We start from the raw sequence: 278,003 nt of genomic DNA on the forward strand, positions 1-278,003 counted from the left end.
TTTTGTTCGTGATCTCCAAGTGAGAGGTAGGCGTCCGTATGGCTCCCGAAATTTGTGTTTAAATTTAGTTTAGAACTTTATTTCTTATCCTAGGTGTCATGAGCTATGTGCTGCTTTGCTGCCCTCTGGTGTTCTCTGTTTGCAGCACATCTGTCGACCCAAGGGAGGAGCTCAAGCACACCTGCGGTTAATCAGGCTGGGACTATTTAAGACCTGCTGTGTTGTTTGTACTTTGCCAGTTTGTCTTCTCTTGTCCACCCATGCTACCTTGCCCTTCGCCTAGTTGTAAGTATTGTTCTTGCAGTGTTTTTTTGTTAGTATTTAGTTCTTGCCTACTCGTTCTTGCAGTTGTGATTTTTTGTTAGCACTTTTCTTTTTCCTGTGTGTGCAGCGCTTTCCGTTTTCTAGTTTTTGTGTTGGGTTTTTTCCCGTGGCTAGGCCCGGAGTTTTTGTTGTATTTTTGCCTTGTGGATTTATTGTACCTTTTTGTTATTTACCCTTTTTTGTTAATAAATTTTTGTACACGGACTAATTTGTCTCTCTGCATTCTGGGATCCTGCCACCGGCTACACGCTGCCCGTGACTGTACAAACTGGCCAACATGGATCCTGCAGAGTTAGACCATTTCCGCTCCGAGCTGACACACCAGGGGCAATTAGTGGGAAGCCACGACAAGACTTTGAGAGACATTATGGAGGCTCTTAACAGGCTGTCTACCAACGTAACCACACTAGATCAGCGACTACAGCGAACTTTTTTTCCTAGTCTGCAGGGTCAGACCTTGGCTCCCACTAACCCGGACACCGCCATATTGCCACAGTCGGACTATTACCGAGAACCTAGCATTCCGCATCCCGCTCGTTTTCCTGGGGAGTCTAGTTCAGGTGAGCAATTCATACACCAGTGCTCATTAGTGTTTGACCTGCAGCCTCGCACATATTTCACAGACCAAGCCAAGATAGCCTTCATGATGAGCCTGCTTTCAGGAAGAGCAGCCGCTTGGGCGGTCGCCGTCAGCCGAGCTAAACCCACCATTCGCTCATCCCTTCCGGCATTTTTGTGCGAATTTCGTAAAGTTTTTGACTACCCGTTTCGGGGTAGAGAAGCCGGCGGTAAGCTGCTGGACCTCAGGCAAAGGGGTAATTCGGTGGCCGCGTTCTCTATTGAGTTCCGGGTTTTGGCTGCAGAGAGCGGATACGACGATAAGGCACTTCAGGATATATTTCGTAAGGCTCTTCATCCCCGTCTTAAGGACGAACCAGCAGTTCGGGATGAGACCACCACCCTAGACAACCTTATTGACTTGGCGATACGCCTGGATAATCGGCTGAGGGAACGGGATCGAGAGCACTCGGAAGAGAGACTCAGCAGGAGATTCAGGCAGGTGCCACGACGATCCCCGCCGGTATCGACAGAGGATGGATTCATGGATACCACAACCGTGGAACCTGCCTCACTGTTCACTGAGATACCCATGCAGCTCGGAGGACGTCGACTGACGGCGGACGAGCGCACACGTCGCCGTCGACTACAGCTGTGCTTCTACTGCGGCGCAGCCAATCATCGCCTCGCCCGGTGCCCAGCTAGACCTTCACCGCGTTCACCACAGCTTCCTGACGTCGTGAAGGGAAGCACCCCGGAGTCAAGTGACGTCAAAGCCAGTGATTGACCTACAGTATCAACTTGTGAGTACGACAAGGTGGCTAACAAGGAAGGCGCTGGCTCCACCCAACTGAGACTCCAGGTGCCCGGGATTATCATTTGGGGGGGGGGGGGTAAAAGTATTGTGGTTTCGGCATTTATCGATTTCAGGTGCAGACGATTGCTTTCTGGACTCTGCCTTTGTCGACAATAATCAACTCGCTAAGGTTAGTATAGTAGAACCCAAGGTTGTGCACTTGGGCAATTGTTGGCCGAAGTGTCCTTTCGAACTGAGTCATTGACTCTTCGACTCTTGGGGAATCATGAGTTGATTCAGTTTATTATTCCTTCCCAGTCCGCTCCGGTGGTTCTGGGACTCACTTGGCTTAGGTTACACAATCCATCCATTGATTGGCAGAACATGAACATTAAGAGTTGGAGAAACCATTGCTACGCTAATTGTCTCCGATCCGCTGCACCCGAGAGTCCGATAGTTTGACCTTGCTAAAGTCCCTACTGTATCATGCATCTGTGTTTAGTAAAGACGAGGCTCAGAGCCTACCTCCTCATAGACCTTATGACTGTGCCATCAAGCTCATTTCTGATGCTCCATTACCTAGCGCCCGTTCATACAACGTTTCTGGTGCGGAACAAGCCGCCCTACGGGACTATATCACTACCTCATTAGTGGCAGGTCTCATTTGTCCCTCCTCTTCGCCACTAGGGGCGGGGTTCTTTTTCGTAGAGAAGAAAGATAAGTCTCTCAGACCCTGCATTGATTACCGTCGACTCAATGAGATCACGGTTAAGTACAGTTACTCGTTGCCTCTAATGGATTCTGCTAGGGTGTTTACTAAATTGGATCTACACAATGCATATCATTTTGTTCGGATCGGGGAGGAAGCTGAGTGACCGCATTCAATACCCCCTTAGGGCATTTTGAATATTTAGTTATGCCATTCGGCCTTACCAACGCCCCAGCAGTTTTCCAGAACTTAATGAATGATACTCAGACATGATTGATCAGTCTTGTTGTGTTTATTTAGATGAGTTTTTTCTTTTTTAAAATTAATTTCTGTACATGGACTAATTTTGTCTCCACAGTACGTAATATTTAAACTCCCAGATGTATATTCTAACTTTACAAATCACTTCCTGTTTGCTAGGTAGCTTTTAACCCATTCAAGACTAATCCTCTGATTCCGTACCATTCTAATTTTGTTGTTTAAAATATTGTTATTAATTGTATCAAAGGCTTTTGTCAGGTGTGTGTGTGTGTGTGTGTGTGTGTGTAAAAAATATATATATATATATATATTATTAAAAAAAAAAAATTTTAAACATGTTTTAACATTTTTGGCTTTCTGGAACGGACTACTTGTATTCACATTACTTATGGGAAAATTTGGTTTGAGTCGGACCGTCGAGAACGGATTAATGACACTAACCAAGGTTCTACTGTCGTACTAGTTTCAGTAGTGATTCAGATTTACATCCCATGTGGTCATGTTTACAACAAACTGCATAACCGCAGCTGATGATGATGTAGAAGTCAGTGTTTTTGATCTTGAAATGATACAGAATAAAGATGCTGTATCAAAAGCATTAGCTGTTTTGTTTTTTGTGCTGTAGAAGAGCAAACATTGAGCAGTAAAATTTTCCTCCGGGTGTATGTCTCACTTTATTTAGTCATTTTTTAGGAGAAACACGTGAAATATCAGACAAAATAGAAACTAAAATGAGGCTGAGATGAGATTCTCCAATGTGAGAGAGGGCAAACTTTGAGCAGTAAAATGTACGTCTGGGTCCCTTGTTAAAGAAAAACTGCACTTGTAGGGATAGTTGGGATTTTTTGACATCCCCATCAACAGTGACTTAGCCTCCTCCCCCCACTTAGTTGCTGAGGACAGTAAAGTAATTATTCAAAGAATTGTGTTCAAAAGAGTAATACATTTGCGTCACTTGCCTTCTTGAAAAAATCAGACCTCTCAAAGTCACTCTGGATGTACTATACTGTTGATGGGGAGGTCATAGAACATGTCAAAAAATCCTAACTATCCCTTTAATAAACAGTGTTTTACTTTTAGTTTGAAAGGTGCTTGAGTTTAAGCATACATTTTGAATTAAGTAGATGTAAACAAAATAAGCATTGGAATGTACTACTGTCAATGTTCTAATAAAATGGTTAAACATTCTAGAAATGCTCTGTGAATGTTTTTGCATAACATTAGCAACTAACATTCCGACATTGGTGGTTGAGGCGTTAATGACCTCCATGATGTCCCAGAGGGACTTATCGTGGCTCCCCACTAATTGTCCCTGGTGTGCTAGCGCAGATAAAAGTGATCTAACTCTGTGGGAGCCATCATGGCCAGATTGTACTGTCACAGGCGGCGTGTAGCTGATAATTAGGTTCCCAAGATGCAGAGAGACAAATGTCCATGTAACAAAAAAATGATTCACAAGTCCAAAAAGATAACAAAAATGTCAACGGTGAAAAAGTACAACAAAAACTCCTGGCCTACCCGCGGGAAAAATATAACACAAAGGAATAATTACCGGTGTACCTGCATACACGGGAATAGCAGGAGACAAGACATGGGGTTAACAAAAACACTGCTGAAAAAACTAGCAGGACAAAAATGCCAACAACTGAAATAGCTGCTGAAAACCAAGCAGACTCTAAAAGCTACAACGTGCAAAACAAAAAGCCACTGCTGCAAATCTAGCAAGCAGGGAATACAGGTACTCACAAGGCAAGGAAGGGTAGACCAGAAAGCAAGGGTACAACGAATTACTGAGAAAATGAGAGCAGGAATTAGGTGTGCATGGGAAGACAATCTGGCAATAGGTTGACGACGGAGCAGGGTATAAGTAGTCCCAGAGGTAATTGACTGCAGGTGTGCATGAGCTCCTCCCACGAGTCGACAGGTGTGCTGCAATAACAGACAGAGGGCAGCAGAGCAGCACCACAGCTCATGACACAAAGCTTATTTAATTCTACCCCCCATCAATTGCAATACATTTGGTCACTTCCTGTATTCCAAATGTACTCTTTGCTAGTTTAAAATACATAGGAAAATGATAAGGTAATATAAGGTAACATAATGTGACATGGTGATTAATCATGATTAATTAATTTGAAAACTGAATAATCTGAATCTTTAAAAAAATTCATCATTTGACAGCCCTATTTCTGACACATTTAAATTAAAAAGTTTGTCAAGTCATATTTTTTTTAATTGTACTTTGTTAAAATATTGAAATTTCATCTCGTCTTGTGGACTCAATCTCTTGCATCGTCTCGTCTCGTGAGTTGGGGGTCTCATGGCACCCAACTGTGACGTGCAGTCAGGGGAGGCAGGTGAGGCAGAGCCTCATTTGTCATGATGAAAAACAACATGAATAACGTAAAAATAAAATAATAGTTGTTCATTGAACTGCATTATAAATGCATTATGTGTATGATTCCAATCGTTTTTAACATTTTAATATGTAAAAATCGCTGAGTTTGCTCATTTCCTGATAAAATACAGGGCAGAAACCTAAGATGAGGCCACCGTGAAAAAAAACTTTATTGGAAAACACAAACAGCAGTGCCAGCTAGAGCTAGATTTACAAACAAGTCGAATACAAGATATTTTGATGATCTGCTGAATTTGACTGCCAAAAGGACGGATTGTGTGTGTGTGTGTGTCTACATACTTATACCGCACGTCACTACAGTACAGTACATACGTCTCTGAATATGTTTACCTTCCGAATAATTTGTGTTGTACATTTCACAATTCTCACGTCTGCGTCAGGGACCACAAGCGGGCCAGGCATTCCCAAAAGATAAATCATAATGGAAGCAAACCTTTATTCAACACAATTTACATTTGTTGCTATGACTCCATAGCACAATTGTTTTTCTTGACAAACAATTTGAGTTTGAAGGTGAATTTGTGTCAGTAATATTAGCGGTTTTACACATTTATAATTTCAAGAGGAAAACCCTGTGAGATGATTGCAAACAACACAAAGTGCTCTCAATCTAACCTCGCATGCACGAGACAGCACACAGTTTGTGGGGTGCTGGGCTGAGGGTAGCTCCCACCCGTGGGGTCAGGTCCAGCTGGTCCTCAGAAAACCCCGGGGGAGGGGTGAAGCGGAAGTGCTGTATGAGTGTGGCGAAGAAGATGAAAAGCTCCATTTTGGCCAGACTTTCTCCCAGGCAGATCCTGCGACCTGGAGGAGGTGGAAAGACACTTGACGGGGAGGGGCATGTGAAGGGTGGGTGCCCCCCCCACGGACAAGTCACCCACCTGCAGAGAAAGGCATGAAGGCATCTCGCTTGAAAAAGTTCCCATCTTTGTCCAGGAAGTGGGCGGGATGGAAGGAGTGCGGCTTCTCCCACTCATCCTCGTCATAGAGGACGGACGTGAGGAGAGGATGCACCGTCGTCCCCTGGAGACCAAAACCACTCACATCACATCCATTTGCATCCTTCTAGAATGTCTGATTTCTCCTCGGGCACACCTTCTTGATGAAGTGACCCTGGAAGGTGACATCCCGACTTGTCCTGTGAGGAAGCGCCATGGGGATGATGTTGCCCACCCTCAGGGTTTCGTGGATGACGGCGTCTGTGAAGGGCAGGTTCTTCCTGTTCTCCACCTGGACCTGCCGATCCCCGATCACCCTGTTCAGCTCCTTACGGACCTCTTCTGAAAGTTTACTTGCAGCTTCGTCATACAGTAGCGTTTGTTTCCATGGGACTACAAAAGCTTTCTTAATGATGTGGTTTTTAATAACAGCTCTATCTGCTGGTCCTGCTCCTTGACTAAGCTAACTCAGCAGCGGTTGCCAGACTGCGGAGCTCCTTTCTCAATGAGTAGAACCACTTGCCTAACCACGGGAATATGTTGTACAACTTTGGAAGAACAAGGATTTGTTTGGAGAAGCTTCTCACAGAAGTCATTCTCTGGCTGTCTGTAAGATCAGTGGTGTGCCTCAGGGTTCTGTCTTAGAATCACTCCTATTTATTCTTCAAAGGAGAAATTGAGCAATAACACAAAAAACAAGACTTCTAATCCTGACGTCTCTAAGCACATCTTGTTGGGTTACTAAGACTTGAACTAAAGGTACAGCAGGTGTCCACGTGTCCCTCAAGGTCCAATCTAGGACGAATGATTGGACACCAAGGTAACGCTTCACCTGTACATGCATGTTCTTAAACCATCAAGGATATAAAAGCAGAATCTTTGAGGGTACCACCCAAGAGATTTTGATCTTGTCCTTCTAAGTGTGTTCCAGGTAACCACATGAGACATATTAAACTTTCTTCCCTTATGTTTGCTTCTGGCAGCGCAGTTGTTGTTTAACTGCTTGTTGTCTCCACAGGACATGTTTAACCCCAGTAAGGTTGCATAGAAAGGAGGACCTGCATGGTTGATGTGCCCACTATCTGGACGATTTTGCTGCTGCGCTGCACCATAGCAACAAAGACGGGGTCGTCGTAGCGGAACCTGCTGCCAAACACCAGGGAGCAGATGTTGGACACAGCGTAGTTGATGATCTGGTTGTTGTCGAACGCGTCCCCTGTGACATCCACACCAGAAGACATCAGAAATGGCGGCCAAGCGGAACACAGAGAGGACAAGAAGACGTGTTGTTGTGGTTATGTACCTTTGTAGTTGTTGAAGACCTCCATGAGGTGTTGGCTTTCCTCAATGATCTTGTCCTCACACGCCTTCTTGCCCATTCCAAAGTCTCTCAGGTTGGTCAAAACGAAGCGTCTCAGCTCCTTCCACGAGTCTCCGTTGCTCCATATGACCCCTCAAGAGAACACACACAGTGTTTAGGACCTGACCTGTGTGTGTATATTTGTGTGTGTGTATTTGTGTTCTTACCGTACTCCAGCTTGGACTCCTTGGCGGTGGTCAGAGATTCTCTCTCTCCAAAGTCTTCGCCGTACATGACCAGAGCCTCCTTCACCGTCTTGTAGCCAGCCAGGACCACCACGTTCTGGGGCCCCATGTGGAAGGTGAAGACTGGTCCGTACTTCTTGGACATCTTGGACCAGGTGAGGCAGAGATTTCAAAATAAAAGTTCCAATATAGTGGAATCTCTAAAGTCAAACAATTTGACCAAACTATGAAATTGGATTTGCCCTCTTGTGTGGCATCACATGAGAGTTTTAGACCCATGTATTGTTTTAACACTGCTTCACTTCTTTCTACACTTGGAAAATTGTGACAAAACATTGTGCCTCTAACACCTAATGAAAGGTTTATGATGGCCAGTTTGACCCTGGAACAAATAATTTCTATTTACATGATTTCTTTTGAGGGAAAATTATTTTAAAATTGAAACAAACCAGATCAACCAGAGGAAAGGACTGTTTGACCTCACCATAGAAGCCACACATTCTTAAAGTCTTTCAAATAAAAGTTATGAGCACTCAGCTCAAAGGCGGACTTTGCTCTTTAGAAGCATCTAAAATGTTTGTTTTGTTAAATGTTTTGTATGGACATCATTGGAAAGACAACAAAAGGGCAGAACCAAACCAAGAGTCCAAAAGTGCAGTGGCATTATCATGGTCTACTGGCTTCCAGAGTCCAAAATAAACAAAATAGAGAATGTGTCACAACGTTCAACTTCTGGGTTAGAAAACACACAACAGTCTGCAGTTTGAGTGACAGTTGGGTTTGCGCTCGCTCACCTCCATGAGCCAATGTGGTCTGCGGAGGTCCAGCTGGAGCAGGTTCCCCAGCAAGGGGAGCGATCTGGGCCCCAGAGGCTCCTGGTGGGACTCCTGTGAGCTGAAAGCCGACAAGGAGACGACATAGACCAGCAGCAGCACCAGCAAAGCGCAGAGCACTGAGCTGAGACTCAGCGGGACAAAATCGTCCACGATCTCCACGTCTCCCAACCACAATGTCTTCTTTGTCCTGGCTTGGACCACTGTCTCTGCAGACAACAGGCCCAACCCACAGAGTAGGACTGCCTGTCTGGTATGAGGACACCCACTTGAAACAAAGCAAAACTATGACATCACTTTGACATTAAAATCAGAGTTCACCATTTTTCAATATGAAATGCACAGTCCAATGGTCTGTTGCTACAGGAATACTGCAACTCTATGGGAGCTGCTACAGGAGGCCTGAACGTGGCCACAAATGATGCAAGCAGTTGTCAAATAAAGCTGTGTGATTATTGGACCACTGTGGCATGTGATATTCAGGAGAAGTTTTTTCATTGACCTACAATTCCTGACATTGTGGAATTCGTTGAGAGACCAAAGGCAAGAGACAATAGTTTTGCCACTATTGTTGTGCCTGTTAAATATTTAGAGCCTGGAAACAAAAGGAACTCACCAGTAGAAGTGTGTATGTTATGTGGAGATGGACATTTGGATAATTGCATTCTTTGGAATGAAAGGACACAAGATGTCTTTTTTGAAGGAGAACGTGATGTGCTTTGGATGTGTAGGAAAAAAATATTATAATATATAATTATATAATTGTTATAATTATATCTGTATATAATATATAATTTACTGAGTGGGTAAATAATTATTACAAGTAGATTTTAGAATAACTGTTTGCATTGATGGTTATTGATTGAATTATTGTTGAGTGTCTTAAAATAAGTACAGTATAGATATAACTGTTTAATCAATTAATCTAATAAATTAGTGAATGATTACAAGTGGTTTACAGAAATAATGCTTTTTTAAGTAGTTAACAGAGTAGATGAACATCTGTTTAAGTGGTCAAAGGTTAAACAGAAAGACTGTTGGCCGCAGCTTGTACACACCAGGGTCACCAGCCCGAATGTAGTCAAAACAGAAACATTGGCCGGAGCAAAGAATGTTTTGTTTATGTCAACAACTACATTAAATGTTATAAGGACGGCGAGGGAGCCGGCTATCATCTGCTGGCGTCCAGGAGAAATTTATCTTTGGAGAGACTGACGCCAATGATCTGAGCAAACAAGTATAAAAATGACTATGGGACAATCGGGCGGGAGCCTTCTTTCATTTCAGCCAGGAGATGGGTGCAGGTGGATGAAACGGGGTCCAGGGTCCTGCAAGCTGCGGAGAACGGTCCTGTCTGACTTATTCTTCAATACATTTGGAAAAAATCTAATTTGGTGTGAGAGTCTTTTTTCCTTCTCATAACTGGAGATTAAAGGGCACGCACGTGGGAGATGAAATTGGGCTTAGTAATTAATTTTCCAAAGTGGTCCTTTGACCTTAAGGGGGTTGTGGAGAATTTCATCTCCACAGATGTCAGATTGTGTATTGGGCAGAGAAGGTGAGGTAGTGTCTGTGCAGTCCAGTGGCTTGATTGGAGCTGGTAAGATGGGCAGTACACTAGCCAGAAGGGGACATGAGGTCTTGGTCACTTATGCGTTTTTGGATCCAGAAAGAACTGCTTCATTTTGTACAGAGCGACTGATGAACCAGGTTAACTTTACAGGGAAAAGGCGTGTAATCCTTGGGAGAACTATGGGACATGAGAACGTGGTGGACTTGGAGGTGGCTGGACTGGATTCTAACACCTGTGTTGGATTGCCAGAGGTCCTCACGCAAGGGAGAATGCCTGCACATGAAGGGAACTTACCATTTGAAAAGCCCTCAGAAGACGTCCACACCATCTCATTGGCGCTAATGTGCCACAAGCTCTGGAGCAATGGGAGGTGGTTGGACTGACTGTGTTTTAAAAAGGGGTGTCACAAGACACCCAACGCACAAGACAAGACGATGCACGAGATTGGGTCCACAAGAACGAGACAAGACAAGATTTTAACGTTAATTTGAACAATAGTACAATGAAAAAATATGACTGGACAAACAACCTTTATTGTATGGAGTCACCAAACAATGCAGATGTTTTTTTAAAATGTTTATTGTCCCACAGTTTGACACTAAATGTTCATTATTGTCAGCATTTTTTTAGACCAAATATGATTATAACAATATATAATAATTGTGCTGTCAATCGATTTAAAATTTAAGTTAATCACTCAGTGATCAATCATGATTAATCAAACCTTTACCTTTGGCTTAATCAAGTAGACTTTATCTACTGAAGTAATACAATTGGCTTGAATTTTGCTTTGAGATAAAAGTGGTACCAGTATGGTGTTTCCATCCATCCATTTTCTATACCGCTTCATCCTCATTAGGGTCGTGGGGGCATGCTGGAGCCTATCCGAGCTGACTTCGGGCGACAGGCGGGGTACACCCTGGACTGGTCGCCAGCCAATGGCAGGGCACATATAGACAAACAACCATTCACACTCACATTCATACCTATGAACAATTTAGAGTCGCCAATTAACCTCACCTTTTGGGAGGAAGCCGGAGTACCCGGAGAAAACCCACACGCACACGGGGATAACATGCAAACTCCACACAGAAATGCCCAAGGGAGAATCAAACCCTGGTCTTCCCGATCTCCAGGCTGTTCCTGTGTTAGCCACAGAACACACAACCTCATCAAGGACAGCACACATCCACAACACTCATTATTCACACTCCTACCGTCAGGCAGACGCTACAGGAGTTTGAAGTCCAGGACCACAAGGCTGGCAAACAGCTTTTACCCACAGGCCATCAGGCTTCTCAACGAAGCACTCACACACGCCGCACGCAACACACGCACACACTCATAGCACTTTTATTTATTTACTTACAGTATTTATTTATTCATTTATTTGTATTATTTATCTGTATTAATGTCTCTTCTGTTGTTGTTGTTGCTTAATTTATTGGTATTAATGTTTCTTATGATGGTATTTATGTTTCTTATGTTCTTATTCTTTTTCTTGTGTTTTCTTTCTTTTCTTGGGAGAATGAACAGAATAAGAATTTCATTGCATAGTATAACTGCTGTTTTACTATGCATATGACAATAAAACTCTTGAATCTTGAATCTTGAATCTTGAACATGCTAACCACTAGACCACCGTGCGGCCCCCAGTAAGACACGACAGCAAAAAATTAAAACGGCAGCGTAGGTAAACCAGAAACTGGTAAAAAAAAATACTAAAGCAACTAAGAATGAAAAATAGGAGCCAAAAAGAAATTCCTACATGACCAGGACGGTGTCACGAGGCACTAGGAGAACGGGAGACGGGTATACAAAATACAAAGCTGGAGCAGGAAAACAATCAACTGGATAGGCAAAAATGAAGCCGATGAAACTGCACTGTCTCTGGGAGCATGGAGGCAAAGCGGTACAATCCCACGTCCTTGTGGGGGAATGATCTGGAATACAGGACGGTCATCAGGGACTTTGTCAGCTGGAGTGAGCTTAACCAGCCGCAACTCAACACCAGCAAGACAAAGGAGATGATCATTAACTTCCAGAGGAAAACATCCCACTTCACACCGGTGAACATCCAGGGAGCGGACATAGAGTTGGTAGACAGCTACAAATTCCTGGGTGTTCACCTTACCAAGAAACTGGACTGGTCCGTCAACACCCAAGCCCTCTACAAGAAGGGCCAGAGTCGCCTCCACCTGCTGAGGAGACTGAGGTCCTTTGGTGTGTGCAGGACTCTCTTACGGACCTTCTATGACTCTGTGGTGGCCTCAGCCATCTTCTATGCTGTGGGCTGCTGGAGAGGGGGCAGCATGGACAGGGACAGGAGCAGGATAAATAGACTGATCAGGAGAGCGAGCTCTGTCCTGGACGGTCCTCTGGAGTCCGGGGAGGAAGTGGGGGAGAGAAGGATGTTGGCTAAGCTGACATCCATCATGGACAACACCTCTCACCCGCTACATGACACTGTTGTTTCCCTGGGCAGCTCCTTCAGCAGCAGACTGTTACACCCACGGTGTAAGAAGGAGAGGTTCCGCAGGTCCTTCATACCGACCGCTATCAGGCTCTACAACACCTGAACCATTTTGTATTTACTATGTCCGTATGCATTCTTTACTTGTGTGTCTTGCTTGCTGCTGTAACAGGTGAATTTCCCTGCTGTGGGATTAAAAAGTACTACTACTACTACTCCTCCTGTAGCCAGGTAGCTAAATACCCCTCATGGCAAAGTGGCTACAGGTTGGCACCACCCCCTCAGGAAGTCACAGAATCTAAGGGGAACATAAAGGGAGAAATGGTCACCGAGGTAACACAAACAGACGCAACACAACATAACTTAACAACATTGTTTTTATTTGCTGAGCAATGCATGTGCGCGACACACGGCAAGGGCTCGTATGATAGACCCCTGGCTGCTGTCATCATATTTCCAGCACTATCTGTCCCTATAGTGGTAACCTTGTCTATTACCCCCCACTCCTTAGCAACATCAAGAAAGTGACGAGCACATGCTTCTTGGGAAATGTCTTTCCTCCGATTTCACTGCACCTAGTGCAAATGTGTGCGGCCACCAACTATCATGCATCAGAAGTGCTGTTAGCTCGAGGTAGTTATGGTTGATTACTGCTGTCCAGTGGTCTCCTGTCAGCGCTGCAAACGTAGCTTTAGCCAGCTGGTCCTACTTCGTTGCCTTTTCATTCCCATACAGTTAGTAAATTCTTGTGACGACAGTCCCCCTTGAAGGTGTTCTATATAATGGGCCACCTATGAATATCTGTATGAGGCCGTGAAGCCCCTCGTCTTCAACTATGTTGGTGGGTCTGCAGTTGCATTATTTAACCTAGTTGTTGTCTTTTTGTCAGTGTAGCTTGTACGTTCCAAAAACATGCATTTTAAGTTAATTGGAGACTCTAAATTGCCAATGGGCATGAATGTGTCTGTGACTGGTTGTTTTTCTATATGTGCCCTGCGATTGGCTGGTGACCAGTCCAGGACGTATCCTGGCTCTCGCTCGAAGACAGCTGAGACAGGCTCCAGCGTACTCCTGCGACCCTAATGAGGACAAGCGGCATAGAAAATGGATGGATGTCATCTTTCACTCTGTAAGGTTGTGGAATTGCCGTTTATGACATGTATTCTCTCACAGGCAATTCCTACTGTCTATAAAACATTTGAAGCATTTCTTGATATGCTGGCTTTTCAACTGTATTAATTAATTAATTTAAGCAATTTATTTAATTATTAAAAATTCATATAAAATTCAATAAAAGATAAATTGGAAATGGATTGGAAAAAATGGGCGTGCCAAATACTTTGAGGGTAGGACTATTTGACATTGGCTGGTTGTATATCAGTTAATGGTTTGATTTAGAATATATTCCTCCTTTCAATGCAATAATAATTTCTTGACGATCGCAGGGCGTAACCCAATATATCCATCATTTTCTCTGAATTTTTGTTGCTTTGTTTTCGGCATTTTTTACGCGTATCCCTGCAAATTGGCATGTACATGAATAAAAATGAAAAACAATTAACGCCCAACACTCACTTCCGAGAGCACACTTGAACGCCTCACAGCAGAGTGCACAGTCAGCAGAAAAATGGAAGGAGACACGGCATGAAGTTCTTCATTGCGCAGTGTGAGTTCTATGAATAGGCAAGTTTGACGATTATGTTGTGTATTAAGAGTGTTTAATCTTGAAGGTTTGATGTATATTGGTGTTCCAATCCCCGCACTGTGAAGACCTGTCACTGCATGTGCGTGTCAGGATGAGAGAGAAGGGATTCCCCTTAAAATGAAGCTTTATCGCTGCTTGTATGTAATTTTGCACTTTGGATACTGTTTTATCATGTTTCCCTTTTAATTTGGTATCAAATTAATATACAGACTTAAATCATAGCGATTGCAAGTGGACAAAAGTGAAGCTCAAGTTCAACTCATTTAAACGGAAGGATCCCAACATCCGGCTAAAATAAAACATGTGTAGGACCAATATTTCGATATTTTATTAATCTCCAAAAGAAATTTACAACTTATCTATTTATCAGTGCTCATGTACAACTTTGATCAAAATTAGACAATTTTTTAACCAGAATTACTGACTTACGATAAGATTAATTAACAATGCTTAATATTTCATTCATCTATTTCCTCATTAGGGTTGTGGGGGTATGCTGGAGCCTATCCCAGCTGACTTTGGGTGAGAGGCGGGGTACACCCTGGACTGGTCGCCAGCCAATCACAGGGCACATATTCACACTCACATTCATACCTATGGACAATTTAGAGTCAACAATTAACCTAACATGCATGTTTTTGGAATGTGGGAGGAAACCGGACTACCCGGAGAAAACCCACGCACGCACGGGGAGAACATGCAAACTCCACACAGAAATGCCCAGCGGAGATTCAAACCCAGATCTTCCCGATCTCCTGACTGACTGTGTGGCCAACATGCTAACTACTACTAAGTACATGCTAACCACCGTGCGGCCCGCTTAATATATCAATTTCATAAAGTTCATAAGTTCAAAAGTTTTGTGTATCTTCCAAATAATTTGTGTTGTACATTTCACAAATCTCACGTTTGCGTCCGAGACCACCACCGAGCCATTCTTTCCCAAAAGATAAATCAGAATGCAAGCAAATCTTTATTCAGCACAATTTACATTTGTTGCTATATGACTCCATAGCACAATTATTTGTGTCAGTAATATTAGCGGTCTTACACATTTATACTTTCAAGAGTAAAACCCTGTGAGATGATTGCAAACAACAGAAAGTGCTCGCAATCTAACCTCGCATGCACGAGACAGCACACAGTTTGTGGGGCATGGGGCTGAGGGTGCCGCCCACTCGCGGGGTCAGGTCCAGTTGGTCCTCTGAGACCCCCGGGGGAGGGGTGAAGCGGAAGTGCTGTATGAGTGTGGTGAAGAAGATGAAGAGCTCCATTTTGGCCAGACTTTCTCCCAGACAGACCCTGCGACCTGGAGGAGGTGGAAAAACACTTGAGGGGGAGGGGCACTTGAAGGGTGGGCACCCCCTCCACGAAGAAGTCACCCACCTGCAGAGAAAGGCATGAAGGCATCTCGCTTGAAGAAGTTCCCATCTTTGTCCAGGAAGTGGGCGGGATGGAAGGAGTGCGGCTTCTCCCACTCGTCCTCGTCGTAGAGGACGGACGTGAGGAGAGGATGCACCGTCGTCCCCTGGAGACCAAAACCACTCGCATCACATCCATTTGCATCCAACTAGAATGTCTGATTTCTCCTCGGGCAGACCTTCTTGATGAAGTGACCCTGGAAGGTGACATCCCGACTTGTCCTGTGAGGAAGCGCCATGGGGACGATGTTGCCCACCCTCAGGGTCTCGTGGATGACAGCGTCCGTGAAGGGCAGGTTCTTCCTGTCCTCCACCTGGACCTGTCGATCCCCGATCACGCTGTTCAACTCCTGACGGACCTGTTCTGAAAGTTTACATGCAGCTTTGTTTTCACCTTGCTTTATGATGTCCATCTGCTAGACCTGCTGCACCACTGCTCCTCGACTAAGCTATTTCATGGACAAGTGTCTCGTTACCTTGTATCTTTGGGTACTTGGCCATGAGAAGAAGTCCCCATCTGAGCGTGGTTGAGGTGGTTTCTGTGCCAGCAGCAAACAGGTTGGACACTATCATCATCAGGTTTGAATTGTGGAAGTGACCCAAGTCCCCGGACTCCTGGAAATCAATGCCCATCTGTGTTGGTTTTTGTTTAGTTCTAAAGTACCAGGTAAGATGTCATGTTGTGTTGTGAGACCTCCTGATGCTGCTGGCGAATAAGGAAGGCGTCCACTAGACCTCTGCTGGTGTGTGGGTTGAGCGTCTCCTTCAGGCCCTGGACCAGCTCCATGGCCATCTTGCGGTTGGCGGCTCCCAAACTGCGGAGCTCCTCTCTCACTGAGAAGAACCACTTGCCTAACCACGGGAATATGTTGTACAACTGTGGAAGAACGAGGATTTGTTCGGATAAGCTTCTCACAGAAGTCATTCTCTGGCTGTCTGTGAGGTATGTGGCGTGCCTCAGGGTTCTGTCCGAGAACCACTCCTATTTATTCCCCATATGAGAAATGGAGCAGCCAGACGACCAACAAGACTTATAATCCTGTCATCTTGATGGGTTGCCAAGAATTTAACTAGAAGTACAGCGGGTGTCCACGTGTCCCTTAAGGTTCAATTTACGCATGGTTGGACACCAAGGTAACTCTTGACCTTTACATGCGTGTTCCCAAACGATCAACGGTACAAAAGCAGAACCTTTGAGCGTACCACCCAAGAGGCAAGATGTTGATCCTGTCCTCCTCAAAGCGTGTTCCAGGCAACCACACGAGACAAACTAGACTTTCTTCCCTAATGTTTGTGTTTGCTTGTTGGGTCAGTGTGGTTGTTGTTTAACTGCTTGTTGTCTCACCAGGAGATGTTTAACCTCAAAAGGTTGTGTAAAAAGGAGGACCTGCATGGTTGGAGCTCCCACTAGCTGGAGGCCCTTGCTGGTGCGCTGCACCATGGCAACAAAGACAGGGTCGTCGTAGCGGAACCTGCTGCCAAACACCAGAGAGCAGATGATGTTGGACACAGCGTAGTTGATGATCTGGTTGTTGTCGAACGCTTCCCCTGCAACATCCACACCAGAAAACATCAGGAGTGGTGGCCAGGCGGATCACAGAGAGGATGAAAATTTGCGTACCTTTGTGGTTGGTGAAGACCTCCATGAGGTGTTGGCTTTCCTCAATGATCTTGTCCTCACACGCCTTCTTGCCCATTCCAAAGTCTCTCAGGTTGGTCAAAGCGAAGCGTCTCATCTCCTTCCATGAGTCACCGTTGCTCCATACGACACCTCAAGAGAACACACAGAGTGTTTAGGACCTGTCGTGTGTGTGTGTGTGTGTGTTCTTACCGTACTCCAGCTTGGACTCCTTGGCGGTGGTCAGAGGTTCTCTCTCTCCAAAGTCTTCGGCGTACGTGACCAGTGCCTCCTTCACTGTCTTGTAGCCAGCCAGGACCACCACCTTCTTGGGCCCCATGTGGAAGGTGAAGACTGGTCCGTACTTCTTGGACATCTTGGACCAGGTGAGGCAGGGATTTCAAAAGAAGTTACAATACAAATGAACCTCTAAAGTCAAACAATTTGACCAAACTATGCGTGACATCACATGAGAGCTGAGGCCAGCGAGCCTGTCTGAGATTATTTATTGTTTTAACACGGCTTCACTTCTTTTTACACTTGTAAAAATGTGACAATTTGCATGATTTCTATTGGGGGAAAATGATTTTAAAGTGTGAACAAATAAGAGATTAACCAGAGGAAAGGACTGTTTGACCTCATCAATTCACCGTAGAAGCCACACATTCTAAAGAACGCTCAGAGCAGCCAGGACTTTCCAGGGAGGATCAAAGGTTACTGGAGTTGGTCACAACATCTTCCAAAACATCTGAATGCTTGCTATCAAATACATCTGCCATTGAGAAAGCCTGCTCACATAAAAGGGGAAGAAGAGGATCATAGCACCAGTCAGGAGGGAGTGCATCTTCAAAGACTGGAGGAGGCTGATCGAGGTCCCAGTGATTGGTGTCATTGTGATGAGTGATGGTGAGGAGTACACCTCCTTTTTGTCCCTGCCCAGCCCTGGCTGTTCTCAGCACGCCATTCTGACTGCAGAGTTGCTGAATCATTGCACCCAGGCAGTAGCAGCTGCCTGTCCAGACTCTTCAGGACCAAGTGTGTGAACTTTGGGCTTGCCGGGGCTCTGAAGCACTGCAGCACGCCGTGCTTGGGCAGCCAAGCAGTTTGACGGCGCTGCACGAGGAACGTGCGGTGCTAAGCGGTGGTGTGGACAAGGAGCAGCTGCACTCTCAAGTTGAGGATCTGGAGAAGAAGCTTCTGGCTCAAACACAGAAAGTGGAGAGATCTCGCTCAGAACTAGGGGCGAAGGACCTGGACTAACAGTTGGACCTTCCAGAGGTGGAGAACAGGCGTCTGAAGTGCGAGATGACCTCCTGCTGGAGCAGTGAAGCAGCATGCAGCTACAGCCAGGATATCGGGGCTCTGTGGAGGGAACTGTCTCTCCAGGAGAGCAGGGCCCGGCAGAGAGGACGACACCTTGCTGAGCTGGAGATACAACTGCTTGACAAACTGACAAAGTGGACACGTTGCAGCAGCAACTGGACTGGTCTACAATAGCACAATTGGAGCCATCGGGTCATTGGAAGTCTGACCAAAACGTTGTGGACCAGTTGCAGAATGCAGAGGCCGTGCAAGATGTCGCTCAGGTGGAGGAGGAGCCTGAGTTCATGGCTGCACTGCAGCTGAGCTAGTAATAGTGTAGCTATAGGAGCAGTTGTGTGCGCAGCGCCACCTGCTGCGAGAACGTCAGAACGCGCCCAGAAGAAGCTGGTTGCAAAGCTTGTGCACTTGAAGGAGAAGAACCGTGTGATCGAGGAGGCTTTCGTCAGGGCTGAGAGCAAGATGAAGGCTATGCACGAGAACCTGGCAGGAGTGTGCATCAGCTGGTGGGTCTTCTCATTGAGGCAGCATGAGGATGTTGCTGGCCTCCATATAGACTGCAGATTACTGTGGATTTTTTTTTTCTCCAGGAATTTTTCTTTTAGGTATTGGAACAAACTTTTTTGAATTGATTTATTCAAAATATTTATTCGGTCATTGTGAAGTAAAAGACTTCTAAATTAACTTAAACAGGATTTTTTTGTGTTGAAACATTTGTGTACGTCTCCTACTGTTTATCTTTTTGTAATTATTGTGGGTATGAATAAGTCAGGGCTGGTGTGTAGGATACAGGTTATAAGTTTGTGTGTTTAAGTTGCCTGAGCGCAGAGGGGGGCCGCACGGTGGCCTAGTGGTTAGCATGTTGGCCACACAGTCAGGAGATCGAGAAGATCTGGCTTCAAATCTCTGTCTGAGTGGAGTTTGCATGTTCTCCCCGTGTGTGCGTGAGTTTTTCTCCGGGTAGTCCGATTTCCTCCCACATTCCAAACATATCCATGTTAGGTTAATTGACGACTCTAAAGTGTCCATATGTATGAATGTGAGTGTGAATGGTTGTTTGTCGATATGTGCCCCACGATTGACTGGCGGGGCTGTCTCGCTCGAAGTCAGCTGGGATAGGCTCCGGCATACCCTAGTGAGGATAAGCGGTAGAGAAGACGGATGGATGAGTGGAGAGGGGCGTGGTCGCGTGGGTACAGGTGGGTGTGCGTGCTTACATACACGGAAGCCAGAAATGGCATGCACTTGCTTGTGCCAGGAGGAAGGAGAAGAGAGGAAAGGCTGGGAAGCCGTCATTTTGACTGTTTTGATATACTTTTACATTCGCATTGTCACATTTCCTTACACTGCTGCAGCCATCAATTTCACATGCAAAGTATCTGTTTGCTGTCCTGGTTTGGTCTGATCATTATCCAATATTATTATAATAAACCTGCACCACCTGTTGAGCATCTCTATACAAGACAGAGTACCCATTCCGACCCTTTCATCGGCAAAAGGTAAAAGGCAATCAGGAAAAATTATTTTAAAATGTGAACAAATAGGAGATTAACCAGAAGAAAGGACTGTTTGACCTCAAAGGGTTCAGTTCACCAAAGCCACACATTCTTTAAACCATCATGCAGTAATCCCGCATTTCAAAATAAAAGTTATGACCACTTAGCTCAGAAGTGGACTTTGCTTTTGCATCTCAGATGTTTTATTAGAGGTTGTGTAAGGACACAATTGGAATGACGGCAAAAGGGCGGAACAAAACCAAGAGTCCAAAAGTGCCGAGTGGTATTATCGTGGTCGAATGGCATCTAGAGTCCAAAATAAACAAAACCCAGAATGCGTTAACTGCGTTAATATTATAATATATATATAATATATATATAATATAATATATATAATAATATATATAATAATATATATATATATAATAATGCGTTAATAACTTTCAACTTCTACTTCAAGGTTAGTAAACGCGCGGCAATCATCAGTGTGCGCCGTGTCACAGCCGCGTTCGCACTCGCTCACCTCCGTGAGGGTCCAATGTGGTCTACGGAGGTCCAGCTGGAGCAGATTCCCCAGCAAGGGGAGCGGCCTGGGCCCTGGAGGCTCCCTGCGGGACTCCTGCGAGCTGGAAGCCGAAGAGGAGACGACATAGATCAGCAGCAGCACCAGCAGACCGCCGAGCGCCGAGCTGAAACTCAGCGGGACAAAAACGTCCGCAAGCTCCATGTCTCCCAACCACAATGTCTCTTTCCTCCTACCCCGGAACACTGTCCCTGCAGACAACAACTCCAACCCACAGGGCGGGGCCGCCTGTCTGCTATGAGGACACCCACTTGAAACAGGACCAAAACTATGACGTCACTTTAAACATACATTCAAATTAGAGTTCACGATTTTTAATTATGACATTATAATGGTGACTCTTCTATAACAATCATAATAAATGTCTTTAAATATCCAATAAGAATCATAATAGTAACAAAATATTCCATAACAATAAGGAGAACGTCTCAGCATCCTGTTGGAACATTTTACACACTTCAGGGGGGTCAAAGGTTGATATGAAGGTGATTCATTATCAAACGGTAAAAATGTAAAAATGTAAATATAAAAATGTTTACACGTCAATATTCACTTTGTAGCTCAATTTTCTTCAGAGGTTCAAATGTATTCTAATATACTGACATCTACATGAAAAACTACATAAAACACTACATGAAGAAGTACATGAAGAACTACATGCAAAGAGCTCGCAGCTCGTGGTCAGTCGGGCTGAGTGTGAAGCCCACCCGTGGGGTCAGGTCCAGTTGGTCCTCAGAAACCCCCGGGGGAGGGATGAAACGGAAGTGCTGCAGGAGCGTGACAAAGAAGATGAAGAGCTCCATGCAGGCCAGACTCTCTCCCAGGCAGATCCTTCGACCTGGACCACAGGAGAACCAAGAAGTTGACACTTGCACAGGGAACTTGCTTGTGTTTCTGCCAACTCTCCCTGTCCTTTCTGTGCTATGTGATGACTACTGTGCTATAAATTCTGCCTAGTAACATGTGAGCAGGTAAAACAATCTAAATAAGTGCATTTCGGTCATTAGGCGTTCTGTTATGTCCATAAAAAGTAGATGAGACACTAGCGGACTATTATTTGCCTTTGTTGTCTTCCACGTATAGCACTGTGAAAGAATGTGTTTCTATTGCTGTGAAGGTTTTGTTATGAAAATGTAGTAAACGCTCACACATTTTCACGTGTGAGAATGTGATGTGACCATGAACGAGAGCAGCTGCATTTTGCAGCATCAGGTAATCTATATATGTTATCACCCACTTTATAAATATATTATTGTTGTACTCTTGTGCATAGAAGGGAACAAGCAGGCCCTGTGAGGGGAATCAAAGGGATCAGTCTTGTGTAACTCGGAGATATGGAGGAGGTTGAGGTGCTCAAGGTCTTTTGCTCCTTTTCGCAGGATGTGATGTTAAAAAATTAATTAAACCACACATGTATGATATCACTACACTGACGCACACACTTAGATAGAGACACAGAGTTCAGCTGTAGTAGGCCCCTTCCTTGAGAAGCTGAACTCTCCTGTAACTAGGGAACGCCCAATTGCAAATAAAGAGAGGTTTTTCGGAGGAGCGTAACCAGAGCGGTATGGGATACAACTCTGGTGCGTCCCTCCGTTTCTCCTCGCGAGTAAGACAATCTTGCCGTGGTTGAGTCTGTTTCTTTGAGTAGTTATACAGTCCAGTACTTGTCTTGGTTATCTGCAAGGATTTCCCTGACAAGCACCCACCTGCAGAGAAAGGCATGAAGGCGTCTCGCTTGACAAAGTTCCCGTCCTTGTCCAGGAAGTGGGCAGGATGGAAGGAGTGCGGCTTTTCCCACTCGTCCTCATCGTGCAGGACAGACATGAGGAGGACATAGACGGTGGTCCCCTGTAGACAGACGGTAAGGTGAATGTTTATGTCTTCATCTTGTTTTCACTGTTCTCTATCAAACCTTCTTGATGAAGTGACCCTTGAAGGTGACGTCCTGGCTGGTCCTGTGAGGCAACGCCATGGGGACGATGTTGGCCACTCTCTGGGTCTCATGGATGACAGCGTCCGTGAAGGGCAGGTTCCTCCTGTCTTCCACCTGGACCTGCCGATCCCCAATCACCCTGCTCAGCTCCTCACGGACCTGCTCTGAGGTGGGACACATACCTTCACGAGCTGGTGTGGACACGTGCGAGACGTGAGGGCAGCTTCTTACCTTGGATGTTTGGATACTTTGCCATGAGGAGAAGAGCCCACCTCAGCGTGGTGGCTGTGGTCTCAGTGCCAGCAGCAAAGAGGTTCTGGACTGTCCACATCAAGTTTTCATCATGGAAGTGACTCTTGGTGATGCCAGACTCCTGCAAGACAACCAATCAGCATCCAAAGTTGGACACGTCTTTAAGTGTGGACACACCTCCAGCTGTTGCTTGCGGACAAAGAAAGCGTCCACCAAGCCTCTGCACATCAGTGGGTTGAGGCTTTCTTTCAAACGGCGGAATACTTCCAGATTCTTCCTACTGCAGTTGTCAGTTAGGCGAAAGAATTCCTTGTTCTGTGGCAGCATCTTGCCGAGCCACGGGAACATGTTGAAGACCTGAGGAGGACACTTTGACGGTGAAGACAAGGATGAACACGAGTAGAAGGGGAGGAGCTACCTGAGCTGAGGGCGAACCGGCCAGCTGGATTTTCCGGTTCATTTCGTCCACCATGGCTGTGAACTCTGGATCGTCATACTCAAACCTGCTTCCGTAAACGATGGAGGAGATGATGTTGGAGACGGCGTAGTTGATGGGCTGAGTGGTATCAAAGGATTCTCCTGAAACCATAGATTGTTACAGAAGTGTTCAAATCTCAACTTGTACAGTATTTAAGTTCTACAAGGACGGCCTTACCATTGATCTTCCTGATGACCTCCATGAGGTGTTGGCTTTCCTCAATGATCTTGTCTTCACACGCCTTCTTACCCATTCCAAAGTCTCTCAGGTTGGTGAGGGCGAAGTGTCTCATGTCCTTCCACGAGTCTCCATTGCTCCATAAGACCCCTGAGGAAACCAACGTGCAGAGACAGCTCCATAAAAAGGACCACTTGATGTTTTGTTGTTAAAAAGCGACTCACCGTGGCCTTTGTTATACTCCGTCACGATTCGTAAGGTGTCTCTGTCTCCAAACTCGTTCGCATGGTTGACCAGTGCCTCCTTCACCGTCTGGTAGCCGGCCAGAACCACCACCTTCTTGGACCCCAGGTAGACGGTAAACACCGGGCCATACTTCTTGGAGAGCTACGAGAGAAGATCAATGTGAAGATCATGTATGCATGAGAATATAGTCAGTGCTGTGGTCACCTCCACCAGCGTGTTGTAGGGTCTCTTCAGGTCCAGCTGCAGAAGGTTTCCCAGCAAAGGAAGTGGTCGTGGTCCCGGAGGTTCATAGCCACCCTCACTGGAGTTAAAAGTGGACGAAGCAAAGTAGACCAGGAGCAGGATCACTGCAGCCCCTAGCAGGGGGACACCGGTGTCCGCCTGGAGAAATATTTCCAGCAGTCCCATCTTCTGGTTCGAAGTGTGTTCCTGTGCGTGCTTGTCCTCACAGCAAACACAAAAATGCTCCTATGTGAAACTTGATACAGGCAAGGGGCGGGGACTTTCTTGTCAGTCTCGTTGTCTACCCTTTCTCCAAATTTAGGTTCAAAGTCTCACATTTGTGTTGTATGTTTGACGCTTCTCAGTCGCTTGATGCATTTTTTCGTTTGTTCCAACACACTTTGGCGTGCCAAAGAGACAATGACTTTGGCTGACATCAGATGAACGTCATGAGATTTCTTCTCAGTTGTCATTTTCACTGCCTGCCATTAGAAGTCACCAGTGCCTTCAACAACCTGTTCATGACCTACAACTTTTACCTTTTAATTTAGTTATTAAAAAAAATACAATTCATCTAAAAAAGTAAGTGTGTAAGTTTCCTCTGATAAAAAAACACACATTTCTTTACACTGCACCTCAAAGTTTGTCTGAATGTATCTAAAAAGTCGAGAAATTATGAATTAGAATAATTTAATATAGTAAGATATATTAACACACACATATATACTACATATTATTCTAATGTATATAATAATTTCTATCTGGACACGTGTGAGTAATAATTGACACTAAATCAGACAAATGAGGCATGCAAATGATATGTGATGCATGTTTTTTTTTCTCTGTAGGTATACTTTAGGTCCAGCAGGGGGAGCTGTAATATAACGTCAGTCTTAATTCATTGGTCACATGATTAAAACATATTAGCAATGACATTTAATACAGGAAGCAGCTTTCCTATTGTGTTGAGTCTATCACCACAATAGGTGTATGCAATGTTCTTCTGTTTTTTATTGTTTAAATTATATTTAAATAATAATCATTCCTATAAATGCATGCAACATTAAGTCGTATTCAATAAGTTGAAAATGTGCTAAAATGATTCAGTCAACAGTTGACAACAACCTATTCATTGCAGATGTCACTTGTTAACGCCTGCCACCATGAGAATCAACCAATCGGAGAGGAGCGCTTTGCAGAAAGGCCCCTACGCCACGCCCCACATTGTTGGCTCGACCAATGCAAAGCCGCCGAGAGGCACCTATAGAGCACTGCAACAGTGAGTAGCGAGCCGCATCGTCTCCACCTCGGCGGTTAATCATGGAAGGAGCCGGCGAGGAGGGCAGTTTAATCAACATGAAGTCGGCCTTGCTAACAAGATAGCCGCCGGGAAGGCTGGTGAAGGCGAAGGCACAGAAGAGGTCATATCTCCTGGTTACTGTGAGTGATACTACATCGTAAAGACGAGCTAGCTGTTTAAAGCTATGCAGGACTTCCGGACAGGATTTTCAAAGTTAAACACAACACGAAGGGAGATTTTTTTTCGTGTACTGCAGATGGTGATTGAATGTTCATTCGGATTAAATCATTATCAAGTACTTACAACTTTGGTGTACCGAAACGATTTACCGCATCATATTTTTTTTACATAATTGTGAAACACAATGCGTTTACTTTGAAGCCACCTGTATTTTAATTCCGGCAGTAGCACTGATGTCAACAGCTGCTTTGACAGACTGGAGGTGAAGTTACCACAACAAGAAGACTTAAAAACAGTAGCAGCGAGGACACGCCACATGGATGCAAACTACTTTATAGTCCTCTCTTATTTTGCAAGCGCACGCTTTTATTTGTTTTAACGAGCGCCAACCTCGCTAATGTGTCGTCGGTGGACGATGCAGTAAGTTTGGAAAAAACGTTGCCGGGCTAGGATGTTTCCTCTTGACATAAAGTATATGGAAATGCTGCGAGATTAAAAAAAGAAGGAGAAACGTCGTTAGACTTTGTATCAGAGTGAGTGGACAGACGTCAGTGTGTGATGACTTGACGTCATAGTCATGGTTGTTAGTGAGACAAGATATTAGTGAGCTGGAGTGGATTACACACTTTTTACACAGTTCAACGATTAGCCAGTTTCCTTGTATTTGAAGGTCCTCCACAGGAAGAAGAAGCATGCTGTCATGTAGAAGTGTTGTGTAGTTTGAGAAAACATGCTGTGGTGTTGTTGATCTTTCTCCTTTTGTTCTTGTCAGGTTTCTGCCATGACCTTCACCATGCACCCATCATCACTCAACACCAGGGAGATGCTCTTGTAGTCTTTTAAACCACCCGCCCCCCCCTTCTGGCTCAGTGTCCTCCTCCTCCTGGGACCGATGACTGGACCCAACTCCCCGAACCGGACCGGCACTGCCCCGGCCAAGCTGAGCAGGCAGGGTCGCTCCAAGAGCACCAGCGCTCACTGCCTGCTCCGCGGCAGCGCCCAGGAGGAGTCGAGCACCTCCAGCCCCAACAACGGCTCTCGCTCACCCGCCGAAGAAGAGGAGAAGGACGGAGGGGTCCTCTTCTATGTCAACCGCGGCGGGTTCCCCATTGAGGGCACCACCTGGGAGAGGATGTGGACCCACGTAGCCGGCGTGCACCCGGAGGGTCGCGAGATGGTGGACAGGATACGCAACGCTGCATATCTGCCCAAAGTAAGTACCACATCCAAGAATGTTTGACAAGATGGATGCTGTGTAGTGACAGCTCGGGTTTCTCTGCCCTGGAGTCCGCGGGTATGATATCAAACATCACAGAGCGCTGCCGCTGGGCTCACGTGTGCCACACCAAACTAAATGGTAGACATAAATTGATCTTCATTATTTATGATGGTGCTGGTGAGAAAAGTATGAGGACAAATGCTGGCTGTTGCTGCGGAATGTCTCATTCTGGTCATGTGGCAGCAAAACATCCCTGTTGAGGAACACAAACACGACTAGATTTAGCCCAGACCCACACCAGCGCTCGTGTTTTAAAAAGGCATCTTTTAACGTTCACACATAAATGCTGGTTTTGCAAAACTCTCCAAGGCCAGGGTTATGTCTGTCACAATAATCGATAAATCGATTAATCGAACGATAAAACAAAATGGTCATTTTGCTGACCTCGATAAATCAACATGTGCATGCGTGTTTGTGTTCCTCTCTTTACCGCACAGGCTGGAGACAAGAGGGTTCACTCTGCACATTGGTGAAATTAGTTTCATGTTGGACGTTGGATATTTGTCTCCGTAGCAACAGCAGTAGTTCCCTCTCACCGTGCCTGGACTGTTGTCTCATGGTGCGGGGAGCTTGCACGGGAAGAGTGTGTGGAAATATTTCCCGAACGGACCGCTCATTCACAGCAGCATGTCCTCACAAACATTAATCATCCCTCTCCTGATCTGAACATGTTGAGGGGGCAACCGGAAACATCGGCTAAGTTGCCAAAAAAACATTGATACTCTGACTAGCCACATGCTCACGTACAGCAATAGCCAGTATAAGCTAGCTGTGTGTGTATGTGTGTGTGTGCGCATGTGGTACCACTCAGGCTGTATGAGTTGTGCTTGATAATGTAACCTAGCGTTATAGGTTTTCCGCTGACTTTGTGCTACGTTGTGTGTAAAATAAGGACAACGGCTTCAAGAGCCACTCGATAGCTATCTTATTTAGCCATAGTCAAAAGACATTTTCAACACGCACATCACACTTCCGGCCTTCAAAATAAGAGCGGTGCACATCTGTCTAACATTGGTAATATATTAAAGTGTGTCATAAAAATAGCTTACATTCATAAAGCTATTACAATTGCATCTGCAATTTTATTTAAAAGCTCTTGACATTCTGATTACAATGTTCATGTTAAATGCTCTTGACAAATTCAAGTTTATTGCTTTTGACGTGATGCACTTGCCTTATTATGCCAAATAATTAATGAAAGAATTGTCTCAAAAAGTAAAAAGTAATTATACAAGAATAAAGTCAAAATATTAAGAAGTCTTAACAAGAAATTTTACAAGAAAATAACGTAATACAATGAGGAAAAATCACATCTCATTTTAGTGGCATAAAGATGAAATATTAAAGAAAGAAGTCACACTATGAAAGAAACAAACACAACAACGAATAAAGTTGTAATTTTTGGAAACTGAAGTTGCGGAAAAAGTTATAATGTTACAAAAATAAAGTCACAATATTATGGCCGTGGAAAATACTTTTAGGGTAACTCTCAACGCAATAGTAATTTATTGACAGTCCCTAGTATAAACAACCAGCGGTTACAGCGGCACTTCCCGTGTAAGCTCCCCGCACAATGGCACAGCAGTCCGGGAGCAGTGAGGGGGAACTACCCCTGTAGCTACAGGGGCGGACTATCTAACGGCCAACGTGAAACAAACTTCACCACGGTACACAGCGGACATGTCTTCATGGTGGTGTTGCGTTTTCTTCTTCATGTGGGTGGCAACCAGCATTATCACACTTACAATGTTGGAGTGCAACCGGATTGGCCCGATTTTACCCGATCTTCAAAATGCAGCAGAGCAGCAGGCGACCCCGATCCTGAAGATCGAATCGGGACATCCCTAGACTTAATGTGCTGTCAGTTTGACGCTGGAGAAGAGCCCACAATATAAAGAGAGAGACAGCGTCTCACCACTGCAGCTCATGTTGTGTTACAAACTGTCCCTCTAACTAGAAGACATTTGAGAAATTAGAGTTACAAATTTTCCACAATGTGGGTCACCGCTTGTCATTGAGAGGTGATGGTGGGTCCCGCAGCCAAACCAGTTGAGAACCGCTGCTTAATTGCATCCTTTCATTTTCCACTATGTGGCCCTCGCTGGAAAGTGACGGACCAAATCACTATGAACCAAGCACAAACACTTAGTGGTTTGGTTCGCAGCGTATCGGAAAAGAGGCAAAAATGTTTCCAAAGTCAAAGCTGATGTGTTTGAATATCTTGCTTTGCCTAAATCACAAATATAATAGGTTTGCTTTAATGGATGACGAAGGAAATTTAAAAAATATTCACATTTGAGAGGCTGAAATCAGGATATTTACATTTTTCAATCAAACGATGAATCGAATTCTAAAATAGCTGTTGATGTCGATTAATTGAATAGTTGATCAATCATCGATTAATTGTTGCAGCTCTACCTGTGTCATAAAAAATGTGCGAATTATCTCAATGTATTTAAATGTTATTTAACCTCACGGGCCGCACAGTGGCGTAGTGGGTAGCATGTTGGCCACACAGTCTGGAGATCTGGGTTTGAATCTCTCCGTGTGGCGTTTGCATGTCCTCGCCGTGCCTGCGTGGCTTTTCTCCGGCTACTCTGGCTTCCTCCCACATTCCAAAAACATGCATGTTAGGTTAATTGGCAACTAAAATTGTCTGTAGGTATGAATGTGAGTGTGAATGGGGTTTTTTTTCTATGTGCCCTGCGATTGGTGGGGTGTACCCTACCTCTCGCCCACAGTCAGCTGGGATAGTCTCCAGCATACCCCCCCAGTGAGGACAGGGGGCATAGAAAGTGAACAAATTAATTAACCACACAACACCAGTGCTGAAGTTACTGACTCACTTCGTGCAGCGGTGGAATTATGTCATCTAATGGCATGTCACCTAATTTGCATGATTTGCCATGACACGTGCAAAATAAGGCCCACACAGTGGTCTAGTGGTTAGCATGTGGGCCACACAATCAGGAGATCAGGAAGATCTGGGTTCGAATCTCCATTGGGCATCTTTGTGTGGAGTTTGCATGTTCTCCCCGTGTGCGCGTGGGTTTTCTCCGGGTACTCCTGTTTCCTCCCAAAAACATGCATGTTAGGTTACTTGGCAACTGTAAATTGTCCATAGATATGAATGTGAATGTGAATGGTTGTTTGTCTATGTGTCCTGTAATTGGCTGGCGATCAGTCCAGGGTGTACCCCCGAAGTCAGCTGGGATAGGCTCCAGCATACCCCCGCGGCATAGAAAATGGATGGATGGGTGTGCAAGAGAGAGGAATAACCTTGTGGGAGGCAAAAACTTTCTTCTGTCACTTCTTTTTGTTGTTGTTGTTGTTTTTTTATGTCACAAACAAGATGCTTGTGAGTGCTTTTGGATGGGGGAGGGCCCGACGTGGCAAAAGTGTCCAATAAGACCAGAAAAAGTAGCTCCGGGTCTTCAGGCTGGGTTATATATCAATATTTTAATACCAATATTTCTTTAAAGCATGATATCAAAAACAAGCATATCTTTCACATCGATAAACACTGGATTTGTGCTGTTCTCCTGCTGTGTGTGTCAGCGCTCCTTAGCGAGATCTGGCGCCATGCCAAACCCTCTTGGCGACATATTTACTCAAAAACGACTAGGGACAAATCTAGCTCCTTTTTCTGGCGCCGTTGGAGAGTTTTCTGGTATTTGGCAACATAAAAGTAAAAGTACAGCATAGTGGAGATCCACGCATCATCGAGGTGCGATGGCACCGGGATGGACCTCGCCCGGTTTTACAAAGCCAAATCTCAAACGAAAATGTTTCTTAATCTTCATTAAGTGACTACTCATTACACTCAAGCCTCATTCAGACTCGGTCAGTTACCTGTCTGTGTCAGACCATCTGATGGAAGAACGATGTGTGATAAGTTAAACAAGTAGTCCTTAACTACAGGATAAAAGGTGGAGGCTGGAGGCGCGTGTGGATGTAATTATTATGCTGTCTAGACTTGAGAGGTGCTAGCCAAGGTAAAATAAACATTTTATTTTGATGAAGGGATGGCCAATTTTAAATGAACAATCTAAGAATCGAGTTTATTTGTAGTTCTAAACCTAATTAAGGTGCTTTTACTCACTTTTTGTCTTTCCTATGAGGTTCTGCTTTGTAAAAAAAAACAAAACAAAACAAAACAGTATTTTTCAGTTGCTGCTGACCTTTAAAAATTTCTTCTTTTGGTTTTGGTATTAGCTGAAGATTTGTTATAAAGAAGACTGACTATATTTTAGTTTTTCGATATTTATTTCAAAAAGAGAATGGACCTTTATTTTAGCGGCTATTTTTCAATAAGATATATTTTTTATTTTAATGAAACAACTTCACACGCATATATTTGACTTTCACGTTGTCTCAACTCACTTTGTGGAAAAAATATCGGGATATAAATATATCGGGATATGACTATTGGTCCATATCGCCCGACCCTATCGGGTCTGAATACTCACTAAATATAGCAACAAAGAGGCTATGTTGGCAGCGCTGATCCCTCTTGCTACGTCGTCTTATTCTCTGTCAGACGAGGGTGCATTAAGAAGCAGAGTTAACGATGCCATCTACTGTACGGCGTTGGAACAACAAGCTGCATTAATAGAAAGTCCCATCATAATGTGTTTTTATGAGCGAGGGCCAACAGGCAGCACCCAATCTATTTGTGGCGGTACAAATTTATTTAAAAATGTTGTCCGTGTTAGATGTGGCCTAAGTTGAGTCTTCTCCCTTCTCGTGTTCCAGTCCAGTTGGTGGATTTATTATTGCTCCACTGACCCAAACGCTCCTCTCGAACCCTCCAATGTAGAACAATAGCGTTGGAACCTCACACGGCGGTGTTGTCGTGTCGCCGCCTGCGTGGCCTCAATAGCAGAAAGCGAATAATCCCTCTAGTACAATCTGGGTAATGGATAATCTCTGGATGCCAACTGGACTTAATGGGGAAAGCACACACACGACACACGCCGCTTTATTAGGCACACCATCCCGCGTAATCTCGTCAAAAGGTCATCATTGTCGTCGCTGTTTGAGGGGCAGGAAGATTAAGAGAGGAAGGATGGAAGAGGGTGGAAAACAGGAAGGGAGGCAGTTTAATTGCTGGTTCACTACGGAGGGGCTGGTGCAGCTGGCTCAGAGGAAGTGTTACGCACACTAAACTGTGTGTGTGTGGAAACTGTGTGTGCGCAAGAGACACTTCACATCTAAACATTTTTTGTCTGCTAAAGGAAGGCACAGCTTTGCATTGTGTGTTTGTGGCCTCATTGGAGGTCCAGTGTGACGCGTGTTACACTTTTGTGACTCCTCCCCACCTCCATTGTGATCGTTCAGCCTTCAATTTGAATGCCGAATGCTGGGCGTCGCAGTCGAGAAGACACCGGTGAGGTCCAAGGTCCACTGTGGTGACCCGTAATGGAAGTCCAATATGGTCTATTTTAAAATGGAGCCTTCCTGAATGGAGGTTCTGTTGTGTGATGGGCGCAGTAAAGTGTGGAGGCTCTGAACTGATGCCAGATGATGATCGCCGCTTGTCTCGCTGACTGAGCCAGCAGGAAGCAGCTTTAGCATGTGCATGTGAGCCAGATGATGTGTCCAATAAAAACGATGACTTAGTAGATCTTACTGAACTCCTTTAATTGTCTGATCTTTTCCCAGGTGTTAAAGTGCTGGAAAAGTATGTGTTTATTAGCTGGTTTGTGCAGTTTTCAATGCTGTGTGAAAATATGCCACAGGAAGTGATACATCCATAACTGTGGAGCACACTTCCTGTGCACGCACACACAGACGCATGACTAAGCCACATCCGTGACCTCTGGTTGTGATCTTTAAGGTCGACGTGGCCACACGAACAGCAGCAGGACTCGTCTCAGTGTGGCAAATGTGGAGTGTGTTAGCACACGTTGTCATATTGATGACCAAGTTTCCTTTTGTGCTTTATAAATGTAAGGCAGGGATATCCAAAGTGTGGCCCAAGGCCCATCTGCGGCCCGCAGCTGATTTTTTTGTTTTGTTTGTTTTTTATTGACTCGCGATGCATGATGATGATGATGATGATTTAATCAGAAATATTTTTATTAAATTTTAACAAACTAAGAAAAAACAAATGTACACAATGATTGCTTGAAGTTTGGACAGAGAATAAGAAAAAAAAGCAACACAGCCCAAAGAGACAGAGGTCCAAGTCTGGGAGGATAAGACAATTAAATGTAAAACAACCAAAGCAAATGCATAAATGAATAAAACAATAGGTGACAGTAAATGGGCCAGAGAGGGGAAGTAAAATTAGGGAGCTCAGGTAAATTTAAAGTTATGGAAATACACTAAAAAGGGTCCCCATACATTTTGAAGTTTTATTTGCCGTTACAAATTGAGTAATGAATTTTGTCCAAATTAGAACAAGTCATGACATCTCTCAGCCACTGAGCGTGGGTAGGTGGAGTGGTATCCTTCCACCTTAACAAAATTGCCTGTCTGGCCAAGAGAGAAGCGAAGGACAAACTAAGTTGTGTTGTGGGGGTCAAACGCAAGTCGGGTTCGCCTGTGATGCCCATTAGGAATTTTAAAGATTACTTGTCACACATCAAAGCCGTTTTCAATATCCGTTTTGATATTAGTCTGTCTTATGTCCAACAGTTTGTTTATAAATAGTACATGATGGTTTCAAGTCAAGAAGTGCATCAACAATATTCGTACCAGGAGTCTCAGGGAAATTTTGGAACTGACTATAAACAAAGTGCCTAACCTGGAAGTACCGAAAACGATGGGACTTTGGAAGATTATACTTTTCCATTAGTTGCTGAAACTATATGAACGTATTCAATAAAAAGGTGCCTCCTCTACGCCACTCCCGGAACCCCAGATCCAGCAGGGAGGGTTGGGAAAGATGATTGTCTGTCTGAAATGGGGATAAAAAGGCAGAAACCCATGAAACCAAGATGCCTCCTGAACCGGGCCCACACCCTCAACGTATGCTAGACCGCTGGATCATCAATACGTTTGATTGATGGAAACGTGAGTGCAGATCCAAGTAACGCTGGAATAGAAATGTTTTTAGCCATATCCAACTCCTGTGTCTGTTTGAAAATTGAAAATACAATTTTAACAAGAAAAAAAACGCAGAAATTGAAAAATCAGCACTAATTTTACAAGAATAAAGTCAAAATATTAAGAGAAGAAAGTTGTAATCTAACAAGAAAAAGTTGTAATTTTCCAAGGAAGAGGAAAGATAACATTACTTTGGTAGCATAAAATTGAAATATTAAAGAACAAAGTTTTTTAAAGTCATAATATTGTGGAAAAACAGACAAATGAATAAAGGTATAATTTTTGGAAAAGTAGGCTGCGGACAAACTTATGTTAGGAGAATACCGGCTAGGTCTGTCACGATAACAAATTTTGCTGGACAATAATTGTCTCACAAATTATTGCTGATAAACAATATTATTGTCAACATTATTTCATCTGAGTCTGGGTCGAAATCCAGACTTCTCGGTCCCCGGCCACCTCTTCCAGTTCCACCGGGAGGACCCCAAGGCATTCCCAGGCCAGCTGTGAGACATAATCCCTCCAGCGTGTCCTACTTGTCGGTCTGCCCCGCAGCCTTCTCCCAGCTGGGCATGGCCACAACACCTCACCAGGAAGTCGTCCAGGAGGCATCTGGGCTAGAGGCCCAAGCCACCTCAACTGGCTCCTCTCGATGTGAAAGAGCAGCGGCTCTACTCTGAGCTCCTCCAGGATGACTGAGCTCCTCACCCTATCTCTTAGGGTGACTCCAGCCACCTTATGGAGGAAACTCATTTCAGCCGCTTGTATCCGTGATCTTGTTCTTTCAGTCACAAACCAAATCATGACCATAGATGAGGGTGGGACATAGAGCGACTGGTAAATTGAGAGCTTTGTCTTCCGTCTCTGCTCTCTTCACCACGACGGTCCGATACAGCGACCGCATTACTTCAGACGCTGCACCGATTCACCTGTCGATCTCACGCTCCGACTTTCTCTCACTCATGAACAAGACCCTGAGATACTTGAACTCCTCCACCAGGGGCAGGAGCCCACTCCCAACCTGGAGGGTGCAGTCCACCCTTTTCCGACTGAGAACCATGGCCTCGGATTTGGAGGTGCTGGGTCTCATCCCAGAAGCTTCTCTAACCGCATAATGAATATAAAAGGTTCTCGGGTTCTGATTTTGAATCAGTGTCACTTTCGTTGTTGTCTGGATACTGACAAAAAAAACAAAAAACTGAGAAATAACACAGAAATGCTCTGAAGTTGACATTGCGTGTCAATGCAGAAATCTGCTCATTTGCATATACGCTTCCTTGATTGACTTTTAGCAACGCTGTGTGTGGAATACGCTGTTCACGTTTAATGAGGTGTAACGCTTTGCCGGAGTTTGGTGAAAGTACATGTTTTAGAGGCAGCAAAGTGCATTTGGTGCATAATGAGGCGTTATACTTTGGGAATCAGCTGAAACGTGGATTTATTTAATTGTCTTTGTCACAAACTTTTTCATGTCACCAAATAACGATGCGCAGGGGGGCTGAAATTGACATTAGGTTGTGTCTTATAGACAATGGACACAAAAAGTAACACACAACACACACAACTTGCAAGAAGTGCTGCTGTGTGTGCGCTCCCTTGCAGCCCCGCCTCGCCTCGCTGAGACAAAGAGGCTGAATGACGGACAGGAGGGTTCACTCACTCCATTCATTCCGCCATAGAACCAACGCGCCCAGGTGTTGAGACAGATGTGCAGAGTGAACTCTCTTGTCATCCAGCCTGTTTTGGTAGAGGGAGAGTAGGAAAACAAACGCGCATGCACATGTCAATATATCGAGGCCAGCAAAATGATCAACTTTGTTTTTATTTATCGTGCGATTAAATTGATTTATTGATCATCGTGGCAGGCCTAACAATGGCAAAATCTTATTGGAATAAAGTTATAATCACAAGAAGAAAATTTACAAGAAGTCAAATTATTAAGAGAAAAAATGTCATTTTAGTAGCAGAGTTTAAATATTGAAGATTTTTTTTTTAAGTCATATTATGAGAAATAAACATAACAAAATAAAGTTGTAATTTTTGCAAAGTCAGGGTTCGGGAGAAAGTTACAGGCATTATATTATGAAAATAAAATTCACAAAGATTATTTAAGAAGAAAGCTGAAATATTTGGGAAATTAAAAACAAACAGCGAAGTTCATACTAATAGACTTTTTCACCTACAAGGTATATCCCAAAGCTGAGAATCAGCTTTTTCTTGAAATATACTGTATATAACTTCTTAGCATATCCTGAATCCTTTCATTTTTCACTATGAGGCAGTTTGGACACGCCTGTATATTAGAGACAGTTGTCAGTATGAATGACTCAGCAGTAGACAACAAAGAAACTTGGTGTCCTAGCGTGGCCACTGGAGCAGAAGACCAAATCATCTCGTTGCGGGCTTGTCACTTCCATCAGAAGAAGCCAAGGATGAACGGCGGTCCACAACGTCCACGTTTTCCTCCAGCGGGGCGGGACATTTCATTTTCAAGGCTTTTCCAAACCAAGCGCAACGACATCTAACCCTCGCCTTCTCTTCCTCCCGGCCAGCATCACATCCCCGCACTTCCCACCTTCAAGCCATCCATGTCGGTGCCAGACTGGCTGGTGGTGGTCCAGAACTTCATGAAGGCTCTACAGTATCCTTTTGGCGGCGGGCCGGCCCTGTCAGCGTGGCGACAGATGGTCCAGTCGCTCCCAGTCTTCATGTTTGCACACACAAACAGCACGACCAGTCCTTAACGCCGCCTGCCAGATACAACCACACGGGCACACAGTTCTTTGAGATCAAGAAGAACCGTCCTCTGTGTGGGTCAGTTACCAACACTTAGCATCTTCATGCTGCTTTTTCCATGGAACATCCTGCACTTTAATGACTTCTTGATGTTCTCTTTCTCTGGCAGCTTGATGGAGACTGCACGAGAGATGATCAGGGAGTCTCTGCCAATCAAATGTCTGGAAGCCGTCATTTTGGGAATGTATCCTTTTCCAGCACACTCGTGTGGCCACATGTAGCACCTGCCTCACTTTGACCTCACCCTAACTGTACGCCTTGAAACCCCCGTCCCCCAAATGGGGACACAGCTTTTGTCCCCCAGCTGAACAAACTGTCCCCCAATTAACTGGTCACACATGCATGCATACAGTACATGCACACACACATTCACACACACACACACACACACACACACGCACACACAAATGTGGACCAGAAGGTCACTTTGTCCACATATACACACAAATGTGGACCAGAAGGTCACATGTTTGTGGGTATGTGAAATCTACGAGACAACCCGCTGCACTCAAACACACCACGCCGCCATCCTCTGCAGTTCTTACAACCTTGTTACTAGGCAACAAGAGCTCACATCAGAGTTTACCACTCCCCCTTTACTGTCTCACACACACACACACACACATATACACATGCATTGCTTCATGACAGTGTTTAGAAAAGCTTCGGTTGTAATCAGCCTCAATTAGCAATAAGAGCAACTGTGAACAATGGCCTCGTGGTTTGCCTCCGGAAAGCGTTTTTGGATGTTTGAACGGTTCCAAGTCGCGCGTGAGTCTCAGCATGCAACAGCGACTTTATCCAAGAGTGGATTTGGCCACCAGAAGAAAGGAGAGAGACAAATAGAATTTTAATACCAGAAAGAAGCAAAAGCAGACAAGTATGATAATGAGTTGTATGATAATGAATTGACGAGTTAAAAAACAGATAGCAGAGATAGTTCATTAATGTAAAATTGTTTAGGAAAAAATGTGACAGGCCCCAGCGAGAATTGAACTCGCGACCCCTGGTTTACAAGACCAGTGCTCTAACCACTGAGCTATGAGGCCCGACTCTCCACTGCAGAACAATAATCCTTTTTAAACAGCGTCTCCTGGCGGTTGTCACAGTGGCCATGCTTTGAAAAACTATGAAATACATTAACTACATACCTGTACAACTGTTCAGGGCATGCGAGAACCCACTACAGATAAATGTAGATGTATGCGTGTATAAATAGGCGATTAAGCGAAATAGAAGCTCTTTTTGTTGTCTTGTGTGTGTCATGTGAAAAGAGCGAACTGTTAGCATGCCTCGCAGGAGGTGTTTTTTTTTTAAATAAGCCATTCACTGGCGATGACGGTATCATTATTTTTACATCTGGAAGTTTCCTAGAAAAAGCAGAAGAGCTGCAACACACGCAGTCCTTCCTTTCCGTGAGCCTTTACCGCGTGTTCAAAGATAATACTATTATCTATCATTGCCCCTGCTGGGTGTATTCGAATCCCGCTCGCTGCACGCACAAAAAGAGAACACTTGAAATTCGACCAACGGAATTCCATTGTTTGGTGATCTTGCTGTTCGAAGCAAAATGTACATTTTGGAATCAAATGTCATCCGTGCTGTCTTGCCATGTTGACTTCTTGTTAGACTTGTGATGAACCCTACAGTATGCAGTCGAAAGTGCGAGTCACGAACTTTCCTTCAAAACTCGCATTTTTTTTTTTTTTTTACTTAATCGCATGTGCGAGTCAGTCAAAGGAATCGAGTAATCTCGCATCACTAGTCCAAAGTAGGCTATAACACTTTTATGTACTAACAGTTTATCTGGCCTTGTTTGGTTTCCTTTTTTAGCAGTTTTGTTTTCATTTTGACATAATGGGCCTGACATCACATGAAAAAAATTCATAGAATACAAACACACACACACAAGGCCATCACATTGCTTTTAATTTGTTGTTAGAGCTCCTGGCTAAATCCACGTAGAACAAGAAGTTTCCTCACATGCACCTTGCAGCTACCTGACCAACGGCCTGACATCTCTGGAGAGGTTCCCCATTAGCTTCAAGACTCAGTTCTCGGGCCACTGTTTCCACCACGTGGTGCTCGGTGTCTACTGCAACGGCCGCTACGGATCTCTGGGCATGAGCCGCCGACCAGACCTCATGGACAAGACGCTCAGCCACCGAACACTCGGGGAGCTGGTGGCCGAGTTTGAGAGCTCCTACAAGCGATACCAGCACAGCCTCAAGAAGGTACAGTAGTGCCACGCCACACCGACACCACACTAACACATGACACCTATAAAACATGTATACAACATTTATTATACGTATAGTCTCACATTCACAGTGACAACCGCTGGTACTTGTACTACTGCTACTGATATCACTCCTGGTGGTATTACTGTTAGTGGTATCACTGCTCGTGATGGCAGTTCTAGTGAGGGAGTGCTATCGCTGTTTGTGGTATCACAGCTAGTACTACTACTTCTCGTAAGATAGTCATATCACTGCTAGTGGTACTACTTCTAGTGAGCCAGTTGTATCGCTGTTAGTGGTATCACTGCTCGTGCTATTATTTCTAGTGAGCTAGTGATATTACTCCTAGTGGTATCAGTGCTTCTGGCATTATTGCTAGTGGTACTACAGCCTGTGGAACTACTGCGGCAGTACCATCACTAGAGGTATCATTGCTAGCACTGGTATCGGTGCTAGTGATATCACTGCTTGGGGTACTACTGCAGAGGTACCATTGCTAGTGGTGCTGTTGTGATATCACAACTTGTGGTACTACTGTTAGTGGTATCACTGCTCATGGTACTGTCTTCTAGTGGTATCACTGCTTGGTGTGCTACTGTAGCAGTACCATTGCTAGTGGTATCACTGCTAGTGGTGCTACTTCTAATGATAGCTAGTGATATCACTCCTAGTGGTACTACTGTTAGTGGTATCACTGCCAATCATATCACTGTTAGTGGTACTACTTCTAGTGGTATGACTGTTAGTGGTATCACTGCTAGGCGTACTACTTCTAGTAGTATCGCTGTAGTGGACAAGGGTCATGTGTCCTGATCGCATAATCAAGCAAACCTTATGCATCATTGTTACCTCGTGTTGTCTTTGGACGACGTACGAATAAAGTTGAGCTGCCACACGACCCCCAGGTGAAGATCGGCCTGTACGTGCCTCACGACCCCCACGTGTGCCAGTCCATCGAGTGGAAGTATTTGGTGCTGAACGCAGCCAAGCTGGGCCCTCAGGAGATGAAGAGGGAGCTGGAGAAACATGGCCGCGACATGCGGATGAAGGTACGTGCACGAAACAAGTTCATGGTGCAATAAATAATCGTCATACATTCACATTATATTCATATATATATTCCATAATAAATAGTGTGTTGTCAAGCAAAGTTGGTTACAGAAATAAACACAAGATGAGTAGAAGTGTGCAGTGTCAGGTAGCAGTACTTGAACTAGGCTGCATGCTATGTAGGTCAGTCATTCGTCACAACACACACGCTGTCAGCTGTGCGAAGCTTTGTTGTAATCTCATCTGAATCCCAAAGAATGACTTTTTTTTTATAAATAGACTTTGGTGTTGTGTGTTTGTGTTCTGCAAGGTTTAGCAGCTAATGTATACGACAATACGACACTCGCACTGCATCACATTAGCGCTATGCGAATGGCACTCGCCTTGGGTTAGCATCAGGGATAATAGCATGGCATTATGTGTGTAGATGTAAGTTTGCTGTTTAGTAAAGTTGGATAAAGGGTAGTACAAGACACAGGACACACACACACACACACACACACACACACACACACAGTGACCCACTTATTAGCAATCACATGATGAACAGCTGGGAGCAGCTGTTCAATGTAAGCCAGGAAAAGTCATCACCATGTGTGCTGAGTTGACACTTTTCTTCTCCTACTGACTCCTAAACTCAACACACACACGCACACACACACACACTATTAGTATTACTTGTCTGTGGTTGTAGCCATCATGGCGACAGTGGTTGTTGGCGATGTCAGTGTGTTTACGCGATACCTACTGTACGTCACCTCAATATTACCAATTTAGTCTTGCTCTTCTTTCATCAGATCCTCAAGTCCTCCAGCGCTCAGTCTCCAATCAAGGAGCGGAGCCGCGGGAAGTCTCTGTCGCCACGACGCCGCCAGGGCAGCCCGCAGCACCGCCTGCCGCACCGCAGAGACAAATCGTAAGTGGTCTCGCTGTCACAAGCTGTCTGTCCTCCCTGACACATTGCTTTCACGTGCGCTTTAGCATCCTGAGGACTGCATTGTCCTGGCAGTACGACGACACACACACACACACACACAAGTTAACATTTGTTCATGAGGTGCTGGTGCTCGGCTGACACTTATCATCACATGTGTCAATCTGCGTGTGTGTCTCTGATTCTAGCTGCCACACGTGAACACACAGGCGCACACAAACACACACGGAGCGTGCCTAAGCACTGTCAGCTGTGCGTCGGGATGAAACACGAGCTGACTTGGACGACAGCTGCGAGTCGCCAAGTCGGCACGCAGGAAAATTAATGTCGACGTGGCACCGCCCCGACCTTTGCCACCTCACATCACATCACTTTGTGTGTGTGTGATGGTGCCGGGTCACATGACTCCTGCAGTGTTTCTAGAAGTCAAAGAATACCGTACTACGCTGTAAGGCTGTGTTCACACTGCAGGGTATGATGCCCAGTTCGGATTTTTTGTCTAAAGCCAATTTTTTAATGTTCACATTACCAAAAAAATGCGACGAAAAGCGTCCAGAAAGTGACCTGCATGCGCAAAAGCGCGACCTCACACGCATTTCCGTGTGTTTACACAAGGATTAATGCAGTGTGTGTGCTCTAGTGATGAGCGATACCACTGATTTAATTCCCAATCAGATATTGGGTAAAATTCAGGCTGGTATCGGCCGTACCGATCTGATACTATGTGCAAATACACCTAATGTGTTAAAACGTAACGTTTTAACACATATTTCAAATCAGAACGTAGAGAATCAGGAACTTGATGGTCAGAGTGTGTGATGTGAAGTTCTTGCAGTTGTTGAGGAAAATCCAAAATAACATCTCCGTTGTTCTGTACTCCGTCAGGCCGGCGTCGGTGGAGAAGAAACCTCCGGAACTCAGCACACTCAACGACGGCTACCAGATACGAATTTGACCCCACCCCCCGTCACCTTCCCGGCCAAAGACGAGACGTCCATCAATTTTGTAGCAGATCATCCTGGACTCGTCCTCTAAATGGACCAATCATCTCAACAAGGCTTGAGAGATGCGACGGAGTGTTCCTGTCTTTGGAGATCTCTTCCATCCATTAGTGCTGTCTGTCTTCTTTGCATGACGTTGCTTCAGTCATGTTTACTCCCAGGAGGAGAACTGGAGAAGATTATCAACAACATCAATCAGTGGAGAAGTCTCCTTCCAACATCTGCAAGGTCAGAAATGAAGCCTCGTCTTGATGGATGTCAGAGTTTCTCTCCATGAAGACAGGAAGTGGTGCTGATTTGAGACCAGCCAGTCATGAACTTGCGTTCTTTTAGCACGGCCCATCACACGTGTATACATGTACATGCGCATCCACAGGACTCCAATCTATATGTGGCGGTGACGTAATGACCTTTGCGAAAAGTGAGTAAAAAACACGAAAAGCAAAACTAACTTTCTTCAGTCGCTTCTTGTCGGGGTTTTTTTTTTTTTTTTCAATGTCTCAATGTCGCAACACCCACTGCTCATCAATACGTGCTTTCATGTCAGCAGAAGTCTCCTCACTAGACGCAAAATGCCAGTTACTGTTTTGAAAAAGTACCCAGACGGCTCTGATTACACACTAACTATAGACAGAGTTGTTTAGTTGGCAACATGTATCTCTCTTGCTACATCAGGGGTGTCCACAGTGCGGCCTGGGCGCCATTTGCAGCAGTGGCTATTTTTTTATTGGCCCACGTCACATTCTAAAAAATCAAATTTAACTGGAAAAATCAGCAGTCACAAAAAATAAAGCCAAAATATTAAGAGAAAAAAGGTGTAATCTAACAAGAGGACGTTTTTACAAGAATATCGTCAGTAGGAGAAAGTTGAAACATCAAAGAAAAAAGAGGCTATTATATATATTTAAAAAAGGTTATTATGAGAAACAAACAACAATGAATAAAGTTGAAATTTTTGTAAAATTAGGTTGCGAAAAAAGTTATAATACGACAAGTAAAAAAAAAAGCAAATATTTTGTGAAAGTCAATTACAAGAAGAAAATTTACAAGAAAAACAGCAGAAATGGAAAAAATCAGCTGTGCTTTTACAAGAATGAAGTCAAAATATTAAGAGAAAAGTCATACTCTTAAGAAGAAAAGTCGCAATTTGCTGGAGTCTATCCCAGCTGACTTCGGGCAGGAGGCGGTTGATCCTAATAAAAGGCTTTTCCACCTGTATCACAAAGCCTGGGATGCAGTTTTTTTTTAACTCTTATATTCTCAGCATAAGTGGCAAAAGTTGCATCCTTTGATATTTCACGATGTGGCCCTCGCTGGAAAAAGTTTGGACACCCCTGTGCTACATCTTCTTATTCTTACACAAATATATTTGTAGCAGTCCAAATGTATTTGTGGTGAGCTGCCACAGCACTGGTGTACGTGTACTGTACTGCTGTTGGAGACCCCAGGTGTTGAACTGTTACTCAAGGTGTTGTTTTCATTTTGTTGTCGTCATACTGGACTGAATGTTTGTGACTTTCCACAAGGAGGCGCTATGCACACGTCCAAGTCTTCCAGAACAGAGGAAGCGGAGCCTGAGAACAAACTCGAGGGCGCATTTTCATGAGTTTCTCATGACTGAAGTGGCAGGGAAAGCCGAATGTTGGTGTTTTTGAAGTGTTGAATGTTTTATTTCGAAAAAGACTTGATTGTGTATTCATGTTCTTGTCTTCATTTCACTCTTTATCCAACGAAACAGCAATCCTGCAAATGAACAAGTGGCCTGTTATTGATGTGGAACATTTCAAAAAGGTGTTTTATATATAAATATATATATTAAAAGATATTTTCGTGTTTTCAAATGTAAACCAAAAAGCAACAAGTTTTGGAGTGAAATGTGTGAAGAAGTCGAGCATGTTTACTAATTGTTGGAATTGTTTGAATGTGTTTTTGTATCGCCGTGACGACAACGTGATCACTGCCCCCCCCACCCCCTTTTCAAGTCATTATTGTTACATCAGACTGTTACAGCATGTGTTCTTTTCATTAAATGTGTTTTTAGAAAAAAAAACATGTTCAATGTATCAACATCCATTACAAAAACTGAATGTCCTCAAGGATGCTCTTCACACGTCACACGTGCACAGCTTGACTGCTGACAACGGAATCGGCTTAACTGCAGTTGTGACAGCGTGTGTGTGTGTGTGCGTGTGTGCACGCGCGTGCGCGTGAGGCCACAGGATGTGCAGGCAGCAGCTTTATAGAAATAATCCTTCATATTTCATCCATGCAGCAGCAGCTTAGCGATCAGGAAGCCGCGTGCACAGTTTGTCAGCAGCTTATGATGATCTAAGGCAGAGGTGAGCAAACTACGGACAGGGGGCCACAACCGGCCCGCAAAGCGTTTGAACCCGGCCCGCCAGTTGCTCCGAAAAAAAGGGACACAAGCACACATAACAGAATGCATGACAAATAATTCCAGGTGGACTGTTTTGAACAGTAAGCTTACACGTGTGTGTGTGTGTATCAAATATATAGTCTGGCCCCCGTGTGTGTGTTTGATACTGTAGATCCCCGCTTTTAATGGGTCTTACCTCCAAGACCACCAGCAAATGGCGAACATCTGTGAGTAATAGATATGCCCACAAAAATGTCTTGTTTTGACACACGGTCCTCCAAACCGTCCCAATAGCTCTGACGTTGACGTCCTCCGATTTTTGGATCAACATTTGGAATAAAAGTGACTAAAATGAACACACACCATGAACAGATGGAATAGTCACGGGTCGAAGTTATACAGTCATCCCTCGCCACATCGCACTTCAAATTTCACAGCTTGGGTCGATCACGGTTTCAAACATTCGTAAATCGTGCGGTTGAGTACAGCCTATTAGTAAAAAAAAAAAAAAAAAAAAATGCACATTGAAGCAAATATTCCTGTTTTTGCCTAAATTAAGCATTGTCAAACATAAAAATGGCTAAATGAAGTAAAATACATATTAGGAATTAAGACGCTGCATTAAAATTGTGAATGTAATATTCTACGCTGGCGTCAGTCCAAGCACCAGATTATAACAACAACACAGGCTACTGTTGTGGCCGTAATCCAGCTAAAACTCAACGCTGAACGCCTAACATCACTTCCTGTCCACACTTATTGCAACACACACGAGCACGAGTCTTACTTTCTGTGATTATATATACGATATTGGGTAATAGGAGTGTAAAGGTGACTATATGGTTGTCATTTCATGCCTGGAGGGCTCCAATAATGAAAACATTTCGAAGGTCATAAACAGGCCCTTATGCACTTATCGTGGTCGGGTCTGGAACCAATTAACCGCCACAAACGTCTCACAGCAACTGTGATGCATTCAAGGACCGCCGAACAAAGTGCGAAATCTAAACGCTTTACGAAAAACATTATCAGTGATGCATAAAGCCATAAACATGTCAAAAACAGGCTTTTTTTAAACAGTGGTACAGTAATCCTTCGTTTATGGCAGTTAATTGCTTTCAAACCCACCCCTTATAAGTCAATTATTGCGAAGTAGGATTCCTTCTTTATAAATGGACTATCGCGCCATAGTCCCCCCCCCCATATTGTGAGTCACACCAAAATAATAATCCTACATTTTTTTGGATCAGTCTTTGACATTTTGTAGAACCTGTTGGAAACTTGTCCTCTTGTTTTTTTTTCCAAGTGCATTTTTTGTGGAGTTAAATGTCGCAAAAGAATCCCTCAAAAAACTCCTGGCTCCAGACGCTGATCCGGATCCCCCCCCAAATGTAATCAGTTCTTCCATATCCCTGAAAAAATCATCCAAATCCATTCACAGCGTTTCAAGTCATTTTGAACACAAACCAACAGACCAACAAACAGATGAACGCCCGCAAAAACATAACCTCTGTGCTTTGCGGAGGTGATAGAAGCCTGATGTTCCAGCGGTCAAGTCTGGTGCTTGTCACCAACCAAGTACTGCCACCTAGTGACTAATGTAGAATACTACATTTACCAGTTAAATAGTGATCTTTATGGCTTATATTGTATTTGCATGGTAGTTCATTTATGCTTGAAAATGCTTAATTTGGGTAAAAGTACTTAAAATATGCATGTTTTTGACTGATAATAGGCCACAGTGAACCGCGAAACAGTGATCATTAATTCATCAATTCATTTTTGATAAACCACAATAGAGTGAGGGTGTGCATGCTGTACATTGTTATCTGTATTATCACATACTTATAAATGATTACAGACTTAGGGGGGAATGAGATGTGTTTTCTGTGGATGTTCTGAGATAAAAAAGAATTTTTGGACCAAAACTCTGCAAATTTGGAGGGCTGTGAAGGCTGAATGGGATCCACTGTAATCCTTTCTTCCCGTGATGCATCGCAGCGTCACATGCTGCTTCCTCATGATTGACGTGCACGTGTAAAGCCGCCGGTATGGACGAGCGTGCTTCAAACGTGGACGCCGGCGAGGAAGCGGCATCAGCATGCTGCGACACTGACGAGAGAAGCAAACATCTCCTTGCCTTGTGCATTGCATCCACAATGAGAACATCTTTACGTGCGCGTGAATGCTCAAAGATAAAAAGAGCTTGAACAGAGCACATCAAAATGCTCATCTGCATCCTTCATTTTGTCTCGCTGTGACTTGGGTCATTCAAATCCATTCATTCCTCCCCTTTGCAAGTGAAAAATCATACAAGCAAACCAAATTGAACTTCCTCGGCCACAAAGATTCCTGCTGACGAACAAAACAAACGGTGATCAATAGATGTCTTCCTTGGTGGAGGTATCACATGATGGGGCTGATCAAAAAGGTGTTTTAAAAGCTTCCATTCAGTCCAAACGACACTTCAAGTTTCATCAGCAGCAAAGTTTGTACTTCTATTGAAAAAAGGAAAAAATAAAAACCTTGAGAGGGGTCCTTGTTTTGTTTGACGTCATGATCGGCCGTCTTCTGTCGCCGTGACAACCCAGCGGAAGCGCACCAGCAGAGGAAGGTGGTCCGAGGAGTGCTGCTGATTGGGCAGGCCGCCGACCTCCTGCAGCTCCGGCTGGCCGACCAAAGACAGCCTGCCCAGCAGCTGGAGGCCCCGCCCACCCGGAAGTGAGTCTTTGTAAAAAAGGAGACACCCCCCCCCCGTCAGTTGGTTGATTTCCATCTGTAATGAATAAAGACCTCTAATGTCTGTACCAGGCGTGTACAGGATGTAGTCCACCATCATGGCGGTGCGCGAGTGACAGGTGGTGATGGCGGGTCTCCCGTCAGGCATCAGGCGAGGCGGATAGGACGAGCGAAGGTTCAAGCCGTGCTCGATCCTCCACCTGAACACACACACACACACACACACACACACACAAGCATGAGACATGTGGCAGATGATGTGCTGAAGATGCAAAATGAAAGTTCAAACCTTTTCGAAGCATGAGCGGCAGCTCTGTTGGCCACATCTTCAACAGTCAGATGAGAGATTTGTTGCTCCACTGCACAAATAAAAACATTGGGAGTGTTTTTCCGACCCTCATCGCTCTCAGCGGGCTCTCAAGTCACCTGTGGCGCAGGAGGACAACGACTCTGTGGCGCTCTCGTACTGGCACTGCTGGTTGATTCCTAAACTGGGAGACCAGATGGGGGTCTCCAGCAGACGCTGACCCCTCGAATACTCCTGACCTGACACCTGCGCGCACGCACACACACACACACACACACACACACACACACACACATTGTGTACTTAGTATGTACACAGTTTAGTTCCAAATCCATGCCATTGCACTTATTTACAGTATTTACCATTTTCTTCTTCTCGCTTTTTAATGCATGTAGTGCATGTTGCGGTACTTTCTCCGTGTGAGTGCACTTACGCGCTCAAAAGACTTAAGTGTAAAGACACAAGTGCACGAATTGCGACGACACCCAGCCCAGGATTATTAACTACTACTCTGTCGCCCCCTGCTGGCCGTTTGAATGTACGTAAGAATGGAGGCGAACGTCTTAAAACTTGCCCTTTTCTTAGCCGAGCAGCTACATTTAAATTGTGTTTTCATGAGTAATACAGACATTTTAAGAGGTGTAGAGGTATTTTGAAATGTACCATACTTAGACAAGTGCAGTAATTAGGTGCACTATTATTTAGTACTAACCAATCAGAAGAAGGATGGAGTCAGCTGACTGTTTTTTGAGGCGTGCGTCTCACCGTGCTGATGGGAAGTCCTCGGTACTCCAGGCAGCCGCGGGTCAGGAAGCTGAAAAGCGGACTCCATGGGGTGCAGTTAAAATCCCCACACAGGACCACTGGATGGCTGGAGCCGTCCGGGAGGCGGGACAAGCGGCCGATCTCGGCCAATAGGATGGCCAGCTGGGCCAGCTTGACGTCTCCTCGACGGGGGTTGTACAGGAGGTGCGTGTTGGCCACGCAGAGGACGTTGGACGAGTCAGAGGGTCCCGTGGCGTGGTTGGGCCGCAGCAGGAGCACCAGTCCCACATTGTCGCGGTCCAGGAGGGTGTCGCCAGGCCGGAAGAACTCGACGGGGTTGGAGGAGAGGAGAGACAGGCGCGAGGTTTTGAAGACAATGGCACAACCGTCGGGTTTCTGCCCAGTTCGCTTCTTGTACTCACAATGGTAGCCTGAAATACAAAATAAAGCTCATATTTTCAAAATAAAAGCAAAATGACTATCACAGACAAGCTTCTAGAGCACGTATCATACCTCGAGCTTCTAGAGCAGGTCTGATCTGGTTTTCAAAGTGGTCCTCCTGCACCTCTTGAAGGCACAGCACCTGAGAGAACAAAGACAGGAGGTCCAAGGTCATGTGTGGAAGGTAAACACTGCCTGGCGTGCGATGTCGCTGCCTCACATCAGCGTCGTACTTCTGGATCTCGGCCAGTAGGTTGGGCAGGCGGTGCGTCCAGGCCAGGACCTGAGGGGGACAGTGCTGGTACAGGTAGAGGTTGTCCTGCAGCAGATCTTGGGACAGGATGTTGTAGGACATCACTGAGAAGTCAAGCACTCTGCAGCCTTCTGGTGGTGCCGGCTTGGTACCGCAGGCTGGTGATGGCTCCCATCGTCTGTGGAGGACTGAATGACCACTTTAAAGTCAGTTAATAATAATAATAATAATAATAATAATAATAATAATACTGATGATGATGATGTCTAGTCTCGTCTAGTCATGAATGTATGTGGTAAACATGCAGACCTTCCAGTGGAGCTCGTTTGACAGCGGACTCAGTCCCTGGTGGAGGAGGCTCCTCCTCTGCTTCCTGTAGCTTTGAGGAGGTGCCAAGCTGAGGCCAGGCTCCATCGCCCCTCCAGCCTCTCATAAGCTCCTCTGCCACTCTTCCATTCCAACCATGAGAACGTCGCTCGTCTGCACTCGCCCTGTGTGGTCTCATGTCAGCTTTGGACCATGCGTTTTGAGGCTGTGCACGCCCGCCGCCATCTTTATCTCGACTTTCACTTATAGTCCTCTCCACGTACTTGCTCTTGCTGCCTTCTCCACTCCAACCTTGTCCACGTCCACTTGCATCCCCGAAGCGAGAGTCCAACTGCGGCCATGCATCCATGTGATGATGTTGATGACAGCTCCTGGGTCCTCTATCGTTTGACTTCAGCCCCCCAGGTGGCAGTGGTGCTCCTCTGTTTGTATCCCCATCTTGGACTGTTTCCTCCTCTGAACTCCTCCTCCGTTTGTACGGAGGCTCACGGCCTCCACGGTCCATCAAGAGGACAGCAGAGGTGGAAAACAAGCGCCAACTCGTCCTAATGGAGGTAACGTGACGAGGTGCAGGAGCCAGGAAGGAGGGGAGCAAAGGAGGAGATCCCTGCAACCATGGAGGAAGAGTGCAGGTGAACCAGAGGCGGCGGGATGAGGTGGAGGAGAGGCCGCTCTTCCTCCTGAAGGTGTGCCTGCAGGCAGCACGCTGTTGGAGGAGGACGCAGCTCAACTGGCGGATAAACATGAGGTAGCTGGAAGAAGAACAATAATTTAAATGTCCTGACATGGAAACACGATGTCCACAAATACACACAGTCCTTAGTTGAGACATACAGCTTAACCCGAAAGTACACCTATACAGTATCGGAGTTTTATCGATTCATTTGCAGTCTACACCCAAGGGGTTTCAAGTTCGTAAAATATAAATCAATTAGACAAGAGAGTTAAACATGATAACACAAATATTTCACATGAAGATTCCAAATGAATCCTTGCTGATTTTCTTCTGGTTCGAAATGTAAACACAAGTCGCAGATCGTTTATTTTCGTCTTCACTAACACTCACTTTTTACGGGCACTTCAGCAGTCATTGTCGGTCACAAAAGTGGACCTTAAGCTGTATTATGTGTAGTTATGAGGCGAAAAAAAAGGTTTCATTGACGGCTCCGGTCGTGAAAACAAATACTAGCGACTGACTGTCTTCAACATTAGACGTCATTGGTGACGTAAACAAGAATCGTCGTATCTAATGGCGCATTTAGCAGTAAGGGATATTTGACTGTCACTGCTTCGCGTTAATGTTTGCAAATACAATTATCGATTGTTTTACTAGTTTAATCCTCTACTGGAATCCACATAGTGAGAATTAACTTCAATTTAATATGTACAACCACTTTCTTCTCGGAGTTAAATTAGATTCGCGTTAGTATCAGAAAACACATTTGAACCAAATGTTCCTAAACGCAGCAAATGCAGTCGCAGCCTCCTGCTGCTTGAGTGGGACTTGTAGTTTTGTGTACAGTTGCAGAGCATTGACAACTACGTAAAAGAGCCGTAAATTGACTACAATCATGTCGATATAATAACAAACTGCTTTTTCTTCAATTAGGTATTATGATTTAGGGTACAGTAACAATAAGCTATGCAGGCCCGTAACCAGGGGGGGTTCGGGGGGTTCGAACGAACCCCCCCACCTCCCCGCGGTCCACAAAGGTCCGCTTGGTTTAAAAAAAAATCAAGTCTCAGGCACATTCGCACTCGTTATATTTTCTAATTACAATTAGTAACTATATTTTATCACATCCCGTAAGGCGTAGGGGCTATCTCTAAACGTGTACAGCCTGCGCCTCATCACGGACGTCACGTATTCAGAATACGTTGTGACGTACGGTCTGCCCCGCCCCCGGTTCCGTCCAAAAGGTCCGTTCACTGTGATTTTTGCACCCCCCCCCCCCCCCCCCCCCAAAAAAAAATTCTGGTTACGGGCCTGCTATGCTTTACGTTACACATGTCAGTCGAAGTTAAATGTAGTAAATGCAGTAAAGTAACGAGGTAGATCAGCTCGTTTACAAGGAAAATGCCGTTTGACTTACGTGGAAGAGAGACTTTTGCTAGCAAACAAACGTGGACACAAGAATAAAATGTCAGCTTTCTGGAGCAGCATTTTCTGATTATGCTCGCACAAAGGCCAAAGCATACAAGTTGATAAATATCATCACCCCTTCATCGTAAACCTTGTTGGACTTTGTCCCTCTGGCGACCCCAAAGAACATTCGTGATGACATTCCAGTATGCAATTGTGTTTTCATAAGGGCAGAGAGACTCGCTTTTTATGCAAATTAGACATGATGAATCATAGTGACGTCAAGAGGAAGAACGCTAAATTAATGTCGTTATTGCATACGCTGCATGCCACACAGCGGACACTTCATCAGGTACACCTCCTAACAACAGTTGCAAACACTGCCCTTGAAAAGACATGATGACACTGTCAGAGAAGTAACCAACATTGTATTACTGTCATTACATCATAACGCATACACGTCTAGTTTTAAATGAGAAATGTATTCAGTAGTACTTCTTGCACTATTTTGTATTGCTAAGCGACTGCACCTTAATGACTATTTGTACATGCTGTATGTGCAGAGTATATCCTAAATATACATAAGTAAAGTGTATCCTTATACTCCTTGTGAATTAAGATCATTTTAATTCTGGGATCAAATCCAGGAATGCGTGTGATTTTACGTCACGCAAGAATGACTTGTCAAATAGAAATTGCTTGAAGTAAACACACACACAGCCACACACCTTAGCACCACCCAGTCGGAGGAGTCCGCCATGGACCTCGAGACGCAGGTAGGAAGCATTAACATAATTATTTTCACACATGTACGAACAATATTAGATGTGATAATATGTTGAAAAGAAATTCATGTAACCTGGATCATTTCAAATAGCTTTAGTGATCAATACACGTGTTACAGCAATATAATAAATAACAACAAACATGCAAACAGTACTTACAGTATATGAGGATGATAATAACTTCAATGCAGTGATAAAAATGCAGAATTTATAATGCAAATGCACACATAAATCATGCATATTTGACACATGTAATAATTGTTAATAGCGTACATAAAAATAATGTGCTTATGCAGCTTAATGTGCTCTGATGGACTTATTATGGTATGGCAATGATAAGTAACACATAGGCAACCTAATGTATCATTTATCTCCTACAAGAGACAAAAAGTTAGTTAGTTTATGGTTATAAACAACCTGCCAGGACGTGTGAGCAATGTAGTCCAACCTGCTTGAACACACACTGACTGGGCGTGTCGCCTTCTGAACACGCCTAACACACACCTCACACACATTTTGTTATCCATAAAAATATGTCATAACTTATCTTGCGTTCACGTAGCCAAAAAGCCATACTTGAGTAAAAATAAAGATAGCTTCCAGGAAAATGATGTTTAAATGTCTTAAAGGAGCAACAGATCTGCTCCTTGCCCCCAAACAACTCACCTTTTCCCTTCCCACCCGAGCTGCATCATTGGTTGCTTGAAAAACACCCGAGTTTCACTGACTCACAAGTTATCAACGAGGATATGAGAAGACTCCAGTTTCACTGGCTCACGAGTGCACGACGAAGACTCGTGTTTCACTGACTCACGGATGCTGGACCAAGACTTGAGCTTCACTGCCTCATGAGAGATCGACGAAGACTCGAGTTTCACTGACTCACAGGTGCTCGACGAAGACTGGAGTTTCACTGACTCACAGGTGTTTCATGAGGACTTGAATTTCACTGACTCACGGGTGCTGAACGAAGACTTGAGTTTCACTGACTGACGGGTGCTGGACAAAGGCTTGAGTTTTACTGACTTACGGGTTCTCAACAAAGACTCAAGTTTCACTGACTCGCGGATGCTGGACAAAGACTCGAGTTTCACTAACTCATGGGTGCTTGACAAAGACTCGAATTTCACTGTCTCAGGGATGCTTGACGAACACTCCAGTTTCACTGACTCATGGGTGTTCAATCAAGAATCGACTTCCACTGACTTAAGGGTGGTTCCCTGACTCATGGGTCCTCGACAAAGGCTGACAGGTTCTCGAGTTTGTCTGACTCATGAGTGTTTGACAAAGACTTACGTTTCACTGACTCACGGGTGCTCCATGAAGACTCGAGTTTCACTGGCTTACAGGTGCTCGCCACAGACTCGAGTTTCACTGATTCATGGGTATTTGACCAAGAATCAAGTGTCACTGACTCATGGGTCCTTGATGCAGACTCTGCCTGATGAAAACGCGACTTTCACTGACTCACGGGAGATCTACACAGACTCGGGTTTTACCGAATCACAGGTGCTCGACAAAGACTCGAGTTTCACCCACTCATGGGTACTCAATGAAAACTTGAGTGTCACCGACTCTCGTACTTGACGAAGACTAAAGTTTCACTGACTCACAGGTGCTCGACGAAAGCTCAAGTTACACTGACTCACGAGTCATCAACAGAGAATCGAATTTCACTGACTCATGGGTACTTGACAAAGACTGGAGTTTTACTGACCACGAGTGCTCCATAAAGACTGGAGTTTCCTCTGTTAAACATAACACATCAACAAGGCCACCTAGTGGTCATTGTGAGGAATAGCATATGATAGCACATGCCTAACAGGTGTTAAAAGAACCAGTAAACTACAAAAAAAAAACAGACTCAAGTTCAGTATTGTAACTATTGATGCGGTAAGGAAGTAGAAATACTTTGTTAGCAGACAAGACTGTGATTTTCCACCTTATGTTTGTGTGAAAGAAAGCACAGATCGAGGAGATCGTGTCCACAGCCAAATTAGGAGACCTGATCGAGTTCTCGTACCCCATCGGCTACTCTCACTGGGGCGTGTACCATGAAGACGGCCACGTGGTCCACTTTGCAGTCGCAGGTGAGGCTGCGTCATGTGACCGGTGGCTGTCAATCATTCTTTGACCACCTGCTACTGAAGACGTCCTGTGTGTTCCTGCAGAGGAGAGCACCATCATGTCCAGCATCCGCACCTCCCTGCAAAACCTATTTCCCGTCTGCGGTGACCTCCTGCTGGGAGCCACCAAGATCCGCCGTGTGCCGCTGGGTGAGGTCAACGTCCCCGCCGGCGCTCACATCCTGATCTGCAACAACCGTCACACCTTCACGCCGTCCTCCCCCGAGGACATGAGGCGGCGCTGCGAGGCCCTGGAGGGCGAGGATCTCAACTACGACCTCTTCACACTCAACTGCGAGCACTTTGCCACGTTTGTTCGCTTCGGGAAGTCCGTGTGCAACCAGGTACGTCTTCTTCTTCTTCAACCTTGGAAACATCAGCAACGACCTCTGAACCCAGACGCCCCTCTCTCAGATACCCACCCAGGCCAAAAACGTGGAGAATGAGGCGGCGACCGCCACCTTCCAGAACATTGTGGATGCCAAAGAAAGCAGTGAAGATTGACTTCTAGTCGCACACACACACACTCACTTGTGCACACACACACTTCTCTCAGTGGACCTCATCGTCATCAACTATCAACTATCACTGACTTTTGTGTTGCTCTCAACTCACCGATCCACTTGTTTAGTTTTGAATGAATATAATAATAAAAACATACACAAGACTTTTGTCATAAAACTCAGTGGAACTTCATTAGGTACGCACCCTTACAATGGTGATGTTGACTTTTCATCATCATTTCATTTGAAAAACAAAAATACTTTGAAGCGCCAACATTTGGGTGCAGATCCAGATAGGAACTGATTTGAGGTGTGCATTGGGGGAAAGTGTTGTGGTTACACATCAGATCCTGCAGGTGAAGCTGTGGGGTTAAAGCTTGCTGCATGAGATAAGTTGACACCCACTGTCATGAGCATTACTGCCACCTACAGGACTGGATTGGAACATGTGTGGGTTTTTTTCAACGAGTCAGACAGACATGTATTGGATTGTTGTGCCTTGGCGGAGGTCTTTGTCCTTGTCCTGAAACAGTTGCATGAGCCCCAATGACTTGGTACTCCCCGGGGTCGAGTAAATTAATGCCAACTGGACACGACATGAGTGAGGAGTCCAGAAAACGTTATTATAAAACTTTATTGAGAATAGAAGCAGGTGTTCAAACAAACAACAAGACAACACTTGCGAGTCACTTCCTGTCAACACAATAAAAGCCTGGATGCTACACGTGAAGGACCGTGTGAAGATCATGGAAGTGTTTGGGAAGCCTGGCGTAAAGCATGCACAGTGTCAAGGACGTATGACCTCACCGGCCACACAGGATGTGCTTTATCACCTCACTTCCTGTTTACTGTTGTCTCTCTACAACGTCATGCATGCTGTGCAGCGCCACTGCCGCTAGAGGGAGCTGTCCTGCTGTCACTGTGATGCAAAGGAAGTGATGATGAAGTAGCCCCACTCTTTCCGTAGCTGAAAGACCTTTTCATATGAAAACATCCTCATTGTAAATATGTTGGTGCACTTTTACATCCCTGTGCACGTTAAAAACCACTCCAACATGGCGGCCGGCCTTAAGGTGCACTTTAGGTTCAGGACCCAAGCAGCCCGCTTCCCTCCTAACGAGATGCTCAGCAGCTGGTGTCTCCGAGGTGAGGTGAGAGGTCACGGGGGTGGTCGTGGTGGGGGGGTCAGGAGAAGGGCACGTCCCACCTCTGTGTGGCGGCGCTCAGCTCACACGGGCTGATGACCAGCATGCGGGACGAGTCCAGCCCGTCCAGCGCCATGGCCGAGTCCAGGCAGAAGCGGGACGCCTGGTGCTCCAGATGAGTGCCCGACTTCTGCCAGCGCTGAGGGAACACGGACAATTAGACGCCATGCCACCTAAGCTAAGCCACTTCCTGTGTGGGTGGAGCCACACAGTAAGGGTATAAAACAGGAAGTCAGCTGACATTATTTTAAACTAAGTAATAATAATAATCCTATAAATAAATACAGTGATATAAATAGAATATATGTTCTCAAATATATTTTATTACGTAAGAAAATAAATACAAATTATTACATTATTCAAAACATAGATGACTTTTTATTTGCAGTAGATCTTTATTATTTTTAAAGTGTGATTATACATTTTATTTTTATTTGTTATCTGTTTTAGAGATTTTTTTGCACATATGTTAACATACGCTAATTATTTTAAACAGTACTATGGTTAGTTCATTAAAAAAAACTAAAATGAGATACATTTATGAAAAATTAAGTCAAGTTAATAAAGAATGGGTTAAAAACACACAACCTTTGATTGCCAAATGTGACCACACGATGGCGGCATGCGCACTATGAGTGGAAGTTGGAGGGCCCACGGAGTGTGCGTGTGCGTGTGCGTCTGTGTGTGCATTATTCATAGCTGGAAAACAAAGCATCAGATCAGATCAGACATGAAAAGAGGCTTTTATCCAGCTGTGTGTGTGTGTGTATGTCTGTGTGTGTGTGTGTGTGTATGCGCGCGCGTTGGTCCAGAGAAAACAAAACAAAGCAAACAGAATCAGAGCGTGCAATTTGTGCAGTCATGTGACACAACATCTGCAAGCGTGTATCTCTTCATCAGTACGCACGCAACGGCCAGCGGGCGGCCATGTTTTTTTTTGTTTTTTTTTGCAGAGCCTTTGAAGCGAATCGCTGTCGTGTATCTCGATGTCGACAACGTTGCTCGGGCCTCGTGTTTGTCACGGTGCGCCTCGCCGTGTTTTGATTAAGAACAAGACGGCGAGATAATGAAAAGTAAATCAATTCAGCGTTCGTGGCTGCAACTGGCATCCCAGCATGCACTAAAATATCATCTTCACGTGTTTAAGTCGCCGTATTTGCTGCTCACAATGTGTGGTTGTAAGACAGGGCTCCCTCTAGTGGAGGCATGCAGCATGACTACCTAACATAGAGGACGGGGCTTCGATTGACAAACTTCAGACACATCAATGGTGAAAAGTGTCATTTCTTGTGTTTTCTGACTCCAGTTGGGTCCCTGGTGGAGGGTGAGAGCGCCACCAGGTGCTCAGTGTGTGCATGACTATACATATACCATGCACGTGTGTGTGTGTGTGTGTGTGTGTGTGTGCGGCGAGCACGTTGGCGGCGTCTGCACTTGTTTTTGTTCTTGGCGCTGACATGTTGTCTTCCTCTGTGGACCGCCGTCCTTCTCACACGTCAAAGACTGACTCATGGATCAAATGATGCAGCGCTCTCGCACACTCACTCACACACACCTACATACACGCACACATGCGCACACACACACCCATCTGATCTTTTCAGACACATTTGGAATGAAGAAGTCAGCCAGGATTAGCAGACACGCACACACACACGCACACACACACACACACACACGCACACACACACACACACAGTGAGTGAACAGTTGGTGAGGTGTAATGAGCTCATTTTGAGCTGCCTGCCTCTTGACAGTGACTTGGCTCCGCCCCTTCAACCCCCCCGCCACTCTCCATACTTCATGCAAGTGAGCCCCCCCTCCCCCACTCCTCTCTCAGGTGATTTATGACTTGTCAGATTGGTTTTTGCTGCAGGGGCTTCTGGGACGCCGTCAAGGTGCCCACTGGTCAGGTAATGGCAAGTGTGTGTGCGTGTGTGTGGAGTGGTCTGAGAAAGCGCCAAACACCCGATCAATGTATGTGTGTGTGTGTGTGTGTGTGTGTGTGTGTGGGGGGGGGGGGGGGGGGGGGGGGGGGGGGGGGGCATAACGACCATCTTTGTACAAATTCATTTTCCCATTAATGAACATTGAAATGAATTAATTATAGGTCATGTGACACACAGTATGATGGTGGCTGGCATACAGCCACACAACACCTGTCGTGTATACGCACGTGCGTGTGTGTGCGTGCGTGCACGGACCTGCTTGCCGTCGGCCATGTTGCAGGGCAGCATCAGCAGTTGCGAGGCGGGGAAGGTGGTGGTGACGGACACGCAGTGGTGTTGCTGTCGTATCTGCTGGCCTGGTGTGTAGATCCACTCCTGCAGGAGGAACAAGTTTAGACGCACACGCACGCTAGAGGGTAGACCACCACAATGTAGCCCGCCAGACATTTTGACACACACAATGAATGAATCATTAGCACGTCATCACATCTTCACTTCCTGCACGTCTCCGCGCGGCTAATGAGCACGTTGATTTGTCGACGTGCAGCAAAGGGACGCCTCGTGTTAATTGATGATCTCTGTCGTCATGTGACGAGTGCGTCTTCATCTTCAAGGCGGCTGTTTATGTTTATCTGTGTCGTCATAACACCGTCCATCACACCATGACGTGTTACTGAGTAGTTACTGAGGAACTCATGATAAACTAATGAGTAGAGTAGTTACTGAGGAACTCATGAGAAACTAATGAGTAGAGTAGTTACTGAGGAAATAATGAGAAACTAATGAGTAGACTAGTTAGTGAGGAACTAATGAGAAACTAATGAGTAGAGTAGTTACTGAGGAACTCATGAGAAACTAATGAGTAAAGTAGTTACTGAGGAACTCATGATAAACTAATGAGTAGAGTAGTTACTGAGGAACTAATGAGAAACTAATGAGTAGAGTAGTTACTGAGGAAGTCATGAGAAACTAATGAGTAGAGTAGTTACTGAGGAACTCATGAGAAACTAATGGGTAGACTAGTTAGTGAGGAACTAATGAGAAACTAATGAGTAGAGTAGTTACTGAGGAACTCATGAGAAACTAATGAGTAAAGTAGTTACTGAGGAACTCATGATAAACTAATGAGTAGAGTAGTTACTGAGGAACTAATGAGAAACTAATGAGTAGAGTAGTTACTGAGGAAGTCATGAGAAACTAATGAGTAGAGTAGTTACTGAGGAACTCATGAGAAACTAATGAGTAGACTAGTTAGTGAGGAACTAATGAGAAACTAATGAGTAGACTAGTTACTGAGGAACTCATGAGAAACTAATGAGTAGACTAGTTAGTGAGGAACTAATGAGAAACTAATGAGTAGACTAGTTACTGAGGAACTCATGAGAAACTAATGAGTAGAGTAGTTACTGAGGAACTCATGAGAAACTAATGAGTAGACTAGTTACTGAGGAACTCATGAGAAACTAATGAGTAGACTAGTTAGTGAGGAACTCATGAGAAACTAATGAGTAGACTAGTTACTGAGGAACTCATGAGAAACTAATGAGTAGACTAGTTAGTGAGGAACTAATGAGAAACTAATGAGTAGACTAGTTACTGAGGAACTCATGAGAAACTAATGAGTAGACTAGTTAGTGAGGAACTAATGAGAAACTAATGAGTAGAGTAGTTACTGAGGAACTCATGAGAAACTAATGAGTAAAGTAGTTACTGAGGAACTCATGATAAACTAATGAGTAGAGTAGTTACTGAGGAACTAATGAGAAACTAATGAGTAGAGTAGTTACTGAGGAACTAATGAAAAACTAATGAGTAGACTAGTTAGTGAGGAACTAATGAGAAACTAATGAGTAGACTAGTTACTGAGGAACTCATGAGAAACTAATGAGTAGACTAGTTACTGAGGAACTCATGAGAAACTAATGAGTAGACTAGTTAGTGAGGAACTAATGAGAAACTAATGAGTAGAGTAGTTACTGAGGAACTCATGAGAAACTAATGGGTAGACTAGTTAGTGAGGAACTAATGAGAAACTAATGAGTAGAGTAGTTACTGAGGAACTCATGAGAAACTAATGAGTAAAGTAGTTACTGAGGAACTCATGATAAACTAATGAGTAGAGTAGTTACTGAGGAACTAATGAGAAACTAATGAGTAGAGTAGTTACTGAGGAAGTCATGAGAAACTAATGAGTAGAGTAGTTACTGAGGAACTCATGAGAAACTAATGAGTAGACTAGTTAGTGAGGAACTAATGAGAAACTAATGAGTAGACTAGTTACTGAGGAACTCATGAGAAACTAATGAGTAGACTAGTTAGTGAGGAACTAATGAGAAACTAATGAGTAGACTAGTTACTGAGGAACTCATGAGAAACTAATGAGTAGAGTAGTTACTGAGGAACTCATGAGAAACTAATGAGTAGACTAGTTACTGAGGAACTCATGAGAAACTAATGAGTAGACTAGTTAGTGAGGAACTAATGAGAAACTAATGAGTAGACTAGTTACTGAGGAACTCATGAGAAACTAATGAGTAGACTAGTTACTGAGGAACTCATGAGAAACTAATGAGTAGACTAGTTACTGAGGAACTCATGAGAAACTAATGAGTAGACTAGTTAGTGAGGAACTAATGAGAAACTAATGAGTAGACTAGTTACTGAGGAACTCATGAGAAACTAATGAGTAGACTAGTTAGTGAGGAACTAATGAGAAACTAATGAGTAGAGTAGTTACTGAGGAACTCATGAGAAACTAATGAGTAAAGTAGTTACTGAGGAACTCATGATAAACTAATGAGTAGACTAGTTAGTGAGGAACTAATGAGAAACTAATGAGTAGACTAGTTACTGAGGAACTCATGAGAAACTAATGAGTAGACTAGTTAGTGAGGAACTAATGAGAAACTAATGAGTAGACTAGTTACTGAGGAACTCATGAGAAACTAATGAGTAGACTAGTTACTGAGGAACTCATGAGAAACTAATGAGTAGACTAGTTAGTGAGGAACTAATGAGAAACTAATGAGTAGACTAGTTACTGAGGAACTCATGAGAAACTAATGAGTAGACTAGTTAGTGAGGAACTAATGAGAAACTAATGAGTAGAGTAGTTACTGAGGAACTCATGAGAAACTAATGAGTAAAGTAGTTACTGAGGAACTCATGATAAACTAATGAGTAGAGTAGTTACTGAGGAACTAATGAGAAACTAATGAGTAGAGTAGTTACTGAGGAACTAATGAGAAACTAATGAGTAGAGTAGTTACTGAGGAACTAATGAAAAACTAATGAGTAGAGTAGTTACTGAGGAACTCATGAGAAACTAATGAGTAGAGTAGTTACTGAGGAACTCATGAAAAACTAATGAGTAGAGTAGTTACTGAGGAACTAATGAGAAACTAATGAGTAGACTAGTTAGTGAGGAACTAATGAGAAACTAATGAGTAGAGTAGTTACTGAGGAACTCATGAGAAACTAATGAGTAGAGTAGTTACTGAGGAACTAATGAAAAACTAATGAGTAGAGTAGTTACTGAGGAACTCACGAGAAACTAATGAGTAGACTAGTTAGTGAGGAACTAATGAGAAACTAATGAGTAGTATAGTTACTGAGGAACTCATGAGAAACTAATGATTAGAGTAGTTACTGAGGAACTCATGAGAAACTAATGAGTAAAGTAGTTACTGAGGAACTCATGATAAACTAATGAGTAGAGTAGTTACTGAGGAACTAATGAGAAACTAATGAGTAGAGTAGTTACTGAGGAACTCATGAGAAACTAATGAGTAAAGTAGTTACTGAGGAATTCATGATAAACTAATGAGTAGAGTAGTTACTGAGGAACTAATGAGAAACTAATGAGTAGAGTAGTTACTGAGGAACTCATGAGAAACTAATGAGTAGAGTAGTTACTGAGGAACTAATGAAAAACTAATGAGTAGAGTAGTTACTGAGGAACTCATGAAAAACTAATGAGTAGACTAGTTAGTGAGGAACTAATGAGAAACTAATGAGTAGTATAGTTACTGAGGAACTCATGAGAAACTAATGATTAGAGTAGTTACTGAGGAACTCATGAGAAACTAATGAGTAAAGTAGTTACTGAGGAACTCATGATAAACTAATGAGTAGACTAGTTACTGAGGAACTCATGAGAAACTAATGAGTAGAGTAGTTACTGAGGAACTCATGAAAAACTAATGAGTAGAGTAGTTACTGAGGAACTCATGAGAAACTAATGAGTAGAGTAGTTACTGAGGAACTCATGAGAAACTAATGAGTAGACTAGTTAGTGAGGAACTAATGAGAAACTAATGAGTAGTATAGTTACTGAGGAACTCATGAGAAACTAATGATTAGAGTAGTTACTGAGGAACTCATGAGAAACTAATGAGTAAAGTAGTTACTGAGGAACTCATGATAAACTAATGAGTAGACTAGTTACTGAGGAACTCATGAGAAACTAATGAGTAGAGTAGTTACTGAGGAACTCATGATAAACTAATGAGTAGACTAGTTACTGAGGAACTCATGAGAAACTAATGAGTAGAGTAGTTACTGAGGAACTCATGAGAAACTAATGAGTAGAGTAGTTACTGAGGAACTCATGAGAAACTAATGAGTAAAGTAGTTACTGAGGAACTCATGATAAACTAATGAGTAGAGTAGTTACTGAGGAACTAATGAGAAACTAATGAGTAGAGTAGTTACTGAGGAACTCATGAGAAACTAATGAGTAGAGTAGTTACTGAGGAACTCATGAGAAACTAATGAGTAGAGTAGTTACTGAGGAACTCATGAGAAACTAATGAGTAGAGTAGTTACTGAGGAACTAATGAGAAACTAATGAGTAGTATAGTTACTGAGGAACTCATGAGAAACTAATGAGTAGAGTAGTTACTGAGGAACTAATGAAAAACTAATGAGTAGAGTAGTTACTGAGGAACTCATGAGAAACTAATGAGTAGACTAGTTACTGAGGAACTCATGAGAAACTAATGAGTAGAGTAGTTACTGAGGAACTAATGAGAAACTAATGAGTAAAGTAGTTACTGAGGAACTAATGATAAACTAATGAGTAGAGAAGTTACTGAGGAACTCATGAGAAACTAATGAGTAGAGTAGTTACTGAGGAACTCATGAGAAACTAATGAGTAGAGTAGTTACTGAGGAACTCATGAGAAACTAATGAGTAAAGTAGTTACTGAGGAACTCATGATAAACTAATGAGTAGAGTAGTTACTGAGGAACTAATGAGAAACTAATGAGTAGAGTAGTTACTGAGGAACTCATGAGAAACTAATGAGTAGAGTAGTTACTGAGGAACTCATGAGAAACTAATGAGTAGAGTAGTTACTGAGGAACTAATGAGAAACTAATGAGTAGAGTAGTTACTGAGGAACTAATGAGAAACTAATGAGTAGTATAGTTACTGAGGAACTCATGAGAAACTAATGAGTAGAGTAGTTACTGAGGAACTAATGAAAAACTAATGAGTAGAGTAGTTACTGAGGAACTCATGAGAAACTAATGAGTAGACTAGTTACTGAGGAACTCATGAGAAACTAATGAGTAGAGTAGTTACTGAGGAACTAATGAGAAACTAATGAGTAAAGTAGTTACTGAGGAATTCATGATAAACTAATGAGTAGAGAAGTTACTGAGGAACTCATGAGAAACTAATGAGTAGAGTAGGAGGAACTAATGAGAAACTAATGAGTAAAATAGTGACTGAGGAACTCATGAGAAACTAACGAGTAGAGTAGTTACTGAGGAACTCATGATAAACTAATGAGTAGACTAGTTACTGAGGAACTCATGAGAAACTAACGAGTAGAGTAGTTACTGAGGAACTCATGATAAACTAATGAGTAGAGTAGTTACCGAGGAACTCATGAGAAACTAATGGGTAGACTAGTTACTGAGGAACTCATGAGAAACTAATGAGTAGAGTAGTTACTGAGGAACTCATGAGAAACTAATGAGTAGAGTAGTTACTGAGGAACTCATGAGAAACTAATGAGTAGACTAGTTACTGAGGAACTCATGAGAAACTAATGAGTAGAGTAGTTACTGAGGAACTAATGAGAAACTAATGAGTAAAGTAGTTACTGAGGAATTCATGATAAACTAATGAGTAGAGAAGTTACTGAGGAACTCATGAGAAACTAATGAGTAGAGTAGGAGGAACTAATGAGAAACTAATGAGTAAAATAGTGACTGAGGAACTCATGATAAACTAATGAGTAGACTAGTTACTGAGGAACTCATGATAAACTAATGAGTAGACTAGTTACTGAGGAACTAAGGCACATACATTTAGAGTAGTTACTAAGAACTAATGATGAAATAAAGATATATTAATGAGTAGTGATTTAAAATATGCAATTTTTTCAAAAGTCATCATAATATTACAGATTGTTTAAGAGAAAAATATAAATATTTGGAATTTAAAAAATATATATATAGTAAAAAGGGCAAAAAAGAAGCAAAGACTGAAGTTCGCACTAATGATATACTTTTTCACTTGTATCACAAAAACTGTGACGCATTCTTTTCTTAAAACATATAATATAATATAATATAATATAATATAATATAATATAATATAATATAATATAATATAATATATATAACTTCTTAGCGCATCTACATGTGTTGCTTTACAAAATATCAAGGTGGCCGTCGCGCTCTTTCATTTTTCAGTATGTGGCCTTCTCTGGAAAAAGTTTGGACACCACAGGTTTAGCACGTCTCTAACAACGTAGCTGCAGTTACCCCTTTTCGCCACACGAGGAAGCCTGTTGGTGTCCAGCATACCTGATTGGGGGCGTGGACCCCATCTGGATCCACACATGGTACCAACATGAGCAGCGGAACCTCCTGGCCATCCACCCTGCGAGACTCCAAACAGTTCTGCCTCTGTCGGATCAGCCCGGACTGCGAGTCGGAGTCATCGGGGACTCTGATGGAGAAAGTGGAACCCGGTCTGAATAATTAGCGAGACTTTTTGTCCGCCTGTAAACGAGACGTACACCAGGCGGACGCTTCTGGACCAGGAGTGGAAACTGACCTGTTCTTGTGTGAAAGCACACTTGGCCTTTCTGGACGTTAGCATCTTAATGAGGAGATTAGCAGAGGAAGCTAATTAAGCCCATCAAGATGTGGTCTAAAAAGACGTGCTCGTGGACGCTCATAACTTATTACTGCAAACTTTCTCCTCTGATAAACTTTGCTGTTCAAGTGGAGCTCTCAAGGCCTCGGGCGTTAATTCAATCTGCTATCTCGCCGCCTTTTAATAAGCCGTTAAAGGTTATTCTTCGTTTAGAGGGTCGGCGTCCCCCGAGAGCCTGCCTGTTAATTCCATTGCGGGGATTAATGCTGGCGTGTGTGTGTGAGTGTGTGTGTGTGTGCGTGTGCGTGTGACACATAAATGGATCAATGCATGCTTTGTTGATCCTAACTGAGATCTAGTAGCAAAGACTTGGACTGACTTGAGTTCTGGGTAGACGTGGTCCAGGTACCACTTGAAGGACTTGCACTTGAGCTTGCGTCTCAGCTCCACGCGTCCTCGGATGCTGCTGACAAAAACACTTTGATGAGCGACATCCTGGTCTGTGTGAGAGGCGGCGCACACGACAAGATGCCTTTAAATGTCAGTGTGTCGTCTGCTGCTGCCTGATAAAAACAAATGCTGACATTTAAAGACAGTTGAGGAGGATGTGGGCGGGGCCCGAAACAGCCAAAACTGACAAGGACCAAGTGGACACTTTGGACTCGTAATGGACAGCCAAGACAAAAAGGAGACGGGTGATGCTGATGTCAGCAGTGGGGGGGGCTGTGATGATGCTCAGGAACTTCACTCAGTCTCTAAGGTCCTGGTTCTGAGGATCTGGATTTAAGAATTTTGTTCTAATGATCAGAATTTAAAGACCTCATTCTAAAGATTGTATTAAAGGATTTAGTTCTGCAGACTGGGATTTTAGGATTAGTTGTAGAGTTCTGGATTGAAGGACTTGGTTCTGAAGATACGAAATGGATTACTTATTTTGGAAGATTGGGATATAAGGAATTGTTTCAAAGGCTCTGTATGGATTTGGTTCTCAGGATTTTGGTTTAAGGACTTGGTTCTAAGGATCTAGATTTAAAGACTTAATTCGATGCGTCTGGATTGAAGTACTGAGTTCTTAAGATTGGGATTTAAGAATACAGTTCTAGAAATCTGGATTGAAGGGCTTGTTTCTGAGGATTTGGAATTAAGAACTTTGTTCTGCAGATTTGGATCTAATGAACTATTTCAAAGGATCTGGATGGACATGGTTCTCAGCATCTGAATTGAAGGTTTAGTTTTTAAGATTGGGATCTAAGAATATGGTCCTAGAGAGCTGAATTGAAGGACCTAGTTCTAAGGATTTGGAATTTAATTGGTTGTAAATATTTGGAGTTGAGGAACTATTTCAAAGAATCTGGATGGATTTAGTTCTCAGGATTTTGGATTAATAATTTGGCTCCAAGGATCTGGATTAAATCTGAAGAACTTGGTTCTAAAGATTTGTCTGTCAGGATTTGGTTTTGAGGACTTGGCTTACAGGAATGAAAAAGACTTTATGGTTCTGCTTCTAAGACTACTTTAGATGTGCCTTGTGAAGGCTTGGCCTTAAAGACCTGCTTCCCAGAACTTAGTGTGTGTGTTCTTACTCTCCGTAGGATTTTCCTCGCGCTGCAGGCCGAGCCGAGTAGTAGAAGAGGCGAAAGTCGTCCATCCAAACCTCGGCTGTGCGACGCGTGTTCCTAACACGCACACACACGCACAGCAATAGCAATAACTAACAGTAAGAACATAAATGAAATGTAGCCAACTGCAGTGTGAGCCAAAGTGTGATAGGTCAGAGGTCAGAGGTGAGACAGAGACGTACTTGATGTAAGTGTTGGCGTTTCCTTCTGGGAAAACGTACGGATGTTTTTTCCGGAAGACGTGACCCACTCGACTGCACGGAATGATCTCCAAGCTTCCTCCACACTGCCACACTCGGAAGGAGATCTCTAGATGACATTAGAACATTATTATTACCGATATTCATGACTGGGTGAGTGCTAGCATCTCCCTGCTGGTACTGGCAGTCACATGACTCACCAAAGTTCTCTCCGCCCCAGATGTCCATGGCCGTGTCGTACTTGCCCAGGTGATCGAACCATGAGCTGTCAATCACGAAGAGGCCGCCGGCGATGATGGGCGTCCTGCCAGGCGGGATAAACATCGTCATCATCATCATCGAGTTGGGGACACTTGCAGGACGACATCTTAGTAACACAATGGATGAATGGGTGGAAGTGGTCACATGACAGTAGCGCTCGCTCACAAGTGGGGTGAACGTGCACACGCAAGATGACTCAGCCCCACCCTCGTGGTGACACACTGACTGACACACTGTCAACACAAACAAGCACACACACACACACACACACACACACACCAGCCGTCCATCTGTGAGGTTTCTAAAAACACAACGTGCTACATGAAGTTTTATACCATAAGGGGGCGCTATGGCAGTAATCCCTTCAATATAATGTCAGACTTGTGTGCTAACGGCCCCTTTCACACACATTTTTCCCCAGTTGCTGTTCTGTATAAACAACGTAGGATGGTGGGACAGTATGAATATGAATATCCCGCCTTTAAAGGTAGCATAGAGGACAGCAGAAAGCTGTAACAGAGGCGAGACGGTGTCTTTTTGTTAGGGAAAAGAGTAAAGCTTCACAGAGTTCTGTGTAAAAGGCTAAAAACATGGTAAATCTACGGTTATGGAAATGTGCAGGTTCTTGTCTTACTTGATTGGCTGCGTGGGGTCGGTCCGACGGGCTCGCTCCTCAGGTGAAAGCCCCTCCCACTTAAAATGGAGGCTCCAGTCGAAACCTGAGAGGTAAATAATATGATAAATACGTTGTTTGAATGTGCTCTTCCTCTCGGGCACGCCATCTCTGAGTCGAGGTTGGCAGGTCAGGATGGAACAGGAGCAGCTCCGCGTAGAGTTGGCGTACCTCCTCGCAGGTCGGCGGAGGCGGCCACGTAGGCGAAGGTATCCATGTTGATGATGTCGATGACGGGGCTGACCACTCGTGTCGCGTCCTGAATGAACAGAAAAACACAAAAACACATAAGATGAAGTATCCTACAATGGCGGGACAAGGAACATTTGAAATGTCACACTGTTATGTTCTCTGGTGTTTTTTTAATGGGAAACTATTTACACGGCAGGGCAGCAGAAAAGAAGGGTAAAATACGGGAGTTTCCTGGGGAAAATGGGAGGGTTGACAGGTATGAAAGGCCTGCCGTCATTAGTTTGACTCTGATGTTAAAAATGACCTCCGCATGGAATAAAAAGTGAGTGATAGTTTGTCTTAATCATGTCGCTACGCTCTTGAGTGGAGCGTCTCCGACTTGAGCTCCGCCTTTAACCTTTAAACGGGCTCCAAAGCGGCTGTATAAAGAGGGACTGGCCAGGATCCAAACGTCAACTTGCTGCAGTTTCACGAGGAAAAAAGCAGACCGGAACGAGCGCTTTAATGACAGGGCGCGCCACGATTAGTGTGGTCAAGCAGCAGCCGGGGACGTTAGCCGGCAGGTGGGGTGGTTCCGGGCCATTAGGCGGGGGAGGGTTCAGAGCCAAGCGGACGCGGGCTGTGTAGGTCCACGTTACAGAATGTCTTCTGAAAGACGCTGAGGTTGACATCATTGTGTGCTTTTTAATTGTGACGTAAAGGCACGGGAGCGCTTTGTTTCAACTGTGTTATTACCTGCAAACACTAACGTATTAACCGTGTCTAATATTCTGACCTTTTCATGCATCTCGTATTGTTCAATCCAGTCAACATTATTGGCTTCGTAAAGGCACAACTGGTGGCCCACGGTCAACTCAACAGCTACATAATGTAGTCAGAAATGAAGTCATATTTTATGTCAAAGATCGGGACCCAAAAGTGGGTGGCAGACCCATCCTGGGTAAGTCGTGGACAACAAGTCAAAAATGAAATCAAAATATTTAATATATAATATTTTGAAATGTTTTCATTTTAATTGAAATATAATATAAATAAAATGTGTATAATATAAATAATCCTTTCATATTATTTCGTTTTTGTAGTTTAATAATATAATAATAATAAATATTCTTATTTTATGTATGTAATTATTAAATTTTTAAATAAATACATAAAATATGAATACAAATGAAGAAATTATTTTAATAAATGAAGCAATATAAGCATGTATTTAATATTTTTTTATGTAATTATATTATTGTTATTATAATTATTATTAATAATCCACTCTAAAATACATTTGCACATGTAATTGATTGTAATTGTGTTTAAAAAGACAACATGCAGGTGTTTTGAAGGCTATTTTTAAATTTAAATGACATTTTAAGCTTAATGACCATGGGGAAAATGAGTGTCCCAGGAGGACACCAGTTGAGAACCTCTACAGTTTATGACAGGAGTGTTCTGATGTTTTTAAGGCCCAACTGCAAAAAAACACCAGTCAAAGATTCTCTATTGGGCAAATATGCTCTGCTGTTTTTAGGAATCGGTTGCAAACTTGAACAGCTTTTTGTTTTCGCTTGGCTTTAATTTAGTGTCACGCTAGACTGACGGAGTGCTTTAGTCTGGAACACGTGAGGTCTAACTTACACAACATGGAGAACACTTGGTTCCATAAAACAATCTCTCGTACTTTTGAAGCCAGTAAGATCTCGAAGCTTCTCAGGCACACAGAGGGAATATGACTTACCTGGATCAATAGCACGTACATTTAAATCTCCATTTATACAAGCACAAAGTGCTGGGTAGCGCCGCACCGTGATGGATGACTCTTTTATCACACACGCACACACACACACACAGACTAACAATGAATATGGATGCTGTGCATTCAGATCGATGTCTCAGCGTCTAAAGGTCGTTAATATAAACAAAAAAACGTCTTCTTCTGAGAACCATGAAGGGAAGTGAGAGAAGATGTTTATTTTTCATTTACTAAACACTTTCTGTACTTTGTGCTTTGCGGTGTGAGCATGTTTACATGGACTCTCATCTTCCTGCATGAGCTCCTTCCATGAGCATGGGAAGAGCAAGCAGGAACCTGATGAAAGAAGCCCGATATCACGCATGATGTAGGAAAGCCTAAGGAGATTAAGCACGAGGACAAGAAGGCTCGGGAAGCAAAGTATGAGAAGACGCACGAGAAGAGAATGATGCTGATATAACAAGAGGATGACGGTGATCATTGTGATATGAGAGGAGGATGATGGATGATGCTGACATGAGAAGAGGATCATGGTGATATGAGAAGAGGATGATGCTGATATGAGAGTGGATCATTGTGATATGAGGGGAGGATGGTGGATGATGCTGATATGAGAATAGGAGGATGTTGATATGAGAGTGGATCATTGTGATATGAGAGGAGGATGATGGATGATGCTGATATGAGAAGAGAATGATGCTGATATGAGGAGGGTGACGCTGATATGAGAAGATGATGGTGATATGGAAGGAGGATCATGGTGACATGAGAAGAGGATGATGCTGATATGAGAGTGGATCATTGTGATATGAGAAGAGGTCAGGGGTAGGGACGTTTCCCCCACCACTCAAGGCTAGAAAGGTGCAGTGAAAACAAGATTGAAAAAAAAAAAGTGAAAATTCATCATTGAACCCCACACTCTCCCACCCACACACAAACACACACATCCACCTGTTTGATCCTCTGCAGGAGGGGGGGCAGCCAGTCCTTGTTGACTTCACAGTGACTGTCCAGGAAGGTGAGGACAGCCGCCCCAGCAGCGTCAGCGCCGCGCACCCTGGACCGGATCAGACCTGACGCACACACAACGGAACAGCCCTGGCGTAAACAAAAGGATTGTGGGTAATGTACTTCTTGTCATTGTCGTCATTCTGCACACCGCTATCGAGGAGGAACGTACAGTACGCCTACGAAACCTCCTATGAAACCCTGTGAACGAGCTCAGTGAGTGAGGCGAAATGGATGCAGCGCTGTAGACGGGCATGGAAGCAACCTTTTACCAGACCCATCATGCTGCATGAGACAGGAAGTGACTCAGCACTTCTGTGTGTGTGTGTGTGTGTATGTGTATGTGCTTGTTAGGGAGGCCAGTGTTGTCTTCTGTTTGAACTAAATGCTCTGATCAATACTCACTGACATGCAGCTCTATGTGTGTGTGTGTGTGTGTGTGTGTGTGTGCGTGTCCGACATTGTACTCGCTGCCGTGAAGTTTCATGCTGCGCCGTTGGGCCGAAGCTCAGCCAATTTAAAATCCCATTTCATCCTCAATAAGGCTTTATTTTCTGCATGGGCGGACACACACACACACGCAGGCACACACCTACACACACACACGCACACACAATGAAGAAGAATGGGCAACTTTGTACAGGAAGACATGTTTTACAACGCACACCGCTAATGGTGTGTGTGTGACATACAGTAGCGGCCTAGTGTGTGTTTATGGGCATTAAAAAGACAATCGAGTAAGAAGACGTGACGTTGTAAACTGTTAACGAGCCAAACGGTGTGTGTGCGTGTGTGTGCGCGCGCTGTAATGAAAGCGGGCAGTGACACCGTCTAGGACGTGTTCCTGTCGTCCAACAAGGAGACAGCAAGGTGAGCCAGGAGGAAGGACAAATGCAGCAGACAAGAAAAAGGTCAGAGCTTAAGTAATAAAAAGATAAGAAGAAAGACAACTAAAACACAAATCCAGCAAGGATGAGCTGGAGCCTATCCCAGCTGACTCTCAGGGTGAGAGTGTCGAGGTACACCCTGGACCGGTCACCTGTCAATCACAAGACACGTTTATAAAAAAAAAAAAAAAAAGCATGCGCAACTTGCATAAAACCACACATGCACAAGGAGAACACGCAGACCCACACAGAGACATTCCAACGGAGGTTTCAAACCCTGATCTCCTGACTGCGAGGCAGACGTGCTCACCACGGGTCCCCGTGCAGCCCCTCAAACCATCGTTGGTTATTAATTATCACTAGGCTGACATTTTTAAAGTCTTTTCAGTGCAAAAGGAGGTAAATATTGCAATCCCCATTTCCGCTGAAGGAATATATTAGTCATCATTTGACAGAATACATTTTTACCATATTTCTGCATGTGTACTATTATATAGGTGCCCCATACACACACACACCACCCACACAAAATGCAGTCAACCATAAAACTTGGAGGTTTATTCTAAGATGGTGTTTAAACACCAGCTCCAGTGGTCCAGGAGTCAGGGCAGGATGCGTTGCCGTGGGAACCAAAGCCAAAAGAGAATACCATAGGAAGACACCCCCCAAGCGTGCTCAGGTCTGTATTTTCTGTTTTGGATAAGCAATGAAACATATTTTCGCTCGTCCACAACAGAGAGGTAACACTCGATCACAAAACCTTTCACTTGGAACAAATGAACCCTGTTCTTTTAAATGATCTCACAAACGCACGCACACACGCACACGCACTGGTTGAGGCCAGATCCTGATCATTGGGGCTTGAGAAAGAGGAACTCTGTTTCACTTTAGAGACCGCTTGTACCTCGGCTGGGTGGCCGACCGTCCTGTCCAGCGCTCGCATTGTAATCGCTGGTATTCACTCCAAATAGAAGAAACGGTGAAACTGACTTTTTAACTCAGATAGTTATCTCACAGTTGAAGGAATCACTCCGGAGTCAGCCGGACTGAACAATCGGTTGGTTTGAATGTTAGGAGGTCAGACATTTTTGAGAGAAAAATGTTCTCTTCTCCCCTCTCAAGGAGGCTTCCCGAGATTGTGTATTTTTATACATTTTTTTTCACACACTCAGGAACTAAGTACTCAGTGTACACAGTGTACTTATTGACGTTTACTGATGGAACTATTCCACTGGAGACCCTTCTCCCTCTTCACGTCCTGTCATTGTCAGGCTGTCGTTTCAATTTGTGTATTGCAATCACTCACCTTCTATTTTTACGAGCATGGCGGCAGCCGCGGATTGGATTAGAGAGGAAGACGATGAGCGTGACGCTCGCACGAGGTGCGGTATCCACATTTAGCCCGATTGAGACGCTCAGTGCTTGTTGGTTTGTCACGCTCTCAAAGTGGAGATCGCGTCGGCCACGTCTTCACTTTGTCTCCTTGAAAACGAGCAGCTCTTCTTTTTCTTCTTCACGCGTCCTGCACTCCCTAGTGTGGTGTAAACCCGAATTGTGATAGGGGGCACGTGAATAAAAATAAAAAACAATTACGAGTGTGCCTGAACAAGCAGAAGGGAGCAGAAAGGAGACAGAATATGAAGTTGCTCTGTTTGTGTTATATGAGCAAATAAGTGGGTTTGATTATTATTTTGTGCATTAAGAGTGTTTCATCTTTAAGATTTCATTTACAGTCATGGAACAAATGGTTAGACCACCCTTGTTTCTTCAGTTTATTGGTCCATTGTAATGCCTGGTACAACTAAAAGTACATTTGTTTGGACAAATATAATGATGACAACAAATATAGCTCATAAGGGTTTTATTTAAGAGTGGATATGACAAAAAATGTAACTTTTTTTGTTGTCATTATTATATTTGTCCAAACAAAGATACTTTTTGTTGTATCAGGCATTAAAATGAACAAGAAACCGAAGAAACAAGGGAGGTCTAATCATTTTTTCCATGACTGTATATGGGGTGTTCCAATCCCCGCACGGCGCAGCAGTGAAAACCTGTCACTGTGAGTGGGGATTCCCCCCAATATGAGCCTTTATCATTGATTGTATGTATTTTTGTATTTTGGATACTGCTTTATCATTAGGGCTATGTGATAATATCGGCGCATCCGATATTATCGGCCCGATATTGGCATAAAAATGTAATGTGTTGATATCGGAATCGGGTTTTTCCCTATAATGAAAAACAATAATTTAAAAAAATACTGTTACTAGGACTTTGATCTCCTGTACTTGCCGTCATCGAGGCATCCAATGGCGCCAATATGTGGAAATACGTCCTGTGTTATTCCTCGCAGTCGGAACTGGGTTTCAATGTGTTGAAACCATGGGCGTGCAGAAAGCACCAACGTTAGCTAACTCGCTAGCTTGTAACCGCGACGGCACAGTCTCGTTGTCACTGTTGTCGGTTGACATTTTGACCCACGTCGAGGGTCACCAAATGTGGAGAGTCACAACGAGACAGGAGTCGAGGTAGGTGGCACCAATCAGTTTACTCTCCACTCAGCCCAACAACAAGCAACAATTCTTGTGGCTACGACATCCTCATCACCCGGAAACGGAAATACACCTGGTTGGTGGATTGGCTTGGATGGGCTGAAAATACACATTTTTGACTCGGAATTACTATAAAATTAATTAAACAGTAATTATGTTCAATATTTCAAGTTAATTAAGATAAAAAGGTTTCTGTTTTTCAAGTGTACATGAGTAGGGGGTACATGGCTTCAGGTCAAATGTCTGAAGGGGTACGCCACTGTAAAAGGTTTGGGAACCACTGGCGTAAAGCATCTCAAAGTAAATCAGAAAAATTGACAAAAAGGCAGACCTTCTCTCTTCTTGTTGTGGAGACATTTGACTTTGGGCAGTTTGGTGAGAAGCTGACAGTCGCTTCCTGAAACGACACCAAGACAGCATGAATCGTTAGTATTAGAGCAGGGGTCGGCAACCTTTACCAACAGAAGAGCCACTTTGACGCTTCTTACAGTGAAGAAAAATAATAACATGACACGATATAAGCTTTTAAAAGTTGTAATCTTTTTTTAATTGAATTTATTTATTTTTAATTGTACCTTTTAGAAAACAACAGAATTCAACGAACAGAAGTGTAGGCCTCCTTTGAAATAATTTAAACACTGCCCTATGGAGGCCTTTTTGAGTCGTTCCTGTATTTGTGTAAAATAAAAACAAAACATTGCCAACTTTAACATAAAAAAGCTTCTAAGAGTTTACATATCGATTCAATATGCTTGTGCTGAATTCATGTCAACGCAAACATATTGAATTGCATGTTAGGTTCATTGGAGACTCTAAATTGTCCATAGGTATGAATGTGAGTGTGAATGATTGTTTGTCTATATGTGCCCTGCCATTGGCTGGCGACCAGTCCAGGGTGTACCCCGCCTCTCGCCTGAAGTCAGCTGGGATAGGCTCCAGCATACCCCCGCAACTCTAGTGAGGACAAGCGGCATAGAAGATGGATGGGAAATCACGAAGTCTTTTAAAAAAAATATTTTAACCTCATGCTACTGAAAAGACATTATTTTTTGTCACAATATTTCATTCCTGTGAAATTGACTTTTTCTCGTTAGATTACAACACTTTGTTGTTGTATAATTACTGGTGATTTTTCCATTTTTGCTGTTTTTTTTTTTGTTTTCTTTTTAAAATAGATTTTTTACAATGTGCCGTCGGCCAATAAAAATAATTTGCTCAGCCCACACTTTGGACACCCCTGTATGCAATGCAAGCTACTTCCACTTGTCTCAACTCAGCTCATCGGGGACATGGCATCTTGCGACGTATCGCAAAAAGTCCCACGTTTACATCTCTAATTCCACAGCTCCCATACAGTTTCAGTTCAGCTTCAGCACTCACGCAATTTCTACACAAATTCTTCTCTTGTGCTTTTAGCTATTCTCAAATGGTCTCGTTGTTTGATGGAAATGACGAGGAGCATCCTGAAGAAAATGTCACTCTCCTTCTTCTTCATTCTTCCGTTTGTTGACTTCTTGTCACCTGGAAGGACGAAGCGTCTCTCAGGAGACGAGCGGCCGCAGCTGCGCAGGCAACGCCATTGGTCAGCGCTCTGACCCAAAATGGACGCTTGTTTTCACCTGACTTGTCACCCTGATGCAGTTGTGACATGTGACATGGAAGAGTGTGTGTGTGTGTGTGTGTGTGTGTGTGCTCACCGTCATGGCTGAAGTCGTCCACCAGGATGATCTCATGGATGAGATGAACAGGAGTTCTGTTTAAAACACTGACACAGGGAAACAAACACATCATGTGACAAACAAACAGTGCCAGTGTACCACACACACACACACACACACACACACACACTGATGAGTCCATTATGTACGCACTGCACGCCTTTGGAAACAACATATTGAAAATGTCAGGCTAAATTCCCGCCATGAAAATGTATAACGTGTTGCCAGGAAAAAAAAAAAATCATTAAAGAGGAGAATTGAGACATCAAAAATTCATAAGTTGTACTCCAGCAATGTGAGAAAATGTCTTTTTCTTTTCAATAGTTCCACTCCTCTGATAGCAGCATGAGGGCAGGAAAGAAAGAAGAAAGAGCTTTCTCGTTAAAGGTCAAAGGTTGTCAAAGAGGACAAATGTTATTGTTAGTGTACTTAACAGCAACCTGCCCTCTGAGACTGAAGATGGAAATTAGCCACCGGCTAATCGTTCATATTTAGATGAAAATGTTGATTAAAATGCACTGTCCCTGTCTTTCTTAAATAAATACACCAACAAAAGCTACAGACAAAGATTGGGTCCAATGGAAAGACAATGGAGGCGGGGCAAAGTGGCTTAGAGGCAGGGCAGAGGAGCATGGCGGCGGGAAATATGACAGGGATGCACCTGTCATGACGCAATACGTACAGGAAACACAATCGGTTCTACGCATGTGTAGAACGTGTCTACATCCGTCTATCTGTCTATTTTTCGGCAGTCACATGTGTAATCTACGCCATCCGTCAATCTATTTTACGGCAGCAATATATGTCGCCCCCCTCCAACACACACACACACACACACACACACACACACACACACACACTCCCAAAAACGGTATTACGACTTGAGAAATGACAACATAATCGATTTTTTTCTCTTATATCATATCCAAGTGGATAAATTATAAGCCCTCTTGTCTTGCTTCCATAAATTATTTAACGTTTTTTTCGCCACTGAAAAAATACAGAAATTTGATCGGAAGATATGTTTGGCTGGATGGTATTTCTCTGTTTAGAAAAAGCTTAATCCATCATTGCACTCTGTTTATGGTTGTTTACATTCAAGTGTACCTGCATTTGATGTGTTTCATTCTATTTATTTATGTATTTATATGTAACCGCATATGATGTTTACACCTGCGCTATGTGCGTTGTGTAACTTCTTACGTAGATCAGGCCTGGTGGATGACATAGACGAAACATTCACATGCTAACGAACTCTTTTAATAAGAGTCACTAATTAAACCAACCCCCTCATATAATATAAATATGAAGTATGGTTATTGACCATTTATGCTCATACATTTAAAAAAATAATACCTACCACAGCACGTGATGTTGCAGAAGCGCTGTTGTAGAAATTTGCTAAAGGGGGAAGTGACCTAGGTCTCGTGCATGCGTAGCACCGATTGCATTTCCGGTACGTATTGCGTAATGACAGCACCTGACTGCCATGGAGGCGGGGCAGGGCAAGATGAAGGCGGGATATAGGACAGGGATGCTGCTAATTGGCACGGAGGTGCGGCACATCGGCCGAGAGGTGGGGCGCAGTAGCTTGGAGGTGAGGCAAAGTGTCTTGAAGGACAGGAAAAGTGTCACGGATGTGGGGTCATGAAGGTGGGATAGAGTAGCAGATTGTGGGCATGGCAGGATGTCATGGAGGGGAGGCACAGTAGCATAGACGTGAGGCAAAACAGCCGAGGGGGAGCACAGTGACTTGGAGACACGGCAAAAAGTCATGAAGGCAGTGAAATGTGTCATAGAGTTGAGGTATAGCAGTGTAGAAGCAGGATAGAGCAGATTCTGGGGCGGCCATATGACAGAGATGCTGCTGACTGGCATGGAAGCGGGGCAGAACAGCCTAGCGGAGGGACATACTGGCTTGGAAGCGGGACAAAAAGTTAAAAAGTGTTATGGAGGTGAAACAGAGCAGAATGTGGGTGTGGCAGAGTGGCATGGAGGCAGGGAAGAACAGCTTAGAGGCGGGACATATCGGAGAGATGCTGCTAATTGGCATCGAGGCGGGGCAGAACAGCTTAGAGGTGGAGCACAACGGCTTAGAGGCGGGACAAAATGTCATGAAGGTGGGGAAAAGTGTCATGGAGGTGGGATAGAGCAGATTGTGGGCGTGGCAGAATGGCATGCAGGTGGCATAATGACAGGGACGCTGCTGACTGGCTTGCAGGCGGGGCATCATGGAGGTGCAGGAAGTAAAGTGAAGTAGTTGAGGACAGAAAGAAGAACGGACGGACATCTGAACATGATGACAATCTGCTATATAACAACATACATAATGACCCCAATAAGCGTTCCCGCTCTGACAGGCAGCAGGAATCCTCCTCTAGATCTGCATGCAGGCTTCCTGTCTCATCAGCACTGATCTACGGCGTGCGGTGCTATATATGTCTCCATTCCTCAGGCGCAGTGGAGCACTAAAAGTCCACTTAGTCAACATTAAATAGTCTCGTCAGCGCTTTAAATCCTCGTTTGGCCGCCACGGCCGCTTGCTGCTGACACGGAGTGACGCTGCACTTTGTCTCTGCCGTGGTTACACGCTGTAGACGGTGGCTCCGCCCACCGTGGCCCTCCGTGGCCCTCCGTGGCTAAAGATGCTCAGTGGACATGTTTATTCTATCATTTAGCGAGTGGGAGCAAAGCACACAGTCAATCACAAAGTGCTGAGCTGGTGCTGATCTAGATGCTGCGTTTCTACACTCTGATTGACATTGTGCGTAAAGTCAGCCTGCAAAGAGGAGCTGGTCAAAAGAAATGACATCTTTTTCGGAGTCTGATAATCCCATAATACTCTCATCACAGTCTTACCCCATGATGCCTCCTCTGATGCTCCCACGCCAATAAACTGTCAGATCGCAGCTTGATTAAATATCGACAAGACCCCCTCCCCCTCATTGACAAAACCCACCCCCTCCACCGCCCCCACAGACGGCTTTATTAAAGCGGAATGCACGTCACATCCCCCAGTGGGTGAAGCTTAATCAAATATCATCTTCTTCTTTCATCTCATACAAGAACATTGAAAAATGAGACGCACTAAAACGCATTAAAGCAACATTCAAACATAGCTTGATAGATTTTTTTAATTTTTTTTAACTTTACATATCATTGCTGATTTGGATTTGTCCAGAGACTAAAATAAGTTGACCAGTATATGTTCATGTGCATTACCCCACATTCACTGATGTGCGGTGGCCCGCCACGATTACATTTGGACCACCACAGACAGATTTGGCGCTCCCTTTTTCCCCCGTATTTAAAAAACAAAAAGTTTTGGAGTCATTCACACGGTCTGTATTATGTATGAACGCTTATAATAATTATACCATACATATGATCACATTCCTCACATGGATGGATAAAGTATTTTGTGTATTTGTATTGTGATATCACGTCACCGTACACTATGAAGTATCATATGTTCATTTGCTGCAAGTTTGAGCTGCGAAAATAAGAAACACACAGTACAGTACGAAGATACAATATACATTTTTTTCAAATGATGAGTCTAAGAATAAAGTCTTTAAGGAAGACAGGAAGCTAGCTCATGTTGTGTTTATGTTGGCGCTCCAAACTCCCAAACTAAAAATAAAAGGCGGCAAAGGAGTTTCCAAGTCGACACCAAACAACACACACACACACACACACACACACACACACACACGCACACACACACACACAATGAAGCAGAGCAAAGGGAGCAGCAGGGCCCAGGGAGACAGATTGTCTTTTAATTGGTGGAAAACTGCAGAGCTTTAAGAAGACCTGCAGGGGAGGACGCAACACACACTCACACGCTACACACACACACACACACACACACACACACACACACACACACACACACACACACACTGTCCTCTGTGAAAGTAAGGAGAAGTAGTCAGTCCTTGCACACAGACTGTTATAATGAGCTGAACTCTGGCCAACTCTGTGTGTGTGTGTGTGTGTGTGTGTGTGTGTGTGTGTGTGTGTGTGTGTGTGTGTGTGTGTGTGTGTGCGTGCGTGTGGACCTGCTGATAGCATCACATTGTGAGAAAGAAAGATGGTTCAGAGATTGAGGGTCGTGTGTGTGCGTGCGTGCGTGTGTGTGTGTGAAGGTTTTCGGTGTCCTCTCGCAGAGTCTAATTGGCTGTTCAATGCTATTTTATTTTGCTATTATTACTACAGTATAATAATATTACATCATTCATAGTAGTAATATATGCAGTATATCAGGGATTCTCAAATGGTGGGTCGGGACCCAAAAGTGGGTTATGGATCCATTCTGGGTGAGTCGCAGACTGTGAGTCCAAAAAATACATGCAAATATGTACAAGTAATAATATGTCTGACTTTTTAAAGCAATATTTCAGTCATCTTCTTCTTGAAACATCTGATTTTGAGGTCTTCAGGTCAGGTCACACCCCGAGCATTTCTGCTGTTGGGGCACTGAGACGTCCTTCTCCAGGTTTCCTTATCCTGCGCCATTCTTATGCAGATTTCCAGCGGCTTCGCCACCCGTATCCTCACATCATCCGCCCAATTCCTCCTTGGTCTTCCTTGAGCTCGCCGCCCATCCACCCGGCCATGCATTACCGTGTTCGCTAGTGCGCCTGGCCGTCCAGTGACATGTCCCAACCACTGCGGCTTCCTTCTCTTCATTGTCAAATTGTCAATCCCCGATCTTCCTCCTGATCTCTTCCAGCACCGATGCATTGGTGCGGCGGTCGTGCCAATGAATTCCGAGCAATCGGCGGAAACATCTCATCTCCAAAGTGGCTATTTTCTTCTCCAGATTCGTGCTGAGCGTCCATGATTCACATCGGTGTAGGGCTGTCGAGGTCACCAGTGCCTTCTCACCTCTCTGCTTCTCCAGACGTGGTTCCACTTGGCCAACTGAGCAGTTGCGGCGGCCATTCGAGCTTTTATTTCTGTTGCTGAAGTGGCCTCATCATTCATCAGGTATTTCAACTGGTGGACTTCCTCCAGCGCGTGCCCGTCCACCCGTATCTCCTGTGCTTCGTCATCTTGTTTATTCTGTCTTGAAGTCGTCATTATCTTGCTTTTCTCCCGACTAATTTCCATGCCACGTCGGCGCGCGGCAGTGTCTAGTCAGCTCTGCTAGCTCTTCTCTACTTCCAGCAACGAGGTCTTATTAAGCGCAATTTTGATATTTAATGTTAATTTGTGCATTATTTGTATGCATGCAGCTCCTCGTTTCCTCGATAAAAGCGCTTTGAAAAATGAATAACTAAATTCATGTATTATGTGTATGTTTCAAAAGATGACACAGGTGATTAAAAAAACAAATATGAACAATTACATAATTGGTTTGACTTGACAAAAAATAAAAACTGAACTAAAAATAAAATAAAAATGGGTTGCAAATTAATGACCCTAGAAAAATGTAGGTCCCAGGTCGAGACCATTCGAGAACCCCTTCACTATATAATATATATTAATATACTTAAAAAAAATATTATAAAATATAAATACCTTTACAATATACACTAAAATATCATTTATATAGTTTCATATATAAAATAAATAATAATTAAAAAATATTCTATTATTTGCTATTATTTATCTGCGTCGCTTCTTTTTACACTTTTTTATAGCTACAGTTAAGAATGTTATAATGTGACTTTCATGTTGTCTGCACAGTTAATAAAGCTTTTACTATGGCCACAGTTTGACCCCGGAACAGACTATTTCCATTTAGGTGATTTCCTAAGGGGGAGGGGGGTCAACAGGAGTCGCATGACACCAGCGTGTACACACGTTGTCTACGTTGCAGCGTTACCTCCTGACAGTGCGCAGCAGGGTGGAGCGGGCCTCGTTATGGAAGGTGATGATGATGGAAGTGGGGGGAAGGTCGGCATCGTAGTGGAGGGCGGTGCACCTGCGGACGTCAACGACACCTTCATTTAGTCCAACTGTGAAGTCTCGTATGAAAAACAGTGCATTATTTCATCTTAAACTCCCTTTTACACTTTCTCTCTCTCTCTCGCTCTCTCTCTCTCTCACACACACACACACACACACACACACGCACGCACTCTCTTAAAGTGACGGCGTGTTCACACTGCAGAACATGAATTATAAATGAGCAGCCAGCTCATTAAAATACACTATACAACAATGTGAATGTGGCTCCTTCGCTGGGTCAGCAGACTTTTCTCCTTAAAAAACACACACACACACACACACACGCACGCACGCACGCACGCACACACACACGCACGCACGCACGCACGCACACACACACACACACACAGCACAATGACAAGACTGGCCTTTACATATGCGATTGATGGATTGGTGACATTTTCAAACAGTTTTGGCCTTTCTAGTGTGCGTGTGCATGCTAAGGTGTCCTGCAGCCAAACAGGAAGTGAGAAGCTGGTAAGAAGAACCAGCAGCCTGCAGCATCAGGAGCTGATGAACCAACCATTAGCTCTTGCTTTGAGGGCCTGAAAACCAGAGTAACTCTCAAGGAGATGACATAACACACTCTGAATACATCTAAATCAACATCAAGACAAACTTGAAACGAGCCACGTTGCTATTTTCCGGTCTCGCACCAATAAAATGTCATCCCCGTACGCTCAGCGGATGAGCAACAACACCACTCTTCCTCTCCTGGCTCATCCTCATGGTCTGGCATGAGAAATAAATGTTAGATATTCCTCATATCCTCTCCCATCGTGCACCTCTCCCGATGCTCCGTCCCGCTATCTCGCCGCCGCCATCTCTGCTTCTCCTGCACTTGATTTATTCAGCAGCTCCAGCCGAGAGGAGCGATAAGAAGATAAAGGCGGACCTGCAACACTGTGAGACGTGTGCATGTGTGTGTGGAGAGAGCGTGCACGCACACACACACACACACGCACACACACAATGGCAGGCACAGATGTACAGATAACATTTGTGCTGACAGATGACTGATGTTGACGCTGATACGAACACGCTTCCATACTCCCTCAGTGTACGCGCGTGTGCGTGCACACTGAATGTAGAGACAGGAAATGACTAGTGAGGGGAGGAGAGTCCTTCGGGGGGGGAGGAAGGCAGCGTCTCGTGAAGAAGGAGAAACGAGGACGACAAGGAGGAAGATGAGGAGGAAGAGTGGCTGAACAAAAGGGGGGCTGGGGGTGGGGGAGGAGGAAGAATGAGATGGAAGACAATGGAGAAAAAGAGGATGAAGGGGAAAGGAGGGAGAGGAAGGAGACAGAGAGACTAGTTAGGAGATGAGGAAGAGGACATGAGGGAAAGAGGAGGAAGGCAAAAAAAGGAGGAGTAGCCTTTTCCTGTGTGAGCTTTCTTCGGGCTTCTGATTGGATAAAATGCTCTCATACGAGACGAAAGCAGTGTGCCGCCATTGTTCTGTACAGACGGGCGGGGCTACGACCTGGAACTATTAATACTACACTTCAACCAATAAGAAACTTTGCTTTACTACAAAAAAAATCTCCCTTCACACTCGTCAAACTCTTACTGTCACACTTGCCTGCACCCTTGCGCTTTACTAACAGCGGCTCCCTTCTAAACTATTTTATGTGAGAATTAGGCAAGATTATAGTCGGAGTATATGAAGGAAAAAAAAGCAACTTTACAAGAAAAGGTTGCAATGTTAAAAGAACGGATATGTGGATGACACACGGGACAAAACTAGAAGGCAAGAAGTGCAAGCCTTCACTGAGCACATGACCTCAGTGGACAAAAACATCAAGCTCACTTGTGAGAATCTTTTGGACCGTGACGTCCACGTTGGCGCTACACACTGACCAATACCTACTTTTTCACTCACACCACCCACTGGAACGCAAACTGGGCGTTATCAGAAGCCTACAACACAGAGCTGATAATGTTCCCACCCGCCCACAGGCCAAAGAGAAGGCATCAGCACCTGAGGCTTGCCCTCAAAACCCGTGGTTATCCCAGCTGGCCATTTGTACAAAGTGCATCTCGCTCCAGAAGGAACCAAAGCAAGGCGGACGAGGAAGAAAAGAGCAGCAGTCTCAAGCCTATCTGAGAAACTCAGAAGGATTTTTAACAAACGCAACACACCAGCACACTTCAAACCTTCGAACACTTTGAGACAGCGGTGGGAACGCCCCAAAGATGGTGTATGCTGTCCAGCGCAGTGAGGAATGCACCGATTTCGATATCGGGGAAACCAAGCAGCCACTGAGCAGGCGCATGGCACAACACAGACAGACAAACTCCTCAGATCAAGACTCTGCGGTCTACCTGCACCTCTTTAGAGGACAAAAATGCACCCATTCTGGACAGAGAAGAAAGATAGTGTGAAAGAGGAGAGAGGGAAGCCATCTCTGAACGGTTGGTGAGGGCGGAGGGGTGCTCAAGATGCAACTCGAGAAAACCTTCCATCGCCAATCACATTATTGGTCCCGTGATGGTGGTTATTGACTTACTTTGTCAAGTCCGGTTTTCGGCTTTGTGCTAAGTGCAGGAAAGGGGGCGTTTGACGTCACATTATTCTACTTCCGCCGAAAAGTGAAGCAATCCCAGACGGTGTATTTTACAACAAATGAGTACGTAATTATTATGTAGCGTTATGAGGAGTTCCCAAAAGACTATGGCCCGCTAAAAGGAACACTGTCGCCGCCAATAGAGCGAGGGAGGACCGCTGACAGAATAATAAGAGCATGTAATGGGCAAGTTAACACCGATTTATTACACTAAGTATACCCTACTCCTCTTTTCTTTTATCAATGCTCAACATTGCACACCTTGGACATTTTAACACATAAAAAATCAATTTAAAAAAATTCATAAATTTGAGCAAAAACGTATTGTTGTACCTGATCGTGACCACTAGATGGCAGTGTTGACATGAGTACTCACGCAAGGCGTGCAGGGACGGTTACTAAGTCTGCTAATGTTGGCCAATTTATTAATATTTCATATTAATAATTCCCTCGTCTGAAAATCCATCTCGCTTATATCATCAGGGAACGCTCTTTTTTAATTTTTTGTCCTCCATGTCCCCTCGGGAACCACGTAGGTTCTCAATAAATGTTGACGCCATCTCCGAATTAGTTAACCAGTGAAATAGTTGCACTTTCATAGCTGATTTTAAGCTAAAAGCCTGGACATAACCTGGTCTCGACCAGGTTTTGAGTTTAGACTGTTACCATGGTGATAGAGCTGCTTTAAAAGAGAGCTACCGTCGCTGAACACCCAAGTCCGGCTTTCAACTCAAGACAGCCTGGTAACCGACTAAACTCACTTTGCTGTTTACCCCTCAGTCATTTAGCCTCGGACAAATAAACAAGGCATAGCCGCCTGGTGTCAGATGCGTCCATGACCATCGTTACATCTGAATGCGATGCTAACGAACCTGATACTACCCAAAAGACCGTTGGCCCCACTCCATTGTATCCTAACGATCGTCATTTGACACCAATGAAGATCCTCCTTTAGAGTATAAATAGATTGGCTCTTGCATCAACTTCTTAGTCCACAGCTGTCCTATCTAGTACTTTTATAACAAAAACTAATAATTTTTATGAGAAAATACAGAAATGTTATAAGAAAAAAGTCTGAATATCACCAAGAAATGTGCATAGCTTATGGAGTTTGTGTGTTCTAACTGTGCATGTGTGGGTTTTCTCCAGGTACTCCCGCTTCCTCCCACATCCCACAAATATCCATGCTAGGTTAATTGGAGAATCTATTGTCCATATGTATCAATCTGAGTGAGAATGGTTTCTCTGTATGTGCCCTGTAATTGGCTGGCGACCAGTCCAGCGCTCCAAAAGCCAGCTGGGATAGGCTCCAGCATACCAGCAACCCTCGTGAGGACAAGTGGCATTGAAAATGAATGTGTGAATATTGCAACGTAGAGCAAATTCAGACAATTTCAGAATATAAGAAAAAAGTTTCCAAGATGACAAAAAACAGGAAAAATGAGTCCTAAAAAGCTGTACTTACAAGAAATACTGTAAGTGGCAATTTTAGAAGAGGAAAGAAGCAATTTGATGAGGAAAAAAGTTGTACATTTATGACAAACAGTAATCATTTTTATGAGAAAATACAGAAATGTTACAAAGAAAAAGTTGTACTATGAAAAAAATCTAAATTTTATAATAACTTATTGCACATTTAATAATATAAATTAAAAATAACAAAATTACAAGATGTAAGTCAGAATATGAGAATGAAAAAGCAACAATTTTACAGGAAAATAATACAATGGTACAAGAAGAATAAGTTTCAAAAATAACAAAAATAAGGGAAAAAATATGTAAAAATCCTTAATTTGAAAAATTTACATTTCAGAAATGTCCATTTTACAAGGGGAAAGCGTGTGACAAAAATATTAAGAATATAAAAAAACGTGTTTTAAAATGACAATAATAAGAAAAAAAAGAAAACATGAAAATTTACAAGAAATTAACTGCAATTTGCTAAGAATTTTTTAAATTTATTTTTACAACAAAAAGTAATTCTGAAAAGAAAATACTGCAATGCTACAAGAACAAACTCAGAATATGAGCAAAAAGTAAAACATTTACAAGAAAATGACCTGAAAAAAGACATAATATGAAAGAAGCGGCATATTTACAAGAAATAAATTGTACTTCTTTCACTAAAAGTAATCATTTTTGTGAGAAAATACAGAAATCTTACAAGAAAAAGTGGCAATATTATGAAAAAAAAATCAAAATTTTACAATAAATAATACTAATTTACAAGATTTAAGTTGTCACGTTAAGGTTGTAATTTTACAAAAGAAAAAAGTCACAATTTGACAAGAAAGAAAATACAATTTTAAACGAATAACTCCTAATATAACAAAAATGAAGTGGTGATATTATGAGAAAAGATAACGTCTATTCCATGAGTAGTGAGCCAAAGCAGGGGATGAGGAAGTATTCCATAAATGGTGCAGAATAAAAAAAATGAGGGACATAAATAAGAAATGAAAGATGATTCATTCACACACTGAAAGGAGTGTGAATCATGTGACCACGCCGCTGTCATGAAGGCTCTCGGGGCGGCGTCGTGGCCCTTCAGACGCCAACCAGCTGTCAATCATCCTGCCGCGGGCAGGCGCCATTTTGCATCCGAGTCGCCACAATAACCGCAATGTCACATGCCGCCTCTCAGCTGCTGTTAGCGATCAGACGGCTAAACGGACACAACTGACGTGAAAAGTGGCGTTTAAGTGCCCAGTGTGCAATGGAGACGGAGCAGCCCGCTTAGCATGCACGTGGACTCTCGCGGCGAGCATCGAGCCTGCAGCTAATTTATGTGTTGAACTTCCTGGAGTGGAAGTGCTGCGACTAAAAATAACGATTGCAAAATAAACAAACAACAACTAACACATTCAGGAAAGTTTCCCAATCCAGAAAAAAATGAGACGATCCCTGCGGCGCCTTGTGCTTTTCTTTCTGTTTGAAGAACATGAGGAACACGAGGCTGCAGCTCCCGCCAGGGATGCCTCGCTACGTGCACGTGCGTTTGTTAGTGTGTGTTCCACTCCCACGAAAAGAACTTTGTAAGCGCTGGAGAGGCACTTTATGTTTGCTTGTCAATCTCCACATTGTTTGACACGAGACACGGGAGTGATCATTATCAATACTTCATTTTTCTTCTCCTCTTTCATTGCGTCACGTCAGAGTGAAAGCAATCAAGGAGAATCAACGCCGAACGCTCTCTTTGTTGAAGACGTTTTTAGTTATTAGAAAAATGGTAATTTTGTTCACTGAAGGCTAAATTGTCTTTGACGTTTATATAAAAAACGCAATGTTGGCTTTGGGAAAGACTAAATAGTCGCCATTGTTGTTCGAAGAGAGTTTGTTAGGCTCGTCAAACACTTTATTTTATCAGAAATATTTTCAAAAACATTCATTTTGTTAACTAAAGGACACATTGTCTCAGAAAATGTGTTATGTTTGCTAAAATGATTCCTGCATGCGCTTGATGTGGTCTGTCATGTGATCTCTTTAGTCTCGCTCATGTGCTAACATGTGATGCTCTGTAGCAATTAGGGCTGTCAAAACAGCACGTAGATGACGGTAACTCATTTATTTCATTAATTAGGTGAACATTTTTAGCATAATAAAGCCATGGCTCTCTGTTATGACGACGGAAGGCGGCACGGTGTGGCTCCCCACAGAGACACACAGAGTCTGACGCTCTTTTAGGACTTTATTCTTACCTGAACACATCGACAGCAGTGCAATTCCAACACCATATATGTGTCTCCGAAACCAAACAAACACGTCTCTAGTGGATTGGTCATTGCAGCGACACTTCCTCATTGTCACTAGACGGAACACGAGATGCATTCACAGACACTCCGAACATCACAACAACGTCTTGTGTGTGTGTGTGTGTGTGTGTGTAATATGTGTGGTCCAAATAAACAGAAATGCAAAGAAAAGCAATAAGTGGATATTCTTATCACTCACTTTGCAACTCTTAATGCTGAAGCACACTTTGCTGAATTTAAGTATTCTTATCCCAGAAAATTCACTCAAAACATGTGAATTCGACTTAAATGACGTGGTGTCTTTGAACGCAACCCCTCCTTGCTCATAATAACACAGTTAAAGTCTGTCAAATATTGTACTATTAAAGAAACCAGTGCTAGGTAAGTTGATTTGCAGACATAACTTGATTTGAATTGTCATTTAACTTGGCACTATTAATACATACAAATATATACCATCCTGCCCTGTCATTTATCTTTTCATAAAACACAGCAAAAATGGGCATATTTCAGACATCGTGTGTCATGGTGATTAATCATGCTTGATTAATTTGAAAACTGTGATTAATTTTTAATCATTGGACAGCCTTAATAGCAATATGTTCTAACAGAACCTTTGTATAGAAGTCCTGCACCTGCTTATCACCTAATTCAAATAGCTTTGGGTGTCGAGGCATGTGAGTCTGCCCTTCACCGTCTCTGTCCCTCGCAGGAGGTGGAGTTGACCCCTCCCCTCGCATACGTGGTTTCCCGTGTTAACTGACATTTCAGCCGAGACGAATCAGGTGAAGGAAGTGTGTGTGTGAAGTATGTGGCGTGATGAAGGTGGACTGACAAAAAGGAAAAAAAAACAAGAAGAAAAATACGACTGCGTAGATGAAGAAGAAGGGAAGGAAGACAAAAAGAAGAAGGCGATGAGGAGACAACAAAGAAGGTGAAGAAAAAGGAGGAGACAAAGAAGAGGAAGGAGAACAAGATGGAGAAGGAGAAGATGGAGAGGAAGACACAGACGAAGAGGAAGAGAAAGAGAAAGAGAAAGAGGAGGAAGGAGAAGAAGAACGGGAAAAAGGAGATGGAAACCTAAAAGAAGACAAAGAAGACGAAGGGGAAGAAGACGGAGAAGACGACGGAGAAAAAGGAAGAAGAAGAAGAAAAAAGAAGGTAAAGAAAGGAGAAGAAGAAGAACAAGATGGAGACAAAGAAGAAGATGAAGAAGGAGGAGAAGGAGACGACAAAGAAGATGGAGAAGAAAAAGATGGAGAAAAAGGAGAAAGTCGAAAAAGACACAAGAAAAGAAGACGAGAAAGAGGAAGAAGGAAATTAGCAGATATAAAAGAAGATAAAGAAGAAGGACAAAAAGGAAAGTCGAAGAAAAAGAAGATAAAGAAGAAGAAGAGAAAGGAAGAAGAAGATGGAGATGTACAAGAAGATGAAGAAGGAGGAGAAGAGGAAAGAAAGAAGACTAGAAGAAGAAGAGAAATAGAAGGAGATGAAGAAGACGGAGAAGAACAAGAAGGAAAAAAGAAAGAAAAGAAGAAGAAGAAGGAAGTGAGGCTGTCAGCAGAGCAGGGATGAGAAAATGAAAGAAAATGAGGTTGGCAGTTCTCATTTCTTTGGAGGTGATGGGTGTCAGAAAGACCTCAGATGATGTGAAGAAGAAAAAACAAGTGGTGGACGTGACAGCTGAGGAGTATTATGGGATGTGAAGACACTCATCTCTCATCAGCAGTCAGCCTCATTCCTTCTCATTTCTCATCCTTTCGGCATGACGGTCCAAACCTCATCTTCCTTCTCATATACTCACATTGGTGTGTGTGTGTGTGTGTGTGTGTCCTTCACAAGGAAGAAACATACACACACACACACACACAGTTTGTGTGTGTGGGTGATGAATGAAGCAATATTTCAGTGTGAAGCAGCGTCACAGATGCTGCCATGGAGAATTGCATATACTGTATGCTGTGTTACGCCACACACACACACACACACACACACACACACACACACACACGCACACGCATGCCTACCGACATACACACACGCACGCACACTGCTGTGCAAACATCATTTTTCAGGGAGTGTCATGGTCTGCTGCATCACAACAATCACCTGTCTGATTATACACACTTAGAAATGAACACGCACACACACACAGCGTGCATGTGACAACATGGCCACATGCACGTACACACGCATGCACACACAAAGAGGTTAACACACACACACACACACACACAAAAGCGAGTGTTGTGTTGTCTCATTGTGTTACCCCAAAGCTGCCCGTGGGGCAATAGTCTCAGTGCCAAGCAAGCATTATCAACACCACACACACACACACGCACACACACACACACACACACACACCACATATACTGTATACTGTGTATATAAAAGATGTTGAAGCACATTTGCTCAAAGAAGCACACACATACACTATGACCTTCTGAATGACCTTAAATCTCAATCACATCATGTGTAACATCACCATACATGTTGCACCATCATTTGACATCATCATGTGTTACATCATCAAAAACATCACACATTTCCTCATTGTGTGACATCATCATATAACATCACTTGTGTTACATCATCATATAACATCACACATGTGATATCATCACATAACATCACACATGTGATATCATCACATAACATCACACATGTGATATCATCACATAACATCACACATGTGATATCATCATATAACATCACACACGTGTTACATCGTCATATAACATCACACATGTGATATCATCATATAACATCACACATGTGATATCATCATATAACATCACACGTGTTACATCATCAAAAACATCACACATTTCCTCATTGTGTGACATCATCATATAACATCACTTGTGTTACATCATCATATAACATCACACATGTGATATCATCACATAACATCACACATGTGATATCATCACATAACATCACACATGTGATATCATCACATAACATCACACATGTGATATCATCATATAACATCACACACGTGTTACATCGTCATATAACATCACACATGTGATATCATCATATAACATCACACATGTGATATCATCACATAACATCACACATGTGATATCATCATATAACATCACACACGTGTTACATCGTCATATAACATCACACATGTGATATCATCATATAACATCACACATGTGATATCATCATATAACATCACACGTGTTACATCATCATATAACATCACACATGTGATATCATCATATAACATCACACATGTGATATCATCATATAACATCACACATGTGATATCACCATATAACATCACACATGTGTTACATCATCATATAACATCACACATGTGATATCATCATATAACATCACACATGTGATATCATCATATAAGATCACACATGTGTTACATCATCATATTACATCACACACGTGTTACATCATCATATAACATCACACATGTGATATCATCATATAACATCACACATGTGATATCATCATATAACATCACACGTGTTACATCATCATATAACATCACACATGTGATATCATCATATAACATCACACATGTGATATCATCATATAACATCACACATGTGTTACATCATCATATAACATCACACATGTGATATCATCATATAAAATCACACATGTGATATCATTATATAAGATCACACGTGTTACATCATCATATAACATCACACATGTGATATCATCATATAACATCACACATGTGTTACATCATCATCATAACATCACACATGTGATATCATCATATAACATCACACACGTGTTACATCATCATATAACATCACACATGTGATATCATCATATAACATCACACATGTAATTCATCATATAACATCACACATGTGATATCATCATATAAAATCACACACGTGTTACATCATCATATAACATCACACATGTGTTACATCATCATATAACATCACACATGTGATATCATCATATAAAATCACACACGTGTTACATCATCATATAACGTCACACATGTGTTACATCATCATATAACATCACACATGTGATATCATCATATAACATCACACGTGTTACATCATCATATTACATCACACATGTGATATCATCATGAAACATCATCACGTGTTACATCATCATATAACATCACACATGTGATATCATCATGAAACATCATCACGTGTGTTACATCATCATATAACATCACACATGTGACATCATCATTAAACATCATCACATGTGTTACATCATCATATAACATCACACATCTGACATCATCATGAAACATCATCACATGTGTTACATCATCATATACATCATCATCATATACAATATTACACTACACCAGACGACAGTAGACTACATGACACTACACAACATTATATGACATTACACCACAATATAATAGCAATGTGTGTGTGTTTGTGTTTGGTTGCCATGATTACTTGGTCTAGCTTGGTCCTGCTTGGTTCCGGTTGCTCTCTGAAGCAGTAGAAGGTAGAACGTGAAGCGGCTCAGTAATTAATGAAACATTCTTGCACAACTTTGAAATAAAACCACTTTTTTCTTTCACAGGCAACCTGAATGAAAGCAATTTCCATTTCAAACACGCCAGCGTGGACGCTTTGGAATGAATGGCGAGCTTTAATGAGCTCAGGGAACACTCACTCTTAATCACAACGCCCAATTAAGTGAAATCATCTCTTTTCTCTTCACCACAACACTTTCCATTCCCTTTAAGCACACACTCCTGGAACACAACTTGCCAACACAATACACAACAGCAGTACACAACATGATGCTACTACATGCTACATTACACTACACTACACTACACTACACATTCCACTCCCTTTAACCACACACTGTGGGGCACAAGCAGCCAACACAACAACAAATCCTTACACAAAAAAAACAACACATCTTCAGAGGTGGACCGTAAAAACTAGACCACTTCGGAGAACGCAGACCCCCACCAAAATCATCTACATGGTGGAAATGTACAAGATGACATGTTGATATTACACAGCGTAAAAGTGTCTCAACCAGTTATGTTTTCATTGCTGAAAATCTGGATCAGATCCAGATTCACACTTGTGCATACACACAGCACATTATCAAAAGGGATTTGTAGATATTCATAAAGGGTAGATATTTTTCATAGTGCTGTCAAAAGAATAAATAATTGAGGGTTTAACTATTAACTGTAATTAATTGATCTAATTAATATTTAATCTCACATAAAAATTTGATTAACTTGTTAATAAAAAGTAATGCACTAAATTTGTATAATGTATTTTCGTCCTGGTCGTGGAACTGTGGACCAGCTCTTCACTCTCAGCAGGGTCCTTGAGGATGTATGGGAGTTTGCCCAACCAGTCTACATGTGTTTTGTGGACTTGGAGAAGCCATTCGACTGTGTTCCTCGAGGGATTCTATGGGGAGTACTCTGAGAATAAGGGGTACTGGACCACCTAATTCAAGCGAGTCATTCCCTGTATGACCGATGTCAGAGTTTGGTTTGCATTGCCGGCAATCAGTCGGACCCGTTTCCTCTGAGGGTTGGACTCTGCCAGGGGTGCCCTTTGTCACCGATTCGCTTCATTACTTTGATGGACAGAATTTTTAGGCGCAGCCAGGATGTTGGAGGGCTCCGGTTTGGTGGCTGCAGGATTGCGTCTCTGCTTTTTGCAGATGATGTGGTCCTGCTGCCTTCATGACCTTCAATTCTCACTGGATCGGTTCACAGCCGAGTGTGAAGCGGCTGGGTTAACAATCAGCACCTTCAAGTCCGAGTCCATGGTTCTCACTCGGAAAAGAGTGCCATCTCCGGGTCAGGGATGAGATGCTGCCCCAAGTGGAGTAGGTTAAGTACCTTGGGGTCTTGTTCACAAGTGAGGGAAGGATGCAACGCAAGTTTCGACAGGCGGATTGGTGCAGCGTCTGCAGTGATGCGGACTCTGCATCGGTCCGTTGGGGTGAAGAGGGAGCTGAGCTGAAAGGCAAAGCTCTCAATTTACCAGCCGATCTACTGTAGTTTCCTACCCTCACCGATGGTCATGAGCTTCGGGTAGTGACTGAAAGGACAAGATCGCGGGTACAAGCGGCTGAAATGAGTTTTCTCCATCGGGTGTCTGGGCACATGAGGTGGCTCGGGCGTCTGGTCAGGATCTGGACGCCTCTGGACGATCTGGATGCCTCCCCGGGGAGGTGTCCGGGAGCCCGATAGGAGGCCTCGGGGAAGACCCAGGACACGTTGGAGAAACTATGTCTCTCAACTGGCCTGGGAATGCCTCGGGATCTGGACAAAGTAGCCAGGGAAAGGGAAGTCTGGGTTTCCCTGCTTAGGCTGGTGCCCCCGCGACCCGACCTTGGATAAGTGGATGAAGATGGATGGATGGATGTATTTCTATAATATAAATAAAATGTAAATATGTATATATAATTAATTAACCACAATTAATGCTTTAATTTGACACCCCTAATTTTTGAATGATGTCATTGATATTCTTAAAGAAAACATCCTGCAATGACAAATATCTCAGCATCATTAAAGGAGCACTGTACGTGCAAATAAACGTAATTTACCCCCCCCGCCTTAGTATCAAGCAGTGACATTTCCATGGTAACCACCAAAACACTTGACGAGCAAAGAGTTCACTTTTTGAAGGCTGCCGAACGACAAGGCTCTCAATACACCTTCCTCTTGTACTTCCTCCTTTCCCCCGGTTGCTATGGCGACAGCTACCACATGGAAGTGAGGCATCAATTAAGGTGGTTGTGTGCGTCTACGACCCGTCTGCTCATTCATCATCCTACTGACTCACGCTGGGGAACTTTTACACGAACAATGAACACACACACACACACACGCACACACACACACACACACACACACACACACACACACAAAGGCCTCCTATCTGTGATTCAGCGCTCGTCTAGCGATGCCTTAAAGCTGAATGTTGCAGGAAGCAAGGCTGACAAAGCGTCGTGTTTTCACCCTGCGGTCGCAACCCGTTCTCATCGGTCTCCCGATGCCGGTGCGCATTGGAATAACAACGTCTTATTTCACACACACACTCACGCGCGCACACACGCACTGCTCTGCCAACAGAGCCTCCATGTAAACACCTGCACAGGTCAGTAGTTCCAACTCAGAAGTGGCCAAAGTTTTTCTGAACAACTGAAAGGATGCAACTTTGCCATTTTTGATATTTTATGAAGCAACACATGTAGACATGCTAACAAGTTATACACTTTTGTGTATTTCAGGAAACAAACTGCATCTCAGGTTTGTGATATAGGTGAAAAAGCCTATTATTAGTATCAACTTTGCTTTTTTTTACATATTTGAAGTTTTTTCCCCAAATATTCCAACTTTCTTCTAATATAATATGTATATATTTTCTTTTCATAATATAATGACTTTATTCCCATAATATTTAGACTTTATTCCCATAATATAATTTTCCCAAACTTAATTTTCCAAATATGACAACTTCATTTTGTTTTGTTTGTTTGTCATATTACAATTTCTAAAAAAAACAACAAATTTTCTTTCAATATTTCAACTCTATGCCACCAAAATGACAATATTTTTCCTCATAATATTACAAGTTTATTCTTGTCAAATCGCGACTTTTTGTCGTGGTTACACTATGGCTTAATTCTCATAAAATTAAAGCAGTTTTTCCAATTTTTGCTGTTTTTTATTTCAACTTTCTTCTCGTAATTTTTTTCCCGCTCGTAATTATGACTTTATTCCCATCATGTTTTATTTTATTCTCGTAACATTCTAACTTTTCCCGCAACCTAAGTTTTTAAAATTACAAGTTTGTTTTGTTTGTTTTTCATAATCTTACAACTTTAAATAAAGGATGTCTTTTTTCCTCAATATTTCAACTTTATGCCACTAGAATTACATTATTTTTCCTCATAATATTACAACGTTATTCTCGTAAAGTTACACCTTTTTCTCGTTAGATTACAACTTTTTTCTCTTAATATTTTGACTTTATTCCTTATAAATGGCTGCTGATTTTTCCATTTTTGCTCATGTTGTTTTTTTTTTTTTATTATGATTTTTTTTTTTTATTATGTTATGGGCCTATACCAAAAAAACAGCCGTGGGACCGCAAATTGGACACCCCTGCTCTAACTGAGCAAGTATTCAGGCATTACATAAACCCGTGTTTGGCAGTTCCAATTAAACTGTGCTGCATTGCTGTTGGGTTCTTGTTTTACTACCTCAAATCTGCATTGACTACTACTACTACTACTATTTTGCAGTACTTTCCTGCAGTAGTGAGGGTGTTACCACGTCCTTTTCTCAGCTTTAGCCTCCACATGCTAACAATACTTTGTATGCTATGACAGAACAAACAAGCTTTCAAATCTTCCACTTTCTGAATAATCATCCATCTAACACGCCGCTCCCCACCAAGGTGACCTTCTCTTCGGAAAGTCGGCATTCTGTTCCCACCAAACCTGCCGACACCTGTCAGACCTCGGCAGTGTGTGTGTGTGTGTGTGTGTGATAGGGAGGACGGGCTTGTTGCTATGAGACGAGTAAAAAGTAAAAAGTCTGTCTGAGCTAACTCTCTGCTTAAAAAGTGACAACATGGCGGCGCCGCCTCCTTCACGGCGCCCTGTATCAACACCACGTTGATGCCGACCGCTAACATAGCAAGGTTTAGGAGCATTTTATCAATTCACGCACATACAATACGTACACACACACACTACAATACACACACCTCATTGGCAGCCAAAGACTGTTGACTGTGTGTGTGTGTGTGTGTGTGCACGTGTGCAATGCTAGCTATCTGAGGTAAACAGCTGGTGATTGGACGCTCATTTGGAGAGCTTCCCAGAAACACACACACACACACATATATAAAAACAAGAAGCACAATTAAGGTTCGATAATAAGGTGGAACACACACACACACACACACGCACACACGCACACACACACATTAGTTGTTGTCCCTGGCTGACTTTTGGAATAAAATCTCATCGAAGTTGCATATTAGTGCTAAAGTTTGGAGGCTGATAAATGTTTCATCCGCTACTTGATTGGGGAACGTTCACGTTGGAGATGCAAATGCTGCTGCTTGATGAATGACTTGACTGAGAATCATAAACTTTTATTAGCCACATAACGGCGCGCTTGTCTAACCATTTCTTATTGTTATGCTCGGAAGCCGCACTGAGGCGAGTACAGCGTGGACTCGCGTCAACACGCTTGATTTGTTTACTGGACAGAGGAAGCGCTAAACCCCCCCAAGGTCATGTGATGTGGAGGTTTAGCAGCATTTTGGGGGGAAAGTATGCCTCTAAAGCTCAGCCAGCATCAAAGGATTTTCTGCTTTTTGAAGGATGAGAGTCAACAAAGTCTGTTCAGAGAAGAAGACTATAAACAGCAGTGTTTCCCACAGGACTGCAATATATCTGTGGTGGTGGCTGGGCGACATCACCATCTAATTTGCATCACTGGCCATGACACATGTGCATGTGAGTACAAATAATATGAAAATAACATATACTGTATGCTTAGAAACACAAATTAACTTTTTTTTGCGTACTTTATGTTACAAGCAGTACAGAGCCACAGTGTCCGAAGCAGCACCCGCTGTTTGTCGCTACATTAGTCGCTTAAAAAAAAAAAAAAAAAACAGTCCTGAGGAGTCTGAACAGTCCCGTCATAATGTGTGCAGGCCGCCACAAATAAATGACTTTATAGGAAACACTGACAGGAAGTGACATGAAGTAAGAGGACTCTCACTTTCCAAGCAGCAAGACTCCAGCATCACAACACGCTAACTCACTTGTTAGCGATGTTAACATACACTCCTGATCTAAATTTTAGGACATGTTGAAAAATGGCACGAACTTACATTTTGGACTGTTGGACCTTAAGGAGGTTCGAAATAGAGGTTCACAATGCAAAAAAACCGAAATGTGAGTGAGACAACATTTTTTCGCAGGACGCAATATATTGCAAATAAGCATTAAAGTGAAATCAGCTGATCAAAAGTTTAAGACGATAGCTCAAAAAACCTCATAACCGCCTCAAATTAAAAATAAAATGTTGAAAAAAAGAGTGAGTAATGAGCTGCACCATTCTTGTTGATTGGGTTTGGGCACGCTTGATGCCAGTGTTTCCAGGAGGTGAAGATGGCTTCACGGCGGGCATCCACTGTTTGGAACTGATATTCATTTTTGTAAACTTCCCTTGCCATAAATCCCCAAATGTTCTCCATTGGATTTTGATCAGGGGAACACGCAGGTTGGTCCAAAAGAGTGAGCTTATTCCTCTGGAAGAAGTCTTTTGTGAAGTGCAGCATTGTCCTGTAGAAAAAGCCAGTCATTACCACACAGACGAGGGCCTTCAGTCATGAGGGATGCCACCTGCAACATCTCCACATAGCCAGCTGCCGTTTGACGCCCCTGCACAACCTGAAGCGCCATTGTTCCACTGAAGGATCATGATGCCGTGTGGAAAACATCTCAGGTGGGATCTCCTTGCCACGCCAGTAATGTTGGAAGCCATCAGGGCCATCAAAGTTACATTTTTTTCTCAGCAGAGAATAAAACTTTCTACCACCTTTCCGTGTCCCATGTTTGATGCTCTCCTGCAAATGATCAAACAGCCAATTTTGTGGTGTTGAAGGAGACAAGGCTTTTGAAGACGTTTTTTTCTTCTTAAAAGCCTTCTCTGGCAGATGGCGTCTGATGGTTATTGGACTGCACTCGGCGCCAGTAACAACCTTCATTTGGGCCTGGGATGGTCTTGTCTCTTGATGGACAGCCAATGGGATCATCCGGCTCATTTTTTGGGTCTACCACTTGACTTTTTTTTCCATGAGCCTCAGGATGTTTGAGGAAACTTCAAATGACTGTCTTACTGCGTCCAACCTCAGCAGCAATGGCCTTGCTTGTGCAGCTCAACAATCCCACCGTCTTCAAAGAGGGAAAGCTTTTTTTGCCTTTGCCATCAGGAGATCATGCCAGTGTAAATACCTCACAATAAATCACATTCAATCCACATTTTTGCCTACATTTTGGCTTTTAAAAGGCTGTGTTCTTAGCCGATGAACAACCCATTTCACTTTAATGCTTGTTTGCAATAAATTGCTTACTCTTTCTTTCTTTTTGCACTCAGAAGCTCTACTAAGAACCTCTTTAAGACCCAACAGAGCAAAATGTACATTCCTGCAATTAAAAAAAATAGTTTACAATTTTTTTATCAGGAGTCTTATCCGAGTGACGACTGCTTCACTTCTTTTTACACTTGTATGGCACTGAAGAAGGTTAAAATGGGACTTTTATGGTGGACACAGTTTGACCCTGGAACAGATCATTTCTATCTACATGATTCCCTACTGGAGGACAGAGGTTCCACTGGACAATAACAGGATTCAGGAGGTCAGCCAATTAGAAGGCAGTCAGCTAAAAAGAATGTGAAGGTGGCGTCTTTCACAGGCTGAAGTGTTGTATCTGTCAATCAAACATGGGCCCACAGGAAGTCAATCTGCTCATTAGTCAGTCAGTAAATGGACTGACCCAGTTGGTCCGGTGGGGACAGAACACTTTTGTTAGGAAACACACACACATACACACATACACACAGTGATACAATAACAAGACAACTGAGCAGCATCTGTGTCGAGAGAGGGAGAGCGACACACACACAGACACACGCACACACACACTAAGATAAAATAATGAGTGATACTGCCAGTGTGTGTGTGTGTGTGTGTTAGAGGTAAGCAACAGAGACAGCGGTTGCTTGCTGAAGGCCACAGCAGGTGGTGGATGTGTCTGTTTGCTTCACTCACAGCATTTGGGAGTGTGCACATGTGTGTGCGTGTGTGTGTGTGTGCATGTGTGTGTGTGTGTGTGTGCACGTTATGCCAGATGGTGCGTGACGACTGTAACGCTCCCAGCGACGCAGCTGTCCGAGCCAATACATCCTGGCCACACACCTCTTCATCACGTTAAATAAACAACACACACACACACACACACACACACACCTTGGTCCATCACTACACGTTGGATAAAATGTCATCACAGCAGGCTGCAGTATGTAAGCCAAGCCATGCGTTGGCACTGTAACTAACAACAGGAAGCTGTTACGGTTAAATAAGATTGATCTATATAAAGCACCTTTCCATCCTTCAACCTCCAGTAAGTCGGAATTCTACCTAATTCCAGGAGGTATATATGTACTACATATATACAGTATACAGTCAAACCTGTCTATAACGGCCGCTGAAGGGAAACGGCAAAAGTGGCCACTATAGACAGGTTGGTGGCCATTTTGAATTTGTGCGCGCACATATTAACATGTTCACAAAAAGTACACATTTAGTGCTTAAAAATAATTGTAAAAATTAAATCAAAGAAGGAAATAAAATTATAAAAATAGAAGTAGCAGACAAATATTTTAAAAAATTACTTTCCATTTTTGATTTTTTTTTTTAAACACGATTTTAAAAGCAAGAAATAAAAATTTTAGTGAACGAGCCTGAGGAATGGGCTCTCACAGGATTCATGTGAAGCAGTCACGAATGGGTGTGTATGTGAACAATAAAGTGCGGAGGAGGTGCGAAGATCGTCGTAAACTAACAATACCATCGCTCATTTCTTATTGAATGGGCTTCTAATCTCTAATTAGTTGGCAATTAAGTGAAATTTTAGATGTTTTATTCATGTGTTTTGGCCATTTTAGAATCTATTTACGGCAGCATTGCAAAGTGGGAAGATTACCGTTTAGGCCGCCATTGAATCTTTTCAGGGCGGCATTGCAAAGTAAGAAGACTGCTTTTTGTTATGCGGAACAACTGACAGTTTGTGTGGATCTTGTGAATGATTGTGACTGAGCTAGGACTCAGTAATTAAAGTCTACACACGACGGCTTCATTGCTTAAAAAACGAAACTTTTTCATGCATGAAGCTTCTGCTTGAGTCGGTATTTTGGCCGCTATATGCGGTCAGATATTGACCAAGGGATACAAAATGGGTGGCCGCTGGCCGCGTTAGACAGGTGACCACTATACACAAGGTCTATAACACGTACATTTTCTGTGGGGGATTTTTTCAGTGGCCACTATAGGCAGGTGGCCGTTATACATAGGTGGCCGCTAAGACAGGTTTGACTTTTAAATATACGTGTATATATATATATATATATATATGTATATATACAGTATATATAAAGATATATAAAGATATCAAGATATAAAGCTCCTAAAGATCGGCCACCGATCAGTATACGCCAATTTCCATGAAAGAACGGCGATCCCCTTCGGCGTTCAGCTCCGCCCCTATTGCTGCAACCAGCCTATGGCGGCTGTCTCCCGCCCACTTTCCCTTCACAAAGCCATTGCATAGTATAACTACAGTACCTGTTTTACTGTGCATATGACAATAGAAATCTTGAATCTTGAAAACAAGCATGTCTGCCGTGTGGGACTTCCTGTTGTTGTGAGAGTGATATCAGTTTTGCACACTGCAAGACGCGCCTTAAAAAGCTTTACTTTGGTGCGGCATTTGGGGGTGTGGGGGTGTGGGGGGGGACTTGGCAGGGTGTGGTGAGTTTTTGCGGCTCACGACGTGATCGTCGGTCGGACGGTGGCTAATTAGCCAAAACGCGGGACACGCACCCGTGATAGCCAAAACAGTGGTTGGATTCGTCAGACTGGATGGCTGGACGTCGTCGAAACCGGGTTTGCCGACTGCCTGGGGTCATGCCTGGGGTTATATTCATATTGCCAAAAGTATTCACTCACCTGCCTTGACTGGCATATGAACTTAAGTGACATTCCATTCTGTAGGGTTCAATATGACGTCGGTCCACCCTTTGCAACTATAACAGCTTCAAGTCTTCTGGGAAGGCTGTCCACAAGGTTCAGGAGTGTGTTTTGGGGAATTTTTGACCATTCTTTCAGAAGCGCATTCTTGAGGTCACACACACTGATGTTGGATGAGAAACCTGGCTCTCAGTCTCCGCTCTAATTCATCCCAAAGGTGTTATATCAGGTTGAGGTCAGGGCTCTGTGCAGGCCAGTCAAGTTCATCCACACCAGACTCTGTCATCCATGTCTTTATGGACCTTGCTTTGTGCACTGGGACACAGTCATGTTGGAAGAGGAAGGGGCCCCTTCCAAACTGTTCCCACAAAGTTGGGAGGCAAGACCAGCTCCTCAAAAACAACCCCTCACCATAATCTCCTTCTTCACCAAACTTTACACAGTATTGTTCTCCTGGCAACCGCCGAACACAGATTTGTCCATCAGATGGAGAAGCGCGATTCGACACTCCAGAGTACGCGTCTCCACTGCTCCAGACTCCAGTGGCAGCGTGCTTTACACCACTGCATCCCACGCTTTGCATGGAAACCCATTCCAAGAAGCTCTTCGCGCACCGTTCTTGAGCTAATCTGAAGGCCACATGAAGTTTGGAGGTAAGTAGCGATTGACCCTGCAAAAAGTGCGCCATGCGCCTCAACATCCGCTGACCCCACTCTGTTGGTTTACGTGGCCTACCACTTCGTGGCTGAGTTGCCGTTCCCAAACACTTCCACTTTCTTATAATACAGCTGACAGCTGACTGTGGAATATTTAGAAGCGAGGAAATTTCACGACTGGCTTTGATGCACAGGTGGAATCCTATCACAGTTGCATGCTGGAATTCACAAAGCCCCTGCGAGCGACCCATTCTTTCACAAATGTTTGTAAAAGCAGTCTGCATGACTAGCTGCTTGATTTTATACACCTGTGGCCGTGGAAGTGATTGGAGCACCTGATTATGACTATTTGGATGGGTGAGCAAATACTTTTGGCAATATACTGTAGTGTATGTCTTATAATTTTTTTTGAGAGCGCTGCAGACATTTGGTGTTCTCTCAGTGAGCTTCATGAGGTAGTCACCTGAAATGGTTTTCACTTCACAGGTGTGCCATGTCAGGGTTACCACTACTCCTCCCAGGCTTAGTGTAAGGAACCAATAGAAGGAGGGTGTTGGCACACCAATTCCGCCCACTCTTACTGTATTTAAGGCCTAGGCTACCAGCACTTATTAGTTCGCTGACAAAGCTCTTCGGATGAGGAGCGAAACGTCCGACACCTTCTTCACAGAAGTACAGATGACGTCTCAAGAAGCCTTTCCCTCGATGGACAACTCCTGTACGACTGAGAGCCTACACAGATACTTGTCCAATCAGTAAACAATCATATCAGAAACTCAACAAATGTGCTGCTCTTAATTTGAAGTTTCAACACAAACATCCGCCCTTAACACGCAAGTAGTGGAAGTACAATGCTCTTAATGTAAACAGTTTTGTGAGATCTCGCAGAAGTACTGTGTTATCTCGCAAGACTTTTGCGAGATCTCGCAAAATCTGTCCTGTTTTTAATTTTTTTTTAATTTGATTTTTTTCCACTTTTGTCTTTTTCCATGTCCTGTAGAATCCTACTTATCACGGTCAGGTCTGGAACTGATTAACCGCCATAAGCAAGGTATGACTGTACTTCTCTTAGTACATTGCAGTAAGTGTACTGTGTTATGAAAGTGTGGTATGAATTGATTTAAAAAGTGTGGCGCTGACAACTGACAGCGGACTCCGGCATATCCCACGTCCTCTACGCATGATCAAATCATTTTTATTTGTGGGAAACATGCTCGTTTGTGCTTTTTCTCTCCGAAAATATCACTCACCCTATGTCGGTGATACTTAGCCAAATCTATCTGTTCCCAACATGAACAAATCCAAGCTGGAACGTCGTCATCAACATCATAGCTGACTTAGTGTGGTCGTCCATAACAATGATAGTGTAGCTAATGCTGCATGGAGAACAGTAAGACGCTAGCATCAGGACCAGAGAGCACATTTAGGAGGTCTTCATGAAGCCACAGCTGCTAATAGTGCACTTACACAACACTTTGTTTTCCTTCATTTGCCAGCTGACACTTCCTGTGCACTTAGCCACCGCCGCCGCCGCTGAGGGCGTCTCGCTGGCGTCGAGGGTCGAGTCCTTCGCTCAGCCTCAAGTAGACAGCACGTCGTTTATTTGGACATCAACGTATGCAATTAGCCGAGGGGGGAAAACAAGTAGAAATATGGCTCAGCGTTCATTTTCAGACGTGGGCGCCCTAAAGGGCCCCCTCCGCCACCGCCATCACTCCTCATCTCCTTCCTTCCTTCCTTCTCCTGCCTTCATCATCCTCACTTTGCGCCTCCGTTTCCTGGTGTCACCTCAACCTCAACATCTGTTAACAAGGGCGTGATGAGGGAGGGAGGGGGTACATGAGAAAGATGGAGGATGGATGAGGGAGAGGGTGATGAAAGAGGAGGAGGATGAAGGGTGAGAGTAAACGATGAGGGAGGAGGATGAAGGCGAAGAGGATCAGACAGACTCTGATTTCCTTCTCCTAACAATCTCGTTGCAGTCTTTCAACCTGACCTTTCACCTCTGTGTGTGACTTGTCCTCCCGGCAAACACACACGCCATACACAAAAGTATTGGGACACCTCCAGGAAGTGAAGATTAGGGGCTGTGTCCCAATACTTTTTTCACCCACAAAGGAGCGTCAAGACTCAAAAACTCTGAAGTGACTCAACTGTCTGTCTACATGCACTAAAATAGTTTGATCTCTCTAGTTGTCACACTTCTATGTGAGGGAGCGTTTCCACGCGCTATCTCTAGTTCCATTGCCTCCCAAACTCTAGGGGGCGATTGTGGTCATTTCAGCTCTTTTAACTGTGTGAGGACGAGGACGCTACATGCTAGTAGCTAACTCATACTCGTAGAATCTGGCTGGTGAAATTCTTATTTGTGGTCGTTGACGTTTTAACGTGTTTAAATGACATGCTGCTTTGGTTTTTATGGTTATGCTGATCCTCAAAAGCATACATTTTCGTCAAAAAAAAAAAAGCCACCACCACGGAAACGAAAATAAACATCGTCAAAAGCCCAAAGGGAGGAGACACGTCCACCAATATTGTCCGCTCTTTTAATCAATTAAACTGCGATGGACTGACTATTTAAAAAGATGCTTTATGCTACAAGCGGCCGTGCGTCAAAGAAAAGAAAAGCCATCACCATGGAAGAAGAAATGAAAATCATAAAAAACCCAGAGACAGGAGACACGTCCACCAATATTGGCCGCTCTTTTCATTAAATTCAACTGCGATGGACTGACTATTTAAAAACAAACTTGCCGCTACAAGCAACAGTGCGTCAAAGAAAAGGAAAGACGTCACCATGGAAGCAAAACGAACAGCATAAAAAGCCCACAGAAAGGAGAAACGCCCCACTAATATTGGCTGCTCAGAATGAATTGTGATGGATTTGATGATTGATTGATGATGAAATATTTGGAATAGATTTGATGTCAATGAGGTCGTGTAAATTGTTTACTCAAAGTACCATGAAGCAAGCAGACTATGCTACCCCTTGTGGATGTTCTTCTCACTCACTGAAATATATTTACACATTCAGTATTTTACTGAGGTATACACGTACTACTTTCACTCTATTTCAATTCCATTTTCAATAATTCCATTTTTAACAAGAAAATGAGTTTTTGGTGTTAAAATACGGCCGTTTGATACGTTTCCACCCCACGGGGATGTGCTGAGGCGTCATGTATTAAAAGTGTTTGATTCTAGAATGTTCTGATATTTATTAAACGGGTATTTTTTTTATTTTCAAGATTCAAGATTCAAGAGTTTTATTGTTTTATTGCACAGTAAAACTGGTGGTTCTGCTATGCAATGAAATTATTTTTCTGTTCATTCTCCCAAAAAAGAAAGAAAGAAAAAAACACAAGAAAAAGAATAAAAACAGAAGATGTTCTGTGAGGTCTTGATCACCCGCTGGAGTGCCTTCCTATCACGTGTTGTACAGTTACCGTACCAAACAGTGATGGAGGCGGTAAGGACACTTTCCATAGTGCATCTGTAGAAGCAACTCAGGATTGTGGTGGACATGCCAAATTTCCTCAGTCTTCTCAGGAAGTACAGTCTCCTTTGGGACTTCTTCAGAATTTGTTGGGTGTTGTGAGATCAGGTGAGGTCCTCGCTGATGTGTGTGCCAAGGAACTTGAAGGTTTTCACCCTCTCCACCTCAGTCTCATCAATAAACAGGGGTCTATGCGGCTCCTTTTCCCTTGTTCTTGGGTCGATGATCATCTCTTTGGTCTTCTCTGTATTGAGGAGGAGATTGTTATCATGACACCAAGCTATGACACCAAGCTATGAGGTCCGCCACCTCTCTTCTGTATGATGTTTCAACACCACCAGTGATCAGTCCGATGACTGTAGTGTCATCCGCAAATTTAATGATGCTGGTGTTGTTCTGGGAGGCCACGCAATCGTAGGTGAAGAGCGTGTAGAGGAGCGGACTCAGCACACACCCCTGTGGGGTCCCAGTGCTCACAATTCTTGAGCTGGATGTGCGATTGTGGACTCTGACTGACTGGGGCCTGCCTGTGAGAAAGTTAAACACCCAGTTACAGAGGGAGGGAGACAGGCCAAGTGTGAGGAGCTTATTTGTGAGTTTGTGGGGGCTGACTGTATTAAAAGCAGAGCTATAGTCTATAAATAGCATTCTGACATATGTGTCCTGGCCCTGTAGGTGAGAAAGGGATGTGTGGATGGCAGTGTTGACTGCATCATCTGTGGACCGGTTCTGGCGGTATGCAAACTGTAGAGGGTCCACAGTGTCCGGGATGCTCTTTTTGATGTGGGTCATGACTATTCTTTCAAAGCAGGTCACGTGGCTCTTCTTGGGTACGGGCACTATGGTGGTGGACTTAAAGCAGGTCGGTACAGATGCTTGTGCAAGCGACAGGTTAAATATGTCAGCAAGCACATCAGCTAGCTCTGATGAGCTAACCCGAAGTGCACGTCCTGAGATGTTGTCTGGCCCTGCTGCTTTTCGTGGGTTTGTTTTGTTCAGAACCCTGCGCACATCAGCTGATGTCACCATGAGAGGTGAGTCCTGTGTGCTTCCCAAGCCCAGCATCCCTCTCTGCTGGTCAAGATTTTGGGCTTCAAAGCGGGCGTGGAACTCATTCAGCTCGTCTGGAAGTGTGGTTTGGCTGGACGTGGCTACGCTACTCCGCTGATGTGCTGGAGCCCCGCCCACATGCGCCGAGGGTCTGAGGTGGAATCCAGAAGCCCTCCAGCTTCTGTCTGTACTGTCTTTTGGCCTCTCGTATGGATCTCCTGTGGTCATATCTGGCCTTTTAGTAGTCCTCAGCGGTGCCCATGACAAATGCAGACGAACGAGCACGTAGCTTAGCCCTTACATCACAGTTCATCCAAGGCCTTTGTCATATACTTTAAAATATGGACTAATTTCATCTTGTGTACTTTTATGATGCCATGGAATCAGATCTCCTCATGCAAGTTGGAACCAGCAGTGCATCTCATCAAGTACCATTTGAGCCTTTTCACACGTTCTCTCTCCAAAATGTTAAATCTATCTGTGTGACACCACGCATCTATCGCCTTCTTACACACAACAACCTTATTTTACATGTACTGTAACACAACGTACTTACTACTTTACCTCACGCTTCCTCACACCCACGTGTTTATAAACACAGATTGGAGACATAACTACTTCCTGTCCCGACAACCAGCTATCGATCAGGCGGGCTCGGAGGGGATTTACACCTTTTACACGCTCATAGCCGCCGGGCGCTCGTTAGCTGCAACAGCAGGCAGCAGATTTATTCAATCCAACTTTTTATTTGTGGACCAGTTTAGTTGGCCTCTTAACAGCTTCCATTTATGATATTTTTTAATAACTAACACGGAGACGAAGGGGAGGAAAAAGGAAAAGAAGAGGAAAAAGAAGATGTGAAAAAACAAGAACAACAAGGACAAGGAGAAATTGAAGTAAAAGAAGGAGGAGAAGAGGAACAAGAGAAAGAGGAGAAGAAGCACAAGGACAAGGAGGAGGAGAAGAAAAACGAGTAGAATAGGAAGCAACAGAAGAACAGTGAGAAGACAAAGAAAAAGAAAGACGAAGAAGAAGAAGTACAAAGTAAAGAAGGAGAAAGAAAAGGAAAAAAATTACAAGAACGAAAAGAGGAGAAGAAGAAGAAGCAGATGCAACAGACGAGGGAGGAGAAGAGCAAGAATAAAACATGAAGGAGAACGAGAAGATGAAAAAGAAAAGGGACATGAGGAAGTAGAAGGAAAAGAAGGACGAGAGGAATGAGGAAATGAAAAAGAGGTCAAGAAAAAAGAACGAGGAGAAGACGTTTTCGAGAAGAAGGAAAAAAGGGGTATAAGAAGAAGCAGATGCATCAGAAAAAGAAGGAGAAGAAGAACAAGAACACGGCAGAGAAGAAGGAGTAGACGAAGAAAAAGCAGAAGCATCGGAAGAAGAATGAGAAGACGGACAAGAAGAAAGTAAGAATCTGAACTACAAGAAGGACAAAAAGGACAAAAAGTAGAAGATCCATCAGAAGAAGGAGAATAAATAGAAGAAGGAGTTGATGAAGGAGAAGAAGCACAAGAAGAAGAAGAAGAGCGGGTAGAAGAACAAGCATCAGAAGAAGAAGGATGATAACGAGAAGAAGGAAGAAGAGCAGATAATGGAGAGTGAGAAGTACGTGCGAAGAAGCATAAAAGAAGAATGAGAAGAAGGAGGAAAAGCAGATAATAGAGGAGCAGCTAGAGAATGAGGAGAAGTAGATATGAAGAGGGAGAAGAAGACGACGGAGAAGGAGAAGTAGAAGCAATAAGAGAAGGAAGAGATGAAGAGGGAGGAGGAGAAGGAGGAGAAGTAAAGGAAGGAGAAGGAGAAATAGATTTGTTCATGATATGATGGAAATAAGTGTTTTTGCCAGTGGGTTCACACTACACGTGGAACTGTGGTGTAGACAAATTGCCGTTCCAAATAGGAACATGGCCGTGTTAGCCCTGCTACGTACCGTAAGCCAAGCTACACACTAAGCCAAGCATTTCCGCCACCAGCGTGTTTGTGATGTACTTCTTATCCTCGTAGTGACTCGCTGGAGCTTCTGGTCATCCGGGCCGTTTCATTCCGGATTAAAGGCGCAGCAAAGGCGAAAGCAGACACACAAGAGGAGTCAGCGAGTGGAATGAAGCGAGACCAGACGTTGTTTCAACGCGCGGGCAGGCTGCATTAAAACGCAGCGCTCCTATTAGCTTCAAGGCTATTCAGCGCTCCATTTGGATTAGCAGGCAGCGGGACGGGGATTAAACGTATTACAATCCCACAATACATCCTGCAACACTCACTCACCTTCACTACTCAAACACAAAAAGACTTTTACATACGCAAGATGCTGACTTGGCTTTTAATAACACACTCTCCATATTCTTCTCCTCTATTTGATTGGATTTTGTCCTTCTTACACTAATTAAAATGGACGGATTATGTCTTCTGTTTGCATTGAAACATCACCAACAATTTAATTCAATTTAATTAATAAGACCTTTCTCAAAAACGGCGGCTAGATTAGCACCGCATTAGCATTCGGTGATTGCGTTAATTTGTGTTGTAACCAAAGCTCATGAAAGGAAGAAGAAAACCACGCAGACGCTGACTGCTGCTTAGCATTAGCATTAGCATTTGCTCAAATGAGCAAACAACAAAACATTGTTTTAAAGTTAGTGATGGCAAAATTGTATTTATTTATTTAAAATTTTAAGTAGGCTATGTATTTAATCATTTTTTTGTATCTATTTAAAAAAAAGTCCATGTATTTCAAAAATAAAATGTATTTATTTTTTTTTAAGTTATGCATTTAATTAAAAATGTTATCTAGTTATTTTAAACCTGATATGTATTTATTTTAAAAATAGTATGGCTTCATTTAAACATTGCATGTATTTATTTAAAAAAAATTGATGTATCTATCCATCCATCCATTTTCTATACCGCTTCATCCTCATTAGGGTCACGGGGGCATGCTGGAGCCTATCCCAGCTGACTTCGGGCGACAGGCGGGGTACACCCTGGACTGGTCGCCAGCCAATGGCAGGGCACATATAGACAAACAACCATTCACACTCACATTCATACCTATGGACAATTTAGAGTCGCCAATTAACCTAACATGCATGTTTTTGGGAATGTGGGAGGAAGCCGGAGTGCCCGGAGAAAACCCACGCGCACACGGGGAGAACATGCAAACTCCACGCAGGGGAGAATCGAACCCAGGTCTTCCCGATCTCCAGGCTGTTCCTGTATTGGCCAACGTGCTAACCACTAGACCACCGTGCGGCCATTGATGTATCTACTTAAACATTTTATGCGTACATTTAAAACAATTTGCCTGAATTTATTTAAAAATGTAAGGGTTAGGTTTATTTAAAAAAATGTTATGTATTTATTTTAAAATGTTATGTGTTTATTAATTTAAAAAATTGTATAGATTTATTTAAATTTGTATGCATTTTTAAATATTATAGTCTTATATAGATATACAGTATTTTTATTGTCATATATATAATATATTTATTGTAATTATTAAATTATTTATTGAAAAATTGTATGTATTTATTGAAAAATGTTCTATACTTAAAAAAATTGTAATTTCTAATTATTTTAAAATATTTGTATTTGTGTGTACGTATTTTGTTAAAAACTTTATTGAGCACATTACGAGCACAAAATGCTAACTCAACATGCATTACAAACAGAACTAGTGTAAAATGGTATTGTCACTGCTTTAAAACAGCACGTGTATGACTGGGCCCTCCAAAGTGAGTTCCGAGGGCCATTTCTGGCGCGCAGCTCATTTTTTTTAATGACCCTTGGCATTTTGGAAAAAATAAGGTAATAATAAAGTATATTATTAGACATTATACTAATGTGCTTTGTTGTGTTCGGACAGTTTAGCATATAATGATCTACACTGGATTGGTTTTAGCATCTTTAATGTAAAAAATATATCAAAGTGTCCCCTACTGCTATACAACTTTCCTCCTATTGTTCTTTTACGATGTTAGCTTTAAAGCTCACGTCTTCCCTTAATGAGATTCCAATTCTTTAATAGCGTTTTTCACTTAAGCCACAAGGAGGAGGAATAAAACAACGGCGGCGACACTTAATGACTCCGGAGGAGCAAACCCAGGAGCTGAAAGTCCAGCGAGTCCGCTCGTGCCGTGCAGCTCATCAAGGACACGGGCGGCATGTGAAAGGAGGTTCTTTATTCGGCACTAAGCCGTGCGCGCGTGCTGAGCGGGGCGCATACATTATGGGTCCGGGGGGGGCTCACCTCTAAGAGGTTAATATTTATTCATGCAGTACAGTAGCCTGCAGGAAATTTACATTTAGACTAGCTAGCGTCAGCTTGTTTGTCTTGTTAGCGGCGGCGGGCGAAACGAGCGTCATTTTTAAAGCTCTTTAACTGATTCTGGACGCTTTTTCTGCGCAAGTTTCATTTTATGAACACAATAGAAGTTTATTGCGGTGAATAGCAAAAGGCAGGTCAAGCCTCCTGACGCAAGTCGACTGCCTTGTCAAGATACGAGCAGTTTGTTTTAACAGAAACTGAAGGTTAAAAAAAACTACAAAAAGAAAGCTTATGAAGTCATTTCTATTCGATTGAGGGAAATAAGTATTCCATCCACTGACCCCCCCTTACAGGTTACATGTCCAGGGAACACACAAATTTGTCCTGTCCCTTTAAGAAAGTACTCAGTCGTTTCCCATACATTCCTTTATTTGTGACCACAAATACATTTGGCCCGCCACAAATAGATGGTATACACTGGCGCTACCTGTTGGCCCTCACTCATAAATAGCCCTCTTACATTCGACTCATTTGATTTTAATGGTTCTAGAAGGTGCACAGTCGTCCCTCGCTACATTGCGGTTCCAACATCGCTCCCTCGCTCTGCTGCAGTTTTTCAGAAATGATCTCCGTTTTGTGGTTGATTGTCTACGGCCTAATATTGGTTTTAAAAAAAATGCATATTTAAGCAAATGTTACGTATTTTTTGGCCTAAATTCAGCATTTCCCAGCATAAAACCATTGAACTAATAATACAATAAATACAAAATACAAAAATAAATGAACTAAAATACCAATACATTAATGAACTGTAGTCTATACTGGCCACTAGGTGTCACTAATAGCACCAGACTTGATCGCCAACGACAGGCTTGCATTATTATGTCACAACAGGCATACAAATGACATAATAATAATAATAATAATAATAATAGTCATCATCATCATCATTCAGGTAAAATTAAACTCTGAATCCCCAACGTCACTTCCTAGCCACACGTCCAGACGACATTTATTGAAGCACACACGACCACGAGTCTTATTTATGTCTTAAATGGCTTATTTTCTCTGAATACACCCACTATATTGGGTAGTAGGAGAGTAAAGGTCACTATATGGGTGTTATTTCATATCCAGATGGCTCTAATAATGGTAAAAATCCTATGTAGAAAGTAATAAACTGATTTTCTATGCTCTAACTATAAAAATACCCCTACTTTGCGGAAATTCACTTGTCATGGTCGGGTCTGGAACCTATTAACTGAGATAAACGAGAGATTACTGAATGGAAGATATACTTACATTCCTTACTCTCATGGCTGACTTGGTCCCAGTGGCTCCAATTACAACCACGTTTTTTTACAGTTAAAACAACTCTAAAAATACTGCTCCAAAAATAATAATATTGGCTCTCATTCAATAATATAAATAATAATAATAATAAAATAAGCTATAGCCCCTATGGAAGCTGTCTCGCGCGCTGCTCTTAAGGAGGCTAAAGACCCTACAGAAGAAAATAGAGCATTATGCAATGATATCAACATTGTACAGGATGATATCAAGGCACTATTGAAGGATAACAGTGCCTTTCGCACCACCCTTGAGGAAGAGAAAGACGCAAAGGAAAATTGCACTAAGCAAATGAAAATCTTAAAGGCCATTGACGATTTAGCCAGCTTACGCCAACGTATGAAAAATGTGGCCAATACGCTGGCGTACGTCGAATAAGTTATGTGTAAGTTTTGTATATGTTAACAGCACGTGGAAGCACGCCGGCATACGTCTAAGTCATCCAAAAATTTTGTGACTGCATAAAACTTTTTGACGTATGTCAACGTATGATTCATACGTCCCACATCCGCAGGCAATAAATTATGCCATTGTTGACACCCGTTCACACACGTTATTTGTAAGTTACACACAAGTCGTAATACGTCAACATACCTTGAGACAACTGTCTTCTTGGCGAGCGTTGGCTGAGAGAGGAGATGGAGGCTGTCGTGTTTGCATTTCAAGGCAAGTTTGCAGCTTTTGTCATTACTAAATGCAATGACAAAACGCAAGTGGAAAAGACAAATACAAAACAGGAAAAACAATGGCAAATTGGAAAAAACTAAGACAATGCAGGAAAAACAATTGCGTTGGGCGTTGGGCATAAATTGAGAACACCGGCAACACGCTACGCATTCGTTGATATAAGTTGTCTATAAGTTAGAGAAACGTTATATATAAGTTACTAATGTTTACGTCGACCTTGTTATGAATACGCTATGTATAAAATTGGAAAAAAAAAAAAACCCGTCGGCAGTTCAACGTATGCCATCAAAAAGATCACGTCAGGCATGCGCTGCCTAAATCGTCAAAGTGTGACAGGGCCCTAACTGACCAGATGGATCAGAATGCACGAATGAATGACGTGGTTGTCACGGAGCTCCAAATTACACGAGGGTCAAGAGATGTTCCTTCAATAAAGCAAAGGATTGCTAACTTCCTACAATCAAAGGAGGTGGATGTAGCTATCAACAGCATTGACGCTTGCATCCCACTATATGGCAGGAACAACACCACACCTGTCATCATTACGTTCACCAACACTCGACCACGTATGCTCAACCACTCCTCTTCAAAGGTACAATAAAGAATATTTATCATTACGTATTATATCATTTTTATTATTGTTTTTTAAAATTAATTATCCTCATTTAATATTACTACTGCATCCAAACTCATATTTACATACATACACATATACTGTATATGTATACACGTACATGTAGTACCTACATCATTGGTAATATTACCTTTTCCCCTACTTAAGAACAATCCGACATAAGAACGGTCGTCTGGAACCAATTGTGTTACTTTACTTTACTTTACTTTACTTTACTTTAATTACTGAGTCCTAGCTCAGTCACAATCATTCACGAGATCCACACAAACTGTCAGTTGTTCCACATAAAAAGCCGTCTTCTTTTGAGCTTGCTATTTCCTGGTCAAACATGTAACTTTAAGAGCATTTGCACCAAAACATTACCGCAAAGTAGACTGGGAACAGGACGTGCTCCCAGCGACGCTACAATAAAAAAAAAAAACATACGCTAGCATGCATGCGGCAGCGGGAGCAAAACTGAGTTGGGTTGTACTTAATTGAAGTATTTTAGAATGTACTCACGTTATTTTTCATCAATACTCATCCACAAATCCATCAAAGTCCTCATCTTCTGTATTCGACACAAGAAAAGCCGTCTTCTTTTCCGTTTGCTACTAGTCTGTTAACTTGTCAGTGTTATTCAGCTCCGAAGCAAAGAAGGAAACTTCTCCTGTTGCTTCTGCCAACTTTATTTATTGAACGCGGCCACCAGACAGCAGCTCAGAACACACACACATCTCTCAGCATCGTCTCTCCTTCCTGCTTGCCCACAAGGCAAAGGTTAAACAAGCCCCACTACATAGCTGTCCAGCCAATGCCTGTAAGAAATGACACCGTTTATTTCCTGGTGTGCACTGGTCAATACTGTAATGCCGCTTGTTGTGGGGAAGGAGAGACTCACGTCGCCGATGCACTTTAATGGCTTTATTAACAGCGGAGAACACTGCAGGACTTTACGTCCACGCCAACATAAACACACGTCCCAACTCTCTCCAAACTGACAGCTAGCACTGAGCCTAGCTCTCCTGCTCGGGACGCCCACCGTCACTTCCCGTCACTTCCTGATGAACTAAAGCTGTAATGACACTCTTTGAAAAGTAAAATATAAAAAACAAGCGTAAGACATTACTAGCACAGCTTTGTTCTGTGGGTCGTGGATAATAACAAGCCTAGTAGTGCTGTACAACTTTTATCCACAGTCCTACAGTGCCCTCTACTGGTCAACATTCATTTTTCTTCTTCCCTTTTTTACTCTACTGGTCAACATTCAAACTGGACGCCAACCTGTCTATAGAGGCCACCTGTCTATAGCGGCCACGTTTGCAGTCTCCCTCTAGTGGCCGCTATAGACATGTTTGACTGTATATACATACAAACACACACACACACACGTGTGTGTGTTTGTATGTATACATATGTATGTATTAGCAATTGATGTGATACAAAGAGGGGGTAGCATTAAATAAGCTCTGCTTCTTCCTACTCCTTCCTACTCCATTATATGCTAACTGTGACTTGGAACATGAAGCATTCAATGTACACTTTATGCATGTTCGAAATAAATTCAACCACAACCAAAACCATAACCAATAATGCATCAGAATCAATTAATGACCGAGTCAAGACTGGATTTTTGGGAAATATTGCATATTTCTTTACATTCATATTTTTTATTTAATAATTTTTTTTATTTAATTTTTTTATATGGCTGTATGTTGTATGTTATTTCAAAGCACAGCAAAAGAAAACCCCGTCATTTGTGAGCAAGTTTAGGCACACGGCCCTGACACTGTCCACACAAATAAAGGCCGTGCGTGGTAAATAAATGTTGCTATTGATTGACATGCAACAAAAAACTGTCTTTTTTTTTAATAAATTGTCCAAAAAAATAGCAAGAAATGGAGCACTAAGGAGATTTAAGAGCTGCGTTGTGTTTTTCATGTATCTTTTAGTTCGGATACTATACGCTCATGCGTAATAGTGTTTACACTTTGCATGGAATAATAACATATAATCATGCTTGCGTACCGATCGCAACAGCAGCTTGCGAGTGTAATTACTTCAGTTATTACGGTTACGTGACAGCAAACGCGATGACGTCACTCAAAAGGAGCCAATGAAATAGTGTGTTTACCTGCCAAGAAGTCAATGAGAGAATCATGGCTTGCTCAAAAGTAAGGACAGTCGATAGAGAAAAGCGAATATTTCACATTGAACGGATGGAATATGGAATATATGTTCATTCTTCCAGAATCCGGTGCCAAACCGCTGTGTCTCAAACTGTAGCGCTGGTCAAAAGTACAAATGCAATGTGGCATTACGAGACAAAACACACATCATTGGAAGGGAAGTATCCACCCAAGTCTGATGGGAGAGCACAGAAAATAACCCCAGAATGAGAAATCTACGAGAGTCATAACGCCTTTTTTTCATTTCTAGCACAGCAACGTGCAAATGAGTGCTCACTAAGGATTGTATGGATATTGGAGCAAACAAAAAACGAAAACTCTTTCCCTGACGGGAGAGTTGTGCAGGAGTGCTTCAGCTGCAGAGATCTTACTCGAAGGTAAACAAAAAGAGGACTCGTGTGACAAATTCAGGCAAATCCCAATGTCAGCCACAATCATAACAAGAAAATGTGAAACATGAATAGGGTGTACTGTTGCAGCTTTTCCTTTAAAGAGACACTTATTAAATTGTTATTATTTAATATTATTCTTTCAGAGAAACCGGTGCAGTTTTGCTTAACTTAAAAATAAGGCTCTTGTGTTCATTTCATTGCTTATACAATCAAACCTGTTATTATTTATGTGAAATGTCTTCCTGTTTTCTTTTAAAATGTAATTTAGGTGCCAACATAATTGTGTTGTATTGAAACAATAAGGTCATGCAAAGGGTTTCCTTATTCATATTTCATATAACTTAGTCTGTTTGATGCAATGTAAGGCAAAATGAGATTTGGACCTTGGCTGTGAAAAAAACAGCATAAACGGACTTTACTCCATTTTACACTCCTTACCCTTGGGGCCGATTTGGTTCCATCCATCCATTTTCTATGCTGCTTATCCTCATTAGGGTCGCGAGGGTATGCTAGAGCCTATCCCAGCTGCCTTCGGGCGAGAGTTGGGGTACACCCTGGTGTGGTCGCCAGCCAATCGCAGGACACCATTCACACTCACATTCATACCTATGGACAATTTAGTCACCAATTAACCTAACATGCATGTTTTTGGAATGTGGGAGGAAACCGGAGAACGCAGAGGAAACCCACACACGCACGGTGAGAACATGCAAACTCCACACAGAGATGCCCAACGGAGATTCAAACCCAGGTCTTCCCGATCTCCTGACTGTGTAGCCAACATACTAACCACTCGGTTAGTACAATTTATTCAAGTTCAAAAAATCTCCAAAAATACTGCTCAAAAAAGTAATAATGCATCAAAATCAATTAATGACCTAGTCAACACTAAATTTGGGGAAAATATTGCATATTTTTTATATTCACGTTATTTATTTCACATGTTTTATATTTCTTTTTTTTATTCTATTGAAAAAAAAACAACATTAAAAAAGGTCGATATTTTAAAAGAATAATTTTTTAAAAATTCTATGGCTGAGCCTGAATTAGTTAAAAATATTCAATGCAGTGATAAATAAAAGTACTGATATACAGTCATCCCTTGTTTATGACGTTTAATTGGTTTCAGACACAATCGCGATCAGTGAATTTCTGCAAAGTAGGATTCAATATTAATAAATTGAATATTTTCATAGTTTGAGCATACAAAACCTGTTTATGACTTCATAAATAGGGGTTTTAACATTATTAGAGCCCTGTAAACACAAAATAACACCCCTATAGTCACCTTTACGCTCCTATTATTCTTTATTGACATCAAATTGCGCAGGCTATGGGATAACGGCAGGGAGCCTCTCCAATTGATTTATTCCAAACTTATGAAAGTGGAGTGGGGAAGAAGGACAAAGAAGTCAAACACTTACCACTTCCACACGGAATGAGAGGATAAACACATTATAATGGGACTGTCGGTTGATCGTTCCCACTCCATACAGTAGATGGCATCATAACTCTGCTGATTAATGCACCTCACACACATCTGGTCTGCCAGAGAATAAGAAGAGGTAGCAGGAGGGATCAGTGTTGCTAACTCAGGCTACATTCACACTGCAGGGTATGATGCCCAATTCGGATTTTTGGTTTAAATCCAATTTTTTACGTGGTCGTTCACATGACCAAACAAATGAGACTTTTTCATGTGAGCGGAAAGTGTCTAGAAAGTGACGTGCATGCGCCAAAGCACATCACTCGCATTTCCGTGTGTTTACGGAGCAGTGTGTGCTCTAGTGATGTGCGACACCATCGATTTAATCTCTGAGCCAATAGTACTGGGTAAAATTCAGGCTGGTATTGGCGATACCGATCCGGTACTATTGGCAAATGCACCTAATGTGTCTGGTGAATGTCACAGCATCAAGAACACCACACATCAATATTTCAGTAGCAATACGCACATTGCTAGCGTGCTCTCCCTAACGTGTTTGTGGCAATTTCAAGGATTCTATGCAATGGGAGTCAGTATTTGCTCAACCAAATGATTCCGTGTACTGTGTAGGAGAGGAAGAAGAAAGAGGGCAAGAAGTTTGGCTATGGCTATATTTTCGAATGAGAAGAAGAACTTTTGCCTATCCAAATCTTGCAGGATAAACCACGTCTTTCCGTGTCTGCCTACATCCGGGAGTACATTTAAAGCAGAGGCAGCCAACCGTGAGCTACTAGTCAATCTTTGTGACTTTGCAGGTCGACCGCGAGAACATTTTCAAGAAAATGTATTATCATATCAGTGCCCTCACCTCCCGGAGAGCGACCAACAGGCACGCATTTTGTCCACTGAACACGCCCATATACCTCACCACTATCCAGGCAGCAACCGGCCAGTCCGGGCAAGGAGCACAGTCCCCAAAACCCGGCCGGAGGTACATTAATACACCGACTCGCCCACCCGCGCTAGCAAAAAGGTCCAGCGAGAGAGGAAGGGAGTGACAGAGCGCTGCAGCGATGTGCTTGCTGACACAATTATTGCAAGTTAATAGGGCTGAAAGTCTGCCTTTGCTACATCAGAGTTGAGGCACAAATATAACTCCATAGACGTGCACCTCCAAAAAAAAAAAAAACACGATGATGCAGCTCGTTAAGGGCTGACTGTTACAGCGCATTGACCAGCCCCTCTCTTCTCAATCTGCATCGCTCTTCCACTACACTGAGCCAACAAGCCAAATTGTTGTTTCCTCATGAAGCTGACACCCCAAACCCAACCTGGACCAAGAACCACAGAAGTAGAAGTGTTGAGGTGCCCAAAGTGTGGCTCAGGGGCCATGATGATGCATGATAAAAATACAGCAAAAGGTATAATGAGAAATAGCTGAAATGTTGAAACCAACAACCGCTCTTCTCATTGAGCAGCGGGTCCTAATGGCACTCTCACAGGCGACTCTCCTCGACTCGTGCTTGTGACATAAAAAAAAAAAGAATAAAGTTAATTTGTTTGTCTAAATATATTTTGTTTTGATTTTCATGTTTTTTTATTCACTTTTTTTGGGCGTAAAAATGACATGCACGTGCACCATGGCCTGTTATGCAAATTAGTTGATGATGTCATCGGGTGAAGTGGTGCCTATGAGGCCACCAACACCATCCCTTGCTCTTCATATCTTCAAAAAAGGGGATGAAATACTTATTTCCTGTATGTAAGAAGCTTATTCTTAAAAGATGAATCAAACAAGACTCATACAAAAGCGTAAAATGAAGCACGCATGCAGCAGAAAGAATGCAGTGAGACGGAAGAACGACGAAGGATCATTTTCCATCCTCGTATCTCCTCCTCGTCATCATCAGCAGCACAGAAGACAAATGCAACGTCGACAATAACGACTAACCACGGCAAGGCTCTTCATTTCCTGTTCCTGTTCACACGGACCAGCAGAATAAAAAAAGATCATCAGTTCAAATTTCGCCCCCTTTAGGATGCTGCCTGTGATTGGCCGATGGCCAGTTTCTTCAGCACCTCATCATCAGAGCCAGGACTTGATTAGAGGAGTTAACCAGGCCACGCCCTCAGGCAGCTCAGCACCAATGCTGATCAATGCCGAAAGGTCTTTGTGGCCACAACAGGAACCCCCATATATGGTAACGACGTACATCCAGCAGCTCGGATTAACTTAATCAGCGTGTCGCACAAAATGGGATTAAAACGACGCAGATGGGGATTACTTTTACATAACAATAAATGTCTTATTATCTCACACACACACACACACACACACACACACACAATGTCGTGCACGGCATCAATAACGGTGACTTAATTGGGGGCAGTTCAGCGGCCAATCAATCGTCAAACAATGACAGCGGCTATCGACCGCTCCTCCCGATCCAATTCACATCCAAAATAAAGATTCAAAAGTCAAACGAGACCACACAACCCCACAAGCATCATTACAAGATGATTGACAGCAGCCAATCAACCAATCAATCATACGCAAAACACAAACCCAGCAATGGAACAACGGGTCCGCACAGTGGAAGAATAGCAAGAAACAAATTGCAGCAGCAACGTTAACACACACACACACACACACACACATCATCAATAATTTAATCAGATGACTAACCACGCAAGCACACACGCACACACACACATTACACACTGCATTAAATGCACGATGGAACACATACACGTGCACAAACGCACACACACACACACACACACACAAACACACCATTAGACTACTTTACACACATACTGTATACTACGCTGAACCGAACTACACACTACACCTCATTATATTACAATACATACACTACATTACACACTATACTGCATGGAAGTACACACTACATTACACACTATACTGCATGGAAGTACACACTACATTACACACTATACTGCATTACATTACAATACATACACTACATTACACACTATACTGCATAGAAGTACACACTACATTACACACTATACTGCATGGAAGTACACACTACATTACACACTATACTGCATTACATTACAATACATACACTACATTACACACTATACTGCATAGAAGTACACACTACATTACACACTATACTGCATGGAAGTACACACTACATTACACACGATACTGCATTACATTAGATGCATAAACTACATTACACAGTCTACTGCATTACATTACAATACATACACTACATTACACACTATACTGCATTATATTACAATACATACACTACATTACACACTATACTGCATTATATTACAATACATACACTACATTACACACTATACTGCATTATATTACAATACATACACTACATTACACACTATACTGCATTATATTACAATACATACTGCATTATATTACAATACATACACTACATTACACACTATACTGCATTATATTACAATACATACACTACATTACACACTATACTGCATTATATTACAATACATACACTACATTACACACTATACTGCATTACATTACAATACATACACTACATTACACACTATACTGCATTACATTACAATACATACATACATTACACACTATACTGCATTATATTACAATACATACACTACATTACACACTATACTGCATTACATTACAATACATACACTACATTACACACTATACTGCATTATATTACAATACATACACTACATTACACACTATACTGCATTATATTACAATACATACACTACATTACACACTATACTGCATTATATTACAATACATACACTACATTACACACTATACTGCATTATATTACAATACATACACTACATTACACACTATACTGCATTACATTACAATACATACACTACATTACACACTATACTGCATTATATTACAATACATACACTACATTACACACTATACTGCATTACATTACAATACATACACTACATTACACACTATACTGCATTATATTACAATACATACACTACATTACACACTATACTGCATTATATTACAACACATACACTACATTACACACTATACTGCATTATATTACAACACATACACTACATTACACACTATACTGCATTATATTACAACACATACACTACATTACACACTATACTGCATTACATTACAATACATACATACATTACACTGCACTGAACTACACACTATACTTACTCCTCGTCCATCCTCATCCTTCTTGCTTCCTTCACCACTTCTCATTCTCAACATCCCCGAAACATCCTCATCCTCCATGTCGTGCTGCCTATCATGCCCGACACTCTCATTGCCCTCATCCTCATCTTCCCACCTTTCTCCACACCCTCCTCATCCTCACCCCACATTGCACCCATTTTCCATTTCCTCATGCTGCTCATCAACCTATCATACTCATCTTAACTATCCTTCTTCTCATCCTGCCCACCATCCTCCTCACTCTCTCATCTTCCCAATTGTCGTCCTCGCCCTCCTCATATGTATCATATTCTCCATGCCATACTGCCTATTCTCATCACCTCATCCTTGACATTTATCAAGACCATGTCATTCGTCATCCTCTTTATCACACTCATCTTCACTACCCGACTCATTTTTATCATACACCCTTCTCATTCCCCTCATCCACTTTAGCATACTCATCTTCACCATCCTCATACTACACCTCTTCCCCATCCACCTCATCTACATCATATTCTCAATTCCATACTGCTTCTTCTCATCACCCTTAGCCTCACCATTCTCATCCTCGACATTTATCAAGTCCATGCCACTCATCTTTGCTTTCCTCATCTTCTGTATCATACTCGTCTTCACTATCCTACTCATACATCCTCCTCATTCTCCTCTTATCATACACCCTTCTCATTCTCCTCATCCACTTTAGCATACTCATCAACATGCTCACCCTACACCTCTTCCCAGTCCACCTCATAGTCATTTTTTACCCTGATCCTCCATCTTCTTCACCTTTCTCATTCTCCCAACTCTCCTCATCAGCCACTCAACCCCCATCCTCTCCATCTTCCTCATCCTCTCAATCATACTCATCTTCACTGTCATCTTCATGCATCATCATACACCCAATCCTCCTCATCCTCCTGTCCTCATCTATCTCATCCTTCTCACTGTCTCACCCGCCTCACGTTCCCAATTGTAGTCCTCCTCAGTATCCTCATACCACACCTCCTCCCCATCCACCTCATATTCATTATTTTCCTCATTTTGTCAGACACTCGTCAGACACCCTCATCCTCCTGCTTCTTCGCCCTTCTCATTCTCCCAACTCTCCTCATCAGCAGCCCGATCATCCTCCCCATCTGCCTCGTCCTCTCTATCTTCACTGGCATCCTCATGCTTCATCATACTCCTGTCCTCATCTACCTCATCCTCCTAATGTTCCCAGTTGTAGTTCTCCTCATCCTCCTCAGTATCCTCATATTACACATCTTCCCCATCCACCTCATCTTCTTCCTATTCTCAATGCCGTCGTGCCTGTTCTCTTATCCCTCATCCTCTCCATCTTCACTGGCATCCTCATGCACCATCATACTCCCGATCCTCCTCATCCTGTCCTCTCTATTCTTCTCATAGGCCTCATCCTCCCATCAGTGAAGTGGATTTAGGGGGTGAAGTGGATGAGAACTGAGAAAGTGTTTGTAATTCCTTGTCATTCTCCTCCTTCAGCAACAAAGCGATGACAAGGCACACAATGCTAAAAAGCAAAATAGATTCAAACAAACACCAAGCGAGCTCACACACACACACACACACACACACACACGCACACACAGAGTAGGCGGGGCCGTTAGCCACGGTGCTAGCTGCTAGCCTAAAGCCGCTTAGCGTCACTGTCAGTGGCAGCGGCGGCGGTGGAGAGCTGGGGTTCCGCATCAGCAGCTTAGACACAATACAAGAAGCTCAGAGAGCTTTCTGCCGTGTTTTGATGTACTGACGTGGAAGCACACTCGCGCTCGCACAGGAAACGCACATGTTTCAGCTCGGGCCAACGGGAAGCCCCGCACCATTATCCCTGCAGATTGCTGCGGCTCAAGCCTGGCTGCCGTCACGGTGCTCACCTGCAGTTAAAGCTGAAATACGGGAAACCATTTCAACAGAAGAGCAAAATACGGAAGTGTGATGTCAAAAGTCGGCCATGTTGCTTTCCGTGGCTTCCAGGGGCGGCGATGCTAATCGCTTGATGGATGTTTGACTGCTGAGTCGTGCAAACATGACGAGGACGCCGCCGCCACTCAGTGTCACTTATTGAACTGCCGCGCCTCGTTAGCGTCGCCGCTAAGGGATCGCTGGGTGGCGATCCAATAGGGATAATTAGCAAGCTGACTGGCCCCGCCCCCTGCACAGCTCTCAAAAGAAAAAGGATGGAATTTGCTCCAAACAACACGTGCCAGTAATGCCTTGCAACAGACTTGTAAATGATGCCAAACCTTTGAAGATATTTGTGTATTCATTCATAAATCATACACTGGCTTGTCAAAACACAACCTCATCACATCCAATACAGGAGTTGTATTACATAGGTGTGTAACAATTCATGTATTCATCATCACATTCCTCTATATGGAACACTCGGTACAGAACACAAGCGTACCCAATTTCCATTCAAGCCGGCAAACAGCAAGTTCACTTCGAATAATTTACACTCTTCAAACTGTTACTGTTGCATTTTACCAAAAAGAAACCTTCCAATTTCAACTATTATACATTCTTTTACTTAAAAGGTAATAACTTTATTAGAAAATACTCAAATGTTACAAGAAGAAAGTCCAAATATGAGAAAAAAAGGTAAACATTTACAAGAAAAAAAAAGAAATATAAAAGTTAAAAAGGAAAGTCTCAATTAAACAAGAAAAAAGTTGTATAGTGGTTGTTTTATAGAATTTCACAACAACAATTTTACAAGATTAAAGTCAGAATATGACATAGTTAAACATTTACAAGTAAAAAGAAAATATTTAAAAACCCATAACATGAAAAAAAATCTTAAATTACAAGAAATATATAGGCAAATATATTATTTATTATTGTATAATATTGTTATTTATTATATATTATAGATTAAATATATAATTTTATGTTTATTTTTATTAGAACAATTTTAAAAGATTAAAAAGTTGTCGTTTTGCAAAAAAAGTCATCATTTTACCCCAAAATATTGCAACGGTGCAAGAACAAAGTCAGAAAATGAGGAAAAAAAGTTGAAAATCTACGAGACAAAAAGAAAAAAAAAATCTTTCAAAAGCGTGAATATGAAAAAAAAAAACCTTTCAATTCCAAAAAATAAGTTGAAATATGACAAGATATAAAATGTCTCAATTTTACGAGAAAAGAAAAGTACTTTTACAAGAAGATGAAAAGCAATCATCTTGATGAGAAAATACTGCAATTTTGCAAAAAGAGTCAGAATACGAAACACAAATTAGAATTTTTACAAGAAATGACTGCAAACTTACGAGATGAAAGATTTGAGTCAGAATATTAAAAGAAAAAAGTTTTTACAGTAAAAAGTAATAGCAAAAATAATTTATGAGGAAAACACTGTAATGTTGCAAGGAACAAAGTCAGAATGTGAAATGAAAAAACATTTACACGAAAAAAAAAAAGAAAAAAAAGCCTTAATATGAAAAAAAATCTAAAATTACAAAAAATACATTGCAATTTTACAAGATGAAAATCTTAGTTTTATGAGACAAAAATGTACTTCCAAAAGAAGAAAATCAAAAAATTTGATGAGAAAATACTGCAATTTTACCCAAAAAGTTGGAATACTAGCTAAAATTCTGAATTTTACAAGAGAGTTATATCTTGTAATGTTATAATAAGTAATATTATGACAAAAAGTCACCATTTTATAAAGAAAAAGTCACCATTTTATAAAGAAAAAGTCCTAATTTCACAAGAATAAAGTCGTAATATGAGACAAATTTTACCACAAAAAAACAGCAATTCTAGAAGAGGAATGAAGATTTGATTTATTTTTAAATTTCCTGCAAATTTGCGCAGTTCAGCCCTGCACATGCCGGGGCTCGAACCCACAACCGTGTCACATGCCCACCACATGATATTTAAGTCGAGCAGCGCTAGCCAGTGAGCTAAAAGCCCGGTGCTGTCGACCTGCCGTCCAGTGCAGCTCTTAAGGTGTCAGGGAGTGAGGTTTGGGGGGGTGGGGTGAGTGTGAGCGGATGTCAGCTAGCGAGTCTGGGGGTTTTGGTAGCCTTAAAAGCGAGGGATGGATGGATGAATGGGTTTGTGGATGGATGGATGGATGGGTGGATGGATGTATGTGTACCGTACAGTGACGACAGCGCACTGTTACCCCCCAAGTACAGCAAATCCTGCGCACTGAAACAGCTTCCATTTTGCCTTTCTTCATGTTGGCTCTTTAACTTGCAGTAGGACGGTGTTATTTTTTTGTAGCGTTGCCATATCAACGCGCCAGTCGGCCATGTTTGCTCCCAGCGTGCCTCAGCTCATTGTCTCGGTGCTTGGATCTCATCCCTGCTGAGGGAGGTGCTCCAGTTCACTGAGATAATAGCCCGGCGCTGGAGTGCTTTACACGTGCACGCACATGCACACACTCATCTCGCCTCTCAGCGGCTCCTCCTTATTAATCCACACCCCCCCCCAAACCTCACCCATCTGACCTGCAGTATGTGCAGTCTTTGAATGCACAGCAGCAGCTGTGAGCGTGATGCATTGCAAGAATTCAACATGATCTTAGCATTGGATGTGCTTAGGTGGTGTACCTAATGAAGTGGAGGGTAAAAAAAAAACAACACCTTTCTCCCCTTTGAGCTTCGGATGAGTTTGTGCAGCTGCCACTTGTTCTAATGTGAAGGCCTGCTGGGAAAATAACAGACTTTTTATTCACCTGCTGGCTGTGCTCCTCTTCTTGGTTCTTCTAGTTTTTACTCCCTGACTCACTTGTCAGTCACTCTGCCGCAACGTTGCTCACGAAGCTGCTTTTGAGCCACTTCAAACTACGTTACAGTAGATTTGTGCCGCGATTCGCTCTGCATAAACTATGGAGTGGACGGATGAGATTTTAACTGCTAATAGCAATCACAACAACACATTCAACACTCATGCTGGGTCTCAATTGGCACACTTGCATCCGTACACTGTCAGTAGCCCACAGGACTGCAATCTATCCGTGGCTGTGAGTAAAGTCGTCCCTTACAATAAAAAAAAGATAATTAATCAATAATGATGGCTGTTCCAAGGTTGTCTACGCATATTACAAGTAGGGTTGGGCATCGAGTCCCGAGCATCGATGGGAACCGGGACTATCATTCAGATTCTCCCGGGATCGTTCAAATATTTTTATTTCGACGCCTAGATTCGATGCCCACTCCGCCGAGCAGAAGATATACGAAGAACACCAACGAAGAAGAAGACGGCGAGCGCCAGCGAGGAAGAAGCGGCTAAAAAGTTTGGCTTAACTTAACATAAAAAAGAGCGGTCGGCTCAGTGCAACATTTGCAACACAATGACATCATGCGAAGGAGGGTGCACAACTAACATGGTTAATGTTCACATATTCATGGAATAGGAAATAGAAATAACACGGTACCTCGGATTTGATGAGCTACGTCGGGAAGAGAAATCAAAGAATAAATGACGTCTGTCTCATGCCAACGTAAGCCAGGGTTTCAGGATGCTAGCTGATGTGGAAGTTTGGTGTAAATAAAGGACAGAAGCTACGGCTACAGCTAGGCAAGTTTATTATTTGTCTCAGCAGTCATGGGACTTTCTCAACTCATACAACACATTTCCGGCCTTCAAAATAAGAGCGATGTGGGCTATATCCTGTTTACCTGCGTTCACAAAATAAGGATTTCATTAAAAATACTTTACGCCAACATTGAGGCAGCAAACATAGTATACTACTTCTCAAAAGTAAACATCTTTTGTGAAAGAGTACAAGACGAATGCTTTGATATTTATATACTGGTTGAAAATAGCCCTGTAAGAAATTCATAGCAAATTTTATGAAAAAAAAGTTCATATCATTAAACAATTCATGGATTCAATTCATCAATTCATCCAAAAAGAACTCGAAAATCGTTTGGAACCGGAATCAAAAAGAGGAATTGAAATTGAAACTGGAATCGTTCAAATTCAAATGACGCCCAACCCTAATTATTAGTCAAAAATATTGAAAGACAAGTTCTATGCTGTACTGGGGTCACTAGGCATCAGACGTTAGATTACATGACCTTTCACACTGCACGGAGACTGGCTACTGAGCCAGCAGAGCTGAGTCGACATGCCGTGGCTGAGACTGAAAAAAAAGATTCTCCTCTCATTCCGTGTGGAAGTGGTAAATTTTTGGCTTATTTGTCCTTCTTCTCCACTCCGTTTGAAACACTGTCTTAAGTTTAGAATAAGTAAATCGGAGAGGCTAGTTAGCTTGGTAGCTTGCTACGCTAGCGGGGGCCATCTGTTATGTCCATGCAGTGATCCTGTAGCCTGTGCAATGTGGTGTAAACAAAGAATAATAGGAGTGTAAAGGTGACTTTTGGGGTATTATATCATGTCTGCAGGGCTATGAACTAACAATCATAAGATTTTGTTTATTCATATTGAATCCTACTTTGCGGAAATGCACTTATTGCAGTCGGGTCGGGAACCAACTGACCGCGATACACGAGGGACGACTGTATGGGGGTAGAGGGAAAGAGCCGTCTTTGCCACCTTCATCACCTTCAAAGCCATCTACATCACTCATCACAGAAGAAGAAGAAGTAGAAGAAGAAGAAGAGTTTCTGCGAAAGGAAACGGCTCGGCTTTCTAGATGCTATCATGTTTTGGGGAGGGGGTTCATGAGTCTTTCATGTCCCCATGCTGCTAACGTGCTGGCTTCACAGCAGCTGATACAGCAGATCACCACACACACACACACATCATGGTCCCCAGCAAGATAAATGAACGTTATCATGCACCCGCAACCACCACCACATCCACTCCCCATCCTCCTACGCTCTTCTCACTTTCTTTGCCGCACACAAACCCTCCGCCGTATGCCAGCGACACAGCACATTTCCCTCCTCGGAAACACAAGGAAGCACGCTCGTGAACACACACACACACACACACACACAGGAAGTGTTAGTAACGCACAAACACAGGCATGCAACTACTCATTATACACACACGCACCGTGTGACACACACACACAGAAAAGATGTCGTGCGAGTATCCACAACAGATGTGATCTCGCAGCATCAGCATCCCTCCAGGACTTAGACAGACCCCAACATGCAACGTCCTGCCTGGACCCCTCACTGACAAGCGCTACACTTTGCCTACTGTGCAACATTATTTGCCTTTCCACGGTCAAAAGGTGAGAGGGGGAGGCAAAGTAACTTCCGTTGGTACCAAAACAAACACAAGTGACAGTCCGGGGTGTTGTTTTGGTCCCGGTGACAACTTTTATAATGGAAACGGAAGTGAAACAAAGCCAACTGTACTGCTTTTTTGGTCCCGCGCCACTCATGTGAACCTGGATACTGCTTTTTCTTTGACTTCTGCTCATTTTTTTGGCGTTATATTTTGTTTAGTTGATTTTGTTTCACTGTAAATTCCACCAAAATGTTTCACAAATACACACAATTTGATTGGACCTTTTTGTCTAATTGCGATAAGCAAATATAAAAAAGTAAAAAAAAAAATGGCTGAAATAAAAGTGTAAAAAATTATAAAAATAAACAAAAACAAAAATAAAAATGACTTGCTTAAAAATGTAAAAACTCATAACAATAAAGATGGTTTAAATATGAGTGCAAAAAAAAATCACTTACCAAAAAGTGCTTTAAAAATGACTGAAATAAAAGTGTAAAAGTAAATAAATAAAAATAAAAATGACTTAAATCAACATGTAAAAACTCATAAAACTAAAAATGACTTCAATAAAAGTGTAAAAATAAATTAATAAAATGACTTTAAAAAAAGTATAAAAAGTCCAAAAAATATAAACAAAAACAAATAAAAAGTGAGCCGAGCCAAAAGAGCCAATTCTCTAAAAAGAGAAGAACGGCAAACTTTCTTAGTGGAAACTTTGCTTGGCTTTGAAAACACACATTATGAGTCAGATGAGGAAGCACATGATCTATATCTCACACACACACATGCACGCGCACACGCGGATATTGCTCCCAACAGATGCCATCTTGCAGCATCAGCATCCCTCCAGGACATAGTCAGAGCCCCACAATGAGCGCCCACGCCGCCTGCTGGGCATGGCGGTGGTCCGGAGTCCTTGGCATGCGCATCAAGTATGAAAGTATGCAAGGTTGACTTTGATGACTTTGTGTAGCGACATGGCTAGCTCCAAACATTAACAACATTGTCTTTTTTTCTATTAAATTCTTCTAGATTGTGTATCTCCCTTAGTGTGTGTGTGTGTGTCCTACCTGAGGTGCCTGGTGTCCCTCAGGGCTCGGTTGCTGGGGATGCGTTCGCTCTCCCTCTGGTTGAAGGCGTACAGCGTGTAAGGGTCGTCGCCGGGCCTCCAGCGTCGGGCGCTCAGGTAACTTCGCTCGTCAAAACCGTCCAACATGTCCTCCCACTCGGCGTCGGACATCTGCGGGTGGAAAAGGCACAGACGTCGGGTTAGGGCGAGGCTCGGATCATGACACATAAGAGTGCGCAGAATAACCAGCGTCCTTGAACACGTTCATTCCCCTCAATGAAACGCAGCTCCCCACTGCCGGCAGCACTCGTGCACCATCCTTAACTCTAAAGTGACACACAATTACCTTGCTGCTCCTTTGTGTTGCCAGATGATTATTTACACAGCAACTGCTGTGTGTTGGCTCATTTGCGGTGAATATTGCGCCTATACTGCTGTACAAGATGTACACTGACTGCTCTAAAGTACATCCGTGTTTACTTTCTTTAGTATTGTCCCCTGACAAGATGTGCTGTCATAAAATGTCCTCTTTGGTGCTGTTCAAAAGAAAACAGAACACCCGGCGGACATATTTCTTCTCAACCAGCACACACACACACACACACACACACACACACACACACACACACACACACACACACACACACACACACACACACACACACACTCGTAGGGTCGCAGTGTTGATGTGTTAACATCTTCTCCTCCTTCTCATTGCTCAGTGGCACACTTGCTGATGCCACACTTTGTCTAAATGGGCCCATTAGAAGGCTGTGTGTGCGTGTGTGTGTGCGCGTGTGTGTAGTTGTTCCCCTGGCGGCCGTAACAACGAAGCGTGAAGAACACGAGTAAAAGACAAAGTGACCACAGGAGCAGCAAGAAGGAAGCAAGGAAATGAGGAGGTGAAGGAGAGATGGACAGGAAGTGACATCGCCAAAATAAACAGGACAAGAAGGCGTCGTCTTGTTGAAAATCAACAGGGAGCTTGATAAATCGCGTTTGAACGTCAATTGTACCTCTCGCAGAGGCGCCGTTGGTCGAGAAGCAGGACCTCACAACATCCACAGCGACATCTGTATTGCGATGCAAGCTGTACACTGACTCCTCTAAAGAAGATCCATGTTGACTTTCTATAGCATTGTCCCTTGACGGTGTACACTATCATGAAGAAAACATGCCTCCTGTAAATTTCAATGTGTGACATGTAAATGTTCCACTTCCACATTTGATCACTGCTGTAACAGTAAACAAGGCTGCGTGTGTGTGTGTGTGTGTGTGTGTGTGTGTGTGTGTGTGGACAGCTGGAACGTCACCTTGCAACAGATGCACGGTTTATCCTTCACACTAAAAGCAGGCGATGCAGATGGAAAAGACATTAATGTTAGTGGCTGCGTGTTTTGGCAGCATGGTGAAAGGGTTAAAGCGTCCAGATGTTGAGCACCTCCTCCTCCTTCCCCACCTCCTCCACCTCCTGGCTTCTTGTTGCCATAGATATCACTGCTGGCTAATCCATACTGTACGTGCACAGTGGAGCACAGCAAAATCCTTCACCTTCTACTGCTAAATCTACTTTTGCTGGTCAATACACACGTGTGTGTGTGTGTGTGTGTGTGTGTGTGAGAGCCTCGTGGCGAGGGATGCAAACACTGCAGAGCAAGCAGACAGGAAATAATCATTCATCTCCTGCAAAGAGAAGAACCACTAGCTTATGTTAGCGGTGTCCAAACTCCGGCCCCGGGGGCCATATGTGGCCCGCAGCCTGTTCTTTTTTGGGCCCGCAACAGATTCTGAAAGAATATTAAACCCTTTGAAAAGAAAGCAACAATGCCGGCTGTTATTTTGACAGACATTTCAAGTTTCAGTGTCTTCAATGAGCTAAAAAAAAGGTGGAAAAATTCTTTCCGCACTGACTAATGTGGATGCAACTACTTGCTGTCTCTGCTGTAGCTCCGCCCCCAGCCTCCCTCATAGGTTGTTTTTTTTCCTGCCACCAACTTTCGCATTCGGAAAAACTTAAGTATGTGGGGGCCACTTTATTTGATATTTTACTTCAGAGGGTGTCCAAAGTGCAGCTTTAGGGTTATCTGCGTTAAACTAAACTAAAACGGGGAAAAAAATGCAAAAAAAAAAAAGGGAAAACATTGCAAAAATGAATAAAATAGCTGTAGAGACATGGAGAAAGGGCAGGGTGAAATCAGGTCTTCTTCTTTCTACTCCTTTTCAGACAGGTTGAATTGTGAAAATGTAAAAATGTTTCTTAACCTAACTTGTTAAACACAAACCATGAACACAACTATCGGCAAAAAGGCAGAATACACGGAAAAAAGATGTAATGTTGACACAAATAACAGTAATAATAATAATAACACTACATTATTGTTATTCTTATTAGTAGCAGTATTTTAGTGTTATATTAGTGTTTATATTAGTGTTGCTAATAATAATTATAATAATTATTTTATTATTAGTGTTAAATATAATAATAATGTACAATAACACTAATAATAATACTATTATTTTATGTCATTTATTTACTATTATTATATTTAACACAAAAAATAATTATTATTATTATTAACACTATTATTATTATTATTATTGTTACTGTTATTTTATATTATTATTATTATTAATAATGTAAAGTAACAAACTATTATAATAATATTTTGCATTTTATCCACTTATATTATTATATTTAAGACAAATAATACAACTTATAATATTCATTATTATTATTTACACCGATGATAGTATTTTATGCACTATTATTATATTTATTAATATAAAATAATTTATATTTTTTGTGATATTTAATAATATTATTGTTAATACTAATAATATAAAATAACACTAATAATAGTATCACAATTGTATGCATTTTCTGCACTATTATTATTAGTATTATCATCACTGTATTTAATAATAATATTATGATATCAGTAGTATACAAAGGGTTGGGCATCGAGCATTGAGCATCGATGGGAACCGGGACTAACATTCCGATTCTCCCAGGATCGCTCATTTTGTAAAATTTTGATCCCTCATTTCGATGATCAACCAGCCCGCCGACCGGAAAAAATGTCCACGTAACACAAATGACGAAGAAGAAGCGGCAGGAAGCGTTTGTGTTCATCCATTTCAACCACGGACAGCGTGAAACGGCGCACGAACGCTTGGCTGAAAATCTAAAAAACACATCAGAAAAAAACGTGTATACATATATGATGTTTGTAGCCTTTTTGGGCAAAATGTCCTCCGCATCCTTTGACTTTTCAGTATGCGTCCCTCAGCGTTCCTGACATGCGACGTACCCTGTGGTTCAGCGTATTTAATCTGGCTTCAGCTCAAACAGACACCTGTCACGGAGGTCAGCAAGTCCTCACAAACTCTCACCACGAAGAAGAAGAAGCAAAAGAAAAAAGACAAGAAGAAGTGTGATGCAACGATGGCGACATGCGGCGTCAGTCCAGCACAAAGGAGAAAGCGCAAACATCTTGTCGTCTGTCAACTTTGACGTTCTTCATTTGCTCGCTGTCGTCTCGCTCTTGTGTCCCCCCTCCAATACTCTTCCCTCCTTCTGTTTTCCTGCCGCCATTCGTCATCTCATGGCCTCGCCTGCATCACTCCTCCATCATTGTCCTCTTTTCTCCTTCTTCTTGTTAGCTTTCTCTCTGCTCTCTTTATCCTCCATAAACTAGATTGATGTCTCAATCCTACATGCATCACCAACAACACACACACACAGTATATTACAGTATATATACTTGTACCTATGCTGGGTCTCAAATGCAATACTTCCATAAGTATGCTGTGTAAGTATGCAAGAGTGCACTTGTGCGCTCAAAAACTAAGTGTAAGTATGCAAGTGTGCACTTGTGGGGTCAAAAGAGTAACTGCAAATAGGCAAGCGTGCATTTGTGCACTCAAAAAAAAAAGTGTAAGTCTGCAAGTGTGCACTTGTGGGGTCTAAAGAGTAAGTGTAAATATGCAAGAGTGCACTTGTGCGCTCAAAAACTAAGTGTAAGTATGCAAGTGTGCACTTGTGGGGTCAAAGGAGTAACTGCAAATAGGCAAGCGCGCATTTGTGCACTCAAAAGACTAAGTGTAAGTCTGCAAGTGTGCACTTGTGGGGTCAAAAGAGTAACTGTACATAAGCAAGTGTGCATTTGTGCGCTCAAAAAACTAAGTGTAAGTGTGCAAGTGTGCACTTGTGCGCTGAAAAGACTAAGTGTAAGTAAACAAGTGTTCACTTGTGCACTCAGAAGTCTAAGTGTAAGTACGCAAAGTGTGCACGTGTGCACTCAAAAGACTATCAGTGTAAGTACGCAAGTACGCTAAAAAGACTAAGCGTACGTACGCAAGTGTGCACGTGTGCACTCAAAAGACTTTAAGTGTAAGTACGCAAGTACGCTAAAAAGACTAAGCATGCGTACGCAAGTATGCACATGTGCACTCAAAAGACTTTAAGTGTAAGTACGCAAGTACGCTAAAAAGACTAAGCGTACATACGCAAGTGTGCACATATGCACACAAAAGACTAAGTGTAAGTAAACAAGTGTGCACTTGTGCACTCAGAAGTCTAAGTATAAGTACGCAAAGTGTGCACGTGTGCACTCAAAAGACTTTAAGTGTAAGAACGCAAGTACGCTAAAAAGACTAAGCGTACGACCGCAAGTGTGCACGTGTGCACTCAAAAGACTTTAAGTGTAAGTACGCAAGTACGCTAAAAAGACTAAGCGTACGTACGCAAGTGTGGACGTGTGCACTCAAAAGACTATAAGTGTAAGTATGCAAGTGCGCTAAAAAGATGTAAATGAAATGTAAGTGCAAGAGTGCACGTAAGCACTCAGAAGACTAAGAGTAAATGCGCAAGTGCGCACTTGTGCGCTCCAAAAATTAAGTGTAAGTACACAAGTGTGCACATATGCACTCAAAATACTAAGCATAAGTATGAAAGTGTGTTCATCGGTGAGGAGTCCACTACATCATCATTTGCCCTCCCACAAATTCGAACCGTGTGTAAAGCAGACACGTGTGCGGGCGTATGTGCACGCACACACGTGCACTGTGGTAAATTAGCCGCCTAAAAGGTGCTTGATTGTGCCGCACGCTAACTTGCTGATGATTGCGCTTTCTTTTGGGAAAGGACGGAATCTTTCATAAAGCGGCAAAATGAAAAACACACCGTCAGGCTTTTTGGGGGACAAATGTGCTCCTTCATCATTGTGGCTGCGTGCGATGGCAAGGGCGGGGGATGGGGGGTGTTCAAAACAGTCACAACACACTGTTAGCAACACTTTATTTGAGGTAAAGCTTCTAAAGTCAAGACAGGACAAGCGCAACAACTAAAAAAGCGGTCAGATAAGCAAATAGACATTGAAACACACTATCTATATATTACATGTATATAATAATATAATGTACTGTATATAAGTGCTATGTCACATGACTCCATGTCAACTGTTTGAGTCCACGACATTAAGATGACTAAGCCAACATACGTTCGGCACGTGCATGTGTTACAAGTATACGTTAAACTAAATAAGACCTTTACCTTAATTTGTCCCCTTGCACACGTACTTTATACCACAATGGTTGACCACGGCAAATGATTTAAAGACAATACAACAACTCTCTATAATATAATATTCATCAGAATATCGGAATGTTCAAAAAGTTGATTATTATTCAGAATAAATTATTTAACTATGATTAATATTACCATCAATTCTAATTATTTCATTATTTATTGTTTTATTATAAATATATTCAATTAACATTTTAATAAATTCTTTAATTATAATAATTGAATTATAATTCATTATTTAAAATAAAAATAAATAATACATATAAAGCACAGTTGCTGTTGACCCCAAGGGGTGGTGAAATGTTCCTCAGAAGGAGGAGGAGGAGGCCATGCTCAGCGGCGGCCATGCCAGCTGCACAGCATGAAAGTGAATGATGACTATGACTATTTTTATTATTTTTATTATTGTTACTGTGAGCTGCTTACAGCTGCAACAAAACTCATTTCCCTCCCTCCCGCCTGCGTGAACAGCTCCCGCTGAGGAACAATGGCCGCCGCACGTGCACATGACCGGCAAATGAATCATGTCGCACGCGCGTGTGTGTGTGTGTGTGTGTGTGTGTGTGAGTAAATGGAAGGTCCAGCTTGCTTACTGGAGAAAAGTAGCAAAGAAAAACGGAAAGCTTGGCATCTGCAAGCAGCCAATCAGAGGCCGCGTTGATGGTCATGTGAGATTGTTGTGTTTACATTGCTGCCGTATAAGAAATCAGGATTAATGCATTCATTTTTAATGTAATTATTCTTGTATGTCCCATAAGCAAAAATAAAGTACAGTTTTTACAGTAAAAAGTGTTTGATGTGAGTGCAAATTCCCGTCATTTTTGTTTCCTCTCATGTTTGGACTCCTCAGACTGAACTGAAGCACGCACACATGAGCGCACACGCACGCACACGCACACACAAGCAGCTTCAAAGTCTCAGTGTGTGTGCATGCATGCAGATGAGTGTGTGTGTGTGTGTGTGTGTGTGTGTGTGTGTAGAGGACATGTCATTCTTTGTAGGAAGTAGTCCCGCGAGGTAAACATGAGTGCAGGCTAATGCCTTCAGGACGGGGGAAATATTCATTTGCATTTCAATAGAGCGTGCACACACACACACACACACACACACACACACACACACACACACACACACACACACATGCTCACACGCTGCATACATTCCAAGAAAATTCCATGTAAAAGGCCACTTCATTAAATGTGATTCAATACGAGACAAAAAGCCTTTTTGAAAGGCTTCACAAAATAGCTGTTCCTAATATTTTGACACTCCCCAAAATAAGACGGCCAAAATATTAGAAACAGCTTTCAGCATCATCCACGACATCATAATAGTGACAAACTTATTGAATTTGAATACCTCTCAAAAGTCAACGTAATCTTTTTCTTTGTCTCTTGGATCGGATGAGATGGTGTACCTAATGAAGTGTCCAGTCAACGTTGTGTTCAAAGTCACGCTAACGACAGTGTTGAGCACGCGCTTTTAAGTGGGAGGGCGCCCGAGTTAATCGCCTGTGAAGGACAGTCAACGCTGACCACTCGACTGCTCTTTCATTGAAGCCCTGTAGGCGTTGCTGTGGCGGAGTTTAAAGCGCCATTGAGTGTCAAACAAATCAAGAAGAAGAAGGACAAGCTGTTTGCTGTGTCTACATTGGCGCACTTGCGTATTTACACTTACTCTTTTGAGTGCATCAGTGCATCCGCACTGACAAGTACGGCAAAATGCTGTTGAACTCAAAACCAGTGTTTCCCTTATAGTCATTTAATTGTGGAGGCCGCCACAAATAAATTGTTGTAATAAATGTTCGCCCTTGCTCAGGGTCTGAGGAATTTCACTTATTTTCCTGAACATTTCCTTTATTTTTCAATCCAAATGTTGGCAGGACACTCCACAATTTGAGTGTGTTGAGTGCAATATCTACTTACTGATAGTGTACTGCGTTTTGCCGTATTTCTCAACGATACACTCAATAAACTAATGTCACAAGCGTTCACTTATGCACTCAAAATACAAAGTGTAAGTATGTAGGTGTGCATCACTCAATAGACTGAGTGTAGGTACGCAAGTCTGCATTAATGCACTCATAAAAGTAAGTGTAGGAACGGGAGTGTGCACTAAAAAGACTAAGTTTAAGTACAGGAGTGAGCACTTATGTCCTCAAAAGATTAAGTATAACTATGCAAGTGTACACTCGTGCACTCAAAATACTAAGTGTACACCCCCAAGTGTGCACGTATGCACTCAAAAGACCAAGTGTAACTTTGCAAGTGTGCACTTACACACTCAAAATACTAAGTGTGCATCCCCAAGTGTACACTCAAAAGCCGAAGTGTGCACGTATGCACTCAAAATACTAAGTGTAACTATGTAAGCGTGCATGTGTGCACTCAAAAGTAGTGGAAAAAACAGTGCAATAGGCAAAGTGTCAGGAGGCAAGTGTGCACTTGTGCACTCAAAAGACTAAGTGTAAGTACGCAAATGTGCATTTAAGCACTCAAAAGACTAAGTGAAAGAGCGCAAGTGTGCATTAATGCACTCAAGAGACCAAGTGTAACTGTGCAAGTGTGCACTTATGCACTCAAAACACTAAGTGTGCATCCCCAAGTGTGCACTTGTGCACTCAAAAGCATATGTGTGCACGTATGCACTCAAAATACTAAGTGTAAGTATGTAAGTGTGCATGTGTGCACTCAAAAGTAGTGCAAAAAGCAGTGAAAAAGCAAAGTGTAACTATGCAAGTGTGCGCCTATGCACTCAAAATACTGAGGACACATCCACAAGTGTGCACTTGTGCACCTAAAAAACTAAAGTGTAAGTATGCACCTGTGCATTTATGCACTCAAAATACTAAGTGAAAGTACGCATGTGTGCATTTATGCACTCAAAAGACCAAGTGTAACCATGCAAGTGTGCACTTATGCACTCAAAACACTAAGTGTGCATCCCCAAGTGTGCACTTGTGCACCTAAAAAACTAAAGTGTAAGTATGCAAGTGTGCAAGTACGCACTCAAAATACTAAGTGAAAGTACGCAAGTGTGCATGTATGCACTCAAAAGACCAAGTGTAACCATGCAAGTGTGCACTTATGCACTCAAAACACTAAGTGTGCATCCCCAAGTGTGCACTTGTGCACCCAAAAGACTTAAGTGTAAGTACGCAAGTGTGCATTTATGCACTCAAAATACTAAGTGTAACTATGCAAGTGTGCATCGATGCACTCAAAATACTAGTGTGCCAATTGAGACATGTCTATTTTGTTTGTGGGGCGCTTCACAGCAGCGCGAGGAAGGCTGAAAAGTGGTGCTGATGAAGAGTCTTGCTGCTGATACCAGGCTTGAGTTTGTTCATTGACACACGCTGACTTTGTCATAAAGGTTATTTGGAAATACGCTAAATGACACGGGATTGCATGCCAGTGCACAAACTTGCATCAGTCTGCTCTCAACTTGCACTTCTAAACGCTACTGCAGTCAACTCTGTAGCAATCCTCTTTGTTTACTAGGACAGGACTGAGTGATGATGAACTAGAATAGATGAATACGGTAAACTGTTCATTATTATTTCATTTATTTATTTGACACAATGACTACAAATAACACTGAATTGTTTTTTAGATGATCGTATGTACGATGGCGACAGCTGAAGTTGCTAAGGCAGGGTTGTCTAAAGTGTGGCATATTGTAAAAATAACATGAACTGATTATTGATTAGATTATGGCTGCAGCTAACGATTACTTTCACAGTCGATTAATCTCAAGCTTGCGGTTTTCGATGCTGCTGTGTGTGAATGTCTTGTTTTGTCTGAACCACAAAGATAATAGCTCTGCTTTCATCAAGAAATTCAATAATATTCACATCTGAGAGGTTGAAATCAGATTTACATTTTTCAATAAACGATTCGTCGGATACCGAAAGAGTTGCTGATTAATTGGATAATCGATTCATCATCAATTAACTTTTGCAGCTGGTCCTATTGCTATTTTTGTCTTAATTACTTTTTAACAGTGTTTCTTTACACACACTAATATCTATTTCTATGATTTCTGTCCTCAGTGTTGTTAGGCTCAGTGTGTGTGTGTGTGTGTGTGTGTGTGTGTGGATCAATAGAATTTAGCCTCCAGACACAATTAGCTTGCGGGTGGGGATCATTTGTATAACAGACATCCTGCAGCGCCGTCGTCGCCACTCTGGGTGGAAAATGAACCAGATTATCATGCACTCAGCAGCACCATGGAGATGTAAAGCATACATAAAAAACACATGACTACATGGATGCCACAGACAAGAAGTCCACAAAAGTTTCATGTTTTGGAGTCAGGCTTTCTTATCCTGTCGTCTGCATTCCTTCCACAAGTTTGGAATGACACCACAACCTCTCGAGTCAAAGCTCTGAGCTGGGACCGTTTGGAATTTTTGGGGAAAGAGTCAGAGAAAACTGAAAAACAGAATCCACTATGATTGACAGTCAAGGACGTTAAAATGCGACTTAAAACACTGCCTGCGTACTGAATACAGCGTTTATGTTGGCCACAGCTTGACCCTGGAACAGATTAGACATGATTTCCTAAAGGGAAAACTCAAGAGAATTAAAGAAAGATAGATTGATAGAAGTACAGCTACCAGAACATAGGAATTGCATACTGTGTATATGGCAGACAGCTGTCAATTAACGCAGCAGCAGCAGCAGCTTTAACTTGAAGTTAAAGATCACGTGATCAGTGAAGACCGGAAGTGTGACGTCCTCACCTTCCCTACGTCACAGCACAGGTGCGCACACCTCGTGCCTGCTCATAACACAAACACCACCCACCAAACTAAGCAGGAGCACGCGCAGTCACGACAAAACTATCAGGAAAGTTGGCGGGAAAAGTCACAAAAGTGCGCGTGGGACAGGTGTGTGTGTGTGTGTGTGTGTGTTCGTGTCTCACCTGTTTGTCGGAGCCGACACCAGGACCAGGACCAGCAACGACACCAGGAACGGCGGCCGCCCCAGGAGCCACGCCGAGTTCGGGCAGCCTCCTCCGGCTGAGCACCAGCAGGTAGACGAGCGCTCCGAGCCACACGAGCACTGCCACGGCCACCGCCAGCCGCCGACAGAGACGCTTCATTTCCGGTCAGAGCAGCCGGCGGCGCCCGCTGTCACGGTGCCATGCCGGCGTGGAGCAAGAAAGAAGCCAAGAGAACATTCTACACTTCCTCACTCTACGTTCTACATTCTACGTTCTAGACACTTGCTCATTCTCACCCAGTCTGTTGGAGTCAACTCTAGCCTGGCTCTCTCTCCGGGTGCGTGTCCTTCCGTGCGTGACAGCGCCACCTGCCGACGCTGCCAAAACAAGACCACAGCATGGAAACGGGCAAAATACAAGCTGTGTAATTTTAATGTATGAAATACGTCTTTTGTGACTCCCATGGATGAGAAATGGATATTATCAGGACCATCTAATGAAATCCAGTACAAAAAAATCCTTTATAATTGTTGAATTTTGATTGACAGTCAGTGGTCTTAATGTTTAGCGTATACGGTAGCATGCTGTACTGGCCTCTGCTGCCATCTGGTGTTCGCAAGGTGAACAGCTTTCCTCCATCTTGTGCTTGGTTGTGTACTTTGCTGCTGGTCAACACAAATACAAATATTCAAGCAATTTTTTTTACATATTCTCGGCCTAAATTACGCATTTTCAAACATAACATGGCTAAATGGACTAAACATAGTTTAAGGCAAATACAGTATAAGGCATTAAAAAACATCAACTGTAGAACTGTAGTCTACACTGGCCACTAGGCGTCACTAGTAACACGTAGCAGACTTGCTCACCACAACAAAGACTTGTATTGCAGGTTTAAATTACCTCAAAACAGACACCATGGCAACGTAATTATAACATAGGCTACTGTTGTGGCCATAATCCATGTAAAATGCAACTCTGAACCCCTGATGTCGCTACGTCCATAAGACATTTATTGCAACACACGAGCACGCGTCTGTCTTAAATGGCTTATTTTCTCTGAATATATCTACTACGTTAGGTAATGTGTAAAGGTGACTATCAGGTGTTTATGCCTAGAGTACTCGAATGTTTAAAACCGTATGTTGTAAGTCAGGTTTTCTATGCTCTATGAAAATACGACTGTATTAAGAAGGAATCCTACTTCACTGAAATTCACTTATCACGATACGGTCTGGAACCAGTTAACTGTGATAAAGGATTCTTGTACATTCACTAAGGCTTATTTCATTAAAATGTCACTTATCTTGAGACTGGAAGGAAAGCACACAAACATCCTCTAATCCAGTTTTTATTTTCTTCAGCAGAAAAAGGAACACAAAATTAAAAGGAGAAAACAGGACAGAATTATGTTCTTGCCTTTTTTTTTAATACATTGAACTAAATATGTCACTCTATGCTAGGGTGTAAGTAACTCAAACTGATATAAGGTTAAATAATTCTTTTCTTTAAAAAGGTACACAAAGATATTCATTTTCTTCCATTTCTCATTAGCACTCAAAAAGAATCATTTTATTTCCAAAAACAGGAGCGAGATGTGACAGTTTCTCCCTTTTAGGGCCGGAGGAACAACTAGCATTGTTAATTGGTGACGAGTCAAAGAAAAGATGCTCATTTTTCACTCTGCTTTGTGATGGCTCGTCTTCATGTTGTGATGCTGGAACAAACGCATCAATTCTTCTGCCAAGTCCACACAACGTGTCGACAAGTAAGAGCAAGGATACGACACAGTCGTCAATTTAGGAATTGGCCTTTTCTGGAATCAACGCGAGCGGCGGCGCCAGCCACGGCAGTTTGAATCAGTGATGTCAGCACACGTCAGATTCATCCTTTAGGTGACACATTTGCAACATCAGCCTGCCTTATAAAAGGATGCAGCGAGACCAGTGGATTTGATATCGTTTCTCTGATATCACTCAAATGTTGCCACTGTAGGACTTGTGGGAGTCTCAATGTTTTCCTGTGGAAATCCGCTCGTAAAGTTATTTCTAAGTGATGATTAGCGTACTGCCGTCAGAGCAGACGCCTCGCAAGCCTCAATCGAGAGAAGAAAAGATTCTATTCATGTCGCAAACAAACAGCCTCAATCCAAACATAAAATGACAAGAAATTCTAGCCACAAAATAAGAAATAAATTAAAAAGAAGCGTTTGAGGAGGGTAGCAGGTCATGTGATTACTTCAGGTACTCGTTGGCGGTGTTTTGGTGAACAACTTCCTTAGAATACAAAAATTCAGTCGTACTTCCCGCTAAGTGTGAGGAACAACAGTACCGAGCGTCAGAGGGGGGAGGAAGAGGAGGGTCTGCTACATACACACACGGCACGCTCTCTCTCTCACACACACACACACACACACACACACACACACAGGTGGTTCGGGTTTTCCCTGGAGTCAGCGTTCCATGTGAGCATCAGAGGTCAAGGTCCAATGCTGCGCGTGGACCCGAGCGCTGGCGGAAGAAAAGTGAAGAAGAGGAAGAGAGCAAGGTGGGGTCGACCTGAGGCGTGGGTCGCCGAGCGGAGGCCGCGACCGACAGAGGACGAGCGTTCAGCACAACGTCCAGAAGTTGCTGTACTCGGGGGAAGGTTGGGGGGGAAAGGAGTGTGAGCAGGGAAGAGGACTGCGTGGCCAAGTGGATCCGCCTCCTCCGGAGATGTGGGCGGGGTTAAGGCTGTGTGAGTGTGAATGGCCTCGTCAGGAGTCCAATCAGACGTTCCGACAGGAAAATCAATCATCAAGCTCAGGTCCTCCTCCTCTTCCTTCCCCCTCCCACCCACCCATGGTCATTGTTCCTCAAACCCCCACCCCCCACTCCCGGTCTTGGTAAGCGCCTCGTCTCGGACTGGATGGCGAGCAGGGGCGTGGCCAATCAGGAGCACTCCTCCCCGATGCGTTGGCACGAGCGCCCCACCTTGCGGTCCAGTTTGACCATCTTGAGGACGGCTTCCTCGCGCCCACGCCCCAGGTGGTCGAAGAGGCAGTCGTGTTGTTCGGGGAGGCGATGCAACATGCAGAAGACGTATCCTACAGGAAACACACAGGAAGCGTAAATCAAAGGTGGGGTGGGTCGTGGGGGTCATGTGAGGTTGTGGGTGTGGCTCTACTGACCGCAGCGACAGGAACCCAGCTCCTGCTGGACCAGCTCCAGTTTGGTTTGGCAGCGGAAGCAGCGCCGGCGTTTCTTTTGCTTGGGCGTCCCACCCGCCTCCTCGCCATCGCCATCTTTTGCCTCCGCCCGTGGCTTCTTCTCAGGCGTGGCCTCGCTCTCTGAGGCCGAAGCTGTAAAGAGTGGCAGTGGAAGGTTAAAAGTGGGGGCGGAGCTAGCAGTGTAGAGAAGGTGAGTTTACCTGACTCTCGAGGACGCTTCGTGGGCGTGCACAGTGTGCCCTGCGCCGTTTCTGTGGACGACACACCTGTAAGTGGGCGGGAAGATACATGTGAGGTGGGAGAAGTCCGACACAGTAGAGAAGCTAGCTGCTGATGCTGCTTACCCTCCCTGGAGGCGGTAAACAACGGCGAGGGTTCTTCGACCGCTGGTAGTTCTGCGGCGCTAGGTGGTGACGATGATGCTGATGATGCCGAAGATATAGACTGATTGCTGCCGCTGCTGCTGCTGGTGGTGATGGAGGAGATGGTGGTGGAGATGGTGGTCGTGGTGGTCTCGCTACTGAAGACAGGTGTCTGGCTGCTCCCGCTGCCTTGCATGGCCTTGGAGGTGCAGTCTTCTCCAGGCTGCTTCTTCTGGATGTCTGCAGGGACCGGGACACTTGAGCTTATCACCAAATTAATGCAAGTCCAGCAGCGTCCCACAACTTAGAAATGTTCTACACAATCATCTAGAGTAGGCACGCACCGATCCACATTTTTCCCCAGATAGCTGAATTTGGATATCTGCCCAGACCAGAGCCCTGTTTGCTTTAATGTGCAACCATGCCAAAAGAATATCAGCAAATGCAGCTAAAAGAATATCAGCAAATGTAGCCGTTTCCACGCACGCGCACTCACACGGCTTCACAGACAGTCAGACAACACATACTGTAACTTCCGGGTTGCTTCATTATTACTGTTGATTTGATATGAGGATATCATAAACTCCTCTCTACAAGCTAGTATGATATTGTAGCACCTGGAAGTATGGTGCGGCTGTGAACTCGTCAGGTGGAGCACCTGTGTGTGTGTGTTGCGCATGTGTGTAGGACGGCTGCAGTGCATGTGTGCAGGTGGCTACGTTCGCTGATATTCTTCTAGCTATGTTTGCAGACAACATTAAAGCATAGACGTGGCTCATGGACTGGACATCTACACAGGTAGCATGGAAAATACACAATAACGAGACTGGATTGGATCAGCCCCATCCCTACTTCACAGCGGTTCCTAATATTAAGAAGGAGATATTAAAAAGGTGAATGAACGTACCAGCAAAACATTTGGAGCAGAGGTTCATGGTTTTACTGGACCTGCAGAGACAAAAGTTTCCATTCATCAAAGTGGATCGAGTCAACCACAACAACAACAAGAGTAGAACCTTAGCAACTACACGCCTACACTTTTAATTTAACTTTTACTACAGTGACAAACTTCAGGTGACCATGTCAACTTCTTTCTGACTCAAAAGATGAACTACGACCACCACCACCACTACTACAAATTCAATAATACACAAAAGGCCTCATCTGCCTCCAGGGAAAGTCCACATCGTGTGTGTGTGTGTGTGTGTGTGTGTGTGTGTGTGTGTGTGTGTGGGGTACCTCACAATATGCGAGTAAACCACTCGCATTCCTGGAAATATTTTGCTTTAATCATTTCATGGAATAACACTAGCAAGAAACGACAATGATGATAAAGGTGGTCAGTGTACAACTTGTACAAGTTTAAATTTACAGTAGGGTGTCCCGATGAAATTTTCTCACTTGTTTAGTAGCGTGGAATGTTAGAAAAGACTTGATGAAGTGATATTACTCAAACAGAGTGTAATAGTCAGCAGCAGGTGGTATGAGAAAAACTGACCTATTTACTTGTTGATGTATCTGGTATATCATTTTTTTGACAATAGGCATAATGTGGCGAGGCTTGACATTCTCAATGAAGCGTTTAAACCCGACATTACTCACCACCAACAGGGTCTGGCTCTTTTCTCTTACAGCCAATGACTATTTGCCATCCTGTGGAATTTTCTCACAGTTTGCAAATGTGTCAGACAAGCGGTGGGTTTTTCAGGAAGCCAAGGTGTTGCAAAAATCCTTCTTCAAATACGCAATGTGCTTGGTCGTTTTAAACTTCCCGGGTTCTGTGCAAGCATGGGAAACTTTTTCGGAAGTTAATAATAATTTTTAAAAACCCACATGGCTGACATCACACTTGTACGCCTGGCTAAACACACTAGCACATGCTGTTGTGCTCATGTGGGTTCTGCTTGCTGAACAAAAGTGCAGGCGCCGAGTCTGGAACGGACTGGTTGTATCTGCGTGCCAATATCGGCGATTTTAGATGCAGGCCGGCCAATTGGACTGATATCTGATATCGGTGTTGGATCGGGACACCCCTAGCAGCCACAACACAGTCTCCAAAATGCTGCACAATATTATAAAAACAATAAATACTAAAGACTATGCGTTGCAAAGAAGACGATAAATAGTAAAGCAAATAAGCGTATTACATTTAAAATAGGAATAGATTTTAATAATAAAATAAACAAACACAAATAAATAAAAAGTAATCAACTCAAGAGTGCCTCAGAAGGCGAGACTTAACAGGAAAACTGCACATTTTTTTTTAATTAGGCCATCATCCACAGTCCTTATGTGAAACATGAACACACGTCTTTCTGTGCGTTCTATCCATCCATCCATTTTCTATACCGCTTCTTCCTCATTAGGGTCACGGGGGCATGCTGGAGCCTATCCCAGCTGACTTTGGGTGACAGGGGTACACCCTGGACTGGTCGCCAGCCAATCGCAGGGCACATATAGACAAACAACCATTCACACTCACATTCATACCTATGGACAATTTAGAGTCTCCAATTAACCTAACATGCATGTTTTTGGAATGTGGGAGGAAGCCGGAGTACCCGGAGAAAACTCACACGCACACGGGGAGAACATGCAAACTGCACACAGAAATTCCCAGGGGAGAATCGAACCCAGGTCTTCCCGATCTCCAAGCTGTTACTGTGTTACGTGCTAACCACTAGACCAGACCACCGTGCAGCCTCTGTGCGTTCTAAAGAAAGAAAAACAGCTAGCATGAGGCAGCTGACAATGCACAGAATAGGACACACCTAGCTAGTCCACTAATAAAGCCCTCTTACAAAAAAAAAAAACCACCAACAATGTTCCATTTACATAACATGACCTGCATATTAACCAAGCTACAGCGACATTGTTATTGTAGAAGCAAATCTGAATAACTAATTTTCTGGTGTTGTAACACAGCACCTCGCTCACAACACCTCATGCCACTACTGAATACTGATTTCTTTTTCGATTCAAGATAAGAGTAAAATTCAGGCTGGTATCGGCGATACCGATTCAATACTGATACTTTGTGCAAATACACCTAACATGTTGGGTACATTTTAAAAAGTTGTGTATTCCAAATCATAACATAACTAATAAAAATAACAATGAGACGTCAGAGGAATTTATTTATTTATTTTAAACAACTACAAGGTCTCAATAATTTGGTTACTCTCCACTGGTTTCCTGGTAATGATACACATTACCTCAAATGACTGACGTATCGCAGTATTCAAATTCTGATTTGACAATCAAAGAGAGCCTAACGATGTGATATCGGAGGCATCAATATTTCAGCATTAATCCGCCCATCACTGCTACCGACAAGTAGGCCAATATATCAAGATTTTAAAATATCAATATTTACTTTAAGCACGATATGAAAACCAACCATATTGTTGATATCGATATAGACTGGATTTGCGCTGTATCTCCCTCATCCCTGCATGCAGGAGGAGGGGCGGAGCAGAAGCCCGGCGGCTCCAGTCGAAGCGACAGCGTCTGCAGTGGGAGAATTAGTCAGCAAGGAATAAGCGGTAGCTCAGTAATGTGGAGGTACTTTGAATTCAGAGTATAAAAAAAATATCTTTCGCCAACTTAAAAGTTGGCACAAACTAACACGAGGAATGTGTGAAACTGCGCGCCGTCTGCCGCGCTCCTGTTGCGTTCCTCATGAAGGGAAAAGCAAAGCGCTGTGCCATTCTAAACAGGTGTCCTATCACATGGTCCCTGTTGCAACAGTGGAAAAAGGGGCTTTAAAAACCTGCTGAAAATGATGGACTTCACAGTCACAATTATTTAGCACAAGCTCTACCACAAATGTACAAGTAAGTCAGACAGTTGCTAAGCCTGATGCAGTTGACAGGTTGGTGTTCCTGGCACATAATAAGAACATGCCTGTCTCTTCTAAAAATGTTCACCTAAAAAAAAAATACAACTGTTCAATTTAAAGTATTTTTGAGTTGCTTGAATTTTAAAATTCCCCTCTTAAACCGGGGACTCCTTCAGATTTTGATCTTTTGTTATGAGCTGAGGATTTCATCATAGCTAAAGTTTTGTTATCCATCCATCCATTTTCTATACCGCTTCATCCTCATTAGAGTCGCGGGGGCATGCTGGAGCCTATCCCAGCTGACTTTGGGCGACAGGCGGGGTACACCCTGGACTGGTCGCCAGCCAATCGCAGGGAAGTTTTGTTATAAAAAAAAGATTATATTTGACTTTTTCTTATTATACCCTACTTTATTTTAGAGGCTATTTTTCGATCAGATTTTTTTTTATGTGCATCTTGCATGAAGCTTTAAAATTTTAAAGAACATCTTCATGTTAAGTATTTATTTTAACAAAACAACTTGACACGCATATTTGGCTTTGATTTCGTCTCAACTCACTTTTCTTAAAAAAATATCGGGATATATATTATACAATAATAATATTGTATAATACCTAAATATATCGGGATATGAGTTTTGGTCCATGTCGCCCAGCCCTACCGAGAAGTAACGTAAGTGAATGGAGTTGCTGCATCTCCTGTGAGGTTGGATTGAATTTACCAGCTCAACAGGGAGCACAAGTCTTGTGCTGAAAGACACATCCATCCCATCAGTCAGCATCCCAGTGAGAGCGGCTATGCTAAGTGACTGTTTCATTATAGTTTTATTTTGTCAGTGAAACGTTTAGCAGTAGTGCTACATGCTAACGCTATGAGAGCGGCTTAGTGTTCCACGATAGCTGGTTCTGCCGAGCACCCGGCAACATTATTCTCTGCCTGGGGGGGGTGTCAAAGTAAAAAGTAGTAATCGTCGGCTCTCACAAAGTCTGCCATGATTACTGACAGCAAACGCTCTCGCTATGCTGCTGTTGATGACGGAAGTAGCGTTCGTTGCGATGGGCTCTGTGAAATCAATGAAAATGACCAAAATACTGCAAGTACTACATGTTATCATGAATGTAAATGCTACTACTGTACTTGGTCACAGATTGTATATGAAATTATAAAGCATTGTTGGAGGTGTTTTAATAGGGCTCTATAGCCAGACTAGGTGAATCCCATTACGTGCATTGTTTGTTAGCTGCCTCGAGTTACCAGTTTTTCTCTATTTAGACAGGTTGGTGTCCAGTTTGAATGTTGACCAGTAGAGGAAAAAAAAGGGAAAAAAATAATAATAATAATAATGTTGACCAGTAGAGGGCACTGCGGATACAAGTTGTACAGCACTAATAGGCTTGTTATTATCATGGTTCATGGTTCACGGTTTTAATTCATCCTGAACATGCATATGAGTCAAACAGTAGCACATCACATCGTACAATTCACAATTTTGCATGTCCAAAAAGGAGTAGGAAGAAGCAAAGCTTATTTAATCCTACCCCTCATCAGTTGCAATACATTTATTCACCTCTTGTTCTTCCAAGTGTACTTTGTAGGTCTACATGACAATGTAGTGCAATCATAGCCAAGGTTTTTACTTACTAAAAGGAAGCTAGAGGCTTAATAATAACTGACAGAATATATCCACGACCCACAGAACAAAGCTGTGCTAGTAATGTCTTACGCTTGTTTTTTATATTTTACTTTTTATACGGCAGTGTCATTACAGCTTTAGTTCATCAGGAAGTGACGGGAAGTGACGGTGGGCGTCCCGAGCAGGAGAGCTAGGCTCAGTGCTAGCTGTGAGTTTGGAGAGAGTTGGGAAGTGTGTTTATGTTGGCGTGGATGTAAAGTCCTGCAGTGTTCTCCACTGTTAATAAAGCCATTAAAGTGCATCGGCGACGTGAGTCTCTCCTTCCCCACAACAACCGGCATTACGGTATTGACCAGTGCGCACCAGGAAATAAGCGGTGTCATTTCTTACAGGCATTGGCTGGACAGCTATGTAGTGGGGCTTGTTTAACCTTTGCCTTGTGGGCAAGCAGGAAGGAGAGACGATGCTGAGAGATGTGTGTGTGTTCTGAGCTGCTGTCTGGTGGCCGCGTTCAATAAATAAAGTTGGCAGAAGCAACAGGAGAAGTTTCCTTCTTTGCTTCGGAGCTGAATAACACTGACAAGTTAACAGACTAGTAGCGAACGGAAAAGAAGACGGCTTTTCTTGTGTCGAATACAGAAGATGAGGACTTTGATGGATTTGTGTGGATGAGGATTGATGAAAAATAAAGTGAGTACTTTCTAAAATACTTCAATTAAGTACAACCCAACTCAGTTTTGCTCCCGCTGCCGCATGCATGCTAGCGTATGTTTTTTATTGTAGCGTCGCTGGGAGCGCGTCCTGTTCCCAGCCTACTTTGCGGTAATGTTTTGGTGCAAATGCTCTTAAAGTTACATGTTTATCCAGGAATTAACAAGCTCAAAAGAAGACGGCTTTTGTATGTGGAACAACTGACAGCTTGTGTGGATCTTGTGAATGATTGTGACTGAGCTAGGACTCAGTAATTAAAGTCTACACACGACGGCTTCATTGATTGAAAAACAAAACTTTTTCGTGCATGAAGCTTCTACTTGAGTTGGTAATTTGGCCGCTATATGCAGTCAGATATTGACCAACGGAGACAAAATGGTTGGCCGCTGGCTGCGTTAGACAGGTGACTGCTATACACAGGGTCTATAACATGTAAATTTGCTGGGGGGGATTTTTCAGTGGCTGCTATAGGCAGGTGGCCGTTCTATACAGGTGGCCGCTAAGACAGGTTTGACTGTATATGAAGAAAAGAGCACTGATCTCCACTGGGGAGATGTATGTACTGTACATGAACAGAAATTCTTATAACCAAACAAAAATAAGGAAGTTTAATTAATAAGACTAGGGGTGGGGGGAAAAAAATCTATTCTTAGCTGCATCACGATGCGGACACTGACGACTATTAATCGATTCAAAAGGTCAATAACCAATGGTGACGGAACAACAAAATAAATAAATAAATAAATAAATAAACAAACAAAAAGACGGAAAGCGGAAGTGCCGCCCGGACAGTTTATAGTGGTGCACCTAAGTCTAAGACGCTACTAAAATGGCTGAGCGTAAACTCATCTGGAAGCACTTGGGCTTTCACGTAGTTGAAGGTGAAAATGAGCTGGACAAGAGCCAGACAATACGCTAGCTTTGTAATTTCCACACAAACGAGGAGGAAAAACAGCCAGCTGAAGTTGCTGCCAACCGCAGAACCATCGAGCAGGTAATTAACTTTCCACCCAACTCAGAAAAATGTTTCTCCTTGAAAACTTTTATTTTGAAGGATTTGTGTAGGCCTGTCATGATAACAAATTTTGCTGGTTGATAATTTTGTCATATTTTTTATGCCATTTTTTATAGATCACGAGGTGTAATGCATATTGGTACCACTAGATGGTACTCAAGTATAGTGTACCGGTGTGAGCTTCAGTCAGTTGCTTGGAAACCATTGTTTCATTATTTTTATGGCATAATGCCAGTATATTGTATCAAATGCAATAAACTTTGTCAAGATCCAGTCCAGGGTGTACCCCGCCTGTCACCCGAAGTCAGCTGGGATAGGCTCCAGCATACCCCCACGACCCTAATGAGGAGAAGCGGCATAGAAAATAAGATGGATGAGAATGTCAAGAGGTTTAAAATACAAAACATTAAAACACAAAAGAAAAAAAGACCAAAAAAAAGGCAATTTGAACTGTCAAACATTTCAAAAATTTTGCAAAATGTTGGCTTTTCTACATTATTGAACGATTGCGTTTGTTTTGCAATGCAGCAAGCCACACTGAGTGAACACCATTCTGTGCTATTTTGCTTGTTTTTACTTTGCCTCAGTAAGCATTGGCTGTTGGGAAGAGGGGTATTTTTTTCTTCCCAGTTGGTAAAACTGAAAAGGATGGCGCTGTTTCAGGTGAACATATAAATTGGTCGTGTTCCCCTGCTTCCTCGTCACTCTTTTCGAACAAATGCGACATATCAGTACGTTGGTGTTTATGCGCTCACCTTGTTCATTCTGTTGAAAACTGAAATATTCCCACACTGCTGATGTTGCGTTCGCCTTAGAAACTACCGCTTCTGTGCCTTGATTCATGTTAGCATATGTCGTCTCAAGGCCAATTTGGTCGTCCAGTGTTGCCGCCTGTAGCCCCGCATCCACAAAGATGCTGAATGAGAGGACAGAGGCATCACTCGAAGCATTCATTCCACGATAGACTCAATGCGCATAGACGGATGAAGAGTGAGCCCGCTGGTCATCTAGCTCGTGTAGCACAGAAAGACTAGCAGAAGGAGCACACACATATACGTACATGTTAATTTATCGAGCGCTCATAATTATCGACCTGGGTTTTTGTTTTTTTTAATCGTTCGATAAAGCGATATATCATTATCGCGACAGTCCTACACTTGTGGCTGTATTCGGCTGTTGAGAAGCAAAACTTTCATGCTTTGTTGCGCACTTTGGAACCCATCGCAACGTTATTTCACCTCACTAGTTGTGTTCATAAACTGAGTAATATGTCAGTGAAAATAGCCACATAGCGTTCATCATGTATTACGTCCAGTTAGCATTTGCTATACAACATTACAGATACTGTATACGAGAAATTAAAAGGATTATGGAAAAGACAATGCAGCCGGAGTCAAGGCAACATATTAAAAAGCTTTCAGAAATGGACACATTTACCAATTCATCGTGAAATAGTAGTTTTACAAACGAACTTGGAGAAAACACATTTCTATTATAAAGTACATGACACGAAGCGCAGCCATGAAACAATCAACTTTTCTTCCTACATAAGTAGCCGCTACAAGTGAACGGATAAATTTTGTTAAAGATACAGGCATCTTACCGCTGAGTTAGTTTATCTGTAATTGGATTAATAAAGATGAAAGTTGCATTAACCGTGTGTAGCTGCCGACATCTGTTCTGCACATTTTTTATGCCGCCGCAGCACAGGAGCCAATCAGGAGGGGGCTTAACATCAGCTGGTTGATGTCATATGACATCTATGAAGCGATGGTTTTGATGTAGGTGACACACGACCAACACTACCTTCGCGATCGCCGTAATGGGCACCCTGATATAACACGTATGTCCATTCATAAACTGCAATTGGCTGGCGACCCGTCCAGGGTGTATCCCGCCTCTTGACCGAAGTCAGCTGGGATAGGCTCCAGCATACCCCCGCGACCATAATGAGAATCAGGGACACAGAAAATGGATGGATGGATGGTCCATTCATACACTATATTACTTAACATTGTTTCCAGGTTTCCACCCAACTCATTTCCAAGGTGTAGCAGCTTTTAATGAGCAGTGGCACCCCGCCACGATCCATTACATGTAGCGGAAACCCTGTGTGTACTCACTTTTGTTGCCAGCATTTTAGGCATTAACAGTTGTCTTGTTATAATTTACACTGTTATACAAGCTGAACACTGACTACTTTACATTATATCAAAGTGCCATCTCTTTAGTGTTATCCCATGAAAAGATAGCAAAATATTTGCAGAAGTGCGGGTGGTGTACTCACTTTTGTGAGGTACTGTATGCATGCATGAATGACTGTTGTGTCTCCTCTCCTTTCTCTCCCATTGACTTCACCCTCAAGAGTGTCATGGTCCATAGACAACGTACATACCCAAACTGGGTTACAATGGGCCAGGAAATAGGCAAATATGTAAAGTGACGCGTCTAACAAGGGATGAGAATCTTCACTTAATTCAACATGCCAAAAGTAACACTGCGAGTGATGAAACAGCAACTGCTGCATTAGGGAATGCTTACACACAAGACCACATAAAAGCTAGGTTATTTTCTTAACATTTTTGAAAAATTTGTTAAAAAAAAAAAAAGTATAGTATGCATGCCAGGCCAGGAGTTGACTGTGTCACTGTAAAGAAACACGACAGACATTTTAATAGCCTACAATGCGTCATCGAATCCTCTAAATTGACACCATTATTAATGTAATTTCTGTTGTTTAAAAAAACAACAAAAAAACACCTTGTGTAAAGACAAGAAAACACGCTGATGTGACCTGCAGCGACACACACGGTAGCAATTACATCATTGTCACCAACTTCTAGAAAAAAGGTATCACGAAAAAAAAACGCTCGTAAGAGCAAACGCAGCTTCCGTCGCTTTGCATGTGCTTCCAATCCAAACAGAGCGTGACTGTTGATCATCTGGAGGTGGTCCTGACTCCCAGTGACATGTGGACAGCCCATGTATACACACACACACACACACACACACACACACACACACACACACACACACACACACACACACACACAGACAGACAGACAGACTGGTGTAAGAACGCGTGTCATCTGACATTGACAGGTGGATCAGTGGATCAACTCTTAACACTACACAATGAATTTGGGAGTGGAGGATTGGGGACAGAAGAAGAGCATACAAGTGCTCAATATTGATAATACTTCCCAGGGGAATAAAAAAACAATCTTCCTGGCTGTCTAAGAGTCCACCTCGCACTGACTTGTCACTCGTTTTGCTAATGAGGCCTATAAACATCTTCATGTCATGACTTTAGTACAGCCAGGATGAGTTAGCTTTCTTTTTCCGATTATTAAATATTAAATATACTGGGCCTTCTTTAGATAACTTTTAGATGATAGGACGGACAGCAATGATGTCATTGCACATTTCAAAGTATTTTCCGTCCAATCAAATCGCTGTGCTGTTATTCCTCTGCTGCTCACAGCCACTAGGGGGCAATAAGTGCATGGTATCTCCAGGATTGCTTAGGTATGCTGTGATGTATTAACCTGCGCTGCATCAAGGGTCCAAATGACTGTTCCGGTATGATTTAAGCGACTAAACGATCAAAAGGTGTTTTTTCCCCATCTGGAGTGACGCAGGGCAGGCTGCGAATCACATCCGGTATGCAACACATATCCACTACTGTGACATGACACATCAGAAAGGGAGTGAAAGGAGTAAAATAACACACGTCTTCACGTATAACTGTCACCATGTATCAATTGTTTTGCGTGTTTCTCTTGGAAGTGATTGAGAGTAGCAGGCCTAGTTTAAAAGGAACCTGCTGGCAATAAATCATGTTGTACGTCGCGAACGTCACCTCTTAAATGTCTTTAAACACGACACACTGCAAGACTCAATACCGGTAGCGTGTCACGCCACCGAGTTCAGGGCCTAAAGTTGGATAAAAGTGTCCATTTATGGACTTTTAAGAAAGCAGTAGGGTTATTTATCAGGCAACTTCCCAACCCCCCACCCTCGGCCTGCTCAACAGAACAACAACAATAGGCTTTTGGACGAGTTCAGTCCGATCAGAATATTCCATCCGGCTTCCGCACAGCTGCTTTCGTGTCGTTTGAAGGCTAAACAATAACAACTTACCCCCAAAAGCCGCACGGACACCGGGGAGGGAGACTGGGCGGCTTGCTTCTCTCACTAGTGTCGCCCATGGCGGCCACAATAAACTACGCGAGGCTGGGGATGAGTCCGCGGCCTGCTCGCTCGGCGGAGCGACGATCCAAAAAGGCGACGAGGACTCGAACAAAATGCCTTCGTCGTGTTCCAACAATCCTCGGGAGATTCGTGAAGCGAGTCGGGAGAACGCGAGCCGCTTCGGGCCACAGAGGTTGTTGGTAGAGTCCAAGAAACGTTGAGTTTGGAAAGGAATAATTGAAAGGTAGTCAAAGCAATCAGCTGGACGTGTGGACGTTGGGAGGCACCAAATCGGCAGACAAGAGGGGAACACCCCGGTGTTTTAGTCGGAACCAAAACCCGCCCAAAAAGTCGCCAGCTGTCTGTCGGGTTGATCAAAAGGCAATTTTAATGCCGTTTACGTCGTATGAGTGCGTTTGAGAAGAAAAGCTCGATATAATTGAGCCAGGCCGGCCCAATTATGCCACACGAACCCCATCTAGACGTCGATGGTTTCTCCCGTACTGGGCCGGAAACGCGTCCATCAAACCACAAATGTCAATATTGGTCAACAAAAGCAAGTACGCAGCCACTAAATTATCAAATACTTGGTCATGTCACCACGCATGGCTGGCATTACATACGAAAAACGCAACTTTTTGCTTTTCTACGGCGGACTGGGTTGCCGTTTTAGCTGCCTCACTGTCACGTTCACAATTGCAACTACACGTTGAAATCGCACAATAAGGCAAATGTGGATCTTCTTCCAACAGTAGAACGATGAACTACCATTTGGTGTTGCTGACATTGCAGACCCAAACAATTTCACTGATTCAGGACAATATACTTTATACTTTATATATACTATATATTTTGTGTTTACCAAGCACTGCGCTTATTTTGCGCTAAACCAAGTTTACATTTAGTGTAATAAACTTACCATAGAAAGTTGTTTTCCCTGTTTCAACTGAATAATAATGGAAACATTTGTGCCACAGAGACAAGGCCATTTGCTGGAATAAATGTTATTTCACACTTCATGGATGTTAAAACAAATTTGAACATTGTTTACAGGCAGTGAAAAAGCAAATACATCAAAACACTCGAGGTGTAAATCAGACTAATACAGTATAACAAACCCCAGACACCTGTGTGAATAATCTAGGTGAAGGGGACCGCTGCAATTTTTATATGTACATCCCACCATGAAAGGGTGTGGTACAGTACTAATGCTAATCTTGGGTTCCTAATGGGGTATAATGAAAAGTGTACAAAGTTTAATTGCGTCTGACTAGTGTTCTTGCAAAACATTAGCTCCCAACCATTAGCTCCTCATGGACAAAGAAAACAAAGTGCAACAAACAGCAAGCACAGCGCACTAGCTTCATTTGAAAACACACACACACACACACACACACACACACAGCCTAACAATAACATCTTAAACCTGACAGATGAAGAACTTCATTGAACCTATCAGCTCCAGTACTTTACTTCAGTCAAAAGACCCAAGATGCAAACTTATTTTTGTCTACTTGAGTCTGTTAAAGTGCCAAATAGCAGCTGCTCATGTAATAGCTGGTTTGTTTTGGCTTCTCTGCAGCCCGAGTGCATAAACAATTTGGTCCGAGCCTCTCAGCCCAAACTTTCGTCAACTAATCGGTTTCCTCGTCAGCTTGTGCTAAGAAATGCAAGTGCGTGAAATACTAAATTATGACACGTCAATCTCACTTTAGTTTGCTCTTGAGGTATAAATGAAGTCTCCAGATAAGGATTGCAAACTCTCAGCAGCTTTCGTTTCTTATGCAAATGCATAATTGGATTAAGTGCTGTTTGCACACAAACATCACATTTTGCTTCAGCAAAAAGTTCAAGAATTGAGAAATGCAAAAATATCAACCGGCTTTTCTGATGGGGGTCAATCGCTCTCTTAAAAATAGATTCAATATGTATCTCTAGTGGAAATATTACGTGTAAGAAAGGACAGTGCAGGGAAAGCACATCCTCATCATCAGCATTCTGCATGAGCCTGGTCTTGTTTCACCACCTTTACAAAGTACCAAAGTCACAAAAACGTATCAAACGAGCCAGAGAGGGAAGACTGGTGTCTTAAAACGCCGCTGCTACACATGCAAGTCTCGAGGCACGCGCACGACAAACAGCACGAGTTATGACAGCGAGAAAACGGCGTTGAGCAGCGAGGACGAAGAAGACTGTGCAAAATGGTGGTCCTCCTGACCCCCTCCTACCCTGTGGGGCGGGGAGGCGGGTGTTATTAATGATGGGCCTGTGATGAAGATGAAGACGGGTTAGAGGGCAGCAAGCTGTGAGTGCGTGAAGGTCGCTGAGGTCGCGGCGGCTGCGAGGAAGTGGCAGAATCTGAAGCGTCCTGGCTCGGGCTGCCCTCTTTGACATCTGTGTCCAACTGGGCTGGACACTCAAAGTGGACACAGTGGAAGACCTGCAAGAGGAGGAGGACGAGAATCAATGGCCGTATTATGCTGCCCCCTAATGGCTTGGAGTGAAGACATTTTATGTACCCCGCCTGTCGCCCGAAGTCAGCTAATGAGGAAGAAGCGGTATAGAAAATGGATGGATGAATGGATGGATGGAGAGCAAGTGCCAACTCCTGCTGGAAGATGAAGTCTGCAGCTCCATAAAGCTGTTCCGCTGAAGCAAGCATTAAGTTCTCTAAAATGTCCTGGTAGACGGCTGCGGTTATGTTTGACTTAATGAAGCACAGAGGACCAACACCAACAGCTGACATGGATCCCCAAGTCATCAAAGACTGGGGAAACTTAACACTGGACTTCATGCATCTTCTATCGCACTCTTCTCCAGTCTTCCTCCGGACTCTGGGACCTTTGTTGCCAAATGAGGTGCAAAACTTGGTCTCATTAGAAAAGAGGACTTTTGACCACTGGGCAACAGACCAGTCCTTTTCTCTTAACGCTGCTTCTATCGAGGAGAGGTTTGACAACAGGAATTCTACATTTGAAGTCCATGTCCAGCATCGGCCTGCGTGTTGTTTCTCTTGAAGCAACAACTCCAGCATCGATCAACTCCTTATGAAGTTCCCCCACACTTTTAAATGGCCCTTTCCTGACCACTCTCTCCAGCCTGCGATCATCTCTCCAGCTTGTACACCGTTTTCTTCCACACTTCGTCCTTCCACTTGACTGTCCATTAATGTGCTTTGCGACAGCACTCTAAGATCACCCAGCTTCCTTTCCTAGCTCTTTGTGTTTTTCCCACCTTGTGTGGGAGTCAATGAGAGTTTTCTGCACAACTGTCATATGAGCAGTCTTCTCCATGTCTGAACTCATCTGAGCCAACCTAAAACAGACTTTTTAAAAGGCTCAGGACCCTTTTGCAGGTTTTGGATTACTTGCCTGATTAGAATTTGACTCTTTGAACCTACAAAAATGAAGCTTTTCACAGTATTCAAATTTTCTGAGTTTGTGGTTTTAATAAGCTCAAAATCTTAATCAGCAAAGTTACAAGGAACTGCTTGAGATATGGCTCAATAAAATTTGTTGGTGTCATCTTTTATGTTAAATTGCCCAAATAAAACAACTTATACTCGATATTCAATTTTTTCAGGTAGTACCTGTATGAAGAAGGAGACTGTGACAAAGAAGCAGAACAAGCGTATTCTCACCTCGTTAGCAGTGTTGTGAGTCCCCACGATACGGACGAAGGAGGCTGGTTGCTTGTCAAACTTGAGCGTCTGCCATGAGCTGTGACACGTTGAGTTCACACAAACAAATAGTACGTATTGTATCGCAAAAAAAGACATAAAAAGGTGCTTAACTAGAAGTCCCAGGGTTTTCTTACTCCTGCTCCCATGCCCAGAGGACAGCCAAAAGGCTGTGTGGTTTAAAATTAAAGGGTGACTGGCATGATTCATCACCTTGGCTTAAGTATGTCATATATTGTTTGTAATTATGTTTTACATTGTTTGCTTTTTTAAAAGCAAACGGTAAATTCGTAAAAATAGCATTTTTAGCATGTGGCGGGAGCAAGGACTCATCGCCGTCCCTGAAATGGGAAGTGACGTCGGTGAAGGTGTATTCACACGTAAATAGACATGGCGGCGAACCAGACTGAGGATGTTTACAGCAATTTTACCGAAGAGCTGAACGAGGTGTCAATAGTTTTGAAGGAGGAAGAAACATCTGGAGATGAAATAGAGAATTTGCAGAACATGTAATTAAGCCATACTTATTCGAACCACCGCCGATGAAACTAGCGTGTCTGACGAGGACATGGAGATCAAGAGAATGGTAAGTGTAAATTACCTTGGATTTGCTTATCCTTCAATTATTGTTTTAAATCTGCTTCTTAATGAGCGTAAAGCTGTGTGCACTACGCTGCCGCCCCCTCATAGCATCCATTCACTTTCTATGCCGCCGATCATCTCTGTGAAAGTGTGTTTATAACATATATAATGCTTTGAATGCTTGTCGCTATGGTGGCATAGTGTATACAATATGTAAATATGACTTACTGCTCTGTGGCAACTTTGACGCGGTTCGTCTTGTCCCTTCCTGTGTAGCCAAATGCGTTTATACCAGCCAAATGCTTCAAGTGAAATGAACATTGCAAAGAACAGAATGTGAGGTGATGGGTCCATTTGGGTGTCGTTCTCTGTCGTTGATGTGTTCATTCTAGTCCTAAAACTTTCCACTTTTGGGAAAGAAAACAAACTTACAGTACCACTCGGTCACTGAACAGCCAGCGGCAACACAACATTTTGACATGACGATTACTTTCATGAAAAATATACCAAACAAAGTCGACGAGCTAATTCTACAAGCGTTTGTTTACTAGGCTTTAGCTGAGAGCTGCGCCTTCACTGACGTCACTCTTTTCTGGGCAGAAAATTCATAATGGCCACCACATACAAAAATGTAATTTTTAACTCAATAACCTACCCACCTTTGTTTTGTAAATGCTGCCATTCATTACCTGCCAGATTAGCAGTTCACAGGTGACGACTGAGTCTCTGAATATATTAGGATATTAGTTCAAAACTAACCCAGACACTTGGCTGTCGTTTGGGCATGAAAGCTAGAAAAGCCAAATTGCTGGGTTGTGGGACTTCTGTGTTAAATGGTCCATGAGACGATTCATCAGATTTGCTTATATATGTTATATACCGTATTGTTTGTAGGTATGTGTGATTTTTGAAAAAATTACATTTATGGTTCGTGCCGCCACTCATGGCAATCTAGCTCGCAGTTCACCCTCATTTCTGGAAATGACATCATCGGGGTGACACCTCGGCTAGATCTGAGTGAACAAACGTTTTTCGAGGTAGATCGCTGACTTGGATATTTTTCCATCAAAGTAGTCGTCATGCCAAAAAGTTGTGTTGCTGCTGGATGTTCACAGTTTCCGGGTGATACTGCATGTTTTCAAAAGAGGAAGGTTTAAGACAACAATGGACGAAGCAAGTGCAGAGAACGAGACAAATGGACACCCACCTCAAGTTCTGTTCTGTGATCATTTCACTGATGACTGCTTCGAAGGAACACCTTTACAAGAAGCATTTGGCTTCAAAGTACGGTATAAACGCATATTGGAAAGGGATGCTATTCTGCCCGTACACAGTAAAAAAAAAAAAAAAAAAAAACACTATGTGAAAGTTGGTAAACATTACTAAAATTTTACACTATTCCACAATAGCAACAAGACTGCAAACCATTGCTATATAAACATCTTTTGACAGTGCTATGTTTACTATGCGAGGCGGCGGCGGCGGCGGCCATATATACAATCAAATAGGCTATAAAAACCCCTTTAGCTCATCTAGAACCCGATTTAAAACAATAATTGAAGGATAAGCAACTAATTTACACTTATCATTCTGTGTTTTGAATGCAACCTATCTTCTTCATGTCTTTAGGCTTAAGTCCATATATCCATAGTTCTTTTAATTTTATCTGCAAATGTTTCTTCTTCCTCGAAAACTACTGACACATCACTCAATGCCTCGATGATGTCACTTCCGTAAATGTGGCAGAACTGCAAGCTTTCAAAAATTGTACAATATAGAACATAATTACAAACAACTTATAAAATATTTAAGCCAAGTTGATGAATCATGTCAGGGACCCTTTAATGTACCTTGACTACATTCATTATTATTGCATGAGCTAATCATTTCAACATGATGCTCCAGTTGCCTCACCGACATGCCACACGGGTGCGGTCCACCACCTTTGTCCATTGCTGCTGATTGGTGGACACCTCGATGTAGTAACTGTAGGAGCGCTCGTCACAGTCCCACAGCAGCAGCCTACACAGGCAGTCATAGAACTGGTAAGAGTAATTTCATGGAGAAACCTTCAGGAATTCAGGGAAAAAGCTGACCCACCTCAAGGATCCGATAGAGAAGGGCTGAGCCAGCTGGATGACGATGGCGCCCGAGCCCAGCTGATGGCACGTGTAGCCTGAGTCCCAGTCGTAGTTGCGAGTGTCGCCGTTGAGTAAGGCATTCCTACTGCGGCTGACCCCCTCGATGACGCTGGCACACGATGCCACGGTGGCTACATTCTCGCTGGGCACTGCGGATGTCGCACATTAGATCTCAGCTGCTGGGGTACATTCTAACCCGTGTGAGAGTTCTTCGTGCAACATACCCAGAAGTCCTTGCTCCAGCGTGAAGGAGCGGTTGGTGAACATACATTCAAAGGCCACAAGATGGAAGACCTTGTTCACCGTGTTGTGTGTTCCGACAATGCGCACGTACCTGAGGTGCACACGTCATGCAACACGCTCCAATGTCACTTTTTCTCAAACATGACTCGGCACAAAGAACCGATGCTCTGACTGACCTGCAAACTCGAGGCGTGAAGAAAAGATTCTGCCAGGACCGGCACAGGTACTTGGAATGGTCCACAACCCTCACCCAGTCCAGCTCATCCATGGACACCTCAATGTAGTAGGAATATGAGCTTGAAGGAGGATCAAAGTCAAGATCTCATCATCACTGCAGGGTTCTACAGTCATCTTTAGCATTTAACAATGATTGTGAATGATGATAACTCATGTTTGGGCGTTGAGTCCAAATGCCAAGAGAACATCTCGACAGAAGCAGCAAAGTTTCATCAAATCATCTGTAAGGTGTCTTTACCGACTGTCTCTGTCCCACAGCAGCAGGCGGACATGGTTGATGATGGACGGCTGGCCCAGTTTGACCTGGATGCCGGCTCGGCCGTCCTCCTCGATGGGATGTCTGGAGAACCCGTGGTCCAGGTCGTAGTTCTGAGTGTCTCCGTCCAGCAGAGCAGACTTGAGCTCGCCTTTCACCACCTGAGCTCCGTGCTTCATGGTGGCGATGTTCTCCTCCGGTACTGAAAGCCAAGAAGACGAGTGGTATGAATGCAATATAACGCAACGGGCGGGTACAGTCACACCATTGGATGTCACACAGTTTATGAGAAGCACAGACTTAGCATGCCACGGAAGTTCAGGTCCATGTTCCGGCTCTCGGAGCGCAGCTTTATGGCGTCCAGCAGGTCATCTGGGCTCAGGAGGCCCGACGGTCGGACGATGTTCAGCATCTCCGTCAGCGTCATGAGCGGCAGACGCACCGCCGCCATCACTTCCTGAGTCTCGGGGCCTTCGCCATACTGTCGGCACCAGCGGCACAAGGCCTGAAAGATCTCCCTCTCGCTGGCGGCAAATGAGTCGCGGCGAACCACAGTCAGCAGAGCAGTCTGCACACGCAACACCACATTTCTTTAGGTATGCACCTGCTGCCATGTCAGCTGTGTCAAATTGTGTCACTTCATTAGGTTCACTATGTAACAAAAATGTTACCTTCATGGTAACTCCCTTTTGATTAAAATTGTCAGTGAGGCATTCATTTTAATACTGTACACTTGAGCTCCAATATTTTGATGCTCGTGTAGCCGAATAAGTCGCCAAAATACCACATAACACATTTAGATTAAAAAAAAAAAGTCATCCCTCACCACTTTGCGCTTCAAATTTTGCAGTTTCACTCACGTTTTAAAAAAAATATGTTGTTAAATTATGCTGTTGCATGGTTAAATACAGCCTATTAACAAATGTTTTGCCTGAATGTACCATTTTCAAGCATAAAAATGGCTAAACAATCTAAAATCAGTTTCCGCCGCATGTAACGGATCGTGACAGGGCATGATTTTGTTTTTTGTTTTTTTTTTTTACGTGAAAACTATGTTAAGTAATACAGTGTATGAATGGACATACAGTATGTGCTATATCAGGGGTGCCCATTACGGCGATTACAAAGGTATTGTGGGTATTCCCAAGGTATTCTGTCAGCTGAATCATTACTGTCACTTCATAGATGGCATACGACATCAGTCAGCTGATATTAAGCCGCCTCCTGATTCGCTTTCGTGCTGCGGTGGCATAAAAAAAAATGGAGAACGAGCAGCCACACACCGATAATGCAACTTTCATCTTTATTATTCCGATTACAGATAAGTCATGAACTCCACTATTTCACGATGATTTTGAAAATGTGCCCATTGCTGAAAATTTTTTATATATATATATATATATATATATATATATATATATATATATATATATATATATATATATATATATATATATATATATATATATACACACACACACACACACACACACACACACACACACACACACAATATATATTCTCCATGTTTATAGTGGGAGGTAGATCTTTGGGACAAAGTAGCCCACAGGCTGAACAAGTGTGAGCACCCCTGTGCTATATAGATACATACAGATACCCTAATGTTGACATTATTACCGACAGTAAATTTCAAAATAAAAATCCTGCCACAACGAAGCAGCAGCGGCACGACACAGTGGCGGCAGTCTGCCTCCCATGCAACCCACCACCATCGCTTCAAAAAATCCTAAGGGAAACCCTATAAAATACAAATATAACATTCAAAGACATCGCAATGAAATGTAGTATTCTACACTGGTCACCAGGTGTCAGTCATGTTACTGTAATGTTCAGTGAGACACACAAGCACCAGTCTTGATCGCAAGAACAACAGGCTTTATTGCAGATTTGAATGATCTCACAACAAGGCACAATAATCCCTAATAAAAACGTGGGCTACTTTTGCTGAAACTCACCTCTGAACCCCCACCGTCCTATCCTGTCCACACTTTCCGCAAGACATTTATTGCAACACAGACAAGCGTGAGTTTCTTCTTAAGTTTACTATATTGGGTATTACGAGTCTAAAGGTGACTTTAGGGGTGTCACTTCATGTTTAGAGGGGTCTAATAATGTTTAAAAATGTATTTTAAAAGGTCTATGAGGTTTTCTACGCTCGAACTACGAGAATACATTCCATCTATAAATAAGGAATCCTACTTCACAGAAATTCATTCACAGTCAGGTCTGGAACCAATTATTTTAATAATGAACTGCAATAAATAAGTGATTACTGTATTGTTAAAAGAATATTTCTCTGACATTTAACCTAACCTGAAAACAACGATCTTTGTTGAAGCAGAATTTCTTCTCATTAGAAAGCTCAAGTGTACCTAATGCTGTGACCACTGAGTGTATATTCGTCGTTTTTTTCCACTATGTCACCACTAAGCCTGTCACGATAACACATTTTGCTGGTCGATAATTGTGCTACAAATTATCATCAATCCATTTTATTGAAAAACATTTTTAGACCATTTTTTCAATAATTGTCATGAGGTGTACTGCACATTTGAACCACCAGATGGTACTCAAGTATAGTGCATGGCAGGGGTGCTCACACTTTTTTTTTAGCTTGCTAGCTACTTTTAAAATGACCAAGTCCCAAAGATCTACCTAATAGTATAAATATAGAACGTATATATATTTACTGTATTTATTTTAAAAAAATATGAGTAGGTATTTATGCAGGTTATACATGTATACCAGGAGTGCACGCACTTTCTCAGCATGCAAGTACAAGTCAAAATGATCTACCTCTTTCTATAAAACATATAACATATACAAAATGTAACCAGTAAACTCTGAAAGTCTATTGTAAATATTAATGATTAGTATTTCACGTTCACATTTTCAAAGTTTACAGGTAATCAAAGTAGTTCCTATCATAATTCACTTCAATATGGAAATAAAGATAATTACACAGAACTCCTAAATAGTTGTGTACATAACCTGAGTATTGGTAATATGTCAAATTAGCCATGTAACGTTCATTAGGGCACACAGTTCATGTATTACATCCAGTTAGCATTTGCTATCAAACATTACCGATGCACGAGAATTTAAAATGATTATGCAAAAGACAATGCAGCCGAAGTCAAGGCAACATATTGAAAAGGTTTCAGCAATGGGCACATTTTTAATTTCATCATGAAATAATAGTTTAAGAAGCGAATGTGTAGAAAACACTGATTTCTGTAGGAGAGTTCATGACGCCAAGCAAAGCCAGTAAAAAATACACTTTTCCTACGTACCTTGCCGCTACAAGTGAACAGATAACTTTTGTTATAGATATAGACATCTTACCACGGAGTTAGTTCATCCATAATCACAATAATAAAGATGAAAGTTTCATCTTCGTGTGTAGCTTGAAACGCTGCGGGGGAGCAAGCGTGAACCAGGAGGGGAGCTTAATGTCAGCTGACTGATGTCATATGACCAGTACAAAGCGACGTTTACGCGAACGAACCAAACAACCTTGGCGATCTACCGGTAGCTCGCGATGGAGGTAATGGCCACCCTTGGTGTAGGTGTACCTGTGTGAGCCATTAGCTTGACACAGAAGTTGCCCGTACCTTTGTTGTTGCAATGCAGCCAGTGATACTGGGTTGCCGACCAAACGCCTCAGTAAGCGTTACTGTCAGCACGAAGGCGCCGCTGCACGAGGCATCTATATATGTCGTATTTTTTTTCCCAGTTGAGAAAACTGTCCGTTTCAGTCGTCTGTGTTCATGCGCTCACCGTGTTCATTCTGTTTAAAACCGAAATGTTTCCACATTGGGGCTGTCAGCATTCGCCTCAAACATCATCGCTTCTGCGCCTTCTTAATGTTAGCGTACGCTTCCTCACGAAGCTCACTGCTCGTTCCCATGTATCCACTCACTAGTAGCACCGCCTCCACAAATAGGCTGAATGAGATGAGGGACTACTCTGTGTTCATAAAGAATCAATGCACACAGACACAAGCGGAGTGAACCCTCTTGTCATCCAGCCTGTGTGGCACAGAGAGACAAGCAGATGAAACACATGCATACGTGCACGTCAGTTTATCAAGTGCGTCATAATTATCGACCTGTTTTTTTTTTTTTAATCTTTCGATTAACCAATTTCGCGATTATTGTGACAGGCCTAATCACCACTGACCTTGGATAGCGTCAGGAAGCCGTCCGAGTTCAGCACTTCCGGTGCGTGTTTGTCCATGTAGGCGCAGCAGGCGGCACTGAGCGTGCTGAGGGAGTACAGGCTGGCCACGTCAAACACCAAGCAGACGTTGTTGTTGTGCAGGATGGTGCGTAGGAAGTCGGAGATGGAGTCCTCTAGCGGCTGCAGGCCGTAGCGGTGGGCCAGGCCGAGGAAGTCGAGCAGCACCTCTTCGCGGGCCGAGCTGAGACTGGCGCGTCCTGTGTATAGGTAGTGGAGCAGCATGGAGAAAGCCTCCGCCTGCGTCTCCTCCAGACAAATCTCCGCCTGCGGCTGCGACTCCTTCATTCCACCATACAAGAGGGCTCTAGAGGAAGAACATGTTTGTTGTTGTTGTCACAAGTCATTTTCTGTGCCGCCATATGTAAATTACTGAAGACTAGAAAAGCAGCATACCGTGGCAATTTCCCCATGCCGTGCAAATACGCCCCCATCACAGCGCCTATTTGTGCTTTAAGTACTATGATGCTATGATGTTCAACATCATTGCTTTTCATAACACAGCTTTGAACTTCCCACAGTCAGTCCAATAATGCAATAACATAAGACTTTTGCATACTATTGCATTAGTGCCGGTGACGCGCATTCAGGGAAGGCAGGCGTACGCCTGCTCCTGCGCCACTTCCGGTCCCTCACACAACTGTAGGGTTTCAATCACGTGACCTAGCGGCAGTTCGCGTCGCTTTCGGTGAGCGGACGCGGGAGCAAGTATGGGATACGGCCACATGCATACTTCGTATGTTTGTGAAATATTTTGGAGATTAGAGGGAATTACGGTGCATCTCATTTAAATTATTTGCGCCTGTTGTGTGAGTGTACATGACGCGATTCATGAACATAAAATAGTTGAAAACAAGATGATGGAAAAGCAGTGACAGCTTATCTCGGCGTCAGACATAATGAATATAAATAATATGAAATACATTCTGGAATATGTCCGTCGTCGTTTCGCTGTACTGTTTGGCAACGTGTGAGCTCCAAAGCCAATTTTCAGCCAAATTTTACGCACTATGTCTGTGCTGCTAGAGATAAGCTAGCGAGCAAACCACATTTCAAAGCCCTCGTGGAGCATCGCTGGACATCTTCCAGGCGGGCTGCTTTTACATTTTTGAGTTCCAACAATGTTTCAACTTTGATTTTAGTACAAATTGTGCTTCTTCTTGTTCACTGTAAACTGGAGCGTGTTTACGCGGCTCAAATTAACGAGAGCGTCAGCTGGTTAAATGCCGAAAAAAGGTGGCTTCTCCGCGTATTTGGTTGTTTCCTTTAAGATGGACTATCGTAGTGTAAAATATAAAATTTTCTGAAAAATACATATTTGAACGATTTCTACATGTGAGAACGGTGCATGTATGCTCAGATTTGACATGATTTGTGGTTACAATTAAGCTAATTTGCACCCCCATCTCTTTGAGGCGGCGCCGACAACAACCGGATGCGACGTCAAGTGAAACCCAGCAATGTGCACAGTGCGGGACTTGGGTATGCCTCTGTACCAAATACAAACATTTTAAAAAAGGGAATAAGATAATGTTTTCAGTTGCAAAAACTGTACATTTTAGTAGAAGTCAGTACCTCACTGATCAATACAACTTATTGCTACTGATCTACTGTATATTGTCATCATGTATGGCTAAAAAGTGATAATTAGGAAACTGAGGGTTGATTACAGCGGATGTCGGGTGAGCACCTGAAGTAGTGGCAGCGGGCGGCCAGGATGACGTTGTGTGCTGGGAAGCGCTTCCCCTCCACGATGAAGGTGACATCGCTGTACTGCTCGCCCAGCGCCAGAGCTCCCAACTGCTCCGACAGCAGGTGGATGTGGTCGATCTCCGACACGGAGGCCAGCGGCCGCAGAGGGTGACTGTTGCTCATGATGGTCGCCTGCTAGGGTTTCATCTGCACGCGCACACACACACAGACACAAGTCAACGGCTAACAGCTAGGCTACATGCTAACATGGAAGCTACTGAAGCGTTAGTCGAGTTTAAAAGCGCAGCTTCCTGCACTATAAACGACAGCCTGATGCTCCCAAGTGTAATATTTCACGTCCGTTGTGGATCAGAAGAAGCCGTTTATCAGCCAAAATGCTACAAGTCTATTTGTCGGGACATTTGACACCCGATTAAGAGACGACAGTTTTCCAGCTTTAAAGCTCATTCCGCGCTGTGACTTACCAAGCAGCTTGCAAACAAACAGTTTGATTCTTCAAATACACTCCCGATGTGTCAAAAAACGACTTCCTTTCGCCCAAGTTTAAAAGAAAATATCCCAAATATGTTTTGATTTGTCCGACATCACAGCGGAAAGCAATTGTGGGTCATAGGGAGCTACTTCCGAGTCTTGCTCTTCTTTTAATCGAAGGTTGGCAAGCAACTTCTTGTGTGCATTACCGCCACCCTCTGATAAGGATGCTAAAATCCTACGTCGAAATCTGCCTTATTAACGCAAAACTGTCCTGTTTAGGGAATTTTGGCCATCATACACATACACAATATTCTTATGTGAGACACAAACACACGTCTTTCTCTTTTCTGTGCTTTCTAAGGATATAAAACAGATAAAAAGAGATGCCTTATTAATGCACAAAATGGGGGACACCTATTCCGTCTGCAAAGCCCGCTATTAAAACACCTCCAAAAACCTCCAACAAGGTTTTATGTTTTTTTTTTAATACATGCAGTACCACGCAGTAACAGGTACATTCACAATAACTTGTACTACCTACAGTATTTTGCCTTACTTTAGTCCTTTTCAGCATTAGCGGAACTTGCTTCTTGGGGCATGGACTGGTGCATGGACCATAGCAACATAGAAAGGAACGCTACATCGAGCATTAACTTTTCCAAACTTAAAAATAAAAACACAGCAGCAGCTTCAATATGTAGCGTTAGCTTTTGTTAGTGATCTGATGCATTGTGAGCGCGGCACTGAAGCCAGTTGTAGTAGCATTACGCAAGCAACGTAGTTTTGAGCATGACAATGTTAATAACAATGTCGTTGTAGCTTGGTTAATATGCAGGTCACATTAAGTAAATGAGCGTTTTTGGAGTTTTTTTCAGAAGGCTTTATAGGCCGAATAGGTGCGTCCCATTACGTGGATTCTTAGCTGTCTCTTTTTATCTGTTTTTAGATCTTTAGAACGCACAGAAAAGAGAAAGACGTGTTCATGTCTCACGTAAGGATCGTGGACGATGACTGCGCATACCGACGCCAAACCTTCCCCCTCAAAAAAAAAAGACATTTTAAACTATATTAAGTTATGCTTTGCCACAAAAGATAGAAAATATAACAGTAAACTCGAAAAGCACTCAGAGCACAAACCTCCGCCAAGCGCCATAATTCCCCCCCATATTGTGATTTACACCATAAATTTTAGTCCTACATTTTTTTTTATCGACATACTGTATTTAGATTCCTTGACAATGAAAACATACCATGGAAGGGTTTGAATGACTTAAATAATGCTAACACTGCTAACCTGGTAACATCAGCTTGTTAACACTTAGCATAATAGCGCTAATTGTTTTTGATAAGTGCCTACCTCTGTTAGCTTGATAACACGCTAACATTGGCATACTAACACCTAGCATGATAGCGCTAAGTGTCTGCTTAAGTTCATCCATCCATCCATCCTTTTCTATGCTGCTTCTCCTCATTAGGGTTGCGGAGGCATGCTGGAGCCTATCCCAGCTGACTTTGGGTGACAGGCGGGGTACACCCTGGACTGGTCGCCAGCCAATAGTAGGACACATATAGACAAACAACCATTCACACTCACATTCATACCTATGGACAATTTAGAGTCGCCAATTAACTTAACATGCATGTTTTTGGAATGTGGGAGGAAGCCGGAGTACCCGGAGAAAACCCACGCACGCACGGGGAGAACATGCAAACTCCACAAAGAAATGCCCAAGGGAAAATCGAACCCTGATCTTCCTGATCTTCAGACTGTGACTGTGTGGCCAACATGCTAACCACTAGACCACCGTGCGGCCTGCTTAAGTTCATATTCATGAAAATCGCAAAAAAATGCTAGTATGCGCATGTTAGCATGCTAGCAACGTTAACATGTTAACACCTTGCCTCAGTGGGACAGCATGCACTTGCAACACAAGGCAGAAAGGCGACAGCAGAGTGACAATGCATGACAATGCAAAAATACAAGGAAGAGTCTTGAACTTGTGTTATGTCTATTTGTATTTATTATTATTTATTTCTTATTATACTGATTTTTGATACAGATATTATACGCCAGAAAGCCACCAGGCCCACAGGGGCAGGCAGCACATAAAGATCTGTCACAAGGGGTGGAGCCACGGAGGATGTGGCGGGTCCCAACGCAGAGACAGGAGTCCAAAATAAGATACAAAAGGTTTAATAACAGAAGGTGACCCGAGAAGGGGAAAAACACAACCAAGGCAAAAGTACAAAACCAAAAGTATCAACAGAAAACGCTGTCAGCAAAAGGCTGAAATAACTATGAATTAACAAAGAACAACTACAGGCAAACCTGAGCCGGGACAACGGTAGGTATACAAGTCCAAAAGCACGACACAGAGCGGTAATGAAGGGGAGCCAGAAAGCAGGGAAGCAGGTAAGGAGCCGGACCAAGCGGAACAGGTAACAAGGGGTAGCAAGGAGTACAATCTGGCACTGGCTTCTCGTTGCTGCTGGGTATATGAAGGGTGCTTGATGAGATTGTCAGCAGGTGTGTGCTGGGCACTCCACCCACACCGGCTGAAGCTGCACAGAGAGCAAACAGACAGAAGGCGGCAGCAGAGCGACAAACACCATCGTAACAGTATTCCCCCCTCTTATAAGGCGTCTCCTGACGGCCTACCTGGTTTATTAGGGTGGAGACGGTGGAAGTCGCCAATGAGTGAGGGGTCGAGGATACAGGAGCGGGAGACCCAGGAACGTTCCTCCGGACCGTATCCCTCCCAGTCGACTAAATATTGGAACCCTCTACCCCTCTTACGGGAGTCCAAAAGACTGGCTGACCATCGATCATGCGCGGCAGGGGCGGCGCCTCAGCCGGCGGGCACAGCTGGCTGGAAGAAACTGGTTTGATGCAGGAGACGTGAAACACCGGATGTACCTTGAGTGATGGTGGGAGCTTGAGCCTGACGGAGGAGGAGCTGATGATGGCCTCGATGGGGAAGGGTCCCACAAACTTAGGAGTTAGCTTCCTGCTGGTTCCTGCTAGCGGCAAATCCCTAGCCGACAACCACACCTCCTGGCCCACCTGATAGTCCGGTGCCGGAACCCTATGGCGATCTGCCAGGCGTTGATTACGTGCCGCTGTGCCGTGGACCATCTTGGAGAAGCGATCCACTATGCTCAAAACAACAGTCTTGCCTCAAGAGGCGGGTAGTCCGGTAACAAAGTCCAGGCCGATGTGGGACCACGGGCGGGATGGGATAGGTAGTGGCTGAAGCAGTCCGGCAGGAGCACGGTGAGGAGTCTTGCTTCTGGCACAGACAAAGCAGGCCGCGACGAATCCTCTTATGTCCGTCGTCATGGATGGCCACCAGAACCTCTGTGCCACCGTGGCTTGTGTGCGACTGACGCCAGGATGACAAGCCACCTTGGACGAGTGCCCCCACTGTATGACCTCAGACCTGAGATCCTGGGGAACGAATAATCTTCCTTGTGGACAGCCTTGAGGTGGTTCCATTCCGTTGGTGGCCTCGGAAACCCTTTTCTCCACCTCCCACTGGACTGCCCCCAACACCCGAGCCACAGGTATTATGGTTTCCGGTGCAGCCTCCTCCTCCGTGGTACCAAAAGTCCTGGACAGCGCGTCGGGTTTGATATTGCGTGAACCGGGTCTGTAGGTAATGGAGAAGTTGAATCTGGTGAGAAAAAGAGACCACCGGGCTTGACGGGCATTGAGTCTTTGGGCAGTCCTGATGTAAGCAAGGTTCTTGTGATCGGTGATGACCATAAATGGAAGAGCTGCACCCTCCAACCAATGACGCCACTCCCGCAGCACGAGCTCTCTATTGCCCACATCATAGTTACCCTCTGCTCTTGTGAGGCGACGCGAGAAGAATGCACACGGGTGGACCTTTTGGTCGACTGGGGACCGCTGCGACAGGACGGCTCCCACTCCCGTATCCGATGCGTCGACCTCCACAACAAACTGTAAAGCAGGATTGGGATGAATTAATACGGGAGCGGTAGTGAATAAACTCTTAAGATGCTTAAACGCCTCCTCCGCCTTGGGGTTCCATACAAAAGGAATATTGGAAGATGTAAGCATGGTCAGAGGTTCAACCTTGCTGCTAAAGTGACAAATAAATCGTCTATAGAAGTTAGCAAAGCCCAAAAACCTCTGCAAATGCTTCCTTGTTGTAGGAGTCGGCCATTCGACCACCGTCTGGATCTTAGCGGGGTCGACACGTATCTGGCCCTTCTCCACTATATACCCCAGGAAGGACACGGAGGTGGTGTGAAACTCGCATTTCTCTGCTTTAACATACAGCCGATTCTCGAGGAGTCGCTGGAGGACAAGCCGGACGTGACGGATATGTTCTTGCATGCTCCTAGAAAAGATGAGAATGTCGTCAAGGTAAACAAAGCAAACGCGATTGATCATATCTCTTAACACATCGTTTATCAGATTTTGAAAAACCGCCGGGGCATTAGTAAGTCCGAATGGCATGACCAAATATTCAAAGTGCCCCATAGGTGTATTGAAGGCTGTCTTCCACTCGTCCCCCTTCCTTATGCGTACCAGGTGATAGGCGTTCCGAAGATCTAACTTAGAAAATACCTGTGCTGAGTGTAATGCAGAGAAGGCAGAGTCCATCAAGGGAAGAGAGTACCGGTTACGGAGAGTGATACTGTTAAGTCCTCTATAGTTGATACAGGGCCTAAGAGACTTATCTTTCTTGGTGACGAAGAAGAATCCCGCCCCTAAAGGAGAAGAGGACGGGCGGATAAATCCCGAAGCGAGAGATGAGGAAATATAATCCTTTAAGGCTTGTTGCTCAGGAACCGACACGTTGTATAATTTTGCGTTAGGTAAGGAAGCGTCGGGTAGCAGGTCAATAGCACAGTCGTACGGACGATGCGGGGGCAGAGTTTGGGCACGATCCTTACTAAAGACCTGCTTAAGGTCATGATACATCTCGGGTACGCCGGATAGTTCGATCATCTCTTCGACAACAGGGATAACCGGAGTGTCTGTGACGGCAGAGCGCAAACAATTTGCGTGACAAAAGGGGCTCCAGTTAATGATACGCATCTGGTTCCAATCAATAGTGGGATTATGTAATTTTAGCCAATTGATTCCAAGGACTACTGGAGGGGAGCGAGACGGCATAAGATAAAACCGGACCTTCTCAAAATGATTACCCGATAACCTGAGTGACAAAGGTTCGGTTTGGTGAGAAACAGCCGCCAAGAGACGCCCATCCAAGGATTGAACCTCCTTAGGGAAAGCTAGCTCTAATGTCCTTAGATTACAAGCTTTAGCAAAGTTAGGGTCCAGAAAGCAGTCATCTGAGCCAGAGTTGATTAGCACCGACACCTGGATATTCTCCCCCCCTCCCATGATAGTTCCATGGATCTGCAGTCTATGTGGGGGTGCATCAGTCTGGCAATGAGCCGTATTGGTCGTATACTCAGTTACCGAGCGCGGGGAGATCCCCGACTTTAGGTTGATCGATCCCAGATGTCAATGTGAGGCTCTTGGTCGATCCCTGTCTCCGTCGAGGCCTGGCAGGACATTGTTGTAGCCGGTGATCCGGATCGCCGCAGTACAGACATAGATCCAGCTTGCGGCGTCGGGTCCTCTCTGCTTGTGTCAGGCGACGAGCTCCCAGCTGCATCGGGGTGTCCATTGGTGCCGAGTCGGTCTCCATAGGTGAGCTCTGTGTGGAACTCCTCTCCATCGGCGGGGTCGATACAGGACGTGGTGGGGACGGACGGGTCTCGATCCTTCTCTCCTCCGTGTGTTCCCTTGCTCGATCCCGGATGCGATTATCCAGTCTAACGGCTAAATTTATAAGTTCATCAAGTGACATGGTATCGTCTTTCGACACTAGCTCGTCCTTAATGCGGGTGCCTTACGAAAAATATCCCGGAGGATGGCGGTATCAGTGTAACCGCTCTCTACAGCTAAGACACGGAAGTCAATGGCGAAATCTGCCACCGTGCGTCCCCCCCTGTTTAAGCTCTAATAGCCTACCCCCGGCTTCTCTACCATGAACCGGGTGGTGAAAAACTCTTCTCATTTCTGCCAAAAAGGTTTGCAAAGAGGTAAGCGTGACTGGTATCAACCTGCCTATAGCGATAGCCCAAGTGGCTGCTCTGCCGGTAAGTAAGCTCATAATGAATGCTATTCTTGCTTGGTCTGAGCCATAAGTGGTAGGCTGTTGGTTGAACACCAGTGAACACTGATGCAAAAATTGTTCACATGACTGTGACTCACCCGAAAAATGAGGAGGGTGAGGGATATTAGGTTCCCGTCCAGGGTTAGGAACCAATGCTGCTAACGAGCCAGGGTTGGGGGTAATCAGTGCAGCTGTGGCAGCCTCGTCCTCCTGCGGCAGGTGTGCACACAACCTAGCGAGACGTTGGTCCATGGACCCGACAGCCACGGAGAGTGCAGCAACGGTGTCCATGAGGTCCTGCAGCTTCTTATCATGGCCGCCAACCAGGTGGCCCTGATGAGCCAAAGCACTGCGGAAGTGATCCATCTCCGCGGGATCCATTGTGGCCAGATTGTTCTGTCACAAGGAGTGGAGCCACGGATGACGTGGCGGATCCCAACGCAGAGACAGGAGTCCAAAATAAGATACAAAAGGTTTAATAACAGAAGGTGACCCGAGAAGGGGAAAAACACAACCAAGGCAAAAGTACAAAACCAAAAGTATCAAAAGAAAACGCTGTCAGCAAAAGGCTGACAGGAAATAACTATGAATTAACAAAGAACAACTACAGGCAAACCTGAGCCGGGACAACGGTAGGTATACAAGTCCAAAAGCACGACAGAGAGCGGTAATGAAGGGGAGCCAGAAAGCAGGGAAGCAGGTAAGGAGCCGGACCAAGCGGAACAGGTAACAAGGGGTAGCAAGGAGTACAATCTGGCACTGGCTTCTCGTTGCCGCTGGGTATATGAAGGGTGCTTGATGAGATTGTCAGCAGGTGTGTGCTGGGAACTCCACCCACACCGGCTGAAGCTGCACAGAGAGCAAACAGACAGAAGGCGGCAGCAGAGCGACAAACACCATCGTAACAAGATCAGCTCCCCAAGAGGCAGCCGAGAGAGTCCTCCCCCCCGGGAAGACCAGCAAGGAGCCGCAGAGAGGCAATCCCAAACACAAAGAGGACGTCAGCGGGCCGGAGGACAGCCAACCCCCGAGACCGGCGAGAGATCACACCCCATAAAGGCAGACGGGCATTGGAGGCCACACCCCGGCAGGCCCAGAGACGTACCGCAACCGGAAAGAAATGTCTTCTTCTTCTTCTGCGTTACGGCGGTTGGCATCAATGTTGCCAACTCCTCAGTAAGACAAGTATCTATTGGCTGTTCTGAAAGGCGATCTATGGCGTCATTGGCTACAAATATATTTACAAAGCAACAAGTTTGTGAAAATTGACTTTTACATAATTTAGGCCGATTTGTATTAGGTTGTGAATAAATTCACTTCTGTAATGTGCAGGACCACAAAACTCACCTCACACATCAACGGCCTTCTCCTGTTCATACTACAGCAAAGACTTTGGGAAAATGTGCTTTTAAATAATTTTGGGGAAGTTATATTGTCTAATAAATGCATTTGTGTAACATGTCCGTTCAATAGCTTTGCCTAGCCATTGATTCGTGAGGTGAATTTTGTGGTCTTACTCTTCACAGAAGTGAAGTTATTGAACAGACATGACAGAACTGAATTTATTAACGACAATTCTGATGAAAATTCCCAAAAATGATTTAAAAGCACATTTTCCAAACTAATTGCTGGAGTAATAAAAAGGATGTGTGAGGTGAGTTTTGTGGTCCCACACGTTACAGAAGTGAATTTATTAACAACCTAATAGAAATTGCCCTAAATTATGTAAAAGTCCATTTTCACAAACTTGTTGCTTCGTATATATTTTTGTAGTTCTGAACATAATCAAGGTGTTTTTATTTACTTTGTTAATCTATCATACTTGTGTTTTTTTCCTACATCTCTTACAACATCATTTGCAAAAAAAACATGCAAACTAGCCAATGACGCCATATATCGCCTTCCAGAACAGCCAATAGACGCTTGCCTTACTGAGCAGTTGGGACATTGATGCCAACGGCCATAACGCAGAAGAAGAAGAAGACATTTGTAGACGGCCCCTGCGCTCCGGTCTCGCTGCTGGCTTTTCATAGAGATCAGTACACTAAGTCCCCAACTTTACGAACATCCGACTAGCGAACATTCGGAGATACGAACAAAGCCAACTGCTCTATATTTTATTTTATTTTGCCTTGTGGTAACCCCATAAGTATTCATACTGCTCCATGCTTGACCAGTAGAGGGCACTGTGACACTGCTAATGGGACCAACAGAGAGGCAGACGGTGGGGAGAGAGTGTAAAGGAGAAATGGAAAGCTAAATTGTAGCTGTATGATACAACCCGGACAGAGCGTGTGATTAAAGTTTATGAAGAGTTAATAGGCCTGCTTAATTCTACACCACCCACAGAACACGACCTCTTTTAGAAGAGTCTAACCACAACGACCATTTGTCCTTTTTTTCAAAATCTCCTCCTCCACCACTACCAACGATGTATGCTCGACCACTCCTCTTCAAAGGTAAATAACATTTATCATTACATATTATAATATCATTTTTATTATTGTTTTTTCATTAATTATCCTCGTTTAATATTACTACTGCATCCAAACTCATATTTACATAATACACATATACTGTATATGTATACACGTACATGTTCAGTAGTACCTATATCATTGTTTCCCTACTTAAGAACAATTCGACTTAAGAACGGCCGTCTGGAACCAATTGTGTTCGTAAGTTGGGGACTTAGTGTATAAGTCAGACTGCACAGAAGACGGCCTTTTGATCAAAACTGGGTGGTAGCTGTTTGTCTGTTTTGCCACGGTGGGAAATAGGGATGGTTTACTGTGTTAGAACCATTCACTTGGGAGTTATTGATCCCGGAAGTTTGAATATGTGACTATGTTTCCAGTCTCTTTTGCGTTATCTATAATGATATTGTTTTTCCTTACAATATTAGATTCAAGATTCACAGCAAATGCACAGCAAAACAGTCATACTACACAATGAAATGCTTATTCTGTTCATTCTCCCGAAACAAAAACACAAGAACTCATTAAAAAGGCCAAGGATGAAAAGGTCATATTAAAGTCATGGTTTGACAGGAACAGATTATCTTTGAACTTAAGTAAAACTAAAATAATGCTATTTGGAAATAGCAGAAGGGATATGTGTGACCAAATATAAATTAATGGTGAAGACATTGAAAAAGTGGAAGAATATAAATTCCTGGGGGTCATAATAGACAAAAAAATGAGTTGGAAATCTCATATTAAATTTATACAACAAAAGGTGGCGAGAAATATCTCTATATTGAATCAAGTAAAATATGTTCTTGACCAAAAATCACTCCACACTCTGTACTGTTCCTTAGTATTACCATATTTCATGTATTGTGTGGAGATATGGGGTAATAATTACAAAAGCAATCTTCACTCACTCACTGTACTGCAAAAAAGATCGGTGAGGATCATTCATAATGCCAAGTATAGACAACACAAACCCTTTATTTTTTAAATCACACATATTAAAATTTGAAGATTTAGTACTTTTTCAAACCGCTAGAATAATGCATAAAGTTAATAATAACTTGTTACCCAAAAACCTAATAAAGTATTTCTCTATCAGAGAGGAGAAATATGATCTTAGAGGAAAATTAAACTTAAAACATTTATATGCGAGAACTACACTGAAAACCCACAGCATTTCTGTATGTGGAATTAAATTATGGAACGGATTGAGTAAGGAACTCAAACCAAGTACAGAGATGAGCAAATTCAAAAAACAATACAAGCATTTGATGTTTACTAAATACAAGGCAGAAGAGTCTTGATCATCACAATGATTGTTCTGTCAGGTTTGTTATTTTTTTTTTGTTTTGTTTTGTTTTTTTAAGGAAAAAAAAATGTTTCTTTAGTCATATTTAATATTATTCATATTAAATATAAATATATCATATTATTCATATCATATTATTCATATTAATTATATGCATGCTATTTATTTATTTATTTATTTATTTAGGGGTCTTACCGTTATCTAATATGTATTATTCTGATTATTCTGACTATCACAGAAAACATGATATGGAATGCAGGAAGTGAATAATATGTACTGTACTAGATGTAGAATGGATGGGGGGGGTAGTATTAAATAAGATTTGCTTCTTCCTACTCCTTTTGGACATGTGGAACTGTGAAAGGATGATTCATGAGATGTATTCCATTGGAACCTTCATGCATGTTCAAATAAAACTAAACCAAACCAAACCAGGAAAATGAATGAGAACAGAAGTAACATTAATACCAATAAATTAAAAGCAACAATAAGATGTTCAGTGTTATGAGTGTGTTGCGTGCGGCGTGTGTGAGTGCTTCGTTGAGAAGCCTGATGGCCTGTGGGTAAAAGCTGTTTGCCAGCCTTGTGGTCCTGGACTTCAAACTCCTGTAGCGTGTGCCTGACAGTGGGAGTGTGAATAATGAGTGTTGTGGATGTGTGCTGTCCTTGATGAGGTTGTGTGTTCTTCGTAGGACTCTAGATTTATAAATGTCTTGCAGTGAGGGGAGGGCTGCCCCAACAATGTTCTGTGAGGTCTTGATCACCCGCTGGAGTGCCTTCCTATCACGTGTTGTACAGTTACTGTACCAAACAGTGATGGAGGCGGTAAGGACACTTTCCATAGTGCATCTGTAGAAGCAACTCAGGATTGTGGTGGACATGCCAAATTTTCTCAGTCTTCTCAGGAAGTACAGTCTCCTTTGGGACTTCTTCATAATTTGTTGGGTGTTGTGAGACCAGGTGAGGTCCTCGCTGATGTGTGTGCCAAGGAACTTGAAGGTTTTCACCCTCTCCACCTCAGTCTCATCAATATACAGTGTACAGGGGTTTATGCGGCTCCTTTTCCCTTGTTCTTGGGTCAATGATCATCTCTTTAGTCTTATCTGTATTGAGAAGGAGATTGTTATCACGACACCAAGCTATGAGGTCCACCACCTCTCTTCTGTATGATGTTTCAACACCACCAGTGATCAGGCCGATGACTGTAGTGTCATCCGCAAATTTAATGATGCTGGTGTTGTTCTGGGAGGCCACGCAATCGTAGGTGAAGAGCGTGTAGGGGAGCGGACTCAGCACACACCCCTGTGGGGTCCCAGTGCTCACAATTCTTGAGCTGGATGTGCGATTGTGGACTCTGACTGACTGGGGCCTGCCTGTGAGAAAGTTAAACACCCAGTTACAGAGGGAGGGTGACAGGCCAAGTGTGAGGAGCTTATTTGTGAGTTTGTGGGGGCTGACTGTATTAAAAGCAGAGCTATAGTCTATAAATAGCATTCTGACATATGTGTCCTGGCCCTGTAGGTGAGAAAGGGATGTGTGGATGGCAGTGTTGACTGCATCATCCGTGGACCGGTTCTGGTGGTATGCAAACTGTAGAGGGTCCACAGTGTCCGGGATGCTCTTTTTGATGTGGGTCATGACTATCCTTCAAAGCACGTTGCTCTTCTTGGGTACGGGCACTATGGTGGTGGACTTAAAGCAGGTCGGTACAGATGCTTGTGCAAACGACAGGTTAAATATGTCAGCAAGCACATCAGCTAGCTCTGATGAGCAAACCCGAAGTGCACGCGCTGAGATGTTGTCTGGGCCTGCTGCTCGTCTGGAAGTGTGGTATGGCTGGACGTGGCTACGCTACTCCGCTGTCAATACTCCGTGATGTGCTGGAGCCCCGCCCACAAGCGTCAAGGGTCTGAGGTGGAATAGAAGCCCTCCAGCTTCTGTCTGTAGTGTCTTTTGGCCTCTCTTATGGATCTCCTCAGGTCATATCTGGCCTTTTTGTAGTCCTCAATGTCCATGACAAATGCAGTCGAACGAGCACGTAGCTTAGTCCTTACATCACAGTTCATCCACGGTTTTTGATAAGGGTATTTTCAGTAATACTTGGTGGTGGTAACAGTCTCTCTGCATGTGCTAATGTGGCATTATGACAATCTGGTAAATCTGGTAAAATTATGAAAAACCATTTTCTCTTAAAATGTTGACTCAATTCATCTAAAATGACTGCAAATTTGTCAATTTTTGTTGTTGTTTCTTTAGTTTTGTGTGCTGTGTGTCAATAATAAAAACAATAACCGTGAGCCGCAAATGGCCCCCGGGCCACACTTTGGCCACCCCTGGCGTAACCACTCATCAGAATGAATCATAATAACGTAACACTCACCAAGATGGTGCCTGTCGGGCTAACTAAAAAGACAACAAACAAGAGTGTTACTCAGCTAGCCATGTTTGTCTCATGCAGGGGTGTCCTACATTTTTTTGTTGAACTTTATTTATAAAATGTGCCAGTGCAGTAGATGTTCCAACCTCTGTTTCTCCTGCGCCTAATCAGCACCTCAACAACAACTAGAAGTGACACTGTAAGTGCCAGCGAAGCCGCCTTGACCGCCACACACATCCACCGCTTGCCTAGGAGAGGACAGGAGCAGGAGAACATTGTTTAACCTGGAGGAGGTCAGAACTTCAGGTGAAAGGATGAAAAAGTGCATGCTTTGGAAAGGGAACACTCCTGCTGACAGCATGAATGAACTTCCAGTACAGTGCAAAAGAATTCACCTCCTCAGATGTTTCAGTCTTTTATTGCTTTTATAAATGAAATCATGGTCAATGAGGTTTGGCTTTCTTGACAAGAACGTTTGACAAAAAAGCTCCTTTCATGTCAAAGTGAAGACTTTTTTTTTTATACACTCGGGACGCAACAATACAGAAAGTTCACAGTTTGGTTCCATTTGATGTTTTATTGTCACCGTTTGATAGTTTTTGATAGACTAAGGAAAATTAGCAACATTTGTCCTTTGTGGTCCTTTGACCTTTCGGAGGTTGTGGAGAATTTCGTCTCCAACACAAGACAAAAAAAACATGCTTTTAACTGCCTGGATTTTAAAGGGAACTGTTTTATTGAACTGTGTTAAGCATGCAAATGCTATCTTAGTCATGCTTAAGAATTGTACATATTTATTACAATTTATTATTATTTCATTGTACATGAAATAATTGTACATAGAGCAATTTTAGGCCTTATCGGCGTCACAAGATTGTATTTTTATGAACTTGCAGTTTGAGGGGATAGTTTCATTATTTTTAAAGCTTTCCAGAGGAATTGTAAGTACAGTGTATCTGATGTTGTACATAGTCTTGCAATGTATTGAAAGCTGTGTTCTGTACACTTGTGTGACAATAGCAAATAAAACATACATTTGGTAAATATGTGTCCTTTATACATGAATAGCTATTATACGTATTATCATCTTTGCACCAATATTAGGTTGAACCCTAAGACTCGTATTTTGAAGGCCAGCCGACTTTCAGTGTTTTTCCAAATTGTGTCGTTCATGAATTGCTCGCTTGTTTTAATTTGTAAAACGTTTAGCTTCGTTTGTTGCAGAATACAATTTGAACATTTTTAAGTTAAGCACATCTGGGCTCCTACTTTGAAGGCTCGTTAAGTAGTTCCGGTATCCAGCGTTGTCAACGTCATGTATTCATCCTATGTAGGCGTGAAAATGTTGTACAAAGCTTGTAAAAAAACAACTAAAAAGGTCAGGGAGGATTTTTCAGTTTTCAAAACATAAGTGTTTTTCTTTGTATACTAATGTCACTCAAGGACGCCATGAAAGCATACATCAATTGTAAATAAGTTCACGTTAGGAAGCAGCATTAGTAGTAGTACTAGGTTGGTGTGCGTAGTTGTAGTCGGAAATTCGGCCTTCAGCTTCCCTTTTCGGGATTTCCTAACAATATGGACACCACAAACATTTATACTCACTGACATAAATCCCACTTCAATAATAATGACAATATAAACCCACAGGTGTGCATAATAATATCAGATTTTCATTCTTGTTTAGATGACGACACTGTTTACACTTGGAGCCACATAGTGAAAAATGAAAGGATGCAGGGGCCACTTGGATATTTTGTAAAGCAGCTAAGAAGTTATATAAAGAAAAAAAACGATTATTACTATCAACTTCTCTCTGGTGATTTTTTTTGAAACATTTGAACTTTCTTTTTAATCTTTGTAAATTTTCATTTCATAAACTTTATTCCCGTAACATCACTTTTTCCACAACCTAATTTTCAAAAAATTTAAACTTTATTTTGTTTTGTTTGTTCCTCATAATATTATGACCTTTCAAAAACATTTTTTCTTTCTTATGAACTCTATGCTACTAAAATGACATCATTTTTCATATTTTTCATAACATTACGCGTGTGTTCTCGTGAGAACACGACTTTATTCTTGTAAAATTCGAGCTGTTTTTTTTTTTCATTTCTGCTGTTTTTTTTCCCTCAACTATTTAAACTTTCTTCTGCTAAATTTTGTTCTTGTAATTCTGACTTTATCCCCATCATATTTTGACTTGATTCCCATAACATTGTAGCTTTTTCTGCCACCAAATCTTCCAAAAAAGTATTTGTTGTTTTGTTTGTTTATCATAATCTTACGACTTAAAAAAAAAACATGTTTTTTCTTTAATATTTCAACTTGCTGCGACTAAAATGATTTTTCCTCCGAATATTATGACACGATTCTCGTAAAATTGTGACTTTTTCCTCATTACAATTTGACATTTTCTCTTAATATTTGGACTTTATTCTTGTAAAATTACAGCTTTTTTTTCCATTAATGCTGGGTTTTTTCCCACAGCTATTTCAACTTTCTTCCCTAAACTGTTCTTCTCGTAATTGTGGCTTTATCCCAATCATATTTTGACTTTATTCCCACAACATTAAAGCTTTTTTGTCACCCAATTTTCCAAAAATGAACACTTAATTTGTTGGTTTGTTTGTTTCTCCTAAAATGATGGTCCTCCTCCGTGTTTGACGCTCTGCTGCCGCCTGTCTGCTCTATGTTGTAGTGCATCAAACCGGAAGTGCACGGTGCTACTTACGTACAATCGGAGATGCCGCGAGGCCGATACTTCAAGCAGAAACGCTTCCTGACTTTCACTTTTAATGTGCACCCCTTCTCGCTAAATATAGCGACCATAGTGCTAAACCAGGGGTGGGCAAGCTTTTTGACTCGCGGGCCGCATTGAGTTAAAAAATTGGCCGGCGGGCCAGACTATATATTTGATACATGCACACTATTTTACGCTTATAATTCTGACAGTCCACCTGGAATTACAGTGTCATCCAATCTGCTATATGTGCTTGTGTCCCTTTTTTCAGAAGCACTTTAAACATCAAACCGCATAAAACAACAATTGAATTTTACATTTTTTTTCTACTGAATTAAGGATGCGATACACAATGTGAACTATGAACGCTGAAACATTGACTATTAAATATGTCAACGTCCCTCCTTTTTTACTTCCCCGACATGGCAGTGGGTAGGTTAAATTGTGTGTCACATATTTTTTGACTTGTGTTTGTTTGTTACCATGGGTGTGGTCGCTGTTTGGATCGCTATGTGAAAAGCTGTTTAAGCCGTCAAAAGGTTGTCTCAGATTGACTGACTCTGACTACTTGCCAGCTTGTATGTTAAAGGTTTAAATACTTTGGAAGCAACTGGCAGGCCGGATTCAAACGCTTGGCGGGCCGCATGTGGCCCCCGGGCCGTAGTATGCCCACCCCTGTGCTAAACTGTCAACACGGAGCTCATCTGAAGCAACACCAGTGATCGCTGGAGCTTTTAAAGTTGGCGCCCAGCTGTTCAACTTGCATGGAAAAAACAGCCACACGTCATTCACTGACGCTGATGCTGGGATCACCAAGGTAGATGGGATTGCAAGGTGTGCCTGAAGCACTTAATGTGCACTTCCGATAACGCCTCGCACCCCGCAACTTCCACATTACTGTATTATCATTCACACACGGGGAGAACATGCAAACTCCACACAGAGATGCCCAAGCGGAGATTCAAACTCAGGTCTTCCCAATCTCCTGACTGTGTGGCCAACATGCTAACCACTCGGCCACCGTGCGGCACCTTTTGCACATCTTAGATTTCATCTCACTTTTTAAGTATTTATTTACGTATTTGAAGTGTTTGTGTAGCATTCACATTGAGATCTAATGCAACCAGAGTCAAATTCCTTGTTTATGTAAGCAGAATTCATAAAGCTGATTCTGATTCTGAGTGTTCTGCAGGCTGCAAATGGCCCCCGGGCTCTCCTTCATACTGAGAGCTGTTTCTCATCGAGATTTCTCATGATTATTTGCATTTCTTTTCATATGCTCGTGTTTTTTTTTTCATTTGGAATACCTTTTTAGAAAGTTACTTTGAAGTATGCACCACGTGTTTGCACTATTGAACTCGTTTTATTAGTAAAATAACAGGACTTCAAAAAAGTTTAGATAGCTTGTTTAACATTAAAAAAATAAAGACAAAGTACTGTGTTCTACCTAATGTTATAAGATAAACATGTTTAGACAACAGCACATGCTTTGATCACGTCACAATGTGAGTTACGAGCGTCGCCATAGCAACCTGAACCTCAAAGTAAACGTTTTGAAACAAAGAGCAAGCAAATGAATTGGTGACACGTTGTGAGCATTTGCGTATGGCGCTCACTAAAAACACAAGGCCTTCAAACACAAGCATATAAACATGTTATATAAACAGCAAACGTAAGTGACGTTCATCACCACAACGTGTCGGCCATCCTTTGACTCTCCTTGTCACGTCATCACTACCTTGAAGTCACGAGACTGGCGCCAGGGTGTTAAATACCCCGAAGAAGAGCGGAAGACCGCTTGTTTTCAGTCCAGCCTTCACGTGGATCACACTGGAAGAAGAGCACTACTTGAGTCCGGGACTTGACGCCGATCAACACCCTTTTGACACCATGATGCTGGTTCGTTTCATCCTGCTGCTCCTGGGAATGTTTTGGAGCGTCAGTAAGTACAAGAAATCTTTTTCCACACGACTCTGAAGGAAGCCTGCGAGTATTGTGTTGTCGGAGCGTTTTGTGGAGGTTTGGCGCGTGTATAGCTGTTAGTAAGTACATCTCGTCTTTGTTGCATTTTCAGTGTTTCTGGAATCAATTTCGTTTCCTGTTGTGCTGTGAAATAATCTTGACTAAAGTGCTTTACAAACTATTTATACTGAATCATCAAAGGATGCGGCCACTTTTTTGAAACTCATGTTGAAACCTGGTTTACAAAAAATATTGTTACAAATATCAACTTCATTTTTGTTTTTTCTCGCAATATTATGGCTTTATGCTGATGTTTTGACTTTGGGAATTTAACATTTCTATGTTTAAAAATGTGATAAAACAATAATTCCGCGACCCTAATGAGGAAGAAGCGGTATAGAAAATGGATAGATAGATCATACGATAATTGAGGGCTTGACTGTATTTCAATTAATATTTTGGTTTGTGTTACTGTATTTTAAACATAGATTTTATTTACATAGCAAAACAACGTACATTATTTTCTTATTCATTATTTCAATTTAATCAACAAATATATGTACTTTATAACAATATAAATGCCCCCCTCTGGTGGACAAGTTTGGTGCTACATAAAATTCAGGTAAAAAATATTATTTTTCAATTATGGTTTATTTTAGATGGTGCCACGCATCATGTCTGCTTTTCAGTACAATGATTTTTGTTTTCAAAGTAATCATCTGATGTCTTTTTAGTCCAGGGTGATGGACTGACCTGCTGGAATTGTTCTCGTGGAAAGGTGGACCAGAATGTGACAAGCAAAGATTGTGGTCAAGGGGAAGTTTGCTTCGTCAGTCTGGGGTGGAAAGTTCCCACTAGCAGTAAGCAACTTCAGACTAATTCTTCCATTTCCCATCCATGACCATGTTTGTGGAAAAGAGGTGTATTTAACATTTATTTATCCAGTAAATGTCAAATGTAAACCGACTTCCAAGCGCATCTGTGTTCTTTGCCAATATGCCGTAGTATGCAACTCTTGATGTTCTAAGTGCATCCTGCCATGTTGAAACACAATCATCACTGACATTCTTGTCCTTGTCAAGGCGGAAGCAGTCCAGCCGAACTGGTCATGGAGAGAGGCTGCACTTCCAAAGCCAACTGTAATAAGGCAGTTGGCAGTAACCCAATAATGCTGAAGTTGTGCTGTGACACCGACAAGTGCAACCCCTTGGACAACTGGAAAGATTTTTCCAAACAGTGTACACCGGCCGCGAAGTAATCGCGACTACGTGGGTACTGATGTAAAACCCAACACCCCCACGCCCCCACCGCCACCCCTACCGCCATCACGGCTGTGTTTGGCGCTGATGCAACGCCCCCTCCCCTCAACCCTCGCTGCCATCACGGCTGTGTTTGGCAGTAATGTAAGCCACATGCTGATGTAACACCAAGTCACATGTGTAAACAAATGTAACATGTCCCTAAAGGAGAGTTTAATCCGGATTTCAGTAATAACTACTTCCTGTTGAACATGTACCACTTTACCAGTTAAGTTTGATGGTACAGTTGTTGATCGTATGAAATGTTCTGTTCCAGTCATCCCTCGCCACAATGCAGTTGGAATTAAAAATCAGGTTTTGTGGTTGACATATTAAAATTATAAGCAAATTGCATTTTTTTTGCCTATGAAGCATTTTCAAGCATAAAAATGGCTAAATGAACTTACAAATGTAAAGCATTCTTGTGGAAATTAAACTGTTGTGTCTGAGAGGGATGACTGTCATATTGTACTTCTGCCATCTTAATGTTTCACTGAGAAATAAGCGGAAAGGATTCAAATGCCAAGTTGTGATCAAAGGCCAAAGTCAGTATATGTGTAGGCGTGTGTCTGCTATGTACTAACGTTTCATTCTGGAAGCTGGTCAGTATTGATTTTTTCTTGCATTCAAGTTTAATAAAATTCTCGAAATCAGTGTTTATTTTTGCAGCCTCTACATTCAGTATATTTAGGGCAATTGTACACTAGGAAAATAATCAGTGTACTGCCTCATCAATGTATAAAACACTAAATAGCACTGGCTTTGCGACCACTATCAATGTCTGATAGTCCAGTATGTTTTACTAATATCGATAAACAGCTACCCACATGGGCAGCCGCTCAGGGAGACCCATTAATGCGACTTGCGTGGTTTTGCGCCCTACTCTCTTTTCCTTTTTCGTCAAAAGGGTTGTCTGTGCACAATTAGCTAGCTGACTATTTGATTAAAGGAGGGACGACCCCAATAATCAAGTTTTGGTGTCTGACATGGAAAATATGGGAAGGACAGCTGGCATTGCACTAGAAAATAAAATGGATGGCTTAAAATGCATTAGAATGCATATTTTGAATGTTATTTTTCACATTGTGATTTCTGTAATGTTTTACTCTAAAATGTCAGGAATACAAATGAAAATAAACCCATTTTATGGTGTTAAAAAATGTCTGGGAGCCAGATGCAGTCACCAAAAGAGCCACATCTGTCTCCCGAGCCGTAGGTTCCCTACCCCTGATCTAGAATGAGGATCACAGGTCAACATAACCAAGAACAGACTGGACAATGACTGGTTCCCGCTGGAGGTCTCCAAGAGGTGGATTGAAGAATTTGAGCAGAAGGTAGACTTGGTAACTTAATAACCCCGACATGATTCTGCGGGAGACGTGACGAAAGCTGACCTCCGACCTCATTGACAACTTAGCTATTAAATGTTTCTAGTGGGTTGCACAAAAAGCTGTTATTGTGTAAAAAAGCTTGCTATTGCAGAACGTGAATAATTACACATAGGAAGGATTGTGAGGTAAAATGGATGAAAATAGATGACACAAACATGAGTACATAAAACACATCCTGAGGGTCCATCCACGGTGGAAGATGTTTTCAGTGACGTAGGTCACTGCGTCACCATCATTTCCATCGTTGGTGCTGCTGACTTGCTGAGACCACAGCTTTAACTGGATAAACAGGCAGATGCTTGCATTGTCGCTAAAACAAGTTTTTATGTGCCAAAAGGTTAACTTTGTCAGGATATAAAAGCCACTCCCACACATTTTTGACTATTTGTGACGTTAACGGTTGTATAAAAATATGTACTGTTTTCCAAACCCCAGCACACAAATAACTAATGGGATGTAATAGCACTATTTCCCCACAAGAGGAAATGTCCCGCCAAATAGCGAAGAAGAACATCCTGTGCTCGAGTGTGACCGTCCGCAGCTTGATGTGGGGGAATGCAGCTCCACAATGCCACCGCCTCAATGCATCACACAGTCAGGTGGATTATGAACTTCTTTTATTGGCCGTATGCCCTATCCTGTAACAACAGTTCCACAGAGGAATGACAGGTGAGCGTATTGGTCTTTGGTCACAGGATAATCATGTCTTTCCTCTAACAATTCTGGGCACTCTCTCCAGCAACTGACCGCTGCACAGCGTGCAACACTCAATGAGGCCCAGCAATTAGCATTAGCAAAGTAGCAACAAGTAGAAACAGCATAATGCAAACAACATAATCACAACGACACAGAACATTACCTGTAACAACAGTTCCACAGAGGAATGACAGGTGAGCGTTTTGGTCTTTGGTCACGGGATAATCTACATTGCACATAAATGATTACAAGTTAGTTCAACAAAGAAACTGCATCAAAGTCTACAAAACTTCACTCAAAAGTGCAAACTGGCTCATTCCAGTCAGCGAACACTATTAAATGCACACTACATTGTACATGACAAAATACAAACACACAGTAAACATTACATCACCAAATATCCCGGACAGTGCAAAAACGTGACTCACCATGTCTTTCCTCTAACCATTCTGGGCACTCCCTGCAGCAATCCGCACATGCCACCACTCACCGGCAACAGGCGCTGTTGCAACACTTCTGCCATAATTTATTACAGCACATTTACACTTCGTTACATACACCCCCCATAAATTATGCTGAAGTGAGGCAACACATAGGAAGAACAAAATCAAAGATAGCATGTGGACCTCGGGCAATGATGTACAACAGGAAAGTCAATGGCAGAAATTCTTCCTTAAGAAGTGCATAGGAACGGGACGGTACCAGAACCCGTACCTATTGCTTGCACATATCTACGCCCCAGTAGTGGACATTCCAGTCACCTGAGTCACAAATCAACTCGAATTAACAAAACCACTGATTCACACAAATCCCCATTGGCTGCATCAAACCCAAACTAATGGTGGCACCACTATCCTCTGGTGTGACATCTCACATATAAGCCTAGCGGGTGGGTTAATACTCCTCCCACACCTCGTAAAGACTAATGGGCCTTGTGTGTCTCGGGGATGTGTGCAAACTACCTCCTCAAACTCAACCTCAGGTGTGGAGTTGTTCAAAGCATCAGGTAGGTCGAATGTCAAACATGCTGTGTCCGGGACTGGATCTGACTAATGTGACTATGGGCCGATTCAGCAGGAAGAGTGCCTGGTGGTTCCACAGACTGGCATTCCTCAATGTCCTCCACTTGAGTGGTATTGTCAAAGTCATCCTCCACAGAAATACAGTCACTCCCTGCTTCAGCTTGGACCGGCGACTGCATGAGCCAGTTCCTAGCACGTGCCTGGGCATCCTCCTGATCACTTGAAATGGCACTCCGGGAACTCACACAATGTGCATCGGACTGTGACTCTCCAGAGACTGACTGGTGCTCATCCTGACCTGGGAATGTCAGGAAATCCACCGGGAGCAACAAGTTCCTGTGCACGACCTTTTCCTTTCCACCGTCAACATCTCGGATCCTGTACACATTGATCCTTGATCTCACAGACACCACGTCATAAGGTGTTGAGTCCCATCTGTCCGCAACTTTCCTCTTGCCTTTCTCTCCTCGATTGGCCAGTAGCACCCTGTCACCCACAGCCAACGGCAACCCTCTGATCTTGCGGTTGTAGATCTTGGCATGACGGGTTTGCTCCCCTATGGCGTGCTGTTGAGCAATTTGTGCGGCCTCAGTGAGATCCTTCTTCAGGTGGTGAACAAACTCATCGTGAGTAATAACATTAGGAGTCTCCAAGACGTGGTGAAACATGATGTCGACAGGTAAGCGTGGGAACCGTCCAAACATCAGGTAGAATGGTGCGAAGCCTGTGGTCTCATGCACTGTGCAGTTATAGCAGAAAGTCAGCATCTGGAGCATTTGCGGCCATCTTGGCTTGGACTTTGGGGGGAGGGTCCTTCTCATGCCCCCAAGAGTCCTGTTGAATCTTTATGTTATGCCGTTGCCCATCGGATGATATGGTGTCGTGTGCAACTTCTGCACTCCTGCCATCTCAAGGAGGTCCTTGATGAGCCTGCTTTCGAAGTTCGCTCCTTGATCCGAATGGATTCTCTTGGGGAACCCATAAATGCAAAAAAATTTGTCCCACAGGCAACGAGCTACTTGCTTTGCTGACTGGTTTCTACAGGGAAAGGCGAGGGCCAGTTTTGACAAATGATCAGTCATGATCAGTGGACTTCCTGTCACCAGACTCAGCTGTCCAAAAATCAAAATCAATGCACACCAACTCCATAGGAGCTGAAGTACGGATGTTCTCAAGAGGCGCTCTGGCTTCTGGGTCAGGCGTCTTTCCCAAGATGCACCTCTGGCAGTGTCCAACATGCCTTAAGATGTCCTTCTCCATCCCTGTCCAAAAGAATCGTTCACTGGCCAGGGTGAGTGTTCTTGAACAGCCCTGATGACCAGCTGCGTCATGAACACCATGCGGGACTTGCTTCTTTAGGGACTCAGGAACCACAAACTGAAATATTTTCCTGTTTATGAGATGGTCCTTTTTCACTCTGTAAAAATTCCCATCACGAACTTTCAACTTTTCCCAGTGCCTCAACAACCTGAGCACACGGCTTGGCTCAGTTGCTCGTTCGTGTCTTGACGCCCTCTTATGTCGGCGAACATAGAAAAGGACTCTGCTTACTGTAGGGTCCTGCTGCTGCAGATTGTGCAGATGACTGCGAGGGACGACAACAGATGGGTCCTCCTCGGGCAGCTGTAATGACATCGGACTTGCTCCAGGTAGCCAAGAGACACCGCCAGTCTGGTGTGCGTCCAAAATGGCAGACACCTCCTCAGCATCAACAACGCCTCCAGATGACTGAGAGGGACCTTGTCCTGGGGAAAAATCCTTCGTCAGCTTGGCCTCCTGACGCCTGAATGACATGACAGTTGGTGGTCAAACGAAAAGCATGTTGCACTGTCTCATTCACAACTCCATTGACTTCATCCAACAAAGACAGGTAAGGCTCTTTTACCAAGCGATGACTCACACAGGACTGGACAAAAGGTACACGACTTAAGGCGTCAGCCACTGTATTCCTGGGCCCTGGGACATATTTCAAGTCAAAATCATATGCCGCAAGTTTTGACACCCACCTTTGCTGCACAGGCGTCCAACTTGGGCTTTGTCAAAATATAGGTCAGGGGTTGTTGTCAGACCATGCAGTAAAGTGTCTTCCTTTGAGCCAGTGGGAGAACTTATCACAAATGGCCCATTTCAAAGCAAGAAACTCAAGCCTGTGAGCTGGATAGTTCAACTGCGAACGAGTCAGTGTTTTACTGGCAAATGCCACAGGTCTTGCAACTTTCTCATTGGGTCGGAGCTGGGACAATACGGCTCCAATTCCGTCAAACCAAGCATCAACAGCAAGGATGAAAGGCTTTCCGAAGTCAGGATGGGCCAGCGTCACACTGTGTGACAGGTCATGCTTCAAGGTGTCAAAGGCGTTGCGACACTCTGTGGTCCAGCCCTCTGCTGACAGTTTTGCATGACCTGAGAGCTTCACGTCTTGCCTTTTCCCTCGCCTGGCTTTGCCATCAGTCCCATGGCCTGAGAGCAGCTTGAAAAGGGGCCTACTTTGATGGAGCAATCCTCAATGAAATGTTGATAATATAACACCATTCCTAAGAAAGATCAAATCTTCTTCTGAGAAGGAGTGGTACCATCACTCTCCATCAAATCAGACACCTGCACCTTGCTGATCGCCTCGACCTTCCCAGGATCTGTCTGCACCCCAGACTCAGAGACAACATGGCCGAGAAACTTCACTGATCTATGGAGAACGTGGCACTTTTTTGGCGCTAGCTTAAGGTTGTGGTTCTTCAAACGGGAAAAAACCATCTCCAACCGCTCAAGTGCTATCTGCTCAGTTGCACCAAAGACCATGAGGTCATCAATGTAGCACAAAAGGCTAGTGAAGTTCTCGTCTCCAAAAATGGAAAGCATCATCCGCATGAATGTAGCGGGGCTGTTTGACAGACCTTGTGGCATCCGGTTCTACTCATGAAGGCCAAAGGGGGATGAAAAAGCAGTATATTTCTTGTGTTCTTCAAACAAGGGTATATTGTAGAACCCTGAAGTGAGGTCCATAGTGGAGAAGAGGACAGCCTGGTGAGGCAGTGGGTGCGCGTCCCGCAGTGTCCTTGCGTTGAGCCACCTGAAGTCCGTGCAAATACGCAAATCTCCATTTTTCTTCCACACAAGAACTAAGGGCAAAGCATACTCACTGGTGGATTTACGAATGATGCCTTTTTCCTCCATCTCATTAAGAGCTGTTCTTAGCTTCTCATAATGACTTGGTGGCACTCTTTGGTAAGGTAGGCGAAATGGCCTCTCAACCACGAGATGTATCTTGTGCACAAAGTCAGATGCTTCCCCACAGTCTATCTTGTTCCGTGAAAAGATTGGCTCTTCTCAATGATCTGGAAAAGCTTGTCTAGCCACTGGTCTGAAACAGCACATGCATCCAAATCCAGATCTTGTAGTCCAAGATTGTCTAGTGCCGACCTGATGTTGTCTTTGGATCTTGTGTTCGCAGCATCGGTCACTGACTGGGAGAGGACGTGGATGCGGTCAGGCTGAGACGAGTCTTCAGCAGCGATGCAGGGAAAAACATCTGCTAGTTTGCTGTTCTTCTTTAGAACTACTGGCTTACTGGTGGGGTTGATGATCTTCATGGGCAGCCATCGGTCGCCCCACATAGGTGTAACAACTCTGCCAACCAGGATATGTCTTGGTCTGCACTGCGACCGAGTTGGTTCAATTATTACAGTGCTGCCAGCTGACAAGGGTGTTGATGCAGGAAGCTTACCCCACACAAGGTGTTCACTCTCTGGCTGCAGTATGACACACTGTTGTAGCTTCAGTGTGCCAACTTGGTCAGGTACAGTCTCGCCTTTCCATTTTTCTGTGTTGGAAAGAAGAGAGAAGAAGTGGTGGCAGTCTTCATCAATAACACTACTGGGTTCCGACATGAGCCGCCAGTAGCTCTCAGTGTTCCTCATCAGCTGAATAATCTTCTTGATGGCATTACTTCCCAGGATCATGTCATCTGTCTGTCCAGGAACCACAAACATGGGCACAGCTAACTTGCAGTCATACACCACTACTTCCACATTATACACAGCTGAAGGTGTTACTTGATGACCGCCACATCCAACGATGACGGAGTATCGCTTCATATTTGGGATGCACTCCAACAAGAGTGCTGCGGCCGGCTCGCTTAATGTGCATCCTGTTGAACCACTGTCAATCATTGCTGTCAGGGAAACGTCACCATAATTTATTACAGCACATTTACACTCCGTTACACGAGTATCACATGTTGGACAAGAACAAGTGTGTGCGAAATGCCAAAAGGCTAATGTACTATTTCTGTTGTTACAGATTCACTTATGAAAGAGCAAACAACCAGTACACATCTCCTTTTATTAGTCATGTGTGCAACAAAAATTGGTGGCAGTGGTGGGAGCATTGGTGCTACTGAGAAGCAGGGAAGGATACCCACAGACGCAACACACTGAAGATGGAGCTGGAGCAATTGCATGATCGACTGAGCGAGATCCTGGTGCAGTTAAGGTTTGAACAGCTGCAAGAAGTGTGCTTGCACGCTAAAATCCCAACTGATAAGGCAAAAAGGAAGCACACGCTGATTGCTTTAGTACACGCTGATTGCTTTAGTAAGTCAAGAAGTTGACTCAATAATAGAACATGAAGACGAAGAGGTGGCACATGCATTTATGGACCGTTCGACAAAAAGTGCTGTTGAAATAAAGAATAGCTATGACCAGACACAGGTAGACGAGGATAAGACCAGTCAAGATGCTGCACAATTGGCCAGTCTACAACAACAATATGCAGCACTGCAACTAATCTTCGAGTCCTCAACAAAAAGGCTGGAGGAGGAGATGGCAAGACTGACGAAAAGGAGCCCAATGGAGAGGCCCAATCCGCTAACTGCGTCACCAGATTCATCAAAAATGAAGCCGCCTGAAGTAATTATAAGTTGGGAACGCAAAATAAAATGACAGATTGGCGAAAGGGGGCAGAGAGACAAATTGTCATATTCAAACCTCAGCCATCAAATTGAAATGGGACTGTAAAGAAACCACAGTGAGGCCGAAATCATTGAAGCCGTGGTGAGAGCCATCAGCCCAGGCCTGAATCTCTGTGATATGTTAGAACTCAAAACGAACCTCTCACGTTCCCAGCTTCGTACCATCTTAAAGGGGCACTACAAAGAAGACAGCTCCACCAATCTTAATCATCGGCTGATAAATATCACCCAAGACAGTCACGAATCCCCACAGAAGTTCTTATTCAGGGCAATCGAGCTGAAAGAATGGCTCTTGGCAGCGCCAAGAGAACCAGAGGAGAAGAACAGACAAGGAGTGTGACTGTTGCTTCAAATGTGGACACAGTGTTCATCTATCCAGGGGATGCAGGATCCAGATAAAGGCCCCAAAACAATCAAAACATAACAAAAGCGGTGTTGTGTAGCGTGAGAGCAGGCCCACTCCCTGATCACCAGGATGTCCTTATTGAGTTAGATCCACTTCTCCAGTTACCACAGGGGTTAGATTTCAAGATGAGTGTGGTGAGGTTGCACCGAGCTCCCTGGTCCCGCATTATTATGCCAGTCACAAATAACACAGCCCATGACATCTCACTGCCACCAAGAACTGTGCTCAGAAGGACTCAGATGGTCAAAACTAGCTACTCTGCAGCTACACGACCAGTTGAAGAGAGACAGTTGACAAAGGTAATGTCACTCACCCAACAAGTATCCACACAAGTGGTGGAGCATAATATGGGGCAGGAACAGCAGGAGGTGAAGTGGCTACTGAGGGAGAAAAGGAAGGCCTTTGCTAGAGATGAACAGGATGTTGGCACCATACCCTGACTGCAGCTCAAGATTTGCCTCAATGACCCCACACCTGTTAAGCGTACTTATATCTGAGTACCAAAACCACTCCACAAAGAGGTAAGGGAATATCTTGAAGACTTACTAAACAGAGGTTGGATCGCCAAGTCCAAATCCCCCTGTGCAATCCAATGGTGTGCGTGCGGAAGAAGGATGGGAGCCTCCACTTGTGCTGTGACTACAGGGAGCTAAACAAAAAGTCCATTCCTGACGGCCATCCAATACCTCGCATTCAAGACATCCTCAACATGGCTCCCTGGTTTTCGGTCCTGGACCAAGGCAAGGCTTATCAGAGCTTCCTTGAAGAGTCAAGTCAAGTCTCACTGCATTTGTTACACCTTGGGTACTCTACGAGTGGGTGAGAATTCCCTTCGGCTTGTCATCCGATCCTGCAGAGTTCCAGAGGTCGATGGAGGAGTGCCTGGTGGGGCTGAGAGACGAAATATGCCTTCCTTACTTGGTTGACAATCTGGTACATTCCCAGACCTTTGAGAACCATTTAAATGACTTGAGGAGAGTCCTGCAGTGTTACCAGACCCATGGAGTAAAGCTGACACCAAGAAAATGTGAGATCTTTAAGAATCAGGTGAGATTCCTGGGAGGGCTGGTCACCAAAGATCGTCATACCATGGATCCTGCAGACCTTGCACCAGTCCAAGCGTTGAAGCAGAAAATTCCCACCAAGACTGGAGATGTGAGGACGCATCTTGAATTTATCTCCTGTTACAGGAGTTACATTCCAAACTTTTTACGCATAACGAAGCCTCTCTATGACCTCCTTCCCACAGAAAAAGCTGACAAGGGAAAACAGAAATCAAGAAAATATGGCAAAACACAAAGCAAAGGGGGCCAGTTGCCATCATCTCACCCCATCCAGTAGTCAGCTGAACATCAACAGGTACTCTGTCAGCTAATAGATCTTCTCTCTGAGCCACCTGTTTTAGGGTATCCTGAAAATGAGCAGCCATTCATCCTGCACTGCAATGCCTCCTAGGAAGACCTTGGGGCCGTGATGTACCAGAGGCAACATGGAAAGCTGGTGGTGATTGCATATGGGTCCAGAACTCTAACGGCGCCTCAGAAAAACTACCACCTTCACTAAGCTGGAGTTTCAGGCAATGAAGTGGGCAATATGTGAGCGGTTCAAAGACTATCTGTACTACTTGCCTCCATTTGTGGTCTCCACCGACAACAACTCCCTCACATATGTGGTCATCGCAGCCAAGCTGAATGCCACCACTTACAGATGGGTAGCTGAACTCGCTAACTTCCAGTTCTCCATTAAATATCGACCCGGCCGAGTCAACAGAGATGCTGATGGTCTCTCACGCATGCCCTTAGATATGGAACAGTACATGAAAGCCTGCACGCAGGCGGTGGTACCTGAGGTGATGGACAGTGTGACCCACGCGGTGACTGTTCAGATGCAGGGAAGTGAGCCATGGCTGTGTCCAGCAATCTACTCAGAACGAGGAACAAGGCCAGGAACAAGGCAGTTGCTGCTATGGTAAGAGAGAGACACAAATTGCACATAGATGATGATGCTCACAGTAAGACTGCTAGCCGTTCACAGCTTCTTTTGCCTTAAAAGTTCCATAGACTTGTGTATGAAGAACTACATGAAGAAATGGGCAATCAAGGGGTAGAGAGGCTGCTCGCTCTTAACTGAGATCGCTTTTATTGGCCCCATATGCTGGAAGATGTTGAACATTACATCACAAGAGTGTGCAGTTGATTGAAAAATAAGTGCCCGAACAGACCAACCAGAGCTCCACTCACAAACATTGTCACCACTTACCCATTTGAATTGGTCTCCATTGATTATATACATCTAGAAAAGTGTCGTGGAGGATATGAATATATTCTTGTGGTGATGGACCACTTTACCCGATTTGCCCAGGCTTAACCCTGTAGGGATAAATCAGCTAAAACAGCAGCAGACAAGATCTGGGGTGACTTTGTCTTGCAATTTGGATTCATGACTCGAATTCACCATGACCAGGGGAGGGAGTTTTAGAACAAATTGTTTGCCAAGCTAGAAGAATACAGCGAGGTAAAAGGGTCAAGGATGACACCTTATCAAACGTAGGGGAATAGCTATGTTGAAAGGTTTAACTCCTGGCGATGCTCAGAAACCTTCCAGAGGCAGCCAAAGCAGACTGGAATGTGTCCCTGGCCAAGGTGGTCCATGCGTATAATTGCACACGCAGTGAGGCCACTGCTCCTTACTTCCTCTTGTTTGGTCGGAACTCAAAGCTTCCTAACGCCTGATGTTTGGCCTGTCAGACGAGATTCAGGATTCATCCCACAAATACTATGCAGAGAAATGGAGAGCCCGGAAGGAAGCAGCTTGCAAGCTGACCTCGACCACAGCCTGTAAAGAGAGGAAACGAACAAAAGATATGCATGACAGGAAGGCCTATCATGCTGAGCTGTACCCAGGGTGCAGAGCGCTGGTTCGAAACCTTAATGAAAAAGGAGGTCCAGGGAAGCTAAGGTCATTCTTGGAGGAACAAGTGCACATTGTGACGCGGCTGAAGCTAAAGGACAGCCCGGTGTATGAGAACTCGTATCGTGCATAGAAACCTTTTGCTGCCATGTGACCTCCTGCCTGCAGAAAAGAGTGATTCTAATGCAAGACCATGGAAGGAAAAGACCAAGAAAAACACACGGGCATCAAAAGAAGCAAAACGGGAGCACAGTGCTGAGGATGAGGACGATTGGAGCGAGATTTTTGGATGGAAAGTGGTAAACAGGGAAATCGAGGAACGGCGTCAAACGGCAGAAAAGAGGAATGGGATGACCATCCAGAGACTGGAGAAACAGAAGCAGAAAACCTGTCACGATTCTGTGCGCTGTGTTGCTGCCCCCTCTCTGCTTTTCGTTGCAGCGCACCTCTCCTGCCAATCATGAGCTAATTGACGCACCTGCATCCCATCTGGCGGCGACTCTTAAGCAGCAAGCTCACCACCACTCGTCGCCAGATTGTTGCCAGACTCACGTCATCCACGTGAGCCTGCTTGGTTTTCAGCAGTGCTTTTGAGTTTGCCTTTTGCTAGTTTCCTCTGCCGTGTGTTTTGGTAGCTCCCTTAGTTCTTGCCTTTTTTCCCCGTGAGCATTCCGTGTGTTTTGTGTTGGACTTTTGCCTTGCTTTTCCCCTTTTGTATTTTTTCCGTTGTGTGTATTAAATATCATTACACCGCTCAACTCTCGCATCTTGGGGTCCTAGTTCCGGCGTTCGCCGAAAGCCTAACAAAACCTGCAATATGGGAATCAGTAAAGAGTTTCATCTCGACCTGCCAGAAGAGGACCAGGAGAGACAGTCGTCATACAGTCGACGGGACACGATTAAATTTGGAGGGGACAGTGTAAGGACAAGAAAGCCACCCCACACATTTTTGACTGTATTGTAAAGTTAACGCTTGTTGCATTGTTAAAATATGAACTGTTCTCCAAACAGACATATAACTAATGGGATGTAATAGCACGATTTTGCCACAAGGGGAGGTGTCTCGCCAAATGTGCGTCGCTTCAGCGGAGAAGAACATCCTGTGCTGGAGTACCACATGTTGGAAAAGAACAATTTTATTTTATTTTATCCTCTTTTATTTTATTTTATTTATTTATTTATTTTTTTTTTTTTAATTGCATCATAGACACTATCACACCTTATCACATACACGGGTGGGGCGGGCTGGATTGGGGTGCCTTGTGCACCTCGGCGTCTGCCCGCCAGGGTCGGCGGTGTGGCCGGGGGCCTGGCCGTCGCGGTGGCCTGTGGGGTGCCCTTGTCTGGTTCGCCTGCCCTTCCCTGGGGTGGCCCTCTGGGGCCTGTTGATGCCGGGGCTTGCGCCGGGGGGGGGCGGCTTGCGGTGCCCCCCCTGGACTGACACGTGCCGCGGGCGCCTCTGCGCTCTTGGGGCGGGTTCGGCGGTCTCCGGGGGGCGGTGCTGGTGCTTCGGGTGGCCCGTGTGCTGTCGCGGCGGCCGGTGGTTGCTGCGCTGTGGCGGCTGCTGGGGCGCCGGGCCAGCTGGTGGGTTGGGCTTGGTCATGCTTGCGGGTACTGTGGGCCTGGGTGGCGGGGTGGGGGTGGGGGGGCGGGTGCCCTGGGGCCGGGCTCGCTGGGGGGGGTCGTGCTCTGCCGGGCGCTTGGGCGTCTGTCGCCGTTGCGCTTTGTGCGCTGCCGGGCCGCTGTCTGTGTCCTCGCCTCCCCCGGTCTGTCTGTGGGCTTGTCGGGGGTGGGGCTCCGGTGCGCGGGTGGTGCGCTGTCGGCTCTGGTGGCATGTGGCTGGTCTGGCTTCTGGTGGTTTGTGGGGGCCGTCGGCTGGTCGGCTGCTGGTCTTGCCTTCTCGGCTCTGGTGCTTGGCCTCCCTGCGGCTTGGGGTGTGGTGCTCCCGCTCTCTCTTCGGGGTTTGCTGGCCCGCGGGTGTCGGTTGGCGCTGTGTGGTGGTTCGCCTGGCTGCTCGCCCGTTTTCCCGCCTGCCTGCTCGGTTTCCCGCTCTCCTCCTCGCTGACTCCCCTGTCTGCCTCGCTGGCGGCGTCCCACCGCTGGGGGGGTGTGGCCGGGTGTCTTCCTGCTCCCCGGCGGTCTGCGCTCTCCGCCCCTGGGTTCTGAGTCGTATGTCTGGGACCCCGGGGTCCCCGGCTCCGCTGCTCCTTGGGTTACCAACGGGGGATAGGGTGGGGCTTCCGGGTGTCGGGCAGTCGACCACTGTGTGTGTGTGTGTGTGTGTGTGTGTGTGTGTGTGTGTGTGTGTGTGTGTGTGTGTGTGTGTGCGCGCTTGAGTAAGTAAGAGTGTGTATGAGCGTGCGCATAGGGGTGTGTTTGTGCGTAGGAGTGTTTATGTGCGTGTGTGTGGGTGCGTAGGAGTGTGTATGTGCGTGCGTGTGTGTATTTTTATTTATTTATTTATTTTAGTTATTTATTTTGGGGGGGGCATACAGGGGTTTGCTCCGTGGGGTCAGGTGCTGGGCGATACATCTCTGCCGCCCGTGCCTCCGCCGGGTGGGTGGAGGGTGTGCCTCCTGCATCCCTTGGCGGGGCGGCCCTGTGTCGGGGGTCGGGCGGGGGTTGGCCCGGGGCGGGCCGGGCTCCGCTCCCTGGGGGTGGGGGTGGCGGTGGGCGGGAATTGGCGCTTCCGGCGCGGGCGGGCTTCTTTCCGGCTGTGGAGGCGTCTCTGGGCCTGCCGGTTTGTGGCCCCCGGTACCCGTCTGCCTTTGTGGGGTGTGATCTCTCGCTGGTCTCAGGGGTTGGCAGTCCTCCGGCCCGCTGGCGCCCTGTCCTTGGCTGGGATTACCTCTCTTCGGCCCCTTACTGGTCTTCCCGGGGGGGGGGCTCTCTGGGCTGGCTCTTGGGGCACTGATCTTTGTGCTGCCTGCCCCTATGGGCCTGGTGGCCTTCTGGCGGCCGGGGCCCGGCCTTGCTATTTGGGGCGGGACTCTCTGGGAGGTGGAAGGCGGCCCCTTTCCTTTCATGCACTCTCAGTGACAATCACACGCCCACACATTCCTGCACCTTTATATATATATGAAGTCTTCCTTACATACAGAGATACCTGTACATATGCACACTCACAGTACATACGTACTTCCTCACATTACTCACTGAGTTAACCAGGGTGTTATTATGTTGTTGGTTTTATTACAGCGACGGTGATTTCAGCAGTATGACTATATATATATATATATATGTGTGTATGTGCGGTATATGTGTGTATATATATATATATATATGTATATATATGTATATATGTATATATATATATGTATGTATGTGTATGTATGTGTGTATGTGTGTATATGTATTTTTTTTTTTTTTTTACAATGATGTGCATTACAGTAACTTTGATTCTATTCACTATCATGGATAATCATTTCATTACTACAGTTATGTGTGACTGTTTCAATGCGGTATTATCATGGTGATCACTATCATAATTCATCATTTCATGACTGCTATTGTGTGCGACTGTTTCAATGCAGTATTGTCATTGTGATCACTGTCATAGTTCATCATTTCATGACTGCTATTATGTCTGATTGTCATTGACAGCTTTGTCATTGTGGTTGTTGATATTGATTTGTCCTTTATCCTTGTTCGTCTTTATAGTTGTCACGGACATTTATTTGCTGATGTCGTTCTGTATGTTTCTGTTGTTCTGTCACAATTGTTGTTGTTGCTGCTGTTGTCCTTGTCTCTTGTCTCTCTTTTTTTTGTTTTTGTCCCCTCTCGCCCCCCCCCCCCCCTTTTTCCTTTTCTCTTCTTCTCTGTCCCCTCCTGCTCCGGTCCGGTCGCTCCAAATTTGCTTTATAACAAGCATCAAGGTCGAATAAATTTTGTATGACAGGGGAAGTGTATATCACACTTCTCTCTGGCAGAGTAAATCTGTTGAGCACTTGACGGCATTTAGGTATACAATTCTATCTGCTTTAAAGGCTGGACAGGACAGGGGTAAAAAAAAAAAAAAAAAAAAAAAAAAAAAAAAAAAAAAAAAAAAAGGAAAAGAACAAGTGTGTGACGAAATGCCAAAGGCTAATGTGCTATTTCGGTTGTTATAGGTGAGAGTTAATTGTGCATAATATATTTGAGTAGCATCAGTGATGTATGTGTGTGAATGTTAGCCGTTTATCCACACGTTTGTACAAGTCCTTCTCAATAAATTTGCATATTGTGATAAAGTTCATTATTTTCTGTAATGTACTGATAAACATTAGACTTTCATATATTTTAGATTCATTACACACAACTGAAGTAGTTCAGGCCTTTTATTGTTTTAATATTGATGATTTTGGCAAAAAAAGTAAAGAAAAAACAAAAATCCCGATCTCAAAAAATTTGCATACTTCATCCGACCAATAAAAGCAAAGTGTTTTTAATACAAAAAAAGTCAACCTTCAAATAATTATGTTCAGTTATGCACTCAGTACTTGGTCGGGAATCCTTTTGCAGAAATGACTGTTTCAGTGCGGCGTGGCATGGAGGCAATCAGCCTGTGGCACTGCTGAGGTGTTATGGAGGCCCAGGATGCTTCGATAGCGGCCTTAAGCTCATCCACAGTGTTGGGTCTGGTGACTTCAACTTCCTCTTCACAATATCCCACAGATTCTCTATGGGGTTCAGGTCAGGAGAGTTGGCAGGCCAATTGAGCACAGTAATACCATGGTCAGTAAACCATTCACCAGTGGTTTTGGCACTGTGAGCAGGTGCCAGGTCGTGAAAAATGAAATCTTCATCTCCATAAAGCTTTTCAGCAGATGGAAGCATGAAGTGCTCCAAAATCTCCTGATAGCTAGCTGCATTGACCCTGCCCTTGATAAAACATAGTGGACCAACACCAGCAGCTGACATGGCACCCCAGACCATCACTGACTGTGGGTACTTGACACTGGACTTCAGGCATTTTGGCTTTTCCTTCTCCCCAGTCTTGCTCCAGACTCAGGCACCTTAATTTCCGAATGACTTCCAAATATGCTTTCATTCGAAAAAAAGTACTTTGGACCACTGAGCAACAGTCCAGTGCTGCTTCTCTGTAGCCAGGTCAGGCGCTTCTGTCGCTGTTTCTGGCTCAAAAGTGGCTTGACCTGGGGAATGCGGTACCTGTAGCCCATTTCCAGCACACGCCTGTGCACGGTGGCTCTGGATGTTTCTACTCCAGACTCAGTCCACTGCTTCCGCAGGTCCCCCAAGGTCTGGAATCGGCCCTTCTCCACAATATTCCTCAGGGTCCAGTCACCTCTTCTGGTTGTGCAGCGTTTTCTGCCACACTTTTTCCTTCCCACAGACTTCCCACTGAGGTGCCTTGATACAGCACTCTGGGAACAGCCTATTCGCTCAGAAATTTCTTTCTGTGTCTTACCCTCTTGCTTGAAGGTGTCAATGATGGCCTTCTGGACAGCAGTCAGGTTGGCAGTCAGTCAAAACCCATGATTGCGGTTTTGAGTAATGAACCAGGCTGGGAGTTTTTAAAAGCCTCAGGAATCTTTTGCAGGTGTTTAGAGTTCATTCATTGATTCAGATAATTAGGTTAATAGCTCGTTTAGAGTACCTTTTCATGATATGCTAATTTTTTGAGATAGGGATTTTTGGTTTTTCTTTACTTTTTTGCCAAAATTATCAATATTAAAACAATAGAAGGCCTGAACTACTTCAGTTGTGTGTAATGAATCTAAAATATATGAAAGTCTAATGTTTATCAGTACATTACAGAAAATAATGAACTTTATCACAATATGCTAATTTTATGAGAAGGACCTGTATGTGCAATGACAAATAATTACACCTCGTGAATGTAGCTAAACTAAGCTAACAGATATGAACGAGGGTGATGTGATGCTGACCGGATATGGCTACTTGGTATCGTAATTGATAATTAAGTACACTTACTACTGTGAAACAGTCGTTTTGTTGCAATGTGGAGATACAGTGCTTTTTTATATGATGTATGTTGGAGTTATACTGGAATTCTTGTCATCAGAAGAACATCCTGTGCTGGAGTATCACATGTTGGACAAGAACACGTGTGTGACGAAATGCCAAAAGGCTAATGTGATATTTCTGTTGTTACAGATTCACTTATTAAAGAGCAAACTGTAAATGACATGTTTACGTTCTTTATGATCAGCTATTCACTCATTCATTTTGAAGAATGTACTCCTGCCACCGGATGTTGGCGCGCTTTTATTTTGGCGGGGCGCTTTTCTTTTTCCTGTGTAAAAAAAAATTAACTTTGCTAATGTTGATTGCAGCCCCACACACACAATGTGCTCACCTATTTCCTCAGGTAAAGTTGTTTGCACTGATTGTTTGTCTAAATATTGTGAGTAATAAGTTCATGAGAATATGTGTTTTCATTGAATTGTTCGTGTTTAAAGTGTCAAAGTTTCCTGCTGTGAAGTTTCAACCTGGGCGGTGGTAGGCTAACCTTGTTTTTTTCCCCTCACTTGGCTTTTTAAAGTTATTATTCTTTTGTTTTTTAATAAGTTTAAGTATTTTTCAAATCACTGGTTTTGCTTATTACCTGTCTCATGAATTGACAAATTCTCGCTACTACTTTAGTTTGACTTGACACCTCCCACTCGATCTACCAAAGGAGACACCGGGGAGATCGCCAGCTCTGAAGTCAAAGTCGATTGCTTGATGCTGTGGAATCAACTGGGGTAGATAGTCTGTTCTTCCACAGGTAGTATAACCACCAGCCGCCTGATGTCTCGATGAAGAATGGTGCTTTACATCTTCTCCCTCCGTCTGTCGTAGGTTGGATGGCTTCTCTTGGCCTTCACCATCGGAACACAGTAACTTGGGAAGAACTTAATGTCCACATCTCTGACGACGCCGTTGCCATCTGGATTTGTGCTCACAACTCTGCCCAGCTTGAATTGTCCTCTCAATGCATTGTGGTCTGCAATCCATACGATGTCCTGGGGGTTAATTTGGCTTTGGACGCCACTAGTCTGATGATTGAACAATGACTGGAGTCCCACCTTAGGCAGAGAACTGCCCCATAAGTGTGCTCACTGCCATCAGAGAATGTAATTGCCAGTGGTTTTCCAGACGCAGCGGGAGGAGTTAGAGCCCTGGGAAACTTGATGTTGCTGAGTTTTGAGTATTCTTCGAAGAAACGAACAGCGTCTTCTCTGAGACAATCTGAAAAGTGCCAGGTCCCACGTTTGCTTGACCGGACAACTTTCATTTTTTGCCTCTTGGAATGCCTTCTGCACAAGAATGGCACCCTTCTGCTTCGCCGGGTAACTACGCCCAGTGGGTCATACAGGCTCGACACCTGGCTGAGCAGTTCTCTTCTAGTCAGAGGGTTCGGTGTCTCAGTTCTAATTTGCTTGTGAAGAAGGTCTTGGCTCAGCCTCATCTTTTTCCTCCTCTTTGAGAAGTTAATGCCCATCATAATATGCAATTTGTCTTCCTCCGCCAGGTAGCCCAAACCAAGAGCTTTTATTGTCATCATCTGATTTGGCAACACCATGGTCATCACTGTGCTCTTCTGTGTGCCAGCCTGGCAGTCCTTCCTCACACTTTGACCTGAGAAGACCCAAGGCTTCAGTTCAAATCCTCCCGCTTTCAAAATCTTCAGTATATTTGTCGTGATGGTTCTCAGTTATTTTAGGTCATCATGAGAAGTGAGAGTGGATTGGATTCAAAACAAATGGGCCTTTCATCAGCAGGTCATTTAGGCTCCTGGCCTTAAATTTCTGACTGCTGGTCCAGACTGGTCTCACTGGAGTGGTTACAGAGTGAGGGTTCGGCACAATGAGATGGCTTACGTACCAGACCGGCCCCGTCCAAGTAAGGATTTCTTCTCAAGATAGCTCCATGACAGCTTCGTGGGCAATCATCTCATGCACTTTCCATTCTGGTTCTTTTGCCAACTCTTTCTCTGTTCTGAGAACAGTCGCCTCAACAGCACTTTTACTGTTTGGTAAAGAAGCTGGGTCTTCCAACCAGGGATATTTGCCAGTGAGGTTCCTTGCTGTGGTCATCCCCTGTGACGTAGGTGAGTCCTGCTTTCACAACTTCAAGCTCTCTCTCTTCAGCAAGAGTCATTTCTTTGCCACCTGGTTGGCAGTTTCCAGAGGGACAGCCTCCGCATCTTGGTTCACAAGCTGTGCCAATGCTGTCCCACTTCCACCAGTTTAAAAAAATCACGGCTGCTTGTCGAAGTTCTTGACTCCTGAGCATCAGTTGTCATCTTCAACCTCTCCAACTAGCTCCTCATACTTGACAGCAGCCGCTCTCATTGACCGTGCAAAGTGTATTTTGGACATATGGGCAGCTTTTCGAAGATCTTCGAAAAGCTCTGGGTCTTTCCAAGTGGTGCATCCCACCACACAAGGTCTCCCACAACTCTGACTTGTTGCGGTGCTAGCTGACCCTCTCGATAGCTTATAAGAAGGTTTACTTCTTTGGGTCTCTTCAATTCTTTGGGTGGGATGTCTGGAAATTATTTTTGCCGCTGTTTCGGGGTCACTGTTTTATGAACATCAGCAATGGTATCCAAGCCATAACAAACCATCTGTTGTGACTTGATTGTGCCTTTTGGGGTACTGATCCTGATCTTAAGGAGGTATCTCTTCATCTCAATGTGAACTTTCATTCCTCCAACACCATGCACAACAAGGGTGATTTCCTTACTTCAGAGGTTCAGTTGACTGGCAGCTCTGTGAGTTATGTGGTTGGTGTCTGATGCAAGATCAACATGCATTCCAGTTGTTTGTTCTCCATTAGCGGTGACTTCAAGGAGCATCATTAGTACTGGGAGCTCTTGTAAGCCACTTTCTGACAGAAGACCAGGTGACTATTTAATAGTACTAAGGGCCCTGGATGTGGTGTTGGAAAAGACATCTCTGCATTGCTTTGCCAGATCAGGAGAAAGTTTCTTGAGGAATTCTTCTTGTTCCTCTGTGTTTCTTCCCCTGACACAGGGCCGACATGACCTTTCTGTCCTGCAGTACCTCTCTTCATTTCTGCATTCGAACAAAGATAGTTGTGGTGTTCTGCCATATGCTGATCTCTGCAGTCTTGGTTTTTGCAGAAGTCACACTAGCAATCTGAGCTGTACTCATGAACTTCCAGACACTTCCTGTGTGCACCATGCCTTTGTACTGCCACCTTCTTCTGTGGTAGGTTTAGAGCAGTGGTTCTTAACCTGGGTTTGATCGAACCCTAGGGGTTCGCTGACTAGGTCCCAGGGGTTCGACAGAGCCTCCGCCACGGAGGTTAAGACACACCGGACCCATCGTGTCAATTCGTGATGACACGCCGCCGCTTAGCCATCACTGGCTGCAGATAATCACATTACATTGCTTGCCTTGGCCAATCAGTGCTGCGAAGAATTTAGCGTGCTCATGGTGCGTTCCATTTGTACATGGAACTCGGAATTTCCGAGTTCCTAGCGGGAACGACCGACTGAAAGGCCCCCCGAAGTCGGAATGTTTAACTTGGAAGTCAGAGCATCCACACCACCTCTGAGTTAACAATCAATGATGGCTGCCTTGTGTGTAAACGGTAAATAATCAATAAATAATTTATAAAAAATATTGCTATAGTGTAAAGTTTTTCTGACTTGGCAACTGGAACGCTTTTAACTCAGAGATCACGTCACTCTCACTCGACTTCCCAGTTCCGAGTACAAACGCACCATCAAGTAGTCAACGTGTAACTGATGTGGTAGTACGTCGTGTGATTTCGTTCTTAATATTTTAATCCATACTAACTATGTCGAGCAAAAAAAGAAAGTGGTCGGACGAATATGTACAGCATGGATTCACGCACGGTGGTCTAGTGGTTAGCATGTTGGCCAATACAGTAACAGCCTGGAGATCGGGAAGACCTGGGTTCGATTCTCCCTTGGGCATTTCTGTGTGGACTTTGCATGCTCTCCCCGTGCGTGCATGGGTTTTCTCCGGGTACTTCGGCTTCCTCCCACATTCCAAAAACATGCATGTTTTTGGAAGGCGACTCTAAATTGTCCATAGGTGTGAATGTGAGTGTGAATGATTGTTTGTCTGTATGTGCCCTGCGATTGTACCCCGCCTGTCGCCCAAAGTCAGCTGGGATAGGCTCCAGCATGCCCCCGCAAACCTAATGAGGAGTAGCGGTATAGAAAATGGATGGACAACAAAGAGGAGAACTAAAGGGCGCTGCACAAACGGAAATAGCAGGAGTGAAAAATACAGAGATAACAAAAAACTACTGCTGAACAAACACGAACAAAAAAAGCGGCTGAGAACCAAGCAGTATCAAAAGGTAACAAAAAAAATCACTGCTGCAACTCCACAAGCAGGAGAATACAGGTACTTACAAGTACAACGGAAGGTAGACCAGAGAGCTAGGGAACAAGGCATAACAGGGCAAACGAGAGCAGGAAACAGGCGTAGGTGGGAAGACAATCTGGCAACATGTAGACAGCAAGGCAGGGTCTAAATTAGGGGTCTCAAACTCAATTTTACTGAGGTAGAGTCTGGGTGAGGCTGGGCCGCATCAAGTATTGGGAGTAGGGCTGGGAATCTCAGGGTACCTCACGATATGATACAATTCACAATACAGTAGTACATCGCATAACATAAACCTCCTTTTACGCAAATTCCACTGAACGTAAAGAAGATGTAAAGTTTTTGCATCGTATTACATAAGAAATTCTATATAACGTAAAGCGTCAAGCCAGTGCAAGTTCAGAAATTCAATTTGTTTAGCACTTGGTGACGCCTTATGACCCTTCACGCTCTCATTGGCTGATTATCGGGGCACCGCCTCCACTCTCATTTCATTGGCTGATTATCAGGGCACCATCTACGCTCTTATCTCATTGGCTGACTTATAAAGCGCGTACGTGAGTTTGCGTGAGAGACAGGCTTCTCCCTTCAACCTCCCTTCCTCTTCGTAGTCGCCCTTAAACTAACTTAAACAATTAAGTTCCAAATAAAAATTTTGCACACAGCATTATCAAGATTCAAGAGATTCAAGAGAGTTTTATTGTCATGTGCATAGTAAAACAGCAGTTATACTATGCAATGAAAATCTTATTCTGTTCATTTTCCCAAGAAAAGAAAAGGAAAGAACGTGTAGTGCGTGTGCGTTTGTCTGTGAGACCAGCTGACTCTTAGACTCTTTGAGTCGTGTTCCAAATCAGGCTAGTCCTCCTCCTCCTCCTCCTTCCTGCCTCCACTTGCGCTCCTGATCAAGACATCTCGTGAACGGTAAGATTGTTTTTGTTTTTCCGTTTTATTCATTTACAGTAATCTTATTTATTACCTTATTTTATATTGGAATATTACTCTACTATGTTTATGCTAACATTTTCTTATATTTTCCCACCATATTTGGTGGACTTTGAATACTTTGAAGGGCCAAAGGTGGTGAGTTTGGGAAGATCTTGGAACGGATTAGGCTATTCACAGGTATTTTACGCTTCGTATAACATAAAAACCCTATAACATAAAGGTTCTCGGAACGGATTATTTACATTGTAGGGGCGTCTACTGTACATCCATGTGATAACACCACTGTTAGTTCAGTGTCGGTGTTTACTTGCCCCTGTAAGTATGCAAGTAACACTGAACTTGCCCGGATGTCGCGGGCTGCAGTTACACTACTCTTTGATGTCCAGTCGCGGGCTGCAAGATACGATTTGGTGGGCTGCAAATGGTCCGCAGCCGCGAGTTTGAGACCCCTGGTCTAAATAGTCCAAGAGATAATTGCAATCAGGTGTTCATGAGCTGACAGGTAGAGGGCAGCAGAGCAGCACCATAGCTCATGACATTTTGACCCATCATATTTTGACTTTATTCTCATAACATTCAAGCTTTTTCTGCCACTTAATTTTCCAAAAATGACTACTTTATTTGTTGCTTTGTTTGTTTCTCCTACCATTACGGTCCTGCTCCGTGTTTGACGCTCTGCTGCCGCCTGTCTGCTCTATGTTGTAGTGCACGCTACCCTGCAGAGGCGGAGCTGACTGCACACACCTGCAAGTAATCACCGGCACCTTCATTAGCTGCTGCAAGGCAGCAGTTCAGCGCCATTTTTTTTTTTGTTTGTTTCTTGCTCTCACCTGCTTACTGACAGCCGTTCCTGCTATCTTGTTGTCTTTCTTACTGGTCTATTTTTTTTTCTAACTGTCCCCCGCGTGCTTATCCCACAGTGATGCAGTGCAAAGTTTAGGCCTGCTTCGTTTTCTGCAGCGCCTTTAGTTTTTGATCGTGCTTTTTTGTTCCTTACCTTTTGGCTAGTGGCCCAGTGTCTTTTTGTTATAGATTTTAGACTGTCTAGTTTGCTCCTGTACGACGCAGTTTTGTATTAAAAGTATTTTTTTGTTTCACTGCTGTGTGATCATTCTCTGCATCCTGGGATACCCGGCTGAACGTGACAGAACAAACTGGCCAACTATGGATCCCACAAAGTCTGAACGCCTGCATTCCACCCTGTCCCATCAAGCCCAGCTGGTTGGCAATCACGAGAAATCCCGTCGTGAAATTACGGATGCCATCACGGCGCTAGCCGCCAATGTAAGCGCATTAGACCAGCGCTGAGAGCGAGCGCTCACTCCGGGACGACCAGAAGGGACCCCTACCACTCACAGTGTGGTCGCAGCCGTCCTTCCACCTGCCGCCAACCATGTTGTGTTACCCAGCCGCGAGCCCACACCCCTCACGCTTTTCCATTGAGTCCGTGTCCTGCGAGCAATTTCTCCACCAGTGTTTGCTTGCTTTCGACCAACAGCCGGCCACCTACGCCTAGTTGTGGGCTTAGCAATTTTGGGGCCCAATGCAAAAACATGAAAGGGGCCCTCTTTATATGTTCTTTTAACACAAAAAAAGCAGGAAAGGCAGCCTCAAAGGCCCCTAACAACATACAACATTGCACTAAATTAATACGGGGTCAACAGAATGAGAAAATAAAGTTTCAGATAGTAAACCAGTGTACGCCAAAATGCCAGATATTTACTTTTGAACAAAAACAACCCAGACATCCCAAACAGCTGTGTGCGTGTGTGTGTGTTTCAAAGAGAAAGAGAAAGAGGCTGTGTATGTATTGAGGCTGAAGATGAACAATTACAATGTAACTAAAGCAGTTACTAAACATATCCCAACAGTCCTAACTATACACAGTGTCAGGAGGAAAGTATGGAAATGGGGAAAAATCAATTGTTTGCAAAGATTACTTCTGTTCCTCCCCCCCCCCCAAAAAAAAAAAAAAAAAAAAAAAAAACACAAACTCTCCCTGTTTCGGGCTCTCACAGACATAAACACTCTGCCAACTACTGTTTTCACCCCATTTCCATGCCTTCCATGGGAGAGAAGTCAAATGGAGGTTTTTCATATTTGTACAAATACATAATGTGGATGCTCATTATCTTGTTGAAATTCAGCCATATTGTTGTCCATGTTTTTCATTGCATAAATGTCAACCAAAGAAAGTCCTATTTGTTGCTGTAACTTCTCACTGAACTTCACACGTGAGGTGTTGCAGCACCAAACTCAGCATCTGGTGGCGGACTTGAACTCGGCTCACAGTCCGTGGCAGTTAGCGCTGGCCATTGACATTTTTTTCTACCGAAAAGGATCTTGAGACCTTCGACAATGAGGCCGTGCTGGTTGGGGCGATGGGCGCTGGTTGGGGGGCAACTTTGCCTTAATGGTAGGTCGGCCCCTGCCTACGCAACACACTCCTCTAAGGTAGCATTTGTTATGAGCCTCCTTACGGACAGAGCCGCGTCCTGAGCAGTGGCCGCAAGTGAAGCTATACCCACCACACGTACTTCGTTAGCTATATTTCTCTCGGAAATGAGAAAGGCTTATGATCATCCTATTCGTGGGCGTGAGGCTGGCAACTGTTTGTTGGACCTGAAGCAGAGGGGGCGGGGCGCTCAGTGGCTTCTTTTCCATTGACTTCCGGGTACTGGCAGCTGATAGCGGCTGTGACGAGGTCGCATTAAGGCAGGGGTCTCAGACTCGCGGCCCCCGTCTTAATATGAAAGATTAATATTCGTGTGGCCCGCAAGTTTTATATGAATGACACTTGTCGTGTGCGGAGCTGAACAAACCAATCACGGTGAGTTATTTGGCTCTGAAGGGCGGGACATCGGCTGAACGAACTAATCACGGTGAGTTATATCGCTCTCGAGGGCGGGACTTCGCCCGGGCAGCACGTCCAACGCCTCACCGCCTTAACTCGTTCGCTCGCTCATTCATTCCTCCACTCAGCTGGACAGAGGAGAAGCCGTGAATCCGCAGACTCCGATCTCGATCATAGCCGATGGCGCTCAGAGAGTCTCTTGCAGCACGTACTTCTCTCCCCGCCTTCATAAGTGTCTTGCTGTCTGAGGAAAGCTGCTGTGTGTTTGTTCTTCCCCGAAGCTCCGACCTATGTGCACTTTTAATTTCTTCTTTTATGTATAATTACACAAAGATCGCTTTTATTTTGACACACCTTAACAGTACATTACTTCATGAATGTCTTTAGCGCTTTCTGCCCTCCTCCTCCAATCCCCCTTGTTTCCGCTTTTCTTCATTCATATTCCTTCTTCCCTGTTTCTGTAACACTGGCGAAGAAGATATGCTTTCTCCATATTCCACTCTTCATAATCTATCAGTAATCTCCTTTACATACTGTCATCCATCCCTTTTATCACTATAACTTTGTACTATAACTTTATCACTGTATTGTGATAAAAGGGTTCAAAAAATGAAATAATGTACAAAGTTATAGTTAATTATAATTAATAGTTAATTATATATGAGAAAATAAATAATATATAAGAAAATAATAAATAAATGATTTATTTTCTTATTCTTAATTAATTTTGTCATCTTATTTTGTGTTAAAAATAAATAAAGCTATTTGAAAACATTGGAATGTTTTTATCAGAGCTTTTCTTGTTGAAATCTGGATGCGGCCCAGCCTCACCCAGACTCTGCCTCCAAGCAAATTGAGTTTGAGACCCCTGAATTAAGGGGTATTTTTCCTAAAGCCTTTAATATACGCATCAAAGATGAGCTAGCCGTAGGCCACAACACTAAGTTGGATGAACTCACTGACCTAGCCCTCCGCCTGAATAACCGGCTACCGGAGAGTGACTGTGAACACACCAAAGAGGAGCAGCCCTCATCCCATGCGACGGTGACAACTGCAGCATGGACATAGCTCCCAAAGAGAGCGTGTCCACCGAGGTCCCCATGCAGCTGGGAAGACGACGCCTCACCTCCGTCAAGGAAAAATCATTCCGCCATCGTCTTCGTCTCTGCCCGTACTGCGGGGAGCCAGATCACCACATCGCCCAGTGCCCAGTGAGGTCACCTTGTCGCTCCAGCCCTCCTCCTGGAGACGGTAGCAAGGGTGAGACATTTTCGACTCAGGATCGACTTGATGCCGACAATAAACGACAATAAACAGTATTATTGGCTACATTTTTTGAGCCCAAATGACCTATCCATCCATTTTCTAAACCGCTCATCCTCCAAATAAATCACTGTTATATACAATAATAATAATTATATATATTTGTGTGTGTATATATATATATATATAATTATTATTATATATTATAGAATAATAAAGAAGTAAAACTGTTGCGGAAATGGCGTCCGTGACATGTATTTTCTCACCCGAATTCATCTGTCAAACTTAAATATAAATCTTTGTGTTTTCATTCGTTATGAGTGCGGGTCTAACGATTCGTTTTCATAACGATTCGATTCACATCATGATTCGTGGTTGCCGATACGATTCAAGGACAATATTGGTTCATTTAGAACGATACGATCCAAAAGGATTCAGTAACTTTAAATCGATTCAGTACATTTTTAGCCAAAAATTCAACAGGGGGACTGTGAAGTAAATACCTGGACACTGGACAGTGCAGGTGAAGTTTCCTGGATTCCTGTTGTTTTTTGTACAGGAATCAGGTAAAAATTATTAATAATGCTAACATATTTCAGAATAAATTATCAATGAGTACAAAAAATTTGTTAAAAATGCAATACCATATCAGATGAACAGAGGTTTGTTTAGCTTGCCATGGTGACTTATTTCCTTTAAATAGTGTAATCCAAACCTGCACTTTGCATCCAAAGGTGAGGGACATTATGCAAATTCCTCAGCAAATGAATGCTATGGTATCTTCAATTAGGTGTTGAAACTTTCTCACCTGTACGGCCCGATGGCAGCAGGAGCTTTTTCTTTAGTGCTAACAATCCTCCTGATCAGAGAAGCCATTTGAAGGAACGGTGCAGCAACTAGTAAGAATACACAAATGCGCAACATATGTGTTTTGACCTGGACACGCCGCGCTGGATGATGAGCGCCACTGCCACTGGACCGCAAACTACCGCCAAGAGGTGTACAAAACGTTTGCATATTGTCCCCATAAATGTCACTTAAAATGACTTTCAAATAAAGACAGATGAGTTAAATATGAATACTGAATGAAGTGAATCAATTCACCAAAAGAAGAAGACGCAATTCGACTGTATTTCATTGGTCGACTACAACTCCCATGACCACCACATACCCGGAAGACAATGACACCACAGACACAGACTGAACGTCTTTATTGAGTCTTTATCATTAAAAGTGCTAAAAAACACACATCCATATAAAGCCTGCCCTGCTAAAATCCAAGGCTTTATTTCCTAGTATCGTTTCAATCGACTGATTACCTTTTAAACAATGTTAGATGGATGAATGCCGTCCGGAATAAAAACTTGCTAAACACAGATCGATGTAGTTCAATCACAGGAATATAAATCGACCATTACACCCCTAGTTATTAGTATCGTCATTTTAGCTTTTTCTAGTTACATTTGCTCTATTTTGCACTTTTGGGTTCATGCTGGGCTCTCTTTATTTTATTTCTGTGATGGTCCACGTTCCACAGATGGCCCCTGCGCCACACTTTGGACACCCATGAGTGTTCAGCGAGCCAGACCGTCTCGGTTTCGCCAGGAAGGCGAGTCTTTGCCAGGCGACGGAGCAGTGTGTCCAAACTCTGCCCTCTTGGGTCTGTAGGGCTGCATTATGGAGATGTTGTGCGGCTTTTAGACGGGCATCAAACCGGAAGTGCACGGTGCTACTTACGTACAATCGGAGATGCCGATGGCCGATACTTCAAGCAGAAACGCTTCCTGACTTTCACTTTTAATGTGCACCCCTTCTCGCTAAATATAGCAACCTGTCAATACGGAGCTCATCTGCGTATGAGGCGCGTTATGAAGCAAAACCAGTGATCGCCTGAGCTTTTAAAGTTGGTGCCCAGCCAAATATAACGAGTGTACACTAGGTCCCCAACTTACAAACACAATTGGTTCCAGACGATCGTTCTTATGTTGAATTGTTCTTAAGTAGGGGAAAAGGTAATATTACCAATGATATAGGTACTACATGTACGTGTATACATATACAGTATATGCGTATGTATGTAAATATGAGTTTGGATGCAGTAGTAATATTAAAAGAAGATAATTAATGAAAAAAACAATCCTAAAAATGATATAATAATATGTAATGATAAATGTTATTTACCTTTGAAGAGGAGTGGTCGAGCATACGTCGTTGGTAGTGTTGGAGGCGGAGATATTGAAAAAAAGGACAAATCGTCGTCATCATTAGACTCCTCTTTGTAATGATCGTGGATGCCGTTGGTACAGAAGTCTTCACATGTTCCATAATTCGAACCTTGCCTTTGTAAATTGTTCCTATGGTTGAGCGATTCACTCCATAAGCACGCACTACATTAGCCATTTTCTCGCCACCGTCCAACTTCCTGATGATGTCCACCTTCGTTTCCATAGAAATTGCTTGACGTTTCCAGCCACTACTACCAGCACTTGCACTCGATTTATCAGCCATGATAACGGATAACAAACGTCTCTGTAAAGAATTGAATGGGGCACAAACAGCGTGCTCCGAGATGTTATCAGCGACGAGCTGAGAAAGATCGCGCCAGAGGGATGCTGCATACCCACCAGTCATAGCGGCGGAATGGCGCGCAATACAAAAATAGCGCCTTTGTATTTCGAAAAAATTTAAATGACAAAATACGGCAATTTTCGAAAAAAATCATGAAAAAAATAGCCCAGTCGGCTTGTGTTCGTATCGGCGAGTGTTCGCACGTCGGATGTTTGTTAGTAGGGGACTTAGTGTAAATAGAATCGCTTGGTGATTAAGAATAGAATAGAATAGAATCGCTTGGTGATTAAGGGTGCAGACAAGCCCGAACATTTATGTGGCCTTGATCTGACCGATCTTAAGTAACGCTGATGAAATGTCGAATTACGACAGCTTCTGCTTGGACAATAAAGACAGCGACAGCTGTTCAACTTGCATGGAAAAAACAGCCACACGTCATTCACTGACGCTGATGCTGGGATCACCAAGGTAGATGGGATTGCAAGGTGTGCCTGAAGCACTTAATGTGCACTTCCGATAACGCCTCGCACCCCGCAACTTCCACATTACTGTATTATCATTCACACACGGGGAGAACATGCAAACTCCACACAGAGATGCCCAAGCGGAGATTCAAACTCAGGTCTTCCCAATCTCCTGACTGTGTGGCCAACATGCTAACCACTCGGCCACCGTGCGGCACCTTTTGCACATCTTAGATTTCATCTCACTTTTTAAGTATTTATTTACGTATTTGAAGTGTTTGTGTAGCATTCACATTGAGATCTAATGCAACCAGAGTCAAATTCCTTGTTTATGTAAGCAGAATTCATAAAGCTGATTCTGATTCTGAGTGTTCTGCAGGCTGCAAATGGCCCCCGGGCTCTCCTTCATACTGAGAGCTGTTTCTCATCGAGATTTCTCATGATTATTTGCATTTCTTTTCATATGCTCGTGTTTTTTTTTTCATTTGGAATACCTTTTTAGAAAGTTACTTTGAAGTATGCACCACGTGTTTGCACTATTGAACTCGTTTTATTCGTAAAATAACAGGACTTCAAAAAAGTTTAGATAGCTTGTTTAAAAAAATAAAGACAAAGTACTGTGTTCTACCTAATGTTATAAGATAAACATGTTTAGACAACAGCACATGCTTTGATCACGTCACAATGTGAGTTACGAGCGTCGCCATAGCAACCTGAACCTCAAAGTAAACGTTTTGAAACAAAGAGCAAGCAAATGAATTGGTGACACGTTGTGAGCATTTGCGTATGGAGCTCACAAAAAACACAAGGCCTTCAAACACAAGCATATAAACATGTTATATAAACAGCAAACGTAAGTGACGTTCATCACCACAACGTGTCGGCCCTCCATCACTACCTTGAAGTCACGAGACTGGCGCCAGGGTGTTAAATACCCCGAAGAAGAGCGGAAGACCGCTTGTTTTCAGTCCAGCCTTCACGTGGATCACACTGGAAGAAGAGCACTACTTGAGTCCGGGACTTGACGCCGATCAACACCCTTTTGACACCATGATGCTGGTTCGTTTCATCCTGCTGCTCCTGGGAATGTTTTGGAGCGTCAGTAAGTACAAGAAATCTTTTTCCACACGACTCTGAAGGAAGCCTGCGAGTATTGTGTTGTCGGAGCGTTTTGTGGAGGTTTGGCGCGTGTATAGCTGTTAGTAAGTACATCTCGTCTTTGTTGCATTTTCAGTGTTTCTGGAATCAATTTCGTTTCCTGTTGTGCTGTGAAATAATCTTGACTAAAGTGCTTTACAAACTATTTATACTGAATCATCAAAGGATGCGGCCACTTTTTTAGCTCATGTTGAAACCTGGTTTACAAAAAATACAAATCAACTTCATTTTTAGTTTATCAAAATATTATGACTTTATTCTGATCTTTTGACTTATATGTATGTATATGTATATGTATATATTATATGTATATAAGTATATATACAAATGTGCTAAAATATTATACTGTATTTGCTGTATTTTAAACAAATACTTAACACGGAAAACAAACAGAAGCAAAGTGCCTTTATTTCATCGTTGTGACGTCATCCAATAAGATTGTAATGTAACATGTGCCATCAATGTCCTTTTAGCCAAGAAAAGAGTTGGTTTCCAGTTTCTGGTCCTGGCCGGATTGTGCTTGGTCATAGGTAAGAAAAAGGTGGCAAAGGCGTGTGCCAGTACTCGCTGACTAAAATAAGGCCTTTTTAAAGTTTTTAATCCTTTGGTTCGTGTAACTTTTTAGTTTTTTAAAGTTTTGTTTTGCATTGTTTTAATTCTTTTTGGCCATGAGGGAGAAATGTGTTTTAATTGCAAAGGAATAAATAATGCACGACTCATTGTGTTATTACATAATTTTATTCATAAACAACAATGTACGACCCTCTGTATTACATTATTTTCTTATTATTTAATTTAATCGAATAACAAGTATAATAAATGTACTTCATATAACAATAACTTAAATAACCCCCTCTGGTGGACAAGTGTGGTGCTACATAAAATTGAATATACCACTTTTATTACCACTTTTTATTTCGCAATTGTGGTTTATTGTACGTGGTGCCACGCATCACGTCTGCTGTTAAGTACAATGATTTTTGTATAAAGTAATCATTTGATGTCTTTTTAGTCCAGGGTGACCTCATCTGCCTGACGTGTCCGACTAGCGAACAATGTTCGAACGGCTTTTGCTCCGCCAGTCTGAAGTGGAGCGGTAAGCAACTTCAGACTCGTTGTTCCATTTCCCATCCATGACCATGTTTGTGGAAAAGATGTGTATTTAACATTTATTTATCCAGTTAAGGCAATTGGGAACAGATTGTCATTTGCAGTGGCGACCTGTCGAAGAGGCAGCAGACAGTAAAACTATTGAAATTGTTGGAATGTAACTTTGTTGACAGTGACTGAAATATTGTTCATTTCAAAAGTCAAAATGTAAACCGGAGTTTCAAGCGCATCTCTGGTCTTTGCTAACATGGCGTATGCAACTCTTCATTCTCTAAGTGCATCCTGCCATGTTGAAACACAATCATCACTGACATTCTTGTCCTTGTCAGGCACTCCAGTGGCCGTGGGCGTGAAGAGAGACTGCACTCCCACGGCCGATTGTAATAAGACCACAGGCACTGCTGCTTCAGGCGAGCTGGTGTTGTGCTGCAACAAGGACAACTGCAACCCCGTGGAAGACCTGGTGAATGTTATGAGTGCCGCATCTGGCCTGCCTTGTCCCTTAGGCATGCCTTTGGCCCTCGCCGTCATCGCGATTGCGTGGGTACTGATGTAACCCACCCCCGCCCCCACCGCCATCACGGCTGTGTTTGGCAGTGATGTAACACCAACAGTAGTCACATGTGTACACAAATGTAACATGTCCCTAAAGAGTTTAATCTGGTTTCCATTTATTCCCACTTCCTGTTGAATATGTACCACTCTACCAGGTTTGAAAGTGCATGAAACGGTTTGTTGAGTGTTTCTTCTGAAATGTTTTCGTCATCTCTCTCTACATTGCAGTTGGAATTAAAAATCAGGTTTAGTGGTTTAGTGGTTGACCTATTAATATTTTAATGAAGCCATCGGCATTTCGTTGCCTAAATCAAGAAGCATAAAAATGGCTAAATGAAGTAAAATACAAATATAAAGCATTCTTGTGGAAATTCATTAAACTGTCGTGTCTGAGAGGGATGATGTTGGAAAGGATTCAAAGGCCTGAGTCTGCTATGTACTAATCATTCATTCTGGAAGCTGGTCTAATAAAATTCTCTAAAAAGTTCTTATTTTTGCAGCCAGCAGCTGATTTTCACTAAACAAAGTACAAATGTGCCTCCACATTAAGTATATTTAGGGTTAAATCACATCAGTAATGTAAACAGGCACTAAATAACACAGGATAGTGGCTTTCACTAACCAATGTCTGATTGTCCAGTACTTACGATATCAACAGAGGCAAGAACTTGTTAACGATATTCAACAATCTAGAATAACAGGACAAGAACATGTGACGAAAGCTGACCTCCGCCCTCATTGACAACTCTAGGAAATGTTTCTAGTGGGTTCCAAAAAGCAGCTCTTGTGTAAAAGATGTTTTCTATTGCAGAATGTGAATAATTACACCTGTAGAAAGGATTGAGGTATTCCATCGTTGGTGCTGCTGACCTGAGAGCACAGCTTTCACTGGATAAACAGGCAGATGCGGACAGTTTTTATGCGTCAAAAGGTTGACTTACTGCGCTCGTATGCTTCTTGCTGATGTAGCCGATACAGACGTGACGCGTCAGCCGGCATGGTGAAGACAACATGCGCTCACTTCTTCACACGAGCCCTTGATACCATCCTGCAGGGTGAGAGGTCATCCTCTAGAAAAACACACTTGAGTTGCTTTCACGTTGGCTTCTCAGACGTTTCCGGAGACTTCTTCTCAAGAAAAAACCTTTTCTCTTTAATGTTTTGACTTTCTTGTAAAATTACAGCTGTTTCTGCTGCTGTTTTTTTTTTCCCCATAATATTTTGACTTGATTGTCGTAACATTATTGTTGTGTCTACAGATACATGATGCTATGCCATGAAGTAATTTCATAATTATACTGCTGCACGCTTGACCAGGAGGGCACTGTTACTGTCATGTTCCGTGTGCTGCTCTGCTGCCCTCTGCTGGTGATATGTTGCAGCACACCCTTGAGCCTAATTTGACACACCAGCCAATTATCCTTGGTCTTCTTAAGCAGCATTCAGACACACAGCCGGTGCCAGATTGTTACCCGGTCTTTTGCCCCTACTAGCAACCAGCTCATACGTGTAGCTTCTTTCTGGTCCCTAGAGTGCACCTTTGCTACCTCAGTTATTCCTACTATTCCTATTTTTGTTACGTGTTGTACCCTGACTAGGTCCGGGTGTATTTTCTTTGTACTTTTTGCCTTGTTTTGTATTTTTTTTCCATCTTTTGGACACCTTTCGTGAAATAAACCTTTTTGTTAGACGAATATTCGTCTCGGCATCTTGGCATAACAGTTACACGGCTAATGAGAGCAACAGGTAGAGGAAGACGGTGGGGAGACGGTGTGCAGCAGCATTGCAATGCTATGTGTAGCTGTACGATGCAACCCTGACAGAGCTCGTGATTAAAGTTTATTAAGAGTTACCAGACTTGCTTATTTCTACACCACCAACACAACAATAACGTTTTCCGCAGCCAAATGTTCCAAAAGTTGTTACTTTTTAGTTTGCATAATATATAACTTTTTTAATTCATCCACTTTATGCTACCAACTAAAATGACATTATTTTCCCCTCACAATATTATGCCATTATCCTGTTAAAATTATGACTTTTTCACGTTAGTTTCCAACTTTTTTCTCTAAAATCTTGGCTTTATTCTTGTAAACCTACTGCTGATTTTGTTTTCTTTTTAAATTATATTTTAAAGTGCTCTGCTGACCAACAAAAAACAAACCGCAGGCTACAAATGAACCCCAGGCCGCACTTTGGACACCCCTGGCTTACCCACTCTTCAGAATGAATCATAACAACATAATACTCACCAAGCTGGTGTTCGTCTAACTCACTAAAAAGACAACAAACGAGAGTTGGCCTCAGCCAGCGATGTTTGTCTCATGCAGGGTTGTCCTAACGTTTTGTTGAATTGCATCTATAGAATGTGTCGGAGCAGTAGATGTCCCGTTTGTTTCTCCTGCAGCTGATCAGCACCTCAACAACAACTAGAAGTGACAATAAAAGTGCCAGCAAAGCCGCGTTGACCACCACAAACATCCACTGCTCGCCTCGGAGAGGACAGGAGCAGTAGAACATTGATGAACGTGGAGGAGGTCACAACTTCCCAAGAAACGATGAAGTGGTACGTGCTTTCCGGTTTTGTGTCGTCTGTCTTCATGCGGTGGCCCATTTGCCTCTTGTTCTCTGTACTTGCTTTGTTCATTGTAATTTTAAACCTTCGTCTTTTGGGAAAGAAAACAAACTGAGAGGATAACTTGGACACTGTGGACAACCAAATTTTTATCGTGTTAGGACATGTTTGAGAGCCAGATGCAGTCTTCAAAAGAGCCACATCTGGCTCCCGAGCCATTGGTTCCCTACCCCTGACGTAGACGATAATCACAAACAATATTTAAGCAAAGTTGATAAATCATGTCAGTGACCCCTTTAAACACTTCCATCCATCCATTTTCTATATCCCGCTTCATCCTCATTAGGGTCACGGGGGCATGCTGGAGCCTATCCGAACTGACTTTGGGTGACAGGCGGGGTACACCCTGGACTGGTCACCAGCCAATCACAGGGCACATACAGACAAACAACCATTCACACTCACATTCATACCTATGGACAATTTAGAGTCAACAATTAACCTAACATGCATGTTTTTGGGAATGTGGGAGGAAGCCGGGGTACCCGGAGAAAACCCCCACACACACGGGGAGAACATGCAAAATCCACACAGAGATGCCCAAGGGAGAATCAAACCCTTGTCTTCCCGATCTCCAGGCTGTTACTGTGTTGGCCAACATGCTAACCACTAGACCACCGTGCAGCCCCCTTTAAACACTTTATACTTTTACATTTTTTGACAGCAGTTTGTGAAAATGTGTTTTTGTTTAGACAAGAAAGGAGCTTTTTTTTCTTCTTGTTCTTGTCAAAAAAAGCCATCCACTGTTGCAAGACACTGTACAGGCGCTCATGTTACTTTGAGGGGTGCCTTCCTACCTGTGGACAGGACGTCAAACATCCACTTGGTGGAGGAATATTCCACCTTGCACTGTAACAACTCCACTGTGGAGTAGAAGAAACAAACAGCGGGCTACAAATGGACTCCAGGCCGCACTTTGGACACCCCTGGCTTGCCCACTCTTCAAAATGAATCATAACAACGTAATACTCACCACCAGGCCCACAGGGGCAGGCAGCACAATGATCAGCCCCCCAAGAGCCTTTCCCTTGTGGGAAAGCTTACATGCTGGTAATATTGGGGACAACCGTCCTGAGCGGACGATGGCTAGCAGCAGGCTTGGTAGCGGTGGTCCGGTAGCTGTGGCGAACCAGACAAAAGCACCCCACAAGCCAGGCCACCTCGGGCGAGCCACTGCACAGCGACGGCCAGCAGACAGGTCCACGGCCACATCCCCGACCCCGGCGGACAGGCGCCGCGGAACAGACAGGAGGTACCCCAATCCAGCGCGCTCCACCCGTGTATGTGATAAGGTGTGATTGTGTCTATTATGCAATTTAAAAAATGAAGAGCTGGTCTCTGTGTTCCTGAGGGGTGGATCTGTGTGTATGTATGTGGATGATAGCTAACGATGCAATTCAAATTGGGGGACAGCTGCAGCACGGTCAGCCCCTCACCTGCTCAGCCCCCCAAACCCTAAGTGTCTACTGTGTGATGAAAATTGAGGGGCGACAGGTGAGTGGCATGGCAGGGGCAACGGAGCCTCCGCAAGGCAACTCCACTCCCGACCGTAGACCACCCCCCAAAGTCCTATATGTATGTGAGGTGGTGCAGCGGAACAGGAAGGACAAGGGCACCACAAGCCCACACCCCAACACCGCCTAAACCGAGCAGGGGGGGACCAAGGACACATGACCGACAGACCACTCGCCACAGCAGAGGCTCGGGCAAGCCTGGACGCCCAGTCCGGTCCATGCAACCCCCCAGAGGTGACACCCCCAGCTCCTCCACCAATGCTTTTCTTGCTGACTGTGCTCCCAACTCCCTTGACATTGTAAACCAGCTCCCCCTTGGTCACTGTGGGCTGCCCCCTCACCTTTCCCACAATCATCCTTATCCCACGGGGTGAAATCTTGCATGGACCACCAGAGCTAGGGTGATCGGCTCGGGTGATCATTTTCATTGATCAGTGATTACGCCAATAGCGCTCTCTTTCTCACCAAGCCCACGTTTCACTGACTCACGGGTACTTGATGGAGACTTAAGTTTTGCTGACTCACAGGAAGACCAATCTTTGAGTTTCAACGACTCACGGGTTGATGGAGACTTGAGTTTCACTGACTCAGAAGTTGATGAAGAGTCAAGATTCACTTACTCACAGGTACTTGACAACGATTTGAGTTTCACAGACTCTCAGGTTGTTGAAGACTCAAATGTCATTGATTCACAGGGTGATGAAGACTCTAGTTTCACTGACTCACGGGTGCTTAACAAAGACTTGGGTTTCACTACTGACGGGGACATGATGAAGACTGGAGTTACACCGACTCACACGTGCTCGATCAAAGACTCAGTTTTCACTCACTGGTACTCAACAAAGACTGGAGTTTCACTGACTCACAGGTTGATGAAGAATCGAGTTTCACTGACTGAAGGGTCTCGAGAAAGACTCGAGTTTCATTTAATTAAGGGTGATGGACAAATAGGTGAGTTTCATTGACTCACGGGTACTCGTCAAAGACTCGCGTTTCACTGACACGTGGGTATGCGATAAAGACTGGATTTGCTTCAAATTTCAATGACTCACAGGTTGATGAAAATTCAGGTTTCACTGAATTCACAGGTGAAAGTTCACAGGTGGGTGACAAAGACAGACTGTCTCTGTGAAAGTAAAGCTACCATTAAAGTATTGGACCGTTCATATGTTTGTAAAGGGGTCAATATACTGTACTTATAACCCCCGCTGTATGTTATCTCAATTCTTCATCATAACAACACCTTTTGGACTGTTGCATGCTTCCAAATTATGGAGACAGTTTGGGAAACGAGGCCCGTGTGTGTGTTCTTACCTGTAAAATAAAGCTGATGAGGTCATTCCAGCTGCTTGGAAGCATTTTGCCTTGTTCAGTCGCTCTTACGTCTTCTCTCGTTTGTTTCTCACGGCAATGCGGGGCGTCCACTTCCTAGTGTCACCACAAGGAAAGCTTCTCTTTTGGTTTTGCTTCTTCAAAGTTCTCGAGTGATTGTGTGCCGATAGGTGCTGCTTGACTCGGTGTAATTATTGTAAACACTAGGCAATTAGTCAGAGTAATACATAAATCAGTAATGCATAACACAGACATTTATTGAATAACACATTACATTGATCAGAGATGCTCAATATTGGCTTTCCTACCAACATTCAATAGCCCAGTACTTCATTACTGATACCAATATCAACCGACAACAGGAACTCATTCAACAACCTGGAATGACAGAAACATTGGAGGATCACATGACAAAACCCAACAGGATAAGAACTAAGACTGGACTGATTTCGGTCCTTCTCTGCTGGAGGTCTCCAAAAAGTGGATTGAAGCAGAAAGTAGACTGTTCTATCATCGAAGACAACGTGGTGACCCCGACGAGGTTCTCCCGAATGTCACGCCGTGAACTTGGTTGGACCCGAAAAGGCAAACAAGCAGGGTGGTGTCAGAAAAGAAGTCCTTTAATAATTTGTTCACCACAGCGGCCAAGAAGAAAAAAAGGGGTAACAATAAAAATCTATGGTGCAGGGCAAACAGTAACAAAATAGCACCACGATGAAAGCGAACCGAAAATAAAGACTACAAAACTCCAATCGGGAGGGCTAACTGGGAGAAGCTATCAAACTTGCAGGAAGGCAATAATTTAAGACAGCATATCTACCGTGTAAATAAAGGATGAGGCTGGCCAGCAGGAATGGATCTGGGAGGATGACGATGGCTTGTGGCGTGAGTCCATGAAAGTCAATCAAACGACGCCTTCCTGCTGCCACAGGTGTGAATATACATAAAGAGGCAGCTCTGATAAGGAGCACCTGTGGCTCGTCCGGTAGCTCCACCCATAAAGGTAGCCCAGGGTCTAAAATGAGAAAAACATGAGAAACCAAACCCAAAACAAACAGAAACCAATAAGTTGCTCACCTGCAGCAACAGAGTGGTGTCACTGCAGATCGTGACATCGAAGACGGAAGGACAGCTGATCTCTGCCCTCATTGACAACACTCTGACTCTTAAATGTTTCAAGTTGGTTGCACAAAAGGCAGCTCCATTATTGTATAAAAAAGATGTTTGCTATTGCAGAATGTAAATAATTCTGGACATGAGAGAAATGCTTGTATGTCAGGGCCTCCTTGGAGATTATTAAAATTAGTAGAAAAAAGAAAGAAAGGATCGTGAGGCAAATAGTTTAATAAATGGGTGCAAAAGTGATAAAAAAAAATGATGAAAAACAGAAACATATTCACAATAACACGATCACTGAGGACATACAACACTAGCGTAGACAACGCTGGAGTCCTCTGAGGGTCCATCCATGGTGAAAGATGTTTTCACAGTGACGTAGGTCACAGCGTCACCCTCAGTTTCACCCTCGGTGTTGCTAACCTGCCGAGAGCACAGCTTTAACCAGTCATGTCGCAAAAGCAACACAGTTTTTATGCGTTTCCTTGCGTAAAAAGGGCCCCTTACTGTGGCTGTACGGTTCTTCTGGACGTAGCTGATGGAGGCGTAGGACACGTCAGCGTTGGCCTGCATGGTGAAGACAACATGGAGCATTCACCTCTTCAGACAGGTTTGGTCTATTCGCAACCGCCTAGCCAATACTCTTGCCACAAGACCCAAAGACTCACCCCGTTCTGATACGTCCCCGCAGGCCTCTGGAAAAAAGCACATTACCTTAATGTTGACTTAATAAGACGTTTTCAAAGAGCAGACGAGGAAGAGGCCTCGATGTATGATAAGTTTAAGAAAATCAATAAAAAGGAGTCCACAAAGGCTGAATACAGGCAACAGGACTATGTCCCCTGAATAGGGTTGTTGTTGCTGGTGAACGACAGTCAGTCAGTCGGTCAGTTCACCTGTCTGGTGGCCACGCTTCCAGTGGAATGAGACAGTCTTTGGGGGAAGCGATGTCAAGACACTGCTGGAAGCAGATAATAGGTGATGGCGGAAGTCCTCTCCTCTGTTTAAGGATGGCTTCCTTTATACCTCTTTCACAACAGCAGTGATCCCTATCCACAGTTTGGACATTATTGTCCCCAAAGAATGTCCCTTCTTTTTGACATGCAAAAGAACTAATTTTCTATGTTGTGCAAAGCGTTTGTATAAGGGTTGCCTGGTCTCTCCAACGTATAGGTCAATAAAATTCCAAAAAGCACTTAGCAATTATGTTTATGCAATGATCTCTACATTGGAGAGACCAAACAGCCCTTATACAGAGTCAGCAAATCATTTTCATCTCAAAAAGAAGTAACATGCCTTTGAGGACAATGATGTCCAAATTTTGGATATGGAGGACTGAATTGTGACCATCCCCAGGGGACATAAATGGACATAATGCCCTCTGGATTAAAGGTGAAATATTTTAAACAAGCAAAACAATCCGCTTGCCTCAAATCAGCCTTTGCAGATACCATGACCTGGATGACTGAGCGTCTACACCAGGGATGTCCCAAGTGCGGCCCGGGGGCCATTTTTGGCTTGCGGATGTTTTTTTATTGGCCTTCACCACATTCTAAAAATATAATTTAACTAGGGCTTTCAAAAATATCACGTTAGCGACGGTAACTAATTTATTGAATTAATTACATTAAAACCTTTACCGCAATTAACCCATGCGCACCATGTCAAGCCACCCTTCTCTGTCATGACGGCAGACGGGGGCACAAATAGCGTCCCCACACAGAGTGGGGGGTTAGACGCTATTTTAGAACTTTATTCTGACCTGAACACATCAACAGCAGTGCAATTCCAACACCATGCTGTATATGTACCTCCAACTCACAAACACGTCTCTAGTCAGCCCGTACTGGGAACGCACTTCCTCGATGTCACTAGACAACAGCGAGGTGCATTCACCGACACTCCGAAAATCACAACAACATCTTTATTATGTGTGTACGTGTGGTCTAAATAAACAAAGACAAAGAAAAAATATTTTCTTATGACTCACTACAGCGGAAATAGTATTTGCTGCACTTAAGTATGCTCGGCGATCCCTGAAAATACTCAAAACAGTAAATCCAACTTAAAAAATGATGTGGGGTCTCTGAACGCAACGCCTCATGGCTCACAATAACATGGTTCAAGTGTGAATAAAATATTCCGCTACTATTAAAGACACTAGCGTGAGGCAAACCGATTTCCCGACGTGTGCTATTTTATCGCTTGTTTTAATTTTCAGTTCATTTCTGTTAATACAGTACAAACAAATATGTAAAATTGTGTCTTGTCGTTTGTTTTTTTCACAAAATACAGTAAAAGAGGCATATTTCACACATAGTTGCAAATGGTGAGTAATCAAGATTAATTCATTTGAAAAAATTGATTCATTTGATTACAATTTTTAATCATTTGACACCCTTAATTTAACAAGACAAGTAAAATAACAGCAGCAAAAACTGAAAAATCTGTCGTACACCAGTGTACAAGACTAACATCAAAATATTAAGAGAAGAACGAGAAAATGACGTCATTTCATGAGAATAAAGTTGTAACATTATAGGAAAAATAACGTCATTTTAGTGGCATTAACTTGAAATATTAAAGAAAAAGCAAGTCATTTTTTAAAAAGTTTTAGTATTATGAGAAACAAACAGAACAATGAGTAACATTGTAACTTTTTGGAAACTAGGCTGTGGAAAAAGTTCTAATGATACAAGAATAAAGTCAAAATATTATGGGAGTAAAACCATAATTTAGAAGAAATTTTGTATACTTGTTGTGTTTAGAAAAACCAACATAAATGGAAAAAAAAAGCTGTAATTTTCGGTGAAAAGAGTCAAAATATTGCGAGAAAAAAGTTTTGTTTTAATGTGAAAAAAAGTTTCACTTTTACGAGAATAAATTTGTAATATTATGTGGAAAAATAATGTCCTTTTAGTAGTACAGTCATTATGAGGACCAAACAAGATAAAATAATGTTGCCATTTTTGGAAAATAAGGCTTTCATTTTATGAAATAAAGTCATAATATTACAAGAAAAAAAAAATCACAAAATTTTTTTAAAGAAGAAATTTTAAATCGTGAGTCTCAATCAACATCGATACTGAAGAAATACATGAATGATTTTGGTTTTTGTGATGCTTGGCGCTCTTATCACCCTACTCACAGGGAATATACCTATTTCTCACCAGTGCACCACACCTACTCTCGTATTGACTACTTTTTGACAAGCAACTCCGTCATATCAGACATCTCAAACATTCACATACACCCTATCACCATTAGTGACCACGCCCCAGTCTCTCTTTTTCTCACTAACCAAACAATGAGCACTCCTACTAGATGCTGGAGATTAAATACATCATTACTAAAAGACTCAGACTTCCTAAAATACTTTGAAAGAGAGTGGACAATGTTTTTAGACTTCAATGACCAACCCGGTGTTTCGGCTAGTATTCTGTGGGAGGCAGCAAAAGCAGTAATGCGCGGAAAAACCATTTCATATTCATCATATAAGAAAAAGAAAGAGAGATTACTAGAATCAGAGTTGGAGAAAAAAATCCAACTCCTCGAAACCGCTCATGCTGACTCAAAGGATGAGCATATCCTAAGTAACCTAAGGAAACTGAAACTAGACTTAAAAGAAATTACTGACAAGAAAATTCAGTTCCAACTGCAGAGGCTACGTTTCGAAAAGTTTGAGCATGGCAATAAACACGGAAAATACTTAGCTAACCAGCTAAAAGTCAATAAAGAAAAAAGCTCTATCTCCTCCATTAGAAACTCAGGAGGTCACATCACTCACCTCCCGGAAGAAATTAATTCTGTCTTTAGGAGCTTTTATAAAAATCTATATACACCTCAGATTAAACCATCTCTCCCAGATATCAAAACATTTCTCAACAACATAGAATTACCAAAATTAAATGACGAACAGGTGACCAACTTAGATGTACCCATTTCATTCATAGAACTCCATAACGCTCTACACCGGTTGCCGAATAATAAAGCACCAGGACCTGACGGTTTCCCTGCCGAGTTTTATAAAACATTCTGGCCATTACTATCTCCAATATTTCTTAGAATGGTTCTGGAAATTAAAGACAGTTCATGCTTGCCTCCAACCATGAACTCAGCTACAATCAGTCTCCTGCTGAAACCGGATAAGGACCCAACACTACCTTCCAGTTATCGTCCAATTTCACTGATTAATGCAGATCTTAAAATAATAAGCAAAGCGTTAGCTATAAGGCTGGAAAAAGTTACCCCTCATATAATACACCCTGATCAATCAGGATTTATTAAGGGGAGAAACTCAACTAGCAATGTACGCCGTCTAATCAATCTGATTGATTACTCTATCATCCATAATTTAGAAACCACAATTGTCTCATTGGATGCTGAAAAAGCATTTGACAGAGTAAACTGGAAATTTCTCTTTGCAACACTACATAAATTTGGCTTTGGAGACTCATTCAGAACATGGATTAAAATACTATACAACACCCCGAAGGCCTCTGTTCGGACCAACAATCACATCTCTCCAGAATTTACTTTACAAAGAGGTACTAGGCAAGGGTGTCCACTCTCTCCCTCACTATTTGCTATCTTTATCGAACCTCTTGCAGCTGCAATTCGACAACATATAAATATTAAAGGGATCCACACCACAAATGTTCATCATAAGATAAGCCTTTATGCTGATGATGTATTACTCTTCCTGGATAATTCACATTCTTCACTTCACGAATCTATCTCACTCATTAACAATTATAGCACCTTCTCAGATTACTCCATTAACTGGTCTAAATCCACAGTACTGCCCATTAACTTTGGTTTCCAGAGCACCCCCTCTATACCACTGTGTTCAGGGAACATTAAGTATTTGGGTATTAACATTTCCTCCAACCTGTCAGACCTGATCCGCTTGAATTATACTCCACTATTGAAGTCAATAGAGGATGATCTTGCACGTTGGAGAACCTTGCCCATCTCACTTACAGGCAGAGTATCCACCGTGAAAATGATGATTTTACCAAAGGTTAATTATCTATTTTCCATGATCCCCACTAAACCATCTATAATTTGGTTCAAGTCATTAGACTCATATATAAATAAATTTCTTTGGAAAAATAAGCCAGCACGAATAAGTCTCAAAACATTACAAAAATCTAAAGAATATGGGGGCTTAGAACTCCCAAACTTCTCCAACTACTTCCTTGCAAACAGGTTACAGTATATCTTAAAATGGATCAACCCTAACCCATTGGATTATTTATGGCTAGACATAGAACAATCACTTAGCCACGAAATCCCAATTTGTAACCTGCCCTTCATTAGCCAAATCCTCCGAAAAAATAATTGTTTTAAAAGTATAAATATAAGCAACACTCTGACAGCTTGGTGGGAATTTTTAAAAATAACAAAATTCTCGCTCACTCCTTGCCAATACACTCCCGTCTGGAATAATCCTGACATCTTGCTTAAAAAGAAACCATTAAATTTCCCAACATGGCACGAAAAAGGAATAAGTTGTATGAAAAATATAATTATAGGAAACAACTTTATCTCATTTAACGACCTTGTTACACAGTATGGAATAAATCATAACAAATTTCTTGAATACATACAAATTAAATCCATAATTAAAGCAAGTTTCAGGACCATATCATGGGAAAGCAATACCACTATTGACCAATTTTTAAAAATATCTGCCCCTAAAACATTATCTAAATTATATATTCTACTTTCAAAAAATGACAACACAATTGGAGTACCAATCTCCAAATGGAGCTCAGATTTATCTACAAGCTGTGACCCTGAATTTTGGAAGCAAATATGTCTTAATGCTTCCCGGTTAATCAATAATCCCAACCTACAGCTGATTCAGTTTAAAATCCTTCATAGAGTACACTACACAGGACATAGAATGTTTAGAATGGGCTTAACTGACTCTAACATCTGTACACACTGCTCATACCATAGAATAGATGACTACTTACACTCCATGTGGACCTGTGCTCCCATTAAAAATTTTTGGCACGAAGTGTGTGAGGACCTATCTTTGGCACTTGGGTTCTCCATTCCTACCTCTCCTTTACTATGCCTGCTGGGCGATCTCTCCACAATTGATGTAGAAACAAATCAAACACAGCTTCTCATCACTGCATTAAGCATCGCCAAGAAAACCATTCTCATCAATTGGAAATCAAGGAAGAAACTGAACATAGCTCTTTACAAAAATCTTTTGTTAGATCATATAGCTATGGAGAGAATGTCTGCTGAATCTAAAGAACAAATGTTAGAATTTCAGTCTATATGGGCACCAATAATTAATTCCCTGACCTGACTCTCAGGGGGGTGAGGGCATCTGTCTCTGCCCCTGGGGGTCTCGTTCGTCTGGCGTGGGGTGTGGTCCTGGTCGCTGGGTGGGCCTGGTACCTCGAGGGCGGGCGGTGGCGGGCTTGGTGTCCCGGGTCTTCTTTGCTGGGCTGCCTGCCTGGGGGGGCTGGTGGGTGGGGGTGGGGAGGGGTCCGGGTCGGGTGATGGGGCGGGGGCGGGGTCGGGGGGGTCGCCCAGGGGGCGGCGTTGGTTGGCCTCCGGGGTGGTGGGTGGATGGGGTGCTGCATCCTGCGGGTGCCGGGCGCCTACTGCTGCTGGGGGGGCCCGTGTGCGGCTGGTGGCGCTGGCTCTCCCTCGCCTCCTTTGCCTCTGGGGGTGGGGCGGGGACTGCCCTGGGCCCTCCTGCTCGGCTGGCGCGTGGGGCCGTCCGGTGTGGGGTGTGGGGGCCGGCCTCTCCCCCTGGTGGGGGCGCGGGTGCCTGAGCCCAGCTGCCCCCGCGGAGCCATCTCCCCTGGGTGGGAGGGTGGTTTGGGTTGCCCCTTTTTATTTATTTATTTTTATTTATTTTTATTTTTTTATTTTATTTTATTTTATTTCACTGATTTATGTGTGTGGTGTATGTGTGATAGGTGGGAGCTGCCTGTTATCCTCCGGCGCCTGTGGCTGTCCCCCGGGTGACGGGGGGCGCGGAGGTGGGGGTCGCGGATGTGCGGTTTGGGCTCGGGGTGGGGGGTGCGTGGTGCTGGGGTGGGGGGGATCCCTTGCTTTCTCCCCTCAGGGACGGGGCCGCTGTGGCTCGGTGGGTGGGGCGTGTGGTGGCCGTGGGCGGGTTGCGCGTGGGGGCGGGCGGCGTGGTGTCCATCTGCGTGGTGCTTCCCGGGATCGGCGGGGGGATGCTTGCTCCGGGGTGGGGCGGTCGGGGGGTGGCTTTGGCCGGGGGCTTGGGGGTCGGGCTGGCGGGGGGCTGGCGGGCGGTCCCTGCTGCCTGCTGGTGTCAGGCTGGTCCTTGCTTCCGGGCCGGCGGTTGTCTCCCTCCCTCCGGGGTTTCCCCCTTGGCGTGTTGGTGGATGGGCGGGGGGTGGGGCGGTGGCCGGTCTGCGGCGTGGCGGGGGGCGGGGCGGGCGGGGGCATCTGCTTGGGCGCCGGGCGGGGGGCCGCTCCTCTCGCGGGCCCGGTCGTGCGGTGCTTGCTTCTCTGTCCCTCCCTGGCGCCTCTGGCCTGCGTGCTTCGTGGGTGCGGCCGTGCTCCGCTCTATGTGGGGTCCGGTGCTCTTGTGGTCGTCGTGGTGTTGCTCCCTTGCCGGCCGTGGTGGTATGCGGGGGGCGCGTGGGCGCGGCTCCCGCTGTCCTGGTGACGGTCGGATCTGCCTTGGGGACGTGTGGCTTGTCCGTGGTATTTGGCGGTTTGGGGGTGGCGCTGTGAACGCTACCTCCGGTGGGGCTCCGGTGTTGGGGGGCGCTGGGGGTATCGCCTCTGGGGGGTTGGGTGGGCCGGACTGGGCATCCTGGCGGGCCGGGTAGGGCCTGTGGTGTGTCCTGCGGGCTGTGGCACGCCCAAGCCTGGGCTGTGGTGGGCGGCCGGTCGGTCATGTGTCCTTGGTCCCCCCCCTGCTCGGTTTGGGCGGCGTTGGGGTGTGGGGCCCCCGTCCTTCCTGTGCCACTGCACCACCTCACATATATATAGGACATTGGGGGGTGGCCTACGGTCGGGCGTGATTGGGGAGGGGAGCTGCCTTGCGGGGCTCCTTTGCTCCTGCTGTGCCACTGACCTGTTGCCCCCCAATTTTAATCGCAGAGTAGACACTTAGGGTTTGGGGGGGCTGGCCAGGTGAGGGGCCCTCCGAGCGGCAGCTGTCCCCCGATTTTAATTGCATCATTAGCTATCATCCACATACACTCCATATACATGCACACAGATATACCATCCTCTTTTATTTTATTTTATTTATTTATTTATTTTTTTAATTGCATCATAGACACTATCACACCTTATCACATACACGGGTGGGGCGGGCTGGATTGGGGTGCCTCGTGCACCTCGGCGTCTGCCCGCCAGGGTCGGCGGTGTGGCCGGGGGCCTGGCCGTCGCGGTGGCTCGCCCGGGGCGGCCTGGCCTGTGGGGTGCCCTTGTCTGGTTCGCCTGCCCTTCCCTGGGGTGGCCCTCTGGGGCCAGTTGATGCCGGGGCTTGCGCCGGGGGGGGGCGGCTTGCGGTGCCCCCCCTGGACTGACACGTGCCGCGGGCGCCTCTGCGCTCTTGGGGCGGGTTCGGCGGTCTCCGGGGGGCGGTGCTGGTGCTTCGGGTGGCCCGTGTGCTGTCGCGGCGGCCGGTGGTTGCTGCGCTGTGGCGGCTGCTGGGGCGCCGGGCCAGCTGGTGGGTTGGGGCTTGGTCATGCTTGCGGGTACTGTGGGCCTGGGTGGCGGGGTGGGGGTGGGGGGGGCGGGTGCCCTGGGGCCGGGCTCGCTGGGGGGGGTCGTGCTCTGCCGGGCGCTTGGGCGTCTGTCGCCGTTGCGCTTTGTGCGCTGCCGGGCCGCTGTCTGTGTCCTCGCCTCCCCCGGTCTGTCTGTGGGCTTGTCGGGGGTGGGGCTCCGGTGCGCGGGTGGTGCGCTGTCGGCTCTGGCGGCATGTGGCTGGTCTGGCTTCTGGTGGCTTGTGGGGGCCGTCGGCTGGTCGGCTGCTGGTCTCGCCTTCTCGGCTCTGGTGCTTGGCCTCCCTGCGGCTTGGGGTGTGGTGCTCCCGCTCTCTCTTCGGGGTTTGCTGGCCCGCGGGTGTCGGTTGGCGCTGTGTGGTGGTTCGCCTGGCTGCTCGCCCGTTTTCCCGCCTGCCTGCTCGGTTTCCCGCTCTCCTCCTCGCTGACTCCCCTGTCTGCCTCGCTGGCGGCGTCCTACCGCTGGGGGGGTGTGGCCGGGTGTCTTCCTGCTCCCCGGCGGTCTGCGCTCTCCGCCCCTGGGTTCTGGATCGTATGTCTGGGACCCCGGGGTCCCCGGCTCCGCTGCTCCTTGGGTTACCAACGGGGGATAGGGTGGGGCTTCCGGGTGTCGGGCAGTCGACCACTGTGTGTGTGTGTGTGTGTGTGTGTGTGTGTGTGTGTGTGTGTGTGTGTGTGTGTGTGTGTGCGCGCTTGAGAAAGTAAGAGTGTGTATGAGCGTGCGCATAGGGGTGTGTTTGTGCGTAGGAGTGTTTATGTGCGTGTGTGTGGGTGCGTAGGAGTGTGTATGTGCGTGCGTGTGTGTACTTTTATTTATTTATTTATTTGAGCTATTTTTTTTTTTTTTTGGGGGGGGGGGGCATACAGGGGTTTGATCCGTGGGGTCAGGTGCTGGGCGATACATCTCTGCCGCCCGTGCCTCCGCCGGGTGGGTGGAGGGTGTGCCTCCTGCATCCCTTGGCGGGGCGGCCCTGTGTCGGGGGTCGGGCGGGGGTTGGCCCGGGGCGGGCCGGGCTCCGCTCCCTGGGGGTGGGGGTGGCGGTGGGCGGGAATTGGCGCTTCCGGCGCGGGCGGGCTTCTTTCCGGCTGTGGAGGCGTCTCTGGGCCTGCCGGTTTGTGGCCCCCGGTACCCGTCTGCCTTTGTGGGGTGTGATCTCTCGCTGGTCTCAGGGGTTGGCAGTCCTCCGGCCCGCTGGCGCCCTGTCCTTGGCTGGGATTACCTCTCTTCGGCCCCTTACTGGTCTTCCCGGGGGGGGGGCTCTCTGGGCTGGCTCTTGGGGCACTGATCTTTGTGCTGCCTGCCCCTATGGGCCTGGTGGCCTTCTGGCGGCCGGGGCCCGGCCTTGCTATTTGGGGCGGGGCTCTCTGGGAGGTAGAAGGCGGCCCCTTTCCTTTCATGCACTCTCAGTGACAATCACACGCCCACACATTCCTGCACCTTTACATATATATGAAGTCTTCCTCACATACAGAGATACCTGTACATATGCACACTCACAGTACATACGTACTTCCCCACATTACTCACTGAGTCAACCAGGGTGTTATTATGTTGTTGGTTTTATTACAGCGACGGTGATATCAGCAGTATGACTATATATATGTATGTGTGTATGTGCGGTATATATGTGTATATATATATATGTATATATGTATATATATATGTATGTATGTGTATGTATGTATATATATGTGTATATGTATATTTTTTTTTTTACAATGATGTGCATTACAGTAACTTTGATTCTATTCACTATCATGGATAATCATTTCATTACTACAGTTATGTGTGACTGTTTCAATGCGGTATTATCATGGTGATCACTATCATAATTCATCATTTCATGACTGCTATTGTGTGCGACTGTTTCAATGCAGTATTGTCATTGTGATCACTGTCATAGTTCATCATTTCATGACTGCTATTATGTCTGATTTTCATTGACAGCTTTGTCATTGTGGTTGTTGATATTGATTTGTCCTTTATCCTTGTTCGTCTTTATAGTTGTCACGGACAATTATTTGCTGATGTCGTTCTGTATGTTTCTGTTGTTCTGTCACAATTGTTTTGTTGTTGCTGCTGTTGTCCTTGTCTCTTGTCTCTCTTTATTTTGTTTTTGTCCCCTCCCCCCCCCCCCCCCCCCCCCCCCCCCCGCTCCAAATTTGCTTTATAACAAGCATCAAGGTCGAATAAATTTTGTATGACAGGGGAAGTGTATATCACACTTCTCTCTGGCAGAGTAAATCTGTTGAGCACTTGACGGCATTTAGGTATACAATTCTATCTGCTTTAAAGGCTGGACAGGACAGGGGTAAAAAAAAAAAAAAAAAAAAAAAAAAAGAAGAAATTTTAAATAATTGGATTTTTTTTTTTAAACAGCAAAAATGGGGAAAATAGAACAAAGCTGACAGAAATAAGAGCTTTTTCACCTACATTGCAAAGCTGTTTTTGAAAATATAAACTTTTTCGCATAGCTGCATGTGTTGCTTCACAAAACATCAATGCGGCAAATGAACATCCTTTCATTTGTCACAATGTGGCCCCCATTGGAAGAAGTTAGGACACCCCTGGCCTACACAGACAATAAAAGTGTCTGAGCGATGATGATTCAGGGGTTTGCAATCATGACAAAGTTTCCCGTTAGCAGTGACAAGAAAAGCAGCGAGTCATGAGTGCATTTTGTGTTTCATCAAAAGAAAACGTGAGTTGAAGCAAGCGACAAAAGACATGGGGTCAGTGAAACAGGGCCACCTTTGCATGTTGTCTGTTTCTTTTGAATACTCACCAAGCCGGTGTCTGTCTTGCTCACTAAAAAGACAACAAACAAGAGAGTTAGCCTCAGGTAGCCATGTTTGTCTCATGCAGGGGTGTCCTAACTTGGTTTTGTTTGATTGTATCTGTGGAAAGTGCCAAGGGCCACCCCTGGACACCCCTGGTCTAATGTGTGTGAGATGCAGATGCTCCAACCTTTGTTTCTCCTGCGCCTGATCAGCATCGCCACAACAAATAGTGACACTAAAAGTGCCAACAAAGCCACGGCGACCACCACAAACAGCCACCACTTGCCTAGAAAAGGGCAGGAGCAGGAGAACATATACGAACCTGGCGGAGGTCAGAGCTTCACATGAAACAATGACAAACCAACCTTTGTCAGAGTTGTGTTGAGGAGGTTCTCCGGTGCTTTCCGTGTTTGTGTTGTCTGTTTTCGGAAGGGAACGCTCCTGCTGCCTGTCTCCTGTTGAAAGCAGCCATTACGAAGACACAGGCGCTCACGTTACCTTGAGGGGTGCCCTCCTACCTGTGGACGGGAGGTCAAGCACCAGCTTGGTGGAGGAATATTCCACTTGGCACTGTAGCAACTCCTTTGTGGAGTAAATGGAGTAAGATGATGTAAAAGAAGCAGTGGTGTTGCATTTGGAAGGACGTGAGGTTTTGACGTGTGAGTGCTGTGAATTCACTCGTGTTCCAGCTAAAAGCCACATGACTTGATGCTGACAACGACCGGGAGAATGCACGATGCAGCTGGCCATCCTTCCGTCCTCACTGATGCTCTTCACCGTCACTGGGGAGCATGCAGATGACTTCATCAGTAAGAAGAAGAAGAATAGGAAACATGATGAGGAATACTCACAGGTAACCACATACAGATATATCACACTGTCTTTTTCTCTTCCTCCTTGGTACATTCGACAAAAGTATGGACCAGCATCCTGAGCTGCCACACCCTTGATGACCAGAGAACAATTAGCTGTCAGACTCAGCCTGCGTGCCCGAGATGTGAACCCTGAGCCGATCCGTCCACTGGTGATCAGCTCATACGTGTTTGAATCGTTGGAAAACAACCACGTCAGTCCACAAGACACCTGGCTGTCCAACAAGTGCTCACACGGCAACGTCGCATCGTCTCCATCCTTGACCATGACGACCTGTGGGTCGCCTCTTGCTGCTGTGGTAGACACGATGCAGAAATATAAAACACTAGATGATGCTTCTTAGACAGTCAAAACACACGAAAACAACGCCACAGAAAGACCTGGTGATTGTTTTTTTTTGTTTTTTTAAGAGTTGGTGTTATCTTAGGGGTGTCCCCACTTATTCAGAGAGAGCCACATATGTTGTAAACCAATATGCTAAAGATATGTTTCAGAAAGAAAAAACTGCATCTCTGCTTTGTGATATAAATGAAAAAAGATATGATTAGTATGAACTTTGGCCTTTTTTCACCATTTTTCCTGTTGTTTTTTTGTATTTTCCAAATATTTCAACTTTCTTCTTCAATGATCTTTGCACATTTTCTGGCCGCGCGGTGGCCGAGTGGTTAGCATGTTGGCTGCACAGTGAGGAGATTGGGAAGATCTGGGTTTGAATCTATTGACATAAAAATAAAAGCTGTTTTTTTTTTTACCATTTTTTTTTTACCAAGGTTGTTTTTTAAAACATTTTCCAACTATTCCAAATTTGTTTTTGTAAATTTTCTTCTTGTAGTTATGATTTTATTCCCATAATATTTTGACCTTATTGTCATAACATCATAACTTTCCCCCCAACCTATTTTTCCAAAAATGACAACTTTATTTACTGTTACTGTTTGTTTCTCATATTCAAGATTCAAGAGATTCAAGATTCAAGAGAGTTTTATTGTCATGTGCATGGTAAAACAGCAGTTATACCATGCAATGAAAATCTTATTCTGTTCATTCTCCCAAGAAAAGAAAGAAAACACAAGAAAGAATAAGAACATAAGAAACATAAACACATAAACATATATACCAATAAATTAAGCAACAACAACAGAAGAGACATTAATACAAGTAAATAATACAAATAAATAAATAAATAAAGTGCTATGAGTGTGTGCGTGTGTTGCGTGCGGCGTGTGTGAGTGCTTCGTTGAGAAGCCTGATGGCCTGTGGGTAAAAGCTGTTTGCCAGCCTTGTGGTCCTGGACTTCAAACTCCTGTAGCGTCTGCCTGACGGTAGGAGTGTGAATAATGAGTGTTGTGGATGTGTGCTGTCCTTGATGAGGTTGTGTGTTCTTCGTAGGACTCTAGATTTATAAATGTCTTGCAGTGAGGGGAGGGCTGCCCCAACAATGTTCTGTGAGGTCTCGATCACCCGCTGGAGTGCCTTCCTATCACGTGTTGTACAGTTACCGTACCAAACAGTGATGGAGGCGGTAAGGACACTTTCCATAGTGCATCTGTAGAAGCAACTCAGGATTGTGGTGGACATGCCAAATTTCCTCAGTCTTCTCAGGAAGTACAGTCTCCTTTGAGACTTCTTCATAATTTGTTGGGTGTTGTGAGACCAGGTGAGGTCCTCGCTGATGTGTGTGCCAAGGAACTTGAAGGTTTTCACCCTCTCCACCTCAGTCTCATCAATAAACAGGGGTCTATGCGGCTCCTTTTCCCTTGTTCTTGGGTCGATGATCATCTCTTTAGTCTATTATATTACTACAACTTAAAAAAATATGTGTCATATTTCAACTTTATGCTCCGAAAATTACATTATTTTTCCACGTAATACTATGACGTTATTGTCGTAAAATTGCGACTTTGTGTCGACTTGTGTTGTGAGATTAAAACTTTTTTTTCTTGATATTTTGACTTTATTCTTATAAAATTGCTGCTAATTTTTTCTATTTTTGCTTATGTTTTTTTTTTAATTTTATTTCATTTTATTGTTAAATTATCTTTTTAGAATTTGACACGCGCCCCTTGTTACGGTGTGCGGCTGAGCTGTCGGAAGCTTGACCCCCAGTATGCAGAGATGAGGCGTGGCGTGCAAACAAAAGATCTTTAATGGTGCACGAACAGGTACAAACAAAAGGCGACAATGGGAAAAAGCTCTGGAAAATAACACAAAAGTACCGACAGGTAAGTACACACTTTAGGTGACAGCACCGGTGAGGAGACGAGGAACAATGACAATAATAGCAATGAACCCACGGCGCTGGCCTTTAACAGCCACTAATAATTGTCCGCAGCTGCGGCTGCCGCTTCCTCCCAGCAGGAAGCACAGTCCGCCAAAATAAGAGCGCAAGACAGGGGGTGCTTGCTCCTGTCCTGCGACACCCCTTGGGCAAATAGCCCCGAGGGTGGACTTTGGACACACCTGCGCTATGTGGTCACTCCTCACACTCTAGTTACAGTCCTACTAGAGTCTGTCTGTGTAGCCGTACAGTAGATGGCATATTCAGAGCCACTTCAGCTTCTCAAAAAAGGCTTACATTTCCAAGCAATAGCCAACAACTAGCTGGGCAACACAGTGCAAACGGACAGACGGTCACCAGACGGAAAGTACTCACAATGCAACCCAAAACACACAAGTTACAGGCAAGTTACCACACAACAACAATGAACTACCATTCCGACTAAGCGCTAACAGCAAACATGTAACTTTAACTCTTTGTATTTGTACAAAGAGTTAAAGTTACATCAGGATTGGGGATGATGGACAAAATTCCAAAAAAAGTGCAGGCTTCCTTTCATGAAGACTCAAAGTCCACTGATTCGGGGATACCAGACAAAGATTCAAGTTTCACTGACTCATGGGTACTCCACGAAGACTTGAGTTTCACAGATACGAGACTCGAATTTCACTGCCTCACGGGTACTTAACCAAGACTCACATTCCACTGAATCACTGATTGATGAAGACCAAAATTTCACTGACTCACGAATACTCGACAAAGACTCAAGTTTCACTGCCTCAAGGGTACCCGATGAAGACTCAGTTTCTAGGAGTTTCTATGATTCACAGGTGCTTGCCGAGCATCTACAGCTCGGCTGTCAAATATGCTACCCATGTGCAAGTTTCTACGCACCGGACTGAAGTACCCAAAATACTTTAGTGAATGACTCATAAGAACCAGAGTCGGTAAAAAGAATTGAGTTTGCCATCATTATTACTAATGATTAGGAGTACTTATTTCACTTAAATTCTGAACACGTCCTGTGCGTGTCTGTGTGTCTGTGTTCTTACCTGTAAAATAAAGCAGCACAATCATGATTTCATTCCAGCTGTTTGGAAGCATGTTGCCTCTTATGTCTTCTCTGACTTGTCGCTGGCGTCAATGTGGCGTCCACTTCCTTGTGTCACCACAAGGAAAGCTTCTACGTGTCTCTGTTGGTTTTACATCAACAAAGTTCTCTCAAGTATTGTGTGCCGGTAGGTGCTGCTTGACTTCCTCCACATCATGAAACTTATCTACATATTCACAATAATACGTGATTATCTTTTTAAAGGCAGCATTTTATGCTGGAGCTCTTCTGTTGGATGTCATTACGCTGTCATGTGTTAAGTTTCATTTGTCTTTACATTGTTGGTGGTTTACATTAACGGAAGCGAGGACGTGTTGATGGAGATAAAGATAAAAAGCAGAAGTTCACTCTGCCAAAGGCTTAGTTATTTCCTCTTCACAAGACGCCAGAATAACACTGCAAATGTGTTCAAATGTGTCCTATACAGCTTTGTGCTTGACATAAACTCATCAAGTCCCTAAGTGACGTTTAGGAAACATTTAGGAGTGAGCGGCAGTGGAACTGGAGTTAAACCACCACCACTGTGGGATTGAGGAATGAATGAATAATGGGTTCACTCCATTGTGAAGCCCTTTGGGTCCCTTGAAAAACGTTATATAAATCCATAATTATTATAGGAGTGGTTGTCATATCCCCGCATACAGGTATACACTCCTGATCAAAATCTTAATACCAGTTGAACAATTTTTCAACCGGTCCTAAGATTTTGATCAGGAGTGTAGCTTCCCCAAAATGGCGGCGCGTCAGGTAAGCTAGCAAGCTAACAAGCTTATTTTTTTTAGAGCCATTTATCAAGCCTAATGTTTTTTTGGATGTCAAATATTACATTTCAAATCTTCTTACTTTATTTCTTCACGGGATTAATAGAAAACAACCTTAGAAAATATCACTATTGGACTTTTAACCTTAAAGTTGCAATGTAAAGCCTGATGCGGCGTATTTGCAGTGGTCAAATTGGGTGCCTAAAACCTATACCAACCAAAATAAACAACGATGAATTGAATCGAAAATATGAATACATGTGCCAATTTGCTTGGTTACTCTGCTTCGATTACGATTAAATGAAGGAGTTGATCATTCCCACAGTCAATGAAGGCATCAGTGGGTGCAGTAGCTCTTTCTGCCGAGAGAGGGCATTCCACGGTGCAAGCAAGTACACACTGTCCACAGTTCACACGTCTTTTACGCGCATCAAGCTGGGCATCGGAGCGTCGAGACCACTGATCTAAAAAAAAGACTGGATCGAGCTTCTATTGTTTTATTTTTGAAGCCAATGGAAATTTGCGGCGGCCATCTTGGTGAGACCACTTTGCTGTGAGACAACAGTATGGCAACGCACTGGTAAAACTTCGATTGATCGTATAGCCACCAAAATCAACTGCTAAAGGTTATAACTACTCTACTCATCCTCGCTTCCTTCACTGGCACTCCTGATGTTTTCCCCCGCTCCCTTCATCTTTCTTCGTTTATTGCACCCATATGCACAACACTGCGTTCCGGTTTTTCCCATATTTTTCACTAATTCTGCGTTCGTATACCAGCACAATCACAAAGCTGTGGCGCGTAAGGTGGTCTCACCAAGATGGCGACGATCGAAAAAATCTGGCTTCAAATTTTGGCGCGTGAAAACAATAGGTTGCTCGATCCAGTCTTTTTTTTAGATCAGTGGTCGAGACCATGTTTGTGGTTCATCCGCTCCTGTACGGGGGAAGGCGAAGGTGGAGGCCGGCCTGGAGGACGGTAGGCTGGCTTGTCTCCTTCACCTCCTCAACAATGATGGCAGCTTGTTTCAAGTCAGCAGCTCACACGACATATCTTTGGATGGTTATCTTTACTTGTACGTTCTCAATTAACATTTTAATTGACCTCCATGATGCACATGGAACATACATTTATTTAAGCAACACAAATCGCAAATAAAATGCATGCTTTCAAATGGACTCTAATGGTTAATTAAAAGTTTTCCACCAATAGGCCTGATTGCGCCATCTCTTGTTTTCCTGTCGAATATGAAATACTGTACACACTTTCTCATCAGTCAGACTCCTGAGTCTTAACTCTTAGCAAAGCATTTTGGACATTTGTGTGCTTGCAGCTTTGGGGAAGGTCCTTTTCTGTTCCCAGTCAAGGCATGCCTGGAGGAGTTTGGTGTAGAAGAAAAGCATGCGCAAGCCAGGTCCAACATCAGTTATCACGGTTATCATTGTTATCACGGTATGGTTGAATGTGCTCAGAATGTTTAAAAAGTACTGATACACACACAGAAGTCTAACAAAGTTTTATCTAAAAAACAACATTCAAATAAACAACACACACAGTATGCTTTCCTTGGCCAAGCCCAACGGTGCAAACTGCGCATGCGCGCCCTCATCTGCGTGCTTGCCGCTTATCGGGCTCGAAAGGGCACGTTTACATCAGAGAGATACACAACGTATCTAACGGCTGCTTCTCTCAGGAAATGAGCAGTGTCCCTGGTTTGTGAGTTTATCAAAGTATCAATCACGGTAATACTAACCATCGGGAGTTTTACCGCGGTTAATCAGTAATACCGGTGATGGTTACGTCCCTACTGACTAAACAGACTGAGCTTTTATAATTATACACCACATTTCTATCACTTCCTGGAAGTGTCCCAATACTTTTATCCATACATGTCTGTTTTGTCTCTTCCACAGTGAGGAGACTTACTGTGCTTCAAAGCAAACGATGGTTCTTCATGGCTGGAGCCTCATCGCACACACACAACGTTAAGCCTGTAACACTGACTCCACCCACATTGGGGGTGACATGCCACCTATGTACGCATCCAGGAAGAGAAAGACTCCACCCACATTGGGGGTGACATGCCACCTATGTACGCATCCAGGAAGAGAAAGACTCCACCCACATTGGGGGTGACATGCCACCTATGTACGCATCCAGGAAGAGAAAGACTCCACCCACAGGTGCCGTAACCGCTTTCGTTTTTTTACATGAATTATTCGTCATCACGCTGTCATCCTCTCCGCTAGGAGTCCATCGGACGCCAGAACCCACCCACCACATGAAGGACTGCCACAAAGTGAGCGTGTACACGTGCACACGTCCACCGTTGTGATGCTGAGAAGTTTATGCACGTGACGCTCATGTTCGAATGCTTCAGAGTGATTAGTGTCGAGTCCAAGAAGTTGAGAAGATGAAAAGAACTCCTGATAAAAGCAGGTAGGAGGCAGGCAGAACATCTTGAACAGCTTGAAGTGTGTTGAAGTCTTCTGACTCATATCTCAACAGCTGATTTCAAATAATACAGAAATAAATGTTTGGATAATAAGACAGAAACATGTCCAAACTTTTTCCAGCGAGGGCCACATAGTGAAAAATGAAAGGATGCGACTTTGCGATGCGATGCGACTTAGATATTTTGTAAAAAGTAGACATGGTAAGACGTTATATATACATTTTTCAAGAAAAACCTGCATCTCAGCTTTACCGTGTGTTTTTTGGTCAATTTTCCAAATATTTCAACTTTACTCTTAAATAATCTTTGTGAGATTTCTTCTTGTTTTATTGTGACTTTATTGCCAGAATATTTTGACTTTATTCCAATAATATCATTAATTTTTCCCCAACCATATTACAACTTTGTCATAATTTGAGGAGCAAAATAACATTTTTTCTTTAATATTTCAACCCTATGCTACTAAAATGACATTATTTTTGCTCATAATCTTACAAGTTTATTCTCGTAAAATGTTGACTGTTTTGTCATTAGAATACAACTTTTTTTTCTCTTAATATTTTGACTTTATTGAATTACAGCTGTTTTTTTCATTTCTACTCTTTTTTTTCTCTTTTTTTTTTTACATTTTCCAACCATTTAAACTTTCTTCTTGCAAATTTTCTTCTCGTAATTATAACTTTATTTTAACATAATTTTTTCTGCATCCTAATTTTCCAAGGATTACAACTTTGTCATTTTCTTTTTTCCTAATATTACTACTTTTACTTTATTTTTGTAAAATTACTGCAAATTTTTCCTTTTTTGCTTTTTTTTTTTTTTTAGTATTCATGTTAAATTATATTTTTAGAATGTGCCGCTTCTTTTTTTCTTTTTTATTTGGCTCATGGTGCATTCTAAAAATATAATTTCACAAGAAAACCTGAAAAAAATCCAGCAAAAACTGAAAAAAACAAGAATTTTACAAGAATAAACTCAAAATATATCCAGAAAATGTCTGAAGTCTAATGAGAAAAAGTTGTAATTTTTGCAAGAATAATGTCGTAATAATAATGTCATTTTAGTGGCATAAAGTTGAAATATTAAAGACATACATTTTTTTAAGTCATAATACTACAAGTATGAGAAACAAAACAATGAAGTTGTAATTTTTGGAAAATTAGGCTGCGGGAAAAAGTGATAGTTAGTAAAATGAAGTAAAAATATTATTGGAATAAAGTTATAATTATGAGAACAAAATTTACAGAAGAAATTTAAAATAGTTGAAGAGTTGAATAGAAGAAAAAAAATGTAATTTTGCAAGAATAAAGTCAAAATATGAGAAAAAAGTCATATTCTCATGAGAAGTAGAAATTTTACAAGAATAAACTCGTAACATGTGGAAAATTATTGGCATTTTAGTATCATGGAGATGAAATATTAAAGAAAAAATATGCTATTTTTTCAAAAGTTCTAATTATTACAAGTTTTTCATATTAAAAATGTAATTCTATTAATTTATATTAGTAAAATAATAATATTAAATTGTACTGAATATAACAAATATTTTTTTTAAGTCATATTATGATCAACAAAGCAAAATAAAGTGGAGGTTGGGGAAAAAGTTATAATAAAATGGGAGTGAAGTCAAAATATAATGGGAATAAAGCCATAATATTGCAAAAACAAAATTTATGAAAATTATTTAAGAAGAAAGTTGAAATACTGTATTTGAAAATAAAAAAAACGTAAAAAAAAAAAAAAAAGAAAATTTGATACTAATACGCTTTTTCACCCAAATCTTAAAGCTGACATGCAGTTTTTTCATGAAATACTGTATATACAGTATAACGTCTCAGCATATCTACATGTGTTGCTTTACAAAATATCAAAGTGGCAAAGTTTCATCCTTTCTTTTTTCACTGTGTGGCCCTCACTGCCCCCCCCCCCCCCCCCCACTGCAAGACAACCTCCCACACTGGTAGCGAAGGACATGCGGCCTCACTTCCCCCAGACCAGTGGACACCCATCTCAGTCTCTGGACTGAATAATAACAAAATAACAAAGGCTACTGCCAGTGTCACTTCCTGTCCTCCACACATCTGTCCGCCTGCCACTAAGGACCTATAGGGAACACATTCACTGTGACACACACAAGTAGGAGTTTTATTTAGCCTTAAATGACTTATGTACTCTTATTCTGTCTGATTTATTGGGTAACACGAGTGTAAAGCTATTTAAAGCCGCCATTATAATACATGACACAATAGCCACAGCAGGAAGTACGCTGTCCAGAAAAAAGAAGGAACTGCTAACATGTGAGTCTGTGTTATCTTATTTATGATATCTTATTTTCTGTTATTATATCTACTCAATTGGGCAATAGGAGTGTAAAGGTGACTATAGGGGTGTTACGTCATGTCTACAGGGCTCTAACGTCATCCCTCAATTGAATTTCTTTCTTTGGATGACATTTCTCAGCATACATGTATAATTTTACTTTTGTGGTGATGATTATTTACTGTTTTGTGTATTTTCCATCATCAGGACTGGTTTGTGACAAACAAAAAGGCAGCAAAGAAGTTTGAGAAGTTCTTCAAAAAGAGTCTAAGAGCCCAAAGAGTCTTTCCACAGCACAGAGCAGCAGATGATGTACACGTACCACCACCAGCAATTCCATGAGATGCAGCCCCCAACCCCAGAGTACCACAGCTTCCTCCTACTCGCTAACACCCACCTGAGCAGCGTGTGCTGCATTACACCTCTCTAGAGCCTCCACCTGGGCCCATGTGGATGGATATGAAACAAGCCCCGATTGAGATCGAGGACATGCACGGCGGGGATGGTGCAGAGAGAGGTGGCGAGATGATGGAGGTAGACAGGAGACAGAAGAACGACTACTTCATTTTCAGCAGCGAGTGCAGCAACTCCAACGCCGAGCAACATGGCCGACACAGACTCCCTGACCAGTGGGGTCAGAGATGGTCCGCTGCAATGGAGGCGTCAAGGCAGCAGAGACTCACTTTAAAAGGTCCCAGATGGTGCTCAGTAGGACAAGAAGAAAAGAGGTGAGGATGTCTGTGAGCGCTTGTTCTATCGTCTTACAGTATGTGACTACACTTTTTGTAGTGATACTTGTGTGTTTTTGACTGTAAAACATTGTGTTCACCGACTCGCTCAAGTCTGGACATTTACTTTGACAGACAATGCAGTACTTCCTCTTTGTGCCTCTCAACTGTCACCTAACGTCAACATCTTTTATCTTTACTGACTCATTTTAATTGTTGTACTTGAGATTCAGAACACGGTCCATTCCAGGATACTCGGTTTTGTTTGGACTTCATATTCATTTTCCTCTAATCATAGTTTTCTACACGTGATGTGCTACAAGAGTACAAACAACATATTATTCAAATCTTCATCTGGTGCTCTTTGTGGCTTGTGCTTCTGTTCAAGATCACAAATTGAGCAATGGCTACTCCAGTATATTTGATGAGGTACAGTATATATCCATGTGATCAAATCTTGATTTTTAATCTGTTTCAATGTTTAAACTCTGTAAATACTTTTATAAAACCGTCTGAAGTGGCCGCTATGTACCCGACAGATAATGGGCGCAGTCCCCCATATGCCGTTAGGGGGCGATGAGCGCCGTCCTTGCTACTATATTAACATGGCCGGCTGATGTAAGCACAGCGTGAGTTTCAGCCACAACAAGTGCTTCATAGTTCTCCTGATAAGTGGGAATGTAGCAGTTTCTTGCGGGCTAAAAGCAAATGAGGTGTTTTTTTTTAGGACTATCTGATGTTAATACGCGACAGATCAGTTCACCGGCTTGCGGAATCGATCCTACGTGGCCAGATCCGAGCATCGTGGACTCTGTACGCGGGTTGTCAGCCTTCGCCACCAAAAAGGTGCTGGTGGGACCTACAGGGTGAGCTTTATAACCATGATGCCATGTTCGTTTTTCTGATGTTTCTGATTATGTGCCAATTTCAAAAGTACTTGAAGTACAGTTGTTTCGTGGCGTACCACTGCGCTACAATCTACTTAGCAGGTTAGCATTAGCCGTGTGCGTGGTGTTAGCCTACTAGCATGAGAGGACATAGCCGAGGATGAAGTGTAACTTCTAAACAAAAATACAAATATCACTAGCGGTGTTTACTGTTAGAAAGTACTGCCGAATAAAGGAACGTATCTATCTTACTCCTATTAGCTGTACATGACATCTTTTAGACAACATAACCAAGTAGAGGAGGTACGGAAGCGTAGAATTGTCAGATAGCTCAACCATCTTCGGCTTGTTCGTCCGAACATATGACAAAGCAATATCCTCATGACCGTAGTCTGGCTAATTTGTAGTTATATCCGAAACAAACTCCGGGTCTGTAAAAAAGAGAAATGGAAAGCTATTTCAATTAGAGAAGGTGACAGTTGCACATGGGGTGGAGTGGTTCAGGAGTAGAAGGTCGTCCGGTTACCGGATAGGTCGGATTCGAGTCCCATTTCCTCCAATCCAGGTCCCTTGGGCAACGCCCACTAACCACCGTGGAGCGCGACTCTGCGGGCGTCAAGGCACGAGTAACATGTGCCAAAATATTCATCTTCCTTTCATATACTCACCAGCATAAGATACACTCAAGAGCTGGATCAAAAGTTTGACCACCAAGAGTCAGAATTCGAACAACTCTGCTTATGATCCTGTACGCCACTGAAACCTGCAACATTAATCAAGTTACTGTTCAGTGAATACAATATCAGTCAACATCGATATCTTCGTCAATGCAAACAAGGCATCATTTTGTTAAATTTTTCCACCCCTGTATGTCATAATAATGAATGATGTGTCTGTGTTTCTGACGTATTTTCAGAGCAGGCGCAAAGCTACAGTGAGAAAAAACATCTTCTACACATGTGGAGACATCTGACAAGATCATGAAAGAAACGGCAACCGTAGATGCTGATGACCCGGAGCAAGGTTGACCACATTTTAGCACAATTTACCATGTTCCTTAATGTGTTTATTTGAGTCTCACTTGTACAGCGAATCAGAAAATGATTGCAATGATGGCATCACTTATCTTACAGGTCAAGAGACGCCATCCAAACCCTCCTTTGATTTGGTGCCCAGCCTGAAAGGTCGGCAGCGCAGGAAAAACCCCAGATATTCAGACTATGACACGAGAGACACAAACGCACATGAGAGGCAAAGTGATGAGGAAAAGTCTGCTACAAAGAAGCTGGGAAAGGAGGTGACGCCTCAAAAGACGCCTGCCAAGCGAGGGCGGCCGAAGAAGGTCCCCCAGCCGAGCGTGGACGAAAAAGCAGCGTCTCAAGTGTCTAACGGGGAAATGTCAACGAAAAAGACCCCTGCAGCAAAAAGGCCCCCTTCAAACAAAACTCCAGCTAAAACAAACATTAACAACACCTCCCCTGGGCCGGGGGAGTCTGTAGAGAATGGGACGCCAAAGCCCAAGAGGAAGTACGTGAGGAAGCAGGTAGTCAAGGCGGAGCCAGTCGCACGCGAGAAGAGTCCAGAAGTACCCGAGGAGGCGGAACCAGGAGGGCGCCGCAGGAGGAGCGCTGCTAAAATGTGAGTCACATGACACATGTGCCGCCTCTAATCTCGACTTGTTTGGTCCCTCAAGAAACTTGTACTGCAGCAAACTGGCGCTCCATTCTGTTTGCTGTTTAGAGGTACAGTTGTCAATCATAACAGTCGTCACAAATATAATTTTTTATACAGAATATAATTTATATTTATATAGAATTTATAGTTATATAGAATTATAGAATTTATAGTTTTGCTTTCACATAATTATAAATGAGGAATGGATGGAAGTTATAGTCAATGTATACTTGCCGTACACCCTGGAGAGATGGAATTCAATAAAGACTTTACAATGAAGTGCATCAAAATACAGTAGTTAATGAGGAACAAACCTACATAACCCTAACCACTACTCATTAGTTACTCATTAGTTCTTCATTAGTTCCTCAGTAATTACTTTACTCATTAGTTCCTCATTTGTTCTTCATTAGTTCCTCAGTAACTACTCTGTCCCATGTGCCTCAGTCGTTAGTTCCTCATTAGTGCTTCATTAGTTCCTCAGTAACTACTCTAAATGTATGTGCCTTAGTTCCTCAGTAACTACTCAACTCATTAGTTCTTCGTTAGTTCCTCAGTAACTACTGCATTTTTGTGTACCTTATTGTAAAGCAGGGGTCACCAACGTTTTTCCTTGTGAGAGCTACTTTTACAAAATGAAAATGGCCAAGAGCTACTCATTTTTGTAACATTTATTTTCACAGCTTATTTTAAACCCAAAAAAAGCAAATATGCTTGTTTTACCAGAACATCAACAAAATGCCGGTGTCCACAACTCACATTTTGCATTTCAGAATGCATTTCTTTCTACTGTTCTTTCATTATTAACTGAAAACCTGAATGAAAAGCAGGCTTGCGGGCCTCATGTGGTCGTGGGGGGCTACCAGGTGCCTGCGGGCACCACGTTGGTGATCCCTGTTGTAAAGTGTGACCGTGTTTCTCACCTTCTTCATCACATGCTGGCACTCGCAACTTTCTTTGGCCTCATGGCAGGTTATTCAGCAATAGGGCATATGGTGCTTTGTTTGCAGGGGTGTCCAAAGTGCGGCCCGCAGCTGTAATTTTATTGGCCCGCAGCACAGTCTAAAAATGTCATTTAACAAGGAAACTTTAAAAACAACAACAGCAGCAAAAAAGTCAAAATATTAAGAACATTTTTTTTTACTAGAGCAAAGTCAAAATATTAAGAGGAAAAAAATTGTTTTCGAATGAGAAAAGTTGCAATTTTATGAGAATAAACTTGTAAAATGAGGAAAAATATCATTTGAGTAACAATGCTGAAATAAAGGAAAAATACATTATTGTTGTTAAAAGATCAAAAGTTATAATTACCAGAAGAAAATTTACAAGAGGAAATAGTTGCGGGGAAAAAAAACATCTCTAATTTTACGTGAATAAAGTATAAATATTAAGAAAAAAGTCATGAATGAATGAATGAAGAACAAAAGTCGCAACTTTACAAGAATAAACTCATGTTATTATGAAAAAAAAAACATTTTTAGTAGTTTTTTTCTTGAGCTACATATATCTTCTTACCATAGTTCTGTGTGTTGGTTTACTTGTACAAAGTATCAAAGCGGCCCTTGCATCCTTTCGTTTTTCAGAATGTGGCCCTTGCTGGAAAACATTTGGACATCCCTGCAGTACAGGGTAAAAGGACTAGTTTGTTCCTTGCCCCTGTTTGCACGAAAACAGGGGCAAAATTTTAATGACAATTTTTGACCGAGGTTTGACTGTACCTCGATTGCTGCGAAAGTGCATCCTGGGGGCCATTTTCAGCTCAGAGCTCATTTTTTCGCGGCCCTCTGCATATTGTAGAACTAAAATGAAAGAATTATCAATAAGATATACTACACAAACTTGCTAAACTTACACACAACTAAGATGCTTTGATCAGACAGCTTAGCATAGGGTCAGGGGCGTCCAATGTGTGGTCTGAAATGTTTTTTTTTGGCGTTATTCTAATTATTTTTATTTTTTATTAGTTTTTTTTTTTTTTAAACAGCAGCAGAAAAATCAACAGTAATTTTACCAGAATGAAGTCAAAATATTAAGAGAAAAAGGTTGTAATCTAATGAAATAAAAGTCATAATTTTATGAGAATATCGAGTCAGAAAAATATAATGTCACTTTAAGTCGCATAAAGTGGAAATATTAAGGATTATCAATATTAAATATTATTTTTGTAACGTGATATTATGAGAAACACATTAAATAGTTTTTTGGGGGGGGAAATTAGGTTCAGGAAAAAGTTAAAAGTATTATGGGAATAAAGTCAAAATATTACAAGAAGAAAATTTGCACAAATAAAGTTGAAATAGTTGGTAAATAAATAAATAAATAACAACAGGAGAAATGGTAAACAATGTAATCTTACCTGAATAAGAATAATGTGAAAATATTAGGAGAAAGTCGTATTCTAATGTCGCAATTTGATCTGAATAAACTTCTAATATGGGCCGCACGGTGGTCCAGTGGTTAGCATGTTGGCCAACACAGTAACAGCCTGGAGATCGGAAAGATCTGGGTTCGATTCTCCCTTTCTGAGTGGAGTTTGCATGTTCTCCCCGTGTGTGCCTGGGTTTTCTCCAGGTACTCCGGTGTCCTCCCACCTTCCAAAAACATGCATGTGATTTTAATTGGTGACTCTAAATTGTCCATAGGTATGAATGTGAGTGTGAATGGTTCTTTGTCTATATGTGCCCTGCCATTGGCTGGCGACCAGTCCAGGGTGTACCCCGCCTGTCGCCCGAAGTCAGTTGGGATAGGCTCCAGCATGCCCCCGCGACCCTTATGAGGAGAAGCGGTATAGAAAATGGATGGATGGAAACTTCTAATATTCTGAGGAAAAATGTAATTTTAGTAGCATAGAGTTGAATTATTAGAGAAAAAAATTGGTTTTTTTTAAGTTGTAATATTATAAGAAACAAACCAATCAAAATGAAAAATTAGGTTGACGAGAAAGTTATAACACTACGGGAATGAAGTTGTAATATTATGGGAATAAAGCCATAATTTTGCAAGAAGAAAACTTCAATCCTTTCATTTTTCACTATGGGGACCTCGCTGGACACCCCTAGCATTAATTGAGCTCCATAGGATTGCTTTTAGGATTTTTAACACACAAAATGTGTCAAAGGGGGAAAAGTTTGGACCCCCCTGCCCGTGTACTTCTAGTCCACTTCTTTTATATCATCGATGTCAGGGGTGAAACATTGACATCCTAGTTTTGTGTTATAGTTGGCAAGCAAATGAGAGTAGTAACTAACAACATATCTCCTTAATAATGGATGAATTTTATATTCCGAGGGCCAGTAAAAAAAAAAAAAAAAAAAAAAAAAAGGAGCTGTGGCCCGAAAATGGCCCCCAGGTTGCACTGTGATCTGTGGCTAATGTTTTGTTCCACACTGTCAGGGCGATGAAGTTCCTCCACGCAATGGCTCAAGAGGAGATCAGTCATTCCGCTGAAGATCCACAAGCGAACAGTGACTCCATCCCCAAAACAGCAGAACCTGCGAGCTGTAACATAAGTTCTCAAGGTGGAAAAGGTACTAGCTGGAACCCGACTGAAATAATGTGTTGAGATGTAAACGGCATCTTTAATTAAAGTGATCGCTTGTCGTCCTTCGTGTGACAACGTCCTCTCATGTCACAACCAAACAAGGACGCAGAGGTCGCAAGAGAAAATACTCCGACAGCGACGGCGCAGACGACCAAGATTTTGTTCCAGATGTGGAGGAAGAGGAAGTGGACAATGAGGAGGAGGAGGAGGAGGTGGAAGACGACTACGACGATGATGATGTAGAGGAGACAGACTGGGATTCAAACTACAAAAGAAGCTACAGCAGCAGCGTCAGTCTCTCTCATGCAGACTTGACATGAGCCGGACAGAGATCCTGCACCAGAATGAACCTTGATGTTCTCTCCTGCAGGCCTCAGGCACCAAGCTGGAGAAGAAACTGGCCAGCAACATGATGAAGACCATTTGGGAGGCCTTCAATACATACAAGGAATTGTAAGTTGTGGACAAAACACACTTATTCTTCTCACGTTTCCCACCCTTGTGATCTGTTCCTGCAGCCGTAAGGTGCACCACAGCAGCTTGCTGTTCTCGGAGTGGATTCCCTCCTCCAGTGCCTGGACCCCGGTGCCACAAAGGTGCTCACTTCGAACTTTAACCCCCACAGTAGCCGTGTCGTCATCACAGACTAATATGAATTACATGTCATCTTTGTGCAGTGAAGTGGAGGCGTATCTTCCCCAGGAGCGCCGATCAGCTGCTTTCAAAGTGTCAAGGGAAGGTTGCAAAGAGGAGGCGTGTCTGCAGAGACTCAGCAGGTCAGACTCCAAAAAGTCGCAAAATATGGAGATGCATGTTTTAACACCGAGGTGGCGAAGGTGCAGCACATTCTAAAAACACAATTTAACAAGAAAACTAAAAAAAACAGAAAAAATAGAAACATGAGCAGCAGTTTTAAAGAATAAAGTCTAAATATTAACATAAAAAAGTGTAATCTATGGAGAAAAAGTGGTAATTTTACTAGAATAACATTAATATGATGAAAAAATAGACCTGCCATGATAGACAATAAACGGATTAATGGAACGATTGGGGGAAAAAACAAACAAGGTTGATAATTTTGACGGCTGGATAAGTTGACATGCAGCATATACTGTGCGCATGCCTGTTCCATTTCCTTGTTCCACTGTGCCGCGCAGGCTGGATGACAAGAGGGGTCACTCTGCATATGTCTGTGCGCATTGGTTGTGTAGTGGAATGAACAGAGAACGTGACTATTCAGCCAGTCAGCCTCCTTGTCCCAGTACATGGAGGCTAGGGCTACGTGCTAAGTGGATACACAGAGTGCTAGCAGTTAGCAAGCAACTGTGACTATGAATGAAGGCACAAAAGCGATTAGTTTCTAAGCCGAATTCGTCCCGGCGGTCGGTGCTTGCTGGGGGGGTTTGATCGGTCAAGTGAATGTTTACTGTAGGGCGGGGTGGTGCGAGCTCACAGACGGAGTCGCTCGCTGCATTGCAGGGGAGGTGCAGCCTTTCGGTGCAGTTGAGGGGCCAGCCTTTTGGGAGATGTTGGAGTTGTTTGGCGGACGGTGCGAGTTGCCTGGAGGGCGTGCATGCGCATGTCGCGGCCAGCGGTTCCTGAGCTGTGTGGCCGAGTGGAGGAGGACGTGTTGAAGTACAATCAGCAACATTGCATTTTATGCCGCAACTCAGCTGTGGTCCAGCTCAAATATGACCCCCGACATTGGTTTAACAATTGGTTTACACTACATAACTGTGTGTGTAGGTTTTATTGGAGTGTTGTTGTTTTTTTTTCTTAACAGATACTGTCTCTATAGTGTAGTGTCGCAGGGAGCACTTCCTGTTTCACAACGCGCTTTACTGTACTGTACTTTTATGACACCATGAGTAGGATTGGTATGTGAAGTGGTGACGTCCCGCGATTTCAACGGGGTTGAGAAGTTCATTGTGAGCTGTGTTGTTACTCTGCTTGCAAAATATAGAGTTACCTCTTCCTCACCGACTCGTGAGTACCACAATAGGCAACTTCACACAGGTACACTATACTTGAGTACCATCTGATAGTTCAAATGTGACATGACACTTACTGAAAAATTAATGAAAAAAATGGTCTGAAAAAGGTCGATATTATTGATTATCGACGATAATTTATAGCAGTTATCCACAAGAAAAATTTGTTGTCCTGGCAGCCCTATGAAAAAATAATTTCATTTTAGTAGCATACAGTTGAAATATTAAAAAAAAAAAAAAAAGTCCTGATATTATGAGAAACTAACAAAACACTTTGTAACAAGTTGTAATTTTTGAAAAATTATGTTGCAAAATGTCAAAATATGGGAATTCAGTCATGATTACCAGAAGAACAGTTCCAAGAATAAACTTGAAATGGTTGGGAATTTGCTTACAGTTAGTCCAGAACTCTGCGGCCCGGCTTTTAACAGGAACCAAAAAAAAGGGGCACATCACCCCAATTCTGGCCTCCCTGCACTGGCTGCCTGTTTGTTTTAGAATTGATGTTAAGATTTTATTGTTTGTTTTTAAAGCGTTGAAAGGACCCCATCCAAATTTATGCTCCAGCGTGCACATTGAGGTCCGAGGGCCAGCTCCAACTAGTGGTGCCTAAGACGAGACTTAAGACCAAGGGAGATTGGGCCTTTTCTGTAGTCTGCCCCAAGCTGTGGAACACTCTACCCCGCTCATGTAAAAACGGCCCCCACAGTTCATCTTTAAACCCACTTTTATTTTCGGGTTTTTAACTCGACGTGAGTTGTGTGGTCCTTTTTGTGTCTTTTATTGCTTTCTTTTTAGTTTTGATTGGTTTTACTTTTCTTAGTTTTTTCTTTTATCTATTTTATTTATTGTTTTGATTGTATTTATAGTTGAATGAATTGAATTTATAGTCATTTTTGGAAATTTAGGTTGCGGAAAAAAAAGTTAGATTACGAGAATAAAGTCAAAATATGGGAATAAAGTCATAATTACAAGAATAAAATTTACAAGAAGAATGTTGAAATAGTTGGAAATTTAAAAAAAAAATAAGCAGAAATGGGGAAAAAAAATTTACAAAAATAAAGGTGTATTCTGCAAAACAAAATAAGTGTAATTTCTGGAGTATGAGGTTGGGGGAAAAGTTATAAGATACAAATTAAAACAGCAAAAATTAGGAAAAAAAAGAGCAAAGTTCATATAAATTAATTTTCACCTATATGACAAATATGAGATGCATTTTTTTCTTGAAATAGCTACAGTATATAACGTCTTAGCATATCTACATGTGTTGCTTTACAAAATATCAAATTTGCAAAGTTGCATCCTTTCATTTTTCACTATGGGGCCCTCGCTGGAAAAACCTTTTGGACACCCTTGTTTTAACAAAATCCTGCTCACAAGGTTGCACATGGCATTTACATATTTTATTTATTTTACCTCAGGTTCGAAGCAGTACCTCCTCACCAGGACTACTGGGACATGCACCTGAACGCAGGCGGGCCGGTGTGGGCCATGGAGTGGTGCCCGACGCCCGACGGGGCCGTGGTGTCTCAGTACTTGGCTGTGGCCTGCCACAGAAACATGGACGACCAGCACTACCTCCACAAAAACTACTCTGGACCTTCCCTGGTGCAGCTGTGGTACCTGGGCACGCTGGAGTACAACAGCAGGTGACCGTTGGCATCCATTCTTGTCAGCTCTATAGAAACCAGCCAATAACTCTTTCTTTTCCTTCCATGTGCGCTTCTCGACAGGCCCACCTCACAGCCTGGTCTGGCTTACGGCCTGGTCCTGGACAAAGGTTGCATCTGGAACCTGAAGTGGTGTCCATCAGGGGTCTGGGAGATGCCCTCCACCAGGAAACAGGTAACGGTACTGATTGAAGATGTAACTGAATGATGTAGACCTTGTATGTGACTATGTTCATGTTGTCAATGAACTCCTGAAGGCCCCTTTCCTGCCCAGACTTGGGCTGTTGGCAGTGGCCACCTCCACTGCTGTGGTCACCATGTACAGTCTGCCCCATCCTGAAGCTCTGAACATCAGCCAGAATCTTCCAGACTCTGGTAGGACCATTTGGAAGCAGTTTTTTCTCAAATCAAACCGGCAATACCGGCAAGCTTGTTATATGTCATACATTTGTTGGCCAGCAGAATGCAGTGTTGACCAAACTTGATGGATGCTGCAGTACAGCAGTAGTGTGCTGTATCATGGAAGTATTTTACAGATAGCTCTCAGCAGGTCCTACTCTATGATTTACATAGGCTTATCAAAGAAATTGAATGGCATTGTTTTTAAATTTGTAAGATAACATGTCAACCAATTTACATACAGAAAAAAATTGCAAGTAAATACCAAAAAAAAAAAAATCCTGTAAATAACTGAATAAATAATAATAATAGTAAGAATTTACCAATGTTGCAAACTCAAACAATTTAAATAACCACACAGTGTGCAAACATTAACTCAAATACAGTTACACTATATAATGATATTGAAGAATAGAATTATATTGAAGGTTAATTTCTTTCCCTCTGATATTTGTGGCAAGGCTACAGCGCCCTTAGCATTTGCCTATATTGCCTTATGGGTCAGCCGGCTCTGAGATATGTTAACCAGCTTCAAATTTATACATCTAAAAAATACATTCTTTTTGTCATAATAGTAGGACTTTACTTCCATAGAATTAGGCATTTTTCTTCCATAAAATGATAATTGTTTTGTCATAATATTAGGACTTTATTCTTGTAAAATGACTGCTTTTTTTCCATCGTTGCTGTTGTTTTCTTGTTTAATTGTATTTTTAGCATGTGCTGTGAGCCAATAAAAAAACAACCATGGGCCGCAAAAGGCCCCCTTGCCGTACTTTGGACATCCCTGCTATAAAGCGTTTGGTGTTAGTCGTACATTCATACTCAAGTAGATGACCTCGGAATATTAGGACCTTATTCCCGTGAAATGACTTTTTTTTTTTTTTTTTTTTGACCGTAAGAAAATTTTATCATGCCTTTTATTCACCTAATTTAGTATACGTTATTATACATTTTTCAAAGTAGTTTTACAAAATCTGCAACTTCATTCTTTGGTTTTTGCTTCCCATAATATTACGACTTTGGAAAGTAACATCTTCTTCTTCTTCTTTTCTTCAATATTTCAGTATTACGCTTGGAAAAATTACATGCTTTTCTCATAATATTTTGACTTTATTCTCATAAAATTATGACCATTTCTCCTGTAAAATAAATAAATAAATTAAATTATGATATTAATATTATGACTTTATTATTCCACTATTTTGACTTTATTTTTGTAAAATTACTGCTGTTTTTCCATTGTTGCGGTTTTCTTGTATTTTTAAAATATGCCATGTTGTCAATAAAAAAAAAAAAAAAAAAACAGTCCTGGGCCGCACTTTGGACACCCCTGCTATAAAGTGTTTGGTGGTTAGTTTATTCATACAGTATATGACCGCTTTGAAAATGATCATTCAGTAGATGCACAAAGCCATCATCAGTCACACACAAGCACCGCCATCAAAGCGGCCTGCTTGAATATTCCATTAAGGGACTCACGTGTGTGCTTGGGTGGGCTCTGGGAGAGGGGGCGTGAAGCCATTTGGTAACAGTGACGATATTTAACGTGCACACTCGCACAGTGTGGCGTGCGTGCTTATAATATGGATGGTGGCGCCCATGATGCCGTCCGCTCCTCGCCATCGCTGCATCAACTCCTTAGGCTCGGCTGATAGAAAAGTGTACCAAAGAGATGAATGACTAGTGGGCATCATCCATCTCACACGCGTGCATGTGTGTGCGTGTCACAGATAATGCCATGAAACACGGCAGCTGGCGTCCTGTTATCAGTATCTCATGTCTTCCACGCGCTACATGCATCTAGCATACGTGCATATTGCACATTTATTCTGAGTGATTTTAAAAATGCTGTGGTCATATACATATTCCACATGTTGTGCCACCGGCTCCTCTACGCCACAGTTGGCTTGCTTGTAGTATTAAACAAGGAAGCAGTGGGATATAAAAAGCATTATAAAGTCTTGACATTTCACTTCCTTTTCGCCTCTCCTTCGCAGCCAGAGCGTCACGGCCTTTAGTTTCTAGTTTATTTCCTCGGAGCGGGTCATTGAGCGACTCCATCAGCTCGCCGCATCCAAGCATAGCTGCAAGTTATGAGGTAGACTCTTTAAAAGCACACATGGCTGCAGGAAGAACACTCAGCCAGGGTTTTATGGTGGATTCATATGCTGGGCTTCTTTTTAAACCTCAAGATGTTTGGGGCTGTCACTCCAGAGCCAATTTGTTCTTCGCACTCGTCAGCGGAAAGGTCACATCTTTTGGGGGGGTTTTTTGTGTTTTTTTTAAAGGTCAGGCTTGTAATCAGCTGCATTCTCCTGGGACACACTGACACACTTGGACGCACCACAAAGACGACAGCCGTGCATAAGAGGGCTGTGTAGGAGGTGGAGTCTACAATAGACTTGCTCTCTTGTTAATGGAAGAACATACGTGCACGGTGGCCAGTCAGGAGATTGGGAAGACCTGGGTTTGAGTCTCCACTTGGGCATCTCTGTGTGGAGTTTGCGTGTTCTCCCCGTGCGTGTGTGCGTCTCCGGGTAGTCCAGTTTCCTCTCACATTCCAAACATACATGTTAGGTTAACTGGCGGCTCTAAATTGTCCATAAGTATGAATGTGAGTGTGAATGGTTGTTTGTCTATATTGGCTGGCGAACAGTCCAGAGTGTACCCCGCCTCTCGGCCGAAGTCAGCTGGGATAGGCTCCAGCATCCCTCATTAATCAACCAAATTATTGATTTACGCTTGAATATGGGTTGGGTTTATCAGTGCTCTCAACAATCATGTGCACAGGTCTACAGTTGTCCCTCGCAATATCACGGTTCGTTTATTGCTCCCTCGCTATATCACGTCGTTTCAAAAATGAATTCATTAAATAAATGATCACTGCGTCGTGCTTGAATACGGCCTATTATTAGTCATAAAAATGACTAAGTGATCTCACTAAATGAACCAAAACACAAATGCAAGGTGGTTTGTGAATGTAGTACTGTGGGTGTCTGTGTTCGGTGAGACAAGCACTAGATTTTGTCGACTGTATTGGCTAATATGAGTGTAAAGCCGTTTAAAGTACGCTGGAAGTACATAGTTCAGAAAAAAAACAAGAAACTGCCAACATGTGAGTCTGTTATTTTATTTATGTCTGATATGTCTTACATCCATCCTTTTTTTTATGCCACTTATCCTCACTAGGGTCTCGGGTATGCTGGAGCCTATCCCAGCTGACTTTGGGCGTACACCCTGGACTGGTCACTAGTCAATCGCAGGGCACATACAGACAAACAACCATTCACACTCACATTCATACCTATAGACAATTTAGAGTCGCCAATTAACCTAACATGAATGTTTTTGGAATGTGGGAGGAACCGGAGTACCCGGAGAAACCCCACGCACGCACGGGGAGAACATACAAACTCCACACAGAAATGCCCAGCGGAGATTTGAACCCAGATCTTCCCGACCACAAGACCACCATGCGGCCCCTGATATGTCTTATTTTGTCTTATTATAAGGTATCTACAATATTGGTTAATACTAGGGAAGCTCCAATCAGGTTTTTATGCTGCCGATTCTGATACCGATCATCCATGAGTGAAATCGGCCGATGCTGATAGCGGTCACATAGATTAAGTGTAAAATTTAGATTTTACTATTGTCTATATCAGGGGTCACCAGCGTTTTTTTCTTGTGAGTGCTAATTTTAGAAACTAAAAATGGCCAAGAGATATACTAATTTTTATAACATTTATTTTCAAGGCTTATTCCAAGCCAAACAAAGCTTCTTGTTTCACCAGAACATTAACAACATGCTGATATCGACCGCTGACGATGGGCGGCCATACAGTCCGACATATCCAACCACTTTCCAGGCTTTCTGCCTTAGACCTCCGACTGCCACACACACACGTGCTCGTGTCCCACGTTTTGTCAAGGTGACTATAGGGGTGTTATTCCATGCCTCGGGGGCTCTAATCTTGTTAAAAATAGTATTTAGATGATTGGAAACAGGTTTTCCATGTCATAACTATGAAAATATTCCATGTATTAATATTGAATCCTACTTGGTGGAAATTCACTTATCACGGTGGGGTCTGGAACCAATTATCCGCCATAAACGAGGTACAACTGCATTACATCCTAATCAAGTGTGTCTGTAGGCCGTTTGCCGCCCAGAGACCGGGTTGTTTTTTTTTTGTATTGACCTGTGGCCTATTCTAGACAGAAAATACAAACCAGCCCGCATTACAACTTTATAAAGGTGGATTAGGGCCAAAAACCCCTGGAAAATGGCCGACTACCTTTGCAACTTGTTGCATAGGTTCTGTCATGATGTGAACTGGATTCCCTTGTTACTGGTGGGTGGTAATGTTTTTTCCCCTCTTCTGAGAAGCGCTACTGAGCAACCGTGTTTTTAGAGGTGGTGTCAGGTAGGGTGACCAACCGTCCTGTTTTCCCAGGACATGTCCTGTTTTCACGTCCTGTCCTGGTCGAAAGTGATGACAATGTCCTGTTTGTCTGATTGATTGATTGTTTGTCATTGAGCCATCAAATTGAGCAGCCTTGGAGCACTGCTGCATGTGTGACGTAATCCAGAGTGGCTGTTCCATGTGCAAACATACTGTAGTTAATACCGGGGGTCCAAACTTTTTTCTGTGAGGGCCACATACTGAAAAATAATAGGATGCAAGGGCCACTTTGATATTTTGTAAAGCTTGTGATATAGGTGAAAAGCATATTATTAGTATGAACGTTGGTCTTTTCTCTTTTTTTCCCATTTTTGCTGTTTGCTGCATTTTTTTTCTCCAAATTATTTAACTTTCTTCTGAAATAATCTTGGTAAATTTTCTTTTTGTAATAATATGACTTCATTCCCTTTTATATTTTGACTTTATTCCCATAATATTATAACTTTTTCCCCAAACTAATTTTCCAAATTACATTTTATGTTTCTCATAATATTATGACTTTTAAAAAATAACTTTAATTCTTTAATATTCTTTAATATTTCAACGCTTTGCTCCTAAAATGACATTTATCCATGTTATTGCAGCTGTTTTGATCATTTGTGTTGGTTTTTCAACCTGTTTCAAGTTTCTTCTAGTAAATTTACTTTCAATTTTTGACTTTATTGCTATATTTTCACATTATTCTCATAACTTTTTCCGCAACTTAATTTTCCACAAATTACTAAAATAAAAAAATAAAATAATAAAAATAAAAAACTTTATTTGTTGTTTTTTGTTTCTCATATTACTTTTTTTTTTTTAAAATAACGTCTTTCCCTAATATTACAAGTTTATTCTCGTCAAATTTTGACTTTCTGTTTAATAATTTTGACTTTATTCTTGTAAATTTACAGTGTTTTTTTATCACTTCTGCTGTTTTTTTCCCCACCTATTTCTATCCTTTCTTCTAGTAACTTTTTCCGCAACCAAATTTTCCATAAAGTACAACTTTATCTGTTGTTTTTTTCTCATAATATTCCGACTTAAAAAAAATGATTTTTTTTCTTTCACATTTAATTTAACGTTGATGCTCATCCTTCCATCAGCTACTGGTCTTGTCTTTATGGAGCCTACAGAGGACGTGAGAAGTTCCTCAAAGCAGACACATTTGACAAAAAACACACACGGGACTGCTAATGTGATTATGGATCCCAACCCCACCCCCCAACTCCCTTTGCCCCCCTCCACTTTAAGCTCTAACACGGAGCTTTGTTTGTGTCAGATAATTGTAAATGATGGTGTCTCCCGAATGAGTGGATGAGCATGACAGAGGTGGAGGGGGTGAGGTGAAAGGGCGAGCGTGTCCATGATGTAAAGAAGCGGTTTGGGAGGGGGCGTTTTAAAAAGACAAAAGATGTGACAGTAAATTGCACGTCCATCAGACAAGGATCTATAATTGAAATGACAAAGAAGATGCATCGCGAGGCCAGTTGTTAGCGCTGGAAGCCATGAATGTGACATGACTCATCTTTCTATCCTGTCAATCACGGCGGACTTACTGTTATCACGCTGCAGAACAACACCGCTATTTTTCTGTTTTCACTGAAAAACGTTGTATAAGCGAATAACCCTTCAGGGTTTCTTTTCAGACCTGAAAATACTAGCACTGAGCTTGTTGAATTTTTGTAACGGAGTTAATGGAAAGAAGCATGCTCATCTTGTAGTACCCCTTCATGCCACAAGGGGCTGAAGCAAAAATGATACAGCAGAACCTCGCTTTTTGTTATCGTTTGGACCTGCCCTCTAGCCAGGGCGAAGTACACCCAGATCCTTTTGTTCTACCAGCTGTGAAATAATGCTAAGAGTCTCATGTAAGGTTTACAGTTGAATATTACAAGGAGTAAATGCAAGCAATTGCAATGCCAGTGCTGGAGAGAAGCCCACTAACCATGGTTTAACAAGTTCCAGGCGGTCTCTAAAGGGAAACAGGGTTTCTCTTCCTTATAAGCCTGCTGTGGAGGCGGTCCCAATGATCAGGAAACTTCCCGTTAACTGTTTGTTGGTACATTGCTCTTATATGGTTTCAAGCAGTCCATGACCAGATGGCTCATCATGTCAGACAAGAAACAGGGAAGTGACTCATAGTGAAACTTTCGTGGGCTTTTTATTTGTGGCAGATTGAAAAAAATTTGCGATTGGCTGGCGACCAGTCGAGGGTGTACCCCGCCTGTCGCTCGAAGTCAGCTGGGATAGGCTCCAGCACCCTAATGAGGAGAAGCGGCATCGATGATGGATGGATGGATGAAAAAAATATGTGTCCAAACTGTGCCGGATTAGTAAATAGTTGCTTCCAGACGGCAACGGATAACTGGGTGAAAAGGATGTAATACACAAGGCACACCTACGTATGACGCCGTAAACAGACACGCAGACGGAACCACGTGGCGCACCAAACTATAGAAGAAGAAAGAACGCATGCGCATAAGTCCGTCTTCGGCTTGTTTAGACTGACGTAGTGGAATTACTTCTGCGAGTCATTTTGGAATACAAAAGAAGTAAATATCAGGAGAATGTCGACTGGGGTGAGTCATGCCAGTCGAAATATTCAGATATTATGTTGGCTTCACTTCTGGTCACGTGGCGGCGATTGGGCGGTGACGTCATCGTTTTCAGAAATGAGTCTACATGGCAACGACAAGCTGGCGTTTTCAGATTTGCCCACTCTGGGAGCCGTTTTGGAAATAAATACAGTTTTAGGGCACCCAGAACGCCTTTGCCGTGTGGGTGAAAGGCTGAAACGATAAAATACCTGGAAACGTTTCCGTGTGGACAGCCCCTGTGTGTCTGCGTGCGTGTGTGTATTGATTCCTCCCCTCAGGATTAAGCGTAAGCTTGCTAAAGTTACGTCCGAGCCGTGGCTGAATGAGAACATATGCCTTCTCAGACGAGAATGCAGACGCACTGAGCGACATTGGAAGAAGGATAGGTTGCATGTGTCCTTGCATACAGTATATTAAGAGAATGCTTCGCTAATTGTCTGCAAGCTGTCAAGACTGCAAAGACTCAGTTCATGTCGAACCTCTTGTCTGTTAATAGCCACAGGCCTCATGTTCTTTTTAATGTGCTTAATCGCATTGTGAAACCCTGTGACAATGTTGGCATGGTGCCTTCTTCAAACATCTGTGACCAGTTTCTGGTGCTTTCACTAACAAGGTTTCAGCAGTTAGGTCCTCTGTCCTATCGAGAAGGTCATTTTCTCTCACAATGGGCCACTTTAATTCAAAAGTGTGCCAGTCTTGATTGGCTTTAATCCCATTATATTTTATTATAACTTTTTTCCCAACCAATTACATCATTTTGTTTTGTTTGTTTCTCATAATTAAGGCCTGTTATGATAATCAATAAAATCAATTAATCGCATGGTAAATAAAAACAAAGTTGATAATTTTGCTGGTCTCGATAAATTGACGTATGCATGCGCTACACGATCACATACTTTCTTGGTGCCTTTTGGGTGTAAAGCATGACGTGATGTCAATTTCAGCCCGTTTTGCGCATCGTCATTTTGTGACATGAAAAAGTTTGTGACAAAGACAATGAAATAAATAATAAAAATAGTGGAACGTTGGTTTCAGCTGCCGTGATTCCCAAAGCATAACACCTCATTGTGCACGAACGCATTTTGCTGCATTGAAAACACGTACTGTGACCAAACTCCAACAAAACGTTACACCTCATTTAAACTCAATGTTGATAACAGTGAATCAATGCGATTCAATGTGAACTTCAGAGTGTTTCTGGGTTATTTCTCCATTTTTAATAACGAAAGTGACAGCGATTCAAGATTTGTTATCGTGACAGGCCTACTCATAATATAACGACTTGTTAAAACATTTTAAAAAAATATTTCAACTGTATGCTGCTTAAATTAAATGTATCCCTATTACAAGCTTATCCTCATAAAATTGTGACCTTTCTTGTTACAATACAGCTTTGTTCTCTTCCTATTTTAACTTTATTCTTGTAAAACTACAGCTGTTTTTATCATTTCTGCTGTTTTTTTCTTATCATTTTCTGCTGTTTTTTTCTTATCATTTTCTGCTATTTCAACTTTCCTTTTCTAAATTTTATCGTAATTCTTGTAACAACCTAATTTTCCACAAATTGTAACTTTATTTGTTGTTTTGTTCCTTATAATATTACAACTATGTTATTTTCCTCATAACATTATGACTTTATTCTTGTAAAACTTACAACTCTTTTGTCTTATTATTTTGACTTTATTCTTGTAAAATTACAGATGATTTTTGCTGGGTTTTATTTATTTTTTTTGTTTTCTTGTTAAATTATATTTTTAGAATATGCTGCGGGCCAATAATAAAACAGTCAAGGGCGACAAATGGCCCCCAGGCTGCATTTGGACACCACTACTTTAAATACAATTTTTGTCCAGAAAAAAAACACTGATTCACGTTGAGGCAGTAAAACTTTGTGTGATAGTTTGAGCTGACAGTTAGCATCTTTAGCCTGCATGTATTTGCAGCTACCTAGGCAGTAGGCCAGCAGCATGAAGCTAACGTCACTAAATGTCACTTTCCAGGCGGCAGCGGCCAGCGTGGGTCCATTTACAAGGTGGGGGTCTTTGCTCTTGAAACATTTGTGCTGTTCTTGCAAGGTCTGCTGGTCTTCAAGTCAACGATTGCTTTCTCTCTCTCCCCCCGCAGCCCGATCCTGTTCTCAGACTCAAGCTGGGCTCCTTGAAATCGCTTCGTCTGGATCAGAGTGGACAGGTTCTGTCCATGGACTGGCTGCCCGTCCAACCACACGACGTCATCGCTGTCGGGTTCTATGATGGTGCCATCCGCTTCTCTTGTCTCAGCGTTGTGTGGATGTGTCTTTGGTGTAATGCGTTTGTCTTTGTCTTCTTCTGAAGGTATTGTGGGTCTGTGGGATCTGAACACAAAGTCAGCGTTGTTGCGCGTTCAGGGGTCACATGACTCTCTCACCCTGCTGCCGTTCAAATGCTTCCTGGCTCACGACCATGCCGTGCGCGCTCTGGCTTTCTGTCCTGCCAACAGGTAGTCTTCTTCTAGAGATACAAATCATTTTTTTCAAACTTTTTATGATTAAGGGAGAAAAAAATCCAAACCCACACAGTCCTGTGTGAAAAAGTGATTGCCCCCTAAACCTAATAACTGGTTGGGCCACCCTTAGCAGCAACAACTGCAATCAAGCGTTTGTGATAACTTACAATGAGTGTCTTACGGCGCTGTGGAGGAATTTCTGAATTTCCTGAAGTTCTCCTTCAGGACTTTTTGGTAGACAGCAGAATTCATGGTTCCATTTATCACAGCAAGTCTTCCAGGTCCCGAAGCAGAAAAACAGCCCCAGACCATCACACTACCACCACCACATTTTACCGTTGGTGTGATGTTCTTTTTCTGGAATGCTTTGTTACTTTTAGGCTAGACGTAATGTGACACATACCTTCCAAAAAGTTCAACTTTAGTCTCGTCAGACCACAGATTATTTTCCCAAAGGTCTTGGGGATCATCAAGATGTTTTCTGGCAAAACGAGACGAGCCTTAATGTTCTTTGTTTGTTCCGCAGTGGTTTTTTGTCTTGGCACTCTGCCATTGCAGCCCGTTTTTGCCCAGTGTCTTTCTTATGGTGGAGTCATGACCACTGACCTTAACTGAGGCAAGTGAGGCCTGCAGTTCTTTGGAAGTTGTTGTGGGGTCTTTTGTGACCTCTTGGATGAGTCGTCGCTGCGCTGTTGGGGTCATTTTGGTTGGCCAACCACTCCTGGGAAGGTTCACCACTGTTCCATGTTTTGGCCATTTGTGAATAATGGCTCTCACTGTGGTTCGCTGGAGTCCCAAAGCTTTAGAAATGGATTTACAACCTTTTCAACACCGATAGACCTTGATTAATTGCATTCATGTTTTAATGGGGAGGGGCAGTTACTTTTTCACACAGGGCCACGTAGGTTTGGATTTTTTTCTCCCATAATAATAATAAAACATTTAATTTAAAAACTGCATTTTGTGTTCAGCTGTGTTGTCATTGACTAATATTTCAGTTTGATGATCTGAAACATTTAAGTGTGACAAACATGCTAAAAAAAAAAAAAAAAGAAATCAGGAAGGGGACAAACACTTTTTCACACCACTGTAACTTCTTAGCATATCTACATGGGTTTGTTTACAAAATATCAAAGTGGCCCCCATAACCTTTTGAATTAACTATTTGCGGCCCTCGCTGGGAAAAGTCCGGGCACCCGCAGCTTAGGACAAGTCCGCTGAAAAACCCCTGGTTTTTGTCCAAAATTGCCGCCGGAAACCAAAATGGCCAACTTCAGTTCTTGGGACTTTTTTGTGTATCCTGTCATGATTGACGTTGCCACCCGAGTTTGTGACGATCTGTGAAACTGGTAGCAGGGATATTTTTACCTACGTGACAGCAGAGCACAATGCAAAGGTGTTTTTGCCTGCGTTGTCGGTCTGTTTGTGTTCAAAATAACTTGAAAAGTTCTGAATGGATTTGGATGACATTTGCAGGAATTGTTGGAAATGGGGTATGGAAGAACTGATTAAATTTTGGGGGTAATCCAAAATTCAAAATTTTCCCAAAATTCACACTTTTCCGTAAAACTGCTATTACCTACGACTACTTCCACATTTCCACTCAACCGATTCACCTCATTCCAACATCAACACATTCACAAAAGTCAGGACATGCTATTAGCCGCAGCACAAAAATGTCCACATTATTTTCTTCTGGAACGCAAATGCCTTTGATGAAGAGTTCTAGCTACTTCCACATTTCTCAACCGATTCAGACCCTTCCAAAGTCAAAATTGTCAACTCCTTTGGGACATTTAGCCTTACGCTGCGTTAATATGCGAGGTGTTAGCATGCTGCCGTTAGCATGTTATCATTGCTAGCATGCTAACATTACCATAGTAGCATTTTTAGCCATTTCCATAACTAGACACTTCTATAAACATTTACCACTGTTATGCTAGGTTAACATGTTAGCACTACTAGCGTGCTAATATTAGCAATGTAAATGTAGATAAAATAAATGTAGGGCTAATATTTGTGGTGTAAATCACAATATGGGGGGAATTATGGCCCTTGGCAGAGGTCTGCACACTCCGAGTGCTTTTCTAGTTTCCAAATGTAAGCGAGTCGCTACTGAGTGAGTTTTGGGGGTTTATATTTGGGACCCCTGAATACCAAATATTTTGTGGAATGTGACGGGCTTTCAAAGTTTGGTCAATTTTCATGCATGTTACAGCCCTCAAAAATGCAAGATAAGTTGCAGAATATCTATCTATATATAATTTTAAAAAATAGTAAACGTATCAGTTTCAAGAGGGCCTTCACATGTTGGTGATGATGTACTTTGATGTGCTTTGTCTTCCCCTGAAGAAATCTTTTAGTGACCGCGGGGGAAGACCGCCTTTTGAAGACATGGGACCTGAGGAGGCTTTACGGGCCAATCACGGTCCAGAAACGCTCTGTGCCCAATGAGATCTACTGGCCCATGAATTCAGCAGGACTCCTTTGGGCCCAGGAGAGCGCCTACGCAGCGTAGGACACGCAGTTTTACTCTTGTCTACGCACAATATCGCAGAGGTTTAATCATGTTGTTGTTTTCTGCAGAACCTTCTCTCAAGGAGTGCATTACTTTGACCACAAGATGCGCTCCTACTTTGCTGTCCCCAGAATGATCACGACGTGGGTCAGTCTATTTGTAGTATTCATCATCATCGCTCTCGTTCTTTTTGAACAACTTTAACGTAGTACATTAGTATTATTTCCTGTGTGCGTATACAACTCGCTCAGAGTTGGCCGACACCCAACCTCTTTCAACGCCTTCGCTGATTTCGGGTCCATTGACGGTTGTCACGCATGCATTCGTTCCAGCTTCCCTCTTTAATTACCGTCGTTCACGCACAACAGGAAGCTAATAAGCTAAACAGTCGATGAACGCTGTGGTTGCTCACAGAGTTGGCATCACGCGCTCGCGCAGGGGTGTCAAAAGTGCAGTACAGGAGCCATTTTAAAGTCAGTCAGTCACTAGAACGTCACTATTTGTGAGCCCCTGCAAATAATGGCTAAATGGATATAATATACCTCACAATTATTCATCACATGTTAAATGGCATTTTACGCATTAAGAAACAATTAGAGGCGTACACAGTATTGTACTTACAAAATGTGCTTTTCAACGCGTCTTCCTGCTGGAAAGTGTTGAGTGAACTGCCTGTCAGACAGCGCTCTCTGCTGGATTCATAGCTGCAGCGCTTTTCCGCCTGCAGGCGGTGCCATCAAACCACTTTGTATGTAAGTTACCATTAAAAAATAAAACATTTACAATTTAAAGCAGAGAAAAAATGCCAATGGATATGCGGCACGAATGCCGAAGCACAACTAGGCAGGGATGGACTGTGAGAGGATGTTGATCAATCAAAAGCAGCTTAATTATTTTTGTAAAGGCAGAATCATTTTTGCTAGTGTACCTAATGAAGTGGTTGGAATATGTGGATGCTAATGCTTTGCTGTTTGTCCTGCAGTCCATCTCTTACTCTGATTGGCTGAACAGTTTGGTGACATCCGACGTGTTGGGTGAGGTCATTTTCGCCACCTTACCTTCAAATATTTCCACGTTTCAGGCCATCAAACGGCCCGTTGAGAGAAGATTTGTAAGTTCCTTCCCTCTTTCTTGTTTGCCTATCACCTCCGTGTAAAGGCACGCTGCCCGAATGTTCTGCCTGTCTCGGTGTTCTCAGCCTGTCTACTTCACCACCCTGGAGCCTCATGAGGACACTGGAGAGGAGCAAGACGAGCCGGTGGATGCTGGCTGTGAGGAGGAGGAGGAGGAGGCAGAGGGAGGAAGTGGCGGCAAGGTCAATGTTCCTACTCGACAGCTTGAGACGTACAAAGAGGCTGAGAGGAAGTTCTACCTTCATCACACAGACAGCAACATGGTGTGTACAGGAGATACTTCTGACAGAGAAACTCTTTTTTGTTACTTTTACATCATTTACTTTTACATCAATCTGAAAGACAAAATGCAGGAGGTGTGTCCCCTGTTTATATACTCTATATACATACAGTACAGTGGTGTGAATCTTATTTTTTGCATGTTTGTCGCAAACATTCTCTAGCCACACCCACCTGTTGTCAATCAAGAAATCACTTAAATAGGACCTGCCTGACAAAGTGACATAGACCAAAAGATCCTCAAAATCTAGACATCATGCCGAGGTCTAAGGAAATTCAGGAGCAAACGAGAAAAAGTAATTGAGATCTATCGGTGTGGAAAAGGTTATAAATCCATTTCTAAAGCTTTGGGACTCCACAAAGCTTTAGAAACCACAGTGAGAGCCATTCTCCACAAATGGCAAAAACATGGAACAGTGGTGAACCTTCCCAGGAATGGCCGGCCAACCAAAATTACCCCAAGAGTGCAGCGACAACTGATCCAAGAGGTCACAAAAGACCCCACAACAACATCCAGAGAACTGCAGGCCTCACTTGCCTCAGTTAAGGTCAGTGTTCATGACTCCACCATAAAAGAGACACTGGGAAAAAAACGTCTGCATCACAGAGTTCCAAAACCACTGCGAAAACCAAAAAACATTAAGGCTCGTCTCAATTTTGCTAGAAAACATCTTGATGATCCCTAAGACCCCGAAGACAAAATGAATGATCCAAAACACACCAGCAAGTCCACCTCTGAATGACTGAAGAAAAACAAAATGAGGACTTTGGAGTGGCCTAGTCAAAGTCCTGACCTGAATCCTACTGATATGCTGTGGTATGACCTTAAAAAGGCGCTTCATGCTGGAAAAGCCTCCAATGTGGCTGAATGACAACAATTCTGCAAAGATGAGTGAGCCAAAATTCCTCCCCAGCGCTGTAAGAGACTCATTGCAAGTTATCACAAACGCTTGATTGCAGTTGTTGCTGCTAAGGGGGCCCAACCAGTTATTAGGTTTAGGGGACAATCACTTTTTCACACACAAAACACTTAAGTTAACATTTAATAACGATATATGTATTCAGTTTTGATTAAATAAAACTTGTTTTGTATAACGTGTGCACATAGGATGTCCACAGTTTTTTTTGTGGTCCAAAGGTCTTCCTTGCAAAAAGAGCTCCCGTCCCCGCACCATGAGTTGCTGTAAAGTGGCTAAAAGATGTAAAAGTGTCTTTTCTTTGGTGTGGTTGCAGCTTTTAGGCACGAGCGGACGTCTGTGGAAGCAAATGCAAGCCAGTGAGCTGAAGAGCAAGATCAACATGGACCACATGCCGTTGGCCGCACTGCACAAGGTACACACACACACACACACACAGTGATAAGATCCACAAGGAGTGATGATGCTGAGGGGTGTGATGGGCCGAGAGCCTCTCCTCCTCCTGGCGTGAGGGCGGAGGCGGGGGCCATAATGGGGTGTGAATGTAATGATGTGTAAAATGAGAAAAATGTCGCCCTCAGTGGAAGAAGCTAGCCAGATGGAGAGCAGCCATGGAGGCTCTGAAGTGTTTAATTTTTGAAGGGAGACAAAACACTTTAGGCTTTTTTGGCTGGGGAGGAAGAGGGTGTCGGGGAGGTGAGACGGAGGATTTATTTAGCAATGAGGATTTATGACCAATGAAAGCAATCAGTGAGTGTTATTATTGAGGATGATCCAAGGAATGACATTCATAGTTTGTTGTCGTTCATCGTTTTCTATGCACGTTTACGCTAAGACAGCATCACAGGTGGTGGTGGTGGTGTTTGGGGGGGTGCTGCACAGATGATGAATGAGTGTCCATCCAGGTGCTCCTCGCTTGGTTACCATGGAAACAGCTCTGTTCAAGTTAGTTTGTTTTAGCAGGCTTTAAGCCCGCAAGCAGATTTTCTCCGCCATTGCCTCCATTTGCATCTTGTTAGGAAAAAATATACACAGAGTATATATCAGTCGTCCATCAGTTGAGAGCATCAAGTCCACAAGACAGAAAGCGAGTGACGACAGCCTCCCACTCCTCCTCCGCCCTCAGGTGCGTCTGAACCCCAACATGACCTGCCACACGTGGCTGGCGTCGGCGGGCCAGGCCGGCCTGGTCCGCCTCAACTGTCTGAGGATCATCAACAACCCCGACATCCACGCCACCATCCGCAAGACCCGGGCTCAGTTTGAGGCCCGACACCCCCCCACCAAGGATGCCCCTGCGTGACCTCTGCCGTTAGCATGGGCATGCGAACTGGAGGAGGACTTTGCAATCAACTCAAGAGGAGACATTTGTTTTTGTCGAATCCTAAAGTGAGCACAAAGGTGGCTTTTTCTTTTCATCAAGTCAGGCCACGGCTGCAGAAATACTTGAACTTGATCTTTTTTAAACCTTTTTTTTAACAGCAGTCCTTCAGTGCTGATGCTGATGCTCATGCAAAGTGTGTTTACAGCCCTTATTTCATGTAATGCTATCATGCTCAGTCAACAGGAATCCAGATATCAGCGCATAAAGACTTGTACATAAGTACAATGTACAGTACCTATCTTATGTACAGAATCTTGCTTGGAATGTTTTTTCCTCCAATCCAGAACTTCAATAGGACTCATTTTGTAATGTCGAGATATTATTTGTAATTGAGGCGATTAATAAATAAAGATGACATATTTCAACAATGATTTTGAAAATATCTCCAACATTTTTATCCTGATTTTATCATTTATCTCATTACTAGGGATGGAAATCTCTTTGTGGTAGACGATTGGATACGCATCTACAATAGATACATGGGTTAAAGGTACAGAAACAGAACGATTCGATACAGTCTACAATGCGATTCGATACGATTCAATGATTACATTTGTTGGTGTAGACATGACTCTTGCATGATAAAATAAAGAAGCCTATTGTAAAAAGTGTCATTCTTATGGTATTTTCAATTGTGTAAAAGAGCACATCAGGCCACGGGAAACATTGAGGCGCAATGATTTAAAAAAAAAAAAAAAAACACTTGCAAAAATAAAATAATTTGTAAATACATCAAATGTTATGTAAATTAATATACAGTCAAACCTGTCTTAGCGGCCACCTTTATAGAACGGCCACCTGCCTATAGCGGCCACTGGAAAATCCCCCACAGCAAATGTACGTGTTGTGGACCCTGTGTATAGCGGTCACCTGTGTATAGCGGCCACTTTTGCCGTTTCCCTTCAGTGGCCGCTATAGACAGGTTTGACTGTACATTTAGAAATCCCCCAGTTTTTGCATGTTAAATGTGAGCGACAACTTGTCCCACTTTGTTTTGCGGTCCTTGAACAACATCTAACTTTCTCCCACGCTGCACAGATAGACTACTATACTGTATTTTTCCCCTTTTTCTTTCACCTCATATTTTGTCCCAAATGCTGATACTATGTTAGAATGCATAAAGGTAAGATTTGATGACCTTATTACCGTAAGTGCTAATGTACATATTTGCTCGGTGCAACTCTCTGAAAAACACACTCCATGCTTGTACTGGTGCTTGGTGGGTCTGGATTAATTTAGTGCTTTTAATTTGATGTTGTTCCTGTCATAGTTTTCCCCATACATAATAAGATAAATGAGATCGCTGTAATGTACGCATGTTTTGCTGAAAAGATTTGCCGGCGACTAGCTAGAGTACTGCTAATGCTAGCGCTGCTAATGCTAAGCCGTTCTAGTCATGCTAAGCTACGGAGCCCACGTGACTATCGTATCATCGGCTGCCCAGGCTCTCGCGTTGTTTAACAGACGGACTGTCAACCGGTTGCTCGTCTTGCGATACCCGGCACATGTCTCTACGATCTACAGTCTATTCATTACACAATGTTGCACTCCTTATTCTTCACTCAGTTCATCATTTCATCACGGTATTGTTCATAATTATTTATTACTGCACCTTTTTCTTGTGTTTATTTATTAGAGGCCGACCACGAAATCTCGAACTTTCTCAGTAGCACCCCCTTTTGAATGAGAAATGAGGCTCGTCACCAAATTAGATGGAGACATCAGTCATATCAGAACGCACAAAAAAGTCTGAAAAACCCACGTTAGGGTGGGCGATGATATATTGCAAACCAATTTAGCCAATGCCGTAGGATGTGGGCGGGGCATGCCGACAAACCTGGACAGTCGATCCGGCTATTTGCCACAAAAATGTACGTTAATAACTTGGCTCCACAAGGTCAGATCTTCAATCACAGGTATGAAAAAGACGACACCCTGAAGCTACGCGAAGGTCATTTCCTCAGTTAGTTTTCGCGCCACCCATTGGTGACAGGAAATGCTATTTTAAAAAGTTTGTATGTTTTTGTTAGCTTACTCCTCCTGGAAGATTTTTCAGATCGACTTGAAATTCAGGGCATGTATAGAAGACAAACTGACGAGCTAAAATTGCGAGTGATACACATGTAAAGCACATGTGGTGGGTGTGGCATGGAGGGGAAGTTTCCGCCTTTGCCACTGACCGTCAAAGGGTCGTAATGTGGTCCACTGGCCCCTTTTCAGACATGTTGAATTGTCCCAAATGTGATCCACTTGCCCCAGCCACCAGTTGCACGGATCGTCACAAAATTTGGTGGATACATCAATCAATCATCACACGAAAAAGGTAAAGCCTTGGTCACACCGCCCGAACTTTGCTGCAGCGTCCCTGGAGCGGTGATGAATTACCGCTCGTAACCGTTCACCACCGTTTAACAGAAGTTGGCCCCCGTTAAGGCAACGCCGTATACGCTCGGCCACCGCTGATGGTCCCTCCTACCACTCCGATATTGCGAGCGGTGAGGAGCGGGCAATTTTCCGCCACGGTAAAGTTCGTCACCGCTCCAACAACACCCAGTCAAAGTTTGGCGCCGCTAGACGCAAGTTCGTGGACGCTTGGGTCCGCTAGGACCGCTAGCGCAGAAATCTTGAACGCTGGACCACTGCTGCTTCGCCAGCTGTGCCCGGGCGGTGATTAAACGTTGCACAAACTTTGGTGGGGCGCTTGTAAGCGTTTTACGAGCGGACACGGGATTGCTGGAACGGTGTCAGGCGTTGAAGCAGCGATCCATTGCGGTGATGAACTTTGGTTTGGCGTTGGTATGGAGGTGTCGGAGGGGGAAAAGAATTTGGCTATAAATACGGGGAGAAATGGACTAGGAGCCCATTTGGAATAGCCGTTGAGTGCAGACCTCAGCTATATAGAATTTGCTCAAAGTTACAGTAAAACTGTACTACCATGGATGCTGAGAGACTTGCTATGATTGGTGCACTAGTCCAGCAGCAGAATCAGAACCTCCTCAGATTGCAACAAGCTGTTGACAGAAGGAAAAGAGAGAGAAGAAGGAGAGACAGAGTTGTGAGGGTCAGACAGTGGATACTGAGAAGCCCTGAACATGGACTTTATATGAGAAGCTGATGGTGGAGCTGAGGAATGAAGATCCAGGAGCCTTC

At 43.3% G+C, this 278,003-nt stretch overlaps 10 protein-coding genes, 1 non-coding gene and 1 pseudogene across 31 annotated transcripts; 4 read left to right on the top strand and 8 right to left on the bottom strand.

Annotated features, from left to right (window-relative positions):
- Positions 1–5,617: 5,617 nt before the first annotated feature.
- Positions 5,618–10,284, bottom strand: LOC129172666 (cytochrome P450 2K1-like; annotated as a pseudogene).
- A 4,810-nt stretch (positions 10,285–15,094) lies between these two features.
- On the bottom strand, positions 15,095–24,105 carry LOC129172256 (cytochrome P450 2K4-like). Of its 2 annotated transcripts, XM_054761810.1 has the most exons (14): positions 23,866–24,105; positions 23,640–23,802; positions 23,416–23,565; positions 23,179–23,339; positions 22,918–23,117; positions 20,513–20,678; positions 17,387–17,549; positions 17,177–17,326; positions 16,943–17,103; positions 16,250–16,432; positions 16,032–16,170; positions 15,735–15,919; positions 15,521–15,662; positions 15,095–15,443 (listed from the first exon to the last, which is right to left on the bottom strand). In XM_054761810.1, exons 1-14 carry the CDS (start codon positions 24,067–24,069, stop codon positions 15,250–15,252), a joined length of 2,361 nt encoding a protein of 786 aa, XP_054617785.1. In that variant the 5' UTR covers positions 24,070–24,105; the 3' UTR covers positions 15,095–15,249. The 2 variants fall into 2 exon arrangements, with proteins under 2 accessions (XP_054617785.1, XP_054617784.1); XM_054761809.1 differs by lacking the exons at positions 15,095–15,443; positions 15,521–15,662; positions 15,735–15,919; ... (4 more) ...; positions 17,387–17,549; positions 20,513–20,678 and adding exons at positions 20,957–21,410; positions 22,282–22,423; positions 22,488–22,672; positions 22,740–22,881 and having other exon boundaries at positions 22,938–23,117.
- On the top strand, positions 22,174–42,239 carry vash2 (vasohibin 2). Of its 3 annotated transcripts, XM_054761814.1 has the most exons (10): positions 22,174–22,436; positions 25,022–25,162; positions 26,136–26,576; positions 36,248–36,336; positions 36,453–36,509; positions 36,601–36,675; positions 38,488–38,725; positions 39,637–39,780; positions 40,579–40,697; positions 41,601–42,239. In XM_054761814.1, exons 3-10 carry the CDS (start codon positions 26,256–26,258, stop codon positions 41,668–41,670), a joined length of 1,113 nt encoding a protein of 370 aa, XP_054617789.1. In that variant the 5' UTR covers positions 22,174–22,436; positions 25,022–25,162; positions 26,136–26,255; the 3' UTR covers positions 41,671–42,239. The 3 variants fall into 3 exon arrangements, with proteins under 3 accessions (XP_054617789.1, XP_054617787.1, XP_054617788.1); XM_054761812.1 differs by lacking the exons at positions 22,174–22,436; positions 25,022–25,162 and adding an exon at positions 25,169–25,323; XM_054761813.1 differs by lacking the exons at positions 22,174–22,436; positions 25,022–25,162 and adding an exon at positions 25,405–25,783.
- trnat-ugu (transfer RNA threonine (anticodon UGU)) lies at positions 37,468–37,540 on the bottom strand. Its single transcript has one exon. It is a non-coding gene; the product is annotated as a tRNA-Thr (tRNA).
- Positions 38,163–51,203, bottom strand: angel2 (angel homolog 2 (Drosophila)). Of its 3 annotated transcripts, XR_008566960.1 has the most exons (11): positions 51,019–51,203; positions 48,908–49,677; positions 48,566–48,786; positions 48,418–48,487; positions 47,905–48,335; positions 47,259–47,385; positions 47,122–47,191; positions 46,902–47,032; positions 46,619–46,820; positions 39,581–43,459; positions 38,163–38,771 (listed from the first exon to the last, which is right to left on the bottom strand). XR_008566960.1 is itself a non-coding variant. In XM_054761805.1 (10 exons), the coding sequence occupies exons 1-9, from the start codon at positions 51,120–51,122 to the stop codon at positions 46,648–46,650; spliced, it is 2,097 nt and encodes a 698-aa protein (XP_054617780.1). In that variant the 5' UTR covers positions 51,123–51,203; the 3' UTR covers positions 39,124–43,459; positions 46,619–46,647. The 3 variants fall into 3 exon arrangements, 2 of the variants coding, with proteins under 2 accessions (XP_054617780.1, XP_054617781.1); XM_054761805.1 differs by lacking the exon at positions 38,163–38,771 and having other exon boundaries at positions 39,124–43,459; XM_054761806.1 differs by lacking the exons at positions 38,163–38,771; positions 51,019–51,203 and adding an exon at positions 49,992–50,139 and having other exon boundaries at positions 39,126–43,459.
- A 517-nt stretch (positions 51,204–51,720) lies between these two features.
- On the top strand, positions 51,721–54,579 carry LOC129172369 (phospholipase A and acyltransferase 2-like). Its single transcript, XM_054762015.1, has 4 exons — positions 51,721–51,784; positions 53,754–53,883; positions 53,965–54,263; positions 54,334–54,579. Exons 1-4 carry the CDS (start codon positions 51,767–51,769, stop codon positions 54,421–54,423), a joined length of 537 nt encoding a protein of 178 aa, XP_054617990.1. The 5' UTR covers positions 51,721–51,766; the 3' UTR covers positions 54,424–54,579.
- A 447-nt stretch (positions 54,580–55,026) lies between these two features.
- On the bottom strand, positions 55,027–141,078 carry galnt14 (UDP-N-acetyl-alpha-D-galactosamine:polypeptide N-acetylgalactosaminyltransferase 14 (GalNAc-T14)). 2 transcript variants are annotated; one of them, XM_054761816.1, is made up of 15 exons: positions 140,736–141,078; positions 130,221–130,390; positions 81,387–81,485; positions 75,530–75,597; positions 74,164–74,229; positions 70,334–70,455; positions 67,618–67,705; positions 67,408–67,492; positions 66,713–66,816; positions 66,495–66,621; positions 66,277–66,369; positions 65,073–65,159; positions 64,399–64,543; positions 57,832–57,951; positions 55,027–55,766 (listed from the first exon to the last, which is right to left on the bottom strand). In XM_054761816.1, the coding sequence occupies exons 1-15, from the start codon at positions 140,913–140,915 to the stop codon at positions 55,608–55,610; spliced, it is 1,713 nt and encodes a 570-aa protein (XP_054617791.1). In that variant the 5' UTR covers positions 140,916–141,078; the 3' UTR covers positions 55,027–55,607. The 2 variants fall into 2 exon arrangements, with proteins under 2 accessions (XP_054617791.1, XP_054617792.1); XM_054761817.1 differs by having other exon boundaries at positions 55,029–55,766; positions 65,073–65,156.
- Positions 141,079–142,091: 1,013 nt separating this feature from the next.
- LOC129172244 (AN1-type zinc finger protein 3-like) lies at positions 142,092–156,445 on the bottom strand. 2 transcript variants are annotated; one of them, XM_054761796.1, is made up of 8 exons: positions 155,670–156,445; positions 152,282–152,442; positions 147,727–147,836; positions 145,234–145,274; positions 144,309–144,566; positions 144,165–144,230; positions 143,926–144,096; positions 142,092–143,841 (listed from the first exon to the last, which is right to left on the bottom strand). In XM_054761796.1, the coding sequence occupies exons 2-8, from the start codon at positions 152,288–152,290 to the stop codon at positions 143,687–143,689; spliced, it is 810 nt and encodes a 269-aa protein (XP_054617771.1). In that variant the 5' UTR covers positions 152,291–152,442; positions 155,670–156,445; the 3' UTR covers positions 142,092–143,686. The 2 variants fall into 2 exon arrangements, with proteins under 2 accessions (XP_054617771.1, XP_054617772.1); XM_054761797.1 differs by lacking the exons at positions 147,727–147,836; positions 152,282–152,442 and having other exon boundaries at positions 155,670–156,435.
- Positions 156,446–156,704: 259 nt separating this feature from the next.
- On the bottom strand, positions 156,705–169,502 carry btbd9 (BTB (POZ) domain containing 9). The gene is made up of 11 exons (XM_054761795.1): positions 169,296–169,502; positions 168,809–169,017; positions 167,062–167,425; positions 163,159–163,426; positions 162,841–163,060; positions 162,542–162,661; positions 162,347–162,456; positions 162,082–162,271; positions 161,896–162,003; positions 159,361–159,439; positions 156,705–158,160 (listed from the first exon to the last, which is right to left on the bottom strand). The coding sequence occupies exons 2-11, from the start codon at positions 168,991–168,993 to the stop codon at positions 157,975–157,977; spliced, it is 1,830 nt and encodes a 609-aa protein (XP_054617770.1). The 5' UTR covers positions 168,994–169,017; positions 169,296–169,502; the 3' UTR covers positions 156,705–157,974.
- Positions 169,503–218,287: 48,785 nt separating this feature from the next.
- LOC129172414 (lymphocyte antigen 6D-like) lies at positions 218,288–220,762 on the top strand. The gene is made up of 4 exons (XM_054762104.1): positions 218,288–218,553; positions 219,083–219,139; positions 219,622–219,705; positions 220,049–220,762. Exons 1-4 carry the CDS (start codon positions 218,502–218,504, stop codon positions 220,273–220,275), a joined length of 420 nt encoding a protein of 139 aa, XP_054618079.1. The 5' UTR covers positions 218,288–218,501; the 3' UTR covers positions 220,276–220,762.
- Positions 220,763–226,025: 5,263 nt separating this feature from the next.
- On the bottom strand, positions 226,026–242,904 carry LOC129172622 (uncharacterized). Of its 3 annotated transcripts, XM_054762572.1 has the most exons (10): positions 242,606–242,904; positions 239,254–239,568; positions 238,921–239,184; positions 238,768–238,857; positions 238,590–238,688; positions 238,408–238,430; positions 227,540–227,566; positions 227,379–227,438; positions 227,181–227,294; positions 226,026–226,920 (listed from the first exon to the last, which is right to left on the bottom strand). In XM_054762572.1, the coding sequence occupies exons 1-10, from the start codon at positions 242,655–242,657 to the stop codon at positions 226,852–226,854; spliced, it is 1,113 nt and encodes a 370-aa protein (XP_054618547.1). In that variant the 5' UTR covers positions 242,658–242,904; the 3' UTR covers positions 226,026–226,851. The 3 variants fall into 3 exon arrangements, with proteins under 3 accessions (XP_054618547.1, XP_054618546.1, XP_054618545.1); XM_054762571.1 differs by lacking the exon at positions 226,026–226,920 and having other exon boundaries at positions 227,231–227,294; positions 238,408–238,857; XM_054762570.1 differs by lacking the exons at positions 226,026–226,920; positions 227,181–227,294; positions 227,379–227,438; positions 227,540–227,566 and having other exon boundaries at positions 238,167–238,857.
- A 918-nt stretch (positions 242,905–243,822) lies between these two features.
- Positions 243,823–276,069, top strand: gtf3c2 (general transcription factor IIIC, polypeptide 2, beta). Of its 12 annotated transcripts, XM_054762152.1 has the most exons (27): positions 243,824–244,501; positions 244,760–244,878; positions 245,340–245,609; positions 245,676–245,865; positions 248,408–248,928; positions 249,227–249,357; positions 249,468–249,557; positions 249,656–249,794; positions 250,732–250,838; positions 250,949–251,453; positions 254,883–255,016; positions 255,133–255,320; positions 255,401–255,483; positions 255,549–255,626; positions 255,708–255,806; positions 258,443–258,670; positions 258,755–258,866; positions 258,949–259,066; positions 268,139–268,170; positions 268,263–268,392; positions 268,472–268,616; positions 270,975–271,136; positions 271,209–271,287; positions 272,123–272,251; positions 272,339–272,536; positions 273,786–273,884; positions 274,596–276,069. In XM_054762152.1, the coding sequence occupies exons 9-27, from the start codon at positions 250,796–250,798 to the stop codon at positions 274,770–274,772; spliced, it is 2,739 nt and encodes a 912-aa protein (XP_054618127.1). In that variant the 5' UTR covers positions 243,824–244,501; positions 244,760–244,878; positions 245,340–245,609; positions 245,676–245,865; positions 248,408–248,928; positions 249,227–249,357; positions 249,468–249,557; positions 249,656–249,794; positions 250,732–250,795; the 3' UTR covers positions 274,773–276,069. The 12 variants fall into 12 exon arrangements, 11 of the variants coding, with proteins under 11 accessions (XP_054618127.1, XP_054618120.1, XP_054618128.1 ...); XR_008567017.1 differs by having other exon boundaries at positions 243,823–244,501; positions 249,468–249,794; positions 272,123–272,174; positions 272,299–272,536; positions 274,596–274,681; XM_054762145.1 differs by having other exon boundaries at positions 249,468–249,794.
- Positions 276,070–278,003: the final 1,934 nt, after the last annotated feature.

The sequence above is a fragment of the Dunckerocampus dactyliophorus genome, chromosome 19 (genome assembly GCF_027744805.1).
Source record: "Dunckerocampus dactyliophorus isolate RoL2022-P2 chromosome 19, RoL_Ddac_1.1, whole genome shotgun sequence".
NCBI lineage: Eukaryota > Metazoa > Chordata > Actinopteri > Syngnathiformes > Syngnathidae > Dunckerocampus > Dunckerocampus dactyliophorus.

Bases quoted from the DNA above. Each gene is read 5' to 3' on its own strand.
- LOC129172256 (XM_054761810.1), bottom strand. From the start codon at position 24,069: ATGGGACTGCTGGAAATATTTCTCCAGGCGGACACCGGTGTCCCCCTG. The intron at 16,171-16,249 runs GTCTCACAACAC...ATTGATTTCCAG, and splicing joins TTCGCCAGCAGCATCAGGAG to GAGTCCGGGGACTTGGGTCA. The intron at 15,920-16,031 runs GTAACGAGACAC...GTAAACTTTCAG, and splicing joins CAAGTACCCAAAGATACAAG to AACAGGTCCGTCAGGAGTTG.
- vash2 (XM_054761814.1), top strand. From the start codon at position 26,256: ATGACTGGACCCAACTCCCCGAACCGGACCGGCACTGCCCCGGCCAAG. The intron at 36,337-36,452 runs GTATCCTTTTGG...GCCGCCTGCCAG, and splicing joins AACTTCATGAAGGCTCTACA to ATACAACCACACGGGCACAC. The intron at 38,726-39,636 runs GTACAGTAGTGC...CACGACCCCCAG, and splicing joins ACCAGCACAGCCTCAAGAAG to GTGAAGATCGGCCTGTACGT.
- angel2 (XM_054761805.1), bottom strand. From the start codon at position 51,122: ATGCTTTGGCCTTTGTGCGAGCATAATCAGAAAATGCTGCTCCAGAAA. The intron at 48,488-48,565 runs GTGAGGCAGCGA...TTGTTCTCTCAG, and splicing joins TCCAGAAGTACGACGCTGAT to GTGCTGTGCCTTCAAGAGGT. The intron at 48,336-48,417 runs GTATGATACGTG...TTTGTATTTCAG, and splicing joins ACCTGCTCTAGAAGCTCGAG to GCTACCATTGTGAGTACAAG.
- LOC129172369 (XM_054762015.1), top strand. The intron at 53,884-53,964 runs GTGAGGCTGCGT...GTGTTCCTGCAG, and splicing joins GGTCCACTTTGCAGTCGCAG to AGGAGAGCACCATCATGTCC. The intron at 54,264-54,333 runs GTACGTCTTCTT...CCCCTCTCTCAG, and splicing joins GGAAGTCCGTGTGCAACCAG to ATACCCACCCAGGCCAAAAA.
- galnt14 (XM_054761816.1), bottom strand. From the start codon at position 140,915: ATGAAGCGTCTCTGTCGGCGGCTGGCGGTGGCCGTGGCAGTGCTCGTG. The intron at 130,391-140,735 runs GTGAGACACGAA...TTCCACCCGCAG, and splicing joins GTGTCGGCTCCGACAAACAG to ATGTCCGACGCCGAGTGGGA. The intron at 66,817-67,407 runs GTAAGACAAGAA...CCCGCCTGGCAG, and splicing joins GACCCCACGCAGCCAATCAA to GACGCCCATCATCGCCGGCG.
- LOC129172244 (XM_054761796.1), bottom strand. The intron at 144,231-144,308 runs GTAAGCAGCATC...GCCCACTTACAG, and splicing joins GTTTACCGCCTCCAGGGAGG to GTGTGTCGTCCACAGAAACG. The intron at 143,842-143,925 runs GTCAGTAGAGCC...TGTTTCCTGTAG, and splicing joins GCTGGGTTCCTGTCGCTGCG to GATACGTCTTCTGCATGTTG.
- btbd9 (XM_054761795.1), bottom strand. From the start codon at position 168,993: ATGAGCAACAGTCACCCTCTGCGGCCGCTGGCCTCCGTGTCGGAGATC. The intron at 162,662-162,840 runs GTAAAGACACCT...TCCTCCTTCAAG, and splicing joins CTGTGGGACAGAGACAGTCG to CTCATATTCCTACTACATTG. The intron at 159,440-161,895 runs GTGAGGCAACTG...AACGTGTCACAG, and splicing joins CGCACCCGTGTGGCATGTCG to CTCATGGCAGACGCTCAAGT.
- LOC129172414 (XM_054762104.1), top strand. From the start codon at position 218,502: ATGATGCTGGTTCGTTTCATCCTGCTGCTCCTGGGAATGTTTTGGAGC. The intron at 218,554-219,082 runs GTAAGTACAAGA...ATGTCCTTTTAG, and splicing joins GGGAATGTTTTGGAGCGTCA to CCAAGAAAAGAGTTGGTTTC. The intron at 219,140-219,621 runs GTAAGAAAAAGG...ATGTCTTTTTAG, and splicing joins CGGATTGTGCTTGGTCATAG to TCCAGGGTGACCTCATCTGC.
- LOC129172622 (XM_054762570.1), bottom strand. From the start codon at position 242,657: ATGCTTCCAAACAGCTGGAATGAAATCATGATTGTGCTGCTTTATTTT. The intron at 239,569-242,605 runs GTAAGAACACAG...TGTCTACCACAG, and splicing joins TGTGCTGCTTTATTTTACAG to CAGCAAGAGGCGACCCACAG. The intron at 238,858-238,920 runs GTAGGAGGGCAC...TGCTTTCAACAG, and splicing joins GCTTGACCTCCCGTCCACAG to GAGACAGGCAGCAGGAGCGT.
- gtf3c2 (XM_054762145.1), top strand. From the start codon at position 250,796: ATGAAAGAAACGGCAACCGTAGATGCTGATGACCCGGAGCAAG. The intron at 255,017-255,132 runs GTACTAGCTGGA...CAACCAAACAAG, and splicing joins AAGTTCTCAAGGTGGAAAAG to GACGCAGAGGTCGCAAGAGA. The intron at 272,537-273,785 runs GTGTGTACAGGA...GTGTGGTTGCAG, and splicing joins ATCACACAGACAGCAACATG to CTTTTAGGCACGAGCGGACG.